Source organism: Siniperca chuatsi, linkage group LG18 (assembly GCF_020085105.1).
Source record: "Siniperca chuatsi isolate FFG_IHB_CAS linkage group LG18, ASM2008510v1, whole genome shotgun sequence".
Classification (NCBI taxonomy): Eukaryota; Metazoa; Chordata; class Actinopteri; order Centrarchiformes; family Sinipercidae; genus Siniperca; species Siniperca chuatsi.
Window position 1 is genome coordinate 2,720,910 of NC_058059.1, and position 286,960 is coordinate 3,007,869.

Genomic DNA, 286,960 nt, shown 5'->3' on the forward strand with positions numbered 1-286,960 from the left:
ATGTAATGCCAACGGAATTACTTTTTTAATCAACATAACGTAGACATGTTTTTATTGCCAAATCGCACAATGTCCACTGACAAAGTATTTAGTTTGTTTCCCCGACAATATCCACTCCAAGCAATAAAGCATAATTTCTGTTTACCTCTACCTTCTTTCACTAACCTTAACCAAAGTGCTTTAGTTTCCTAAACCTAACCACAGGCAGGACTAACGTCTGATTTTTAAAATACTGTTTTGGTGTGAAAATGATTTGTGTCCAAACTAGCATTTCCAGGTCTAACACCTGGAAAGTGACAGAGAAGATTTGAGGCAGAACAGAAAGTCCCTCTTAACTTTACTCCCACACAGCGCCCGACCCTCACTGGACAGCTAGCATCATCATTTTATAAAAGCTCAGTGTTTGCCGTAAACACTGAAACACAAAGCCGCCGTTTTAAGATTTTTACACTCTGGAAACCTTTTTGGAAAAGCTCAGTTTTTGGCGAGAAAAACTACATAAAGGGGCTACGGCGTACGTACGGCAGCAGGCTCCAAGGTGACACCATAAGCTACAGCATCGATGGAGATAGCACATGGTAACGTTATAAGTTACCTGGATGTAACTCCAGGTCTATGTGTGTAACTCACCGTCGCTCTGTATCACAGAGTAAAAGAAAGAATGTAAACACAGTTACTGTGTTGAACATGAAGCACAATATGGCCTGATCATATACCACACGTGTCTAGCAGTGCGGAGGTGAAATCCAACACTCAACCATAAATCAAAACCTACAGGACTACTGTTAACCCTTTGCGTCTCCCATAAATCCAGCTTTAGTGTGGATGTACCCTAATGATATGAACCCCAGTCTTCCACCATCCACCCCAAACACCTCCAAATGAACTACATGAGGTGCAAAAACGTAGCGCTTCCAAAACAGGAAAACGTTGCCACTGAACATAATCGAGGCAGCAATTTTGTTTATTCCAAAATTATGTATTTGGCAAAACAAATTAGCAGTATATAAACGTAATTTCTAGGAGACGCAGTTGGAACACTTGGCCATTCGAAGCGCCTCTCTCCATTACTTTCTCTTTCAGTCTGATTTCCTACAGCTGTCAGATTGAGGCACATATTCATCCTTCCGCTTGTACCGTCTTTGGGTTTCCTCCATTAAACACACAAAGCATACACTTGGCTTCCTCGGAAACAAAAGAGGGATTTCCTCCCCACCGACAGGCTCTCAAACCTCAACACACACCCATAAATGTACACAAACTCTGTGCAAACACAGTGGTCGAGGTCAGCTACACATCCTACAGTAGGAGGCAGATTTGGAGGTTACGATTGAACAGAGGTATGCAGTGAAACCCCCTTTACCTCTACTCTCTTCCCCCCAGGTCCTGCATAGCTTTGGGGGAGAGGATCTTCACAGTCTGGCCCTGAGCCAAAGACTGAACCCTCTCTGTAATCCCCTCCTGCTGATATACACAGCTGCTGGTGTGTGTGTGGTGTGTGTATGTGTGTGTGTGTTCAGTACTAGCTCACAATGGCTGTCTCAGTGTATAGCCACAGTTTGTGGGTTTTATTTTTTTTCATTATTCCCCTCCAGCGGACCGGTCATATCTCAATCTGCCTGACAGGGTCGAAGAGGCCCATCAGGAATGTGATGGATTTCTTAGCTCCATCACAAAGTGGGAACCATTACAGCACAGGCTAAACCCCGGAGTAACAGAAATCAACTGTGAACACTTGCAGGTTTCAGGTCCGTAACCCCGTTTCCTGCTCATAATGCTGGAAATGAAACTGGAGACCTGGGCGTATTCCTGACTCCAGATGTGGTAATTCTCTCTCTCACTCACTTTTTTATCTTTTGCTGACTGGAGCAAAGAAAGAAACAAAGAAAGCCCAAAGGCTGGACAGGCAAAACTACTCTACTGTCTACAGGCATAGTTAAAAGTGTATGCCACAGATTTGTTATTGCACTCCTATAACACTGTTGGACTCACAGTGGACAGTTAATTAAAAAAGTATCAAAACTGATGCAGCAGAACCAAGAACAGAGATATCATCTTTTTTTATTCCACATTCTTCTTCTTTGTTAAAACCTGGCGCCTACATTGCCCACAATGCAACTCGACCGCCGACAGTTGGAGATTGGGGTGTGTTATGCTAGCAGCGGCTAATGTAGCCTGCAGCAGAGACGAGCAGCGGTCTGCAGAGCTCACTGCTCTCTAACTCCACACCAACACATTTGTTTCATTTTCAAACTTGTAGTCTTCAGCCCCGACCGACGCTGACTCAAGTGACATCACTTGAGGACATTTATCAGACTTCACACGGCTCCCTCTGGAGACACTAAAGACTTTATACCACTTTTTCACGTACACCTGGAAACACACAAAGTTAGATGTAGCTCATTTTAAAAAGCTAAGTTACTTAAAGGACTTACTTCCTTCAGCAAGCCTCCAACGCTCATCATTTTAACCTCAGATTTCCATTTCGATTGATGTTCACCGATGCCATACAGTTTCTGAAACAACCTGAACACAGTACCAGGGGTGGGGCCAGAGGGGTGGCCAGGTGCCCCTACCAGAGTCAGAAGGTCAAAGAGATGCAAAACCACCACAAAGAGACTCAAACTGACTACAAAGAGACGGAAAGCGACCACAAAGAGACACAAAACGACCACAAGGTGACCTAAAACCAACACAAAGAGACACACACCGACTACAAAGAGACACAAAGCGATCACAAAGAGCCTCAAACTAACTACAAAGAGATGTAAACTGACTACAAAGAGACTCAAAACGATCACAAAGAGACTCAAACTGACTACAAAGAGATAGAAAACTGACTACAGAGACACAAAACAATCACAAAGAGCCTCAAACTAACTACAAAGAGATGCAAACTGACTACAAAGAGACTCAAAGTGACTACAAAGAGATGCAAACTGACTACAAAGAGACTCAAAGTGACTACAAAGAGATGCAAACTGACTACAAAGAGACACAAACCAACTACAAAGAGACACAAAACGATCACAAAGAGACTCAAACTGACTACAAAGAGACTCAAAGTGACTACAAAGAGATGTAAAGCAACCACGAAGAGATGCAAAGCGACCACAAAGAGATGCAAACTGACTACAAAGAGACTCAAACTGACTATAAAGAGATGCAAAGCGACCACAAAGAGATGCAAAATGACTACAAATGACACTTTCACATGTCAGTGTCCAGGGGCCCATTGTTTCAGAATCCGTCCACGGCTGTTATTTGGAGTTACAAATAGCAGCTATTTACTGATATTATTTCACATTAGAATATTCAAAGTTGTTTATTTGGCATTCATTTATTTATTCATTTACTTTTGATTAAGTCCCCGTCCACTCAAAAACGTGTTTTGATTCTTGTCACTTCACTGTGACGTCTGAGCGTGTATAATGATGCATGAGTTTGTTTTCACATTCATCTGCTGAAGGAGGAAAGCTTCTCCGAGCTCACCTTAAATCTCAGCGTAACACCTGGACGCATCTGCAGGATTTATTGCATCACAACCAGTTTGGAGCCTATGGTGGTCCAGTAAGTTTCAGACTGGACCACCATAGGCTCCTCGAAGCCTCCGGGTCACAAACACTGAGAATGGACTTTTCAGTGAAGGAGACATCTTGTGTCCAGCAGTTAAAACCTCTGAAACCTCTGATCAGTATTTGCATATTCATAGATTCTGGACTTGTCAGTGAGGGAGAAGGAGGAGATGTAATTTTTAGTAAGTAGTATTATATATCTTTAAGATCTTTAAGTTTATCTTGCAGATACTTCTGTACCTTTATTTTAAGTGCGGACTTTTACATGTAATAAAGTATTTTTACAGTGTGGTATGACCAGTTAAAGACATGAGTAGGCTACTTCTTCCACCACTGGAAACATGAAGTTTCCCCCTCCTCGGGTCATGAGGCCCAAAAGCGTCTAACTGCTCCTTTAAGGTCTGAAAGTGTCCTTTTTGTTCGGCTAAACTCCTCCTTCCCTCCTCTTTGTGCCTCCTCTGCAAACAAATGGCATCAACCTGTTGTGCCTGGTCCAGGATCAGTTCAGCTAGCTGCTCTCGTGCAGCGCAACCAGAGGAGCGTGCTTGCTAAACTGACCTGAGATCTGTGAGGATCCCCAGCCCTCCTCCCCCTTCCCCTTCAGTGCATCCAGCCCCGCAGTCTTTTCCTTCCACTCCACTTCAGAAACACCAACCAGTCTGTCCGTTTCCCACGCCTCCACACCGCAAGCCTCCAGAAAACGTCTTGAATCAGCAAAGATTGTAATATGCGGAAACGGACTACTTTAAATCGCCGTTAGTGCGTGGGGGAGGAATTATGCACGTTTCAAAGTGGACTAACGTTAACGATGGAGGAATTAAATCAAAAAGGGCCTCTACTTTTTCCACTGGAGTAACCGCACGGAAGGGGACGTAAACTTTTCAGTCGGTGCGAACGGACTCGGTGTTATAATGTCAGCGGTACTGGTTTGGTTATGAGTGGTTCTTATGATAATTTTTTAACCATTTGGAGCATTTACTGTCAATGCGCCGCTTTTTTTGGGGGGGACTTTCTTGGTGGAAACGCGCTCGCGGAGGACTTCCACACCTCAGGAGTTCGACGCCAGAAACTGACGCGTCAGTGAACGCCGCAGGTAGCTAGCTAACGTTAGCTTGTTAGCTAATTTTTTTTTAAGCTAGTTTTCAAACAATCACTCAAATTAACGTTAGCGCTGGTTGTGATGCGTTTGGCACACAGCTAACGTTATACATATTTTCTTAAGGGTTTTCCAGTCTTGTGGGTTGTTTTGTTTTTGTTTGTTTTTTTTAAACTAACTGTAAGTTAGCCATCAACTCGGTCTAAACTCAACCTTTAATGTTAGTTAGCTGTTGCAGCTAACGTCCGAACATGCCGCAGCTAAACGGGGGAGACGGAGACGACTTGGGAGCAAATGATGAACTGATTGCGTTTAAAGACGAAGGGGAACAGGAGGAGAAGAGGAATGCGTCTGCTGAACGGGACCTGGACGATGTCAAGTCCTCTCTGGTCAACGAGTCCGAGACTAACAGCAGCTCGGACTCAGAGGTGAGTTAACTGGGGGCCAGTTGTTGTTGTTGTTGTTGTTGTTATCAACTTTCCCATCGTCTGGTAGATCCACAGTAGAAGTTGCTTGTGTGTGTGTTTTTTCCACAAGCTCCACGGTGCTCGTCTGTCTTTGTTTACGTTTCTGTGTGTGGTTTCTGTGCAGGCAGACAGACGCCCCAAGCCCAGTCCAGATTTGGAGAGCAGGGCCAGACAGAGCCAGCTGTTTGAAGAAGGTAATGAAGGCACTCTTTATCTATTTGCATTGTGTGGGAATCCTCACAGTGCTTGGCAGCTTTTGCCTTGAAGTTATGTGTCTCATTAATGTCTCAGTATACATGTAAAGAGTTAAAGCGATTTAGTATTAAGCTGGATTTATACTTAATGGCTGTACTGCTGTAGGTTTTTATTTATAATTCAGTGTAATTTATTGTACGTGATCATGCCATGTCCTACTTTAATTACATTCCTTTGTGATATAAAGCGCATACATATATGGCTGGAGACATCCAGGTAGCTTCTATTTCTCCTTATCTCACTACCAAATAGGAGACTGCTGCCAGGCAATTGCTGTGTTTACTTTCTTTTACTTACTGTGATAGAAAGCTGCAATCACAGTTTGTTTGTTTGTTTAGATCCCCATTAGGTACTCTTCCTTGTAGTCCTCATAATGTATTTACAATACTTTCAATAAAAATTAAAATACACATAACATCTGACCTCAATACAAACTAACTCTCTAATGACAAACACTGAGACAAAACATCACAATAGGACAAAAGATAGCTCTACGTAATTATATCACCTCTGAAGTAATTAATAAAGTAACATTCATCCCCTAACCACAAATAAAGCGAATTAGATAGCATCAGTATCACATCTGTAGGAGCAAAACCAGTTCTATATTTGGCTACTCAATTTCAAAATGCCAAGAACCGGGTACCCATTAAAAAAAATCGAATTTCAATTCTGCTTATCGGTTCCAAATCCTATAAACCTTCATTACTGCGAACAAAGTCTACATAACTGCAAGGATGTGGCTATCTGCCAGGACCTGTCCACGTCATGCATCGACGCAACAGCGTGTCGATTTTGTTTAGATACGAGCGTGCATGGCTAACGTCACAACAGTGATGGAAGATGGACCGCGGGTGCGTCATCAGCCAGGGATACTACAGCATCCACAAGAAAATGTATGTACTGACTGTGGAGCATACGTTTTTATTGTATGTATTTACTTTGTTAATGTTCAGTTAAAAAGACTTTACTTATTTTAATGAAATGATAAAAGTCAAATGCTCAAATTTTTGTTATTTAAACATTTGACCTCATCTAATTTATTTATTTATTTTTACCATATTAGAATTGAAACTTGGAATCGATAAGAACTAGAATCGATAAGCAGAATGGGAATCGATAAAATTCAAATGATAACCAACCCTACCTGCCTTATATCTACATCGTATCTGCTCAGGTTAAACCACAGTGGCTGGCCCAACTGGCTTGATAGGCAACTTCACGTGAATGCCATGGTCCACTCTGTAGTCCAACCACCATCACTGTATAACTCGTTCCACTAGTCATATCAGTAGCCACTATTTAGCAGCCCCTCTGTTGTGAGAGGCGTTTCTTAAATTATTATCAAATAAAGGAACATGGTATCAAAAATAATTTGTGTGTGAGTGTAAGAGCGCAGCCAAGTCTACAGGGTCATCAGGCGGGCACCCTCTCAATAACTGGAACCACCAGTTTACCTGCACCCACACACTCAACACAGCCCGTCGTTATATTCACTTTTGTCTACAATATCACCAGCTAACAGCGTGCTAACCAACGAATAATCACCCTGCGCTAACTCATCTTAGCAAGCAACATCATACACTCCTACACTAGCATGCCTACTGAGCCATCAAATTAACCAAACAACCTGTTAAAGTAACTAGCACTCTAAGCTAACTAGCATACTGCCTGAGACACCAACTAGACCAAACAACAAACAGCATGTTTAAGCCAACTATCATGCTAAGCTAACCAGCATACTGCCCGAGACACCAACTAGACCAAACAACAAACAGCATGTTTAAGCCAACTATCGTGCTAAGCTAACTAGCATGCTGCCTGAGCCACCATATAACGGAACGATCTTCTACAGCTGCCCCACCTTGGCAATCAACAGTTCTTCTGTCTAACACCATTAGCCAACAACATGCTGGTCCAGGCTAACTAGCATGTAGCCATCTAGCCACCTGCAGCATGCTGCTCCATCCACCAAACGAACCAGCCAAGCCTCTTTAGCTACCTCATCCTAGCAAGCAACACACCATACACATCTGTCTATAGCATCACGAGTTAACATTGTAAGTTCTGCACTCACCTTTCTTCTAACCCGCAGCCATTCAGTGGAACTGGCTGCAGTGTCTGCCATGTTTTCCACAAAACAAAGCAAGAAGTAATGCGCCCTGTTCTTTAGCGAGCAGAAGTTTTGCAGTGGAAATTGCTTCATTAGATGTATGTTCCTGAAAATCAGCCTCTCTGCAATGTCCATAATGTTGTTGTCACTATCGACAATCACTGTAGGCACCAGAAACTTGTGGGAGAAAACATAATCTACTTTCATAAAGTTGGGGGACTTGTAAGATATATTAATAAAAAGGTCAATATCGGTGCAGCGGAGGCAGAGATAACCTCACTTTTAGGTCCTCGTATGAGTTAAAAAAAAGACTGGATCCTTTAATTAAATTCCGCCATCTTTCAAACTCCCCAGTTTATAATGCAGGTTATCAGTCAATTTGTTTTGGTCTCAACTCATGATTGAAAATAACCCAGATGATGTTATCAGGGTTTCTCAGACTTGACAAAGCTCCCTTCAGACCCACAGAAGACATTACACAACTGTTTTCATAAGCTGAGTTCTCTCCACGATGAGAGAACTGATCTTTATGTGTAAAATCCGTTGGAGTGAGCCTTTGTGTGAGTGCTGCACACTAATGTCGAACTTGTTTCTCAGTGCTGAGGAGACGGCAGGATGGAGGTCTCTTCCAGCCCTCTCCGTATGTTGGATATCCCTTCTTCATGATCCCAGACCTCGGGAACCTCTGTAGTCCCTACCTCACCAACGGAGCTCTCACACCAAGTGCCAGGACGGTAAGACGGCAGACACACACTCACAAAGGTTACTGTGGCTATAGCAGAGCGTCTACACCCAGGTTTGTTGGCCCTGTGGTTTCCTCTATCTTTATTTGTCACTGCACCGCCCGGCCCCAAAGTCGTCAGTTGCCTATGCAGACTTTGGCTGATTGGCTGGTGAAGCTGCACCGCTGTGGCTGGGGAAGAAGTTTATGAGACGCTGACGTCATGTAAATGAACTCGTTCACAGGTGAAACTTAAACCCTGACTCGCCCAGAACACGGCAACAGGTTCTAGCTGCTTCACATTGTGGGGATATTGTTTTGCAAATTGAGACCTGGATACCACTGACTCACCATTGTTCTGAAAGCGGTCTTTTGTGCACTTGCATTTGATTTGGGGTGTGTGTGTGTGTGTGTGTTTGCATATTGTGTGTGTGAGAGAGTGAGCTGCCAGCGGCCTGTTATGATAAGGTGGTTTGTGATGGTACAGGGTGAGACAGGCCTGGACACAGTCTCGTGGAAGTTGCCTCCCTGCAGCAGGAATAGGAATGAGCTCTCATCATGGCTGGTGCTGTGCAGCAGATTAGCTGCTTTAGCTGGCTGTTGCACAGCAGGATTGACAGTGTGTTGCCCAATTTCCCAGTCCCTAGAGCTTTATGGAAGCTCATCTTGGATTATAGGGATACTTTTTGATGGTTTAATACATTAACACTCATGGCAACTAATCTAAAAATTGCCCCGTTGGCACAGGGGCATTTTTAAGGAATTAAAGAGTAGTTTAAGGAAAATATTGCAGAGGACTGTTGAGAAGGCATGACCTCAAGCACAAGGAGGCTGTTTGAGCAGTTCTCTGTCTGTTTTTTTGTAGAGGAGTGTGGTCTGCAGTGTGGTGTGCAGTTAAAACAACAGCTTCTTCTATGGAATGAAGCAAGTACAGTACCAGCAGAGTGCTGGTAGCAGGGCCGTAGCTAACGCTGAAGACGCTGAGGTCATGTCCTCAGTACTTTTTACACTTAGACGTACACATGGTTAGTAGGCTGATTCCGGTATTTCTAGGCTCAAAATGTTCACATTTGACTACTACTTTTAGGCCTCCAAACTTTTATTCCTGGCGGTATGGAGAAGGCTTTAAACTCACCATTTAGATGTTCATGTTGGGAATAAAAATGTACATAAAGTAAATAAACAGGATAATAAGTAAGACGTGAAAAATCCAAGTAATTAAACTAGTCCTGTTTTTAGTTTCTGGTTGAGGGGTGTGTGGGCCCGTCAGTATTTCTAAACTCTTGGCTACTACTGAAATGTGTCACACGGAGTACAGGACACTGACCTTGACTGTCTGGTTATGTTTACTTTTTCTTTCATCCGATATTTACTGATTTAAATCATAATTTTGCCAGTTTTTGAACGCATTTTGTTTTGGTTCTTGTGTTTAGAGAACATTTGACAAATAGATTTTATTAAATAGATGTAGAATGTAGAAATACATACTTCTATTTCTCAAAGTAAAGGTATCAAAAACAGTATTAGGTTTGGTACATGGTATCAAAACATTTCAGGCGATACCGAGCCTTAACCCTGAATAGTTTTTTAGGGCTTAATACATTTTATTGAGCTCAGAGGCAAAAATAAGAGAGGTTTCTAGCATTTTGATTGCACAGTGACACAGGTTTGGGATTTCTTTTCCTTCTCTGGTTTGTTTTGAAAGTCTTTCCTCTGTGGATTTATCCCAGACGCACATGTAGGCTAAACACACAGCCAAACCGAGTCACACAAACACCTGCATTCCTCAGCTTTGTAATGCTCCCCCCCCCCCCTTGTTAGTGGGCCATTGTTGTCATTAGCAGAGTCTGAATGGTCTTAATGCATGGCTCCACAGGGGGATCGTTACACCTCATTATACCTAACACACTGCCCGTGGCTTCTCCCCACACACACACATTTCCACTGTGGCTGACTGATTGCTTGTTTGTGCTCAGACTGCATGTTGCCTTGAGACAACACACTTATGCCTTCTCTTCCTCTGCATTGGTTCCCCCCTCGCATTTATCTTTACACAATGAAGAGCTTGTGTACTTTTCAGCCTTCTCAGTAAGAGAGTTAGATGTGTTTATAAGAGACAGAGGAGGAGATGCGCCTGCCAGTCTGAAGGCAAGTCAAGCTAAACAAGCTATCGTTAGTTGGACGCTACCTGAACCATAATACAGGCTGTTTACTGTACTCATGTACGCAGGCAGGAAGCAGAAGGCAGCGTGTAGACAACCTGTCTGCTTACTCTGCCATCCTCTACTAACCTCCCCCACCTACTTCCAGTCTGCTCCTCACCTCTGTCTCTACTCTTTAAGGGCAGATTCAGACCAAATTACACAGCCGCACAACCCCGAGGCTAATCGCTCCAACGCCTGATTTGGTCTGAATACGACCTAACTGGTCCAGCAGTGCTACGATGCACGCCACAAAGTGTAAAGAGGAAGACCTGGTTGGCTCAGAGGCAGGGTGGGAAATTAACTTTTTAAAATGTGAACATCTACCAGCCACGGATAGATAAATGTTTTAAATTCACCAGCCACTCAATAAATAGGGGTGGGCGATATGGCCAAAATCTTCTATCATGGTATATGTAATTTTATATCACGGTAACGGTATCTATCACGATACAGACGGTGTAGTTCCTCATTCGTCCAGGAGTGTCCCATCGTAGAAAAGGTTTCAGTCGTAGCCATCCGGACACTGTTTTCAGAATCAAGACGTTTCGGCTCCGGAAGTCATTCTCAATTGTGAAAATGGTCTGAGAACTCAGAAATTTAAGCTACTCTGTGTTACTTAAGCCCCGCCCTCAGGAAGGAGTCTACCTGAGTTTCTGCTGTTTAACCTGCCTAGTTTCACCTGAAACGGACCTTTATCACGATACAGTGATTGTTCTGTAAATTCCATTAAGAAATGGTTTAAAATTACTAAAATACCGTACTTCATCACATTTGATTATTTTCTTTTATTTGGAACTTCCAAACAAACAAAAACTTCCTCGCATTTTTCAAAATAAATTACAAAAATACATTTCTTTGTTTTTCCTGCTGTACCAAAAACGTACCGAACCGTGACCCTAAAAACAAGGTACATATTCATTTCAAAATGGAAGCTTTACCATGTCCACGCTACAGAAGTCGCACCCCTTTTTTGTAACAAGTTATGTCGCCTGCTCTGTATTTACAGTTTAACTCTCCTCCTCCATGTTTTCTTGTCACTCTTCTTTTGCAGCGGTTGACAAACCAGCCGAGAGGTGCATTATCGCCACCAACTGTCGCTCTCACGTCACATGTGAACGTGGTAAGCAGTCCTGCTGCCCAAATCACGTTACCGTCCGAGGCAGCTGGGTTGGCGAAATCACGAGAGCATCCAGCCCTGATTTGCTACGTAGCCTGCCCCGAATATATAGCAGTGACACTCGGGGGTTAGCCTGACATCGCCAGAACCAATTTGTAAATGCGAATTAGTGCGCTCCCGCGGTGGAAACGGTATTGCCAAATCTCTACCAGTGGACATATTTCTACCGTTGCACGGTATATACCGTCATATCACCCAACCGTAATAGTAAATCATTATTTTGTGTCTGTATGTGGCTGGTACTAATTTCCAACCCTGCTCAGAGGTTTGCTGACTTTTCAAATCGTCATGCATACACACACACACACACACACACACCCACACACCAACCTTCATACCAGTGTCACACCTGAGCAGCAGTGAATGGCAGGAAGAGGACTGAGGAGAGATAAGCTACCTGGTATGTGTTGATCATACTGGAGAAGGCAGGCGTCTTGCTTAATTTTCACTCTCTGTTAAAAGGTTTATGTTGACAAAGCTGATGACCACCTGTGTCTTTGTGTGTGTGTGTGTGTGTGTGTGTGTGTGTGTGTGTGTGTGTGTGTGTGTGTGTGAATGTGGCTGTGGCTGTGGCTGTGCTTGTTTAGTTAAAGTTGGTCCCTTTCAGCAGGCTGAACAATCCCAGAATTCCTCTGTTTACTCGACATTGTCTCCAAAGTCTTAAAATACCAAGAGGATGACCTGTCTAAAACAACAACCTCACGCTCCCTATATACATGCAAACATAAACACACACACACACACACATTAAAACTCTGGCTCTCCATCGTAACAAAGCCTAAGCACATGCTGCAAAGTTATGTCTTCACCTCTTTCCATATGTTTATCTGTTAGCAGGATATCTATAAAAGCTGTGAATGGTTTTTGCATGAGGCTGTGTTGAGAGGTTGGTCATGGGGCGAGATGAACTGATGAACTTCTCATACCAATTCAGGCATTAAGTGTTGCTTCTTCTTCTTCTAAAAAAAAAAAAAAGCCAAATAAATTCATGTCAACACCATCAAACTATGTGTACATATTAGCAGCTGTTAGAAGAGGCAAACAGTGCATTATCGGGCCGGTCAGACATTATGGAGGCTGCAGAGAGCTACAGGGATGGATCAGTTCAATAAGTTGAAAATGCTATGAAATCACAACAACGCTTTTTGGTTTCTTAAGTAAACGAGTGATCAATTAACAACTATACATGTTGTTTTCCCAATGTTAAGATTGTGGACAGTATTAACCACCATTTATTTCTGGTTCTGAGCTAAGGTCCAGAATGCAACACAAGCAGCTGCAAAACAACATTGCAGCGTAATGTTTCCAATATAATTGCTCAGTCAGACTTTTCAATCGTTTAGGTTTCAACTGCAGTTTCACGCAACCTTAACTGATCAGAGTATGTTATTATATACTGTATGTCAATTTGTCTAAAAATCCTAGCATCCCAGCCCATTGAGAGATCATTATCAGTTCAGATATAACCACTCAGTTTTTCCAAAACTTGTTTGTAGTAAGACCAGCATTGATTAAAGATGAGAAAACTCCCGTATATGTACACCTGATGAAGGCCGAACAGACCGAAACATCATAAATAAATATTCCAGCAGTAATAATAATAATAATAATAATAATAATAATGGATTACATTTGTATAGTGCTGTATCGTGAATACTCAAAGCGCTTCAGAGTGAAGGAGGGAAACTCACCTCAACCACCACCAATAAGTTGCACCCACCTGGGTGATGCACGGCAGCCATTTTGCGCCAGAACGCTCACCACACATCAGCTTGGGGGGGCATCTCATCTCCTACAGCACAGCGTCCCTGTACTGGGATTTTTTAAAATTATTATTATTAGGACCAGGTGGAAGACTGCCTCCTACTGGCCCACCAACACCACTTCCAGCAGCAACTTAGTTTTCCCAGGAGGTCTCCCATCCCAGTACTAGCCAAGCCCACACCTGCTTATCTTCAGTCACTCAGCAGAAACAGGTTACATGTTGGTATGGCAGCGAGACAGTCTGCAGGAGTTTTCTAAAACAAAAAACTACTTCTCAAATGTGAGGAGAGAGCTTGCCAGATAACTCAATAGTGAAAATAATTGTTAGTTGCAGCCCCACAGCAATCAATGGCCCCGTGTTAGCTTACATGAAAATGATCCCAATTAGTGCTACGCAGTGAGGTGTACAGATTCTAAATGTGAGCAAAGGTGCCGAATCAGTACTCTGTATTGGCTGCGTTTTGGTATCTGAACCAGTATTGGGAGAAAAAAAGTTGGCTTAAAGCAGCTTATATGTGCTGAAAATAGGAACCATAATTGATCAGCAGAGCTGGAATCAGAATCAGAAGGGATTAAGCTCTGAACTATGCACAGCCCTATTTCTTAGTTTTATTAATATCAAACTCATATATATTCTCAGAAGTGTAGATTTTGTGGGCTGAAAGCTTCCGTTCTAATTCATTATCCCGTTTCTCAGCTTTTTCACATCTTCGTGGTGTTGTTCTGTATTGGCTTTATCCGCAGCATCAACAGGAGCATCAGGCACAGGAAGCTATTATTATAATTAGAATAAACCAATCCTTCATTTTTGTACTCTCTGGCTGACACTCCTTAAAATACAAATTCATCAGTTCTAAAGCACTAAGTGTTTTGATAAATTACTCTTTTTACGCGCGAAGCTTTTATTGCACTTTCAGTAACGAGATTTTACTCGACAAATCGGCGGGTGTTCATCTCGGCGAGTTTTTAAATCACGATGGTAGAGGGCTCGGTGGTCGATGACTGTCCGCCACAGACGATGGCATCTTCGTCCGTCGGCCCAACGCTACCGCAGTGTTTCGTAAACAGCAGTAGGCCTAATAACTTTCCCCTCTAGTCACACAGTGACTTTATGCTTCCCTCAGTGATAGACTCTGATTGTGCAGGGATATGTGTGTGTGTGTGTGTGTGTGTGTGTGTGTGTGTGAGAGACTGTGTACATTGATTTTCCTGGTATTTCCAACAGCTGGATCCAGTTAGCGCTCTCAGCCAGAGCTTCCTCAGGCCTCTGAATGGGGGACGGGATGAGTTGCTGTGTGTGTATTTCTACTGGGTTTTTGTGTGTGTGTGTGTGTGTGTGTGTGTGTGTGTGTGTGTGTGTGTGTGTGCACTGCTGTGCTTGTGTGTGTGTCCAGGCAGGGGTTAGTAAATGTCATGGGGTTTTATACAGCAGTACGGGGAGGTGTGCACATGCGTGTTTGCATGGCCGTCTGAAGCAAAATAAGATGAGCTGGAGATAAGAGTAATTATAGGGACGTGATGGCTGCTTGCTTCCTTGTTGTGCTGACTGGAAACATTTATTGTGTCCCTGTTGAGCATTCAGTGCATTTATACGTACTTAAGAAGAGGACCAGCAAGTAAACAATCCAGTTTCAATCTTTTACGAAAAATCGGTGTTGCAAATGTTTTATGAGGAAGGAAATCCATTTTTTAGGCCTCGAGTAATACACACAATGCGTTTTTGTGAGTACACTGAATGTAAACATAAACTTTGTTTGTTTACAAGAAAACTCCACAGGGGAGCTTCAAGTAACTGGGTTACAGTTTGCTTTCTGCAGAAACTTGATTTCTTACATGTTGTGTGTGTGAGAAACGTTTGCTGTAATCAGGTTAGGGAATCAGAGATTTCTCCAGCTAGATTTCTCCTGGAAAAAGCAGATTTCTGGTCCATGTTTACATGTAACCAGGTTTTTAATTAGCTTTTTTTACATGTGACTTCAGACAGGCAAGGTATCACTGTGACAGGAAAGATCATTTACACACAGCGATTGTTGTGTATGTTCACAATAAGAAAATTCGGAAGTCAGGCTAAAACTGAAACTGACCCTAAGTAGCCACTATAAGGCAAATTAATGCTTAACATTTGAATATTTGTAAAATTTAGACACATTTGCGCTGTAAGGAAAAGGTGTGGACTCGCACTATAAAGTGTCTCTTATTGCATCGCCAGCCGCCTGAAAAAAAGAAAATATCAGGAAGCAGCGTCTTGAACCCCAAATACACTTTAACGCTCAGTATGTAGTTTCTGCTGTTAAGGGTCTCGCACATCAAAACAATAACAAAAGTTGTAAAAACACTGTAACCTCCATTTCCCATAATGCAAACTCAACAGCGTCTTTCGTTAAGTCCTCCCTGCCCCACATCTTTTCAAACGCCATGCCCCCAGGCTTTCTGTTAAAGTCTCCAAGCCCAAGGTGAGATAACCCTGATGACATCACTATGACATCATCAGGGTTAGTTTCTCAGACTTTGGAAATCTCCTCCAGAGCCACAGGAGACATTATGCAGTTGTTTTCATTGGCTGAGTCGTACTTTCCTCGACAAGTAAACTGACCTTTATGTGTAAAATCGGTGGAGCAGACTCCACTTATTGCTTTACCGTATGCAGGTATTAAAGTCTATTTATTATCACCCTTCTAAGTAGGACAAGATTAGTGTACTAAAGGATAGTGATTAATGAAAACGTTCATAAACATGCGTCACTTGGAAGTCAGGAGGAGATTTTAGAGCCACTGTCTCCTCCTTTGGATTCTGTCCTCTTGTTTAGGGTCAAAGGTCCCAGTTGTGAGTCTGTTGACGTCACTAACAGTTGAATGAGCACCAAAGGCCTCTTTTTTTTTTTCTGTGGGGCTCTGTATGTGTCCGTCTGTGTGTGGGGTAAGACGTGGGGGGGCGGTCTCCCAGTTTCAGACCACTCGGTCAACAGTGGGACCCCAGTGGTTTGGGGGCTGGTGGGGTGTATGTGTGTTGGGAATGGGGGTGGGGCGAAGGCAAACCTTTTGGACTCTGTTCTTTGTCTAACGCGAGACCCAGAGAGAGAGACCCCACACTGTCTGAGCAAGCAAACATAATGGTGTTCATTATGATTTCCGTTTGACCTTCAGCACAACAGAGCTCTTGTCCATAACTTCTTTTTCTCCTGTGCGAGTCGCGCCTGCTCATATAAGTGTGTCGGTTGACCGAACAGCAGAAAGAACGTAAACATGGGGGAGATGAACAACGCTGAACTGCGTTATCTCACCTGTTATCAAAGGTAGTGATGTGTGGCTCAGCAGTTACTACAACATCCTGCACACTCAGATGCTCACACGCAAAATGCAGCAAGACTAAAACATGATTGAAACATTATTTTTAGGACATCGTGTGCAAGATAGTTGAGAAGAATAATAAAAAGCCTGCGCCACTGTCACTGTTATGCATATTCAGAAAATACAGTTTATCCCACACAGCCATGGGCTGTCAGCTTCGACTAATAGAGCACGGACGTCCACTTCAAAATTAAGTTTCAGCACAGATGGAGCAGAAAAGTCTTGTCACTGATCCATCTGCTCCTAATGTTTGGCATGGTAGGTAGGGGCCGTGGATTCACCTCGTAACCAGATGATACCACGTCAACAAACACAAACAGAGAGCGCACATCGGCCTTTTTTTTTCAGTTTTCCCCTCTTGTTGATGCCACGACAGTCCCATAAACTGCAGCAGGCTCATATATAGTCACTATTGCTGCTACATTGATATTGTTTTTGCTCTCTACCGGACTATTTATTTATACATATACTGCATCATTTGCACTCCAGTACTATGTACTGAATACTGCAATAACTCATCTACTGCACTGTTAACTATTTCCATAAATTGCACTACTTTATATTCATTGCTCTGCTGTTCTGCCCAGTCCAATTCATTATTGTACATATCCATCAGTATACTTCTGTTTATAGTAATGCCATCTGTATATAATGTCCATAGCACCACTTGTAAAATATTTTCATAATACTGCTCTATCCTGCATTCATGCTCACACTTTATATCCTGCACTTGCTTATTGCACTTCTGGTTGGACCTAAACTGCATTTCGTTGCCTTGTACTCGTACATGTGGAATGACAATAAAGTTTAATCTAATCTAATCTGTTCACGTCGCAGACTCAAGAATGTAGCAGCTATCACCTACGTTGCTTTTTGACTAAAAGTGACCTTTTTGTGCACGTTGTTTATAACTGGATTTTCACAACGTAGACGTTTCACACGCAAAAACACATTCAGACTAATCAAATTATTTTCAATACATCTCCCACCCCTAACCTGACGTTTGTTAAAGGGCACTGCATTTATACTATTCAGTATTACAAATTGAAGTTGCACTTAAAAGGATAGGTTCACAATTCTTCCAGGCTGTCTTAAAACAACAGTCAGGAGCCCATATGAACGCTGAAATACAGATGGGTGTGTTAGCATGGAGTCTGGCCACCACGAGCTTCAGAACAGCTTCAGTGCTCCTTGCCAAGTCTGTGCAGCTGTATTTGAGGGATGAACACCGTTCCTCCACAAGATGTTCCCTCATTTATATAAACCACCTTTTTATTTAATCAGGTAATGTCATTGAGGTCAAGATCTCGTTTGCAAGTGAGACTCGAGTACAGCCGATAGATGTTTCTCCACTCTTTTATTCAGGTTTTTCCTTTTAATTTGTCCCCCGTCTGTAGGTTTCGCTTGCTAACAGTTCATATGAGTTCGACTGTTTGTTTTAGACAAATTAAAGTTAGTTAGTTAACTTTTTAGGACCAAATGTTTCCATTTTCTAACCGTCCATACACTGCAGCTCAACAAAGAAACTCAGTGCTGCTGAAGCCTCACGTTCACTTCAGATAAACTTTGTAATGCATTTCTGCACAGAACGAGGACTGTGGGTTTTGTCCCCCATCACTTACATTGAAAGGACATTCAGAAGACTGTTGTTTCAAGACTGCCTTGAAAAACCGTGAGCATTTTAACAGACCAAGTTATGAAAGAGTCGGTACTCGTAATCTACTTCTTCCTGTCACACAAGCCGATAAACACTATAACTCACAGTCTCCTAAATCCAGTACTGTGTGTGAAAATGTATTCTGTGCCAGTTCAGAGTAAAAACAATGTGTTTTAAATGCGTAGAAGATGACTTTTGGTTTGTGTTTGTGTGTGTGTGTGTGTGTGTGTGTGTGTGTGTTATGGCTGGGTAACCGTCCCTCTCTCTCTCTCTCCACAGTACCTGCCGTTTCAGTGGCCTCTCCTCGACGTCCCAGGAAGAGCATCTATCAGAGACTCTGCTACTCCGACACACCTGGTGAGACCTGGTTAACCACACACACACACACACACACACACACAACCATCGTCACTGTTTGGGGAGGACAAAGTGCAGAAGACAGTAGGTTTAGTAGCATCTGACATACAAAATCTGCATCTTTTGGGAGACCAGTATAATGCACGCAGTAGGCTTGCATATCATGATATAAGTTGAGCTTTAAAGGTTCACTTAAATTTAAAATTCCCTAGTAGTAGATTCAGAACCTGAAAATCTATTTAAATAAATAAATATTTATGTATAAATCCTTATTAATGCCCCTGTATGAAGGGCTTATATCTCGGGTCAGTCAAGTTGGTTACTTTGAATACCTAATTTTGGCCGAGCGTATCTGCACCATATCTATTTGCCTCAAAGGCATTCGAGAGAAACACCTTAGCAACAAACCGTAACAAGGTCAGCCTTTTTTCAGCCAACAAGCTCTTGTACCTGTTTTACTGGATGGTGATGCTTCAGGTCTTAAACTTAGTTTGAGGTATGTCCGTCTGTTTGCACAGATTTTCGGCTAGTTAATAGTGTGCCTCACCTTTCTGTTTCACGTTAAGTAGCCCTGCCCCGTTTGGGACTGTCTCATGCACTTTGTGGCCAAATGAGGCTTTAACTAGCCAAAATCTCTGCACACCACCGCCGTCTTGTTGTTAGCCACAGCAGCTCTTTATGTTTCAGGTCGTTGTGACTGTTACTCCTAAGTTTCCTCCTGAAGAAGCTCTCATCTCCCTCGTCTTTCTGGCGACATCATGTGGCGTGTTTGAGCCAACCCCCGCTGTGGTTATTTTGGGAAGTGGGCTGTCTGTTCTTAAAGGACTGCTGGTTGTCAAGCAGTGCAACTTACTAACTACTATTTAAAAATGACTAATTTGCTTATCGAGGAAATTAAGGCTGCAACAAAATTTCAAAAAGCCCTAGTTCACATTCAGATAGTTTGTTTTTCCCATCAAACAGTCTAAAACCCAAAGACATTTAGTTTAAAATCACACACGACAAAGAAAACTAGCAAATACTCACATTTCAGAAGCTGGAACCAGTGAAATTTTGGCATTTTTGCTTTTATAAAATGACTGAAAATCATAATTAAAAAAAAAAAAAAATTTAAATGAAAGATTGAATTGATTATCAAAATATTTATTGTGTAGATCGACTCATCAGTTAATTGTTTCAGCTACAGAGGAAATATTTCTGTCTTGATCAGTGTTAATATTGTTCGTGTCACTCATTGGCTTTTACAGATAAATACAAAAACATTTATCGAATGGACGGCCGTCACGTTGTTCTTGTTTAATATCTTCCGGATACTCACGTGTTGAGTTATGTATTGGTGAAGGAGAAGAACAAACTACATTATTTACATTCTGCAAAGAATCTGCAGCTTCTTTGCCTCCAAAGTGCTATAAATAGTTCTACTGCAGTCTGCGTCTTATCATTTCAGCATATGTGTGTGTGTGACCGCAACACACAAAAAGAGCATGAAAGGCCATCATACCTAACATATCAGTGTGTATATGTCACAACTGACCTCCAACCCCCGACTACAGTCCTACTAACAAGAAACCGGGTTTCACATGAAATCAGAGAACGTGTTCAAATGCACAGCAGTAGCCTGGTTACTGGTGCTAATCTGCGTATCCAGTAATCAGATTTCTCTCTGACCCTTGACCTTAATTTGGAAGCATTTCTTACTGATTTGAACTGTTTTCATGATGAAAAACGCTGCTTCCTAATGAAACAAATTTCAGCTGTGGAAACTGATATATTTAGACTTATAGAGCAGCGGTTGTTGCGGGTTGCTAGGTGACCAACAAGAAAAGAAAAACAAAGTTAGGTCACACAAAATTAGGTTTATTTTTTTGTCATTTTTCTCCAGTCCTTGCCTTCTTGAGGGGAAAAAAAAAACTAGTTCTGGCCTCTTAAATGCGTTCAAATTAAACAGTTTGTTTGAGCTCGGTCACAGCCAGCCACTGCTTGCATTAAGGGCCACAAGCCAAAAAGGTTTGGAACCACAGTTTTAAATTCTACCTCATGTTAGTTTCAGTCGGACTAAAGGTGGAATTATCTTAGATGTATAATGATCTTTCCTTTCATCCTGTCACGGTGATACTGAAGTCTTTGCCCTGCACATGCTCGCATGTAAAAGGCCGATTAGAAACCTGGCTTCATGTAAGGAAACGCGGGAGAAATCTAAATCAGGTTTCTCTAATCCCCTACCCTGCTTACAGAAACCAGGTTTCGACTTATAGCCGGTTTCTTACTCGCAGGTGAACACGCTGAAAGGTAGCTCATGCTCTCTGTAGACATCAGTGCTCACTCTCTAGCTTTAGCGTCAGCACTGAACAAGAGCTTTGATTCCCAGCGTGAGCTCAACCCATCCTTCCTTACAGTTAACATGTTTTGATATAGATAATTAGTGGGCGTTGGCTAACTTTATCACTGTCATGGATAACAAAACAGCACTGCACTGAGCGATAAACGTCTCTTGACTTCTGCAATGAACCGTAGTGAATGTTATCACATGATGACTTTTCATCAAACTGGCGCTTCCTGGAATATTTTTACTTCCTTAAAAAAAAAAAAGTTCGTTTTCAGTGGTGACTTTACTGTTTGTTCCAGAAGTAGGTGTCAATAAAATTTGCCTTTTTTAAAACTATCCCACCCCTACTTTATATTACACCTGCCTTTGTTTCCTGAACAAGCATTTCTTTGGTTAGAATGATTATTAGTTTTGCTGCAGCATCATATTTCAACAAGAAGTTAATCATATTTAAGGAGACACTATTTCATGCCCCTTTTTAAAGCAGAGGTTGTCCCTTCTGGGGGGGAAGCAGCACAAAATAAAATGACAGTCTGTTTCCCATCTGTCCGTCACTAAAACACTACTACTTCCTTGCTACAAGTAACTAAATACAGAAGATACCGAGAACAGCAGCTCTTCAGTCACGCTGCTTTTCTTAGATCAGATGCGGAAGATTAGTTTCTTCGACAACGACTCCAAATATTGCTGTCAGTAAAGATGGGTCTTGATCCGACACAAGATAAATTAAATGTTATTGCCTTTGCAACTCTGGTTGTCAATAGAAAGCTGTAATACCATCCACCTATACTCACTGGGGGGGGAAAGGGATCTAATGCAGTATTTAGCAATTAGAGAAAGTTAGATCCACTCTGACGAGACCTACTGATACATTTTCATAAAGCCATCGAGCGTACTCTTGTCTGGATGTCAATGACAATATATCTGTCGCAAAGAGTAATTCTTGAAAAAGGTGTAATGTATTTAATTTTTTTTTTTACTTTATATTCCTGAAAAGGTGTGTTGCTAGGTGGGAGGCTGGAGGGCGGAGGGGTCTGTCCTTGTTATTGTTGAGACGTCCCTCATATCATTTTTTTTCTTCTTGGACTGCTCACTGCTTTCATTCAAACAGTTATTATAACCAAATGAGGGGAAACTATGACACCTGGTGGACAGATGACACCACTGCATCTTCAGTAATCACCTGTTCTGTGTGTGTGTGTGTGTGTGTGTGTGTGTGTGTGTGTGTGTGTGTGTGTGTGTGTGTGTGTGTGTGTGTGTGTGTCTCTCCAGTCTAACAATGTGCCGGTGGTGCAGCACCCTCACATGACCCACCTCCATCCACTGCTGTCCTACAGCCCAGAGGCCTTCTCCCCTCAGAGGGCCTCTCCGGGCTTCTCTCCTGACACAGGTAAGCAGCGTCGTCTCACCTCTCCTCCAGTGAAATCCTTAAAAACACTAATTTGACCTCAAAACACAAACACCACTGTATTCCGCCGTGCACTACCGTTTACGCCCGAACAGCTACGAGCTACGTCATAAATGTTTCTGAGCGCACATCAGAGCGAACGCGCTGGATATAACTCTTCCCTGTGCTGCTGTCCGTGCAGCAGGTATGTCGAGGACCCCTCATGCGGCCTGCTACCCCGTCTCTCCTGGAGGCATGGCTCAGATCCCGCACCCTCTTGGATGGCTGTGAGTAAAACACACGTACTGTAAATGTAAAACACGCAGCTGTTTTCATCTTTACGTGACTGTTGGAAAAGAAGGCAGGACATTTGAACGGTCGGTCTTTGTCTTTATCTCTGCAGGCAGGGACAGTCCATGTATCCCATCGCAGGGGGGTTCACTCCTGCTGCTCTCGCTATGAATGCTTCCATGTCAAGGTAAGTGTTTTTATTTTTTAAAGGCAAGCAGACTGTTCGTAACCTTGGTGTCATTTTTGATACGGATCTTTAGTTCGGTCCGAGAACGTTGTCCAGTCGTGCTTTTTTGTTTTGTTTTTTCAGCGCAAGAAGTCGTACTCGTCTCCTGTTGATTTTATAAAGTTGTACATCGTTTTTACCGGCCACAAATATTGTCATGCACTTTTTCACCACTGACTCAAACGGGTGCAGAACGCCGCTGCCTGAATTATAACTGAACACGTCACCCCTCTGCTGCCCGTCAGGTTTTGTATTTTACTCCTCTGATTACTTTTAGGCTTTAAATGGCCTTTCTCCAAAATATTTCGCCGATCTGTTGACTGGTTACGTGCCCGTTGAGACCAGGCAGGCCACGTAACGTTCTCTAAAACATTCTCTCGTGTAAAAGCGTCTGTGAATACTCAGTATGCTTCATGTTACTTCGGATTTTATAGGCCGTACATTTTTTACTAAATTCTCACAATATCATAACTTTTTGTCCCGTAAAATTTCAACTTTATTCTTATAATATTACAACTTTATTCACAAAACATTATGACTTTGTTCTCGTAAATTTTCAACTGTCTGAATATTACAACTTTTTTTTTTATCATAAATTTTCAACGTTATTCTCAAAATATTACAACTTGATGCTGAGAATAGTACAACTCTATTCTCAAAATATTGTGACAATTTCTTGTAAATTTATTATCTAAATATTACTTTTTTCTCAACTTTATTCTTTAAATATTATGACTCGTGTCGATTAATCTGCTTATTATTTCCACAATTAAACCGTAATTAAAATAATTTTCATGATTTTAGCTCTATAATTTTATTGTTACATTTAGTTTTCATTTGCTTTTATTGCTTGCTTCTTTTCCTTTCCCTGTAAAGCACTTTGCCAAGAAAAGGGCTATAAAAATAAAGTTTATTACTAATTGTATTATATTCTGGCCAGCTTTGGTGAATATGTAGTTTACTTTATCGTGGCTCATCATTTGATGTGTGTGGTTGGCAGCCTGGTGTCGAGCGGCTTCTCTCCACGTTTGGTGCCGACCCCCCAGTCGTCCATCCCCCACCACGCCATCGTCCCCTCAGGAGTCAAGCAGGAGCCTGGATGCAGCAGCCAGCCTGGGTAACACAATCTAAATGACTTAACTCCTCTGTTCATTACATTTAATGATACCTTTTGATGCATGGCCTCAGAAATAAATAGCTGTCGTTTGATTTCAAGTATGTGTTTGTCTGCCAAGATGCCTGCATGAATATTATAATGAATTTAACCCACGTTTGTGTTATTCTGCTCATCTTACTGTGTCTGTAATGTGCTGTTATTCTGTATTTTCCTTTGTCCCTGTAGAAAGTCGATGCCTGACGCCCAGCAGGAGAAAGAAGAGGAGAGGAAGCCTCATATAAAGAAGCCACTTAATGCTTTCATGTTGTACATGAGGGAGGAGAGGCCCCAAGTGGTCGCTCAGTGCAAAGTTAAAGAGAGCGCTACCATCAACCAAATACTGGGACAGAGGGTTAGTGTGTAACTTGTGTATGGACGTGTGTGTGTGTAACTGTTTTTAAGAATAACGTAATATTTCGAGAAAAAAGTCAAAGATTTGTGATCAAAAAAGTCATAATATTTCTGGTAAGACGGTGTAATTTTTGAGAATTAAGTTGAAAATTTGCCAGAAAAAAGTCGTAATATTTCAAGGATAAAGCCGAAAATGATCAAGAAAAAAGTAATAATATTTATACAATAAAGTCCAAATATTTTGAGAAAATATACGCGAAAACTGTCACAATATTTTGATCATAAAGTCATATTATTTCAAGGAAAAAGTTTTTGGAAATAGTCGTAATATTTCAATAATAAAGTCTAAGATTTAAGAAGATTTAAGGAAAAAAAAGACATTCCGAGTAAAAAGTTGTAATTTTCGAGAATTAAGTGAAAAATTAATAAGAAGTTGCAACGTTTCAAAACTTTATCCTCGAAACCTCAGATTTCCCCCCTGAACTGTAATACTGTTGTACACATGCACTGTGCGCTTTGCAGAAACTGCAAGTGATCTGTGCGCAAATTTATGCGTCTGATATGTTGTTGTGCTTGTGTTTTGCGTGCGTGTGTGTGTGTGTGTGTGTGTGTGTGTGTGTGCGCTAACTGACAGTGTGATGTTTTCTGTCCACAGTGGCATTCTTTGTCCAAAGAGGAACAGGCCAAATATTACGAACTGGCTCGCAAAGAGAGACTCCTCCACTCCAAACTGTACCCGGGCTGGTCGGCCAGAGACAACTACGTGAGTGCAGCTGCTCACATCCGACTCAGACTGCTGCATGTTGACATGCAGCTTACATGATACACACACGTTTACATTCAGAGTGACTTTCACCATCCTGAAGATACCTTTATCTCTGACGGTGTTCACGAATAAACGTCCGACGCTCCTTTTAACTGCAGAACTTGCCTGAGAATGATTTTAGGTTTTCTTCAGTATCAAAGTAGTCCAGTGAGAGCTGTCGGTATATCTGCTAACGGCTCATTTGGCATACTTTTAATGGTGCCAATTTGCCTAAATGAACATCCGACTCAGACTGCTGCATGTTGACATCACTGCTGGTGAAACCCAGTCAGCACAAAGAGTCTGGTTTTCAGCTGATTAAATGTGTTTGTTTTTGTTTAGGGGAAAAAGAAGAAGAGAAAGAGGGCTAAGAGTGAAACTCAGCTTGAAGGTAAGACGATGCTGCTATGAATCAGAGAGCCTCTTTGATAAATATTGGACTCGATTTAGTTTGCAGGTCATAGCAATCCCTCGAGTCTCCGGGAGAAGTGGCTTTGGATACTAATGTGTAGTTAGTAGGATACATTTCATTGTTGGTTTCAGTCTTTTTTATGGGAAAAATATAAAATATTACCAGACTTACCTTTTTAAAAGTGGCTAAAATGTCCCCACCAGACTTCATCTCCTTTCCATCCAGCTTTTTTATGCACAAATTGAAAATGCGCATAAAACAGGTGAATGGAAACGCACCTGGTGACGGCCGAACGGAGGTCGGAGTCTGTGTGGTCTGAGCGCTTCGGCAGTGCTTTTGTGCCGCTCGTGTCTCGCTTTGGATTCTCAGTAAGAGCGTCTAAAGTGCAAACTGATCGGTATAGTTGTGTTTGTTTCTCAGTTCCTGCACCTGAAGAGGACTTCCCCCCGCAGCTGAAGAGACCTCGTGTGCCACCCGAGGAGACGCCTCACACGCACACTCCGCTCACACAGACTGCGCACACACACCCCCGCTCCCACCTGACACATCCGCACCCCAGCTCCCACCTGACGCACACACACCTGTCCCAGTCCAGCCCCGCCTCCTCCCTGGACTCCCCGGCGACGCCGACCACCGCGCTGGCCTCGCCCGCCGCTCCGGCTCCGACACACACCGAGCACACACACTCCTCCTACAGCCACGGCGGGCACACATCGCCCTACGCCGAGCAGCTGCAGCCGCTGTCCCTCACGACCAAACCTCACAGGACCCCCCACCCCCTGAGCCGAAACACTGTCACTCCAGGACCCTCCACGCCGTCGTCCTCCTGCGACACCCCCATCTCCTCACCCCACATGGCTTCTTCTAGGTGTTCACCCCCTCCTCCTCCTCCTCCTCCTCTGCTCTCTCAGCCCTTCCTCGTCCCGCCTCCTACCTCCGCTAACCAATCAGCAGCGAGCTCCCACGGTGCCTTAACTCAGTCGCAGCCATTCTCACTCAGAAGAACCAATCAGCTGTGAGGAGCTGCGTGCTGTTTTTTACTTTGTGAATTCAAGAAATCAAATAAAAAAAAAAAAACAATGAAATCACATACACACAATTCAACATGATTTGTACCTCTTTTTTAACGCTGTAAATAAGCTTTCTTTTTTAAACTTTTTTATAGATGTATCACATTTTATATTAGTATGAAAAGGACATAATTGGTCAATATTTGACTGCATCTCTAACTTTATGAAACGGTTTATTTTTTGGTCACTTTTTCTAATTACTTTTTATGAATGATCAACTTCTTGTATTTGAAAGCGAGGTGTGACACGGGGGTTTGTTTAAAAAAAAAATGCTTTTTTTTTCTCCACCTGGTAGTATTGAGTGTAAATCTATTTTCTGGTTCCTCTTATGTGTTAATAAATATTCACTGAGTTCTGACATGCTGCCTGTGTGATCTTGAGAGTTGGTGTTTTTCTCAGAGCTGGAAAGCTGAAGGTCTTTCGAGCATTAGAGAAGCTTTGACAGAGATACTGTCTGAGGTGAAAACAACAGGAAGTTAGTTATTGTATTTTGTCCTGCTCACCAACACAGTCGGCAGTTGGAGATCATGGATGGGATTAAGGTACTTTAAAACACTTGATTACTGCAATTTACCTAAAAACGTTATTCTTGCAGTCATTACTCAGTCAAATCTGAACACAGACACGATACACACACGTTTACTTCAGAGTGACTTTTAAAGACGCTCCTTTTAACTGCAGAACTTGCCTGAGAATCATCATGATTTTAGGTTTTCTTCAGTATCAAAGTAGTCCAGTGAGAGCTGTCGGTATATCTGCTAACGGCTCATTTGGCATACTTTTAAAGGTGCCAATTTGCCTAAATGAACAGTGAAGTTGTAGCCTTCGACTAACTAACGGACTCTGTGGCAACATCATACTTCCTTAATGATCCCAAATTTGTAGCTCCAAAACTTAGAAGGGGGTGACGGAGGGTTGTTGGGGGTCCCACAGTGTCAGACGTTGAAAACCCCGGCAGTTACAACTGGGTAGACTGGACCACAGAGTCATTGTGTGAGTCTGCATAACTCCACACAATTATCACCTTTGTGTGGGACGCATGTAACTGTGCACATTTACTCAAGTGCTGTACTTGAGTACATCCAATTTATGCTACTTTATATTTGACTGATTTTACATACAAAACACATGATCAGCTTATTAAACACGATGCATCGTTATAGATTAAAGGCCCCACAGACCCTCTCAGGTGTTTTCAGTTATGTTGCTGATTAGCCCGGCTCAGGTTGAAGCTCTGCTGGGATTTAAGTGAGGTCATCATGTACTTATACGAATGATAGTTATAAATTGCCCTGCAACAAAGCTACCAGGAGAGCCCCGGATATATATATATATATATATGGACATAAAATACATGCAGACGCGCGTTGACTCACCTGAAAGAGCAAACACCTGAGAGAAACACGCCTGAGGAAGACCTGCAGCGGGATTACACAGCGTGGTTTCCAAGCACACGAAGAAAAAAGACAAAGTTGTGTAACGCCGTGTGACATAAACGTACATGATCCTTCCAGCCTGAGGAGGAAGGTCCATATATGGGCAGACAGGTGTGACTGAAGGTGTAGCTACAACTTTACAGCTGTGCTGAGAGTGGTTTCAACTGGACTGCAGTGCAGAGACAGAGACATACAGCAGATCCTCCACAGAAGCAGCTTCATATGCTGCTTGAAGTCTTTGGAGAGGACTGATGGATCACAGTGGGGAGTGTAGCAGAGCAGTGTTGGTGTCTGTGGTCAAGTTTGACCACGGGGTTGGCCTGGAGAGGAGGTCTGGAGCCAAGAAGGACACCAAGAGTCTCCACCGGACCCTCAGCAAACTGGGCTTCAAGGTGGACATCCACACCGACCTCAGCAGTGAAGAAATCTACAAGCTGTTTCTGGAAGGTACAACACACACTCATTCACCTTCTATGTATATCAATATGTATAATGGTTTATTATGATGCCTGTACTGTCTTTACACATTAATACACAGAATAAATACCATGTAGGAACATCCGTTACAGTGCAGTACAGTAATGTTGACTCTCCGGTGACTACTAAAACCTCCTACACAACTACACAACCCCAGGACCTCCTCACTGACCCAGAGAACCCCCTCAACCACCACTTAAACCTCCTCGGTTACCCGAAGGACCTCTACAACCTCCTCACTGACTACTTAAACCCCCTACACGACCCCTAGAGCTTCTTTAGATTCTCTAATGTACTGACAGGTGAAAGTAAAACTAACATCAACTGTGTCAGTGAACTTTGACCCAGGTTGTTCCTGTAATTTGTCACCTGATTGATGTGTTGTCACAGTACCCGGAATTTCTAAATAGTGTATGGCTTGAGGAAAAATATCCACATCACACTTTTTAAGTACTTTTTGTGGCCTTTTTTTTCCTTTACTGGCATTCTGCCTTTATGTTTATATAATAAGACAGACTGTGTATTTGCTTGTATGTATTTAGCATCCGGATAGACACACCCTGCCTGAAAGTTCATGCAGAGTTTTATAGCTGCTTATCGCTAATAGATAAAACTGTAGTCACAGTCACATGGTTATTATTGGTCAGGTAATCAGGTTTTAATTGAGGCATTTATCTTTCTTAGAAAAACTGCTAATAAAACAGGACAGCTGGGAGAAAAGACGCCACGTGTAATATTAACTGTGGTAAAACAAAGACAGAGTCATGACACAGAGTGCCTGAGGGTTTATGAGTAAATACACAGTTCAGACTGAATGTTATCTAACCTTTACTGGATGTCAAGTCATTGCATGCATAACTGATGCACTGCACCGTGCACGCCATTCCACATTCCCTTGTCTTTCTGCATTGTGAGCATGTGCGTGTCTGTGCTGCAGAGAGCCGGCGGCCTGTGAAGGACTGTTTTCTGGCCGTCTTGTCGTCTCACGGGGAGGAGGGCTGCGTGTTCGGAGCTGATGGGAAACCCGTCCGACTGGCTCGTATCTTCAGATATTTTGACAACGAATATATGGAGAAAAAGGCCAAAGTGTTCCTCATACAGGTCGGCCGCAGCACCAACACACACACAAACCGACAGACAGTGATGAAGATGTTGTTTATATCAAGTTCAGTACATTTACTCAACTACTGTACTTAATTACAATTTTGAGGTCCTTTATACTTCTACTCCACTACATCTCAGAGGGAAATATTGTACTTTTTACTACAGATCGTTAATACAAAATGAAATTAACTAATAAATGATGATGTATTATAGATTATAAAGCCATTGAAATTAGCTCCACCTTTACCAGCTGCAAATACTGCTAATATTTACTTAAGAATACAGTATCAATACCTTATCTTTACTCGGCTTTTACTTGTAACCGAGTATTTTTACACTGTGGTATTCTTTACTCAACCCTCTGAGACCCACATTTCTGTTTTTGCCTACCTTTTGTTTTTTGATTTATAAATTAGTCATTTTTTTACAATATCATCAAGTGTTATACATCCCCACAACCTCAGCTAATGATATATGTCACCTGTTATCTTTTCACATAAAACAAATCTTTGTGCAGCAAAGTTAGTGTTTATTTAACAACAATAACATAACAATTAAAGATTTTAGAGATGACTACGACTGAAACCTTTTCTACGATAGAACACTCCTGGATGAATGAGGGACTACACCGTCTTATAACAATTAAAGATTATTTCAGAGTTTAGAAATTCCCAAAAAATCTGTTCAAGGGGCACAAAATGGGCACAAGGGAGCCCTCCTCGCCCTCCAGCGGGGGGGAGGGGGCTTCTGCGTACCTTTGCATAGACATGTCAACCCATAGAAAAGGTCTCTTTTCATTCCAGCTAAAAAATTCACTATATCGGCCACCATATCGTAATCGGTGAATGTTTCCCCTCTAAAATCAGTATTGATCTCAAAAATCACATTTTGGTCGGGCTCTATTCGGCAGTTAGAGTCTGTTTACTTTACCATGCTATAATGATCAGCACTGCTTACAGGAGACACACGCACAGTGTAGTCATTATAGACACTGTAAGTCTGTCTGGATAGCTTTCATGGTGTCCCAGTGCGCAAAAACAATAGATAATAGATCCAAAATAACATTTTATCTCTTTGTTTCTGTCCCGACAATAAACTGCTCCTCACAGCACGAGCCTCTTCTTCTTCTGCATGCAACATACTAATTAATTCTTTTTTTTTTACCTTTTATTAAATAATGTCAAATAATAAACAGGCATTATCATTTTTAAACACACTTAACAATAATTCCAAGCAGCACAAGGAGAAAAGAAAATAAGAAAAAAATCATTTTTAATTTAATTTTTATTTATTTAACTCAACTTAAGGGGTTTAATTTATGTATAACACAAGTAATTCAGTAATTCATGCTACAAAACTTGGAGCAACTTTCAAAAAATATATACATTTGTGTATATAAAATGTACCCATAATCAAACTATTATTGCACAAAATGTCAACATCTTTGTCGAGATGTAGTTCACTGAGCGGTTTCACAGACAAACCTACAACTTTCTTGACTTGCAAAATTATCTTTTAAACTTTTAGCACATGGAGAAGTTTGAAGTTTCTTTTTTCCTAAACCTAACAAAGTAGTTAGGCAGAAATCCCCGAGGGCAAACTTCTCCCATGCGCTGACATTTCAGTCATCTTGAGGTGACAAATAATGACTTTTCTTCAGGATGTGTTACCGAGGACTTTGTCTTGCCGCTGTCTCTGCAGGCCTGTCGGGGACACGACCTGGACGATGGCGTGGAGGTGGATTCAGCTGGTGACACCCCCGAGTGCAGCTTTTCGCAGCATCTCTCCGTTCCCGTAGATACAGCTGTGATGTACGCCACAGCGCCAGGTAAACCCCAGTCCGTCCACCAGTTAGTTTCTGTTTTTTAGATTCAACTAGCCTAACTTTAGATTGAGATTAGATTCAACTTTATTGTCACTGCACAGAGCACAAGTACTGAAATGCAGTTTAGCGTCTAACCAGAAGTGCAAAAAGCAGTAAAGTGCAGGGTAATGTACATATACAGTATATAATGGTAATATATAGAATAAACAGTAGGAGTAGATATGAATACACTCTGATTTATAAAATATTAACAGTACTGACGGTGTGAACGTGAGATATGAATACGAATTTATATTCTGTGAGCAAAAATCGCCAAAAATCAGAGGTGGAAGGTAACAAAGTACATTTACTGAAGTACTGTAGGCTACTTAAGTGCAATTGTGAGGTACGTGTACTTTAGTATTTCCATTTTCATAATACTTCTTCTCCACTACAATTCAGAAGGAAATATTGTATTTTTTACTCCACTATTTATTTGATAACTTAAGTTACTTTGCAGATTCAGATTAATAATAATATGATCGACAAATAAATGATGATGTATTATTTATAGGTGACGATAAGACTGTATTGATCTCGGGGGGGGGACTCAAGTTACAGCAGTATATAAAGTTAGAATGAGCTCCACCTTTACCAGCTGCAGCATTATATTATATTATTCCCAGCCATTCTGCATAATGAGTACTTTCACTTTTGGTACTTGAAGTACATTTTGATGCTAATACTTTTGTACTTTCACTTAAGTACAATTTTAAATGCATGAGTTTTACTTGGAAGACTATTTTGAGTGTGGTAAGGTACTGCTACTTTTACTTAAAGTAAAATATCTGAGTAGCCTACTACTTCCACCACTGCCATAAATACACTCAGATAAATCATTTTAAATATCATAAGTTGCCACACGTAGATGATCAGCAGCTTCTCCTCTTCCCTCCGTCCTCTCCTCAGGTTACTTTGCTTTCAGGAACGCACTCGGCTCCGTCTTCCTCCAGACTTTCTGCACTTTATTAGAGGAGGAAGGCAATCGCAACCTGGAGCTGACTCGCCTCATGACCCGCCTCTCCCACAGAGTGGCCTACACCTTCCAGGCCAAAGGTGGCGCGCTGGGCGGGAAGAAAGAGATGCCGTGCCTCCTGCACCGACTGACCAGGGAGGTGTTCCCGTTCGCCGAGAAAGGCAGCGGGGCCGCGGGGCTCTCGGCCACGTCACTGGTCAGCACTGATAACGTCAGAACACAGACTCCGTCAATCTGTTAGACTGTAGCACGCGACTGAAACCAGTAACTATCAGCAGGTATGTAGATGGATGAGAGGAGATAAGCTGCAAACAGCTGATGAATTCACAGAAGAACTGAGAAACCAGTTTGTATTTTCCTCTTCCTGTTTTACTTCCTGTAGGCAAGTCATTTCTGTTTTATTTATGTGGTCCAATATCACAAACCACAATTAACCTCAAGGGGCTTTGAAATCTGAACATCATACAGCTCCCTCTGTCCTTAGACCCTCGATTCGTAGGAAATCCAAAGATATCATCAAGGAAATGTCTGCTGGAATACTGTATTGTACCAGTGGTGGAAAGTATTTACTCAAGTGCTAAGTAGGCTACGAATTCGAGGTACTTGTATTTGAGTATTTCCATTTGATGCTACTTTCTACTCCGCTACATCTCAGAGGCAAATATTGTTGTTTTTACTCCACCACATTTATCTGACAGCTTTAGTTACAGTTCAGATCCCCTTCCTGTCCAGTGAAAACCTCATATCTCCAGATGTTTGTGATGAACTGAAGGATGAAGAGTTTCCTTTACACGCTGAGAAAACTCTCCTCCTCCTGAAGCTGAATAAACTCTTTAACCCCCCCTCGGATCAGCTGGAAAACGCATCGTCACAAAGCTTTTCTCATGAAAAGTCGACTTTTTAGAGATACGTGGTTCTCGCAGGACAGCAACGCTACAAACACGTGATGATCTTATAGACCATGATGCATTGCTGCAGGTTAAACTACCCAACAGTATATAAAGCAGTTAAAATGAGCTCGACCTTAAACATCTGCAGCAGTAAAATGCAACACACACATGAATGCAGCAGGAATATGAATCCAGAAACATCAGATATAATAAAACACTGACAGGAGCGCTTTTACTGCACAGGGACGACTTTTACTTTAACTACATTCAGCTGATAATACTTACATACTTTTACTAAAGTAAGGTTTTGAATGCAGGACTTTAGCTGGTAGTGGAGTATTTTCACAGTACTTTTAGTCAAGTAGAGGATCTGAATACTTCTTCCACCACTGTATCGTACATACCTTTGTAGTAGATTGTAATATATTTAAATGTAAGGCTTTATTTGATTTACTGATGTATGTTATTAAAGAATAATTTAATTCACAGAGTAATGTTTTAACTTTGTCTTTATATTGGAGCAGCACAACATGCTTCTGTCTTTAAGGCAGCGTAAAGGAAACTCGTCCTTTTGTTTCCCATCATGGAAAAATACCTGCATCAGAACACAATGGCTCATACAATTTAATTCGTTCCATCATGGATTCAATCTCACTTCTGACTTTAGGAGCGGCAGCAGCTGTAGTCTGCAGTCTGTAGGGAGAATTTCCCCAAGCAGGATTAATAAAATACTTCTTCTTCTTCTTCTCCTGTTGTACCTCTTGAAGTGGGGCACCTTTTCCTGTTATCATTCTTATTCGTGCACAGAGTTTGGTGAAATAAAGCCATTCCCAGCAAGTTACACCTGACTAATCAGCCACAAACTGAAAACACCTGTGTGTGTGTACAGAGCCTTTAATTTACAAAGTAACTATAGCTGTTAAAATAAACATAGTGGAGTAAAAAGTACAATATTTCCCTTTAAAATGCACTGCTATGAAGTAGCATACAATGGAAATACCACAGTGTAGAAGTCCTGCAGTTAAAATCTTACTTAAATAAGTAAAAGTACAGTATTAGTAATACTGTATTAGTAAGTTGCATTAAAATATACTTAAAGTACTAAAAAGTCATTATGCAAAATGGCTAATTTCCAAAACATATTATATTATTGGATTATTAGTGATGCATTAATGTGTACATGTCACTAGTATTGCAGCTGGTAAAGGTGGAGCTACTTTATACAGCTGTGTAGCCTAATCTATAATAATACATCATAATTTATTAGTTGATTTATATTTCGTATATATAATCGCAATCTGCAGAGTTACTAAAGCTGTTATTATGCTTCTTATAGACTGAACAAGCTTAACGGCGCGGTCTCTGCCGTGTGTCAGAGAGCTGTGCGGTGTTTTTTTGGGAAATATGTTATCGCACTAATTTCTGAAATCTCATCTTTGATCCTAAAGTTTAAATACTGGGTGATGTGAGCTCACTTAACATGACTCGTCATGAGAAGTATTTTATCCTGCTTGCAAGCACTGCAGCGACAAATATGTACACTTCAAAACTGGAAATCTGCAAAATCCCCAGCAGAAACACTGGATCAATGAACTCCTGTAGTACTCCTGAGAAAATACTGTATTCTGTCAGGACTTTGTGTCTGGGCCCCTTTTCCTGATATCTTATCACTGTTGGACCATAATGATTGACCTATTTACATATTTATTACATGTATTTATTATTTTCTGGACTTTATTATTACTTATTATGTAATAATAATAATAATAATACAACTTTATTTATAGAGCACTTATCAAAACAAAGTACAAAGTGCTTCACAACAAGAGAAATAAAAACCACAGTGAATGACGAAATATAAAGAAATAAAATACATAAAATACACAAAAGCAATAAAATAAACAGTTCAGGTAAAATCAGGATCTGCTTTCAGATAAAAATGCGTTTTGAGACGAGACTTAAACGAAGACACTGACTCAGACAGCCTGATGTCTTCGGGCAGGTTGTTCCAGAGCCTCAGGGCCCTGATGGCCAAAGCTCTGTCCCCCTTAGTTTCCATCCTGGACTCAGGAACAGACAGGAGACCCCTGCCCGAAGATCTCAGACTACGTGAGGGTTCATAAGGGATTACAAGGTCTAAAATATAATCTGGAGCCAGGCCACGAAGAGCCTTCATACAAAGGGTATATATCATATATTGTTCTATTTCTATCTTTATTAATGCCAAACGATCCTGAATGATGTAACAAATGCACCATACGGGTCATGGTGGGGCATGTTTCGGTTATTTTTGTTAATTGCTATGATGAAAAAAGGGAATGTACTTTTACATCTAGTGCATTTGCATATTTTATACTTTGTATATTTCCAATAAATATATCTATACAAAACTTTGCCTCATAGTGCGAGCAAAACCATCTGCAGCTCAATGCGACAAAGTCAAAGGAGCTGGTTGTAGACCTGCGAAGGGCCAAGGCACCAGTGACCCCGGTTTTCATCCAGGGGGGTCAGTGTGGACATTGTAGAGGACTACAAGTACCTGGGAGTACATATGGACTATAAACTGGACTGGACCAAGAACACTCAGGCTGTTTACAGGAAGGGCCAGAGCTGCCTCTGTTTCCTGAGGAGGCTGAGGTCCTTCAACATCTGCTGACGATGCTGAGGATGTTTTATGAGTCTGTGGTGGCCGGTGCTGTCCTGTATGCTGTTGCATGCTGGGGCAGCAGGTTGAGGGTAGCGGACGCCAACAGGCTCAACGAACTGATCCGTAAGGCCGGTGACATTGTGGGGGTGGAGCTGGACTCTCTGGCGGTGGTGTCAGAGAGGAGGATGCTGGCCAAACTACACGCCATCTTGGACAGCGTCTCCCACCCGCTCCATGACGCGCTGGTCAAACAAAGGAGCACCTTCAGCGGAAGACTCATCCCCCCACAATGCACCACAGAGCGCCACAGGAAGTCATCAAACTCTTTAACTCCTCCCTCTAAGTGTCAGTCTGTATGAGCCTAAGTCACAAAACTGGACATTGATCATTAACATCTCTGCCATACCTGAAATATTGTGCAATATTCTCCATATTCTCTTACTCCTGTGCAATATACTCTGTTCTCAGTTTAATTATTCCATGTTTGTTGATTTTTATTAAACTACATTACTGCTGTGCATTATCCACCACCTAATAAGCTGGTTAAATCTGCTACACTCAGCTTGACAGCACACATGATCGCACTACTATTACTTATATTATTACACTGTACTGTACACTTACTTAGCTTTATACCTCATACCCACTTGTACTTATTTTGACTAGGTGTATTATAGTGTCTCATATTTCGATTTGCTAAAGGAAAGGTGTTCAAGACGGTGGTGAGACCAGCGACTTCAGCGGCGCTGAAGGAAAGACAAGAGGCAGAGCTGGAGGCAGCAGAGCTTAAGATGCTGAGGTTCTCTCTGGGAGGGACGAGGACGGACAGGATCAGGAACGAGGACATCAGAGGGACAGCTCATGTTAGATGTTTCGGAGGCAAAGTCAGAGAGGCCAGATCGAGGTGGTTTGGACGTGTTCAGAGGAGAGACTGTGAATATATTGGTAGAAGGATGCTGAGGCTGGAGCTGCCAGGCAGGAGGTCTAGAGGAAGAGGCGATTTATGGATGTAGTGAGAGAGGACATGAAGTTAATTGGTGTGAGTGAAGAGGATGCAGAGGACGGGGTTAGATGGAGGCACATGATTCGCTGTGGCGACCCCTGAAAGGGAACAGCCGAAAGGAAAAGAAGAAGATATTTCGATTTATCATTATGTCTATTTCTATTCTATTAGTACTTCTTCTCTCCTGTGTGACGTGACAGCGAGCAGCTGTAACAAAGAGAGATCAATAAAGTGTTTCTGATTCTGAATAGCAGTAGAGATTTATGAGTGCAGTTCCTTCATTTGACCGGCAGGTGGCGACAAATCGCCGCCAACGCCTGAAACGCCACAAAGACCATCATTTAACAATTAAATATAAAAAAATAAAATAATAATAAGCTCGATAAGCGAAACACGGCACGCGTGAAGCGACAGGAAGCCGTTTCCGCTGCAGGAGCGGACCGCGGGCTGAGTGTCGCTTCAAAGCGTTGCGGCCGTGTTTTGCAGAGTCGTGCGTCCGAATGAGGACTTGTTGAGAAGATGGTGAAGCGGGGCCGTCGGAGCTGAAGATGTCTGGTGGATGCTCATCATCATCATCATCATCATCATCTTCATCATCCATCCATCCATCCTCCCACAGCAAGTAAATGAGTCAACATGGCCGCGCAGCAGCTCGCCCTGTAGCAGCACCGAGACGCGGAATAAAACAACACACAGGTAAATAAAACATGCATGTTTTTATTTTATTTATTTTTTTACATTTAACAGGATTGTAGCCTCGATCACAGCCAAAATACAAGCTACAGGTAAATAACTGCTATATAAGATGCTATTTAAACGATGAAGGCTGTATTTATTCCCCCTATTCTGTTCTGTGTTACTCCAGTCCTGTGTGTGTGTGTGTGTGTGTGTGTGTGTGTGTTTTTGTTGTTTTCTCTGTTATGTCAGATTAAATGGCGTTCATGTCCCGGTTCTCTCGGTCCCGGAGCAGCTCCAGGTCTCCGCACCGAAGAGACCCCGAGCGCGTCTCCCCAAACCTGAGCGTGTCCGAGCTGGAGCGGCTCCTGTACACGGGCAAAACAGCCTGCAACCACGCAGACGAAGTGTGGCCGCGGCTGTATATTGGAGATCAGTGAGTTTACAGGATAAGCAGCGGAGAAAGAAGTCTGCGTTTAGCATCACTAATGTTGCAGCTGTTGTTTCCCAACACTGTTTGACTGGTGGCCTCTTACAGAAAAAGCATCCTATAAGACACTCAACTGGACACGATGTTTTCGCATCTATAAAAGTACACATGCCATGGACACTACTTAACATTACTGAGGGTAGTATATCCTGGATAAATAAACACACTCTTTCTACTCAATATAAAGCAGTTAAAACCTGCTAACAGTATATAAAGCAGTTAAAACTAGCTAATTGTATATAAAGTAGTTAAAACTAGCTAACTACATAAAGCAGTTAAAACAAGCTAACTGTATATAAAGCAGTTAAAACTAGCTAACTGTATTTAAAGCAGTTAAAACTTGCTAAAAGTATATAAAGCAGTTAAAACTTGCTAACTGTATATAAAGTAGTTAAAACTAGCTAACTGTATATAAAGCAGTTAAACTAGCTAACTGTATTTAAAGCAGTTAAAACTAGCTAACTGTATATAAAGCAGTTAAAACTAGCTAACTGTATTTAAAGCAGTTAAAACTAGCTAAAAGTATATAAAGCAGTTAAAACTTGCTAACTGTATATAAAGTAGTTAAAACTAGCTAACTGTATATAAAGCAGTTAAACTAGCTAACTGTATTTAAAGCAGTTAAAACTAGCTAACTGTATATAAAGCAGTTAAAACTAGCTAACTGTATATAAAACAGTTAAAGCTAGCTAAAAGTATATAAAGCAGTTAAAACTTGCTAACAGTATATAAAGCAGTTAAAACTAGCTAACTGTATATAAAGCAGTTAAAACTTGCTAGTATATAAAGCAGTTAAAACTAGCTAATTGTATATAAAGTAGTTAAAACAAGCCAACTGTACATAAAGTAGTTAAAACTAGCTAACTGTATATAAAGCAGTTAAAACTAGCTAACTGTATTTAAAGCAGTTAAAACAAGCTAACTGTATATAAAGCAGTTAAAACTAGCTAACTGTATTTAAAGCAGTTAAAACTAGCTAAAAGTATATAAAGCAGTTAAAACTTGCTAACAGTATATAAAGCAGTTAAAACTAGCTAATTGTATATAAAGTAGTTAAAACAAGCCAACTGTACATAAAGTAGTTAAAACTAGCTAACTGTATATAAAGCAGTTAAAACTTGCTAACTGTATATAAAACAGTTAAAACAAGCTAACTGTATATAAAGCAGTTAAAACAAGCTAACTGTATATAAAGCAGTTAAAACTTGCTAACTGTATATAAAACAGTTAAAACAAGCTAACTGTGTATAAAGTAGTAAAAACTAGCTAACTGTATATAAAGCAGTTAAACTAGCTAACTGTATTTAAAGCAGTTAAAACTAGCTAACTGTATATAAAGCAGTTAAAACTAGCTAACTGTATATAAAACAGTTAAAGCTAGCTAAAAGTATATAAAGCAGTTAAAACTAGCTAATTGTATATAAAGTAGTTAAAACTAGCTAACTGTATATAAAGCAGTTAAACTAGCTAACTGTATTTAAAGCAGTTAAAACTAGCTAACTGTATATAAAGCAGTTAAAACTAGCTAACTGTATATAAAACAGTTAAAGCTAGCTAAAAGTATATAAAGCAGTTAAAACTTGCTAACAGTATATAAAGCAGTTAAAACTAGCTAACTGTATATAAAGCAGTTAAAACTTGCTAGTATATAAAGCAGTTAAAACTAGCTAATTGTATATAAAGTAGTTAAAACAAGCCAACTGTACATAAAGTAGTTAAAACTAGCTAACTGTATATAAAGCAGTTAAAACTAGCTAACTGTATTTAAAGCAGTTAAAACAAGCTAACTGTATATAAAGCAGTTAAAACTAGCTAACTGTATTTAAAGCAGTTAAAACTAGCTAAAAGTATATAAAGCAGTTAAAACTTGCTAACAGTATATAAAGCAGTTAAAACTAGCTAATTGTATATAAAGTAGTTAAAACAAGCCAACTGTACATAAAGTAGTTAAAACTAGCTAACTGTATATAAAGCAGTTAAAACTTGCTAACTGTATATAAAACAGTTAAAACAAGCTAACTGTATATAAAGCAGTTAAAACAAGCTAACTGTATATAAAGCAGTTAAAACTTGCTAACTGTATATAAAACAGTTAAAACAAGCTAACTGTGTATAAAGTAGTAAAAACTAGCTAACTGTATATAAAGCAGTTAAACTAGCTAACTGTATTTAAAGCAGTTAAAACTAGCTAACTGTATATAAAGCAGTTAAAACTAGCTAACTGTATATAAAACAGTTAAAGCTAGCTAAAAGTATATAAAGCAGTTAAAACTTGCTAACAGTATATAAAGCAGTTAAAACTAGCTAACTGTATATAAAGCAGTTAAAACTTGCTAGTATATAAAGCAGTTAAAACTAGCTAATTGTATATAAAGTAGTTAAAACAAGCCAACTGTACATAAAGTAGTTAAAACTAGCTAACTGTATATAAAGCAGTTAAAACTAGCTAACTGTACATAAAGTAGTTAAAACTAGCTAACTGTATATAAAACAGTTAAAACAAGCTAACTGTATATAAAGCAGTTAAAACAAGCTAACTGTATATAAAGCAGTTAAAACTTGCTAACTGTATATAAAACAGTTAAAACAAGCTAACTGTGTATAAAGTAGTAAAAACTAGCTAACTGTATATGAAGCAGTATAGCTAATAATTCTGTACTTAAACTTTTTTATTTTTACATTGTTGTATTGGTACTTGTAAATTATCTGAGAACTTCTTCCACCACTGTCATATATTCATTTAAAAAGCCACCCAATTAGCTGTAATATGGCGACAAACTGCCATTTAAATCATCTGCATGTTGCTGCACAAACCAACTGCCTTTGTTTATGTCGCTTTTACAAGCTTTTACTTCAACATATTTATCAAACCGACATGTACAGTAGAGACGTGATAATCAGCTTGACTGCCTGATACCGGGCGGTAAAAAAAAAAAAAAATCTCCTCTTCTCTGCAGGGACATTGCATCAGACCGGCGTGAGCTGGCCAAACTTGGCATCACACACATCCTCAACTGTGCCCAGAGCAAGTGGCGCGGTGGAGCCGAGTATTACGCCGGGATGAACATCACCTATCACGGCATCGAGGCTCACGACTCCCCCACCTTTGACATGAGTGTCAACTTCTATCCTGCAGCTGAGTTCATCCACAAAGCCCTCACAAGTGGAGGTTAATCTGCAAATGTGTGTGTGTGTGTGTGTATGATGAAGTACATCCTTTATAACCTTCAAACAACATGGAAGTATGTTGATAAAGGAAATATGACAACAGGGTTGTGGCCAGGATTTTAGAAATACTGAAATACTTTATATAATCAAATTTTATTCGTTCATTTACAGTATTTTACAATTGCTTTGGCTCAATTTTCACAGCAGAGTTTCAATTTGCAAAACGAAAAATATTGTACTTCTAAATTTGGCCTCCAAATCTCGCACAGAACACAAGATGAAAACAGTCAGTATTTGAAATGATTTTATTTACTGAATATGCTGCATTACTGTGAATATAGATCATTAAGTTTAGAGTCTGACTTTACAGTAAATCTACATTCATGCAAGACAAACTTCACTGCATCAGTTTACTGTTTCTGTTCTGTATCGACCACAAAGAGACATCAAACCTTAGATATTTACAGTTTAAGTTAAATACAGTAATCTAAAAAAAAAAACAGTAAGCTACATTGATACTGCTGGAAAGAGTAGAAAACATTAAACCACAATTTATGCTACTGTAACACTCAATACACTGCAGTTATCATTTGTACCGGTGAAGTAATTGGCAGTTTCAATGCTCCTCACTTGGTAAAGATGTTAAAATAAGTAGAAATCAAACACAGGTTGCATTGATTCAGTGATGTGTACTGTATGTTTGGTTATAAGCATTGAAACTTGTTGTGTTGTGAAAACTGAGCCAAAGCGTAATCGTAGCGATCGTAAAAGTAGATAAATACATTTTTATCTCCCTAAAGGCTGCTTCAAAGCCTTCTCTGCACTGCCAGGATATACTCCTGGGAGAGAAACACAAATCCCTTTATAGTATTTTAATATAACTTAATATGTTTTGTCTGAAAAACATTTAATTCAAACCTGCGATAACTGATTTTTTTTGGCCACTTGGGGGCAGCAACATTGACAGATCGTCGCCTGTAAAGTTGACGTGATGAACTTGTTAGCAAACAGTTGCTTATTTACACGTCCAGCCGTTACGGAGCAGCGTTATCATTGATCAGGAGGCGTGTTCGTGTCACCTGAATGAATGTGAGTCCAATATTCTCTGTCAGCTCTGTGTTTGGCCTCCAGCAGCTCCTGAGGGGAATATCTGGCTCTTTAGCTGCTAAATCAGAATCAGAAATACTTTATTGATCCCCGAGGGGAAACTCTTTCGTTACAGCAGCTCACTGTCACGTCAGTGCACACAGGAATAGAAGTACTAAGCAAATCAAAATATAATACACTATAATACAGGTCAGATAAATTAAGTACAAAGTGGATATAAAGTATAAAATTAAAGTACCACAGTGGATTTACAAGTTGATAAGTATGTACGGTATAATAATACAATGTAATAATATAAGTAGTAAGTAATAAGTGCAATAATGAGAACTGTCAGGTTAAGTGTAGCTTGTTAAGATGATTATGAGACGGTGGATTTTGCACAGCAGTGATAGAAGTATGAATAAATATCAATAAATTAAACTGAAAACAGAGTATACTGCACAGCAGTATTAAACAGAGAATATTGCACAATTATTTCAGGTATTGCAGAGATGTTAATGATCAATGTCCAGTTTAGTGACTTAGGCTCATACAGACTGACACTTAGAGGGAGGAGTTAAAGAGTTTAATGACTTCCTGTGGCGCTCTGTGGTGCATTATGGGGGGATGAGTCTTCCGCTGAAGGTGCTCCTTTGTTTGACCAGCGCGTCATGGAGCGGGTGGGAGACGCTGTCCAAGATGTAGTTTGGCCAGCATCCTCCTCTCTGACACCACCGCCAGAGAGTCCAGCTCCACCCCCACAATGTCACCGGCCTTACGGATCAGTTTGTTGAGTCTGTTGGCGTCCGCTGCCCTCAGCCTGCTGCCCCAGAATGCAACAGCAGACAGGATAGCACAGACTCATAAAACATCCTCAGCATTGCTCCACTATGTTCACCAGCTGCTCTCTAACTGTGTCTGTCTGCTGTTTGCTGCTGAACACGTCGGGTTTTTACAGCTTTTTCTCTGAAGATGCCGCTACGAGAGCGCTGAGAGGGAACCAGAGCAGTAAAGTTGCAGCCGGGCAGATAAACAACGAGCTGAAACTCATTATAAAGCTCCGTAAAGCCGAGCGGAGCTGCAGATTCAGCTGATAATGCTCTGCAGCTTCATCACTGCCAGCGACTCCTTTCATATTGTCATTTGATATATTGCTATTATAAAAATATCGATTACAGTCGCGTTAAAGATATTTAGTCTAGAGGGAAAAGGAAAAATTACATAACAGAAATGTTTATACACATGTGAAAAACATCCGAAACAGAGCAGATTTAAGTTCATATTTTGTGTGTGTGTGTGTGTAGGTAAGGTGCTGGTCCACTGCACGGTGGGAGTGAGCCGCTCTGCCACTCTGGTGCTGGCCTACCTGATGATCAGACAAAACCTGACACTGGTGGAAGCCATCAAAACAGTGAAGGACCACCGAGGCGTCATCCCCAACCGAGGTTTCCTCCGCCAGCTCAACGGCCTGGACGGCATCCTGAGAGAGAGCCGTAAGACGTCACCGCAGAGCTGAACACACACACAACCTGAGGTAGCAGCTGGTTACACCGAGGGAGGTAATGGGACCAAATAGGAGCAACCTGTGGGCTTCGGACACTGTGGCTCTGAGCGGCAGGTGTACGCAGGGTTTTGACTGATATGTGATATGTCAGTATCTTCAGACCCAATTAATACATTTTTACTCGTTATTTATTTATTGTTTATTTTATATTGTTGTTTTAGCCTCTGAAACAACGTGAGCACTGGATGGTAAAACTCTCCAGTGAAGCCCACGTCCTGTAAGATATGACGTGTTTATGACACCCGCTATCCTAAAGGCACGGTCACACCAGAATTTAGAACAACAAAATTTTGCGGCAAAATAAATTAATTTCAGTGGAATCGCTGGGATCAGTGGATTCGCTCACGGGGCCAAACTAAATCCGTACCTTTGACCAATAGCAAGACGTCTCGACAGTGAGGACCTTTGAGGGAACGGAGAGTCTTGCACCATTGTTGCCCCATTTTATTTAACCTCCCATTTCGGAGTATAAACTGCTACACAAAAGAGTTATTTGGTTTTTAGTCAGTCATGAGACAAGATTCGATGGTACAAATACATCTTTAGAATAAACTGTGTGACGTTATTGTCCCGTTAGCGACCAAGCTAACTGCAAAATGACAGTAAACAAGCTTGCTAGCTTAGAGAGCTTTTTATCTCTTCAGTGACTCTTAACTGAATGAAATGATGAACAATCCTGAGAACAAAAATGCCAGGGAAGGTCAACGGTCCAGTAAAGAGAGCACAGAAAGAAGCTCGGAGAGCTATTGTAACTGACTAGTGCTACATGTTACCGGCTGGCTAGTGTGTTAGCCATTAGCTTGCCAGCTCCAGTAGTTTACCAACTAGCCCTGTGAGTAGTCACTACGTGACAAGCTTCTCGATCCACATTTCTGGTGTGACCGGGCCCTCGATCCAAACAAGGAAAAACCACAAAACTGCAACGTCCCCGGTTCACAGCTAAATCACAGCTTAAAGACATGATCGGCCCCAAGCGGGCGATAAGTTGTCACAAGCCAAAAAACGTTGGGAACCACTGGTTTAGAAGATATTTGCTTATTGAAAAGCACGTCTCTTCATGTACAAGAGTAAAAGTCCACTCCTTTCACTTTTTAATCAGACTTCGGACCATTCCACTTGACTTGATCCTGATGTTTTATTACCACTGCACCGACAGAAAAGTACAAAAATGTACGGTGTTTGGACAACCCTTAGCAGAGTCAGTGGTTGCTAATTCACTGCAGGAATCCTTAACAAGTCATTCAGTCTAATCTCTGGTGCATTTTTTCTTGTTTCAGGAAATTTCTAGAAATGTGTCAGTATATGTAGCACGTGTTGGATTGCTGATGATTCAACAAAGGTCTTAAAATGAGCTGAATCGTACTGGAAGTAGATGAAATAATCTCATCTCACTGGTTTATTCACTTGTTTTAAGAACCAAAAAATCCTGCAAACTGTCGGTCACTTGTACTCACTTTATTAACAACGTTTCGGTCCTCAGACCTTTAACAAGTAAAATTCAGTGACCCTCATTGGCAAGGGCATAATTTCCACTTTTCAAGATCCTATTTTACAGTTTTTGTTTGGTTCATTTACTAAAAGTCCACTGAACCGTGTCCTCTTACTGCCCAAATGCCAAAATCTAGATGAGAGAAGCTCTGAGATGTTAAAACGCTCGTCTGGTTCGCCTTCAGTTTTTGCTCACTCGCATTTAAGCTTCTCAAGCAGTAGTGACTGACTTACAGTTTTTTTGCCCTGGATTTTGCCTCTCAGGCAGCGTACAGGCTGCCTTACCTTCTTGGTGGAGGTCGGGGCTGTAGTTTTCGGATAAAATAATTATGTACCTGTTTTTATTTACAGATAATTCTCCTAAACAAACTCTAGAATTGATCATCAATCAAAGATAGTGTAGAAAAAACCCCAGTTCTCTTTGTAGCGAAGAGAAATAAAACAGTATTTATTGAGTTTAAAGATTCATTGTTGACATTGGAAATCGTTTGAATTGTTGTCAAACATTTTTATATAACATCATAATATTTATCAAGAAGTATCAGGTCAGGTTCGGTGTACTAACATCAGTATGGAAAGCATGATAACCAATTTAATCAGAATGTGTTATTTGCTGGATGGTATAAATGTATATAAATGAAGAACAGAATTAATATGAAAAGGTCTGAGGACCGAAACATTATTGACAAAGTGATCGACAGAGTTTATGATCAGATGCATTTGTCTATAAGACTTGCTGGAGTGCTACAACTTAAAATAAGATTTTAGGACTCGACCAATAGACCAAATAACTGGTTAAAATGGAGATAATCGCTAACAGTATTGCCACTGCCCACTAGTGCTACCAGTGAAATCATGAGAGATTATCTGCAGTGTTCTTATCAGCCAGCCTAGAGATCAGGGTTGGGATTCAAGGGGGCCCCTTGCTTGATTTTGTGTGGGGCCCTGACATTACCACACCTGGGCTATACTGTCTTTTGTAATCAAAGTTTAAGTCTTTGCAGGTCTTCCCTCGACTTACTTTTTTACATTCAGCAAGTGTCATTAAGTGCTCTGAACAACTCGCACGCTAGTTGTAGCCCAGGTCTAAACCAGCACAGTTATGTAGCCTGTTGATTACAGTATTACAGTGTTGTCACACAATTATTATCTGTGACGAGTTTGTGAATAGCAACATACAGTGTACCGTATAATCAGATTTTTGTTTTCAAATGAGTGTTAAATAAGTCCAATGTATTGTTTCAATCCAATGTATTTCAAATAATCACAGTACTTCTTGACTTTTTTATTAGATATCTTGTGTGTGATGATCTGGAATTCATCCAGTAGACTACAGACTTAAGCCCATTTGGACGGGATTTAACATTACAGGGGGGGGAGGTGGGGAATGAAATATTCACTGTGCTCCTCGATAATTTAACTCATCGCTCCGGGCGGGATTTTAACCATTGTGAAATTACAGGATGTGGTCTGTAATGGACATGGACATTCAGCGGGACAAGGGCAAAAAACTAATCTGGCAGAGTAGAACAAGCCCCCAGGAAGTGCGCCAGGCTTTGAAGCCAATTTGACGTAGTGGCCAAACCGTGTAATTACAACTTCCGGGTCCGTCACGTGATGCACACTGGCCCAAAAATACTTTTTTCCATAGACTTACATTGTGAAAGAAGCGGCTGTAAAGCGGTGGATACATTTTTTTGAGCATCACAAACCCCCACGAAATGACTCGTTTCACTATCAGAATTTGAACCATTCAGTCCGATCACATTTGTAAAGTCTAGAATTAATTAATTTTATCCCCATTAAAGTTAGCGGAGGGCTAAACCGGAAGTTAGCCGGCTCGGCGGAAGTCTCTAGTGCACTCGCTCTGTCTGGTGTATCGCCTCTGACGCTGTGTCCAGTTCTCTTTATACATCCATGGAGTTGAAGGGGAGGCAAAGATATGGCGTGAGATGAATTTGAGTCAAAAATCGTACTTCTTCTCCGAGTCATAACTCGGTCAAATCGTAACACACAGACATACACACACATATTCTTAGTGGAACTTATCTTCCCGAAGATATTGTTATTTATCGATGTCCATCCAGACTAAATGTCCATAAATCAGCTTAAAAATCATAGAAAAACGATGCTTCAGAACCTGCCTGAGAATCATCACGTTTTTATGTTTTCGTCAGTATCAGAGTAATCCAGTGATAGTTGTCTGCACATCCATGGGTACATTTCAAACAGGAACTGCTAACAGCTAATTCAGCATACTTTTAATGGTGCCAGTTTGCCAAAATGTAAACAAATAAAGGTTACCATAAAGGGAGCTCAAAAGAGAATACCAGTACTTACAGTACCTGTAGCTAAAATTACAAAAGCACATTTGATGAGCTTTTGCTCTCATTTTGTCTGTCGCCATATTGTTTCCCAAATAAGCCTTTATGTTGGTGTTAGCATGTTTTCCAAATTAATTAGCAAATTAGCAAAAACATTTAGCTTACTCCATTTTTGCAAAAATATAAAATGTCACACTGAGCTGATAAACTCAAATCACCCACATACGTGCTCCGAAGGGGATTAAAATCACTGACCAGGTGACGTTAAAAATCACCCCACCTCCCCTAGAGAAATACATCCAGTCCAAATGGTGCTTCAGACTCAACATCGTACTCTTACAAGGCTATTAAACAACTTCAAGTCTGGTGTATCACTTCAACTTTACAGTGACTGTTAGCTGTCCAGAGTAGTACTCTAAGTGATACTATAATATGCCAGCACAAGAAGCATTTAGAGTAGACAAGCAGTGGGAGACAATACCACAAATGTGCCATTGCAAAAGCTACCAACTGCCTGGATGACAGGAGAGTGCACAGTGTTCGGTGTACGTCAGTCTTGCAAAGCCGCTCTTTTGTCTTGGTGTTAAGTGAGGCTTGTGTTCTCATGCTAGTGAAAAACAATAAAAGATCCGATGCTGAAATTTAAACCAGCTTTTCAAATACTCTTCGTTTGTGTTATTAATTATTACCTCAAGTGTCATGTCTGAAACGTATTTTTTGTGATTCGTGGTCTCTGCTGTTTTAACACCACCGAGGGGGAAACTTTGCTCAGCTCATATGCAGAAAAATGTAAATATAAAGCTGATTAGTGGATTTGTACAGTGGAGATTTAAAGGTATAGTTTGAATTTTTTGGAAATATCTTCATTCGCTTTCTTTGCCGAGAGTTAGATGAGAAGATGGCAGCCACTCTCATGTCTGTGCTAAGTATGGAGCTGAGCCAGGAGGTGGATAGGTTAGCGTTGCATAGACTGGAAGCAGGGGGAACAGCTAGCCTGGTTTCGTCCAGAGTTCAAAGTAGTTCGTCTCCAGACGACTTTTTAATGTTACCGGGTGACTCGTTTTAAAACAAGAAGCCTTTAAAAGGGGTCTTAAGTGCGCACCTGATGGCTACAAACGTTATATCGTGCTAAAAGACTGAGGCTAAAGCTAACATGTCCGAAGTAAAAAGGCAGCATCCTCACCAGTCAGTGATCCTTGTAGAAGACACATAAAGAAACAGCACGTTCTTATATTACGGTGCAGTATTATAGATAAAAATATAATTAAAATGTTATTTTGCTTTAAGATAACCCTGTTTGGGTGCTTTAAAAAAAACATACTTGGACAAGCGACACAGAGGTTAGATTTATGCTTTATTGATCGTATTTTCAAACAATATTTAGTTTCACGAAGAGAAAAGGTTTTGAGATTCTCCAAACCAAATAAAAATCCGAACAGAGCCGCAAACGTTACTCTGATGCAGCATCTTGGCTTCCACATGGTGGGGAAATAGTAACAGTGGATGTGTATTATTGTTATTAATGGTGGGTTTTGTAACGTAACCCCACATTATGATGTAGCGAGCTAATGCGCCTTGGCTTTGGAAGGTTACCTAAACTAGTTAGCTGGGCATGCTAACGATTGCAGCGTGCGTTACAGCAGATAAACACACCGTTGAGTCCATTTCTACCATTGCTCTTGTGTTGTGGTTTTGCAGAGGTGATAAAAACAGACACCCCTCTTCGAACTCTTTGTAAACACACTCTTACAGCCTGAACTCTGCTTCAACATGGGTAGAAATTCAAAGCTTTACAGACCCGCTGCTGTGCGGCTCGTTGCGGTTTCGAAGTTGTTATTGGACAATCGCTGTTCAGGGGGTTTAGCACGTCATCACTTGTTCACTATGTTGGTGGCGGGTTTTTTTTTAACTTTGGAGAGAGCCAGGCTAGCTGTTTCTCCCTGCTTCCGGTCTTGATGCTAAGATAAGCTAACCGGCTTCACGCTTACTGCACAGACGTGACAGTGGTATTGGTCTTCTCGTCGAACTCTCGCAGAGAAAGCAAATGTTTCCCAAAATGTCGAGCTATTCCTTTGAAGACTGTTTTGTATTGCGGCCTTGGAAAACAAGGCAGAGCAGCAAACAATCTGGACACGACTATCGTTTAAGGGACATTTGTTAGCATTGTGTATTAAATTAATAGCCATTTGCATCATAGCTGGCTACTTGGAGACCGATAGATGACCCAAGGGGCCACATCGGACCCCTAAAACCCTGTCGCATGAAAGATATTTTCATGAAATGCTCGATATTTTGAATTTCCACATTTTGTATAATATTTGGATTGAATTGTGAAGGCATGAAGTTACTCCCAAAGTCCAGAATCAGTCCGTCAGAACTCCTCTCTTGTTACATTTTGTGTCAGGAAAACAGAGACTTCCCTTGCTTTGACTCTCTGTTAAATCCCACGACGTCCTGTTGCAGCAGAATCTGCCTTTTTTCACCACTCAGTTAAAACACAGAGGAAACACTTGTAAAATAGGGAACAATCCATGGATATTTTCTTTAACTTTGTTGTATTGGAGCTATATGTTTTGTATTTGTGGTTTTACTGTGCTGTGATTGGTCGTTGGTCTCAATTCCTGTTTATATTCTTGTAATATCTTTGTTTTCTTACAGAGACATTCGAATAGGAAAACTTGAATTATTTTGAATTTATTTTTGTATCACTCTCTTTGAGGTTCATTGAAGGAGAAACTGGCAAAGGAGATGTTGATGCCTTAATCTGTGTACCTTAAGTTGGTTTTTAGACTTGTTTCTGTTTTTATTGTGAATAAAACACTGAGCATTGATAACTTTGTTTTGATAAATTCTGTACTTAATCAGAAATAAAAATAATAACTTCTCTCAGAGCTGTTATACTGTATTTTGTATCTTGTATTTAATACCTTTAATACCTTTAGTACCTTGGAAAAAGACTATCTCACCTAAAGGTCCATTCGGTAGCTGTTCTGGAGCTTTCAAACATATCACATGATCTTCAGCAGCAGTTGTCGTGGAATTGTAGATATGTTAAATTGTAATTTATTTATGAGCCCTTTAAGGATTTCTCATTCACGTTGGGTTGAAAGTGGAGTTTCAAAGTTCTTTGTTAACCTTGGAAACAAAACATTCTCACCTCGAGGTCCATTTAGTAGCTGTTCTGGAGCTTTCAAATGTATCACATGACTTGCTTTAGTATTTTATGTATTCTTACGGTGTGATTTTTCTTGCTATTTGTGTTATCTGATGTTTTGCTAAAACTTACACTTCTGCTTTGATTGTTGTCGTAATGTTTAATTTAATTATGCAGCACCTTGTCACGTTGTTAAGAAACGTGCTTTATGAATAAAGATTATGATATGATTGAAAGCTGCAGAATAGAGCTTGTGGTGAGTGTTTTAGCAGGAGCATCGCTGTAGTCCCTGCCGCACTTTCTCTTCCAACTTTGATTTCCTTTACTATAGGGAATGCAACGGTGAAATATGTGCATCTGTCCCTGATACAAATACTTTCCATATGTCTCAGAAATAGACAGTAAGCAGACAAACACAAAATACATCATGACTACTGCTTGTTGTCATGATTCGTGTCCATGTCAATCTCGACAGCTGCTGCTGCTATTTGCAAATGAGACATCTTTCACCTCTGCTTACCTTACTGAGCTCTAGCTCTGTCACATGCTAATCCCGCACTTGTCAACACTTTACCAGTGGTGGAAAGTAACTAAGTACATTTACTTAAGTACGAATCTGAGGTACTCGCAGGCCTGTAATACGCTACCTGCCCACCTGTCAGCCCACCTGTCAGCCCACCTGTCAGCCCACCTGTCAGCCCACCTGTCAGCCCACCTGTCAGCCCGTGCACTCACTGTGCATAAAAATGGATTTTGGGGGAGTGGCATTCCCTAAGTTGAGTTGATGCCTTTAATGACCTCTAGTGGTAAAGTGTGTGAACTGCAATAATAAAAAGTGAAACCTTATTATTTGAGCACTTGATAAACATTCACTTGTTTTGATCCCACTGGCATTAATCAAATCATCTAATCTTGCGGTTAATTAATAGAAACACTCAAATACAAAAATTAAGTAAGAACAAAGCGGACGTTCACGAAGAAAGCATACAAGGCGTTTTATTTACACCATCACCGTCATTTTATTCAGATTTTGCTAAAAAATGTGGACAAACATTTTTAGAGGAGAAAGTGGGTTCACTGGGTGTTTTTCTACCGATGCTGCAGCATCTCAAAGATTCACTGGGATGATAAAGGTTACATCTGACCGGACAACGGGCTGAACTGAAGGAGCTTTGTCGCACTATTTTAGTTCACCACAGTCGGCAATGACAACCTTGGCATTACTTTTGCCGCTCCTTGTGCCTTTCTCCTCCATTGTCATGACAACTTCAATGCCCTCCACAACTTTGCCAAACACCACGTGCTTCCCGTTCAGCCTGGAGAGGAGACGAGCCGATTAGTATGTGAGGCAAACATCTGAAACTGTTGGTTAAAGCTGAATGGAGCAGTACATCGGTCAAAGTGGAGCTCACCAGTCAGTTGAAGCTGTGCAGATGAAGAACTGGGATCCGTTGGTGTTGGGCCCAGCGTTAGCCATGGACAGTGTGCCCATGCCTGAGTGCTTCAACTGGAAGTTCTCATCAGCAAACTTCGGCCCATAGATGGATTTGCCTCCAGTTCCATTGTGGTTGGTAAAGTCCCCGCCCTGAACAAACAAAACAAAAGCAAAAGGCTCAGTTGACTCAGCGAATGTGCAAACCGCAATCAAAAATCTATTAGCTCAGGTTAAATCTGAACTTGTGAAAACAAGGAAACAGGACAAATTCTTTGCCTGCTCTGTACCTGGCACATGAAACCAGGGATGATACGGTGAAATGTGGAGCCCTTGTAGCCAAAACCTTTCTCTCCGGTGCACAGAGCACGGAAGTTTTCTGTAAAATAAAGACACAGTCACTTTATTACATATACTTAAACCAACTAAAATACGAAAACAAGTTATAAGTAATAAGCACTAGTTATTGCTTCTGAGCAGAGCAGGGGTCTCAAACTCGTGAAAACAGTGAGAAACGCCGTCATGACGACCCAGAGCCCAAAGTGACGCCTTCACCGTGTCGTCGTGTCCGACCGACAGTCCGAAGCTCGACGTTATTAACAAACATCACAGTTATTAGCAGCCAGGAAGTGATTTACAGGAAAAATTACTTGAACGATTATCAAAATAGTTGCCAATCATTTTAATAGTCAGTTGACTTATTGATTAATCGACTAATCGTTTCAGCTGTACTTGTATAAGCTGTTGGGGAGTTTAATTTATAACAAAACATCATATTTTATAAAGGATGCTGGCCAAACTACATCTTGGACAGCGTCTCCCACCCGCTCCATGACGCACTGGTCAAACAAAGGAGCACCTTCAGCGGAAGACTCATCCCCCCAGAATGCACCACAGAGCGCCACAGGAAGTCATTAAACTCTTTAACTCCTCCCTCTAAGTGTCAGTCTGTATGAGCTTTCAGTTTAATTTATTGATATTTATTCATACTTCTATCACTGCTGTGCAAAATCCACCGTCTCTTAATCATCTTAACAAGCTACACTTAACCTGACAGTTCTCATTATTGCACTTATTACTTATATTATTACATTGTATTATTATACCGTACATACTTATCAACCTGTAAATCCACTTTTGTACTTACACTTATTTTAGCTTTTATACTTTATATCCACGTTGTACTTAATTTATCTGAGCTGTATTATAGTGTATTATATTTTGATTTGCTTAGTACTTCTATTCCTGTGTGCACTGACGTGACAGTAAAGTATTTCTGATTCTGATTCTGATTCTGAGTGTCTTTGTGGTTGTTTGAATCTCTTAGAAGTCGCATTGAGTCTGTTTGTGGCCGTTTGCGTCTGTCGTTGTTTTGAATCTCTTTGGGGTCGTTTTAAATCTCTGCGGTCATGTGCGTCTCTTTGTGGTGCAGCTGAATTTTAGTACTTATGTGTGGGCCAAATTTAATAATATATTCATGTGAACATGTGGAGGGCCTTATGAAATTGTCTTGTGGGTTGGATCTGGTCCTCGGGCCGGTAGTTTGAGGCCCCTGCTTTAGAGAATATGACAATTCAAGTGCAGAAACAGCATGATGTATTTGAGCCACTACAGAAACTACTGTATGCACAAACGAAGCATACTGGCCATTTTTTTTTCTGCACCCACTGAGTGTGAATGAGGTCATATATCTAACAAAGGCTATGTGGGACAAACTCCCAGTCAGTCAGTCAGTAATGCATCAGCAGGTTTACTTGTTGAGAGCTGCATGCAGGTTGTGGGACAGAGCAACCAATATATTGCTGTCTTTTTCTTCTTCTTCTCCTATTTATTACTAATCATAACAGTGGTAGCACTCCTTGTATCACTGTTTACAATCAAATTTGGCTCTGCAACTGGTTATTCAGGCTCTTACATCTTGCCTCACCCACAGCCTCGCCCCATATTCATAATAAACTCTCAGGTGAGGATTAATGGGGACGCATAGTTTCCTCAAGCAAACATAAATACATTTTGGGTGTGTGGAAAAAGCCTGGGCAGCAGCTCTGTAGCTAACACTGCACGCAGTGAACTTGAAAAGCTTTCTGCTTATTGTCAAAGTTTACATACCTGCAGTCTTTGGGACCACATCAGCTCGGAGCTGCAAGACACAGAGACATTGTCCTTTTTCAAATCATACAGAAGGATGTAAAACACATTCTTGCTGCCAATTTTAAACCTTAAAAAAACGTACCATAGGTGAAATAAACTGAAGTGACAAATGTTAAGTAAATAGTCTGTTGCTTATCTTACCTCCATTATAATCCTGCCAGCGTTATCTCCATCAATAGTGATGTCAAAGAAAACTCGAGGGTTTCCCATGTTTATAAAGGCGCTTGTGATCTGGTTATAATGCAAAAATGCACTTCACTGAATTCCTGACAACGCGTCAGATACATATAGGTGGGTCTGTGCACCGGTGAAGTAAAGCCTGTCGACAGCCAATCACAGCCAAGGTTCTTCCAAAAGGCTCAAGAATGGACCAATGGGAATGGAGATGGGCGGGGTTAAATGTGAAGACCTGTCGGTTGGTGAGACACCTCGGGCGAGCAGTGAGCAGACAGACGGGTTTCTGTTGTGAAAATCAGCTATTTGAAAGCACTCGTGTACAAACCTGTTAGAAACCGACTCAGTGAAAATACTGGGTGAGGTTCAGTGGAAAAAGGTGAGGTAGTTAGCTTATCTCATGTGGAAATATCTGTCAAAATGTAAAAAAAATAAATGTGCTTAAAATGAGAGGTTTTTTTTAAAGGAAAGTGAGAAAAACATTTCTGGTGATCCATTTTCTAAGTCTGATCTAAACTGTTTTCTCTCCTGTTTTTATGACTCAAGAACATTTGGAGAAAAAAAAAGGATAATCTTTCTAAATTCCTTAAAAATCAAAACAGGTGAGAAAATGTTGTTGTAATACTAATTTCGGCCACAAGAGGCTGGAGTGCAGCACTGCCCCATGTTCTTAACAGGACCAAAAGCATTCATGTTTTCTTCCAGCTGAGTTTTAATTGCTTCATGCACTCTAAACACAAGGTACATATATTGTGTGTTGACAAAAAAAAAAATTCACCTGCCAAATTTTTTTTTCACCTGTTTTCACTGATGAAAAAAGTAACTTTGAAAAATGATAAAACCCTTAAACCTTTTTTTTTTTTTTTCACCTGTTCTTAAGTCTTAAACACAGGAGAGAAATCAAACTTTGAAAATGGTTCAGCAGAAAAAAAATAAAAAATCATTCTCACGGGCGTCTCAGGGCTTCCGTATGTTTTTCTGTCAAAAGCTTGAAAATAAAATTAGTTTATAGGTTGTCCACTCTCATATTCCTACCATCAAACTAAAACTTTTATTTAAAGTACATTTATAATACTGGTCGTCTGATAGATATCCCATTCCCACCTAAAAAGTAGGCAAACTAAGTACATTTACTCAGTTACTGTACTTCAGTGGTGGAAGAAGTACTTAGATAATTTACTTAAGTAAAAGTACCAGTATCACAATGTAAAAATGCTCCATTGCAAGTAAAATTCCTGCATTCAAAAGTGCATAGGTATTATCAGCTAAATATACTTAAAGTTTTAAAAGTAAAAGTATTTGTTCTGCAGAAAAATGTCCTGTTTGAAGCTTAGTTATAATGGAAGTGAATGAGAGCAACCTCCAAACCCACTCATCTTCAACCTCTTCCTACTCATTCATACTTTCAGCTAGAAACTCCATTCAAACCTCAAAATGTCCCACATCTTTCATACATTATGGGTAGTATTCAACTTTTAAATCCCATTCATACTTTTTAAAATATTGAACTTTGTTTGGAGTGTAGTTATAATGGAAGTAAATGAGACAAACCTTTAAAACCCACTCATTTTCAACCTTTTCCAACTCATTCATACATTCACGTAGAAACATGACATTTGGCACTTTCTCACATTAATTCAACTTTTTCATATCTTTCATAAGTTTTACAAACGCAGTTTAAGTTTCATGCTATTTTCAGACCTTCCCAGATTTTTACATTAGTGTGTGTGGGATGGGATTTTTACACAGAGTGGGTGACATCACACACAGTGTGGATAACCTGTTAAACTCTTCTTAAAATTTCTCTTCAATCTCTTGTAATTCCCACAATTTTCACTCTTCATACATCACTTTTAGATGGATTCTTAACTGGCGTGACGGTGCATTCACTCGCAGTATGAAATCCCAGCGCCTTTAAACCATGAAATTATTTTAATACAGTTTAGGAGAAACACATGTATGCAGCAGGCATGTACCCTCACACACACAAACTATGGGTTTATGCATATATTCCTACATACAGCATGCTAAGCTACAACAGTAGCAATGAAAGTGTTTACCGTAAACTAAACTGGAGGTTATACAAACCTTATCTCTGCGCCTCTTCTTACATTGAATCTTACCATTTAAAATATTACCATTTTAGTTATTATTACAACTTCTTTTAATGATTACACCTATATTAAACATTTCAGTATTTTAGTACTATAGAGTATTTTCACAGTGTGGTTTTGCTACTTTTACTTAAGTAATAGATCTGAATACTTCTACCACCACTGCACAAAGGTATGAAAAACATGACTAACACAGTGTTTTCCCTGAGTTGAGTTAATGCCTTTAATGTCCTCTAGTGGTAAAATGTGTCAACTGCAATAATAAAAAATGAAACTTTGAGCACTTGCTAAACATTCACTTGTTTTGATCCCACTGGCATTAATCAAATCATCTAATCTTGTGATTAATTAATAGAAACACTCAAATATAAAAATTAAGTAAGAACAAAGCGGGTGTTCATAAATGAGAGAACGTTCACGAAGAAAGCTTACAAGGTGCTTTATTTACACCATCACCATCATTTTATTCAGATTTTGCTAACAAATGTGGTCCTTAAAGAACAGATTAGAAGGTACAAAATATTCCACAACAAACACAGCAGACAAACATTAACATTTTTAGAGGAGAAAGTGGGTTTTTCTACCGATGCTGCAGCATCTCAAAGATTCACTGGGATGATAAAGGTTACATCTGACCGGACAACGGGCTGAACTGAAGGAGCTTTGTCGCACTATTTTAGTTCACCACAGTCGGCAATGACAACCTTGGCTTTAGGTTTGCCGCTCTTTGTGCCTTGCTTCTCCATTGTCATGACAACTTCAATGCCCTTCACAACTTTGCCAAACACCACGTACTTCCCTTTCAGCCTGGAGAGGAGACGAGCCGATTAGTATGTGAGGCAAACATCTGAAACTGTTGGTTAAAGCTGAATGGAGCAGTACATCGGTCAAAGTGGAGCTCACCAGTCAGTTAAAGCTGTGCAGATGAAGAACTGGGATCCGTTGGTGTTGGGCCCAGCGTTAAACATGGACAGTGTGCCAAAGCTTGTGTGCTTCAACTGGAAGTTCTCATCAGCAAACTTCGGCCCATAGATGGATTTGCCTCCAGTTCCATTGTGGTTGGTAAAGTCCCCGCCCTGAACAAACAAAACAAAAGCAAAAGGCTCAGTTGACTCAGCGAATGTGCAAACCGCAATCAAAAATCTATTAGCTCAGGTTAAATCTGAACTTGTGAAAACAAGGAAACAGGACAAATTCTTTGCCTGCTCTGTACCTGGCACATGCAACCAGGGATGATACGGTGAAATTTGGAGCCCTTGTAGCCAAAACCTTTCTCTCCGGTGCACAGAGCACGGAAATTTTCTGTAAAATAAAGACACAGTCACTTTATTACATATACTTAAACCAACTAAAATACGAAAACAAGTTATAAGTAATAAGCACTAGTTATTGCTTCTGAGCAGAGCAGGGGTCTCAAACTCAAACCACCGGAGGTCACTGGACAGGCTGCTGAATACTTAATTGTTTTCTTTTGCATAAATAATTTTCGTCTACCTGTCATACTGCTTTGCACGCTCAGTGCTGCTGACATGGACGGATTATTGTACAATGGGCCCCGGGGCACAGACATGTAAAAGGCCCAACACCAGTGGTGGAGGAAGTATTCAGATCTTTTACTTAAGTAAAAGTACTAACACCACACTGTAAAATACTCTGTAACAAGTAAAAATCCTGCACTGAACATGTTACTAAAGTAAAAGTATTTAAGTATAATCAGGAAAATGTACTTAAAGTGTTAAAGCAGTGCAGCGTCCCTGTGGCTGCTGTGCTGTTATATATTCTATCATCAGGTTATTATTCCTCGTGCATTAATGTAAAGCAGGATGTTGCTGCTGCAGCTGGTGGAGCTGGAGCTCATGTTGAACCGGTTTGTATCGGACTGCAGCTGATGATGCTTTTCATTCTGGATCCATCTGCTGAGTCTTTTCTCCATCGATCAATCGATCGATCGGTTTGGAAAACTCGTGAAAACAGTGAGAAACGCCGTCACGACGACCCAGAGCCCAAAGTGACGCCTCCACCGTGTCGTCGTGTCCGACCGACAGTCCAAAGCTCGACGTTATTAATAAACATTACAGTTATTACAGTCATTCAGAGGAAAAGCAGCAGATCTGCACATCTGAGACGCTGCAGCCAGGAAATGATTTTACAGGAAAAATTACTTGAACGATTATCAAAATAGTTGCCAATCATTTTAATAGTCAGTTGACTTATTGATTAATCGACTAATCGTTTCAGCTGTACTTGTATAAGCTGTTGGGGAGTTTAATTTATAACAAAACATCATATTTTATAAACTTCATATGTTTTGTGTGTAAAAATCTTAATTGGTAAAGTAACTACAGCTGTCAGATAAATGTAGTGAAGTAAAAAGTCCAGTATTGATGTAGCAGAGTGGAAGTACAAAGTGGCATGAAAACAAAAGCAGCAGACTGAGGGTAGCGGACGCCAACAGACTCAACAAACTGATCTGTAAGGCCGGTGACATTGTGGGGGTGGAGCTGGACTCTCTGGCGGTGCTGTCAGAGAGGAGGATGCTGGCCAAACTACACGCCATCTTGGACAGCGTCTCCCACCCGCTCCATGACGCGCTGGTCAAACAAAGGAGCACCTTCAGCGGAAGACTCATCCCCCCACAATGCACCACAGAGCGCCACAGGAAGTCATTCCTGCCTGTGGCCATCAGACTCTTTAACTCCTCCCTCTAAGTGTCAGTCTGTGTGACCCGAAGTCACTAAACTGGACATTGATCATTAACATCTCTGAAATACCTGAAATAATTGTGCAATATTCTCTGTTTAACGCTCCGGTGCAGTATACTCTGTTTTCAGTTTAATTTATTGATATTTATTCATACTTCTATCACTGCTGTGCAAAATCCACCGTCTCATAATCATCTTAACAAGCTACACTTAACCTGACAGTTCTCATTATTGCACTATTACTTACTACTTATATTATTACATTGTATTATTATACCGTACATACTTATCAACTTGTAAATCCACTTTGTACTTAATTTATCTGAGCTGTATTATAGTGTATTATATTTTGATTTGCTTAGTACTTCTATTCCTGTGTGCACTGACGTGACAGTAAAGTATTTCTGATTCTGATTCTGATTCTGAGTGTCTTTGTGGTTGTTTGAATCTCTTAGAAGTCGCATTGAGTCTGTTTGTGGCCGTTTGCGTCTGTCGTTGTTTTGAATCTCTTTGGGGTCGTTTTAAATCTCTGCGGTCATGTGCGTCTCTTTGTGGTGCAGCTGAATTTTAGTACTTATGTGTGGGCCAAATTTAATAATATATTCATGTGAACATGTGGAGGGCCTTATGAAATTGTCTTGTGGGTTGGATCTGGTCCTCGGGCCGGTAGTTTGAGGCCCCTGCTTTAGAGAATATGACAATTCAAGTGCAGAAACAGCATGATGTATTTGAGCCACTACAGAAACTACTGTATGCACAAACGAAGCATACTGGCCATTTTTTTTTCTGCACCCACTGAGTGTGAATGAGGTCATATATCTAACAAAGGCTATGTGGGACAAACTCCCAGTCAGTCAGTCAGTAATGCATCAGCAGGTTTACTTGTTGAGAGCTGCATGCAGGTTGTGGGACATAGCAACCAATATATTGCTGTCTTTTTTTTCTCTTCTTCTCCTATTTATTACTAATCATAACAGTGGTAGCACTCCTTGTATCACTGTTTACAATCAAATTTGGCTCTGCAACTGGTTATTCAGGCTCTTACATCTTGCCTCACCCACAGCCTCGCCCCATATTCATAATAAACTCTCAGGTGAGGATTAATGGGGACGCATAGTTTCCTCAAGCAAACATAAATCCATTTTGGGTGTGTGGAAAAAGCCTGGGCAGCAGCTCTGTAGCTAACACTGCACGCAGTGAACTTGAAAAGCTTTCTGCTTATTGTCAAAGTTTAAATACCTGCAGTCTTTGGGACCACATCAGCTCGGAGCTGCAAGACACAGAGACATTGTCCTTTTTCAAATCATACAGAAGGATGTAAAACACATTCTTGCTGCCAATTTTAAACCTTAAAAAAAACGTACCATAGGTGAAATAAACTGAAGTGACAAATGTTAAGTAAATAGTCTGTTGCTTATCTTACCTCCATTATAATCCTGCCAGCGTTATCTCCATCAATAGTGATGTCAAAGAAAACTCGAGGGTTTCCCATGTTTATAAAGGCGCTTGTGATCTGGTTATAATGCAAAAATGCACTTCACTGAATTCCTGACAACGCGTCAGATACATATAGGTGGGTCTGTGCACCGGTGAAGTAAAGCCTGTCGACAGCCAATCACAGCCAAGGTTCTTCCAAAAGGCTCAAGAATGGACCAATGGGAATGGAGATGGGCGGGGTTAAATGTGAAGACCTGTCGGTTGGTGAGACACCTCGGGCGAGCAGTGAGCAGACAGACGGGTTTCTGTTGTGAAAATCAGCTATTTGAAAGCACTCGTGTACAAACCTGTTAGAAACCGACTCAGTGAAAATACTGGGTGAGGTTCAGTGGAAAAAGGTGAGGTAGTTAGCTTATCTCATGTGGAAATATCTGTCAAAATGTAAAAAAAATAAATGTGCTTAAAATGAGAGGTTTTTTTTAAAGGAAAGTGAGAAAAACATTTCTGGTGATCCATTTTCTAAGTCTGATCTAAACTGTTTTCTCTCCTGTTTTTATGACTCAAGAACATTTGGAGAAAAAAAAAGGATAATCTTTCTAAATTCCTTAAAAATCAAAACAGGTGAGAAAATGTTGTTGTAATACTAATTTCGGCCACAAGAGGCTGGAGTGCAGCACTGCCCCATGTTCTTAACAGGACCAGAAGCATTCATGTTTTCTTCCAGCTGAGTTTTAATTGCTTCATGCACTCTAAACACAAGGTACATATATTGTGTGTTGACAAAAAAAAAAAAATTCACCTGCCAAATTTTTTTTTCACCTGTTTTCACTGATGAAAAAAAGTAACTTTGAAAAATGATAAAACCCTTAAACCTTTTTTTTCACCTGTTCTTAAGTCTTAAACACAGGAGAGAAATCAAACTTTGAAAATGGTTCAGCAGAAAAAAAATAAAAAATCATTCTCACGGGCGTCTCAGGGCTTCCGTATGTTTTTCTGTCAAAAGCTTGAAAATAAAATTAGTTTATAGGTTGTCCACTCTCATATTCCTACCATCAAACTAAAACTTTTATTTAAAGTACATTTATAATACTGGTCGTCTGATAGATATCCCATTCCCACCTAAAAAGTAGGCAAACTAAGTACATTTACTCAGTTACTGTACTTCAGTGGTGGAAGAAGTACTCATTTTCAACCTTTTCCAACTCATTCATACATTCACGTAGAAACATGACATTTGGCACTTTCTCACATTAATTCAACTTTTTCATATCTTTCATAAGTTTTACAAACGCAGTTTAAGTTTCATGCTATTTTCAGACCTTCCCAGATTTTTACATTAGTGTGTGTGGGATGGGATTTTTACACAGAGTGGGTGACATCACACACAGTGTGGATAACCTGTTAAACTCTTCTTAAAATTTCTCTTCAATCTCTTGTAATTCCCACAATTTTCACTCTTCATACATCACTTTTAGATGGATTCTTAACTGGCGTGACGGTGCATTCACTCGCAGTATGAAATCCCAGCGCCTTTAAACCATGAAATTATTTTAATACAGTTTAGGAGAAACACATGTATGCAGCAGGCATGTACACGCACACCCTCACACACACAAACTATGGGTTTATGCATATATTCCTACATACAGCATGCTAAGCTACAACAGTAGCAATGAAAGTGTTTACCGTAAACTAAACTGGAGGTTATACAAACCTTATCTCTGCGCCTCTTCTTACATTGAATCTTACCATTTAAAATCTTACCATTTTAGTTATTATTACAACTTCTTTTAATGATTACACCTATATTAAACATTTCAGTATTTTAGTACTATAGAGTATTTTCACAGTGTGGTTTTGCTACTTTTACTTAAGTAATAGATCTGAATACTTCTACCACCACTGCACAAAGGTATGAAAAACATGACTAACACAGTGTTTTCCCTGAGTTGAGTTAATGCCTTTAATGTCCTCTAGTGGTAAAATGTGTCAACTGCAATAATAAAAAATGAAATTTTGAGCACTTGCTAAACATTCACTTGTTTTGATCCCACTGGCATTAATCAAATCATCTAATCTTGTGATTAATTAATAGAAACACTCAAATATAAAAATTAAGTAAGAACAAAGCGGGTGTTCATAAATGAGAGAACGTTCACGAAGAAAGCTTACAAGGTGCTTTATTTACACCATCACCATCATTTTATTCAGATTTTGCTAACAAATGTGGTCCTTAAAGAACAGATTAGAAGGTACAAAATATTCCACAACAAACACAGCAGACAAACATTAACATTTTTAGAGGAGAAAGTGGGTTTTTCTACCGATGCTGCAGCATCTCAAAGATTCACTGGGATGATAAAGGTTACATCTGACCGGACAACGGGCTGAACTGAAGGAGCTTTGTCGCACTATTTTAGTTCACCACAGTCGGCAATGACAACCTTGGCTTTAGGAGTGCCGCTCTTTGTGCCTTGCTTCTCCATTGCCTTGACAACATCAGTGCCCTCCACAACTTTGCCAAACACCACGTGCTTCCCGTCCAGCCTGGAGAGGAGACGAGCCGATTAGTATGTGAGGCAAACATCTGAAACTGTTGGTTAAAGCTGAATGGAGCAGTACATCGGTCAAAGTGGAGCTCACCAGTCAGTTGAAGCTGTGCAGATGAAGAACTGGGATCCGTTGGTGTTGGGCCCAGCGTTAGCCATGGACAGTGTGCCCATGCCTGAGTGCTTCAACTGGAAGTTCTCATCAGCAAACTTCTCCCCATAGATGGATTTGCCTCCAGTTCCATTGTGGTTGGTAAAGTCCCCGCCCTGAACAAACAAAACAAAAGCAAAAGGCTCAGTTGACTCAGCGAATGTGCAAACCGCAATCAAAAATCTATTAGCTCAGGTTAAATCTGAACTTGTGAAAACAAGTACCTGCACTGTACCTGGCACATGAATTTAGGGATGAGACGGTGAAATGTGGAGCCCTTGTAGCCAAAACCCTTTTCTCCGGTGCACAGAGCACGGAAATTTTCTGTAAAATAAAGACACAGTCACTTAAAGGTCCAGTATCGAGGATTTAGTGGCATCTAGTGGTCATTTGAATACCGCTCGCCTCACCCTCCCCTTCCAAGCGTGTAGGAGAAACTATGGTGACTGCGAAACTCACGAAAAACATGAAAGGCCCTATCTAGAGCCAGTGTTTGGTTTGTCCGTTCTGAGCTACTGTAGAAACATGGCGGTGCAACATGGTGGCCCCCGTGGAAGGGGACCCGCTCCCTCTGAAGATATAAACGGCTTATTCTAAGGTAACGAAAACACAACGCTTCTTATTTTCAGGTGATTAAACACTAATGAAAACATATTTATAAATATTATATTCCTAAATGTTACACACTGGACCTTTAATTACATATACTTAAACCAACTAAAATACAAAAATAAGTTCATATCACCAGTTCTTTTGCATAAATAATTTGCTTTGTATGCTCAGTGGAATAATGCTGCTGACATGGACGGATTAGGAGACAATGGGCCCCGGGGCACAGACATGTAAAAGGCCCTTCACCCCTCCTACATAGCAGTAATGTAATTTTGCGTCTCTTTGTGGTCATTTTCTTCTCTTTGTAGTCATTTGCATCTCTTTGTGGTTGTTTTGTGTCTTTGTAGTCATTATGTGTCTCTTTATAGTCATTTGAATCTATAGGTGGTCATTTTGCGTCTCCTGGTGGTTGTTTTATGGTTGTTTTGTGTCTTTGTGGTTGTTTTGCATCTCTTTGTAGTCGTTTTATATCCCTTTGTAGTCATTTGCATCTCTTTGTGGTTGTTTTGCATCTCTTTGTGGTTGTTTTGCATCCTTTTGTAGTCATTAGCATATCTTTGTGGATGTTTTGTGTCTTTGTGGTTGTTTTGCATCCCTTTGTAGTCATTTGCATCTCTTTGTGGTTGTTTTGTGTCTTTGTAGTCATTTGCATCTCTTTGTGGTTGTTTTGTGTCTTTGTAGTTATTTTGCATCTCTTTGTGGTTGTTTTGTGTCTTTGTAGTCATTTGCATCTCTTTGTGGTTGTTTTGTGTCTTTGTAGTTATTTGCATCTCTTTGTGGCTGTTTTGTGTCTTTGTAGTCATTTGCATCTCTTTGTGGTTGTTTTGTGTCTTTGTAGTTATTTTGCATCTCTTTGTGGTTGTTTTGCATCTCTTTGTAGTCATTTTGCATGTCTTTGTAGTCATTTGAATCTCTAGGTGTCATTTTGCATGTCTTTGTGGTTGTTTTGTGTCTTTGTAGTTATTTTGCATCTCTTTGTGGTTGTTTTGTGTCTTTGTAGTTATTTTGCATGTCTTTGTGGTTGTTTTGTGTCTTTGTAGTTATTTTGCATCTCTTTGTGGTTGTTTTGTGTCTTTGTAGTTATTTTGCATGTCTTTGTGGTTGTTTTGTGTCTTTGTAGTTATTTTGCATGTCTTTGTGGTTGTTTTGTGTCTTTGTAGTTATTTTGCATCTCTTTGTGGTTGTTTTGTGTCTGTGGTTGTTTCGCATCTCTTTGTACTCATTTTGCATGTCTTTGTAGTCATTTGAATTTCTAGGTGTCATTTTGCATCTCTTAGTAGTTGTTGTGCATCTCTTTGTAGTAATTTGCGTCTGTGGTCCTTTTGTGTCTTTGTGGTTGTTGTGCGTCTCTTTGTGGTCGTTTGCAGAATGGCAGAAAAAGCATGATGTATTTGAGCCACTACAGAAACTACTGTATGCCCAAACGAAGCATACTGGCCATTTTTTTTTCTGCACCCACTGAGTGTGAATGAGGTCATATATCTAACAAAGGCTATGTGGGACAAACTCCCAATCAGTCAGTCAGTAATGCATCAGCAGGTTTTCTTGTTGAGAGCTGCATGCAGGTCGTGGGACAGAGCAACCAATATATTGCTGTCCACCACTGCCAGCCGTTATAAGGTGGAAATGACCAATATCAGGACATTTGAAGCAAACAAAAGTTCTTTTTCTCCTTTTTAATAAAGCAGTGTAAGCACTTAGTAGCACATCTCCTTGTATCACTGTTTACACTCCCATTTAGTTATGCAACTGGCTATTCAGGCTCTTTAGATTGATACCTTCACACCCTGCATCACCCAGCCTCGACACAATAAATTCTCAGCAGAGGATTAATGGGGACGCGTAGTTTGCTCAACCAAACATAAATCCATTTTGGGTGTTTGGAAAAAGCCTGGGCAGCAGCTCTGTAGCTAACGCTGCACGCAGTGAACTTAAAATACTTTCTGCTTATTGTCAAAGTTTACATACCTGCAGTCTTTGGGACCACATCAGCTCGGAGCTGCAAGACACAGACATTTCAATTAGTGAAGAAGAAACAGCAGAAGTGGGTCTGAGAAAGGTGAGATGCACTAGAAGATAAACCTTTGGAAGAAGAACACGTCTGGAGCCTCAAATCTGACAAACTGGCTCGTTTCAACAACTGTCGTTTTTATCTCAGCTGATAAAACTAATGAAGACTTTAGGCCTGAAGCCCAAACATTAGTTGTCTAGGACATATTGTCTTTAGGGCTGCGACTTTATTTTCATAATCGATTAATCTCACAATTATTCATTAATCGTTTTATCTGTAAAATGTCAGAAAATAATGAACTTTGTCAATTCTAATTTCCCAAAGCCCAACATGACTTATTCAAATGTCTCGTTTTGTCCAACCAACAGTCCAAAAAGATTGTTGAAATATGACCTTTAAAGAATTAGTCAATTATCAAAATAGTCAGATAGATTTATTCTCTGCCCATTGTCAATTCATTGACTAATAATTTCAACTCTAATTGTGTAAATGAGAAGACGCATCAGATAAGCTGCATCTTCTCCAGTGGTTTACAGCCTGACCTGCCCATTATAACTGCAGTCCCATTTGTTATTACCAGCTGTGCTGCTGCTGCTGCTTCTGGGCGTTTCCATCAGTATATGGTCACTCTGGAGGAGTTGTGTATGATTTAACTGCTGTTATCTGTATTTATGCAATTAATCATGCTATATCAAGATATATATATATATATATATATATATATATATATATATATATATGAAAAAGGCTACCAAAATGGAAGCCTAAGAGCTGTATGAGTTGACGCACTGCAACATGTCTGTCAGAGCTGCAGGCCTTTTGCAAATCATACAGATGGATGTAAAACACATTTCTTAAGGTTTTTTTAATCCCTAATAAAACGTACCGTAGCTGAAATAAACTGAAGTGACGAATGTTAAGTGAATAGTTTGATGTTTATCTTACCTCCATTATAATCCTGCCAGCGTTAGCTCCATCAATAGTGATGTCAAAGAAGACTCGGGGGCTTCCCATGTTTATGATGTTTATGATAATAAAACGCACTTGAATGAATTCCCGACAACGCGTCAGAGACACTGGATCTATTTAGGTCCGTGTTTATGTGGGTCTGCGCGCCGGTGACGTAAAGGCCGCCGACAGCCAATCAGAGCCACGTTCTTCTGAAAGGCACAAGAGTGGACCAATAGGAACGAAGGATGGGGCGGGGTCACATGTGCTCTACGGCAGCCCGCCCGGGCGGAGCTTTGCGCAGACACACCGGATCCTGGTGTGAGAAATCAGCTATTAGAAAGCTCTCGTGTGCAAAACTCACCCAAAACACTGGGTGAGGGTCTGCGACCTGTCAGGGGAGGAGGAGGTGAGGTAGTCAGCGCTCATGTGAAAATATCTGTCAAAATGTGCTTAAAATAAGAGTTTTTTCTTCTGTGAAAAGCTCTGATACACAAATCTGTGTTTATTTTTTGGAGACTTTTACCTCTTTGGGTCTCAAACAGTTAAATGAAACCACGTGAGAAGTTTTGAGTGGAAATGCCTCTTTGGTGGAACTGATAAGAGAGTTTCCCCCTCGTGGGATCAAGAAAGTATTTCTGATAACACCTCATCGATTCATAGACAGAAGTTCAACATGTCAACTTAAAAAGGTCAATGTGTTCAGTCATTGCAGGTTCAACAATGCATTGTATTTTTATAGTTAGCATACATTTTTAATGTAAAATCTTCAAATCTTTAAAGTAACTAGCAACCACAGCTGATAAATACTGTGAAGTAAAATGTGCAAAATTATCAAATGTAGTAAAGTTCAAGAACCTCAAAATTGTATAAAGTATTTACTCCACTACATTTTCAGCGGGAAATATTGTACATTTTGCTCTACACTATATGGCTGTAGTTACTCTGCAGATTTAATTATTATATACAAAACCTATGATGAGCTTATTAAATATAATGCAATGCTATAAATTAATCTATCCAACGGTACTGCAAATGTTAAAATGACTTCCACTTCAATAGCTGCAACATTAAACACCTGACTATGAAATGTTTTCACTCTTTAATACTTAACGTGGAAATTCAGACACCAGAGCCTCCAAAAACAAACTCTTTTTGTCAAATAAAGTGATTTTTAATTCTGATTCTGCGATTCAGGAAAGGGACAAGGTAACTGTAGGTACAATGATGATTATGATTAAAAAATAAATAGAAAATAATGGCAATTACAATGTGTTACAAAATATGTGGAATAGTTTACATATTAAAAAACTTTTGTTTTTCTAGCAAATTTGCAGTTAAATAGTCCATAATTTCCCCAAATATAACATTATTGTGTTGCTCAATTGGCAAAGAACACTATTTCTTGTTGCCGTGTCTGGGCAATGTTGGACCACAGCGGGTACAGTCGCAAAATCATTCATAGAAAAAACCGTCAGCTTTAAAAAGTGGTATTAAGAATAATTTCTGCATCTTTAACTGCATTACTCAATGTCAGCTGACCGTTTTCTGTCATACCTGCATTTGTATGACCTCAGATTTTTTTTTTTTTTTTTTTTTTTTTTTTTACAATTGCTTTATAATTTTCTAACATACAGTATGTATACAGTGCCAACAATGATCCGTCATCCAACTAATAACATTAAAATTACCATGATTAACAATTCATTTGATACACACACGTTCTCTAATGAAAACAGCTGATTATACAGTACATAAACCCGTGTCATGATGGGTTAATACATGTCAAACGAAAACATACTAATAGCTTTCAAATGGCAGAAAATGCCATGACACACAGCTGTACTCATTTACAGTATGCTTGAAACCCCCCCGAAAGAGGGTGAGACCAACAGAGGGAAAGATGGGAGTTTTTATATATTTCACAGTGCCGAAGGACGTCGGAGATACAATGAACCCTCAGCACTCTCCCGACTTTATGTATTAAAAAAAATGTCTATTGTACATCTGGGCCCCGCCTTCACCGGCTGGCCTTCAGTTTGTCCTTACGTGAGGAGGTTACTCATCTTTTTCATCTGACTGAATCAGTGAAGAGAAACAAAATTGTGACCGCTTCTAACTGCCCTTATCTTACATCGTTACGTATTAAAGGATAAGTCTGATGATATTATACATTTTACTTCTTGTCAACAAATCCATGAAAAGCCCAAAACCAACACTGAACGTATGCGCTAACAGGTGTTGTGTGTGCGTGTCTCACAGTCTGATGGATCTTCCTCCTCTGAGCCACAGAGCTCCACTGTTGTCCAGAAACTATTAAAACACATCAGTGTTGCACAAATAGTCCCAAACAAACGCACTATTTTCTCCTGTTTGATAAAAACTACAGTGACCAGCTGTTTGAAAGAAAAAAACAAAACAAAAAGGCTCAGTAATTTCCTAAAAGTATTAATTATAAAGTATAAACTCTTGACCCACTTTGGGCTCGGAGCTGAGCGCCACAGACAGGAAGTCAGAAAGTACTGAGAGACGGACTGACATGTTGTTGATATTTGGCTTTTTCATGGGAGTTGAGCCTTAACCTTTAACGCAGTGGTTCTCAAACTTCTCACAGAACACAAAGGCAAGAAAATCTGACGAGGCTCAGTTCAGTTCTCTGCTGGGTGAAACTGATCATCAAACTGGGATTATTTAACCGGGAAGCTGTCTGCGCTCCTCTGCTTGTGTCGTGACATTATGATGAGCTGCTCTGCTGATTACCGACCAGCGTGCGCTTCTACCCAAATTTGAAATCAGTACCCCTTCACTTGGAGCTGCTGCAGCACTTAAAACTGAGTCAATGAATGTACCTGAATAAACAAAATCTTATAATCCTATCGATGAAAACCCAATGTTTAAATGCCGACTGATCGTGTCTGGCTGATACTCGATTCTGCTTAATAAGATACAGATGCGGCGGATCGGATCAGTGCATCCGCATGGCTTTAATGTTAATTCAGGATGCGAACTACTGCTGTATATGAGACAAATAGTTCCAGGCAACACTTTAGAAAAGGCATGTTGCATTAGTGGGCATTCAGACCGAAGACACCGGGTGCTGCTTCAGGTGAAACATGAAATATGATCCGGGAAGTCTGAAGTTTGAGTAAGCAAAACACTGCGCTCTAACTAACTCCGGAAAGTTAAAAGAAACGATAAATCATTTTATATTTCGGCACGACGATCGCGAGGTAAACAGCAGAAATACAGCGTTTGCGTTACAAAGTAATCTACCAGGACTTTGATTTGATTGGCCGAGTGTGTGTCTGTTATTGTGGGTGTGTGTGTGTAAAAGGGGGCCCGACAGAAAGAAGTTTGGGAACCACTGTATTAATGTGTCCATTAACGCCTCATACACACATCCCAGCTTCCATTATCCTCCACTTCAACTAATAAAATCTATAAATTAAATACTGTATATTTAAATCCTTCAGCCTGTGATTTGTGCTATATTTTAAAATGCTGGTCTGCAGAGTCAGTGCCTATTGTACTGTTATATTCTTCATACTCATGACAGTATGAAGAATACACACGTGAAGTGTTCCCTCCTATTCCTGTGTACTGCTCTGAAGGAATTTCAAAGTACAGCAAGACAAAGATACACAAAAACACAATCATGTACACTCACGCGCATTTACACACACACACACACACACACACACACACACACACACACACACACACACAAGAAGTGGGTGTCAACAGAGATGTGCTGTCTTCAACCAATGAGGGGAGGGCTACAGCAGACAGAGAAGCAGAGGCTGGACTGGAAGAGGACCGGTGTGGCGACGCGAAGGTGGTCAGTTGTTCTCGAACAGAGACAGCAGGTCATCGCTGCTGTTGTTGGGAAGGTCGGGGGGACCCAGGTAGGACAGCAGCTCGTCCGGGTTGGTCAGCTCAGGAAGAAGCTTAACGACAGACGGGGAGAAAAAACGAGAGACGGAGAAGTTAAATTAAAACACCAAATTCACAGTTTTAAAATAAAACAGTTGTATTAGAGGGAGATCTGGCTCCGTCGAACTCCTGTGAAGACATTTATCAACCAACAATCTCCTCCTTACGGGGAAGTACGAGATTAACCTGTAAGAGCAACTCTAGAGTGATCACATGATTTAGCACATGCAGAATAGCCAATCAGAGACCGGGATTCACCCTACACCTGCCCTATTGTTCATTCTTTAAAAATAACAAACTTACTATACTCAGTGGTATGTTATTCTGCTAAAATATTTTAAATCTTTTAAAAAGTTAATTTTATGTGTTTGACATGTGTTTTATAGCTCCAGTAGCAATTAAAATGTGAAGTGAACAATAATCTAATATTTTATAATTAAAAAAATGCAGAATATGGAGGAAATTAAAAAGGAGACTGGCTGAAACGAGGTACGTCACGTTGGCGACTGCACTTGTACAATCGCACAGCTTCTGCTCTGAAATAACTTAAAGAAATAGTTCAACATTTTGAGAAATACGCTTATTCACTTTCTTGCGATGAGTTAGAGGAGAAGATCAATACCACTGTCCGGCCGGCAGCCAATGGGCTTTGACTGGAAACAGGAGGAAACAGCCAGCCCGGCTCCGTCCAATGGTAACTCACCTTCCAACACCTGTGAAGCTCACTGATCGAAAACCGACGTGGGGGATTATGTGCCACACTATTTCTTGGCTTGGAGCAGTTGCCAGGCAACCAGCGGAGACTATAGGAAGTCACTAGTCCTGGTCAAGAAATAGTCTGGTACATAACACCACATAAAACAGCGAATTGTCATTTCTACACTTCAGTTTTTGTAAAGATTAAAACAAACAAGATATAATGTGTTAATCAGAGAGCTAAACTGTTGGACAGAGCCAGGCTAGCTGTTTCCATCTCTTTCCAGTCTTTATGCTAAGCTAAGCTATCCCGTTGCTGGCTGTAGCTTTATATTTACCGTAAGGACATGAGAGTGGTATCGATCTTCTTATCTAACTCAGCCAGAAAGCAAATAAGCGTATTTCCCAAAATGACTAAATAAGTCTTTAGGAGACATCTGGAGCTCTCTTAAAAATTTAAGAGCTTTTTTAAAAAAAAATTGTAAGAAGTCTGATAATTAGCTTTTATTCTTGAGTTTGTCACTAGCAGTAAAAGTTATTTTAAGTCCCAAAGTTCCCTTTTAGCAGTTTGATTAATATGGACCCTGAACTTACAAACACAGAAATTAAGTTACATCCAAGTCCTATAAAAGTTACGTGCTCTTATATAACCGATCAACGGGTTTCTACTCACATCTAGTGCGTGATCGGCTCCCTCTCCTCCAGGCGCTCCCGGGCCTCCCAGAGCGAAGGAGCCTTCGCTCTGCAGCCGGGAATTCTGGGTATTAACGTTCCGCTGCGGCAGTGGACTGCCGGCGTCACCGAGACTCTGATTACCATGAACACCTGAACTGTGCTGCTGGAGGATGTTATGGCCGTGCTCGATTCGTCCAGAATGAGGCGTCTGACAGTGAGAGACCAGGAAGAGACACAAAGACAAACGGGAGAATCTTTATTTTATGGCAATAAAACTGTAAATTCACAGTGGGTAAACACGATGCATGAGGTGTTATCCTTGTGGTCTTTTCTTAAGATGCAGAACACCAGAAGTGTGTGACAGTAGAGGAGGGTGGACACTTTAATCTTTCTCTAAAAACCTTTAGCAGACAGCCGAGCAGCTGCATGCGACAGGCGGTATGTGGTTTAGTGGCGAGGTATGTGAGCGAATATATCCTCAGTCAATGCTGTCTACTTCAGGTTCAGTTAAAGGCTCTTAACTGAGCTCACAAGCCAGAAGGAAGAGACAGTCAGTGGTGCATAACGGCAGCACAGTATTCGCCCTTTTCAACCAAACAGTTTCAGGTACCAACACCTCACAAATATATAGTTTCATGTTTAAAAAGGCGCAGTCATTTCCTCAAAACAGCAGTTTTTTTAAATCAAACAAACAGGAGGAAACAGTGCATTTGTTGGGGACTACTTTCAGCGGCGGATGAATCCACATGTGGTGCTGTAGTGAGTGTTTGGGGCAGCAGGACGGTGTGTGTGGGACTGAGTCAGAATAAACTACAGTGTGTGTGTGTGTCATGGTGATGAAGGAACATGTCACCCAGTGCAACAGTGCGGCTCACTGATGTGTTTTTAATAGTTTATGGACAACGATGGAGCTCTGTGGCTCAGAGGAGGAAGATCCATCAGGCTGTGATTCACACACAAACACCTGTTAGCAGATACATTCACTGTTGGTTTTGTTTTTTCATGGGATTTGTTGACAATAGGAAAAATATAGAATATAAAGACGAGAGGCAGAGCTGGAGGTAGCAGAGCTTAAGATGTTGAGGTTCTATCACAGCTCATGTTAGATGTTTCGGAGATAAAGTCAGAGAGGCCAGATCGAGGTGCTTTCAGTATCACCTCTCTACTGGCTGAAAAACAATCAGATCAAAGAGTCCATTTTAACTACATCACATTCAGGCAATGTGTGCCTCAGTTTGAGTTGCATAACAGATAACTCTAACTCTGGGTCTGTATGTGAAGCAAGCTAACGCAGCTGCGCCTTCTGTCCGTGGTCTATTCATACTCCGGTTTTCTCTGATGCCTACTCAACCATTAAGGAAAATGTCCTGAGTGAGCAGAACAGAAAAGTCTGATCCTCGTCACTGTGGCCAGAGGCGAAGTCAAGAAAAGGACAGTAATATATGCTCCTGCGTGTTTGCTCATACATGTGTTACGTAAGAGAGGGGTACTTTAAAAGGTGTCCGACCTGCTCAGACTGATAGGGAAGTGGAGGTGGTGGTCCAGAGGAGGCGTACTCTCCGAGTGTCGGGGTGCCAGGAGTGTTGGGGAAGTCTGTAAATCCTGTTTGGCTGGAGAACCCCTGGCTCCCTACAAGACCAAAACAAAACATTACTTCCAGTCAGCAAACAGAAACAGGTCAGTGTAGACTTTTGTTGTCTCTTGCATAATAGTGATCAGTGCAGCATGGAGAGAAAGTGCTTCAAGCTGTGGAGTATAAGAGGACATAAAAGACACTGAGATTGTACTCACTGGTCTTTGCTCTGCTGCTTGAAATATTGTTCTGCGTCACCTCCCATCTAAGAGCAGATGATCTGACTGACTTGAGCTAGAAAGTGCGATTGTGTACAGTATGTGTAATAAAATACACACATGATATACAGTACCAGTCAAAAGTACACATGCCTAACACCAGGTTTATAAAGATCCTCTGTAACTTAAAACCCCTGAAAATTTGGTTTCAAGTCCAAAGTTTTTCTCTCTCTTACATTAAATATCCACGACTATATAAACAACAATCTGTAACACTTTATTTTAGCATTTATAAGCAGTATATAAACATTTAATACATGTTTATAACACACTATAATGTAGTTGTAAGCTGGTAAGGGATTTTTAAGTGTTAATTAATGTACAGTATGTGTCAACAATTATAACTTCTCCTATGAAGACATATTTTATATATCATTACAACTGTGTTTTACTATATTGTCATTCATTATCCACTTCTGGGTGCCCACAGGAGGAGTTATAGTTATAGTTAATAAATACATTAATAAACACTTGTATCTGATTGCAACTAAATTATAGTGTGTTATAATGCATTTCTTAAAATGTTTATATACTGCTGCTTATAAATGCTAAATAAGTGGGCCTTAAAGTACAGTGTTACAGTGGCCTGGAAACAGACGCAAACAACCCCACAGCTGTCATCAGATGTTGATTAAAATATCGCTAAAACCTCCGAGTCCCACCCACTGAAAACTGGTGAGGAGAGCACAGAGGAAAAATATATAATATAGGAATCTCACAAGTGAAATAACCAAAGCGGTTCATGTTGTGTGTTCATGTATAACCCCGTCACTCAGAGTCAGAAGCTGACTGAGAAAATATTGTTTTTTAGGGCTTTGAAATGTCCAAACTTGTCTATAGAAACATTTGTACAAACAAGCCTCACAAAAACAAAAAAAAAGTAATATAGATTTAGAATAAGAAACTGTTCCTGCATGAGACCCAATATAAAATTTCATGACAATGCTGCATCTTTTTTGAACGGACAAGCAGAGATATTACTCACAAATCACCTGTAGCTGTAGTTTTATGTGTGTGCATTCCCACCACTAACTCATAGATGCCTGACACGGTTTCCCTCCTCAGTCTTGAATCTACCTGGCCTGTTGTAGTCGGGGGTGTTCCTGCCTCCTGCTGTCAGACTCTGGTAGGGGGACGACGCCGGGCCCAGAGCGGCGATCATTTCCATCACATTAGGCAGGACCATGTGACTCGGGCTGACTGTTCGGCAGCGTTTCAGGACCGGACCATCGGGCTCCTCCTTTATGTGCAGGTCTGGTTTGACGGGGACTGGCCTCCAACCACACACTGGGTCTATGGTGATCTCCTCGTAGTCCGAACTGAGGAAGGAAGAGATTCATTTTTAACTACATAAAAAGTTACTAGACAAACACGCAAATTACATGAAATTCACATATAAAACACTTACTTCTGGATGTAGACAAGAATCCCGAGCATGTACTGGTCCACCTCCAGCCCCTCTAGCAAAGCAGTTTTACTGTGAACGACAGGAACAAACTGCTGGTTACATTTTATACTGAGAACATCTGATTGTAAAAGGTGCAACGAGATCTTGATGCAGTACGTACTTGCACACAGGACATCTCCAGGTCCCTCTTTCACAATTAAGTTGCAAATAGGACTCCAGGTCGAAACACTACAACACAAAGACATCAGTATGAGAGAATTAATTTGCAAGTATAGGTGTATAAGTACATGTATGTGTGTGTGAGACCTCACCTGTATGTGTCTGCAGTCATGACCTCTGGCTGGCAGCTGGATTCGTCTGAATGTGATCGGGCATTTGAGAGAAACTTTGATTGCTGTCTGCTCAACGCCGTCCTCTCCGTTCAGACCAGGGGTCCCGGGGATGGTGCCGCTACTGAAATTTCTCTTTACTGAAATAAACAGACAATTTAAAAAAAAAAGGAAGCACAGTTACTTTACTGCTCTGTTAAAAATGTAATTCTGTTGCTCAGAACAACTCGGGAGCGTCTGGAGGAGGCAGACCAGCTGGGTCTTTACAGTGTTACATCAGGTGTAAGCCCGTGGCTCCCAAACCTTCAGCACTCCTTCATAGGAATCTATTTTTCATAATCAATGAATAAAATTAAGTTTGCTTTTCATTACTTTAATTTTCCTCAAAAGTAAAATAGTTTAGGTCAGGTGTACAGGGAGAAACAAAAAGGTCACAGGTCAGGCAGTTTTATGAGCCTGCTGTTGTCCACACACTCTCTTGTTATGGACAGTGGGGGAGTTTAACGTACTGAGATCAACTTTTCTTATAATATAATAATAAAAGTAGCAATACCACAATTTAAAAATACTCTATTACAAGTAAAACAGCATTCAAAATCGTACTTAAGTAAAATTATGTAAGTATAAGACTTAAAGTATAAAAGTAAAAGTAGTCACTGTTCAGCCAAAATGGGCTCTGTCATTGTTATTTATTATATTAATATATATTATACTATTAGATCATTATTATTATTATTGATGCCACAACATGTTAGATGCATTTTAATATTGTAGTTGGCTGCAGTAGAGCTAATTTTATTCTTTTTTTAGACTGTTGGGTGGTTTAATTTACTGTATAACAATGCCTTGTATTTTATATGCTCATTATTAGGTTTTTAAAATCTCCATCTGCAAAGTTACTACAGGTACATAATAAATGTAGTGCAGTGTAAAAAGCACAGTATTTCCCTCTGAAATGTAGTGGGGTTGAAGTATAAAGGAGCATAAAATTAAAACACTGAAGTAAAGTACAAGTACCCGTTGTTACTTTCCACCGCTGGGTACGAAACCACTAGTGTAAGCTAACTAAAGCAGCTACTATTGTGCACCAAAGTACTTTCAAATTAAAGCTGGATTTCCACTCACTCTTCGTGATGCAGTGCTCGGCCGGCAGGAGTCTCTTCTTCATCAAACCCTGCAGGACAGACCTGACAGACGGCCGGTGGACCAGCTGCAACACAAACAGGTGGGACTGCGGAGAGACGGGAGGGGAAAAAACGTGTTTAAAAATGGGATTTGATTAGTTTAATGTAAGACAGGAAGGCGTCACTTCAAGGCTACTTACACAACAGCAGGCTGTTACTGTGATCTGTACGGTGTTACGTCCTGGTTGACACACTTGCTTTAGGTACAAGGGCTTGTGGGAGGTTTTGTTGTCCCCTCTTTCAATGCACAAAGGAGTTGCATTGACACTCACCTGATACAGAAGAAAAAAAAGGAACAGAATTAAATGACAAGTACATTTATGTTTTTTTAGCCTAGTTTTGGTGCTCTGTCACAGTAACATTAATCCAAAACTGTATTAGAACATGAACTTTTAACCCACTGCAATAACTGATACCCTCCAACAGATGTGCCTGAAAAATTAAGTCAAGTTATTCACTTTTCAATTTCAACCGTTGGACACCAGCACTTTCAGCATCCAGGAGGAATTAAATCTCTTCATTTTCAACACAATCACTCCTCATGATGCCAAAAACAAAAGAAAAGAAGGCCAAAGAAATGCCCAAAATAACCATAATCTACCCTTTAAGGAAGAGCGACTCAAACAGCGAAATGTAAAGAAAAGCTGATGCTTACTTGCACAGAGGCAGGCCAGTTAGTGTTCATTTGTCTGTCCTCGTGGTGGTAACACTTAAACTGCAACTCCAGATCAGGCCTGCGGGGGGCGATACAACACAAACCATCAGGGAGAGACTGGGTGGGGTTATCAAACATTCCTCATTTGTTTTTCCTCATCTGGTGTTTTTAAAATCACTCAGGAAGAGAAACAGAGAAGAGGCGTGCTGCTCTGAATTCACACTGAAGCCACATATTATGTTACAGATGTAATTAGAAAAAGCTAAAGTCTGACCTCTGCAGAGCCACCCACCCCTCCCCTTTGAAATTAAAGACAATTTTTATGGGAATCACCAAATATTTATCCATTATTCATTGTTACTTTTCCCACCACCATGATTCATCAGAGTAGAAGACTAGTTTGGCTTTATTATATCTTCTTCAGTATCATAACGCCGGAGTGGAAACATATTTGTTTGACATCCTGAAAAATGATCCCACAGAGGATTCCTCAACACAAGAACTCTGTGTTCTAAAGTACGAGGCAATGAGATAATAAATACTTGGTTTGTGGCAGTGAAACATTTTCCTTAAAATTTTCTTGTTAATCTTTTCTTATTTGTGTATGTATATTTGTGTTTTTTTTTTCTCTCTTCCCGTTTGACCATGTTTTGTGTGTCTGACAGAGATACAAAACAGGATACATACAACGGTAAAAACAAAAGAGAGCGTGTTATTGGAAAGTCCTACCTCAACATGAGCGTTTTGTAGACAGAGTCTCTCAGCTGGAAGGCGTGGTTACTGACGGCCAGGTTGTGCTCCAGTCTGAACGGCTCCAACACGACGCCGTCTCGTACCGGGAAAGTCAGACGCAGGTCGTCACTGGGGTTGCCTTGAATGTAAAACAGAGGCGTCTTTAAGGCCGTGTCAACCAGAGGGACTTTCCCCCGGAGACCGAGAACCTTTTGAGCAAACCAGGAACCTGCATTTCGACTGAAAGAACCAGGAACAAAATTTAGTTCTGTCCTGTAAAAAGAGTCCCTGCTTCAGAGATCATACTTTCTAATGGTTCAGGAACTATTAAGTGTGCAGGTACTGAGCGTCGCTGATTGGTTAAACACAGACCCTGTGTTTGCTACAACTTCTGTACGACATAATTCACAAAATAAGGACGTACTGGACGCCACTAGCATCGATATTAGGACAAGAGATGGACATTTGTTGTTATTTATTAATATTATGTCGTCGAGAGAGGGAGAGGCGTTCGAGAGAGCTGCTGAGAGCGATATAAAGCTTTATTTACTAACTGTATTATTATGGTAACGTACTACAGCAGAAATAAATAATCAGCAAACACTCACTGGAGGTTTCAGTTTCCTTTTCGTCTTCTGCATTCAGATCGATTTAGACTTCGGGAGGACGCTTTAAATACGAAGACACATTGCGACGTGTAATGACTCCTTTCATCCAGCCGCTCTGTTGTTACTTTCCCTGCCTGCAGTCTTTGTCATTCACAAACGTGCATCTAAAAAGCTAATTAGAAATCCGGTTATGCATAAAGAAATCTGCGTTCTCCAGGAGAAACGTACCTGGGGAAATCAGGTTTCTGTAATTCTCTAACCCAATTACCGAAAAAGGTTTACATGACGTTTAAGAAAACAGCTTACAGGAGAAGCGGTGACCTTTTTAGTTTAGAGTGTGCTTCCTGCTGTGTGTTTACTGCGGTGAGTTTTGCCTCACCTGTAGGGGCCTGCTGGGTGATGATGTTGGGTTTGATGTCCGGTGGAAGGTAGGGGGGTTTTGTGTCCTGGCCTGGGGACAGGTAGGGAGGTATGGACGACCCAGGTGTCATGGGAGGCGTGGGATTCCCTCCCATCGGTGAGCTTGGGTATCCGGGCATCACTCCACCCCGACCTGGCTGAGAGACGAGGATGAGGACGAGTGTTTAGAACTTCAAATCTTTAAAGTATCTCATTAAATGTTTAACAAGAAAAGCCCATCATCATACAGAATATTTCTGTGTTACTAGTGAATTGGACTGAGCGCATACATGACTTACCCCGTTCACTGCAGCCTGCGTGAAGGCATTGTATCCTCCTGCTCCTGCAGATGGCAGGTTGCCCTGACCATTGAATGGCTCTGACTGGAGAACACAGACAGGAAACATGATACTCAGCTAACGATCCATTTATCTGGACCCCAAAGAGTTCAACAGTGTCGAAGAAATTAGATCTGTGTGCCCCGAAGTTCTCAACAACTTTCATTAGAAACAAATATAAGATATTCTGTGTCTGAAGACTTGATTTTGTCACATTTTTTCCAAATTGTTAATAATTTGATTAAACATCACCAAATCAGATGGAAACAGGGCTGCAACTAAAGATTATATTCATCATCGATTAAACTGCAATAATAACAATTATTTTCTCGATTAATCGATTAGTTTGTTTGGTCTATAAAATGTCAGAAAATGGAAAAAAAATGCCCAAAACCCAAAAACTGAGTTCGCAATTATATAAAACAGTGAAAAAGAGAAAATCCTCACATGACAGGAGCGGGAACAAACACATTTTTCAAACACTCAAACAATTAATCGATCATCAAAATCGCTGCTAATTAATTTTCAACCAATCGTTTCAGCTCCAAATACTTTACCTCTCGCTATTAGATCAATCAATTGAAATATATGTTGTTTCTGCTTTGTAAATATTATTTTGTTACTCGTACGTTTGTTTTTTTCCGTAACTGCTTTTATTGTGAAGCATTTTGTAACTTTTGTTTTGAAAAGTCTTAAATAAATAAATAAATCTTTACTTACTTAGAATTATTTTAAATGACACATTTTAATTGATCTTTTCTTATGTTATGTGTTTGTTAAAAAACAAATATTTCAAAACATCAAAACATCCAGTATCTGTCAGAAAAGGAAGTGGAAATGATTACCTTATAATACTGCGGAGGATTGGGCTGGCTGGCTCCAGGGGGGAACTGTGCTGGGTTGTGTGATCCAGACGTGTACTGTCCCATGAGGGGCATCCGACTGGAGGGGTAAGAGGGTGAGGGGGCACATCGCTGCTGTGGACCAGCTGGGTACTGCAGAGGCTGGTTAGGGTATCCTGACATCCCACCAGAGCCGTACTGCTGCACTGGAAAACCCTGGGAAAAAAAACACAGACGACAGGAACAGTTACTGAACTGTTTTGACATGAAAGAGTTTATTGAGAAATACAGGAAGTACGATAGAAGCCCAGCTGAACGAACAGGTAAAACTACAGTGCAAACAGAAGACTGCACGTCACACCTGTGTTACAACACCACAAAACACTGAATCACCTAATCTCTTTGTGGACAAATATACATCGTTGTTAGGTGTTGCACCTCTAGTCTATTTGATTCTCATTTCCTTTCTCTATTATGTGTGAAGGTACATTACACTTCAACAAAATCACCCCACTACCAGATTACAGTATCTGGTAGTGTAACGTAGTATTAAACATAGTGATAGACCGATAAAAATACATTTGCCTAAATTTCTTTTCTAAATGTTAACATGTTTCTACCATCCTAAATAACAATCTAATCTAAAAACCGCTGCTGACTAGAGTTAAATATATATTATTTTATAATGTATGGAATAATGCAGTTGAATGACGCCGCGTCTGACATACAGTGCTGAATCCCGCTCTCCCTTAAATACCACTTTCTGAAATGTACAGCATAACTAGGGCTCGGCGATGTGGCTTATAAATAATATCAACTGGAACCAGAGGATTTTAAGCCTTTTCGTCTGAAAAATAACATAACGGACGATTAATCAATTATCAAAATAGCTGTGCATTTATTTTCTCTCGATCAGCTAATCAATTCCTGAACTAATCGTTGCAGCTCTAAATAACACCATGAGACAGTTGTTTTACACATCATGTGTGCCAACTGTTTTAGACTTTGAATTTGAAGAGGTCGCAGTCAAAATATTGATATATGCAGTAAGGACGCAACTAATCTATAAAATATTTTAAAAATATAATTTCTCAGAGTCTAAGGTGACGGCTTTATATGTCTCGTTTTGTCCGACCAACAGCTCAAATAGAAAATAGCAAATTCTCACATTTGAGACGCTCGAACCAGCAAATGTTTGGCTTTTTTGCTTGAAAAGTGACTGTAATGTCGACTCAAATAACAAAAGACTAATCAATTAATGGACTACTCTGATTGTTTCAGCTCTAATCATAACTACGACCTAATTGCATGAGTTCTTAAAAGCTATAAAACTGTAGAGCTCATAACAGTGTAAATAGTAACCAGTCAGGAGTTGATGTATTTATATTTTATTTTTATAAGTTGAGGAAACCACACCAGAGCAGGGGAATAATCTAATATTAAGATATAAAAGGTGTGTGAGCAAACATCCATTGGTGACTCCCGCTCACTGACCTCTGAATGAAAAGGCCGTTTGAGCCCTTGCTGTCCACCTGGATACCCTCCGTGCTGGGGCATCTTCTGAGTCTGGGCAGGGTGAGCAGGATACAAGCCTCCGGTGGAAGGTGGAGGTCCGGGCCTGGAAGAGACCATCCCTGGAGGGCCGCGGGGGCCCGAATGAGACAGGAACTGGGTGCTGTAAGAGGATGCTCCACCCATCTAGGAGGGAAAGGGAAGTACGACAGCCGGGGTAAAAACAAAGCCCGCTGGGGTAATTAACACATTGTAGAGAGCACAGGGGGAAAAGTTATAGAAACACTAATAGTGACTGTAAGAAAAGGAGTCCAGGGTCTGGATTTATCAAGCATCTCAGAATCTCTCCTTGCATAAATAAGCTAAAAGTAACTTTTAGCAAAGTTTAACTGTGATTTTTCAGTGCTGAGTGATCATTCAAATATGCTTCAATATATTGAGGCATGCATGAAGAACATCTTGTATAAGTCACTTAGGAGAGCTCTAAATCATTTGAGAGCTGAGACCAAGTCTTGATACTTAGGAACGTTTATGCACCACACTTATTTTTTATTCTAAGAATTTGAGAAAGATTAAGCCATTCTTAGATTTCTGACTCATTTAAGACCAAAATTTTACTCTGAGTGGCTTTATAGGCACCAGCCCAAGCTGTGACTGGGGGGGGTAAACTGAAGACATCCTGCGCAGGAATGCTCTGTCTCATGATGTTAAACTAAATAATAAAAAAGTGCCGCAATAGGCTTCAAACATCTGAAACTGCTAGAAAACTGACACGGACAGGCTGCATCCCACCTGTTTCAGCCTCTTTACATCGGCTCTGAGTCAGTGTCTTCGTTTAAGTCTCGTCTCAAAACACATTTTTATCTGAAAGCAGATCCTGATTTTACCTGAACTGGCTGTTTATTTTATTGCTTTTGTGTATTTTATTTCTTTATATTTCGTCATTCACTGTGGTTTTTATTTCTCTTGTTGTGAAGCACTTTGTTTTGATAAGTGCTCTATAAATAAAGTTGTATTATTATTATTTATTATCTATTTTTTTAGTCAAAAGAAATGAATGAAATGACTCCGGACCCTCTGCAGATCCCAGGCTCCAGTACAGACAGACACATTTACTGGCAGAGACATTTACCTGGCCATAGTTCAGCTCCTGGTTCTGTTTCTCCTGTATTGCTGCAACAGTCGCCGTAGCCGTGGCAGTTGCTGTGGCAGCGGCAACAGCGGCAGCGGCAGCGTGAGTAAAGTCTGAGGGAGGACGAACGCCCAGCCCGGCACCTCCACTGTTACCAGAGTAACTGCAGGGGAAGACGGGAAGATGAGTGGGAAGTGAACTGAGTGAACTGAGCGTATGAGTGTGTGTGGTCTCGTCATGAACATGAGTCAGCAGTGGGTGAGAGCAGCCACGCCGACATATGTTGATGCAAAACCCAGCAGAAATAGCATAAAGCATAGAGCTACATGCAAATATACAACACTGTTCAATTATCAAAGTCATTTGGTTTTTATATTTTCATTTTCATTCATGAGGAGAGCAACAAAGCCAGGCACGAGCAATAATGTTCTTTACAAAAAACTGCTCAGTGTTAAAGGAACAGGAAACTCAATCTTTCGCTGAACAGATGTTAATTATGTTTGTCAGCTAAGAGCAATTATCGTTGTGTTTTAAGCCGTTCATATCTACAGAGGGAGCAGGTCCCCTTCCACGGAGGCCGCCATGTTGCACCGCCATGTTTCTACAGTAGCCCAGAACGGACAATTCAAACACTGGCTCTAGATCGGGCCTTTCGCGTTTTTTTTGCGGCCACCGTAGTTTCTCCTACACGCTTTGGAAGGGGAGGGTGAGGCGAGCGGTATTCAAATGGTTGCAAACTGCAATTTCACCGCTAACTTTCCATCTAGTCCCATCATCAGGTCAAAATTTGTTTGTCCAATACTTTGGTTTAGTGACCAAATACCTGAAAAGCTAAGGACATTCCCATCAGCCTCAGCTCTATTTTGTTTTTAGTGCTAATTAGCAAACGTTAGCATGCTAACATTATACCTGTTAAACATCAGAATGTTAGCATAGTGTCGTTAGCATTTAGCTCAAACTACGCTGTTCCTAAGTGCCGCCTCACAGAGCTGCTAGCATGGCTGTCAACTTATTAGTCTTGTTGGCTAATGTGAATTAGGTAATTGTGAAATGGCTGCGATACCTATTTGTTACCGCCACATATTCTGCTGTAGCTTTGGGCGCAAACGTAACGTTAAACAGCCGCATCGTTGACTTGTATCTCTGCTGCAACACCCGGAGTGAAATCCAGAGCTTGTTGTGTCATTTATGGGGTTGCTGAATTGATTAGGTGTATATGTACATATACTGCATCACTGTTCAGCACAAACAAACTTTTCATTTGGTTTCTTGCTGTGGCGAAGCTGCTTTGTAGTGTTTTCAGTTCTAGTCATTAAGCGCTCATCTCAAATCAGACACACAGTTGATGGCTGGTGAGCAATGTTTGCGTGTTGCCACAGCAACCTACGCCACGTGGCTTTGCCTTCTTCTTGATTTAATTAAAATCTAATCATAACGCCCATATCCTGGCGTCTGGACTTCAGTGAGAAAAGTCTGAAAAAACTGGTGATTAATTCAACATTTTTCTGTAACTTCAAATGCTTAGCACAGTACATCTACATGCAGATATGGAGGAAATCAGGTTTCCTGTAACTTTAAAAAACATGACGAGTTACATTTATTTGCAGTCACACAAAGAGAAATGTAGTGCTGAATCTGACCTGACTGCAGCTGACATTTAGTGAACGGAAAAGCACATACCTTCCACCGTAGGCTGAGGCCGGGTTGTACGCAGCACTGGGACGTCCGTACATGACCGGCTGGCCGTAGCCTTTAGAGACAGCGTCTCCGTACGACTGCTGGCCCATGAACTGGGAGCCCATGCCAGGACCCATACCAGGGCTGCCACCAGGCATCATGTGACCGCCAGAGCTCTCACCCGGACCCATGGGTGCACCAAACACCTACATAGGAAACAGAGAGGGCGGTGTCATCACAGTAAACTGTCACATCAACTATAAAGTGGTGAATGAGTAAAATAAAGTCAATCAGAGAGAGGATGGTGGGAGAGGAACGGAAGTTAATATTGAAAGATGACACTTCAGTCAGACTCACTCCTAAGAGTCACAAAGCAAGTTAAACAGGAAGCAGAAAGTAGACGTAGAAGTACACGTCTCATTTCACAGACTGACATCATTGTTTTATGATACCCAGAGCCATAAAATTAAGTTAATTATGCACACCTTGTGGTTTTTCTCAGAAGTTATGGTGTGTAAAATCAACACATTCAAAACACTGACAGACTGATCTAGATACAGTTACACAAATAACATTTTATTCTAAATAATGCCCGGGGGTTTACAATCTTGCACTTACAGTGGTGTTTTTTCAAAGTGCTTTATTTTACGAGTCCATCAGGAAGTTTCCTGGAAAGACTTGATGTAATATCGTACTACTACTATTTATTCAGCTCTTTTCAAAACAAAGTTACTTAAAGTGCTTCACATGCTTGAACCAGGATTAAAACATTTCAGGAGGCAATGAGGCAAATAAAATCAGACAATAAATCAGAAAATAATGAATAAAAATGAAATAAGATAAAAACAATAATAATATATAATAACAAAACATATAAGGCATGTTGGAAAAAAAAGTTAAGTTTTGAGAAGTACAAGCAGTAAAGTAGATTCACTGAGGGTTGCAACTAATGATTAGTTTCATTATCAATTAATCTGCAGATTGTTTGGTCTATAAAATGTCAGACAATTAGTGAAAAACTGCCATTATATTTTCCCCTTTGAAGCAAATTTCTGATTTGTGATTTTTGGCTATATAAATGAAACTGACTTGACAATTAAGCATAAATTGCAAGAAACTGTTTTCACACACAGCTTGGATATGAAGCTTGTTGATATTTGAAGCTTGTTGATATTTAAAATCAAATCTTCTGTGTTTGATATTTCCAAACCTCCCAGAATGTGCGCGCATGTTTGTCCCACAGCAATTCACCTGCTGGGAATGCCTTGCTGCTCTCCTACATCCCGGAGAAGATGCATCCCAGGATAACAAAAGTTGGTAAAATGCTTTTACTCCTACACTTATAAGTAGGACCAAATATGCATCACTCTGAGAGGGTTTGAGACCATATTTAATAAGCTGTGAGAATTAAAAAATGACTTAAAAGAGCCAACTGAGGAGTAAAAGTGTTTTTTCTACAAGTGAAGAATGAGACACATTTATCGGACAGCTCACTCCTACTTACAGTAAAGTGTGAGAGTGACCTTTAAGAGCAAGTGTTTATTTACAACTTCATAAGATCAGTCACGTCAGTGCCCTGAGACAAACAGCCACGTGGATTCAGCCTCCGCCTGCTCCACTGATGACTTTGTTCATTCTTTAAATAACTTCCTTGAGTATAAGCTGGTATCAACTTACTTTCATTCGTATGAATTCTTAAATATCTCCTGGAACAAATAACTCACATGATATTAACAAATAGCCTTCAACAATTAAAACTGGGGGGAAATTATAGGAAATTGGCCAAAATGGAATTAAAAAAATAAATAAAACCAAACTGAAGCTTGGAGGAAATTCTGCTGGTGATGGAGGAGGTGCTACATATCAGAGAAAACATAATCAAAAGGGCACTTTACTCCAACAGTCACCAGAGCCGAAAGGATGCGAAGAGATTGTTAAGAAATGTAATGCTTTTCTCTCGCCGCTGGCATCCCAGAGAAATGTGAGAAACGTGGTGCAACTTTACAAGGTCGGCTGTAAACTAGACTATAAAAACAAAGCGCGTGCACGTGACACGGGCGCACAGACCAGTGCGTGCGAGCTACATGTCAAGTTGACTTTTGAGACTTTGGAGGCCGGGATGGAATAGACAGTGACAGTCTCCGCTCCTTTGATCGGTCACTTTCAACAGCCAAAGTCTCCGGCCCGTCTCTGACCCGTTTTTTTGGTGGCAGAATAATCAAGAATAAAAATGTTGGGGGGAAAAGAGGTAAAGTGTTGCTTGATATCAGACAGAATTCGGTGGATTCAACGGTCTGGACCCAGGCAAGGTAAAGTGAGGAACAGCCACCTCTACAACGCCCTTAACACAAGTAAACCGTGCATAACCTGCTGAGCAGGTAGTGGCTTTTTACAGCTTTTTCCCTGAAAACGACGCTATGGCAGCATTGAGAGTGAACCAAACTGTAGAGTTGTGGGTCAAGACAGATAAATAAATGACACGCTGTTTTCACGTTGTCATTTGACACGTTAATATAAAAAAATATTGATTATAGCAGCTTTAAGTCAAAGGAAATACGATTTTAATTTCACTTAAGTCCAAAACTGTACTTTTACTGTAGCAGTCCGATAAATATGGGCCTTGATTTCATACATAAATAATAAATAAAACACAAGCTTTTTTTTTTTTTAAACGTTGTAATTGGTTTTGTATCATTACAGCACATAAAACAGGGGGAGAAAAAAAATGTGTTACCTGGCTGTGTGTGGGATTGGTCACGCCCCACACTGTGGTTACTACAGAGAGAGATCCTGGGTGCTGATTGGTGCCTGGTTGCCAGGAGACTGGGTCATTTAGGAAGGGGCCGTCGCTGCTGCAGAAGGATATGAAGCTGAGTTACTGGGATGGTTATGGAGGGTTCAGAGCATTCGTCCAGATATCAATAATATCACAGACAATGTGATTAAAAACAAATGTATGTTTAACATCTAATCTTATTTGCACGGCAGCAGCACAGAGATTAAAAAGGTCGTCAATACATCATTTCCACATTGGTGAACTGACAATTAACCAGAGCATGGTTTGTTCATCGAACGGTTGAGGTTACCCCTCTGCTTCCTTGTAAACCATTTCCTCAGCAGGAAACTACCACAACAGCATTACTGTCATACCACATTTGCAGATTTAATAAAGTTGACATCTTAACCCGCATAACTGGGTTTTTTTGGAGGGGGGGGTCTTTATATATATTATTATTATTTATATATTTTACTGTCCATTTTTCACAATGTTTGGGGGAAAGAATCATAAGCTATACAAGATCGAATCAAACTGCTGGTTTGTTGTCTCTCTCCTCCTTTTTTTACAATCAGCCACATTTTCTGAGGCTGCTCGTCACGTCAGTGAGTTGGCAACACGTCTCTTGCTTTTTTCATGGCTTTCTGGAGAGAAATAGAGCCGTCAACAGGCTTTGTGGCTGCACTCAATTAAAGTGTGTTTTGGCTTGAGTAAACGTAATCAAGATGCTTCCAAAAAGGCTGAACAGAGAACACTCAACAGTCGATTGCCCTGACAGTGTGTAATTAAGGATTTGAAGCTGACTGAACCCTGTTTGATGGGATTCATTCATTCTTTCTTTGTTATTAAACACCAATCTGCAGAGGAACCATCCATTTCTTTTTACTCTCGTACAATTACAACTACAGGTTCGGCGGCGGCGGCGGCACCCATGCCTGCACTCTTGAATTAATGCCATTTTGAATTTATAGTTTAATTCATTTATTTTATTCAGGCCTTTTTTTGACACAGACTATTAGTTTTCTTCTCTGCTTTGGCAGGAGAAACAACCTGACTTCTCTTTGAACCGTCTCACATGAAAGTGTCTCACATTCTAGTTGTGTGATTATATTGTTCATATTTTACCTCACTGAAAATCACTTTTTCCCCTGCAGGTATCACAGTTTCATCTCATGTCATATTAAGTACTCCACTAATGGTTCTAATGATGTTGCCTGTGATTAAGAACTTGGCCTCTTTCACGTGAATGTGCTAAAAGCGGGATCGGAAACCAGTTGATAACCAGCTTCATGATACCAGTTATCCAGTTTCACCAATAAGTGTGTTTCCATCCACCTGTTTGTATATGCACTTTCAGTTTTCGCATTAAAAAAACCTGAGTGGAAACGTTTTTCCTCTTGGCTGAGGTGTATCAAGAAAAACAAAGTGCGACAGAAACAGACTTAGTGAATAAATGATGCCATGGATGAAGCATGTGAACACATCAGATCTGTGTGGAGCGATGAGGAGGCTGTAACCTTCCTCACATCATCGTGTTTTCCCACATGGTTTTCCATCGTCTGAGCTTCGACTGGAGCTCTTTTAATGGCGTCATCTCGTTGTGTCCTCTTCTTCTGCGATGCTTTAATGGCAGCGACCGGAGAATTAGCTCCACCTGCTGTTTATCTTGACGAACCAACTCCTGAAGCCGGGCAGACACTGTACAGATTCGGCCCGATTTTAGCCCCGAATTGGTCGCCAGATTGGTTGTTGTCTGATGTGCAGTTCGAGGGGGTCACGGTGGCTATTAATTGCGTTAACGATCAAGGCTTTGGTCGTCTGTTTGCAGTTTGAACAGTTCAGCTGCCCGACTTCCCTCATGGCTGCTGTCAAAAGATCCGTTATAAACTGTAGTGAGCTAGTTTAAATATTACAGCAGTAGCATTTTACATGTTGTGGCTAAAACTGTACTCTGCTGCAGAATAAACGGACGTTATTGTCTGCATCTTCCAGTCCTCTGCAGCTCCATATTGTTCTTTTTCTTCATACTTTACGTTCATAGTACAACTGCACAAAGCAACGCTGCCCCTCTCTCTCTTTTTTTGTCAACATCGTTGAGGACACGGTCGTCTTGTTAGAATAAACTTTATTGGAACTGTCAGTGGCCAGCCAGCTGATCCGAACAGTACGAGTATAAAAGTTGCAGGTTCTGGCCGAGCAGAAAGGCAGATTAAAAATGTGCAGTGTACAAGATCAATAAAAACGCACGGCGTCTGCCCAGCGTAATATTTGCATAACAGCAGTGGATGGAAATGCACATTTAAATCGCACTTCTTTTGCAGGTTTTCTGGAAATTCAGTTAAAATTTGCGCTTCATTTGGATGGAAACTTGGAGCTTAGGCTCAGTGAAGCCAGATAACCCAAAGAGAGCCTGACGTTGCGATACAGGTCCCTGGGGTCCACAACAAAACACACCTCTGGGCAGGTGAGGGGTCGCATGGTTCACCTGAGGACACTGAGCTTAATGCCACTACAGTGTGTGTACCTTTGTGGAGTGGGAGGCAGGGAGGGTTTCATGGAGTTGAGGGGGTTCATCGGATGAACGTGGGGATCATCAGAGAGCCCCCACTGTCCTCAAGAGGCAGCCCTAAGAGGGATAAAGACACACATAAAAAAGATGGTCACTCAGAGCTCATTTGCTGCATAGCAACAATTTATCATCACTATAGCCCACACTGTGTGCACAAAGACACAGCGCCCTCCCACTCAGAGCCACTCACTTTAATCTGTGTGTGTGGACTGAGCACATCAAAACGTTAGCCTATCACTGACTGCTGTAGCTCCGATACCTCTCAAAAGGAGGGGGAGGGGTGCTGGGAGCTAAATTTAGCTTGCTGATTTCAAAAGGAATTTAAGAGTACAGAGATGTGAAGAGGCAGACTCTCCTCTCAGCAGCACACCGACGTACAATCAGCCGCTCGCTAACGCAACACTTGTTCGCTGCATCTTGTTCTTCCATTCGGTTCATTAAAATAAACGCCGCCGCATCTTTACCTGCCACTTTCCCCTCCTTAAATACCAGATGTTTGCACTATTTTCTACACATCCCCACTTCATCTTACCTCCCACTAATGATTTTCTTTATCTGACGGTTGCCAACTGACGTGCTAATTTTATAACATCAGAGCCTTGAACATCCTCTCCCCCTCATTTCTTCTTTTTGGTTTCCTTTTTGCACTTTGCAGATTTGGGTCAGACACCCCACATCTTGTCTGTGTGTGTTTGAGGGGGGGGAGGTGGTTGCTCGTATCACATGACCGCTATACCTGATTTCCCTCCTATCAAAAAAGGCATTGACAGCCTGCAGACATCAGCTTGTAACTTCCATCACAGCTCAGCAGCTAAATCACACAAAGGATGGGGGGGGGCATGTAAGATGTCTGTCTCTATCAGATGTTGAAATTTAACACAAGCAGCAGAGACTGTACCTGCAGTGGAAGGACTGAGACACGCCGTTCTCTCACTCTCTTGACCTCAACTTCCTGACCTTTTCTTTACCCGTAAACTTCTTCTCTTCATCCAACTGCTCGCTTTCTCTTCTTTTCTTGTCCTTTCCCCGTTACCTCTCAGCTACTGCCGTCGCACTGGCGGCAAAAACACTGTCAACCCTCAGCTGACCCTCTGCTTTCAGCTACTACCACGCCGTTTACTTTGGACTGATTTCAGCTTTTTGTGCAAAAGCAGATGAAACTGAAAAACAGAGAGTTTCTCAAGATGGTTTGATGTTTAGAAATGAATTTGTGTGTTGGTTTAATCTTTAAATAATACTTAGGCTGCAACTAAATAATTATTTTCATTATCGTTTAAACTGACGATTATTTTATGAATTAATCGATTAATTGTTTGGTCTATAAACCATCAGAAAACTGTGAAAAATGTCTTGCTTTGTGCGACAAAACCTAAAATGAATCAATTCGCTATAATGTGAGACGAAGAGAAGCAGCAAATTCTCACATTTGAGAACGATTAATTGATTATTTTAATAGTTAGCTAATTCTGCCAATAAATTAACTGACTGATCGTTGCAGCTCTAAATAATAGCATGAAATAATTATTTGCACATTATGTGTACCAACTGAGGATGCAGTCAAAATACGATATATGCATGTCATTATTGATTAATCTGACAGTTCTTCAAATGTCTTGTTTTGTCCGACCAACAGCCCGTAAAGTAAAGCAGCAAATTCTCACATTTGAGAAGCTCAAACCTTTTGCTTGAAAAATGTTGAATGTTCTGCAATTTTCTATCCATCGACTAATTGATTAATCGACTAATCGTTTCAGCTCTGCAATGCAGGGGAAGATGCGACTCCCACCACAGGAGCTTCGTTCCATTCCTGTGAGGACCGGCATGAGGGCTGGGTGTCAAAACTCAGACTGAAATATGTCCGCGGCACCGAACATCAAACAAAAGTTGCCATCGAAACGCGTGGCCAGATGCATAATCTTGCGTATTCATCTTTTGATCAGAAAGTTCCAGATTTATATTTTTTTTAAAGTAAAAATGTCCAAAACAATATGAATATTTGCTCATTTTCTTTGTTTTCTACGACAGTAAATGTTAGACCTTTGGGGTTTCCACTTTTGGTCGCACAAAACAAACTATTTGCTTTACTACTTTATTACTTTGGGCCCCTAGTTATGAGAGGCGTTTTTAACTATTGTTGATATTTGACGGACTAAACAATTAATCAACAGGAAATAATCGACAGGAGCTCCTTGGCGGCCGGATGGTTACATATAACCGCAGTGTCGCATGTCATGCCCCCCTCTCTCTCCCCCACTTCCTGTCTGCCTCTTCACTCGCACTCCGTCCAATAAAAAGGCGGGAAATGCGCAAAACATATCTTTAAAAAAAAAAAATGAAATAAATAAAAATCGATAGATTAATTGATAATGAAACTAACTGCTAATTTCATTCCTGTGATGATCGCAGACGGGGGCCGTGAAACCATCAAGTACTGAACGTTGGCGTAGAACGCCTGATGAGATTCGTAATCTTGTTTAAATCATCTTTTCATCAAAAAGATTAAAATTTTGCCAGTTTTACCGATTTCTTCTTTTTCGCTTCTTTGTCAGCGCCATGATAAAGTTCACTATTTCTGCTAAACGTTACATTCACGGCAGGCCGCCAGGGCAATCCCTGGTGCACGATATTGATTTATTATTATCTTAATGAGTTAAGGTAGACGGACTTGGTGTTGTATTGGTATCAACAGAAACGCTGAGTTTAGATGTTGGAATTTGGGTTGGGCCGATGAACTTAGCCCTCTACCATCGTAACAGCGTGATTTAAAACATAACATATAGGGAGGAAAAGTAAAGAAAGACCCCCCCGCAACAACGATGCCATTGTCCATCGGCAATGGCTTCACGAAGGAATCGAAAATAAATTGTTGGTTAATTTTGGTATCTGTACCAAAGCTCAGGAATCCGATCGGCATCGAGAAAGTTCAAACTAAAACCAGCAGTAATCACCATTAATATTACAGCTACAGCTAAACTAAAGGTTCGTGCGTTAATGACGTCATCGCATCAAGCTCTTCATCGTGATTTCTTGCCTGGACTCGTGTATTACAGTAATGTCAAGCAGCCTTAATGTTGTTAACACTAATCCAAACATACTGTAGTCTCTATCGATTAGTTTAAAGCTGCTGATTACATCCAGAGCTTAAAAAAAAAGGTTAAAAATCAAATTAATTTAAACTTATAAATCGATTTAAGTCTATTAATGATCAAGTATGTATGATTTGCTTGAGGGGAAGAGAGGTCGGCAGCTAGTCAGTAAAGATGATTAAATAAAAATCAAAAATAAAAACACACTTTACATTATTTATTAGCTGCCGGTCTTTCTCTTTTCCAACTTCCATCATGTAAATTAATCAAAGACTTCTGTGGCTCTTTTGTTGTGATCCAGTGGTGTAACTTACATTTACTTGAGTACAAAACTGAGGTACTTGTACTTTACTTGCGTATTTTCATTTCATGCTACTTTATACTTCTTTCTCCACTGCATCTGTTTGACAGCTGTAGTTACTAGTTACTTTACCAATTAAGATTTTGCATACTGAACAAATGAGGAGATTATACAACATAATGAATTATTACAGATTAAAATACCCAACAGTATATCAAATTTGAGCTGAAATGATTCAACAATTAATAGATCAACAGAAAATTAAAACTATTTTGGTAACAGATTTATCGTTTAACCATTTCACGATTCCGGCTTCTCAGAAAGCGAGGATTTGCTGCTTTTCTTTGTCTTAAATTACAGTAAACTGAATTATTTTAGGTTTGACTACGAGTCGGAAAAAACAAGCATCGTGAAGGCGTCACTTTGGGCTCTGGGTCGTCGTGACGGTGTTTCTCACTGTTTTCACGAGTTTTCCAAACCAAACGATCGATCGATCGATACAGAAAAGACTCAGCAGATGGATCCAGAATGAAAAGCATCATCAGCTGCAGTCCGATACAAACCGGTTCAACATGAGCTCCAGCTCCACCAGCTGCAGCAGCAACATCCTGCTTTACATTAATGCACGAGGAATAATAACCTGATGATAGAATATATAACAGCACAGCAGCCACAGGGACGCTGCACTGCACCGAGTACTTTTACTTTGAATACTTTAAGTACTTTTTCCTGATTATACTTTTAGTGAAGTGACATGTTCAGTGCAGGACTTTTACTGTGTGATATTAGTACTTTTACTTACAGTAATTGACGGATCTGGATACTTCCTTCATCACTAATACTCAAGAATTTATACAAGGGCTGAAACGATTAGTCGATTAACTGATACTACAGAAAATTAAAATCGACAACTATATTGCTAATTGATTAATAGTTTAGGTATTTTATTAAGGAAAAATATTAAAACCTTCAATAGTTGTGGCTTCTCCGATGTGAGGATTTGTTGCTTTTCTCCGTTTTATATCATTGTAAATTGAATATCTTTGAGGTTTGGACTCTTGGTCGGACAAAACAAGACATCCGAGGACGTCGTCTGGGGCTCTGGGAAATTGTGACGGGCATTTTTCACTATTTCCTCATGTTTTTTTAAGACTACGATTTATCGATTATTTGAGAAAATAATCAGCAGATGAACAGAAAATTAAAATAACCCGTCAGCAGTTGCAGCCCTTATTACGATCTCGTGTTTTGATCTTTTGTGCGAGGTCAGATGTCAAAAGAATAATATAATACAGAAAACATCATCACCTTCAGCAGCCACCCACTCTAAATGTAACAGGGTTGAATGTGCGAGCGCCTTCATGTCACAAGTTATTACTCAAAGTGGCCTCCTAATTCCCGAACACAGTCATCTCGGCCACTCTCATCTCAACAATGTTGTCAAGTTCACATTTGATGTGCAGTAGGGCTGCAACTAATGATTCATTATTGATTAATCTGCTGATTGTTTTCCCCAATTAATTGACTAATCGTTTAGTCTATGAAAGGTCTGAAAATTGTGAAAAGCAGCCCAGGGTGACTCCTTCAAATGTCTTGTTTTGTTCGACCAACAGTCCAAAATCCAAATATATTGAATTTATAACAATATGAAACACACAAAAGTTGCAAATCCTCACATTGAAGAAGCTGGAACTGGAGAATATTTGATATTTTTTGCGTAATAAATGTTGTGAACTGACATAAATGGGGCGGACTAAATAACAGAAACACCCGTCAGTATAACGTAATACAACAGGTCAACAGCAGCACAAACGACATCATCTAAATTGATCGTATCGTATATTTGAATCAACACCTCTCTAAAGCAGTTTCAGCAAAAACTGAATAACACACCGTTGAATTAGACTGCATTAGTTTTAGCTAGGTGTTCCTAATAAACCGAATAAACAGTTATTTTCATTAGCAATTAATCTACCACTTATTTTCTTGATTGATCATTTGATCTTCGATATAAAATGTCAGAGGTGACGTCTTAAGTCAGAGAAAACTAGAACTGGAGACGTTTGGCATTTTGCTTGAAAAATACAGATACACTTTCTTAGATCGACTAGCCGATTAATCTGCTAATCGTTTCTGCTCTAATTTAATATGCAGCACACGTTATTGAAAAGAGCTTAGCAGGTAAATTGGTTTGGCAATTGAGAACAGAGGAAAACACTGTTTGACAATTATGACTAATTGAAATGATTAGTTAAGTGCTTGACGTGAATATTTATTCACAATAATGTCTGGGAATTTAAAGTATTTTTCTGAATTAGCAAATCAGTGAAGAAGGCCTGATAATTTGGCTGCTGGATTAAAAACATACTGTACACAAAACGCAAGCACCTGCCTTTAATAAAGCATTAAAAAGTCTCAATGGGATCTGAGAGATTACCAATTAACAGCCTCTTAAATACAGAGGAGCAGCAGTCATCGTGAGAGGCAAACGTCAGCTCACAACCATGAAAAGATATTGTTACTCCAAGGAACGAAAGACTGTCTCACACTGACAAAAGACATCCAGATTGTATGTTGTTGTATATGTGCTGGCATAAAGTGTAATGTGCAGAACGCTGAGTGCCACAGGTGCCCAATCAGATGATCAGGATCAAGATTGGGGTCAGTAAATAGCTTCAAATTTAACCAAAAAAAAGGATAAAATATACAGCTTACAAAAAGTCATCAGGCCAACACCAGTACTGTACTAATTTATAGTGCATTAATGTCGACATACAGATAAAATACAAGGTGCACAGGACTCATCCGAGAGCGAATAAAACCCTCAAACATCTGGATGCAGCCTAAACATAACATCTTCACCTCACTGCAGTTTTTGGTCCTTTTAACCACCTTCTTTATCCAAGACTTCTCTGCGTTTTCATGTAAACACTGACCCAAACTAACTGAGCCTGGCTTCAAGCCAAGGCAACATGTTATTGTACCCATGATACATCCAGGAAGTCAGTCAAGCCAAAAGGGAAAAACAGGCACTGGCCACCTCATAAAAACACATTGCAATACCACAACAACCCATGCATATTAAAGCAAGCATCCAGAGTACCGAATCCTGGCAGAATTTCATTTGTGATGTGATCATTTATCTGTTGATGCCATGATGGTGCAAATCATGCAACTCATCCCCACCTGCAACCTAACGTTACTCCTGCAACAATACAAACAAAACATGCTGCTCACATTTGCAGCAGAACAGAACAAAGCATTTCAGCTGTGTGCTTTCTGTGAAGGAGCGCAGCCTCTCTCTCTCTCTCTGTATACATATATACATATATATGTGTGTGTGTGTTTATCCAAAAAAATGACAATAGCAGATGTTTTGTTTCACCTACCTGGCTGAGCTGCTTAATAAACGCTGATATGTTGAGGTTGCGGAGCTTACCGCAAAAACGCGAGTGTAATTAGGGAAATAATAATAAAGAAAATGTCCTGTTTAGGTAAAATTGTAGTGTTGGAATCGCATCCCGAAGTCTGAATTATCTATGGCTGTCTTGTTAGTGCCAGTGAGTGGAAACAGAGCTGTGCAGGGTCTTTAACACGCTGCTGCTGCTGCTGCTGCTGCTGCTGCTGGCACCGTTAGCTACCGGAGGCTACTTAGCTCAACGTTAAGTTAGTGTAACGTTAGCTCGTCTTACGTTAACGTTACACTGAGTAAGTAGTTAGCTACACGGTAACGAAAGAGCTAACCGGGCTAGCTCGATAATTACTTACTGTAACAAGAGCTTACCTTCTGCCTGCTCCAGCTGCCAGACGATGAAGCCTCTCGATTGTAGACAGTTAAGTTAGCTAGCTAAACGGCTAGCTAGCTAGCTAGCTAGTGTCGCAGTCGGGCTAACGAGGCTGCTTGATAACCGTGTTGTCGAGCGTAGTTTGACTATTAATAATATTTTTTTTTTTTTGTTGTCACATCCCAGACTTTTGAGAAGTAAGTACACTATTCAACACTTTAAATAGTATTATGCTACTCTTATTTATTGCAAACTTCCGTGCGGTGTCACCTATGAACAGTAACCAATAACTGGTGAGGCTAACTAAACTAGCTAACTAAACTAGTCAATTTAGAAGAAGCTTGTTGCAGTCTGTGCTTGTTGCAGCTCAGTATACCTTCCTCATTGCACAATGGCCCTCTTATAATATATTCATGAGCTCACGGGGCTAATGTCTCCCACAGAGAAAGGCATTTTCCTGTCCCTCCTCCTACAAGTCAGGCGGCTGACTGACTGCAGACCAGAGCAGCAGATCATTTTAGAGAAGAGAGGTAGGGGTGGAGGTGGTGGTGGTGGTGGTGTGTGTGTGGGGGGGGGGAATCATGGAGAATGACGTCACCTGTAAATTATCACGTATGTATGATCCATGCATGCAACATAGTCTGTGATTTCCACTCATCATGCACCTGCAATACCAATATATATATATATATATATATATATATATATATGTATATATGTGTGTGTGTGTGTGTGTGTGTATATATGTCACACTATTACCTCCTCAGCAGTGCACGCGCACGCACACACACACGCACACACACACACATTAAGAGAGAGGTGGTGTCTGTGTCACATGAAGCCAGGCAGTGTTTCAGCAGCAGGGCCAGCAGCGAGTGTTTTGGAGTCATTAGAGGTGTCTGCAGTATCTTGCCAGAGGGCAGTGCAGCGTGGAGAATAAAAAGTCCAACCTGCCTGTGTTTTTCAGACCTCTGTTGCCCTGGAAACAGGTGCCGAGATTTCCCATTTCTTCATTTTTTCTCTACACTATCCATATCACTCCCCACCACCACCACCACCTCTACACTCCACACGCTGCTGCTGCTGCTGCTTCCTCCCCCACGACCTGCCGCATAGTACAATCACACACACACACACACACACACATACACACTTTGCACACAATTTCCGATCTACTGCAGTCATTTCACAATGTCACAGGACGGAGTAACTGACTCCTCCAAGACATAACTACACACAAAAACCAGAGAGTGAACACGCGCCGCTGACCCTGCTTTGACTCTGAGGCTGAACGACCATCAGTGCTGCAACAATCTGACCTCCAGGAGAAGGGGGGAAAGGGGGGCAGATGGGGAGGGTTGAGGAGACAAAGAAGGAACAACTGAAATCAAGGACTAGCGGGAGTAAAATAAAAGCTGGCTGCACTCTCAGATGTAAGAATGTGGTTCATTTTGCTCCTGTATTTTTGCTGTAGGCGAGTTTTATTTATACAGCCCAATATCACAAAGTCACAAATTTGCCTCAAGGGGCCTTTACGATCCGTACGGCACACGACACCGTCTATCCCTGGACGCTAGATTCAGACGAGCAAAAACTCCTTTAACGGGGAAAAATATGGAAGAAACCTCAGGATGAGCAACAGAGGATCCTCTCTGAGGACGGACAGACAGGAAATAGATGTAATGTTTAGACCAACGTAATATTACAGTATCGGACAATCAGGATGACAAAATTATAGATAGGGGACAGGAAAAGTGCTATCCCCGCTTTCCCTTCTCTAAAAATGTCCGATCCGATTGATTATGCTCATGGGAGTGTTAGGTAGAGTTCGGGCAGATGGTTCACCATATTGCGCACACACCTATTTCCTAACTGTAGGTGTTATTTTGAATATTCAAGCATGAAAGCGCTGAAGAGAAGGAGGCATATGTGTTGCCACACACGAACAGAAACATCGGTTCACACAGTTACACGCAGGAGAGACACATTTACTCCGCGTCTGTCTCCTCACTTTCTGGCCTTTTTAAGTCATCCCTGTGTTTCTGCAGTGTTATGTGTGCATACCATTGCAGTGACTTCTCTTTGGCAGGAGGCAGAACATTCCAGGGAAATGGCTGACCCAGAATAACACTCACAGACGCAGGATGACTGAGTGAGGTCCTCCACCCTTTCGTTACCCAAGCATACTTAAACCGCTGTTTCCTAACAGACACATGACATTTCATGCGGAAAAACACAGCCACACATACTGTATAGTGTGTGCAGCTGGGATAGCAACGCATATGACTGTCATCACAAGAACACATGACAGCGTTTTTCCCCCCCAGCTAATCCATAACTCTATTGTAATGTCCTCAAACCATACGAAATCCTAATTTTCACCCTGCTGTCGTCAATGACCTCCCTCTGGCTCAGTGCAAGTACATTTACTCAAGTACAGGGCTGCAACTAATTATCCATTCATCTGCCGATCATTTTCTCAATTCATCGATTAATCTTTTAGGCTATAAAATGTCAGAAAGTAGTTTTAAAATGACAATTTCCTAAAGCCCAGGCTGATGTCTTCAAATAGCTTGTTTGGTCCAATCAGCAGTCCAAAACCCTCCAAAATGATTGATCTACTATCAAGCTGAAACTTCAGTAGGGAACGTTGGGTATTTTTACTTGAATGACCGAAACGATTAATCGATTATTAAAATAGTCGCCCATTCATTTTCTGTCAATCGACTACAGTACTCAATTAATCGCCCGGCTCAACGTAAGTACTGTACTTAAGAACAAATGTGAGTATTTCCATTTCAAGCTACTTTATACTTCTACTCCGCTACAGTTCAGAGGGAAATATTGTACTTTTTACAGATTTATTTTGCAGATGAAAGTTTCACGTACAAAATTTAGGATGAATTTATAGAATATAATGCATTGGGACAGATTAGAGTACTTTCACTTTTGGTACTTTATGTGCAAATAATACTTGAATCCTTTTACTTAAGTAACATTTTGAATGCAGGACTTTTACTCAGTGTGGTGTTGTTGCCTTTACTTAAGTAAATGATCTGAAAACCTCCTCCACCGTTGCTCTGGCTCTCTCTTTATCCAGCTTGGCCCTCCATTTGGGCGATCTGATGGTGCAGTGGAGTAATTTTACTCCAGTTTCAGTGGTTGAGAGCAGCTTGTCACAATTAGCGTGAACTCCAATCATCCTTCTGTCCTTCGACCTCTGATTTTCATCTTTTTACATGCTATTCTGACGACCATCTGGTGCCACAGTCTCAGCTTTCACTTCTGTTCTGATCTCGGCAGAAACTACACGACCGTGTAAATGAAAGGCCGAGGCTCCTTCATCCTTCATACAGGAGCACTGATCCAAACATCTGGAGCAGCTGTGCTGGAGCTCTGCTACTCTGCTGTTACTGTAAATCCTTAGATAGGCTCCAGCGCTAACTGAGTACATTTACTCAGGTATTTCCATTTTGTGCTTACATTACTACTACACTACATTTCAGAGGGAAATGTTGTAGTTTTTACTGCACAATATTTATTTAACGGTTACTTTTCAGATTAAGATTTTACAATAAAACACATAATAAGCTTATAAAATACAATACATTGTTAATATTAAACCAGTGGTTTCCAACCTGTCTGTGTCTAGCTGGGGCCTTTTGTCACGTTTGAGACCCAAAGAGGTAAAATTATCATAAAATGAATTAATAATATTCCCCCCAAAAAGCAAAGACTAGATAAAAAAAAACACAACACATTTGTGTATCAGAACTTAGTTTTTTCTTCTCTCCTCTCCCATTAATCATCTCACGACCCCTCAGATTTATCTGGTGACCCTTAGGAGGGGCCCGACCCCGAGGTTGGGAACCACTGGACTAAACTAGCTAACTGTATATAAAGAAATTAAACTAGCTAACTGTATATAAAGCAGTTAAAACTAGCTAACTGTATATAAAGCAGTTAGAACTAGCTAACTGTATATAAAGCAGTTAAAACTAGCTAACTGTATATAAAGCAGTTAAAACTAGCTAACTGTATATAAAGTAGTTAAAACAGCTAACTGTATATAAAGTAGTTAAAACAGCTAACTGTATATAAAGTAGTTAAAACGGCTAACTGTGTATAAAGTAGTTAAAACTAGCTAACTGTATATAAAGCAGTTAGAACTAGCTAACTGTATATAAAGCAGTTAGAACTAGCTAACTGTATATAAAGCAGTTAAAACAGCTAACTGTATATAAAGTAGTTAAAACAGCTAACTGTATATAAAGTAGTTAAAACAGCTAACTGTATATAAAGTAGTTAAAACAGCTAACTGTATATAAAGTAGTTAAAACGGCTAACTGTGTATAAAGTAGTTAAAACTAGCTAACTGTATATAAAGTAGTTAAAACTAGCTAACTGTATATAAAGTAGTTAAAACTAGCTGAGTACTTCTTCCAGCACTGCAGTTTTGTCTCCACACCTGGTGCAGTGATCACCTGTAAAACAGCAGATCAAACTTTTTAGATGAAAAGTTTTATATTTTATTACTTCACATGCAGGAGCAACTTATTAGATTTAGATTTTCTGCGATGACACCTTTACCTGGGCTCATTTTCAGCCTTGGTCAGCCTTTTACAAGTAAAAGTCTTATTATCAGCCAAATGTACTCAAAATATATAAATAAAAGTTCTCATTATGCAAGCAGATTCATCCCCTGTCAGTGTTACATTATTATGTAGCAATACATTACTTGATTATTATTACTGGTACATTAACGTGTAAGCAGCATTTTAATGTTGTACCCGGTGGAGGAAATGTGAATTACTTTATATATACTGTTGCGTAGTTTGATCTGTATCAATATATTGTATTTTATTACCTGATCATATGTTTTGTATGAAACAATATTTCCCTTTCAGATGTAATAATGTGAATGATCATTGTTGGTGGTTTTGTGGAAACCCTGTTGCAAACTAATCACAGCTGGGTCACTGCTGCCATCTTGTGATCAGAAATCAAACTCCACTAAATGCAGTTTTGTGCTGGTTTGCACAGTAGTAGATTAAACTTCAGGCTGTAGAAGGATCCTGGACATTGTTTTATACACAGAATTAATACACATCCACTGCCTGGATCCTTCGGCATTCAGATACACATGTATTCTTTTGCCAAGTTAATATCAATAAGGCCATAATTACCTCTGTCATAAAGATTAAAGCCCTTTTCTGCACACAGGTGTACTTGTGGTGGAAGAAGCACAAACATTTACGTAAGTAAAAGTAGCAGTACCAGGTTGTAAAAATATTCGGTTACATGTAAAAGTACTGCATTCAAATGTTTAGGTGACTTAAGCAAAGGTATTGTCAGGAGGAAAAAAAAAAATACTCAGCTATCAAAAATAAAAGTACTCCTGATGTGTTATTATATATATTATTAACTGGATTGATTCTTATGAAAATGTAAGAAGCGTTTTAATGTTGTATCTGGAGGTGGAGCCATTTTAATTCATCTATAAACGCGTTTGTATTTTTAGTGGAATTTTCTCTGAAAAGTAGAAATATAAAATACTCAAACTTAAAATACCCAAAATTGTACTTTTTCAGTACTGGAGTAAAATTACTTTCCCACCACTGTCGGTGTCATAAACTGACTTGATGACAAATTAATTGGATGTTTATCTTATTAAGGACATCTTAATAGGCTGGCAGCCTGTTATCTTTGTTTTTCAACGAAATAAAAAATATCCACCGCTTTCTAAACTGCTCATATAACGATTAGTGTGAAATGTTAATGAAGTCATGTTGTGAAAACTGCTGTTTCACCCTCAGTTTTTACTTTCGCTTTCGCTCCAAAGTGAAAGTAAACTTCAGTCTGCGTGTTCGGGCGTCTGGAGGCGTCTTGACCGCGGTTTCATCGATAAACGCCGTAATTGATGATAATCACGTTGAATCCGAACACGTTTGGCGTCGTCTTCGGTGAAAGGTGAGTGTTTGGCACCGAAAAAAATAAAATAAAATAAATGTTTTGTTGTTGTGTAAGTTAGTGTGCGTAAAGACGCTGGAGGGGGATATCCGACTTAAATGTTACTAACGTGCAGTTCATCGCTCACCCTGCTGCTTTAAAGCATTACAGTTTGAAAGATCGGTAGAACAAATAACAAATATTAGTGGAAGAAGCGCTCACATCCTTCCTTTACCTGTAAAGTAAATTACAAGTCCTGCGTTCAAACCGCTGAAGAGTAAACCTGCGGGATTTTTCTGACGTCACAGCTGGCGTGGAGCCAATCAGAGTCCAGTGTGAATCCCACTGGACTCTGATTGGCCGGTGTGATGCGGAAACTGAGAAAGGACTTGTTCAGTGAAGTAGGAGACATCTTGTGTGCAGCTGTTCAAACCTTTTGAAATAATAATGAAAAAATATTTGTTTATTTATTCTGTTTTATTCAGCGAGTGAGACTAACATCTTCTCAAAACACATTTCTGTCTGAAAGCAGATCCTGGTTTTACCCGAACTGGCTGTTTATTTTATTGCTTTTGTGTATTTTATGTATTTTATTTCTCTTTTTGTGAAGCACTTTGTACTTTGTTTTGATAAGTAAATACAGTTTTATTATTATTATTACTGATGGGGATGTAATTTAAAGAAGTTTTGATTGGGCACAAATTATTATTCCAAGCAGATTGTTTTTATATGTCTGAAAGGGGGATCTTTAAAGTATAAAACGTAAAGTATTCATTTTGCAGGATGTTAAATTCCTGAGCTCCCAAACTCCTGAAAGATTGTTTCTATCTTTTTATTTTATTTTATTATCTTGTGCAACAAGATAATGTTTTTTGGGAGCTCCTTATTAAATATCTTTGATGTGGATTGTTATTATTGATGCGTCAAAATTGTAGGCAGCATGTTAACGTAGCTGGTTGACGTGGAGCTAATTTGAACTATTTTATAAACTACACACGGTTCACAGGTGTTTCTGAACTTTTTTTTTGCCTGGTTACACCTTTTCTGAAGGCCTGTGTGGGCTCGACCGACTTGTCTCTCTCGCCGTTTTGTTTTGTTGCAGAACAAATACCAGCTGAATCGTTCTTGCCGTTGCTGTGGAGTTTGGCGACGTCTCGTGAATCCCAGCGTAGCTTTCGCACGACTCCAACCTGAGCAGATCTAATCAGCCACAATAACAGCAAACACTAGAAGTGAGTGCGTTCGTCTTAGTAACGATAAGGCAGGTCGCTGCAGCCGCATGAAGAAAAATTAGACTTGATTTTAGAAAATACTTAAGACTAAAGAAACTGGTTGGAAACATGTAGAAATGTTCTTTTCAGTTTTTCATTTGTTTTAAGAAAATAAGACTAAGGACTCAAGTTACAAATAAAAATGGCTTCGTAAGAAGAAGATTTCTGCAGTGATCTCGTGACCCCTCCGATTGATCTTTATCTTTGAGCCCCAGGTTGGGAACCACTATTAGAGAGCATTTTATCAGAACTGCCAGTTTTGTAGGAATAGGCTGTTTTGTACAGCGTATACTTTATTTTTAGCCATGCTAGCAGCACAGCTATAGCGATGTCTGTTGGTCAGTACACCACTTTGGTCCAGACTGAAATGTTTTAAAAACTATTGGATGGATTACTGTGACATTTTGTACAGACATTCATGGTCCCCAGAGGATGAATTTTGATAACTTTGATGATCTTCCTGTAGCGCCACCAGCAGGTCAAAGTGTTCACTTAGTCTGTGAAATATCTCAACATCTACTAGATGGTTTTCTGACTTTGCATCTTGTACCACCATAAAGTCAGAATTTTATTTTGTCCAATACTTTGTTTTATGACTAAATATTTGCAGAACTAATGGCGTTCCCATCAGCCTCGGCTGTGCTTTGTGTTTAGTGCTAATTAGCAAATGTTAGCATGCTAACACGCTCAACTAGGTTAGTCATTGTGAGCATAAGACGGCGTGGTCCCTCATTCTTCCAGGAGTGTTCTATCGTAGAAAAGGTTTCAGTCGTAGTCATCTGGACACCTCACTCATCACTGTTCAGTACCTGATTAGCATATGCTAATCATATGCTAATATGCTAATAAGGTACTGAACAGTGATGAGGGAGGTGCAGCCAGAAAACAATAGGCCTGATTACTGATTACTGGGCCATCATGGAAACAATTAGGTCAGTTTCAGGTGCAACTAGGCAGAGTAATCAACAGATACTCAGGTAGACTCCTTCCTGAGGGCGGGGCTTAAGTAATCACAGGGTAGCTTAAATTTCTGAGTTCTCAGACCATTTTCACAATTGAGAATGACTTCCGGATGGGAGCCAAAACGTCTTGATTCTGAAAACAGCGTCCAGATGACTACGACTGAAAATTTTCTACATTGTGAGCATGTTAGCACGCTGACATTAGCATTTAGCTCAGGTGCAGCCTCACAGAGCCGCTAGCGTGGCTTTAGATTCTTAGTCTTGTTTATTTGTCTATCCACACATAACAACATTTCTGTTCACGTGTGTTGCAATCTGTAAGGTTTGTCATTTCCAGCAATTAAATACTGGTTTTCTTCAGTATCTGGTCCGACTTGTTCACCCTGCTCCTCTGAAGTATCACCTGGAATCTGTTTTTTTGTGTCGGTCGTGGTGGTTAAAATAAAAGCTCCACAATGACACTCTTCCTTTTCGCTTACTGTCATCCTGTCCTGTCTCTGAAACCCGCAGAAATGGCCGAGGGGCACAACCGCCGCAACGACAGCTCCCAGATGAAAGATTTGATTCAGTTTGATGACCACTCTGAAAACTGCCACCAGGAAAAACACGAGCATGAAACAGAGCACAACAGCAAAGACAGCTCTAGTCAGGCCGGCTGCACCTCCTCCTCCTCCTGCTCCTCTGGACCCTCCAGTGCCGGGGCTGCCGGTCGTACCCAGGCGGAGTGGGAGGAGAGGGAGGAGCCGGTGGAGACCCAGAGGGAGGACGGCACCTCATCATGTTGTCACCTGGACGATCTGAAGCGACTTCCACAGTGCCAGAAGAAGCTGGGGCCCCTGCAGTTCAGCAGTGACCACACCATCCTCATAGATGTAAGTGTTTCGTCTCTCTGTCTCCAGTGGTGGAAGTACTCAAATACTGTAATGTAGTACTTATGAGGTACTTGTACTCTACATGAGTATTTCCATTTTATGCTACTTGAGACTTCTACTCCACTATATGTAGTGGGGAGTACTTAAATCCTTCACCCAAGTACGAATACCACAATGTAAAAATACTCTATTACATTTAAAAGTCCTGCGTTAAAAATCTTACTCCAATAAAAGTACAGAAGTATCAGCAGCAAAATGTACTAAAGTATCAGCAGTAAAAGTACTGGTTTTGCAGTAAAACATCTCCTGTGACTGATATCTGACTCTATCTGACATTATTAGATTGTTAATACTGATGCATCAACGTTAGAGCAGCATTTTACTGTTGTAGCTGCTCGAGGTGGAGCTAGTTTTAACTGCTTTATATACAGTTAGCTAGTTTTAACTGCTTTATATACATTTAGCTAGTTTTAACTGCTTTATATACAGTTAGCTAGTTTTAACTGCTTTATATACAGTTAGCTAGTTTTAACTACTTTATATACAGTTAGCTAGTTTTAACTGCTTTATATACAGTTAGCTAGTTTTAACTGCTTTATATACATTTAGCTAGTTTTAACTGCTTTATATACAGTTAGCTAGTTTTAACTGCTTTATATACAGTTAGCTAGTTTTAACTACTTTATATACAGTTAGCTGGTTTTAACTACTTTATATAAGGTTAGCTAGTTTTAACTGCTTTATATACAGTTAGCTAGTTTTAACTACTTTATATACAGTTAGCTAGGTTTAACTACTTTATATACAGTTAGTTAGTGTTAACTTCTTTATGTACAGTTAGCTTTTAACTGCTCTCAGTTAAATTAAATTTAATTTAATTTATATAGCGCCAATTCATAACAGACGTTATCTCATTGCCCTTTTCCTATAGAGCAGATCTAAACTGTACTCTTTATAATATTAATTACAGAGACCCAACAAATCCCACCATGAGCAAGCACTTGGCGACAGTGGCAAGGAAAAACTTCCTTTAAGAGGCAGAAACCTCAGACAGAACCAGACTCAAGCTAGTTTTAACTGCTTTATATACAGTTAGCTAGTTTTTTAAGAAGAAAAAACAAAGTTCTGATACACAAATCTGTTTTCAGTTTTCTCTGATCTTTTCTTCTTTGTCAAATATTGGATGATTTTTCGTCTTTGGGCCTCAAACAGTTATTGAAATGAAACCATGAACCACCACATAGAGCCTTGCAGTGCAAAAGCAATTGAATATGACTGTATGACTGTGTTGTTTTTTTTTTACCCAGGTGGTTGCTTTCAGAAATGAAGGACTTAAGCCCCAGCAAGGGAGAGAGATGTGGCACAGTAACTTTGTGAAAATGCCGTGTTCACCATCGAGTATCATCACAAAGACTGGACTTACAAAGGTTTGTTTGAGGCATCTCACCTGATGTATGGTCTATATCTATGTTGTCACAATGCAATTAATCATGGGTAATAATGAGAAGCCTGTAGACCACAACAGTGTCTGCTCACAAGGTAAACGATTATATGTGTACATTCACAGATTCTTATCAAGAAATACCAAGCACTCACCTTTCAGTCTCTTGTTGACTTGACTAAAGGCGAATGATATTGTTTTATTTTATTTTTCCTGAACCTCACACAGTTTTAAAAGGAGCCTGTGCAACTTTCGGTGAACTGCAGGTACTGTGGCTACAACTGGCTATTGTGGGATAATATTAAATGCTAAAATATAGTGTAACAATAGACTCATATAAAGTTAAAATGGCAACATTTTGTGGTGAAATGAAATCCATAAATTTTAGTGGAATCGCAACGATCAGTGGATTTGCTTGCGGGGGCGAAGTAAATCCAGGTAAGTCTTTCGCATACGGATTTACGCTGTTGACCAATAGCGAACCGTCTCGACATGGACTGACGTTTGTAGCGTATCTGTGTATTTAACCTCTAACAACAACCAACAAGGGAGCGTTTTATAGCTTATAAATTTAACTCTTCATTTGTACAGGAAGACTGCGTTTTCAGTCTCCCTTTAAATAATAAAGTTATGAGAAATACAGAGTACACTGACTTACTAGTTAAAAAGGGTGATATTTTACAGCAGTGAGATATTCATGCAGTTTTATGGGAATAGTTCCTATATAAATAAATAAAAAACAATAAATCATTTTAAAATAACTGAAAAGTTTTATGTTATTAAATGAATCTTTTCCGTCTACAGCAACAGGTGGTGAGGTGGAAGGTGATCACCAAGCACCTGAACAATCTGGCCAAGAAGACGACAGTGAGCGTTGAGAATGTGAAGGTACGTTGGCAGCCACGTACAATTGGCATTTGCACATTTTTACACTAATATTGTCTAATCAAGGTTAATTTATTTATCATTATACAACACGGGGACGCACAATGAAATGTAAGCTGTCGTCCCATCATGCCACACACAAAGAAACAGAAAACTATTATTTATGGTGGCGTGAGGAGTCTCACAGCCTGAGCGACGAAGCTGCTCTGTGGTCTGGTGGTACGACAGCGGATACTCCTGTATCTGTTTCCAGACGGCAGCAGGGTGAACAGGCTGTGGCGGGGGGGGGGTACCGTGCTTTAGTATCCTTTGGGCTCTGCTCAGGTACCGCACCAACATCACTGATGCTCGGTGGGTTGGTACCAATGATCTGAGCGGTTTTAATCGCCCGCTGCAGAGCCCTCCGGTGCTGGGCCGTGCACATTGCGTGCCAGTTTGTGATGTTTCCAGTCAGGATGCTTTCTGTTGCTCCTCTGTAAGAGTTAACAAGAACTCGGCACGGGAATTTTGCCTAAAGTTTCTTTAGGAAATACAGCCGTTTCTGAGCTTACTTTACCTGCATTGGAGATTAATCGCTACATTAACGCACATTTTTGCAAATCTTAGGTTATTAGGTTATTTTTGCACATTGCACATATTCTTCATACTGTGAACAATTGCACATTCCACCGTCGTCGTGTTAAACACTGCACAGCTCTTTTCATTTTAAAGCAGACATATTTTACAGACTTTTTTTATTGTACATTTCTATTTTCTATTTATGATTCTTGACTTTTGCAGTACTTGTTTTTTCTTTTCTCTTACTGTGTTTACTGTGACCGTTATGCACAAAACACCAAGGCAAATCCCTTGTACTGTATGTGAAATCCTACCTGGCGATAAACCTGATTCAGATACTGATTGTCTCCGAGGAACATTTCATGTTCAACCTTACTCTTTCAAACTGTCCCTCACTAGGAAGCTATCATCAAATATAACCCGAAGTATGAAGGTCAGTGGTCCTTTGATGCCCTCGCCAATTTTGTGCAGGTCAGTGTCTTTGCGTTTACTGCAAATCATTGAATCATCAGTTTTGTTACAGAATGTCTAAACGATAAGAAATGATCCTATTTCCTTTCCAGCGTATCCCGAAAGTAGAAAATTACTTCGACACACTGTTTCCAAAGATCGCTGCGTTGGCCTTGAAGCTGCCACAGTATGTGATGAAGGTATGAAACGTACCGGATCCGGTGACTCCACAGTTCACGCATACTGATGGTGATGGTGACCGAGTGTGTGTCCATGTTTTCAGGCCATCCCGCTGCTTCAGAGGGGACACGCTGCAACCATCACTCTGTCGCAAGTTCAGATATCCTGCCTGCTTGCGAACGCATTTTTCTGCACCTTCCCTCACCGCAACACCTCCAGTTCCAACGCAGAGTACCACAGCTACCCCACCATTAACTTCAGCAGGTCAGGAAACTTCATTCCCACCGTGCTACATATCTGATTGCAACCCCTAAATACTGTCTGTAAGTTAACTCTTTATTCTCATTCTGCATGCAGTCTGTTTGGAAACTGGTCAGAACGGAAGAAAGAAAAGCTGAGGGCCATCATGCATTACTTTAATGTGGTTACAGATGAGAGTGAGTTGATGCTAAACCTCCTCTTCCTGCTGTTTGTGAGGCATCTCGGTGAAGATCTGTGACTGTTGTTGGTGTCTTTGCAGCGACTAAACCAAATGGACTGGTGACGTTTGAGAGGCGTTGCCTCAGAGACACGGACGTACCCAACTGGAGAAGGTAACAAATTATAATCATCTTTACTTATAGTGCACTTTTCAAAAGTTACAAAGTGCTTCACACAAGAAAGCCAATTAAAATCGACTGTATTAATAATTATTATTATTGTAAAATCAAATATAAAATCTGATTAAATGGATTACATTATACAATCAAATAAATATAAACAATTCCAGTAATGTAAGATAAATTAAATAAAATCAAACAAGCTCTTGTGCAGCGTTCATGTCATATAGGCAGTGCTGGAAAGTTACTAAGTACATTTACTTAAGTACTGCACTTAAGCACAATTTTGAGGTACTTGTACTTCACCTGAGTATTTCCATTTTATGCTACTATATACTTCTACTCCACTACATTTATCTACAAACTTTAGTTACTTTGCAGATTCAGATTAATATTACAAAATATACATCAACTAATAAATGATGATGCGTTATTATAGATTAGAATACGATAAGTATTTATTGATCGGCAGGGGGAAATTCAGAAGCTACCCAGCAGTGTATAAAGTAATTAAAATTTCCTCCAACTTTTGCAACATCAAAGTGACGAACACATTAATGCAGCAATAATTATAATCCAACGACATAATAAACTTTTACTTTCGGCACTTTGAGTATATTTTGATGCTAATACTTTTGTACTTAAATAAAATTTTGAATGCAGGACTTTTACTTGTAACAAGTACTTCTTCCACCGCTGCATATAGGAGTTATTGTAATTCCGACTTTCCGACTTGCAAATAAAGTTCACGTAAACGTCAAAACTGAAAGTTTGGATGTTTTTTTTAGCTTGGCTCTTACTTACAGTATATGGAAGTGCCTGAAAACCAAACAAACATGGATGCTAACGTTAGCATGCTAACATTTGCTAATTAGCAGTAACACAAAGTGCAGCTGAGGCTCATCAGCTCTGCTGGTATTTGGTCATAAACCAAAGCGTTGGACACATTAAAACTTTGACCTGATGGTGGCGCTAGATGAAAAGTCAGAGGATCAAGTTATTACGGTTCATCCTGAGGGGAGCGTGAACGTCCGAACCAAATTCAATGTCAATCCATCCGATATTTGTTGAGATATTTCAGTCTGGACCCCCAGGCCGACAACTCACTTTGTTTCGTGTTTTTTTTGTGCGTGGAAGCTGTAAGGAGAAGATGCCTAAGCTGCATGTCACATCACACGGCACCATCGAGACTGAAGGTACAGGCATGCTGCAGGTGAGAACTGACCCAAAGCAGCGCTGATCCCCAGCTGTTTCAGTCCAGAATTCATTTAAAACCTCTTCCTTGTGTGTGTGCAGGTGGATTTTGCTTCCAGTTGGATCGGTGGAGGTGTTCTGGGCTCTGGTCTGGTGCAGGAAGAGATCCTGTTCCTCATAAATCCAGAGCTGATTGTAGCCCGCCTCTTCACCGAGAAACTCAACGACAACGAGTGTCTGATCATTACAGGTACAGCCGTAATGAAATGATTAGTTGATTAATGGATTAGTTATTGTTAATCAACAGAAATAAATCAATAACAATTTTGATAATCGACTAAAATGTGAGGATTTGCTACTTTTATATGACCGTAAACTGAATAACTTTGGGGTTTGGACTGTTGGTCGGACAGAACGAGACATTTGAAGATATTATCTTGAGCTTTGGGGAATTGCATTTTTAACAATTTCCAACATTTTAGAGACAAAACATTATCAACAGGTTTCTGTGTATGAATGTGTTCGTTTCCGGAGCACTCATAACACTCAAGAATATTAAATTAATCAATCAATGTATCTACTAACAGGTATCGTGTGTGTGAATCACAGCCTGATGGATCTTCTTCCTTCATCGTTGTCCAGAAACTATTAAAACACATCAGCGAGCCGCACTGTTGCACTGGGTGACATGTTCCTTCATCACCATGAACACACACACTGTAGTTTATTCTGACTCAGTCCCACACACACCGTCCTGCTGCCCCAAACACTCACTACAGCACCACATGTGGATTCATCCGCCGCTGGAAATAGTCCCCAACAGATGCACTGTTTCCTCCTGTTAGTTTGATTTAAAAAAACAGCTGTTTGAGGAAATTACTGCGCCCTTTTAAACATGAAACGACATATTTGTGAGGCGTTTTTTTTAAAGATTTACGTCCTCAGTAGGAACCAATGGGCTCGGAGCTGAGAGCCACAGACAGGAAGTCAGACAGTACTGAGGGACGGACTGACGTGCTGGTTTTGGTTTTCTCAGCAGCCTTACAGAATGCTTTCATTGTTTCTCAGGCTCTCAGCAGTTCAGCTGTTACTTCGGTTTTGGTGACACCTTTGAGTGGGCAGGCCCTCACGAAGACCGCCTCAGAAGGTACGAGCGCTCGCTTTATGTGTCTCAAATTTGAATGGATTTGGTTTTCTCACAAATATGATCTGATCTTTTTAGAGATAAGTGGAATCGGCTGGAGAGGCAGATCTTAGCCATTGACGCTCTGAACTTCAAACACAGAAGGGAGCAGTACAATATGGCGAAGGTCACACGGGAACTCAACAAGGTGAGGTCCTTCCTTTGTGTGTATTTTTATTTTTTTTAATAACGTGACCTAATAATCATGTAGTAAAAGCCGATATATAGAAAAATCACAACTTTAAAAGTAAAAAGGTTCAGATATTCAGTTTCCTGCATGGTTTACAATAAATCATCTGAATTCTTCTCGATTGTCCGTACTCGTCACATGGTTGATACAAATCTTTTTATGTGGTTATACTATACACGCTATGTGTTAACGCAAAACTCTGTTTTTTCTTTTGACTTTATTTGTATTTCAAAATTTTAAACGAGGAGGGCTTAAGACAAAAACATGGACATTAACAGAGTGAAATAAAAAGATCAATAAACAATCAATATAATTATCCCACAACATTTCTATTACAAGCATCATATACATAAAACTAACAATTAATTAAATGAATTAACAGCAGAGACCAGTATTATGTCAATAATTATAATAATCTGGTGAGCTTTGGTCTGTTTTTCACTACAGTGCAGTCGATCACACCAAGGTCGATTAGTATTTGCTCTCTTTTTGGAAAATGTTGTTCTTCTGGGTATAAACCAGATATAAAAAGTTTCTGAAATAAGTTTCTCAACTGTAATTTTGACCTTTTCCCAAAAGCTGTTTATTATTCTGCTCGGCCAAACAATGTGCATCAAAAGTTCCCCTTTGCATTAGTGCTTAAGTCTGACAATATTATATAATAATAACTGGATTGTCAACAAATCCCATAAAAAGACCCAAACAACAGCATGTCAGTCCGTCTCTCAGTACTGTCTGACTTCCTGTCTGCGGCTCTCAGCTCCGAGCCCATTGGTTCCTGCTGAAGACGTAAATCTTTAAAAAACACCTCACAAATATATAGTTTCCTGTTTAAAAATGCTCATTAATTTCCTCAAACAGCTGCTGTAGTCTTTATCAAACCAACAGGAGGAAACAGAGCATCTGTTGGGGACTATTTCCAGCGGCGGATGAATCCACATGTGGTGCTGTAGTGTTTGGGGCAGCAGGACGGTGTGTGTGGGGCTGAGTCAGAACAAACTACAGTGTGTGTGTTCATGGTGATGAAGGAACATGTCACCCAGTGCAACAGTGTGTTTTTCTATCGTAGCGTGTATTGTTTGCTGAGTGTTTCTTTATTGGCAGTGCAAATATTTAAAGGAAATGTGGGACACGAGTCTCATTCTATGTTTCATCTATGGTAATCATTTTTACATGGTTTTATTGTGTCCTTGAAGGCGTACTGTGGATTTAAGTGTCATGGGGACAACGAGCCAGACATCGCCACGGGCAAGTGGGGCTGTGGAGCTTTCAATGGAGACCCACAACTCAAAGGTATAGTTTTTCAATGTTACCCAGCAAGTTACTGATTTATCACTGAAGAACAAACTTATCTTGAGCTTTTCCTTTGTGTCCATGTCCAGCTGTGATCCAGCTGATGGCAGCAGCAAAGGCGAAGAGAGGACTGGCCTTCTTCTCCTTTAAGGATGAAAAACTGAAGCAAGACCTGCAGCAGACGTACCACCTGCTGGTCACAGAACAGACTACAGTCGGTGAGAGTTTTCAGGACGTAAAACTGTTAAAATGTTGCTTGTTTCTAAAGTTTCTCATGTTGGTCTGTTAATAATTTCAAATCGCTCCTTCGCAGACAAACTGTACGGACTTCTGGAGGACTACTGTGTTTTCCAGCGCACATCCGGTGGTCCACATGTGGATCTGTTTGAGTTCCTCAGGAACTCCATCAGACACTCCAGGAGTCAGCTGTGAGGACCACGTCCACGTCTCAATTTGCACTGAAATCCAGCAGGAATGGAAACAGAAATGAAGAAGGAGCTAATCATATATTTTCTGTTTTGTTGTGTAAATATAATTTTTTTGTTGTTGCATTTTTAGCTTAATTTCATAGTCGGCAGCGTAGCGATAGGCAGAGAGATGAGTACGACTTGCAACAAAGGCCCCCAGCTGGAATCAAACCAGGCATGTCGTGGTTACGTGGTGGCAATTAAGTCAGAGGGGAGGTTTTTTATCTTAGTTTGTGCTTTGAGAGTTTCACAAAACATCCTAAGGCTGAAAGAACCTCCTAAATCCTCCTAAACTCGGCCATTTAACTCCTAAAAATAAGGGACGTGTCAGTCCTAACTTTAAGACTCCTAGGTTTTGGGTGATTCATAAAGCATTTCAGTGCTAAAAGCAGCTCCTCTGCCTGAGAGGAGTCCTGAGTGAGACCTGCTCACAGTCCGTCAGCTGCTGCAGGTAGCTAAATAACCTGTAAAAGCACATTTTGATGGCGGTGAGTTTGGACGAAGGAGCTAGTTTTAGCGCTAAAATGCTTTTAAAATGACTCTTAAGACAATAAACTTTGAAGTCCTTAAGTTAGGACTGACTGTAAACTGACAGCCAGTTACAGTAGGAGCTCAGGATGTTTTGTGAATACGGGCCCTGACGCATAATGATGGATAATGTTGTATTTACATCTTTACTGACTTTTGCTCCTTCAGCTTTGTTTTACGTACAGTTCCACATATAATCTGGGAAGCGAATCCCAGGGCAAAACTTACTGCTGCTCATAAAGCTTCCTGCTGTGAGTGAACTGTAATAATTAAACCAAGATGAGCGTATGAAGGTTTTTATCAACTCGGCTCTTCTCTCGCCTGGATGTTTGTCGCTGGACAGTCAGAGGACACTTTCTCAGCTAGACTTTAGTCAGTAAATCAAACAGAAAACTCATCATCAAACAATCTGTTTTAAGTGAATATTGTGGCCTTTTCAAATCAACTGAGATACATACTGTTCGACTTCCACGACGAGTGTTAATTTACAATGATTGATGGCCTTCTCTGCTGCATTAATACAGTAATAATTTAGTCAGACGTGTTATTGCAAATAAAAGACTGTACAAGTTGTTTTAGCACCTCAAACTGAAAATAAAAACTCTAACAGCACAGTTCTGCTTTGTTTATTGAAAACAATAAAACATACAACACAATATGAAAAATAAATACAGCTTTCAAATCTGAAGAGCTGAGGAATCTCATCATGTCTTTACACAAGTATCTACCGTTGCTGGCTTTCTTTATTTATTCAAATGAAACTGTAATTTCAAGTATTCTGTTACATTTGGCACAAACAGACGTTCAACAGTGATGCGGCAGGACGGTGAGTGAACCGCGGAGGAGAAAATAAATAGGGATTTGGGAAGAATTGAAGCAGAACATATGAAAAATGGAAAAAATTAATAGTTACAAACTGAAAAATAAGACATGCGTTTATGTTGGATGTGGGTGCATGTGATGTCTGAAACAGCGAGCCTCCCCTCTGTTCACACGGAGATAAACAACACTTCATTTTAAAGTCACTGCTGAACTCAGATAAAAGTGCAGAAATATGTTGAGCACCTTTGACGAGTCTGTATTTACAGACTGTTTAACTGAAAAACCCTTTTAAACAAAAGGCAGGCATCATGTTTTCTAGAAGTTTAACTTTCGTCACTGTATATAATATGTGAGGGCTAACTCCAATACATTATAAAGGCGCTTAAAATTAGCCCCACTGTTCTTAATTTCAACCATTCAGCTCGTAACTCGGCCGAAACGTCTCAAATGATCAACAATACCTTTTCCTTTTTCACCAATCTCAGGTTATAACGCACTGCCAGGTCGCATGTGGTCAATATCACACCGCTGGACATTCAAATCCAGTTGAAAGGAATAGTTTGACATTTTGGGAAAGACGATTATCTGCTTTCTTGCTGAGAATTAGATGAGAAGAATGATACCACTCTCATGCCATTAGCTTAGCTTAGCATAAAGACTGAAAACAGGTAGCCTGGCTCTGTCCAGAGTTTTAAAAAAATCAGCCTACCAACACCTTTAAAGCTTAGAAAAGTCAAAGCACCCTTAAAACCATAATTGTCATTTTTACACTTTGGTTTATGTATGTATTAAACAAATGAGATATAACATGTGAAGCTTTAGAGGTGATGGTAAGCAGATTTTGTTAACTCAGGCCCAAGACAGGCTAGCTGTTTCCCTCTGTTTCCAGCCTTTATGCTAAGCTAAGCTAGCAGAGGGTGGTATCGATCTCATCTAACTCTCGGCAAGAACGCAAATAAGCTTATTTCCCAGAACGTGGAACTATTCCTTTAAATATGTGCGTCACTGTTTCCAATATTTCCTGCGGTTGTCCGACTAAAACCTTTTCCATTTCATGCAATCTGCCACAGATCAAAAATGATAACGAACGTTCAGCAGGTGATTGCACTCAGTGTTTCGGTAGGATTCTGGATGTGCAGAGCAGGTAGAAATTATTTTGTAATTAACAAAATAAAAAGCAAATGAAGTATGTAATTTAATCTCTTTGTCTCACAGATTAATTTTGTATATTCACGCATTCAATGCAGGTTTACTTACATTTCTTTTCTATAACAGTGTCCATCGCTGTGAACACGAGGTCGTCATGGTAACAGTGTTAGAAGTCAGTAGGTCATTGTGCGTTTTGTGATAACAGGTCTGATATGTAAATATACTGAGGAAAAACACATCAATGCAAAATGTTGTAGGCAAAGGGTAAAGCCAGTCTTGGGGTGTGTGTGTGTGTGTCTATGAGTGGAGGGAGGTGGAGACCAGTTGTTACAGTTTTCCTGAGAATGCTTCCAGATCGAACGCCGTGTCCAGTAAACGCTGCAGCTCTGTGAGGTGAGTCTGCTTGTTCCCAGTAGCTGGAGCTGCTGCGGACTCACGACCAGCATACCTGCAAACACACACACACACACACACACACACACACACACACACACACACAAATGAGCATACGTACACTCACAGCAGAGATACGTACTGAAACCAGTTTTCTGGTGCCAACAAAGTAAAACTGACCAGACGGGGCGGGTGTGGTTGATGGTGGTACGGATGCGGGGCTTGACGTAGTCGTAGTAGCCCTGGTTCTTGTGCTCTTCCTGACACCACACCAGATCAGCGTTGGGATGACGATCAGTCTCTGCTTTCACCAGATCAAACGGGAACGGTGAGAGCTGAAAAGAGAAAAATCTGAAGTTAGTAGTTACTGAGTTTCGTAACTACGGGTCCCATAATTTGGGGGGATGTAAACAGGAAGTATAATGTTGCCATGGAGTCAGTTAGTTTGCATTAGCTGTTGAACTTCATCCCTGTTTTTTTTTTAGCCTGAATGTGTTTATATTGTGGCACAACGTGATGATTCTAAGTTCTGGAGGTTTAACGAGCAGCTTTTTTCTATTTATGGACGTTTATTCACGACAGAAACAATATCCTCGGTCACACTGACTCTAAAAATACGTGTATCATGTCTGTGTGTTCAGTTATGACTCAGAGAACGAGTGCAAACTGTGATGCAAATTGCGGCACACGACTGACAGTGGCCTTCGCAGAAAGGTCAAGGGGTCCCCAAAATCTTTAGGAATCATCCTCAGGGGATCATAAGCAGCTACAGTATACCAAATCGCAATGCTAATCTGGCTAGTGATTTGAGATATCTTGTTCTGGACCAAGCTGTCAACACTACAGTTGGTTTTTACCCTCTTCTTCCCAGCCCCCACACTCTGACCTCACCTGTTCGATGCGGACAACAGCTACAGCCTCGTCCATGCCTCTGTTCTTGCGTTCGCGGGTCAGTTCATAGTAAATCTTGCCGGTGCAGAAAACGACTCTCTTCACCTTTCCTGGGCTGGCAGCTGCAGGCCCGTCGTCGGGGATTATCCGCTTGAAGTCGGTGGCTGCAGGATAACAAACATAAACTCTCAATAACACAAAGAGAGACTACACCCTATATTTCAGAAGAGGAGAGGTTTACATCTTAGCTCAGGATCTCCTTTGTTTCATGTTTTTCTGCCGATGTTTCCTGTTTTATTTTGTATTTCTCCTCTCCTTTCGTGTCAGTACCTTCACTTCCTGTCATTGCGTGTTTCCCTCCGGTTTTGATTGTTTGCCCCGCCTCGATTAGTTCCACCTGTGTTATCTCCCCTCACCTGAGCATTTGGTCTGTGTGGTTTCACTCGCTCATAAGCTGCGTTCCAGACAAATCGAACATTTCCGACCTCCTACTAGAAAAAGTACCATGGAACGCCACTCAAAGTCGGAGTTCCTACTTGTGAATTCGGGACAAACCATCTACCCCGACTTCATGTAGAAGCAGTTGTCTGACGTCACAACAATGGCAGCACCCATGGAAGCTCACATTAGGCTACACTTCAATCAACAGGGGAGGGGGGTACGATGTATTTGTAGACTACAGTTTTGTATTAGGCTTGTGGATGGAATATGAAGATACGTTTCCGAGTATAAAAGTGCCGTGAAATAATATGTATAATAGCGTTTGTTCGTGCGTCGTCGTTTCCTCCTCTGTTTCGCTTATTTATGCGAGGAGGCTGCACTGCTGAGAGTTCAACTGTGTGTACACTTGCCAAAGAAACATCAGTTTGTCACGGTCAGCCATGTTTTTTGTTTACGTTTGACGACGTGCACCTGAAAAGGCTTTGACTTTGGGAAAATGGCTGGAACGCTGGGCTAATAAACCAATGCTGCGTTCCAGCCATTTTCCCAGTGTTTGTTCATTCTGTTTTCTTGGACCTCGCCTGTTTCTGCCTGCTCCCTGACGGATTTGTTTATCTTTGTTTGGACTGATTCTATGGTTTTGACCTCTGCCTGTCTCATCATCTCCGTAAGCCTTTGTTCATTGACTTTTATTAATAAATCATTGCACTGCTTCTGTTCTGCCTCAGCTGTCTGCGATTGGATCCTATTCCTCGTGTTCCCAGTTACCTGGCTTGAACAGCGTGATAGTCAGTGCTCACCTGGCAGCATGTCATCAAAGCTGGACTTGGCCTCAGGATGGCGCAACAGCGACTTGGGAGTAAATATTATCAGCTGGTGTTGAAGAGAGAGCACACGTTCAGTGACATGAACCACATTATCTTGTCGTGTGTTGAGTCTCGTTTCATGGTGCGTCACTTACAGGCTTCCTGAAGGGCTGCAGGATCTGTCTGCGCAGAACGTGGAAGTAGTTTGCAGGAGTAGAGCAGCTGACAACGATCCAGTTACAGTCGTACAGCTGACGCACTGCAAAGTCCTCTGACAGTTTCTGACAAAAAAGTGGGGATGAAAATTAGAGGCAAGTAAGAACAGAACTTCTGAATAGATTTCACATTAACAGACAATCATTCAGTCACTATTATTATTCTTTTACATCAATTTGGGGGATAATCATGCTGTAAATTTTGGAACTACAGTTTATGTAGTGCTTTGGAGGGTGTAAACAAGAAGTATAATGTTGCTATGGATTCAGTGACTTACAGTGTGAGCCCTGTTTTTTAGCCTGTATTTGTTTACATTTTGGCATCATTAAAAGTAGCTGAATTAGCTATTAGCAGTTCCTGTTTGCAGTGTACCCATGGATGTACAGACAGCTAACACTGGATTACTGTGATACTGAAGAAAACTTAAAAATGTGATAATTCTCAAGCAAGTTCTGGAGTCATGAGGAGTCTTTTTTTTCTCTGATTTCTAAGCGGATTTATGGATGTTTATTGGCAATGCACTAATGATATCGTCGGGATGTGAGAGTCACACCGAATCTAAAACTATGTGTATCATGTCTGTGTGTTCAGATTGGAGTTATGACTCAGAGAAGGGAGTACAAATTTTGAGACATCTTGCAGCAATCGATCGCTGACGGTTTTTAAAGTACTGTAACTGCCTCCATGACCAGACCAAACTACAATAACTAACTCTCCTGTTTGTTTGGCTGTTTGTTTTCTACTGCCATTTATACCCCTCACACATATCTGTAACCTGCTGACGTAACAAAACATACAAAATAATATCATATTTTAACCATGTACTTAAATTAATCAAATAACAAAACGTGAGTTATATTTGAACCTTAAAAAAAAAAAGAAGAAAGTAAGTCTAAACTGAGTCTAAATAAAGTCAGTGTAACTATTAATGTTCTGAGGGGAAATAAATAGTGGAAATAAAACCGGAGGTTTTAAGAGAGGGAAAATACAAAAAAATAATTGGGTCTTTAAAATAGGAGGCCCAGATGAATTTTAAAGTTGGCCTGAGGTGTCTATAATTAAAGAAATGAGAAATCTATTGACAAGAAACTGGCCATCATACTGTAGATTATTGTGTCATTTTACATTATAAAAGAAAACGGAGGTTGTGCAAGCAATGGACGGAGGTCCAGATGAAAATAAAGTTGGTTTGAAGTGTCATATTATAAAATAAGAAAGCTGCAGTATTGACAAATCTGAAAAGCTCTCTTGGCCAGTTTGCTTTCGCTTTTGAGACGGTCCCTAACTTCAGCTCCTTTAGTTGTCTTTGTACTGTCACTGATGCCAGGCCTCAATATCTGATCATGACGTAGAAATAACACCTGTCAGACAAGCTTTATCCTGCAGCTGCACAACAAATCTGGTGAAAACAAAACCATCTACAACTCCGTGTTTGTTTACATTTTGGACAATCAGCGTCATAGAAAGTCACGCTGCTCTGGCTACAAGCAGTTTCTCTTGGCACTGTACAGACTACAATCACCTGGATTGAAAAGTCTAAATATGGTGTTATAACTAATATTACTGCAAAAAATTGCTGTTCATATTATGTATTTTTATTCCTTTACGTCCTAAGAGTGCAGAGTGTTGCAAACTCACAGGGAAAACATCAGGGTCATCGTTGCACATCTGTAGAAACCTTTCAGGGCGGGCAGACGAGTGCTCTGGACCCTGAGAGAAGGAGGAAAAATGGAAAACCAATCAAGAACTGACAAGTTATATATTTTTAACCGAGCTCTTGAGAGAATTTATTTAAGCATTGATTACAAGGCAGCATTACAGCATCTTGAGGCTGAGATGATTCAGAGATAAACGCATTATTTGGCTGATCATGTTTCTTAGTTCTTACCATTCCCTCCATGCCGTGAGGAAGCAGCAGCACAATGCCGTTCTGTCTGACCCACTTGGCCTGACCTGAGCTGATGAACTGGTCGATGATACACTGAGCTGTGTTATGAAAGTCTCCGAACTGGGCCTCCCACAGAACCAGCGCGTTGGGACTGGCCATGGCAAAGCCTAATTCAAAACCTGCACACGGACGAGGAAATCAGGTGCAAAACAGAGCAGGTTCAGTGATAAGCACAGTGACATTAAGAGCACTCGTTCGTCTCACGAAACACACGTGCTTCTATTTCTACAAACGTATCAATCCACATCTCCACGACGATGTGGGTGCCGCGTGTTAATACAGATCAATTTTATACATTCAGAGTCTATTTTTTAGCCATGCTGGATCTAGGGATGGCAATGTCGACCGGTCGGTCCACCACTTTAGTCCAGACTGAAGTATTTCAACAACTATGTCATGGATTTACATGAAAGTTTGTATAGAAATTCATGGTGCCCAGCGGATGAATCCTAATCACTTTGGTGATCCCTTAACTTTTCCATCATCAGGTCAAAATTTCAGTATGTCCAGTACTTTGGCTTTTCTATGTAACTTTTCTATTGGTTTTCTTTACAATGACCATTTCAGCATCACAGAGCTGCTAGCATGGCTGCAGGGTTCAGACTACACAAATCTGTTAAGATGCTCTCTGTGTCAGATTAGGCGATAACAGAGTCATAAATTCTTGTTATGACTCGGCCGAGAGACACGACAGACTACACGTTGGTCCCTGACCAATCATAGCTCGCCCGTCTTTCACAACCTGCGTGATGTCATTGGGAAGGAGGTGCTAGTGACCAACTTTCGGGAACGAGAATGTATACAAACAACGGCGTCCAAAGCGGTGTGTATGGTACTGGCTGTCTAAGGAGCCTAAAAAAAGTAGGAAAAAACAACGGTGACCTTTCCTCAGTTTTAGAGTTCAACAACATCATTCCTCTTTTGCCATGTTTACAGCTGAAGAGCGCTCTGTGATCCCATTGGTCAACGTCACGGAACACGTCGTGGAATTTGTCATACTCGGCGAAAGAGTATCAATTTCCCATTTTGGTTCCAGACGCCCTAACGTCTGTTAGAGCGGGCTGATATCGTGTAGTCTGAACCCGGTGTGAATCTTGTTTTCTGTTCCACACCTAGTTAAACATAATCCCAGTAATCACTGAAGACAGTGTGTCCGGCCGCTGCCCTTTAAGCTGTTCAGGAGCGGTTGGTTGTGAGGACAGCGAGGCCGTAACGGAGGTCGGTGTGAAATGAACAGATGGGCGCGTCTGTAGCACTTCTTCACCGCTGATGTCTCACGCCTGGTGTGAATTTTGGGTTCGTTTGTTAGGAACTTTATTGTTCACATTGTAGAAAATTGTCTTTGACTTCACCACACAGCATTAAAAAATACAACAGTGTTTGCAGTACTTGCTGAACACATTTCTCTTACATACATCTGTAGCGTCTGCTTGAGAGTAAAAGCTCAAAGTGCAACGGGTAGGAAGGATCACTTATAATCATTTAAAGCATTTATATTTAATTCATATTTCTCACTTGGTTGCATCTGAGGCTTCCCTATAATTTTACTGGCTATATTTACTATTCTCTGCAATTTTAATTTATTCCCAACATTCAGATTTCTACACGACTGTGTTGAAAAATAAAATACTTTACACCATTTCCAGAGTTTGTTTTTTCCGACTCCAAAATCACTTAACTTCCTAAGCAGATACAATCTCTGTGGGCCTTTCTTAAAAATATAGTCAGAGTTAAAGTGACCATCAATCACATTTCCACGGTATTTAATACTACGGACGGTTTCTACAGCGGATTATGGTTAAAAAGCAGCATGTGAGGAGAGTTTGGGTGTATGCTGCTCACCCAGTACTCCATATTCAGACAGAGAGCTGTTGCAGACAGTGTAAGGTGCTTGATCAGGGGAGATGTAGTTCATTGGGATGCAGATCCTCTTATCAACGTTCTGGTCATGAAGAACATGGTGTCGATGGCTGTGAAGCAAATCAGAGAAAAGAAAATAGTATAAAACTGTGGAAGAGATGACATTTAGTAAAACTGAAAACAAAACAAAAGGAAAAACAAAAAGGAGAAATTAAGAAAAATGTTTTTTTTAAAAGAGCATTAATCAGTGTCTATTTCCTGAGAGTAACAACTCCATTTCAGCCAGTATTTTTCACCCTTGTCTTTCTGTCGTCGACGGATGTAAACCATCTTTTCCAATTGATTGTACAGTAGATAGTTGACAGTGTCCACAGTAGGGGAGTTTCTCTGAAGCCGGCATTTGTTAAAACTTTTTTTTTTAACTTGAAGCCATAAAGATCTTCATGAGGTAGATATCACTTTTACACAAACCTTTGGACACATCTCCGAAATACAGAGAAACGAAACATCAATACTAAAACCAAGTATCTGACATCAGATTTCCCACTCATTCCCAAAAAGCCTGAATATATGGGCAATACCAAAATATGGGGGCATGGTCAACCAGTGAATCTCCCCTTTAGTGTATGCAATACCTGAATGTGCCCCTCTCCACATCCTGTCCGCTGAGGCGTACATGGATCCCCTCTTTGAGCAGAGACCCGAAGGCCATATATTCCCCAAGAGCCCAGTCACACACTCGCTGATTCACCATATTCGCACGGCCCTTCAGGATACGACTCAAACCTAAAACAAGGCAGAAATACACATTTGAAAGAGACTGACAGCAAAAACAGATGATATTCGCTGAAACAGGAGGACAGCGGGCAGTACCTCCGTGTATAGTGAAGTCTTCCACTGGGACAGAGGAAGCAATGTTTCCAATATGGCCGAGGTCTTCTTCACTGATGCCAGTGGAAGGGCAGCTCATAGTTTTTGGCTGTCCCTCCAGTGTGAAAAAATCTACAGACAGACGCAAAAACACGTTACAGTCCCATGTATGCAAGAAATGTCCAGACTACGTACTGTGATGAATGTATACGATTCATTAAACGCACACAGGTAAAAAAATAAAAAAACAAGGCTCCTACCAGGCCATGGTGAGTCCAGCCAGTGTTTGATGTGAAGGATCTTCTCATCTTTGGAGCGGGTGTAAGCTTCCTCACAGATTTTGTCGTACCTAGCTACTTCTTCCTGAAAGAGATGGATGATTTAGTATCTAAATAATTAACAAGAACAGTTTACAGTCGTGCTAGCTGCTCTGTGAGGTTGTACAGGGCTGCTTTGAGCTAAATGCTAACATCAGCACGCTAACATGCTCACAATGACAATGCTAACATGTTGATGTTTAGCAAGTATAATGTTTACCATCTTAGTTTAGCGTGTTAGCATGCTAACATTTGCTAATTAGCACACAAAGTACAGCTGAGCAGAATGCCATTTGTTTTGCAAGTATTTGGTCATAAACCAAGTATTGGACACATTAAAATTTTGACCTGATGATGGCGCTAGATGGAAAGTTAAGAAATCACTAAATTTATTATAATTCCTCCTGAGGAAGACATGAATGTCTGAACCAAGTTTCATGACAATCCATTGAGAGTGTTGTTGACATATTTGACTCAAAACCCAAAAAAGTCAACCTGCTGGTGGCGTTTGATGAACATCAGGTGACAGTCAGTAGGATTCATCCTCTGGGAACCATGAATGTCTGTACCATTTCATGGCAATCCATCCAATACCGAGCGACCAAATGACCGGTATTGCTATCCATAGAGCCACGCCGCTAGCATGGCTAAAAATGGTAAAGGGGTAATTGTTGACAGGATTAACTGCTTCCAAGTGTCTTGTCTTCAGTGTACAGTAAATTAATACACTTCTATTTTAAGTTTGTAGCTCCTCACTTCAATTTTAAACTACATTTCTGAGCCTGAAAGTCATCACTTGTTCTGTCTTCCTGCTGATGTCACAAAAGAGAGTGTTTTCCACTGGCGGAAAAATCTGACTCTCTCAAAAGCACTTTTGTTTGCATGGTTTTCTTTGTGTCAGACTATTCTATCACCCGTTTCGATCTCACAGAGCAGAGACGTCTGTCAGTGACAGTGATCCCCTCTTTGGCAATGAAACCTGTGTTTCTCCTCACTCATCTTGCAGAATCAGCTTTTTTCCTTTAGTGTAAAAAGCCGCCTCTGTGTAGAAACAGCATCTTCAGATTGAGAATGGTCTCAAGGTAAATGTGACACAGGCTTTTTTGTGGAGCCAATATTCGCAGTTTAACTGTTATAAACTGTCACACTATTCAAGACTGTGACAGCAGTAGACAACCACATTCACATAGAAGTCAGATCAAACTTTGTGACATAATGAATTCAATACAATAATGAATTTACTACAACTTGCATGTTTGATAAGCAGCATCTACAGCAGTGCAGGTTTCTTTACCTCGTACTCTTGTGTTGTGACGACTCCCTCAGCGATGAGTTTTTCAGCAAACTTCTTCAGGACCCCTTTCTGCTTCTTGATCTGCTTGTACATCAGAGGCTGAGTGAACATGGGCTCATCCATCTCATTATGGCCGTTACGTCTGTAACACACCTGAATGTGAAGAGGCAAAAGTTTAGGCTTTTCTTATGACACATTTCTCTTGTTGACACAATCAAGTGACCAGCCAACATGTTTAATTATTATGTAAAACATTAGTATGTCACTCTGAATTTCAGTATTGACTGGCTGTCTAGATGCTGATCTGTGCTTGGCACATTACCACAAATTCAAGCCTCCCATAGTCACATTGTCAGATCTATTTCCGCATTATGTTTATAATGTTCCAGCACCGGAGAAAGGCCTGGCTGAACCTGCTGTCATTCTTAAGATTGTTGTAAAAATGGCTAATTACCATTAGTCTTATGTGAATGTCTACTTTTTTTCAGTTTCACTGCCTTTTTGTTTTCTCTGTGGTTAATTAGTTTGAACTGCAGTCTTTGTCTGTCTTCTAATTCCGCTCTTAGCCTGTTGACACTAATAACAGAGAGTGGAAGGGAGACCATATCGACACCAGTATACTCAATCAGAACTGCATGTCAGACAGTCTAACATCTTTCTGACCTCAGAAACTGACAAATTCTGTAACTTTCCAAAACTAAGCGATTGGTCAGCTGTGTGAAGGTGAGAAAGTAGCAAGGGGTTTGAACTTCTCTCTCAAGAGCTCTTTTTCATTTGTTACACTGCTATTTTTCCCTGTACAACTTTTCATTGCCTTCAAGGAGAGACTGTTTGAAAATGTGCGCCGTTATCTGCATATTGAAACGATATCGCATGTCTATGACAGCCGGCTTTTCACCCCGCCTTCGAGTGTGGCCATTCGGATCAGGTAAACACTTTTGCCTTCCAACGTGGCCAACCACATCGTACGAACTAGCTCTTTTCTAGCATAACCCGGCCCTAAGAATGCAGATTACAACAGTAGCCAGTGGGGGCTTTATCTCAGTGGTCCACATCCACTGAGTCAGACTGGGTTTAGCCCTAGTTCAGTTCTACTCTGAGCTGCTAAAGAGGGGAGGTTTCCCTTTTTTTTTGTTTTTAACTTTGGTCTCTCTCCCATAAACTGTCCCCACCTGAAAACTGTCTCTCTGAATTTAACACAAAAGGCTTTGGGCATTTGAGAGAAAGTGATACAAAAAAGGGTGGTGACCTCTCCAACTTTCCTCACAACTAGTTGCTCAACTTCCTAGACCTGTCAGGCCTCTCTGCTCAATTTCTAGGAAGCAGGAGCTAATGCAATAAATGTCAGTAGATGATTAAATTGTTCAAATAACTTCTTTACTTTTCATGACTTAAAAATCCACAAACTATCATTTCAGCAGAGGAAAACATCTACATATAATGCATTTAGTTATATATTTACCAGATCTACGACCACATCTTTATGGAAAGTGTTCCTCCACTCGGCTGCTACCTTACACACATACATGACAGCCTCTGGGTCGTCTGCGTTGACGTGAAAGATGGGAGCGTTGACGACCCGTGCTACATCTGTAGGATAAGGAGATGAACGTGCCATCCTGGGATCTGTGGTGAAACCAATCTGTGTGGACGAGAATATTAATTACTAAATTAACAGCTGTTATCATACTGCACTCATTCTAACCAGTGGAGCTCAAAAACCAGCAGGGTTCACACACAGTATTGTATGGTACTTTCTGGATCCATTATGCGGTTACTCTTTTTCCGTGTCATTTCAGGCTGTGCATTCAATGTGTATTCAATAAAATTCTAAATAAAGTAATGAAGGGGTAAAATGAGAATCTCAGGAACAGTTTGCTGTCTTTATGATGCCTTCAGTATTATGTCTGAATTAATAATTGTTATTAATAATAAACAAAAATCACAGCACATGATATATAAATCAATTTGCATAAAAACAAATATATACTAATAAACAAACAATATAGTGATGGAAGTCCATACAATATACTGATTGAAAAGAGTCTCTAATGTACAGTAATTGTAAATCTGACAGTCCGTCCCCCATTTGATCCACACTTGCTTTCGTTTGGTATATATCATTTTCTCAAAGATGTTTCCCTTAAAGGGAAACTCCGCCGATTCTATGCATCAGAATGTGTTTCCAGGTGTTGAGTGCTACTGTATATGTGGAAAAAAGTAGTATAAAGCCGTTAGCGTCTCCAGAGGGAGCTGTGTAAAGTCTGCTAAATTTCCTCAAGTGATGTCACTCGAGTCAGCATCGGCTGGGGCTGAAGACTACAAGTTTGGAAATGAAGTGAGGTTACCAGACCTCTGTAGCTGCTCCTCATCTCTGCTTGAGGCTCCAGGCTACTGAATCTCAGACTGAACTGTCGGTGGTTGAGTTTTGACAAGGAAGAAGAATGTGTGTAATAAAAAAGACAAAGCTAAATCAGTGGCGTACTCTTTTAAAGAGAATGCGACTGCCCTGTTGAGAACATCAGCCTGCAGAAACTGGCATAACCCTGGTAACACAGAGGGCTTATTCCCAACCCAGTTCCCAGTATTTGCTGACAGACATATGGACACGACAGCATGCTAACTCTCAATCAGAGCCTACAAGTGCATACCTGGTTGTTGACCACCACATGTATGGTGCCATGTGTGGTGTAGGATGGCAGGTCAGACAGGTGGAACGTCTCGTACACGATACCCTGGCCTGCGAATGCAGCATCACCGTGAAGCAGAACAGACATCACCTGTGAAATCATTCATCAGGTTACAAACATGTTTCGAACACGAGCAAACCTGCCCCCCCCCAATGTTTATATAAAAACCTAAATCAGCGTACCCTCTTGCCCTCAGTGTCTCCACAGTAGAACTGCTCAGCTTTGGTCTTTCCCTGCACCACTGGGTCCACTGCTTCCAGGTGGGACGGGTTCGCCATGAGTGACATCGTGATCAAACGGTCGCTGACCCGGTTCACCCTCTTGTGAAACATCCCCAAGTGATATTTCACATCACCTGAACCCTGAGAGCAGAAAATCAGGAAAGAGTTAAAGCTAACATATTCAGGCACAATGTCTGGCCTTGATTTTCAAATCAATTAGTCGTTTGACAGAAAATTAATCGACAACAATTTCGATAGTTAATCATTTAGGTAATTTATTCAGTCAAAATCCCAAACATTTCCTGATTCCAGCTTCTCAAATGTGGCGATTCACTGCTTAGCACTCTTTTATCATTTTAAATTGATTATCTTTGGCCTGTTGGTCAGTCAAAACAAGCAATTTAAAAGTATAGCTTGACATTTAGGCAAATTGAGATTTGTGATATTGGGCTATCTAAATAAAATTGACTTGACTTGACTAAGCTTATTCGCTTTATTGCCAGATGAGAAGATCGTTACCACTCTCACGTCTGTAGGGTAAATGTCAAGCTAGTAATGATCGGGGTTGGAGCCACGGTATCGAGGTCCCGCCCACACACCCGGTCAACTCAATCGCCAGCCGGCCTCAGCTGTCAATCATGACGTGAAACTCGCTTTTTATAGCATCAAATAACTAATTAGAACCAAACTTATCAGAAAACAAATACTTGAACATACATCAGCGTGAAACTAACTACCTAAAATGAAACCATCTTTGGGAAAAATTTATTTGACGTGTACTTTTAGTTTGGCTCATGTCCCATCCGCCATCATGTCTTCCAACGGTGTATACAATCTATGATTCCTACACAAACCAAAGTGTAAAAATGACAAGTTGTGGTTTTACAAGCGGCTATGTGCTGGAGCTACAGCATTTCTTGGCTGGGCACAGCAACTTACTTCACTTCGGATTTGTACGGATTAAACAAAACAAGATAAAAGGTGATAATTAGTGTTGGTCGGCGGATTTTTTAACCTTTGTAGAAAGCCAGGCTAGCTGTTTCCCCCTGGTTCCAGTCTTTATGCCAAGCTAAGCTAATTACCTGCTGGCTGTACAGACATGAGAGTGGTTTCAATCTTCTCATCACACTTTCAGCAAGAAAGCGAATAAGCAAAGGCCTTGGAACTGTGATGGGTAGTTTTCATCAACAGATTAACTGACAGTGAAAATAATCAGTGTTTGCAGCCTTACAATCACTGATTACTATTGAAACTACTTCAATCAAACTTTTCTCTGGTCTCAGCAGTTAATGTTCAAACCTCATCTGCAGCCTCCAGTTTAGAGTCAAACTGGCAAAAGATCTGGTCCAGCTCCTTCCGGATCACATTAGCCAGCACATTCAGCCTGCCCCTGAAGATGGAGAAAGACGCTTCAGGAAGGAACATTCAGGCACAGGCTGTTTCATCTTATGGTAACATGTGAAAAAAGGGTTGAATTCCCGCACACTGTAAGCACTGAGTTTATTAGAGACACTAGAGAGTTTCAGTCATTGACATTCATCAGGCATCAAATTCATTCTGTGAAAAAATACATCTTTGTACTTAAGCCAAAGGCTGTAACAACCAATCAAAAAAGGGGAACCAAATCTACAACGCATGGCTAAAGAACCACATGAATGACTAACATCCCTAATGAGAAACTATATATATATAAAATGAAACCAATATATTTTTAAATAATTCTTTAAAAAAAAAAGGTTAGATGGGCAGTCAAAATAAGTGTTTTTTATCAACAAAAAAGTTAAAAAAGGTGCAGACAAATACCAATGCAAGTCTCATATCTTCATACCCTTGATTTTATTTTCCTACGCACCAATCCTCCAGGTGTGCATTAAATGGGGGAGACACTATACAGGTTAACCCAGATTTTAGCCTTGAATTGGACGCCCCAGACTAACTTTAGAATCGGGACAAATTTCAGCCAGATCACTTGTCGTTGGACATGCAGTTTGTCTGATTAATTGCCTAAACGGTCAACGATCCGGGTGTCAGATGATCGGTTTGATTTCTGGTATGTCTGAAATTTTGGTCGGCTGTCTGCAGTTTGAGCAGTTCCACGGTCCGACTTCCCTCATGGCTGCTGTCGAAAGATCCGTTCTAAACTGTAGTGAGCTTGTTTTAATATTATAGCAGTAGTATTTCACATGTTGTGGATAAAACTGTAGTCTTGAATGAGACTATGCTGTGATATAAAACAGCTTTTCTGCAGAACAGACAGATCAGACCGCATCTTCCAGCCATCTGCAGCTCCATATTTTTCTTTTTTTATTCCTACTTTCCGTTCAGAGTAGAATCGCACCGAGCAACGCTGCCTCTCTTTTAGTCAACACTGTTGCGGCCATCTTGTTTGAATAAACTTTACTGGAATAGTGACTGAACAAAACCAACCGGGGTTCTATAAAAGTCGCAGGTTCTGGCTGATTAAAATACGTAGTGTGAGTTAACACAACGTACAAGATGAATAAAAACCGCTCTGTGTCTGCCCAGCTTTAGACAACACCAGTTTGACATCTTATGGTAAAAGATGTTACCTGTGAGGCATCCCCATGATCACACTCTCCACTCCGCTCTGACTGGACTTGTCGATTATGGTCTTGAGGGCCGGGATGAGCGATTCGCAACCTTCCAGACCGAATCGTTTCTCTGAAGACCACTTCCTCTGGAGAAACTCCTCAAACCTGTGAACAGGCGGTGGTGCTGCTGCTTCACATTGTGGCTCAGAATATCTGTAACCCCCAGACTCAGAAAAACACCTCGTCCCCTCCAGCTGCTGCTTTGCATGCTGTTCCAGTTAATTACTGAGGTGTGTTGAGGAATATGAAGAAACACAGACAGACCTTGTGGATCGGATCATTCTGGCCAAAAGAGTCCTCTTCTCCTCCAGACTGAACTGCATGATTCCTGGTGTCTCAAACTTCTGTCTGATCCACTGACACTGCTCAACGTCGTTAATGAACATAAACTCTACTCCTATATGCTGACAGTAGGCCATCTGGAAGAGAGAGGGAAAGGTTTTATGAGTCCAACGTTAGGCATCGTATGTTCTGTTAAATCTAGAAGCTGCACTCAGTGTTTAGCTGTCTGTGCAAACAAATTAAGACAAAAGTTAGAGATCTCGCAGTGATTTTAGACTCTAAATCTTATTTGCCATCATTAGCCTCCTTACACTGGCTCATAGTTTGTTTTGGAATTGATTTTAAAATATTATTGATTGCTTTTAAAGCTCTTCATGGCTTCGCGCTTTGCTATATTTCTGATCTCTTAGTAACATACAATACATGTTTGTACGAAGCTTGAGATCCTCGGGCAGAGATCTTTCATCTGTTCCAGATTTTAAAGTCCTTTTACTTGTTTATAAAGCCCTACATAACCTAGCATATAACTGTATCTGTGAGTACTTTTCATTTGATGTTCCATCAAGAACCCTCAGATCTTGCACTGCCTCTCTTTTAGATGTTCCTAATGTTTCTCACAAGAAATCTGGCGAGGCTGCTTTCTGTTTTTATGCCCCTGAACTGAGGAACACCCTGCATCTTGATCTTAGAATGGCAAACTCGAAATTAAAGACTTCATCTTTTCTTTTATTCTGGCTTTTTATTTGGGGTTGTCAGCTCTAAAAGTTAATTATATAATTTGTCCTATTGGTTTCATTATTTTTTATTTTTCATGGTACAGTATTGTAATCAGGGTTAAACAATAAGTTAAGTGTTTAACTTATCGTTTATTTTTTGTTTTCTGCTCAACATTGCTTTTAAGCCTGTTTCGTCAAGCACTTTGGATCTTTGCATGAAAGTGCTGTAAAAAATAAATTCTTATTATTATTTTTACTACAGGAAAGGTGTTTTTTTTTTTACCCATTTTAAAGTATTTTACCTCAAGGCGGCATATAATCTCTTTGAGTGGCAAAGTGTTCTCATTGCCACCGATGAAGGTGGTGGTGGGAAGCCGGAACACTTTGTCCAGGTCGGATTCAGCCAGCCCGTAAAAACCTGTTGAAAACGCATTGATGTGAAAAAGCCCACCAAACAAGCACAGGCAGGTGTGGGGGTGGGAAAGGGGGGAAAGAGAGGGGGACAGAAAAAGATCAGGAGACTGACATATAGCATTACAGAGAAACAGAAGAGGAGAGATAAAAGAAGGGTAAAGGAAACACCAATGAATTCAAGATGTCCTGGAATTTGTGATCCCTGTTGCTTTTTTCCATCTTCACTATTTTAACTCCCTGAGCAGCTGTCTAATCTGGCAGATTACGTTTAGTCCAAAATGCTGCAGCCAGACTCCTGACAGGAATATAAACCTTACATTACAGCCCCTTTGAGCTTCGATCTATCGCCACCTTATTGGTCAGCTTTAAAGGAACTACTGTATGGCTGCAACCGACGATTATTATTACGATTAATCTGCTGATTTGATTAATCGATTAATGTTTTAGTAAAAAAAAAATGCCAAAAATAGTGAAAAATGTTCATCACAATTTCCCAGAGCCCAAACTCTTCATATTGCTGGTTTGGACCAACAGTCCAAAACCCAAAGGCATTTCATTTATATATTCATTTATTAAAAGCAACAAATCCTCATATTTGAGAAGCTGGAACCATCAAATGTAATGTTTTATTTTACGGGTACTTTGGTATTAATTATACAGAAAATACATACAAAGTTCTGTTATTTTAGTCAGAGTTTAGTTAGTTGTGTTGAGTTTATACTAGGTGTTGATTTTCAGAAGAATTTCCCTCAACAAACTTCTCCATTTAAACCAAAGGAAATACTCATTTATTATTGGAAACTATCCTTCTTATAGGTTGAATTGTATCTGTAGAATAATGTTATATTTTTGCATGTTCAGCTGACCTGCTATGCACTCATTAAAAGACTGATTATGCCAGCAGTTAATTGGAATAATTAATTAGAATTATACAACATAAACATTTTCCTTATAATTAGTACCAAATTGCATTGTCCTTTCCAAGATACTTCCTAGAAAATTACTGGAATTCATGAGGAAATTTCAATCCTGTAAAATAAAGTGATATGCAAAGTTTCATGCTATTTACGTTATTTTGAGATAGTCCAAGTAATATTTGTGAACATAAAGCCAGAAGTTTGACAACTTCAAAACCTGAGAATGCAATAGAGTGTATGGCTGCAACTAACAATTATTTTCATTATTGATTAATCTGCAGATTATTTTCTCATTTAATCGATTAATCGTATGGTCTATAAAATGTCAGAAAATAGTGTATGCCACAAATTCCATACACATCTTTAAATGGCCTTTTTTTTGTCCGATAAACGTTTACTATCACATAAGACAATGAAAAGCAGGAAATTCTCACAATTGAGAAGCAGGACCCAATGAATGTTTGTCAACTTTACTATAAAAAATTACTTTAACGATTAATCGATTATTACAATTGTAACCGTTAAATTTTCTGTTGATTGACTTATCGATTAATCGATTAGTTTTTTCAGCTCTAAATGAGGTTAAAAGTCAATTTAAGTGAGCTTGGAAACTATTGAAATAATACAAGGTTCTGTTTGTGGTTCAGAACAACATTTTTGAATAAAACTAAGCAAGGACTAAAAACTCAAAAATGTCATGCAACAAAATCACTATTTTTTCACTAATGGCTCTAAATTTGTCATTTTTCTGACTTTCTTTGGCTTTGTGAGTTTATGTTAACAAATACTGACTAGACTTTGCTGACGCCAGGAATTCTGAAATTGAGCAGATTTCCTCTTATAATAAACCGCACAGTGTGTTAGACAAGACACAGTGAGAAGCAACTGATGTGCTTCTAGCTGAAAGCAAACAACAAACAAACAGGACCGGACTGATGGGTTAGATTTGCTGGTCAAATGCTATGTCTTTATTCTGAGGAGGAGCAGTCGGAGACATTATAGGGTAGCTTGTGTTTACCTAAAGCACGTGATGTCCTTGTTGCACCAAACACAGATAAGACAATATGGAACAGAGGAGGCGAGGCGTGTATCTATGTCTGTGTTTGTACATCTCTGTCAGCAAATTAGTGCAGAGTGCTGTGCTGAGGACAGTACATATGCCAGAGTCAGCTCTCTGTGTTACATAAGGGATCTTTAGACTTTCCTCCCCTCTGAGAACTTGTTTTCTTTGACGGTTCAAAGTATAGGCGGAAAGATCCAATACACATTAAGTCAGCCTGCACTCTAATCACAATAACATTTTAATGAAGCAGGCATTGATAAGCCTGAATAAGTCCTGTTTGACCCCACAGGCTGCTGAGCGAAGGTTAGGAGGAGCCAACTAACACACACACACACCTCCTTTCTAAGCAGCACCACCTAATATACCGTCAGCCCTGACATTTTCCCAGAGAAGAGATGAAAACCAACACAGAGGAGAGCAGGGACAACCCCAACACTATACCTCTTAGTTAATAAGCAGATGATGAACCACAGGAAACTGGTTTTAAATTTAACTTCACCAGGAATGCCAGGGGCCGGAGGCAGCCTATTAAAGCTTTAAAATTAACACGCAGTACATCACTGGATGTAGGCCAAGGGCCACTAAAAGAGCAAAGAGGTTCGAGGTTCCTACCTCCAGCAGTCAGGTTACACACACGTTCTTTATAATGAGAGAACTCTGGAGGTATGGAGAGACACAAACGCACACACACTGTAGGCTAAGTATCGCTCAGAGCTTCTCATTTATTCTTTTAGGCCGATTTGGACCCCGACACCGACCTATTGTTCGACCTCTGTGAACCTCAGCGCCACCAGGACAAAGCAGAACTCGGTGAAACTGAACAATAGCACTATTAACTGTGGAAACATCCTATTACAGCTCATAACAATCACCTGTTTTTGAACTCAGAGGCCCAACCTTTTCAGTGGGCACAATGACAGTTTGCTGCATGCATGCACAACACACCACAGCAAACACACACACACACACACACTTTCCAATTTGTTCTAACTCTTTGCAGTATTGCGTCAAAACTGGCATGTGTTTAGTTAACACAGTAATGGAACTGAGTAAAGTGAATACCCAGTCAAACTAAAGTAAGTCAATAAACACCATATTAATTATTTATATGACAAATAGCCAGATTACTTCCCAAACGTTTTAACTGATAGGTATAGAAAGTGGTGTTATCTTCTTTCCTCAGAAGATATAACTTGCTATATAACGTACATACTTATCTTCAACTGGTAAATCTACTTTGTACTTTACACTTGTTTTAATTTTATACTTATACCCACTTGGTACTTAATATATCTCACCTGTATTATAGTGTATTATATTTTTTGCTTAGTCCTTCTATTCCTGTGTGCACGTGACAGTGAGCTGCTGTAACAAAAGAGTTACAGTCAATAAAGTATTTCTGATTCTGATAAAGTATGTGCTGATAAGAACAAAACAGGATACACATGTGCATGGCCATGACTTATTATGGCATGAATAAAGACATAATGAATAATAAACTGGTAAAATACATTATGGAGAGCGAGGCACAACTAGCTGCCAAAGACCGTGACAGGTGGAGGAACATTATCGATGCCTTATGCCCCAAAGGGGACGAAGAGCATAACTGAACTGAAAATACATCAGGACATAAATAAAAATGAACAAGACTAAGACTCTAAAGCCGTGCTAGCAGCTCCGTGAACTTAGGCACAGCAGCACTTTAAGCTAAATGCTAACATACTCACAGTCTCTCCATCTATCTACAGCCACAACAGCTCTGAAACTAACAACCATAACGTATGTTGTCTTATCTTGTTTCCTCAGAAACTACAACTTGCTATATACTCCGTGCTGATACAAGATACACATGTGCAAGACAAAACGTGACTTATTAGGGCATGAAGAGAAACATTAAAGAATAATAATCTGGTCAAATTCATTTGAGACATAAATAAAATGATTACGAAATAAATAAAAGGCACCATTTTCTAATAAGGCATACAAGACTTTACATGTGACTTTATTAATGGGTAATACATTGTTTGTTAATCATTTAGATTTAAGTAATAAGAATCAATAAAAACAACTTTTAGGTTGGCAGGTTGTGCCAGATGTATATCACCCTCTAGCATAGCTAGCTCTGTCTTTTTATCTAGCTCTTTAATTCATCTTCATCCAGACCATGGCTTCTTAGAAAGTCAAAAACCCAGGACCATTTATTAATGACTTACTCTTTCTAATAAACAATAAAATCTGCAGTTATGTTTGTAAATCATTAACAATCAGTTCTTCTATTAAAATAATCTATAAAGTCTGCAGTTTAATCGTTTATTCAGAACTGACCTCAGCTGGGGATAGCACAGGTCGAATGATGATAAAAACACGTGTGAGGGTGTGCAGAGCCTTTAAAAAAAGTCTGCGGTTGAAAGAGTATAATATTTTAGTCAGGGTGCTTTGCAGCTCTGCAAGTGGTCGTACCGCCCGTTTTAGGGGTCTTTCTGCACAGACGGATTACGAGATGACTGGGCAAAGACATGTAAAATCTACCCCTCCCAAAACCTGTGGGTATTTTGTGTCTCCTTCAGCAACATTTTGAAGGTTAATCATAACTGGAGGGCTTCAACTAACGACTGTTTTCATTATCGGTCAATCTGCAGATTATTTTCTCAAGTAATTGATTAATTTTTTATTTTTTTGCTTGCCATTGGCGACAAAGCTGTCTAACTGCTTTTCAAAGATACCTGCTTTTGCTTCCTGCTGTCAAACATAATTAAATTGCTTCGCTATTTTTAACGTCGGTCCACTGTGGCCTCGGTACGCATTGTGCAGCTGTATTATATAGAAAAAAAGAAACAAAAATATCATAGAAAGAAATATCAGACTAGGTATTGATAAATACTCAATATTAAAGGACTCAGGAACAAAACAAAAACATAAGGACATCTTTGACTTTCCAACAAGAACTGTCACTGTCAGCTCTGGCTTTGGGGTCCCTGGACCCCTTGGACCCCTGGGTTTTGTGCCAGGTAGGCCTGTTTGGTAATCCACCATTAAAGGAGCAGTGTGGAGGATTTAGTGGCCTCTAGTGGTGAAATTGCAGTTTGCAACCATTTGAATACCGCTCGCCTCACCCCCATCTTCCAAGTTTGTAGGAGAAACTACAGTGGCCCCGAAACACGAAAGGCCCTATCTCGAGCCAGTGTTTGGTTTGTCCATTCTGGGCTACTGTAGAAATATGGCAGTGCAACATGGCGGCCTCCGTGGAAGGGGACCTGCTCCCTCTGTTGATATAAAGGGCTTAATCTACGGTAATAAAAACACAACGATTCTTATTTTCAGATGATTATACACTATCCTTTCCTGTCCGGTCTGTCCGATCTGAAATGTCTGATCTCCTGTCCTGATAGGACGGATTCAAGACGCTAGTTAGCCAGCTAACGTTAGCACAATAACAAACACACAAATGATATGTAAATATATTTATCTTCTTGTGCATTAATTTGCTCAAATTGAACAGCCAATCAGACCGATTTCTCTCACCGACAGCCTTCGCTGCCAATTCAACATGCACAGTCGGCCAGAAAAGCCACAGACGAGGACAGACAAGTGCTACAGATGCTCACAGACACACTGGGCTAACGATTGGCGGACCGTTAGCCCAGTGTGTCTGTGAGCATCTGTAGCCCTAGTTTTTGCGGTGTGTTCCACACCGTTGGCACTGGTCTGCAGCTTTTCCGACCGACTGTGCATGCTGAACTGGTGGCGGAAACTGTCGGTGAGAGAAATCACTCTCTGGTGTATGCAATTCTAATCCAATCTTTTTGTCAAATTCAGCGAATATCTCCTCACGGTCCTCTAGCTGTCCGTTCTGTGTGTCGCTGAAAAACCCTCCGGTGTTTGTACACAGCCCTGGCTCTGTAAATGGGAAACAAACAAAGTGGCTCGGACCGAGCCACACAGCGCTATTCCAGCCATGATTTGTGTGTCAGGTAACGTTAAATGACTTGCCCACGGACATTCAGCTGACTTTCTAGTTAGCCAAGATGTGCTGTTGTTGTGATGTTAGCTATAGTAGCAGGAGAGTTGTGAGTATCGCTGTCTGGAGCTGCTGTGCTGGCTCTGGGAAACCGTCTCGTCCTCTCTGGCTGTTAGCTTCACAGCAGCAACTGTAGCGACAGTTTGCTAACCCACAGCCTAGCTAACGTTAGTTACATTACTTGCTGTGTCATTGTTCGCTCTATGTCACAGTATTTGTCATGGTATTGGGTTTCTCCAGAATCGCAAACCCCACCTTTAAGGGTGGGTCCATGGAAGTAAACAAAAGAGGTGGGTGGCCGATGGTGGAGGGGGGATCACTCAAGATAAGTATGTAGGAATTGATGGGTGTGTCACATGGACAAAGAAAATGGGGTAAAAACAGCAAGGTAGAAAGAAAAGGACACCCAATGAATGGTGGGGGATGGGACATTTTTTTTGTGTCCAGTAATAAAATGACAGGGGAAAGAAAAGGTGGGACAAATCAAAGAGATTAAATGTTTAAGGACAAAAGGGATCCAAAAACAAAATGACAGGAAGAGGGAAGGACAGGGACAGAGGAAAACATTAATAAACATGTAAGCAGGTTTATATTTCTCACCAACGTTCTGCAAACCAACGGTACACGGGGCATCGTCGAAGTCTACACAGCTGATGTCCAGGGGGTCCAACTTGGCTATGTGATGCCCTCGTACCTACGCACAGAGCAACACAGCTCAGTGTGTGCGTCTTTGTCAACCCATTTCAGCAGATTAGTGTCTGTCTGTCCTTTGTAAACTGCTGACCACTTCCTATAAGATTTCCTAACATATGTCCACACATCTTAGCAAGAATCTAGACACAGATATAGGTCAAAGGTTGTAAAAAAAAAAAAAAAAAAAAAATATTTCATGTTCGCAAAAAGAAAATCATAGAAAAAAAGAAGAGTACAGTATGTTATCCTAACATAGTGATGTTAAATATGTTTGGGATCATATAGATCCAAGAGAGAATGACAGAAATCCTAATAGACTTATTTGGGAAGAGCAGTGTTGTGTAAAAAGTACTGTCAACACCAACTACAGATATAGAGCATATGAAAATCCATTATATTTAACTATGTTTTACAGCTGGAGTCTGAGACCTCAAACTAAAGTAAGTCACTTTATGCAGCGGACCTCCGAAACATTAGTTCAAAATCATGTTTATGAGCAATTTACAAGATTCAGTTAGAAGTTAAACAAGTACCAAGCAGGAACACAACAGGAACTATCCCCTGCTGTGAGGCCGCAATGAAGATGCATGTATTCACGGCAATTAAAGAAGGCTAAACTGGGCCCGTGGAATGACAATAGAGATTAGTTCATTTACATGTCAAGGTAACGTTTTTTAAACAACTACTTCATTATGGCCCTCTGTCTGACTGATCGCTGAAGCCAAATGTAATTATTAGACTGTTTATTAAATAAGAGCTTCAGACTTAAATTTTTGATCCCCTCTAATGTCACCTAACCTGAATTTAATAGAGTATATGTGAAATAAACCAAACCAGAGTTAATTTCTGTTTACAGCTTTACAGGTTGAAAACACCAGCCTGCATGTCTGTAACTTGACAATATGTATAACATCGTCTTTTCTAACAAATGCAGCCTCAAAAATGAGCCACTGTTTGATTGATGGGGCTTGTAAAATCCATCTTTTCTCACCAGTAAACTGCAAAGACAATCTATTATCAGTTTGCAGTTTGTACTTCATTTCACTGTAGGATATCTTGTACTGATAGCAGAGGCCTGAAGATAAATTTCATGTGCACGCACCCTCTGATATGATTTGTTCAGGATAATTGCATCCTGAAACAGTCAATGTCAACAAAAAGTGTGGAATTCCACAAATATAAAACCCAACTCTTTAATAATGGAGCAACAAGCATTTTCTGTTCTGACATAAATAGCTCAGGTGTGTTTGTAGTTTACCTGGTATGCTCGTATGAGTGATTGTACTGCTAGATGATCCTCCACCAGCTTCTCCACACTGTGCTGACCCCCGACCAGTGCCTGGACACCGGGCAGCCCCTGAGAAGTCCCACTGAGGGGTGGAGGGCTCTGGTAGGCCGCACCAGGCGGAGCCCCAGCGTTAGCATTACGGAAAAATATATCCCAGGACTGCAGGGGGAAAAAGGAGAGAGAATAGAAGGAGACAAATTAGTCAACACGTTTAAACAAATATATAGAATTTGTTATATACTAAGTTATATAATAAGGCTGTTATATAATAAGTTATACATTTCTATACTTCTTCAATGTGTTCTCTCTCTCGCTTAAGTAATACGGGGTCATGCCAGGTCAAATGTTCATTCACTTAAATGTGAACAACAGGCATGCACGCACAAACACAGCAACATTAACAAGAGTCTTCAGCCATGTTAGCGGCTCGGTGAGGATGTACTTACGTACAGTGGTACTCTGAGCTAAATGCTACCATTGGCGTGCTAACATACTCACAGTAACACTGCTAACATGCTGATGTTTAGCAGGTAATATTTTCCAGGTGTTAACATGTTTACATGCTAATTAGTACTAAACACCAAGTACAGCTGAGGCTGATGGGAATAAATTAACGTCTTATGTATGTTGGATATTAATTACTATTTCTATATTTTCACATTTGAGCAGATTCACAGCTCATCCTCACCTTCTCACCAGTCCTTCCTTACCTTTCCTTTGACCTTTGACCTTGCATCTACGTTTCTAACCAGAGAGGAGAGTAATTGGCTTATTGCTGTGAGAGGCTTTTAAGATCACAAGTAAAGGAAGCTTCTTCACATCCGCCTCTGTAGTGGATAATCAGCTTACAGGTAGAGTGTGACATAACATTTTTACCACGGCACTGTGACACTTTCGGATATTAACACTCATCACCAGGGTGTCTGCTTTTACAAAAAGCCCATACAGACTTGATTAAACTCTAACAAACGTTAAGCAGTCTTTAAACTGGCACTGGATTCACATAAGTGTGTCTGGCATCTATAACAACATCCCAACCTTCCATCTTTCACACACAATGTTTGTTTGACTTTCTACATTTTTATGACGGCTCTACAATGTGAAAGCCTGTGTCCAAGGGTTCCAGGTTAATCCAGTTAATGATGTTTATCAGCTTACTGATTGGAAATCTGAGGTTGTTCTACTTGGCTCACCAAAAGCAAAGTTTAAAGTTCCAGATAAGCTTGGCAACTCAGCCTTTTTAGTAATATGGAAGATTTGTTTGTAATTGCTGGTCTTAATTATGAGGTTGAATTCAAAAGAGCTATTCAGTGTTGTTTTGACTGTCTAAAGAAATTATAAGAATTAGGTCATTTCCGACATGGAGTCAGTAATTTAAGTAATTTTCAGGCTGTGGCTAATTATAGGTGGAAAGCTGATTTCTTCCCTTTACAGCACTTACAGTAGCAACTTTATGCTAAGTCTTATTATTATAGGAGCAATGGTAGCACTGGGTTTGAGCCATCATACGCAGGCTATAATGGCAGAATAACAATTGTGGGTTACGCTGCTACTCCTAATGACGAGAAAACATATTGCCACAATGTCATGACAGTTTATTAATGGGCATTTTCAGTATTTAGAAATAAAGCGACTTGCTGGAAACCAGTACAATTAATGTTTAGAATAAAATTTGTATGTGCCACACTTGTTTTTACCACACGCCACACTTTGATAGACATCTGTTTGCTCTAGCTAGTAGCAGTAACAACGCTAACCGAGACTACACAACGTTAGCTCTGCAGTCAGTGTGAAATGACACGTGTCCCCCCCCAAATGTCAATACATTAATTAATAAGTATTATTTATCAGCTGCAGGGGGTCATGGAAAGAGACTCTGCATCAGTGTTTTTTTTCCTGAAATATCATGAGCACAACAACATGTCACCAACTACTAAAACTCTAAACCCACGTCAAACTGATCACCACAGCACTGATCACAGAGCCTGATGAGTTTTTGTACTATTAATTAAAAAACTATCCACCACCATATAAAATCCAAAGCTCTGACCAGATCACTAGATGCTAACAGTTAATTATTCACTCTGAGCTAACAGGGAGGTTTCCGTCTTGAGCTATTGAACATTATCCACTGATTACTTCTGCGATTTGAGCAGCAGCTTAAGGCACCCAAACAACTCTCTATTTCGTGTTGATCTCCCCATAAACTCACAGTTATTCTGGTTTGTTTTTTTAACCCCAGCGTGTGTGCATCCCACAGAGACGTCACTTGAAAACCCATCTTTATTACAAGTATTACAACCTATAGTCAAGGATAATCTGGCCTTTGCTGCCCGGACAACTCAGCTATTGAACTTTATCTTTTATTTAACTTTGCTTATCTTTCTGTTACTGTCTTATCCTTGTTTTACTGTGAAGCACTTTGTAACACTGTCTTCAAAAAGTGCTACGTAAATAAAGTTATTATTATCATTAAAGTACAAGTAGTAGATGTTCCAGTGGTAGAATTCGTAGTACTAGCAGCAGTAGTATTTCTAGCAGATGTAATAGTAACAGTAGTAGCAGCAGTTCTTGTGTTAGTACTGATTTAGTTTGGCTAACTGTTTACTGTATTAGTGAATCAGTGCATGCAAAACTGAAATCATTCCTCCTGTTCATACTGGCCGTTAAGAGACAGAGCAGCAGGTGCGCTGTGTCTGGAAAGAGATGGTGCTGTATTTTAAATATACATTTTCTATTTTATGAGCACCACAAATTAAATTCCTCCACTGTATTGTGATGGTGACAGATATCTCAAAGCCTGGACATGTAAACCTGAACTATCTGCATAGCCAGATGCCACTAAAGATAAGAGAGAAAATGTTTGTTTGTAATTTGGGTGAACTGACCCTTTAACATTATCTTTAGTAATACTGCCGTGCAATATTTAGTTTTCCTATGTTAGTTTTTCGTATTTATATTATATACCTCCATTACTGCTGTGCAATATCTTAATAATCTCAATAAGCTACACTTAACTCGACAGTATATGCACCACTGCTTATTACTTATAATATTACATTGTATTATTATACTGTAGTATCATCATCAACCAGTAAACCCACTTGGTACTTCACACTTATTTTATCTTATACTTATACCCACCTGGTACTTAATTTATTTTCTGACCTGTTTTTATAGTGTATTGTATTATATTTTTTGCTAGTACTTTCTCCTGTGTGCACTGACGTAAAGGCGAGCTGCTGTAACAAAGAGTTTCCCTACGGGGATCAATAAAGTATTTCTGATTCTGATTTGAATTAGACATTTTCTTGGTCAGTCATATCAGTCTTTTACTTTAGATCTTAAAACCTGTAGTAGCCTAAAATGTGTTGCACTTCACAATTTTGTTGATATACTACACTGTAATATTTTTTACATTCATGATTTTGAATGGCACTACAACAAATTTTAAACTACTTTTTTCCCCTGAGAGCAGCTTTGTTCAACATCTTTCAATGTGAAATAACTGGTGCAACCATATTTTTGATGAGATAACATTCACACATTTGTCATCCCCTCTGCTGTGCTATCTATCATTCACTTTTTGCTCTACTGCTTGCCGCTGTGGTGCTCTACTATTCAAACATGCGTAAGCAAACACACAAACACACACAGTACCGATAGTGTCTATTTGTACCTTTACCCTAGTAAATTTTGGATAGGTATCTGTTACCATTGGGAACTAATTTTTATCTCTCAGGCCCCTCAGGAAGTAGGTGAGGGGGCACTCAGAGTAAAGGGACACACATTCAGTGCAAAAGGTTTGGGACTGGACATCACATTAATTGTGACTTGTGGAGTAGCACTGAACCTGTTTTGCATATGTGTATGTGCATGCCCCTGAAGGCAAATTCAAGTTTTCAAGATTACACAATGCAGATGTGACATCAACAACACACAAAGATGTACTGTACCTTGTGCACATTCCTGGGATTCTCCAGCCATGCATAGTACATCTCCTCCACATAGTTAGAGCTGGTGCCATTAAGAAAGGGCTCAGCAGCCACAGATGTGTTCAGGCACCTCACAAGCTGAAGCGTCCTTAAGCCCCCTTCGGTCGCCAACAATCTGGGCTGCGATAGGCTCTGGGCCGTCTGTGCAGCCGTTAAAGACCGAAGCCTTGCAACTGTAGTCCTTAAGCGGTGCATGGCTGCAGATCAGCCCCCTCCCCCCTCCCTTCCTGGAAGAAGAACGCCGCAACACTGTCCCGGACAAGGACGTCCTACTGGCTCCTCAGCAGCTGCCCCTCTCGCTCCTCCTGACTGGCTTCACCACAGCTCCTGCTCCTTCTCTTCTGTTGACTGAACACCGGAACTTGTTGAGTGTAAATGTTGTCCATCAGAAACACACTACATAACAATGAAACTATTCTACATGATTTGCATATTGTAGTTAAAGGATAAACTTTGTGTTATTTGTGTTCTTCTGTATTTTTCTTATCGTCAACAAAACCCACAAGAAGACCCAAACCAACAATGTGTTAGTCCGTCCCTCAATACTTTCTGACTTCCCTACCCTGTCTGGGGTTCCAAGCCCATTGGTTCCTACTGAAGGCGTAACTATTTAAAAACGGGTCACGAATATTTACTTTAATTTTTAAAAAGTAATCAGTAATTTCCTAAAACAGCTGGTCACTGTAGTTTTTTTTTATCAAACAAACAGGAGGAAGTAGGGCTTTTTTTGGGGACTATTTTCAGTGGTGGGTTAATCAACATTTGGTGCTAAAGTGAGTATTCTCAGCAGCAGGTCGTTGGGTTGAGTCAAAATAAAAGAAACTGCCCATGTTTACTGTAAAGAAGGACATGGTTCCCACACCTTCCTAACCATCAAATTCAAGACCTTTTCAAGGACTTTCCAGGCCCATTACGGCATAGTTTGTGTCACGGATCAAGGTTAATTACTGTTACAACACTAAGAACTAGCAGTCTGGGTACAGTACACCCCAAACCCAACCCCCCATAAGTTGTTTCCATCACTTCATTGGACATTTCACTTGCATTCATTCCCAGCTAACCTTACCCATAACCACTACATGTCTAACCTCAACCCTTAAACTTACCCTAACCTTAATTAGACCACGTCTGAAACTTAAACCGAAAGTCTTAACCGTATAGTTTAATGATTTACGTTGCGTTTTGTCCCCACAATGTGACGGTCTAAACAGATGTATGTCCCCATAACATTAGTAATACACGTTCACACATACACACAAACACCTACCGTTCTGCGCTCGAGCGCATGCTACCTGTTTTTAACTGTAGCGTCACGTGCAGGACTCTCACACAGCATTGGGTCAGTTAAAGTAACATTTCTCTTCTCGCCACGGTTAACCTCTTAGCTAAAACTTTGGCTGACGTTTTATTTTTCGAATTCGTTACCTTTTCCGCAGACTTTGGCGCTCGCGTGGCTTGCTCCGCAGCCTCCCGTGTAGTAAATGAGTAGCAAACTCAGCACTGTCCCTTCCTGGGAGCGCGAGCGAGATGCGGGATGCGGTGTGTGTGTGTGTGTGTGTGTGATCTAAACCAACTGCAGCGGCGGGAGAGCTGAGGCGCGTGCGTGCTTCGGCCACTGTCTAATCACTGTGGTGCTGATCTGCGTCACGCCGGCGCTGACGTCAGCACAAAAAAAAAATGCTGCGGTTGCATCAGAAAACATTTTAAAGTACGAAAAACTGAGTGAAACAGACTATTCAAAAACATTACTTTAAAAGGTAACACTTTGTTTTAACCCCCTCCCTCTGTTTAGCATTTTTAAGCACAAGCCTTTAAAAATAATTAATTAACGGTTTATAATGCATTATAATGTAGTTTAAGTAATTTTGTAAACAACTATAACTGGTGTATAAACAGTTAATGAATGATTGACAATATAACACAGTTGTAAAAAACTATGACATAATATTTTATATTGTATTTATATTTTATATGAATATTACATTTTGTTTAATACTTATTTAGGTCCTGTTATATGTATGTAATGATAATAATAATAATAATAATTATAGAATTGTTATTTATATAGCACCTTTCATACACAAAATGCAGATCAAAATGTTTTACAAAATAAAAAATGTAAACAAAACAAAGAGGAGGAGAGTAAAATAATAAACAGTTTAAAACAGTGTATTAATTGTTCATTATATTTTAAATGTATTAATCAGATTTAGTATATATATACATATGATGAAGTATTTATTTATTCTTCAATCTCCATGACAACTCAGCAAACTCTGTCTGCTGATGAGGACCATGAGATGCATCTGAAAGCTCCAGCTGAAATCTAGTTAGTGGATCTTGAGTTAAGAACTTTTTGTCAAACTATTGTGAACCTTGAACACATATATAAACAGTATGTTATAATTCGTCTGTGGATAATTTATAGATGTGTATAAACATGTACCAGATAAATGTTTTATAACACACAGTAAGGATTTGTGTAATCACATATCATTAAATCAGAATCAGAATCAGAAATACTTTATTGATCCCCGTAGGGAAACTCTTTGTTACAGTAGCTCGCCTTTACATCAGTGCACACAGGAGAAAACGATATTATACACTATAAACAGGTCAGAAATAAATAAATTAAGTAACATGTTGGTAAAGTATAAGATAAACTAAGTGTCGAGTACCAAGTGGGTTTACTGGTAGATGGTGAAGTACAGTACAAAATACAATGTCACTAATTATGTAATAAATAATAGTAAAAGCGGAGGTGCATGTACTGTCGAGAGTAATTGAGGTATATCCGTAACAATAAATAAGAAAAACTAACAAGGAAAAACTAATATTGCACTTGAGTAGTAAACAGAATATTGCACAATTATTATTAATTATGGCGGAGATGTAATGCTCAATGACCAGTTTAGTGACCTAGGGTCAAACAGACTAATCCTTAGAGGGAGGAGTTAAATAGTTTGATGGCCACAGGCAGGAATGACTTCCTGTGGCGCTCTGTGGTGCTCTTTGGTGGGATGAGTCTTCCGCTGAAGGTGCTCCTTTGTTTAGCCAGCACGTCATGGAGCGGGTGGGAGACACTGTCCAAGATGGCGTGTAGTTTGGCCAGCATCCTCCTCTCTGACACCACCGCCAGAGAGTCCAGCTCCACCCCCACAATGTTACTGGCCTTACGGATCAGTTTGTTGATTCTGTTGGCGTCCGCTACCCTCAGCCTGCTGCCCCAGAATGCAACAGCATACAGGATAGCACCGGCCACCACAGACTCATAGAACATCTTCAGCATTGTCCGGCAGATGTTGAAGGACCTCAGCCTCCTCAGAAAACAGAGGCGGCTCTGGCCCTTCCTGTAAACAGCCTGAGTGTTCTTGGTCCAGTCCAGTTTGTTATCTAAGTATACTCCCAGGTACTTGTAGTCCTCCACAATGTCCACACTGACCCCCTGGATGGAAACCGGGGTCACTGGTGCCTTGGCCCTCCGTAGATCCACAATCAGCTCCTTTGACTTTGTTGCATTGAGCTGCAGATGGTTCTGCTCGCACCATGAAACAAAGTTACCCACCACAGCCCTGTACTCAGACTCATCACCACCGCTGATACATCCCACCACAGCAGTCATCAGAGAACTTCTGAAGGTGGCAGGACTCTGTGTGGTGGCTGAAGTCCGTGGTGTAGATGGTGAAGAGGAAGGGAGAGAGGACAGTCCCCTGAGGGGCCCCAGTGTTGCTGACCACGCTGTCTGACACACAGTGCTGCAGGCGCATGTGCTGTGGTCTGCCAGTCAGGTAGTCCACAATCCAGGACACAAGGGAGGCGTCCACCTGCATCGCTGCCAGCTTCTCTCCCAGCAGGGCAGGCCGGATGGTGTTGAAAGCACTGGAGAAGTCAAAAAACATGATCCTCACCGTGCTTGCCGGCCTGTCCAGGTGGGTGTGGATGCGGTTAAGCAGGTAGATGATGGCGTCCTCAACTCCCAGCCGGGGCTGGTAGGCAAACTGAAGGGGGTCCAGGAGGGGTCTGACGATGGGCCGCAGCTGTTCCAGCACTAGTCTCTCCAGGGTCTTCATTATGTGGGAGGTCAGTGCCACCGGTCTGTAGTCCATGGAGCCACTGGGGCGTGGCGTCTTCGGCACAGGAACGAGGCAAGATGTCTTCCACAGAATGGGGACCCTTTGAAGACTCAGGCTCAGGTTGAAGACGTGTTGAAGGACTCCACAAAGCTGGGGGGCACAGGCTTTTAGCACCCCGGGGCTAACGCCATCGGGGCCTGCAGCCTTGTTTGAGTGGAGCCTCATCAGCTGTCCTCTCACCTGGTCAGCAGTCAGGCACACAGCAGAAGTTACAGGTGGGGGAGGAGGGGAGTCGTCGGTCTGGAGAGGGCCGTTAGCCTGATGGGGAGGGGGGAGCAGAGGACTCAGAGGAGTCTGAGGGTCGACAGCAGCTGAGTTAGAGGGGGGATGACCAGGAGCCGGTGTGTCGAATCTGTTAAAGAACAGATTCAGTTCGTTGGCCCTGTCCAAGCTGCCTTCAACTCCTCTGCTGCCAGTCGGTCTGAAGCCAGTGATGGTCTTCCTGCCGCTCCAGACCTCCCTCATATTGTTCTGCTGGAGTTTCCGCTCCAGCTTCCTTCTGTACTTCTCTTTGGCCTCCTGATTTTCACCTTCAGGTCGGCCTGGATTGCCCTCACCTCCTCCCTATTACCATCAGTAAAGGCCCTCCTCTTGGCATTTAGAATGTCCTTGATGTCTTTTGTTACCCACGGTTTGTTATTTGGGTAACAATGGACCGTCTTGGTTGGGACATTGCAGTCCACACAGAAGTTAATGTAGCCAGTGATGCACTCAGTGAGCCCGTCAATGTCCTCTCCATGAGGCTCACAGAGTGCATCCCAGTTTGTCACTTCAAAACATTCCTGCAGTGTCTCATAGGCCTCCCCTGACCATCTCCTCACTGTCCTTGTGGTCACGGGCTGCCTTTTAACGAGAGGCACATAGCAGGGTTTAAGGTGAACCAGGTTGTGGTCTGACCTACCCAGAGGGGGGAGGGGGGAAGAGCTGTATGCGTCCTTAACGTTGGCATACTGCAGGTCCAGTGTCCTCTCCTCCCTAGTAGGACAGCTCACATACTGGGTGAAATTAGTCAGTGTTGTTGAAACACTGACATGGTTGAAGTCACCCGAGATTAAAATGAGTGCACTCGGGTGTTGAGTCTGTAGATGTGCTATGGCGGTGTGAATGGCGTTGCACGCCGATGCCGGGTTAGCAGAGGGGGGGATGTAAACAGCCACAACAATGGCATGTGAAAATTCACGTGGCAGATAATAATGTGATTACAGCTATGTTGTATTGTGTTATTGTGTGTATATATACATATATATTTATATATATGGTAAAAATTAAAAGTGAAGGGAAAATTGTATATTTTCCTTTGAAATGTAGTCTAAAAGTAAGTCTCATAAATTACTATATGGAATACATTCAACTAAAGTACTTCAAAATTGTACTTACATCGAATATCTCCCAATAACTCTGAATATCTTGAGTGCATTTTATTTTGATGAATTTGTTCCCAGAGAGGCTACTGTATCTCCATATCCGGCTCTTACTTTTATGTTAATATGTGTTAATGTAGTTAGTGTTTTGGCAACACAACTCTACTGGCGATGCTAATGAAGTCATTGTGATACTAAAGACAGACAGACCGAGAGACAGGAGGTACATTAACACACACTCATATTCATAGTGACCTCTTAAGCCTGCGAGTTTACGTCTCTGAGCAGCAGCAATGGAGGCAGTACTCAGATCCTTTACTAAAGTAGCAATATCACACTGTAAAAAAACTCCTGCATTTAAAAATAAGTGAAAATACTATCAGCATAATATACTCAAAGGCGTTTTCTTCTCAAAAGTTATGTTTCTCACCAAAACACATTGTGTGTATCCTTGAGGTCTAACAAACATGTTTAAAATCTTACATTGTTTACATCCATGCTTACTTATTAGCAGTCTTCTTCTTCTTCTAGTGGTCAAAAACTCCACAGGGTACCTTTAAAGTATCAAATGCAAAAGTATTCATTATGCAAAATGAGCCCTTTAAACACTGTTGGACAGTGGTAGAAGAAGTACTGAGAAGTAAGTAAAAGTATCAATACCACACATTTACTCAGCAGCAGGATGTGGGGTTGAGTCAATATAAACTAAACTGCCCATGTTTACTGTAAAGAAGGACATGTCACCCAGTGCAACTGATGTGTTGTAAATACATGGTTCCCACACCTTCTTAAACATCAAATTCAAGGACTTTTCAAGGACTTTCCGGGCCCAGTTCCCTCAAATTCAAAGACCCAACAAGGCATAGTTTGAGGCACGGATCAGGGTTAATTACCGTTACAACACTGAGAATTTCTATAATAAGAACTGGCAGGCTTATCAGAAGCTCACAGACAACAATTAAAAAGAGAGAGAGGCTTGAATGTGTGAACACTTCTCAATTATGCTGCTATAATACAGTGGTTACTTTAAGTAAAAAAAAAACCAAAACAACTTCATTTCTATTCTTGCACAAAATATATACATTTAAGCACTTACAATGTCCTATGTCTATTTTCAAAGACTTTGAAGGCCTTGATTTTCACAAACCTTCAAGGATTTCAAGGACCCATTTTAAATGCTTTATATACAGTCAGCTAGTTTTAAATACTTTATATACAGTTAGCTAGTTTTAACTGCTTTAAATACAGTTAGCTAGATTTAACTGCTTTACAGTATATACAGTTAGCTAGTTTTAACTATAGTTAGCTAGTTTTTACTACTTTATATACAGTTAGCTAGTTGTAACTATAGTTAGCTAGTTTGAACTACTTTATATACAGTTAGCTAGTTTTAACTACAGTTAGCTAGTTTGAACTACTTTAAATACAGTTAGCTAGTTTTAACTGCTTTATATACAGTTAGCTAGTTTTAACTACAGTTAGTTTTAACTGCTTTATATACAGTTAGCTAATTTTAACTACTTTATCTACAGTCAGCTAGTTTTAACTACTTTATATACAGTTAGCTAGTTTTAACTACAGTTAGCTAGTTTTTACTACTTTATATACAGTTAGCTAGTTGTAACTATAGTTAGCTAGTTTTTACTACTTTATATACAGTTAGCTAGTTTGAACTACTTTATATACAGTTAGCTAGTTTTAACTACAGTTAGCTAGTTTGAACTACTTTAAATACAGTTAGCTAGTTGTAACTATAGTTAGCTAGTTTTTACTACTTTATATACAGTTAGCTAGTTTGAACTACTTTATATACAGTTAGCTAATTTTAACTACAGTTAGCTAGTTTGAACTACTTTAAATACAGTTAGCTAGTTTTAACTGCTTTATATACAGTTAGCTAGTTTTAACTACAGTTAGTTTTAACTGCTTTATATACAGTTAGCTAATTTTAACTACTTTATCTACAGTCAGCTAGTTTTAACTACTTTATATACAAGTAGCTAGTTTTAACTACAGTTAGCTATTTTTAACTGCTTTATGTACAGTTAGCTAATTTTAACTACTTTATCTACAGTCAGCTAGTTTTAACAACTTTATATACAGTTAGCTAGTTTTAACTACAGTTAGCTAGTTTTAAGTACTTTAAATACAGTTAGCTAGTTTTAACTACTTTATATACAGTTAGGCACTTCAAATTATAACAAATCATCATACTTTGAAGCCTTTATATACGTTTTTTTACATAAAACCTGCTGTCAGATAAATGTAGTTGAGCTGAAGCATAAATTGGAAATACTTAAGTGAAGTACAAGTACCTCAAAATTGTCCTTAATTACAGTACAGGAGTAAATGTATTTAGTTACTCTCCACCACCGCTGTACAAAGTACAATATTTCCCTCCTGAAATGTAGTGGAGTAGAAGTATAAAGTAGCATAAAATGGAAATACTAAGATACACTAAGTACAAATACCTCAAAATTTTAATTAAGAATAGTAGTACTTGAGCGAATGTACTTTTCCCAACACTTTGAATTGTTTCTAAATCTAGAGTAGAATAATATTTTATGACAGAAATGTGTTCAACCACATCAGACTCAAATACAGTTTTACTGTAAAAGTCATGATTTGTGTTGTACTTTCACAGCAGGTACATTTATATGTTCTGGTTCAGTGCCAGATGTACTTCATTCATGGCACTACCTAGAACAGAGCAATAAATGTTAACCTTTGTCCTGACAGTGATTATGTAAAGAGAAAGTTAATGAACTTCCCATCCTGTCAATGTTAACATCACGATCAGACCTCTTTAAGTGATTCCTGTCCAGTGGTGGAAGAGGAACTCAGATCCTCTATTCAAGTACCAATACAACAATGTAAGAATAGCTACTCCATTCCAGCATTCAGAATCTTACTAGTAAAAGTACACATTATCAGCAATCTTACAGCAGCATTTTACTGTTGTAGCTGCTCGCAGTGGAGCTATAGTTTTAACCACTTTATATACAGTTAGCTTGTTTTAACTACTTTATATACAATTAGCTAGTTTTAACTACTTTATGTACAGTTATCAAGTTTTAACTACTTTATATACTATTAGCTAGTTTTAACTACTTATACAGTTAGCTAGTTTTAACTACAGTTAGCTAGTTTTAACTACTTTATGTACAATTAGCTAGTTTTAACTACTTATACACAGTTAGCTAGTTTTAAATACTTATACACAGTTAGCTAGTTTTAACTACAGTTAGCTAGTTTTAACTACTTTAAATACAGTTAGCTAGTTTTAACTACTTTAAATACAGTTAGCCAGTTTTAACTACTTTATGTACAATTAGCTAGTTTTAACTACTTTATATACAATTAGCTAGTTTTAAATACTTATACACAGTTAGCTAGTTTTAACTACAGTTAGCTAGTTTTAACTACTTTAAATACAGTTAGCTAGTTTTAACTGCTTTATATACAGTCAGCTAGTTTTAACTACTTTATATACAATTAGCTAGTTTTAACTACTTATACACAGTCAGCTAGTTTTAACTACTTTAATATATAAATATTGTATTTTTTACTCTGCTACATTTATCTGACAGCTTTAGTTACTAGTTACTTTGCAGATTCAGATTAATAATACAAATAAAATATGGTAGCATTATTAATGGTTAACAAGATAATACTTTATTGATACCCAGCAGTATATAAAGTCATTAAAATAAATCAGCTCCAGCTGCAACATTAAAGTAAGGAACACATTAATGTATCGATAATTATAATCCAATAATATAATATATATTATTCTGAAATGGGCCATTCTGCATAATGAGTACTAATTTTGATACAGGACTTTTAGTCATAACAGAGTATGACACTGTGGTATTTCTCCTTTTACTTATATAAAAGATCTGAGTATCTGAGTACCACCACTGCTGAAATACTGTATACTGGAGTAGAAGTATTAAGTGGCATAAAATGGAAATACCTCAACATTTTACTTGAGTACACTTCTTGTGTAAATCTACTTTCCACCACTGTTCCTGTCTTCTCTCTGTGTTTATTGAATCAATGTCTTTACCAGCTCTGTGATCAACACCCACTGATTCCCTTTATTGATCCCTGATTCCCTTTATTGATCCCTGATTCCCTCTTTTGTCCCTGAGCTGCTTGGACTGTTTCTACTCACTCAGGTTAAACTCTGCACTCCAGTTAATACTTAAAGCCACACTGGAGCCAGACTGGATCACAGTAAATATCCAATGAAATCACTACACAGATTAAAGCACATGTGTACAAACTACTAACACTCTCTCATTATGTTTTGCGGCCATGAGTCGAGATAAGAGAGAGGAGCGAGGTGCTCTCTGCATTGTCATTTTATTGGTTCACACACTGATTACATCTGATCACATTTTAATATTGATAAGACTGGGAATGCACACCATAGGAATCATCATCATTAGTAATATGAGTATAATAAATTAAAAAAAAGAAATCAGAAAAGCTTTGTTTTGCAAACAGCAGCGTTCTGTCATTGTTACTCAGTCGTCTCCTGATGGTTCACCTGAACTGAGGAAAAGAAATCATGAAGCTCTTCTGAAGCAATTCAAATAAGTTGAGCTGTAGCCGAAACATTACACCCAGGCCAGATACTAATTAATGGAATAAGGATTGTTTACCAAAGGGGACAATGACTCACAGTGAGCAGTAATTCTATTATACTATTAGGGTTTGGACTATACAGGAGTTTCAATGACACAAATTATTAAAAAACACACCACACAGAACCTGCAGAGTGTCTGATGATAATTCACTCGCTCATGTTTGTTCATGTGACTAAAACAAAGGCTCCATTGTAAAAACAGTTGTCATTTACATTTGCAGCATTTTACGTTTGCTTTGGCTCAGTTTCAGTGTGCAAGAGAACCAAACTGATTCGCTAAATTATTAAAGTGCAAAACACTAAATCACATGTTCAGTCCTCAGAACCTCATATTAGTTATATATATATATATATATATATATATATATATATATATATATATATATATATATATATATATATATAAGTTTAAAGAATCAGTAACATCTTTTAAATCACTTCTCAAAACATATTTATTTAAAAAAAAAGATGTTTTAAATATAAGCCCAAAGTTCTTATACGTTCTAATATGTTTTATTTGTTTATTTTACTGTTTTATTCTAATTGTATTTTTATTATATATATTTTGTTCTATTTCATTCTCCGTCATCTTATTTGCCACATTTTGTTTACTATAACTGTTTTAATTTGTTTTTTCCCCTGTAAAGCACTTTGTGACTTTGTTTTTAATTGCAATATTTAAATAAAGTTTATTTTGTTACAGTATTATGACTAAGCATACTGATCACTGAATCAGTGCAAAGTGTGTTTGCATTTCTCCTCATTTTATCATCATTATCAGTTGAGGAGCAACACACATTTCTGGTTGTTTTGTGTAAAATCCTGATGAAATGACCACTACTGACTCATCTTGACAGTATTATTTCATAATGACCTGATTATATTTTAGATGCAACAATGATTAAAATTCAGTGATGAGCATATACAGTGTTGTAACACTCTGATGACGTATTACCTAATTTGATACAGATTATGGATACAAGTAAAGATTATTTTCATCATTATTAATGTGCTGATTGTTTAGCCTTTACAGAAAATAGTGAAAAAAGTTCCCAGAGCCCAAGGTGACTTTTTCAAATGGCTTGTTTTGTTTGACCAACAGTCAAAAAACCAAAGATATTCAGTTTACAATGATAGAAAAACACATAAATGCATCTAATCCTCACATTTGAGAAACTGGAACCAGAGGAGTTTGGCATTTTTGTTTGAAAAGTGACGTAAATGATTAATCAGCATGTTGCAGATACATTTTCTGACCTTGAATCCACGATGAATCGACTAATTGTTTCAGCTCTAACATTTACATTTTGTGTGCAATGTGAGATTTTGAGGCCGAACTGAGGACTTGTGAAACCTGAGCCAACGCAATCGTAAAATACTGTAAATGCTGTTTGACATTAAATAACTGAAGGCCTTTGAAAACTGAGTTTGTCACAGTCTCTCTCTTCTCACACTCTGCTCATCAGATGCAGGGGTCCCGCTCTCACCAACACCCACCTCGATGCAGAACTCAGCCTCTGATCACATTTATATTTTGAACCCTGCAGTTGGCTCAGATATGCAGTAATTCTCTGTTACTGGATGTTGGCGCCCTCTCGAGGAGAGGATGGTGCATTGTCACGAAGCTGAAAAAAAGGCTGGACAGAGACTTCTATCTCGGGGCAGGAAATTTACAAACAGTATAACCGTTAACTGAATAAATCCAAATAATTCAAAACTATCTTGAGACTTGAGAGCTATTTTTGGTGTCGGATCGAATTGTTCTGACTCATGAGTTCAGTATTTCTAGAATCCCGATACCTGTACATTGTTTAGCTTTTTAAAACACATAAACACAGTCTTTTCTTTAGACGTGCAAAGTAAAAAGCTGCGCTTTAAAAAGCAGAGAATAATCTAAATTAAGACCCTGATGTGAAATCTGAGTTTAACATTTTCTTCAGTCTACTCTCTAAAAAGTGAAAGTGATTAATTAGGATCTTGGGTTTTGTCTTTGATACAGTAAAGAGCCATTTTAAAACTGATCTGGATGCAGCAATTTCTTTAAAAGGCATATTCTGTCCTGATCCTCACCAGTACTTTCATTTACTACACTCGTCATATTAACACAAAAATAATTTATGCACTTACAAAGCCTAGAAAATAGAGGCAATAGATTATAGCTCACCAGTCCAAAAAGATAAAAATCAACAAAAATGCACGGTGACACCCAATTTACCACTGTTATTAACTTGGAATATCATGCAATTAAATACCATCTACAGCATAGTTATTAAGTCACCACGATGAAACTGGAAATTTACATAAACAGTGTGATACTATAGTTTCAACCATTGTCATAATTTCAGTAGTTACCTTGCAATGTTCAGTACATAGAGAATCAATTAAGAACGACAGTAATATCTTAGCATGCTGCATGGTTTTCACTGTCTCACAGAGCGGCTCAGAGGGGTCCGGTGAACACACGGAGGCGTCGGTTCAGGGTCAACTACACTCCAGAGAAAGAGGAAACACACACACACACACACACACACACACACACACACACAAAAAAAAGCTTCATTGAATAACAAAACAAAACGGATAATTAAACACACCCACTGGTCTCTCTCTGTGAGACTCGTGGTACTGTTTTGTTCATTTCACACAGGCAGCCTTAGTCGTGCAGAAAAACAGCCACTGGTAATAGGAACACAGGTAGGAGTCATGCTCGTCATAAAAAAGAAGAAGAAGAAGATACCAGAATGAAAGGTTTAAAATGACTAATAAATATACTGTACAGTTGAAAGAGCACTACAATAGACTGCAGCCATAATAATACTAGAAGTAAGTAACAATAATTTTATGTTTGAGGAGAAGTAAAAGGGTAAATCTTCAACAGGAGAGCGCCATGCTGGAGGCTTTGTGGCGGGAGGAGGACAGTTGTTGTCCGGGTATGTCGGGCTGGTGCAGCGTCGCAGACTGCAGCCACATACTGAAGACAAGACGCAGGCTAAAGAGTTTCCTTTTTTTTGGCTGATATGCCCTCTGCTGTAGCGTAGGTTTCGGCGATGGGAGCGTCGGTGTTGCTGTCTGTGAGGTTGGAGAGAGACGGAGAGAGAAGAGCGAGGTGGGGAGGCAGAGTGCAGGAGGACGGCCGTGATCCCAAAATCACCTTTAAACCACCCTCCATCCACCTGCACCTCTCTCTCAGTGCTGATACGCTCTCTTAGATTATCCACTTGTTCCTGTTCTGCTCCTCTGCGCCTCCTCATCAGTCTCAGTCCCTGGAAAGAAAGAAGACGCATAGTTAAGTTTATCTGCAAACTATGAGTTTGCAGATAAACTTTGATATAAAGTTGATATGGTGAACTTGTTAGCTAACAGTTGGCTATTTACACATCCAGTAGATTTGGAGCAATATTAGCATCCATTTGTGTCCATCTGATTGATGTAAGTACTCACTCTCCTTTCAGATCTGTTTGGCTCTCCACCGACTCCTGAGAAAAATATCTGGCTCTTTAGCTTCTAAATGTATTTTTTTTTGTTTTGCTCAAACTTTATCTGGCGTTTGTTTGGGCAGGTAGCTTCCTTCTGCATCTGGAAACGATGCCGATGAGAGCAGTGAGACTGAACCAAAACAGTAAAGTTGCCGTAAAACCAAAACAACGAGCTAAAAGACGTTAAAACACTCAACTGGGGAACTGCAGTGATAATGTGGGTTCATCACTACAAGTAACCCCTTTCATTTGATCCATTGTTAAAATAAAAATATTGATTATAACCACATTAATTATAGAAATCTGATATTTGACTTCTGTTCTTGAAAGATGCCCTGCTCTCCTAGTGTTTCGATTTCCTTTTGTCCACCAACTGTAGCAACTTCTTTGACTTGTTTAGAGCCGCAAATCACAATCATTTTCTGTATCTATTAATACGTAAATCATTTTTTCAAATACTCGACGAACTGTTTCGGCCTATACAAGGCCAGAAAATAGTGAAAAAGGCCTATTAGCATTTCCCAAAGCCCAAGGTGACGTCAACAACTTGCTTGTTTTTAAATTCACAATAATACAATTAATCCAATACAATTAAAGGGGGAATTTACCGACTTTACACATATAGCTCAGTTTACTAGTCATGAAGAGCGCTGTTCAACCTGTGAAAACAGTTCAGGGTTGTCTCAGCTTGAGACAAATAAATGTATAACAGAAAACCTGCGTTACAAACTGGGGGTGTGAAGTTTGAAAGACATGGACATTTACCAGCCAGGGAAAGAAAAGATGCAGTTGAGTTGCATTATGGGAAATGCAGTCCATAGGATCCAGTGGTTTTTGAGCTTGACCCCTACTGGGGACTAAAAGTTAGGAAATCTCGGCTTCTGCTTCTTCAATTTTGAGAAATCTATCTCTTGTGAGTCCTTCAACTTAATGGAAGTGCAATATTAATTAGCTGGAGTGCCCCTTTAATACAACACAGTATTAATACAAGTGACACAATTAACTGTATTAATGTAATCATTTTAACACTAGTTTATTTTAGTTTAGTTGCTCAAAAGTGATAAACCGTAGAAACCATGTAATCATACTGTAGATACAAGTTATTGGACAAAACAGTCACAACAACAAGGATGAGAGTAAAGTAGGAAAACTCTAAATGTTAAATTCTTAAATTAATTAGCCCAGAAAAAGCAGAAAGTGAGCGCTTATTCAAAGTAGGCCATGAGAGAATACATACTGTATATGTTGTGTAAATAAGAGAAAACTTTAAGCTATTCATTTTCAATGTGATTCTTTTCACTGCTGATACTCAAGATCGTTTATATTGGTCGCTGTTTTGCTTATTACTTCTACGGCCTTTTTCAGTCTGAGTAAATACTGAGACATTACTAAATCCCTTGCTTTTAAAGAAACAGTTGATACCACTCTCACGTCTGTACAGTACATAGGAAGCGACAGCTACTGGTTTGTCCTACCAGGACCTCTAACGCTCAGGAAGTCACCTCACCCTGCCAAGAAATAGTCCGGCACATAACCTCCATAAAACCACAACTTGTCATTTTACACTTCAGTTTTTGTACGGATTAAATAAATTATATGTTAAACAGCGAGCTTTAGAGTTGCTGGTGGGCAGATTTTGTTACCTTTGGACAGAAACAAGGCTAGCTGTTTCCCCCTACTTCCAGTCTTTATGCTAAGCTAAGCTAATCTAACCGGTGATTTGGTGATTCTAGCTTCATATTTAGCGTACACACATGAAAGTAGTATCAATCTTCTCTTCTAACTTTCGGCCAGAAAGCGAATTAGTGAACTTCCCAAAATGTTGAACTGTTACTTACAGAATTTCTACTTACTAAAAGAAAATTGTCGAAATGTGAAATCATGTCTCTCTGCGTCTTAATTATTTGAGCTTACTTATTGCAATTTTTACTTATTTTATTTAATCTTATATTCATGTCAAGTCATAAATGAATGAATGAATGAATGTTGTTTTGGTACCTCATCACTGCAGCGGGGCAGCGGGAGCTCCTGAGCAGTGGAAGTGGACGTTTTGCCACCGGCTGTCCCTGCGGTGCCATACTCTGGTCTCTTCTGATTGGCTGGAGCGGGGACGGCCCTGCCCGTCGACAAACTGCGTCAGGCGGATGTAGGCGATGCAGGCGGCGTCGTCACCGATCATGTGCACGTGAGGGTTGAGGATGGTGGTGTGGATGGGTTTGCTGTTCTTGGAGAGGACTGACGGGAAAGAGGGATCCAACTTTAGAACGAAGCGTTTAAATTTACCAACAACTCAGTCAGTCCATAAAAACTGCAAAAATAGTTTTAATTGTCGTCTTACGATTGTCGAAGTAAAATCTATGGAAGTCCATTCCCTCCACCAGATTACCAAGCCCCTCAGGCTCAAACGAGGTCAGACCAGGGTCGCAGATCTTCCTGTAAAAACGTGCAGGATAAGGTCAGAATACTAAATACTATATACTAAATATCATGTTTTAAACTCTAAATCATGTTTTTGAAGTGGTAAATGTTTCTGTATACCTCCTGCGCAGTGAAAAGTAACAACGAATGCCATTAATTCTATAACAATATTATATACAGCTGAAAAACAGGAAGGAAAACGTACTCTTCGGCCCACTCTGGCCCCGCCCCAGTTTATAAAAGCCCATTTCTGCCGGGAAAAGAAATCGATGAAAAGTTAGACATGATAAGTCACTTAGTGTCTCGTCATTATGACTTACTGTAGTAACACAAACGTTTGACTTACAATCTATAACTTTGACTTACTATCTTACAATTTTGATTATGTATCTTATTCTGACTTAGTATCTCTCAGTTGTGACTTAGTAGCTCAAAGGTTTGACTTTCAATCTCATAGCTCTTGACTTATTATTTTACAATTCTCATTTAGTAGCTCATAATTTTGACTTGGTATCTCATAGGTTTCACATAGTATCGCATCATTTTAATTTCGTATCTCATAATTATGCCTTAATAGCTCAAGTTTTGCTTAAGTTTTGATTTATAATCTCAGCACTCTCGACTTACTATCTTGTAATTTTGAGTAGCTTTAAGTTTTCACTTAGGATCTCATAATTGTGACTTAGTAACTAAAAAGTTTGACTTTGTATTTCACAGTTGTGACTTAGCAGCTGAAACTTTTGATTTATAATCTCATAACTCTAATTTTGATTTAGTAGCTGAAACGTTTTGCTCAGAATCTCATGTTTTTGACTCAGTAACTCAAACCTTTTTTGTCTTACCACGAGTCCTTTCATTTTTATCGTGCATGACTTTTCATCTATTGTCCTTTTTAATGGCGGAAATGAGCTTCCATCGCTGCGGACACACTTTACCCCACCCTCCCCTCCCCTCCCTCACTCAATCTGCAAAGCATTATTCTTAATTGTGTGTGGTAGGTAGAGAGAGCGAGAGGATAAAACAATGACCGTAATTACACTTTAATCTTTTAAAGCACATTTAATGTCAATGTCAATCAGATTAATGGTTCTCTATGGCTGATGGGGAGCTTTAGTGTTTATTTCACAGGATAAACTCAAGCTGATGAGCCTCCGGTTTGGAGATTTTTATGAAACAAGAAAGAGTGAGAGGTGGACTCACGCATAAGCCTCAAAGTCTCCATTGTTGACAGCTTCAATAAGCTGCTCTGTGATCTTTATGATCTCCTGTTTGCGAGCTGCAGAGAAGAAACAAACGCACCGTGAGAACAATGTGAATGTAACCCGTGTGACAGTTCAACCTCATCATGAAGCCACAGCGCACAAAACTCTACACTCATTCACAAACATTAACAAACACAGCGGGGGTGAACGCAGCTCGGTTCAGGTTCAGACTCACCTGAGAGCTTGTTACTCATTGTGAATGTTATCGGTCACCTCTCTTTCATCCGTGTCTCTGAGTGAAATCTCCTCCATGCTACTGCACACATGAAAACTACTTCCATGCAAAAAGTTGTGTCGTCTCCCTCTCCATGAGCGCTCAAATGATCCTCGCCTACATATCCAACTTTTATCAAAAATAAAACGTCCCTTCCTGCTCTGTCTAGCCGCTGTGTCGCTCTCTACCTCCATCCATCATCCATCATATCTCTTGTTTGCATGTGAGGCTGCTTGAGCTCATCACGCTATTCTTGTCCCAGCCCTTTAGATGAGATTTACTGTGTCCTTCTCCCCTCGCTTCCTCCTGACACTGAGAGGAAGGCTTAGCTCGCTCTGATTGACGCCCTCTCTCTCTCTCTCTCTGCCAGTCTCTCTCTCTGTCTCTCTGCAGAGGTGGAGGAAGTATTCAGATCCTTTACTTCAGTAAAAGTACTAATACCACACCGTGAAAATACTCAACTACAAGTAAAACTCCTTCACTGAGTAAAAGTTTAATCAGGAAAATGTACTTAAAGTGTTAAAGCAGTGCAGCGTCCCTGTGGCTGCTGTGCTGTTATATATTCTATCATCAGGTTATTATTCCTCGTGCATTAATGTAAAGCAGGATGTTGCTGCTGCAGCTGGTGGAGCTGGAGCTCATGTTGAACCGGTTTGTATCGGACTGCAGCTGATGATGCTTTTCATTCTGGATCCATCTGCCGATTCTTTTCTCTATCGATCCATCGATCGGTTTGTAAAACTCGTGAAAACAGTGAGAAACGCCGTCACGACGACCCAGAGCCCAAAGTGACGCCTTCACCGTGTCGTCGTGTCCGACCGACAGTCCAAAGCTCGACGTTATTAACAAACATCACAGTTATTACAGTCGTTCAGAGGAAAAGCAGCAGATCTGCACATCTGAGACGCTGCAGCCAGGAAGTGATTTTACAGGAAAAATGACTTAAATAATTATCAAAATAGCTGCCGATTAATTTTCTGTCAATTAACTAATTGATTAATCAACTAATCGTTTCAGCTGTACTTGTATAAACTGTTGGGGAGTTTAATTTATAACAAAACATCATATTTTATAACCTCTTCATGTTTTGTGTGTAAACATTTTAATTTGTAAAGTAACAGCTGTCAGATAAATGTAGTGAAGTAAAAGTATAAAGTAGCAGAAAATACAAGTAAAGTACAAGTACCTCAAATTTGTACTTAAGTCCAGTAGTTGAGTAAATGAACTACGTTACGTGCCGCCGCTGTCTCTCTGTCTGTGCTTTTGTTGTTTCTTTTGTGCCTCTATCTATCCTACGACCCTCCACCTTCACAGACCTGTTTCCTCTCCGCTCCGTATCACTTTACTTAAGTAGAAGTAGCAACAACATCACAGTGTCAAAGTCCCCCATTCAAAATTTTACTTAAAGTGTCAGTTCACCCAAATTACAAAAAACACATTTTCTTTGTTAACTCTAGTGGTGTACAGATCATTTGGGGTTTTATTTGTCAGGTTTTGAGAGTGGAGGTGAACTGATTTTTGTCTTTGCTGCAGACAGTATTACATTAAAAAAAGAACTGGTCTGGTTCCCCGACCTGGGGGTCAGGACCCCCCAAAGGGGCCACAAGATAAATCTGAGGGTTCGTGAAATAATTAAAAAGATGGGAGAGAAGAAGAAAAAACCTTTCTGCTACACAAATTATATTGATTTTTTCTGACTTTTCTCAAATTGTGAGAAATGCTGGAGGATTTTCAAGGTTCAAGGTTCAGCTTTATTGTCATTATACAATATAGGATTGCACAATGAAATGCAGTTGTAGCCCCCTACACGCTACACACAGAAAATGTATGAACAAATATTCAAATATTTTAAATTGGAATAGAACAAAACTATAAAAATAGGCAATAAAATACAGCAAAGTATATGAAAGTAGCACTAAAGGGAGAAATAAAAGGGAAAACTACCTCCTCAGGACGCTAAAAACTATTTAAATGAAACATATTTTGGTTGAAGTGCTCACAAAAGAGTGAAAACTACAATTTGAGGTTTTATGGGGGGTTATGTGCTGGACTATTTCTTGGTTGGGTGCGGTGACTTACTGGAGTCTCATGACTTCAGGACTTTTGCCGGCTACAACCTTATATTTACCGTACAAGTACGAGAGTGGAATCAATCTTCTCGTCTATCTCTCTGCAAGACGTTGAATCGTTCTTTTACTCAAGTACAGCAGACGACTCGCATTTCGTCAGTCGAATCACGCTTTTATTTTGTTTTAGCTACGTCACTGTACACGGAGTAACACAGAATAGCAGCAGGACAGGCGGTAAACTTGTCTCAAAATGACCTAACCACAAAACTAAGTGACGCTGGTACAACCTCCTCTACTGACGCCCAGTGTGACTGACTCCTTGGCTGACAGTCAGTAAGTAAGTAAAGTTTATTTAGTATAGTATATACTATATATATATATATATATATATATATATATATATATATATATATATATATACATATATATATTTATATATATATATATATAGTATATACACCTTTCACAGAGCAAGGTCAAAAGTGCCTCACAAGAGTAAAATTAGCAGCCCAGCAGGAGAGACTCTGTAAAGCGCTAGGACTTTATAACTGAACTATGACCAGGACGCACACTTCTTGCAGAATCATCTGTTAAATCACTTCACAAAAAAAAAAAAAGCTTTTTATTAATGCTAATACACTGTTTTATTTCCAACATGTCTTATCGGTTTTATTATTATTGTTTTCATCTTATATTATTGTTGGGTATTTTATTCCATTTTATTTTTGTATTATTTTAACCGTCTGATTTTATTTGCCTCGTTGCCTCCTGAAAGGTTTTAATCCTGGTTCCTTTGTAACTTTGTTTTTAGAAGTGCTGTATAAATAAGGTTTATTATTATTATTCATTACAATAATTTTTATTTCTCTGACTGTGTGGAAATCCTCACAGATGATGATGTTGTAATGTGCTCTGCTGACCTATTTGTACTTTTATTATTATTTGTTATTATCATTATTATTTTTTTTATCTTGTTTTTAATGTTGTACAGCACTTTGGTTCAGTTTCGGTTGTTGGAAGGTGCTATAGAAATAAAGTTTGATTGATTGATTGATTGAAAAGAGGCATTAAAACAGTCTTTCAGGTAAAACATGAGACTCATGCAGGCTGTTATAGAAGGGGAGTTTGGGGCGGCTGCTCTGCAGACTGTAACTGGGTAAATTATATATTTTGCAGGAAAGATATAATGCAAAGAAGACATCAGTAGTAATAATGTTGAGTATGTAGAAAATGTCCTGAATGTCTTGATTCGGGTGCAGGCCTTATAGCTACTTTCCACCACTGCCTGTGTTTAAGCATATACACTGTATGTGTGTGACGTACCTTTCACATCTTCATCCTCAATAGTGGTGTTGCTGCTGTCGGATGATTCCTGCAAAGTGCACAGACAGAAATGTTAATTACCAAAAAAAAAAAAGAAAACATACATACACCCACAAGCACTAATACCCACACACACACACACACACACACACACACACACACACACACACACACACAAATGCATGCACACACGCACACAAGACACTCAAGTTTCTGCCATCGAATCTACAACATGACTCGATCTTAACACATGATTTTGCCAAAAATACAGAACAAATACAGCTGCACGCGTCACTCAGCAGCACACCGGCACAACCCCATCTACGGACTGAGCCGTTCCTGTGTTGACGGACATGGACGACTGTACAGCACATGACGTTTAGCCACTGTTACACACGGTCCGAACAGTGGGATGATAATCTGCTGACATACATGGACTGCTCAACCAGCAGCAAGAACCACTGAGCTCCATTAATCTGAACACAGAGGGGCAGTATAAGACAACGAAACACCTCACAGCTCCAGCATCTCACACTCGCTCCATCTCCCTCATGCATTAACGTACAAACAGATGCACACAGATATGTAAGGATATTCAACGAAATACACAAATCCTGCAAAAAAAACACAGTTTTTCAAATACAGCTTCACCCACACAGATAGAGAAACGGAGTGAAGACGAGGATGAAAAATGAAAAACAGAACAAGAAATAAAGAGATGGAGGGAGGGGAGGAGGATGTACCTTGGTCCCATCTATTGGATTATGGATAACAGTAGTCTGAGGCTCCTGGAGGAAGAATGGAGAGAAAGGAAGAAAGACAGACAGACAGAAAGGAGAAAATGGGAGGGGAAGTGAATGGAGATAAAGAGATGTTTTATGATGACAAAATGAGAGTTTGAGAGACATAAGAGGAAGATCAATAGAGAGCAGGACGTGAATAATACATGGGAATAGAGAGAAATGAGTGAAATATATACATTTTGAAGAGAGAAACGGCTCTTAATGGCAGATGATTGTAAGGGTCTAACAATGAAACCATCAGTGATAACGACTGATCTGTACCAATGCAGCAGTCGTTAAACTCAACTCTCTCTCTCCCATATTAATCACTTTTTTTACCCATTCATAAAAATCAAATCAATAAGAATCACATATATAATACTACTTATAATAATACACGTTTTCTTCCATATATGGCAGATTCCTACATGTATGCGACATGTACTTTGTGCCACACAGATACAGAAAGTACTGTACATAGTTTTTAAAGGATAAGTCTGGTGATATTCTATAGTTTTCTTCTTGTCAACAAATCCCATGAAAAAACAAAACCAACAGTGAATGTATATAATGTATCCGCTAACAGGTGTTGTGTGTGAATCACAGCCTGATGTGTCTTCCTCCTCTGAGCCGCAGAGCTCCATCGTTGTCCAGAAACTATTAAAACACATCAGTGAGCCGCACTGTTGCACTGGGTGACATGTTGCTTCATCACCGCGAACACACACACACACTGTAGTTTATTCTGACTCAGTCCCACACACACCGTCCTGCTGCCCCAAACACTCACTAGAGCACCACATGTGGATTCATCCGCCACTGAAAATAGTCCCCAACAGATGCTCTGTTCCCTCCTGTTAGTTTGATAAAAACTACAGCGAGCAGCTGTTTTAGGAAATTAATGAGCCTTTTTAAACATGAAACTATATATTTGTGAGGTGTTTTTAAAGATTTACGTCTCGGAGCTGAGAGCCGCAGACAGGAAGTCCGTACGGTTTGGGTCTTCTCATGGGATTTGTTGAAGATAAGAAAAATATAGAATAACACAAATAACACAAAGCTTATCCTTTAACTGCAATATACAAACCATATAGAACAGTTTCATTATTAAGTAAATATGAAACCTGTGAAATCTGTTAGAAAGTCATGAAAAATAAAATACACAAACATGTTTAAGTTCATACAGAATATAAAGTGCAACATATATGGTTTTTAATCAGTTCTGTTAAATGGGACCTCTCTCTCTCTTTGCTGTATATTTTAACACCTTAGAGGAATAGTTCGATGTTTTGGGGAAAACGTTTACTTCCTGTTTTGCCAAGAGTGAGGTGAGGAGATTGATTCCACTCTCATGTTCAACAATATGAAGCTAGAACCAGGTCACGGTTATTTTAGCTTAGCATAAAGACTGGAAAAAGGGGGAAACAGCTAGCTTTGCTCTGTCCAAAGATAACACCTCTAAAGCTAACTAATTAAGACGTTATATTTTGTTTGTTTAATCCGTACACAAACAGAAATGTAAAAAAATAAGTTGTGGTTTTACGGGGATTGCCGTGACAACAAACAAATGAATTACTGATCTTCGCAGGTGTATGTTTTTAACTTTGGATAGAGCCAGGCTAGCTTTCCCGTGCTTCCAGTCTGTATGCTAAGCTAAGCTAATTGCCTCCTGGCTCTAGCTCCATACTTAACGTGCAAACATGAGAGCAGTATGGATCTTTTCATTTAACTCTCGGCAAGAATGGGAATAAGTGCATTTTCCCAACTTGTCAAACTGTTCCTTGAAAAGCTGCAAACCTTGAATTAAGACATAAAGTCTTAGCAACTATGATCTATTGTCCAAAGCCTCACAGACCTCTCTGCCTCTCTCTTTCAGACACACTCTGCACTTTGAAAGTGTAACGGACAGACAGACGGACAGACGGACGGACACAGAGCTGCATACCAGTGCAGCAGAGGGGGTGTTGCCTTTGGGACTGGTGACTATGCTGTTTCTCGTGCTGTTTGTCTGCGGCTGTGCAGGAAACACAAAGTGCTATATTAGTGCTCAGCAACAACGGTGAGAGGTGCCATCTGCTGGTTGTAAAGTGGGTGGTTACTGTGTAAAACAAACCCCAGTGTAATACAGATAAAAATAGCAGATAGAAGCAGAGCACTCCAGAGACAAAAATAGTGGGCAGAAAGAACGAGTGCAGTCATCCAACTTCCAGGGTTTGAGAGAGCAGTCAGTCAAAGACCAGACACATATAGATCCAGAAAGGTTTCCCCACATTTATGACTTCAGTATTAATTAGAGAGAAAGGTTTTACACAGTTCATCATGTCAATTAATTCCTATCAGCAGTAAAATCCAAATCAATTCCAGCCAGAGCTCGGATATTCCGGTCTGGGCTTTTTCATTTTCATTGGCTTTCACTGGCAGTGGATGCTATTTGGCAGATGGCAAATTAAACCAATGACAGCTGTGCACCTCTGCAACATCTGTCAGATATAAAGAAACAAGCATCACATCCATTTTGTCAAACTACACGAGCTCTTCCAACAGACATTAGTAAGTCTTAATGTATCCCTCCCGAGTAAACAACATTCAACTGCCTCATTTCAGCGGTGGAGGAGGAGGAGGTCAAAAAGAGACACAGCGCTTATGAAAGGAGTGTGAGGTTTAACAGGCCATTCACACACACATAAGACACTATAAACAGCCAACGACATGCTAAATATACAGACACCCTGATTTATAAGGACTCACATAGACGTAACCAGCAACTCCTCTTCTTCTACGACAGCATGCACAAACACACAAACGCGGACGCAACGACTTCATGCTTGGAACCAGTTAACTAACTGCATTTTCTGCTCATTATTTTCCTCAGCAGGGTTTCCTGTAATTGAAAACTGTGTTGGAATGAAGAAAAAAAAGAGACAGACAATAAATTCTGGCCATTACAGGGTGAAGATGGAAACGGGTAGGCGAGATAAATGGCTTCAGAGATGACGTAAGAACATTTGCAAATTTGTAGAATCTTAGTTAACCACCCATTTGCAGTATATTTAGTATTTTTGCTGTTACACATCTGATGTAAGCAGCCATTTTGATTAAATCTTTCACCGCAGCTCTAATAGGAAAAGCTTTACACATTCCTGAGTAAAGCAGGAAGCTTGTGACAGTTTCCGTAACCACTGAGGTGACCCCATCCGTGGCATTACGCTGGCATTAGGGTCGCCCATTAGTGTCACTGAAAACCAAAGGGCAAAAATCAGCCAGCAATTTTAAAGCATCACATCTCCCCTTTGAAGGTATTTGCTGTGATGTTTATCCTGCCGGCAATCCGGCCGGAGGGATAAACAACCGTTCAGCTGCAAAGTCAAATTTAAAATCCATCATCTGTGCTGTGTCTTCTTCTGTGGTGTCCTTATTTTCTGACCCGCCGCTGCTGCCACCCGACGTGAGAAGAGTCAGTCGTGCGAACAGACTCGACAAATGACTCAGGAGACCTTCGTGTGAACTCTGCAAACCACTAAGTCTGATAAGTGAACTGTTACACTGTGGTGGGTTTCATGTGTTGAAAGGAGCTTATTGCAGTAGTATATTAATTCAAAGTGGTACTCATTCACTTCACCCTGCTGCTTTGTTAAGGTCGGTCTGGGTATTTGGACCAGTAACTCTCACAGTCAAGGGTCTATTTCTCCTTTCTAGATCAAACATATTGTATATAGCAGTATTGTATTTTACATCTTGCCTCAGTTTATAAACCTAAAACACACTGGCTTCTATACAGATGGAAACAAGGCTGCAGTCCAGGTATGTGTACCAGGTAAAAAAATAAAAAAATAATTTACAGGTATGGTTTTTTTGTAAAAAGCAATGACAATATCGATCGGTTGGTCCACCACTTTGGTTCAGACTGAAATATCTCAACAACTCTTAAATGGATTGCAACTGAATTTACTACAGACATTTATGTTCCCCAGAGGACGCATCCTAGCATGCTGACATTAGCATGTTGGGTCCCCGATTGACTGGAAGTGATTTAGAAATAACTGTGGGTAAAGTCCTATTTGCACTTAATGAGTGCAATTGCGTCTGATTGCCTCCAGAGACACGCAGGTTAGCTGAATTGAAAGCTCTAATTTGTCTACAGATGTGTGAGTGTGAACTGTTTGTGCGTGTGCTGGGATACACTCCAGTCCCCTCAGGCCCTGAGATGGATAAACTGCTTCAGAAATAGATGGAGGAAAGTGCAAACGTGCAAAAACGTCAAGTGTCATTGACAGTAGGAGAATGGAGACTTTGCTGAAAGTGAAGCAGCAGGAGTTTTTTTTTTTTTTTTGAGAAGATGTGAGGAGATGTGGGGAGAAGATGTGGGGAGATGTGATGAGAAGATGTGGGGAGAAGATGTGAGGAGGAGATGTGAGGAGGAGATGTGAGGAGATGTGGGGAGGAGATGTGAGGAGATGTGAGGAGGAGATGTGGGGAGAAGATGTGAGGAGATGTGGGGAGATGATGTGGGGAGAGATGTGGGTAGGTGATGTGGGGAGAAGATGTGAGGAGGAGATGTGAGGAGAAGATGTGGGGAGGAGATGTGAGGAGGAGATGTGAGGAGATGTGAGGAGGAGATGGGGAGAGAGATGTGGGAGAAGATGTGAGGAGAGAAGATGTGAGGAGGAGATGTGAGGAGGAGATGTGAGGAGGAGATGTGGGGAGAAGATGTGAGGAGGAGATGTGAGGAGGAGATGTGGGGAGGTGATGTGGGGAGAAGATGTGAGGAGGAGATGTGAGGAGATGTGAGGAGGAGATGTGGGGAGAAGATGTGGGGAGAAGATGTGAGGAGGAGATGTGGGGAGAAGATGTGAGGAGGAGATGTGAGGAGATGTGAGGAGGAGATGTGAGGAGGAGATGTGGGGAGAAGATGTGAGGAGGAGATGTGAGGAGGAGATGTGAGGAGAAGATGTGGGGAGAAGATGTGAGGAGGAGATGTGAGGAGAAGATGTGAGGAGGAGATGTGAGGAGATGTGAGGAGGAGATGTGAGGAGGAGATGTGGGGAGAAGATGTGAGGAGGAGATGTGAGGAGGAGATGTGAGGAGAAGATGTGGGGAGAAGATGTGAGGAGGAGATGTGGGAAGATGTGAGGAGGAGATGTGAGGAGGAGATGTGGGGAGAAGATGTGAGGAGGAGATGTGAGGAGGAGATGTGAGGAGGAGATGTGGGGAGAAGATGTGAGGAGGAGATGTGAGGAGAAGATGTGGGGAGAAGATGTGAGGAGATGTGAGGAGGAGATGTGGGGAGAAGATGTGAGGAGGAGATGTGGGGAGAAGATGTGGGGAGAAGATGTGAGGAGATGTGAGGAGGAGATGTGGGGAGAAGATGTGGGGAGGAGATGTGGGGAGAAGATGTGAGGAGGAGATGTGAGGAGAAGATGTGGGGAGAAGATGTGAGGAGAGATGTGAGGAGGAGATGTGGGGAGAAGATGTGGGGAGAGATGTGGGGAGAGATGTGGGAGAAGATGTGAGGAGGAGATGTGGGGAGGAGATGTGGGAGAAGATGTGAGGAGGAGATGTGGGGAGGAGATGTGGGGAGGAGATGTGGGGAGAGATGTGAGGAGGAGATGTGAGGAGATGTGAGGAGGAGATGTGAGGAGAAGATGTGGGGAGAAGATGTGAGGAGATGTGGGGAGAAGATGTGAGGAGGAGATGTGGGGAGAAGATGTGGGGAGAAGATGTGGGGAGAAGATGTGAGGAGATGTGAGGAGGAGATGTGGGGAGAAGATGTGGGGAGGAGATGTGGGGAGAAGATGTGAGGAGGAGATGTGGGGAGAAGATGTGAGGAGGAGATGTGGGGAGGAGATGTGGGGAGAAGATGTGAGGAGGAGATGTGGGGAGGAGATGTGGGGAGAAGATGTGAGGAGGAGATGTGGGGAGGAGATGTGGGAGGAGATGATGAGAGAGAAGATGTGAGGAGGAGATGTGGGAGGAGATGTGGGAGAAGATGTGGGGAGGATGTGGGAGAAGATGTGAGGAGGAGATGTGAGGAGAGATGTGGGGAGAAGATGTGGGGAGGAGATGTGGGGAGAAGATGTGGGGAGGAGATGTGGGGAGAGATGTGGGAGAAGATGTGAGGAGGAGATGTGAGGAGAAGATGTGGAGAGATGTGGGAGAAGATGTGAGGAGATGAGGAGATGTGAGGAGGAGATGTGAGGAGGAGATGTGGGAGAAGATGTGAGGAGATGTGAGGAGGAGATGTGAGGAGAAGATGTGAGGAGATGTGAGGAGATGTGAGGAGGAGATGTGAGGAGGAGATGTGGGGACAGCTGACGTGAAAAACAAAGGAATTTGAGGCACTCTTCTTTTGTAAATATGTGAGAAGGAGGAAGGAGAACAAAGAAAGACAATGCAGCAAATCTTTTTGTTGAACACAGTCTGTCATCAAGGAGGAGCCTTTAGCTGAGAGTCTCAGACACGCTGAAGGAGGCCGAAAGGTTTCTCCAAAAAGTGTCTTGAAAGGAGCAAAAAACTTCCCGGTTGAACAAGATCAGAGAGGCTGAACAGTAACTGAAATGAGGAAATGAGGAGAATGTGCTGCACCACATGGGTATTTACTCAAATGAGAGTTTCTGTTAGGACGGGGGAGGTGATTTATATTCCTACTAAACGAATGATCTTTGTGTTACAGGAGCACAAAAGACTAAAATACATTCTCTTTAGTTTTAAGAGAACGCTGTGGAAATGAAAAATGACGTTTAATTTTGCAGGAAATGGAGGCAAGTGGTTTGCTCGGCTTGCACATCAATTACATACTCCGTTCGGGAAGCACTGCAGCCCTGCGAGTCTGCCATTATTTTTCTGAGTCACTGTCTGATTCAACAAACATCATTTTAAATTTGCATACTGAGATCTTCTCCTCTTGCTCTTAACACCAGTGCTAAAAACATGGTGTTTGGTCAATTTGGCTTCAAAAAAGTGTGATTTAATGTGAAGCTAAAAGACTGAACACATCTGCCAGTTGTTCCTGAAAAATGTTGCAATGGTTAGAGAGTGATTTAACTACATGCAATTAAAGCAGCATTAATTGTTTTTTGACCACAGCAGAACAAGGTGAAAAATAAGTAATAAGGTTGTTACAGCTAATGTGTTAGCAAACAACTGCCTATTTATACATCCACTAAGAAACATTAGCGATGTGTGGGAGTCGTGTTTCTGGCCAAATGTCCAATATTCACTCTCCTTTTAGCTCTGGTTTGGTTTCCACCAACTCCTGAGGGAAATACGTGGCTCTTTAGCTGCTAAATGTTCCACTTTCTTCACCAGCTAGTCGCTAACTGTGTCTGTCTGCCGTTTGGTGTTTGGCAGCTGCCTGCTGCTGCGGGAAATGACACTGATGACGAGAGCGGTGACACTGAACCAAAACAGTCATTTTGCAAAACCAAAACAATGAGCTGAAAGATGCTAAAAAAAAAAGCTGCTTAGAGGGGAACTGCAGAGTCAAGTGCTAATTCTCTGTTGGCACCTAGTAAGCACCAGGACATCTAGATGCCTAGGTTGAATCCGAGCTAAGTTTGGTTAAAAAGTGAATGTTTTTTAGACTTCTAGGTTACATATAACCCTTGTTTTAACAGCACTTAAATGACTATATTTGAACATGTAGTTAGGTCCTGCTTCAAATTGAAATATAGTCCTGCAACTCACCAAATCAGTGTAGTTCAGTGTGCGCATGCTCAGTTTTGTTCCTCAGTATCAGGACATAAGAGAGCAGTTACCTAAAATAACACTGTAAAGTGTTCATTTGGGTGTAAGAGCTCAAGCAAATACTCTTTTCAGGCCTCGGTTATAACTGTCACTCCCCTCTAAGTATGATGAAGTAGTCAACCACAACCATTGCATAACAACAGATTTTAACTCTCGTTGATTGCCCTTAGCTATTGCACCTGCTTGGAAAGAAAACAAGAGCATCTTCCCAGGAAACGACTGTAAAACAAAGAGAGGGGAAAAAGCAGAGCGGGTGCCTGCGCTAATGCAGGAATACTGAAGTAGCTTCCGAGTTGTGCGCATTGGAGTGACGTCAGGGTGCAGCAAAGGAGAAGCTGTGATTATGTAATGATAGATTAATCATCTGGTAGGAAATAATCTGAGATTAGCATCAGGCCACCCGAGGCGGGAGGGGAGGGGTAGTGTGGAGAGGAAGAGCGGAAGAGGAGGCTGAAGGAGGAAAAGGAGAGTCACAGAGAAACAGGTCAAGACAGAGAGAGGAGGAGAGAAGAGAGGCAGCGATCGGATGCTTCACTATTAAACATCGTTTACACACCAACTACTCCAAAAGGTACAATGCTCTCAAAAAGTATATAGTTTGTTTATTTGTGAGCACAAAATATTATCTTGCGTGAACAAGATCCATATCTTGTGCGCATAAAGTAATTATCTTGTGCGAGTAAGATCCATATCGTTTGCGTACAAGTTATTATCTTATCCAAACAAGATCGATATCTTGCGCGCACAAAATATTATCTCGCGTGAACAAGACAGATATCTTGTGCACAAAAAGTTATAATCTTGTGCCAAATAGATCCATATATTTTATGCACAAGTTATCATCATATTTTAAAAAACGATCCATATCTTCTGCACAAAAAGTAATTGTGCGAGTAAGATCCATGTCTTTTCCACACAAGTTTTTGTCTTGTTTAAAAAAAGATCCCTATCTTATGGACACAAAATATTATCTCTCGTAAACAAGATCCATATTTTGTGCGCATAAAGTTATAATCTTGTGTGAATAAGAGTTATTTAATGGGAACAAGTTATTTAAACATGTACAGTTTGGGACAGCTACCTAGCACTTCTTCTGTTTCTAAAAAGTAGCTCAGGATCCATATCGTACGCGCACAAGTTAACATGTTGTATGCGCAAGATAATAACGTTTGTGTAAACGAGATATGGATGTTGTTCATACAAGATAAGTTACGTTGTGCACACAACACAATATCTTGTTCCTACAAGATAAAACAAATATCATCCTTCGGGACTTTGGGAGAAAAAGTCTGTACAAAACACTCTGAGACTATTTATTTATTTATTTAGCTTTAGATTTTAAGAAAAATGTACCTTTTCTGAGAGTATTACAAATCCTACTAGTCGTAGTGGTCATAATAAAAGTAAACAAGATAAAGAAAGTTAAGTACAGACATTGGACAATGGGAAATAAATAAATAATAAATCATCCATCCAATCGATAAGTCCAGGCTTAATGGAGCGCAGTTTTAGTCTGTCTACATAAGATAAAAATTATAGAAGTTAAAGTATAAAAGTTATAGAACTCGTCAGGTGAGCCTCTAAGAGTATACTTTATTTGTCAGAGGTGGAGAAACCGCACAAGATCTCTAATCCACTGAATATGTGACGGTGGTGATTCGTGCACCAGATCAACAGATCTACCTACTAGAGAAGCAAAAGCTTCTGAATTATCCTGTTGTTTGGACAAAGATAAGTCCGCTTGTACGACACCATTTGCTGTTAGAGGGGAGGGTTCAAATGGTGTTCCAAACACCTCTGTAAATGTCTCCAACACAGACGTCCAATAAGGGCAGAGTCTCGGACAAGTCCGGAAAGTGTCAATAAGACACTAAATCAGGATAAATCTTAGAAAGCTTTTATTTGAAAAGTGAAAACTGCAACGACAGCAAATAGAGGAAGTATGGACTTGTTGCAGAATAGACTTCCAATCAATTAATGAGAATTCAACTTTCATTTCCTCAATGAGACTTAATTATATCAAGGGAAGAGCAATTAATGGCTGAGAGTATGTCATGTACTCTAGAGATAACTCCTTTATTCTGGGAGTCTCATTTAGAATGTGGCATTTGTGGAAATTGGGATGTTTTAGTACGAATAAAGTCACGGATATCGTAAAAAATGTAATGGGGGAAGATGAGGTTTTTGGGAAATCTGATTGAAGGAGGCATCTGAGACACATTTAACCAATTACCTACGCAGCGTACACTGAACTGCTCAACACAGTAGATATACCGCACACACACACACACGCACGCACGAACACACATTAGCGACTGTACACAGACACTTAACCTGAGAAGAGTGCAAGAAACACCTGTGAGACTGAAGAGGAGAAAGATAACGTGTCCGAGTCACTGCAGATTCAGCGTCTAAGTATTCACTTCAGGAAATGAGACAGTGCAGAGACCAATACTTTAATGAGCTTTGCTTTGGCACAGGGAAATATTTTGGCTGAAAAATGTCTGCAGTGGAGTGATGCAAAGTGCCGGCTGTGCCAAACTGAGGTGTCTGAGAGTGGCGAGGAGGTAACGCAGCCCCGTCACACCAGCCAGTCAGAGACACGCTACCATCGGGGGTCACGGGGTTCAACCTTCAAAATAAAAGTGCAAAATATCCTTGTCACATTTGTTCCCGTTTGGTAAAGACCAAAGTTAAAAAGTGCACTTTTTTTCCTTAAGTTTGGTTTTGTATTGTCATCCCTACTGACTGTTTGTTTTAACATAATTTTACTATATAATTACAGTAACTTTGTGACTTTTGTGATGTTGTTCCTTCTTTGCTCTTGAAAAACTGTTTTATTTTGTTTTTTAGTCTCAATTATGTTTATTTGATGATGGTTAAATAAGTGTTGGTACACAGTTTGTAAACAGGATTTCCTGGTAAAAAATATATTTTAGATTATATTACATTATTTAATAATTGGATATTACTGTATTTTAACTTATTGTCTGTGGTAACAGTATTGTCTGACTTGTCTATGTCTAGCCATATTGTTGTTCTGTGAAGTCGTAATATTCATTATTATCATTATTGTATTGTTTTAAAACTACAACTAATATTTTTGAACATTGGCTACATTTGGGATAAGTTGCCAGTTAAGGCTAATGTATTCGGCTTTGTAATATTTTATGTTTTGTAACAGACTATTTCTACAATGATGGATGTTAACTGTGGTACATTCAGCTAAATATAAGATAGTAGTCAATAGTAGTAAAATACTCTTTCTGGGATCCACAAATACTCAATAATATCACATTACTTGACAATCATAAGGCGAATGAATAAAAATGAGGCCAAAATTACAGACAAAAGTATCGATGAATCTCTGAGCTACATGAAAGAACAACAGAAAATGACAGGAAATGACATACACATGATGCCTACGCTGTGCCTTTAAGGCCAAAAAGAATCTCTTGAAAACATTAAAGTGAACGCTGCAGCACTTGACAAAGTCAAATCACCTCAAACGTATCGCATCTGCCTTTGACCGAAATATTTATGGAATAATAAAAGTAGTTCTGAGTGCAAAGGGCGTCCGGACAGCGGAAGGGCAGCCAAGGATGTAAAGAGGAAACGAGGAGATTGAAAACAAGGGAAGAGAAGGGAGGTAAGAGAAGAGACAAGCTAGCTTACCTTGACATCAGCCTTCTTGTTGAGGAGACTCTTGGCTGCTGCAGAGAGGCAGAACGACACACCCTCAGATGGAAGAGTACACATCATACACCTTCAGATGACCACAGCTCTCTAAATCTGCTCACGCAAAACACAGCTGCAGATGCACGGTGATGCATGCATGGGCTAAAAAGTCACCTGCTCCTCAAAACGCTCGAAATCTCAAAAATGAACATGCAGACCACAAACAGAGTGACAATGCTTCATCTCTTCACATGTCCTCCCCTTCTCCACCCTTAAGGGGAGAAGAAAAAAAAAAAAACACTGGACAGAATTCATCCCTCCCTCAAAAAAAAAAAAAAACAACCAATCCCTCCCTCCGTCCGGTAAAAAGACATTAAAAACCCAACGAATAAACACACACTGACACACACACACATTAAAAAATCTCCGTCCAACTGGCACCTCCTAACCCTGATCCACTGCCCAAAGCATTAGATAAGCAGAGGGCATCAGGCATGACGGGGGGAAAAAGTCAAACTAATTCTCCATATAATCCAAATACACTCACACACATATGCACGCACAGGCACAGATAGAGGGGGGATTAGGAGTGAAAGCATGAGGGAATAGGAACGCAGGTATGTGATAATGGGTTTGTTAATCTCAAGAGTAGGCTGGATTAGTCGGAATCACTACAGAGTTCATTGATGGTCAGGAATCACGTTAGTGTAGCAGGACAAGAGGGCAAAAATAAACATCCAGAAGCCAGAAATGTGTATGTGTTCTGATGCTTGAATGCTGTTCATTAATGATGAAGGAGGAAGAAACAGCACAAAAAGCAACAGTCCTGCTGACATTAATCCTCCATCAGGGAAACACTGCAGCTCAGACTGGGTGTGTGATCCTCAACTTGAAAGCTACACTGCACAATTATTACTTTTTTTGCACTTCACACTTAAACGCCTCCCTTTCTGCTAGCACATCTGACATCTAGGCTACCGCATACACACCAAACCGCATGCAATTTTCCCCCTAATTCCCCCGGAGGGCATGTGACTGTATGTGTTGCACAACAGAGAAGCCCTAACCCATGACAGGCAAAGATATCTGAACAGTAATACTCTCCACTCCCAGATGAGAGATGAGGCTGCTTACCTTGGCAAACATTTGAGAAGCATTAGAGGGGGGGGGGAGATTTAGAAGGGAGAGATTAAAACAAGCTGAGGGATAGTGGGAGTGTGTGATGTTGTGACTCTGGGGGATTTCCATTTAATCATGTCCGCCACAAGTTCAGTGAGAGGAACCGATGTAAAGTTTTAAGAGAGGAGAGGTCAGAGATGTTAAAAAAGCAGAGAGAAGATGTTAAAATGTGAGTAACGGTACGACTGAGATCAGTTTACCTTGCTCCACAATGCCAGCGGTGGTTCCAGCCACAGCGCTGACGGAAGCGGGGGCTGTAGTCTGCCGACCCACTGAAACACAGAGAGGGGACGGCAGAATGAGAGGGTGAGGGAGATACTTTAGGCTGACGGAGTAGTAACTATACTACTACTAGGCAGCGCTGTTTTTTTAAAGGATAAGGCTGGCAATAATCTATGTATTTCTATATATTGTCAACAAGCCTCATGAAAAGACTAAACAGTGCATCAGTCAACACTTCCTGACTTCCTGTCTGTGGCTCTCTGCTCCAAGCCCATTGGTTGCTACTGCAGACGTAAATCCAAAAAAAAAAAACAACAACTCACAAATATATAGTTTCATTTTTAGGCTAAATCATTTCCTAAAACAAACTGTAGCTTTTAACAAACGTTCAGTGCATTTGTATGTGTATTTATAGAGGAAGACCAACATCATTTTCAAATAGTTTTCTAGTTATTGTAAAAGAAAAAAGATATATATGTTTTAGAGAGAGAGAGTATGTATGATGAACTAGGTTTCTGTCTGTGTGCTGCAGTTTAAGCTCTTTCTGTTTAATGACGTAATGTAACTATCCTGTTCTCTCTCAGTGTTTTTGGACTAAAGAAAAACCTTAAACTTAATTTATTTTACCTTAGTTTATCTTAATATTACCTACCGATATGAGCTTTTCACATATAAACAGGTGTAAGCTTATATGTTCGCTGATATAGAATGTAAAGATGTGTTTGAGCTCATTTAGAAACAGCTACCAGCAGTATATAAAGTAATTCAACTCCACCTTTACCGGCTGCAACATTTAAGTGATGAACACATTAATGCATCAATAATTATAAGTCAATAATATAACATACATTATTCTGAAATGGGCCGTTCTGCATGATGAGTACTTTTACTTTTGATACTTTAAGTATATTTTGATGCTAATACTTAAAATTAAAATAACTAATAATACAATTTTGAATGCAGGACTTTTACTTGTAGTTTTACACAGTGGCATTGCTATTTTTACTCCACCACTGTTGCTTCTAGCGACTCCCCCTCTTTCCAGCGGAGTCTGACAGTAGCTTCTCGTGGCTGTTAGCGTCGTATACCAGCTGTCCATGCTACACTGCGGTGGTCAGTCAGTGCTCCCCCCCCCCGTGTCCCCTGACCACCAGTGTCACGCACTACGTAGCCAAGAGGTGTCCTACAGTCGCTGGCCCTCACTCCTCCGTTGTTGAAATAAGCCGGGAGAGAGGCTTCTAGCAGACCACATGTGGTTACGTGTGACACTGAATATGATAAGTTGCTCACAGAAAAATGTTTTATTACTTCTGTACTTTTTTTTATTTTATTAATGATCAGGCTGTTTCTGTCTGTCATCAAACAAAGAGGCTCACAGTATCACCGGCGTCAAGTCAGCCTGATTTAAGAATTAGGCAAACAAGTTATGAGATTATGGCTAAGGAGGCACAAAAACCAAGCAAATATCTGCGTTTCCTGCTTACTGTAACACTGCCGCCCATCAACCTGCTGTGTGTGTGTGTGTGTGTGTATGTGTGAAGAGACGGCAGATAACAGATGGCATGTCATCCTGTCCTCCTCTCCCGCTCCGAGCGCTGACATGTTCCCTTGACTCTCGTCTTTTCAACAGGCAGCACTCACCAGAGAAGTTCCTGGAGACGAGCATGGTGGTCAAAATGGCACCCTGTGGAGGGAAACGGAAAAGAGAAGGGTGAAAAGAGCGAAAGAGCCTCTTTCAGACCCCTTACGTTAATCTGATGGCAATTTCACATGTCGGTCTAAAGTCTGAATAAGCACCCTGGTCACTTTTAAGTCCAGGTCGGGCCTGTAAGAGTTCTGTCTCACTTCCAACACAAGTCTGATTAACACAAAGGCAGCAGCGCAGGGTGAAACGTGCTGAGACGGAGAGAGAAGTGTGCGTCTCGTACCGCCGTCTAAGATCACTGTAATAAATGTATTATCTCAATCTCCATCTCTTATGCACAAAGAACATGAAATCCGTTTAATAAACCAGGAAGCACAGTGAAGGAGCGGTTGAGGAGATTCTTCTCAGATCAGATCAGCATTTAAAAATAATCTGACCAACAGTCTCTCCCAATACTTTAAATTTTCAACTGCATGGTTGAATAAATAAATATCCAGCAAAACGCTTTACATAGGCTACATGAGCTAATAGGAATTAAACTTCCTGTCATTCAATGCTTGTGCACTGTCGGATTTATGAAACAGGCAGCAGAATTCTCTCTCTGATAACTTTAAATGATGAAACCGATGTGAAAACGTATCAGCGGATTCACTATGAGCGGCCCTCGCACTCACGGTGGTCATTAAGGTAAAATACCTTTCAAAATGCATCAGTGATGCGGCCCGAGAGACAACAGAAAACACTCCTCTTCCCCGCTATTATAACGGCTCTCGCTGTCTATTCAGATTTATTGGCAAGTTACATTATTACCGAAGCTAAATTACATTTTACACAAGAGAGCAAAATAGATAATCACAAGATCTCTCGCGCATGAGGTGCCAAATATCGCACGGCTCTTTCTGTTAATGCGCCGTAATGACTGAACGAAGCCGTAAGGAACATTAACGTAAAAGTCGGCTACGTCTGGATGACAAACAGCCATAGATTAAGCCAGCAACGTTACATATTCAGTGTCTGAAAAGGGTTTTAAGTGGATAAGAGGGGAGGGAATCTGGGGTAAAAAATATAATCTTGCAGTTTTTAGATTTGAAAAGGATGGATGGATTCATGTTCACAAACGTGTGTGATATTATTTGTAAACATCACCAGAAGAAGATGCAGATACTGTAGAGGAGCTACATTTCTTCTTTTTTTTTTGAATCAGAGATGACTTCGAGCAAGTTCACACCTTGAGCTTCCTCCTGGCGTTAAACTTCTTCAGGCACTCGACTGTCTCCTGTCTGTGCATCATAGAGGCCACCGTTGAGCGTTGCTGTGGGGAGACAGAGAAAGAGATGCTGAAAATAAAACAGCAGAAGAGCAGCTCTGACAGTGACAGGTTTATGTGGGCAGGAGCTGTCGGAGATACTCGCTCCCCTGGAACGTGTCGCTTCCGAGGCTCGTTAGGTGACGACACTTTTGACCAAAAACCCCGGAGCTAAATACATTCAGCTCGGCTTTATGGTGTCCTGACAATCATCAGGCTTATGTATAGTGATTCTGTTTTATAATACAGTATATGACAGGACATGGGAAGCAGAGCCGGCTGCTGGCATAGGCAGTACACGGCTCTACAAAGTGGTGGAGGAAGTATTCAGATCCTTTACTTACGTAGAAGTAGCAGTACTGTTATATAAAATACTCCATTTCAAGTAAAAGTCCTGTAATGAAAATGTCACTTAAAGTAAAAGTATGTAACTATTATTAAATGTATTTAAAGTATCAAAGGTAAAAGTATTAGTCATAATTCAGAAAAACGGCCCCTGTGACTGTTATACTATTATATTACTATTATATACTGTGATATAGCATTTCATTGGATTATATCATTACTGACGGTTTCATGTGTAAGTAACATTTTACTGTTTTAGTTTGTCGTTTAACTATTTTATATTTACTGTTGGGTTCAATCTAAAGCAGTGCATCATATTTTATAAGCTAATCATATAAACAATTAGTCGATAATGAAAATAGTCGCTGATTATTTTTCTGTCAGTCGACTAACTGTTGCAGCTCTTAAAGGCTCAAAGAGGAAGAGAGGACCTGATCGGTTATTAGGCAACTCTAAATGGTATTGTGAGAAATATTGCAACATTTATATCATTAATAAATTAGTTTTAATAGTTTTTAGTTTGGAAATAGATGAGTTTTTTGGGTGGGGGTATCTTCAGATGTTGCTTAGGGCGCCACCTAAACTATAGCTGGCACCGATGTGAGAAAATTCATTTTTCTCAACATGATGGGTGAAATATTTGCGTGGCATTTCAAACTTCCCTTGTTGTTATATAAATGTCAGAAAGTGTTTTACTTTATTTTCTTTTTCCCAACTCTTTTATATGCAACAAACCGTCTCAGATAAACTCATTGTCACTTTAACTGCACATATCAGAGCATCCTGATTGTGCTTGTAAGCTGGAGATCCTGATATTTTCGGCGATGAAGAGCACATGCAGGTGCTTATCCCTGAGACGGGATGCTCTTTTGCCCTCCTGTGGGACAAATGTTCAAGACAAGCTGACCCAGTATCTGCACATATCAGAGATTGGATGTTTGGAAACAGATGGTGCTGATATTTGGCAGCTTTGGACAGATGTTCACAAACTCGCTGTTCGAGGATTTACAAATTAAAAATGATTGGAGTATCAAACGGGGGCCATGAAATATTGATTCCTGCGTGCAGTGACGGGGTGCTGGATGTGTATATATATATATGTACTTACGCAGACCCATGGGTGCTTCAGAGCCTCCTGGGCAGTGATTCTCTTGGCTGGGTTGATAGTCAGCATCTGGTTGATCAGATTTTTAGCCTCCGGAGTCACCGTGTCCCACTCTGGGGAGGGAAACTAAAGCGCACACACACATCCATGCATGTCCGTATACATATTAAACACATCAGCAACATAATGTCTGATTTAAAGTGAGAGGACAATAGAGGCAGGCTCACATCGTACGCTCCGGCTTTGATCTGCTGGTAGAGTTTGTGCTGGTCCTCGTCCCAGAACGGAGGGTATCCAACCAAAAGGATGTAGAGGATCACACCTACACGCAGAAACACAACCTTTGTCTGAGTGACAAGAAGGAGGGAGAGGAGGCGGCGGTGAGAAATACACAGACAAAGAGCTTACCACATGCCCAGATGTCAACAGGTTTACCATACGCCTCCTTCCTCAGCACCTCTGGGGACAAGTAGCCGGGGGTCCCTGCAAATCCTGCACACGCAAACACCAGACAAACACTCATCAGGGTCCAGTTTCTTGTAAGTAACGTGTGTTTTGTAAGTAACATGAGAAAGCACACGGCCGTAGGAGAGAGCATCAGTCGTTTCAGCAAGTGTCCCAAAATAACAAATGTTTACGTTCAAGTGACAAAGCGGTCGTAGTAATTATGATAAGAGCAAACACTGGACTTTAACACGAGGGGCCGCTGTTCGTTTCCAGTTTAAAACCGTCAAGGTCAACATCTTTCCCTTTTTTAAAAGCATGACCACGATTGTTCCCGAACTTTAACCACGTGTTTATTATTGTAACCATGACGATTAAGGTCCCCTAATCCTTAACGTATACTTATTTTAACCCAAACAACGATGTTTCCCTGAACCTAACCGAGTCGTGTTTGTGCCTAAACCTAACCAAACGTTTACCACGGCGTCCGTCACGTCATAAAACAGATTTATTTTTCCACAGTGGTTTGTAACAGTTACAGAAGCCACAGACTAATGATGTGGTCCTGCTGATAGGAGGATCAGATCAGGAAACACACCTGTGTGTCGTCGCAGAGGGCAGTTACAAACGACGGACTTTATCGTTTGGAGGACTTATTGGGCTGCAGCGTCTTCCCGTCGCTGTCCATGGTGCTGAAAAGGTCAACCAGTCATTTCTCCCTACACAACAAACACCCAGTAGTTTACCTGTTTTGTCTGATTTAACCCACAGTCCTATCGGATAGGCTCAAGTACCCGCTCCACCGTACTCCCCTTCGACATTTGGGATGGTCTTCATGGAGCGGTTCGACAGTATTTAACGGCGGGAAAACACATTTGGCGGTCTACGTCTATCAAAACACGTAAAAAGAGGAGCAGACTGTGAAGCCGGTCGTGGTGAGGAAAAGAAGGCAACACTTTATTAGGTACACCTGTATAATCTATTGCAATTTAACACAACTATTCTGCAATAAAGTCTCCCTTTACGTAGCTCATCATGTTCAGTTTTTGGTGACATTGTGGGAAATGTGTAAATATGTTTATTACTGAGGTCACAGTTAAAGGTGCTGCTGTACTGGACTACATTAAATTGAGAGGTGTTTCTAAAGTTTTGTCCTCCCTTTTTACAAACATGAGGTTGTCAGAATAGAAACACAATGCAGTCCAGTACAACGCCACCACTAACTGTGACCTCAGTGCAAACACATATAATAACGCCTCTTGACAGCGTCAATAAAACCTGAAAATTATAGGCATCATTATATGGCTCAGCTGTTGTATTAGACTGCACAGGTGTACCTAATAAAGTGGACATTGTCATTTCATGCTGTATTGTGATTGGTTGGTTTGTAGCTGGAGGTCGTAGCAGCAGTCACTCTGTGAGGATTTAGTGCTACATTTGGTTGTCCGTCTTTGGTTGGCCGTTGGTGGACTTTGGTCTGACTCCCAAAATCACAAAGTGTAAAAGGGCCTTCAGCTAATGTAATGTTTGTAAATTAATGCGACACCATACCTGTCAGTGACAAAATAATAATGAATCATGTCCGAAACAGAGGAAATAAATCTGAAAAAGAGTCCAAAATATTCAATTTACTGCTCACTATAGAGTAAACGTTAATATAGAGGGAATAGTGACTGAAGACAGCAAATATGGAGTGTTTTTAGACAGAGTCTAAGGATCACAGCACTGAGTGCATTATGAATTTTAAATTAAAGTAATTTAATTTAAAGTCAGAGCTTTTAGCTTGCCGCAGCCTCTTAATGACAGATCTTCAGATTGGCTCTGGGTCAAAGTAAGTATAAGAAAGTCGTTTCACGCACTTGGTTCTGGCCTGAAGTTGCTGTTTAACTATCCTAAAAATCCAGCAGTAACTGTCCTTGTTAGCTCCCTGAACAGAAGAAGAATATACACACTAGAATAAAAAAAATAAATAAAAAAACAAGATATGGAAACTGGAAACAAAAAGATCAAGAAAAGTGTCCTTTCAGTCAGATGAGGTATAAGACCAATATTAGAGGAAGACTTGTTCACTGGACTCAAGAGCACGCTGGCAAAAAGGATAAAATGACAGTATGGACGAACAGTCTTCAGGAAGCCGCCATTCTTTTCTCCATCAAAGTGGTTTGCAGCCGTCGGTGTGACAGCTCTGCTGCGCATCACAGCTGTCAGGCAACAGAGCGCTTCAAGAGGAGGAAGACCAGGAGGACGGCAACAGACGGGCGGGTGTTACTGCAGATTTCCTTTAAAAGAAAATACTGGACTCTCTAAGATTCTCTTAGGCTACCATATGCGGGTACCAGTTAACCTACGATTAGTTAAAAGGGAAGATTTAATTTAGGGTGCATAAGATGGGTTTCATTTTCATGTTTTAATCAACGTGCTTCGGGGCCAGATGCCAGTGCCTTTCTGGAGACTTTAGGCCTGGACATGTGCAATAACTGCTGCAGCTGCTGTTGATAAAGAGCAGACTTGTGCTGCACTCTGTCCAAGGCTTAGGATACCACTGATCACAACAAGAAATCAGTTTATATATATATATATATATATATATATATATATATATATATATATATATATATATATATATATATAGATGATATATATATATATATATATATATATAAGATAAGGCCCCAACAGATGACTCAGGGAATGTCTCAGGCAATGGGGAACAGAGGAAGAGGGGCTGGAGGAGGGACCATCATGGGAGGACAAACCCCTACATGGGATGTACCACCGGAACATAACTGAAGTGGCTGATATCAAGAAATCCTACTAATGGCTAGAGCGGGCTGGACTGAAGGACAGCACAGAGGCACTCATCATGGCTGCACAGGAGCAGGCCCTGAGCACCAGAGCAATAGAGGCCCAGATCTACCACACCAGACAAGACCCAAGGTGTAGGCTGTGCAAAGAGGCCCCTGAGACAATCCAGCACATAACTGCAGGGTGTAAGATGCTGGCAGGAAAAGCATACATGGAGCGCCATAACCAAGTAGCTGGCATAGTGTACAGGAACATCTGCACTGAGTATGGACTGGAAACCCCGAGGTCAAAGTGGGAAACACCTCCCAAGGTGGTAGAGAATGACCGAGCCAAGATCCTGTGGGACTTCCAGATCCAGACTGACAGGATGGTAATGGCGAACCAGCCTGACATCGTGGTGGTGGACAAACAGCAGAGGAAAGCCGTCGTGGTTGACGTGGCGATACCAAGTGATGGCAACATCAGGAAAAAGGAACATGAGAAACTAGAGAAGTACCAAGGGCTCAGAGAAGAGCTGGAGAAGGCCTGGAAGGTGAAGGCGACAGTGGTGCCCGTGGTCATCGGAGCACTCGGGGCAATGACCCCCCAAACTGGAGGAGTGGCTACAGCAGATCCCTGGAAGAACACCAGACATCTCGGTCCAGAAGAGCGCAGTACTGGGAACAGCAAAGACACTGCGCAGAACCCTCAAGCTCCCAGGCCTCTGGTAGAGGACCCGAGCTCAAAGGACGGGACCACCCGCGGAGGGTGAAGGACGAAGTTTTTTACTGTATGTTGTCAGTGTTTGCTTTGGCTGGTGTACTTACTGGGTCAAAACTGAGATTACAAACAAGAAGACAGGCGCACACGATGATTTGAGCTCTCCTTACTATTATCTTTGTGTAGCGATTCGAATCACAGTGTAACGATCAGCGTGCTGAGGTTACAGGACTACTCGTTGCTGTGAGCTTTGGTAGTCTGGTCATTTGCCGTCACCACATCTGGACCCACGAAAGAGAGGCAGCTAACACTAGCTGGACTCCCTCCTTTCTATAACGTAAGACAAACGCAACACTGAGTGTGGAGGAGCTGCCGATGACTCAGCAGGTGTTGAAATAACATGAACAAGAGCTAACAGCTAGTGGGAATCAATGCTAACGATAGCAGCGTGGAAGCTAGTTAGCCTAGTTTGCTAGCTTTCATTTTCTGAGTGGAGTGCAAACTGAACAGCACGATGGGTCTTCTCAAATGTTGAATGGTGTTGGAAATCACAACGAACGGTGCGAGGGCTTGTTGAAAAAGCTGGAAATAACATTGTTGGTAGGAGATGCAGGGCTACGACCACTGAAGCCACACCTGCCTCTACATGGATCGCCAGCAGGTGATGATGTTAACCTTTTGCCTGGGAAACGTAGCTTTAGCCGCACTCTTTTAGCACAATGTCACGTATGTAGCTATCAAGTGCATATTTAAGACTCCTTTATAGAACTTCGTTTTAAAACGAGTCAGACGGAAACATTAAAAAGTCAGCCGGAGAAGGAGTTTTCAACCAACTCAGGGAGCTAATGTTAGCTTAATAAGCTAGCTAGCTATTATTATTTCAGCTGGCAAAATACGACAGTTGTCGGCTAGCAACAAAAAGCTGCTTTTGTCTGATTCTGTTGAAATCAAGGAACCATTATTTAAAAAATTACCACAAATTTCAGCTGCACATGTGCAGCGCTAGAACAGAAAGCTCGACAAGCGCTAAGGGGGGTGGGGCTTAGCGAATGGCCACTTGTCTTGTTGTGATGTTAATAAATAAATAATAAAACTTTATTTATAGAGCACTTATCAAAACAAAGTACCAAGTGCTTCACAACAAGAGAAATAAAATACCACAGTATTGTATTTATGTAATTTGTTCGCAGGTATCTCTCGTAAAAGAGATCTTGAATGATCTTCCTGAATGAATGAGTAACTAAGTCCATGTGTGCACACGCAGGTGTGTGTTGTGTGTGTGTGTGTGTGTGTGTAACATACCAAACCAAGCCTGCTGTTCTCCTTGAACCTCAATAGCCAGTCCGAAGTCAGCCAGCTTCACTGCTGCGTTCTTACACTTGCTGGCCAGCAGCAGGTTCTCTGGCTGCATGTATAACACAAACACCGAACGCAGCCACGTCAGTCACATTTCTTAAACACATCTCTCAGTCTGTGACGATGTAAACATCCTCGGTGTGCCAGAATAAAGCAACAAGCTGAAGAAGCTTCCTTTTATTTTCTTGTGTTTTCATTTTGTGGATTTTGGTGGAAAAAGTTAGGCGGAAACTTTTTAACGGGGGGTTTTAAAGAAGGGGGTCACGTTTGTAAAATGAGTAAAAATTTGACTCACATTTAAAGCCCCGGTTCTTGGCATTATTACATTATTAATAGCTACATTGTTTATTCAGTGTAATAAATTAATGGCAAACTACTTATATTCTGTTGTAACTCCAAATAGGTTACGACTATGGGCGGATTATAAATAAATGGGAATTTTGTGTCTCTTTGTAGTCATTTTACGTCTGTAGTCATCTTACATCTCTTTGTAGTCTTTTTGTGAATCTTTGTGGTTGTTTTGAGTCAATATGTGGTCATTTTTTGTCTGTTTATGGTTGTTTTATGTCTCTTTGTGGTCGTTTTTTGTTTCTTTGTGGTCATTTTTTGTCTCTTTGTGGTCATTTTTTGTTTCTTTGTGGTCATTTTGCATTTCTTTTTAGTCGTTTGATTGACTTTCCAACAAGAAATGTCAACAGTCACTTCATACAGAGGTTCTGGTCCAGGGGCCCTGGACCTGTACCCAGTAGGCCCGTTCACCTATCACCTTCTGACTCTGGTAGGGGGACACCAAGGGGGCCAATCAGATTTCGGGTGGGGACTGTGCCACCGCTCTGGCCTCGCGCCTGCATTTAGGGGGTAAAGTTACCCTCCCTTACTTATGTTAAAGAAAGTGTGACAGACCACTGAGATGCAACCAGTTAAACCCGGATCAGAGGACTAAGAATAGCAATGGATGCAGCGCACACACATTCGTAGCAACACTCATACATATTCTAATACACACACATAAATGCGCACACTCAGAGGCTGAGACAGACAGATGGGACTTAAAAAATGTCTATAAGCCATTTTTTTTTTTTGCCATTTGTTTACTTGAGAAAGACCAAACACAGCTTGTCTTTTTGCAACGGTCGTGTCTTTCCTACTCAGACGCTGATGTAACAGCAATCTGACAAACATGGACAACACAGGGACAACAGCTCCTTGTTGTATAATGAGTTCATGCTGATAGTGATTGATTTGTGCCATCAACCATTAATCATTCCACCACAGTGGCACAGAAACAGCTGTATGTTGTGCTCCAGCTGCAGGAGAGTCATCATGTCACCCTCTGCTGGCTGATTTAAAAACTCAATTAGAGAAGGCTTGACTTATGAACAGGAAGTGGAACCTACTTAAAGGGGCTGACCTCTGCAATAAAGTCATGCACCTCGCAGCTCCCAATATTGAAATATACCCTAAATCCTTTTGTTAAAGACATAATGAGAGTCTGGTACGAGGTAAAAGCCGGTTTGTTCCTTCTTTGTCAGGTTTCACACCACTTTGGATCGATCAGACATGTAACTCCAGGAAGAAGAGAAGCAATAGTTATACATTTTGGGAAATAAACTTGTTTACTTTCTTGCAGAGAGTTAGATGAGAAGATTGATACCATTTCCATGACTGTGCGGTAAATATGCAGCTACATTAGCTTAGCTTAGCATAAAGATTGGAAGCAGGGGGGAAACAGCTAGCCTGGCTCTGTCCAAAAAACAGCCTTCCAACATGTGAAAATGATAAGTTTGAAAATTTGGTACAGACATGTTCCCCTCAGGATGAATTATAATAACTTTGGTGATCCTCTGGCTTTTAATCTAGCGCCATCATCAGGTCAAAATTTCAAGTTGTCCAATTCTTTGGTTTATGACCAAATACCTGCAAAACTTATGACATTCCCATCAGCCTCAGCTGCACTTTGTTTACTGCTAATTAACAAATGTTAGCATGCTAACACACTAAGCTAAGTCGGTGACCACAGTAAACATTTTAGCTGCTAAACAGCAACTAGCGTGTCTGTAGACTCCTGTTTAGGTATGTATATATCTGTTTTATTTTGTTCTTTGTTTTTGTGTTCTTTTTTAATTTATTATTAATTTATTTATATTATATATCGAGACAAAAGTAGATACAGATGAAGGATCATGGGTTGCTAAATACGGGTTTTGCTTGAACTTCATTACTCCATCTCTTTCCCCATTTCTCTTCTTCATCATCGTTTAACATCTTGTTTAGGTCCACCACTAACAATTATGTTCATTATTGATTAATCTGCGGATTTAAAAAAAAAAAATCATTAACCAACTGTCTATAGAAAATCAAAAGTTCCCAGAGCCCAAAGTGACATCTTCTAATGTCTCGTTTTGTTTGACCAACGATCCAAACTCCAAAGATATTCAATTCATGATATAAAACCAATATAAGCAGAAAATCCTCACATTGGAGAAGCTAGAGCCAGCAAATGTTTGGCATTTCTGCTTAAAAGAAATTACTTAACAATTAATCAACTATCAGCATAGTTGCCAATTCATTTTCAGTCAATCCACTAATTGATCGACTAATCGTTGCAGCTCTAATCTTTTCAAAAGATTCTCAAAAGATAACATGATAACTAGATAGCTAACTTAAACTAAACCATTAAAATAAATTCTGAATAACATTTACGTTTCATTACTGACAACCTTCTTTTTTTAAAGGTGAACTAGATTTTGAGATTTTGTCTAAAAGAAATGGTGCTCGTTGACATTTTGCCTCCTTGTTAGTAAGGTCAGGTTGTTTTGCTCATTTATTTTCCTTCCTACATCACAAAGATTTATTTAATTGGGGAATAAAATAATTAGAATCACTGCAGTAAGAAAGACACAATATGTAAGCTTGGTATCCTTTTTTGTTGTTTCCTTTATAAAACCCATGTAGAGTACACTCACTCACTGGACATGACATTTTGAGGCACACTGAGGATCAAATATCGACCCTAAAGATTTTAGGTGTCATTCTCCTCCTGGCTTTCAGGATAGTAGATACCTGCTTGTATCTTTTAGCCTTCTTATATGAACAACTAATGAGAGAACGACAACAATGACAACATCTCAGTGCCTTTTCCTTTGTAATGACTTAATAAACCTCCACTAGGGAAATCATCACACCACAACCTGACGACCTTTCCCATCTGGCCTGCTCTGTGTGGGCAACCTTTAATACACTTCTGTAGGGTAAAGTAATTGTGGGGTTCCCCAAAGAGTCCCACTGCAATAATATCTGGTGAGCCGAGGCCAGTAGGAGGAAGGAACATGTTTCATAAAAATGTATATACATGATATGAACTTTACACCGATAAAATTAGAATCACAATGTTGTTTTGCATCTTAAAAAGATGCCAGTACTCCAATCAGATGTCATTTTGTCCAATCACAGCATGCATGTCTGTATGTCCTCAATTAAGTCAGTCGAAAAACCTGTTTGTAGATACATTTGCTGATCTTGCTGTGAGGAAAGTTTGAAATCCACAAATTCTTAACCCTAACCTTAATTTATCAACGTTCAGATTTATATCTATAGTTAAGATTGTATGTAATTCGCAGTACCATATCATGCCTATAACTTGCAGCAACTCAATGAACTTCAAGAGCAACTTAACACGAGGCTGAAAAGCAGTGTTTCACTGCACTTTCTGGTTGAAAGTTCAAAGTCTGTTGCACCCGTGACCACACCCAACAGTGATGTCACGCTGCACTGACACACCCTAGAGTACACATCTACATCACTGCTGCAAGGTGAGAACTGGAGGTCAGCAAAAACAAGATTTTCAGCTGCTGTTAAGTTTCTCTTTCACTTAAAAGTTCAATTAAAAAATATTCTCTAATAAAATGAATACAGTAGCTGCACTCAAATGCATGCACATGTCATTAGTTTAATGAAACACAAGAAGGCAGATGCTCATGCATGTATTGATAGATCGGGCCCACAGACATGCACAGACATGCTGGGTTTAAATATGTCTTACTGCACTTACCAGCCTGCAGAATCTAGTACAACAGTCAGACGCAGACAACTTTAAATCCCTCAAACACCCACGCACACACACACACAGACGCATAGACACATACACAGACACACACCCCTGCAGGTGACTCACCTTGAGGTCTCTGTGTACCACCCCCATCTGATGGCAGTGGAGCACGGCCTCCAGGATCTGCTGGATGCAATGACTGCACGCAAACAGCAGGGGGAGCAGGTTAGTCTGAGCACAATCAGCCCCCAACTGTCACATCCATGCAGAGGCAGCAACATCTCAATTCGGGCCACACACACACACACACACACACACACACACACACACACACACACACACACACACACACACACACACACACACACATCACAATCATTGCAGTCACAGACACACGTATTCAGTTTAGGAATTATCTCTCGCCGCACGCTCACCACATTCACATGCACACACAAGAGTGTGAAGAGTGAACCTGTCTGTGAACTACGGAGGGAGAAGGTGTGCAGTTTGCTATTTTCTGTTTCCAAGAAAGGGCCAAACATTAGTCAGGCAGTGTAGGAGTGAGCTGCAGCTCCATGTGGGAGGCACTGTGTCTAACCTGCACATTCTCCTGTGTAATTTATTCGGCAACGGCAGCAACGCCGCCTTTGACAAAACATTTTAGCAGGTTTCCAAGCGTCAGAAGTAGACACTGCTCTGCTGTTACTCCACTGAACTCTACTCTCTTTCACTTTCTCTCTCTTTCATGCTAACTCACTCACTCACTCACTCACTCTCCACAAGTATGCTGCTCTGTCTGCTACGACCCACAGGAAACAGTTCTTGATCAGACCGTCTAAAATAGTGCAACAAGAGTCCAAAAAAGCAAAACCTGAAGACAGGCAGACACGCAAAAAGAGACAGACTGACAGACAGACAGCAGGCGCAGGCAAGTCGTTTTAAATCACAGGCAAAAAATAATAACAATAAAACACGAGCATGTAACGAGCAACCCTTTACAGAGGGTGCAGGTCAGTGCAACACAATGAGACACACACACACACCTTGAGGTCCCTGTGCACTATGTCATGTTGGTGGGTGTAAGACACACTGTCTAGAATCTGATGGATACAGTGACTGTGGAGACAAAACAACAGGGTGAGGAGCAGATAAAGGAGGGAACACAGGAAGGAAGACGGCAATACAGAGAAGTACAGCGAGTAGGGGAACATCTGACAGGAGGAGGTGGCTTTTAGGAACAGGTAAGTGAGAAAGATTATATAGTCAGTTCACCAAAAATAAAAAACATATTTCCTGACTTCCTCACTCTAACTTGCTATGCAGATAGTTTCGATTTTGAGATATCTGTCGCTGAGATATCTGCCGCTACTCGAATACAGTGGAGGTGAATGGAATTTCATTTGTGTTCACAGCATTAAAAAATTATATTTAAACATGACTAAAGGGCAACGCAACACAACAGCATGTGACACACGTCAGAACACCTGCACTCATAGTTTTTCATATAAGCACACCAGCAGCATTTTGGTGCACGTCATCGCAGGCTGACTCGTATACGTCACGGTCCTATTTCCCAGCATAGATGTTTTTAGAAAGGCAGCAATTTTATTAAATTCATCCGTGGGATCATCGCATCCCGACTACTACTTCTGTCTGTGTGTGCTACGGCCGTCAGTTGATGCACGTCAAATGACACCTGACGTTACCAATGTGTGTTGCACTAACGAGCCTACAGCCATGTGAGCATCTCTGTGAGGCTTTGGAGCTAAATGCTAACATAAGCATGCTAACATGCTCACAGTGACAATGCTAACAAGCTGGTGTTTAGCAGGTATATAATGTTGAATATATTCACCATCTAAGTTTAGCGTGTTAGCATGCTAACTTTTTCTAATTAACACTAAACACAAAGTACAGCTAAGGCTGAAGGGGATGTCTTTTGTCATAAACCAAAGTTATTATAATTCATCCTGAGGGGAACATGAATGTCTGAACCAAATTTAATGGCAATCCATCCAAAAGTTGTCGAGACATTTCACTCAAAACCAAAAATGTCAACCTGTTGGTGGTGCTAGAGGAAAAGTCAGGGGATCACCAAGTCATTAGGATACATCTTCTGGGGACAATGAATGTCTGAATCAAACAAGGGGCCAGTCCAGCAAGTAGATATCAAGCTACAGTATATCACAGAATATGTGACAAATTTTACCTGCTGGGGGAACTAGAGGAAAAGTAAGGGGGTCACCAAAGTCAGGAGGGTTGATCCTCTGGGGACCATAAATGTCTGTACAAATTTTAATGGCAATCCATCAAATAGAAGTTGAAGTGGAAGCAGACATCTGAGAGACAGATAAATCAAAACCTGGATGCATAAAATCAAAACTCTCCGTATGGTTGGATACCACGAGCGGTAAAGTGAGAAAATATGTTTTTTTGGTATTTCGGTGAACCTACCCTTTAACAGGGTGGAGAAAGAAGGGAGGGATTGAGCGTTTCTGTGTGCAGATGGAGTACAGAGAGGAAACTGTCAGTGAGATACTGTTGGACAGTAATCAAGCAATGCTAATCACACACCCACACACAAACACACAGAGTGACACACACACACATAATTTCTGCAAAGAAACAAGGGAGAATGAAGGCAGATGAGAGGGTAGAAAAGAAAATAATAGGGAAAGTAAAGCTAAAGAATACAGCGGAAAAAACACAGATAATCAATACATTGAGATGATTATCAGGGATCTTATGTGCCACCATTGTGGTTGCATATGTGCCATTTCAAACTGGAAATTCAGTATGGAAGCACTGGTGTGAATACAAACAATAGGCAGGTTGGTGGCACTTATTTAGTGCCAGTGCAGCAAATCCTGCCTCATCGAAATTCATCAAACATCAATTTAGTTTCATTTTTAACCTCAAATCAGCTATGATTCACTTAAATAATACCTAATTCATTTTCAAAACAGCATTTTTACAGCATTAATTGATTAAAGCCAAGTTCATTAAAGTGTTAATCCTGAAAATCACCCATGTTGGTGGATTTGGTGTAACTTGGTTACACCAGTATATGTATTTTCATAATGCATTATTAAAAATAAAACAGAAGCTGTGTCCCAATACTAAATACTAATTCTAATCAGGTTTTGAGTATGTAGTGCATCCTCACTGGTAAAGGGACGAATATATGATATCTGTATGCAGTAGGCAAGATACTCTTCAGTGACCTTGAAAATAGCATATATTTTGTTTTGTTGGCATTTAAAACAAGCATATTGTAATGTAGATTTTCAATGACCGAATTAAGTAGAACCATTGTATATAAAATGGTATCATCTGCATAGAAATGTATATATGATGTGAAATGGCAGTGATGAGAATATTTCTGTTGATAGTGAATAAAAGAGGACCAAGAATAGACCCCTGTGGAACACCTTTTTGGGCACTTGATTTGGAAGCACAAGATACTACTGCCTCAGTTCTACCAGAGAGATAAAATCATAAACTTAAATCTATCTCACGGTTTAATGGACTGTTCATCTAGTCATGAAAAGGATAGTCAGGATAGTATGGTGAGAAAGAAACATCTGCTTTAATGTAAGACAGCTCACACAGTTACTGCATGTTTACAACTGGTTTAACAAATGATGACAAAGTTTGTTCAGTGATTTGTTGCTCAGTATAAGTGTTTAATGTGTGTTTAGTTGCAGTATGTGACTCAGTGACAGTTGCTAATGAAGAGACTGAAGGCTGTGGATGGAAAATGTAGCACGTTTTTTTAATTTTCAGAGAAAATAAATCACAAACAGATGTAAGTGATTCACAGATTAGGACAGTTTCTTTTCATCCCCCCTGTGGCTGATCATACTCAAATCTTGTATGTAATCTTGTATGTCACAGTTCTGTATAAGTGAGGCTTTGGCTATATAATATTAATTTTTGTGGTGTCTGGCAAAATATGCCAGGGATTTGGCAGCAGAAATTTCATACATGCTAATGTTACTACAGTGAGGCGGATCTGCTCTTAACTTGTGCTGCCCATTGATGGTCTGGGACAATGTAGGAATTAGCAAATTTAGTAGTCGTGCTGTTACTGCTATTAGTGCTACTAGCTGCCATTTCACACTGGAATTTAATGGGTCATGTTAGCTAGCTAGTATGTTTTAGAAATAAACATAAATAATTCTTCATCTATACAAAATTCAATCCGTAACCTCTGTTTTGTAACGTCAATGATATTGTATCATAGTATCTCTTTGCTCTTGTTGTCTGTACATATTATGTCACCTTTGCATTAATAATTTGCCCTAATGAAAAAAAAAGAAACGTGAGGATGAGTGTCACATACAAATTTACTTCTAATACAGTCCTTTTATTGTTTTTAGGTAAATTGTATTACATCTAAATGTTAAAAATGTCTATATATCAGCTATAGTGGCAATTGGTTTTCTGCCCTAGAGCTGCACACGCATCCTAAATTGCAATTTGACTGACGACTGTTGATGCACATTTTGTATCATTACTTGTTAGTACAAAACAGTAAAGTTCATTCATTTCTTGTATGCTAACTGCAAGAACAGTATACTATGAAGATTATAGTATGTACTGTATACTATTAGCATGTAGAATGAAATTGGGACGTAGAGGCAACAGTATTCCAGGCATCTAATGTCTAATCTGCTGTAAATTCATTAGAAAAGAAAGTGAAACTCATTAGTGCAGCTACAACCCCAAACAAATGGACACAGTTAAAGCGGAAGCACGTTGACAGTTTTATTTAGAGGATAACATGGCGATAGGTAATTCCTGGTCTAAATGTCATGTTTTCATCAATCATTATTGTACTGGATATTTTCTCTTGTAGTAATTTATGATTTGAGTAATTAAACCAGATAAAAGCACTGAACAAAACAATGCTATTCATGCTTTTTGAAACAAGTGAATGTGTGAAATAAGAGCTTGTTTGACTTCATCATGTTATTTTATGATTTTGCATTAGATGCATTAGATTTTGCATTCACTAGTCACAGTGTGTAGACTCACAAAACAACTTCCTCTTGAAGTCTGATGGTTATCATTCATGTGCTTGACTACTGATAAAAAAACCTATGCTCTGATATCTTTATGACGAAAGAATAAGAGCCAGCATACAATATAAAAAGGTATTTATAAGTCCTGAACATGACAACAGGTGGGGTGATAAAAAGGCCAGAGATGGGAACAGGAGTGAGAGATAAAGATATTTAAGGAGGATCAAAAGCAGCTGAAACAGCTTTTACTGCATCTCTCATTCTACCTCTTTCCCTCCTCTTTCTAATGTTTTCATCACCTTCTTTTCTTCGCTCTCTCGCCTCCACAAAGCGCCTCCACAGTCAAATTGATTTAAGTCTACCTCCCGAGGAGGTTACAGCGTGGGTGTGTGTGCATTTTGTGCATGTGTACGTTTCCATCTGTCTGTAGATTCTGACTCTGGGGAAAACTCCTCGACCTCGATTGCAATTCAGTTCACAGAAAACTGAGTAGAGCGTATTATCCATCAGAACTAGAGCCTGTAATGCCAAAAAAAAACATGTCAAAATTGTCTTTGTGTGCTAATGAGAGGAGCCGAAACTCTCAGGGCTGCTGGAGGACTGCAGAGGCTGGAGGACTGAGACATGGAGGGGATGAAGAAGACAAGCAAGAGAGTCCAGAGATGAGAAGGTGTTTACCTGGCATCTGCTTCGCTGTAGTACTCTCTAGCGACTATATCCTCGAACAGCTCCCCTCCTGTCACCCTGAGAAATGTAAAGACGAAGGTTAAAATTAAAATTACATACATTAATTCACTCAGGCAGCACACACACACACACACACACACACACACACACACACACACACACACACACACACACACACACAGGAGGGGGATGTCCTCATTAGGGGGAAACCCCGGCTGCAGGATTCACTCCGACTGGGTTGCCATGGAGACTGGCTCCGGTGCGGGGGAGTGTAGCTGTGTGTGTGTGTGTGCTGATCCGCAAGGATGGAGGTAGGGAGGAGGGGGACTGTTATGTAATGGGGGGAACTGCCTTGGAAGCGAGGAGGGGATGAGGAGAAGAAGAAGAAGAAGAAGAAGGAATGAAGAGAATGCGGATATAAAGAAAGAAAGTAAGGGAGCCTAGAGGAGACAAATGCAGCGAAGATTGAAGGGAGGGAGTGGTGGAAAAAGAAGCACCAGGGGAGAGGGAGGAAGAGGGGGATGAAGGGGGAGGGAGAGCGGCAGAGTATGGCAGAGAAAGAGAAGAAGAAGAGGCAAGGAGGAGGAAGGAAGAAAAGAGGAAGAGGGAGGAGGAAACTCACAGGTCAAAGAGGAGATAGTGGAAGCCCTCCTCTGAGATACTGTCATGGAGACGAACTGCAGGAAGGCAAAGAGACAGAGACAGAGGGAGAAACACAAACAGACACAGGCATCAAAATAATCAGATATTTTTCTTTTCAGGAGCGACCAAAAGCATTTGCTATAATATACCTTGTTAATTTAGCCTTAAAGGACAAGGCTGGTGATATTCTACATTTTTCTTGCCACCAATGACTTCATCCTAGTAACAACTATTGTCTGTGTAGCCAAAGAATAACGGGTCAGTCAGCATTTAAAACGCTGAAATTTCACAGTGAAATCAATTCATTTCAATGCAGTTACCACGATCAGTGGATTGGCTGGTGGGGGGAAAAAAATATGTGAAAATCTTTCGTGTCAAGTTCAACTTTGGTGAAGTCTGACCACAAATTTTGCGCCGCTGACCAACAGCAAACCGTCTTGAGAGCGCTGGACTTAGAGGGAACGGAGAGCCAGAGAGTCCAAAACGAAGGAAGCTATCATTGCTTAGCATGTGTGTCACCTTCCGCTTTAATTTAAGCTTCTTTGTCGGCGTATAACCTGCTCCACAACAGAGACATATAGACAGTTATGAGAGTTGATGGTACAAATACGTCTTTTGAATAAACTGTGTTAACTTATTGTCTTGTGTTAACTTAACAAGCTAACGAACTTGCTAACTAACGATAAGCAAGCTAGGTGCCTCAGAGAACTCTTTATTGACTGAAATGTTGTACAATCCTGAGAACCAAATGTGGGGGGACAAAACGGCACAGTACAGAGAAAATAGAGCTATTGTGACTGACTGGCGCTAGCGTTTTAGCGGTTAGCTCGTCAGCTACAGTAGTTTACCAACTAAGTAGTCTCTACAAATCGGATTCCTCTATTGTTGTACATTAACTATTAAAACACATCAGTGAGCTGCACTGTTGCACTGGGTGACATGTTCCTTCATCACCATGAACACACACACTGTAGTTTATTCTGATTCAGTCTCACACACACCGTCCTGCTGCCCCAAACACTCACTACAGCACCCCATGTGGATTCATCCGCCGCTGAAAGTAGTCCCCAACAAATGCACTGTTTCCTCTTGTTTGAGTAACATTTGCTGAAAACTAAACTGGCCAGCTGTTTTAGGAAATTACTGAGACGTTTTTAAAAATTAAACTATATATTTGTCAGTCATTTTTAAAGATGCATATGGGTGAGTGCCACAGACAGGGTAGAGAAGTCGGAAAACATTGAGAGAAAGACGGGTGCCGATATCAGACTACAGACTACACGAGTGTCCCGCATGACAATTGGCCATTTTATCCCGTGTTGTGTGTCATAGTGAAAGACAACCAACGCAGCATCTGGGACGCTTCACAATGTCCCGACAAAATAACAAGTGTGTCCAAATTTTTTTTTGCCTTCTTGCGCCTACTTTGACAACTTCTACGACGACTTCCATAGGAGCGCAGAGCAACTGTAAACACAGCGAAGCCAAAGAGGAATAATGGTGCTGTCGGGTGGAAAGGTGAAGTCGGTCAGTCTGCAATGTCTCTCAGCCAGGACACAGCAATGAATGATGACTATGATTTCCTAATCTGACACAGCGACCATCTTAACAGGCGAAAATATCATGTAGTCTGATCACAGCGTACCACGTTGTTGGTTTTGGTCCTCTTATGGGATTAGTTGACAATAAGGAAAAGAAACCTTTAATGTACCTTTATTAAGTACTACTTTTGTAAATTCAAATTACTCATGTTTCTGTCTTGCTTGTATATATTATTTGCAATTTCACCATGAAACTAATTATTGAATCCACTGGTTTCCATTAAGGGGGTTGGAAATAGGGCGGCACCTAATGATTATTTTCATTATTGATTTATCTGCCAATTATTTTTTCAATTAAGCAATGAATCGTTTTGTCTATGAAATACCAGAAACTAGTGAAAAATGTTATAATTTCCCACAGACGAAGGTGACATCTTCAGGTGTCTTGTTTCGTCTGGTATTTAGTTTGACAAAGAGAAGCATCAAATCCTCACATATGAGAAGCTACGAAACTCCCAGAAAACAGGACTGCTCCAACTCTCAGATCTTAAGACTTTTCTGTTTGCTACTGCCTTTAGTTTGGGACTACTTATTCATTTCTTGCACTGATTAATTGACCAATCATTGCAGCTCTAGTTGAAACCCCCCAAAAGCGGTCGCCATCGTTATGTTTAATATATATCCTATGAAACCTATGACAAGTTTGGATTGGGAACCACTGATCTAACCCAAATCTAATCTGAACTTGTGATTTCAAAGACTTAAGACGTTCAAACACGTAAAAAAAAAGCAGAGTCTCACCAATGTTGGAGTGCTTGAGCAATCTGCAGATCCTGGCTTCTCTCTCCAGTTTCTGATGGTCTACAAGACAAATGAAGGTCAAACTAAGGCTTTCCAACAACATCTGAGATTTAGACAAACACGTGAAAGAAGAAGAAGCCGCTTAGGTTATGTGTAAATGCAAACAGGTGGACAGTACAAGAGTATACAGTTTCTGGAGATTGTTTTTTTCACAAATGTGTCAATGAAATCAAATGCATCATAATGAAAACCTCATTTTAGTTTACAAAGTCTGAAGTGGTAACTTTTCTCAAGGTGACTGGCAAGGAGTTATTGAGACACACACATGACTTTCCTGCATACATCTGTGTGAACGGCCTGAGGGCTACATTTGTCCCAGATGCCAGGAAGAGGAGAAGAAGAGAGGAGAGGAGAGGAGACAAGATAAGAGGAAACAGGAAGAGAGGAGAGGAAACAGGAAGAGAGGAGAGGAAACAGGAAGAGAGGAGAGGAAACAGGAAGAAATATGAGGAGAGGAAACAAGGACAGTAAGGGAAACAAGGGGACAAGAGAGGAAATGAGAGGAGGAGAGAGTAAAAAAGGAGAGGAGTTAGCAGAAAGGAAAGAAGAAAGGAGAAGAGGAGAGGAGATGAAATAAGGAGACAAAGAAAGGAAACAAGAGGAGAGGAAATGTGGAGAGGAGGGGAGAGGAAACAGGAAGAGAGGAGAGAAGAGAAAATGAGCAGGGAGGAAAGGAGAGGAGAGGAGATGAGGAAAGGAAACAAGAGAAAAGGAAACGATAAGAAGGAAGAGGAGAAAAGAAATGAGAGAAGGAGAAGAAACGAGAGGAGAGGAGAAAAGAGGAAACAAGAAGAGAGGAAACAAGGAGAGGAGGAGGAGAAAGGAAACATGGAGAGGAGGAGGAAAAGAAAAGGAGGAAAGAAGAGAGGAGATCCAGTTGAGCTGATGAGAAATGAGTTGGATCCAAGTGTCCGTCTTCTTTCGGGTTGTTTCCTGACTGACAGCGCTGCAGTTAGTCCTGCCCTGCAGCTCACACACAGACGTCTGTGTCAATCACGTCAAAACAAACATGGTCGTGTGATTTGGCCTCAACGCTCCGACTACAGGATGAAACAGAGACGCCTGAATCTAAGAGAGAAGCTGATTGTTAAAGGTGGTGTGAGATTGACGCTACCATAGTCCCACCCATGGTCTCATTTCTTTGCTGTTAATTACACCATTGTTGCTATTTTTTACAGCATTTTATCAGCATTATATTTGGAGAAAAAGACGGAGATATCAAACATTTGCCGTTGCTTCATCACTGTTCGACCGACACGCTACAAATAGCACTTTAAAAGGATTCTGTGTGAGCACAAACTCGTGATTTTCTTGAGTCTGTCCTCGTAACGATTTGTTCAGGAAAAACGTCTTTTTTTGACGCTCGGATCTTTTCTCTTGCTGTGGATTCGACGGTGCGTCTGACTGAAGCCATCATCTGCCTCTCTCGGAGGAACAGACGTAGAGGCCTCACACACTGGAATCAAACACTCGCTAAAATATGCTAATGTGAGCTTTCAGATCTGGGACAACACACACACACATATAACGATGAAAACCCCCATGATGCCTCACTGAAAACACACATGCAACCATGTAACAGGGTTTCTGTTAATGTCTTTTTTCACTTCTTCCTCTCACCTCTGGCCGAGAGCTTTTTGGTGTTGATGATTTTGGCGGCGTACTCTTGGCCTGTGCAGAGTTTGACACAGCGGCGCACCACTGAAAAGGCCCCCCTGGGAAACAAAGACAGGAGACAGGAAGAGGAGACGGGTCAGCTGCCATATAAGCTTTGTCAGCATCAAAGGGGCATCTCAGCTATCAGATTGACCTCACTGTTGTCCCGGACTCCTCTCTGCTTTCAAACCACCCTGATCTGAATGCCTGATGTACACAAATCTGGGAAGTCAAGCCGGCATCACTGCGGAGGCACCTCACTTGTAAACCCACGTATAACACTGTAATGTGTGTAAAGGGTTTCACTTTTTAAGCACTTTCACCAAGAAATCTGTCGAGCAGATCACGTAGAACTGCTCATAAAATAAAAATAAAAGGTTATAATGTACAAAACATACACGTTTAATGACATTTAGTCCAGTTTTGACAACGAATAAAGACACAAGCCTCTGCTCCATGAAATCTATTTCACTTGTGTAAATCTCCATTATTATTCTCCTAAACATTTTCAATTGTTTACACAATTTTCAGCATAACAAACATTCAGACAAACAAACAAATAAGGTGCACTTCACATCGAGGCGCCGTCCAATCACACTCCACTTTGACAGGGCAAAACATTTCTATGCGTGAAAGAAAAAAGATAAAACATAAACAAGTATAAGCAAATCAATAAAAAAGAGTGTGCATAAATACATATATAAAGGTAAACTGGCATCTGCAGATTTCTCCCCCTCTAGAAACTCCATAAAAGATCTCCACAGCTTCTCAAAGGTATTTTCCTTTAATCATCAATAGAAGTTTTTCAAGAGCGAGAGAGCGTGACAGACCCAGGTAAGATCCAAGGCATACTGGAGCACGCTGGTTTGAGGCAACAAACTTTATTAAATGACTAACGTTTCGACGTCAGGTGAGTTAACTGGAGTCAGTTATCTGTGTTGCTTAGTTCACAATCTGCAGCAAAATGTCCCAATCCATTATTATCAAATAGTTATTTTTGATCGCCGACAAAGAACCGATCAGGAAGCGCTAGCTAAAAACAGCAAACAAAAATATGCAACAGAAATACTAAATACTTGGCCTTTCTTTCACCTGTTTTACAGACTGAATAATGTTAATAGCAAAACCACTTTTATAAATTAACATTCGTGCAACATATAACAAATCCCTGCGGTCGCAGAAAAGGGTGTGACACCTGATTCGTCCATATTCAGTTTGAAACAGAAGCCGGGCTTCTTTTCTCCATGACTTGAATAATGTCAGCGGTGTGAGCGGCGAGAATTAGTGGAAGAAAAGCAGTGTTTCATGGGTAAGCGCTGTAAGTGTGTGTGTGCTGGAGGTTTTAGGGCCGCATTTGCTCATCAAACCCAACGGAGACAAACAGAAATAACCAGCTCTGTCATTTCTCAGAGCTAATTTTATCTCACCTCAGTATTGTTACGCAATGAAACACTCGCACTCCCCTCAGAGCCCCTGCCTCTCTCACAAGCACTCCAACATGCATACATTATGAGGAGACGGCGTGAGTAGGCATGACACTCGGCCGTGCGGTAGAAAAGGCAGCAGAGCTTCGACGTGGCAGCTTATCTGCAGGGCCGGACCTGGACCCAAAACCTGGATTTGTAAAACTCAGACCTCGAATCTAATCTTTTATACTCTCCCTCTGTTTTATTCGCAAAGAGCAATAAACAAAACATTCAGGTAGCCATTTAGCCAAAAGGTTCATGTATCTGGAAAAACCTGAGTATTAGAAATGAGAGTTTATCTCTGATCTTGGAAATAGTTCAAAGTCCACTTACTAGATTTTCCCGGGGCTTTATACCAGAGCTCCATGACAACTTAGCAAACTCTTTCTGCCGATGAAGGCCGTGACATGTAGTTGAAAGCTAAAGGAAAAGCCAATAAGCGGACCGCGAGTTAAGATTATTAAGTCAAACTTGAATATTAGCGTGTATTAAACATTTTAATCGTCAATCTTTGAGTTTTAAATATGTATTACAATGTAATATTTTAAGTTACTTGATGCTTTTGTGGCATTCAAAAGGATTCGAATTTGATGAGCAGATGAAACGATTAGTCGATTAATCAAACAACAACAAACGAGTATTAAAATGCGTTGATTAATTCAATGTCGATCTTTGAGTTTTAGGTTTTGAGTATCAAGTCATTCATGACTTTTGCTGCTTAGATTCGATAAGGGATTGGAAAGGATTCGGATTTGAAAAGTGTTCGAGTGCGTTGAGTATCTGAATGTCTATCTTTGAGTTTAGGTCTTCAGTTATTTATGACTTTTGTTGCTTAAAGTTGTTGAAAACAGCAGGCAGACGCAGTTAGCGAGCAGCTGGTGAACACAGTGGAGCGTTTAGCATCAGGAGCTGGTGGAGACCAAACACAGAGCTAACAGAGAGAGAATACGGGACTTATAATGTTGTTCTGTAACTGCTGGACGTGTAAATATGTATGTAAACTGTTTGCTAATAAGTCCACCATATAAACTTAAAAGGTCATGATATCTCAATGTTGTGTTCACAGCTTGTTTCCGCTGCCCCCAAGTGGCCAAGAAAATCAGTTATTGCAGGTTTAAACATGTCCGACAATGTTGTCGGAGTGCGATGCTAAATCGGTGGAGTTCTCTTCGTAAGATTTTTTTTGAACGGCACAAATTAATTTAAAGTCAAAAGACCCTAAACTTGATGTCCATCTAACCCGTTTTCATCCACTGGGGAACATTTGGCATTTTTTCTTAGAAATAACTTAAAACAGCTGATCATTTTTTGCCCAATTTATTAATCAACTAACTTTAACTGAAGCCAAACCCCCAAAAATCAGGGAGTGGTGCAACCAAAACCCTGACTCCAAAACACCTGACTTGCTCAATGTCCTCCCGTCTTTACATCTGCATCACACACACACACACACACACACACACACATAAAACCAGCACACACCGAAAAGTGACAACACCAGCAAAACAGCAATAGCGCTCTGTTATCAGTGAGGGCAGCTGCTGCTACTCCTGCATCTCTATTGTCTTTCACTTATCACACACACACACACACACACACACACACACACACACACACACACACAAGCCTGGAGATCCCAGCCGCCACAAAACAACTCAAAGCAGTCTGTAAAATGAAATATCACCATTAGAGGATCAATCCACAGCACTGCCCCCGCTGTGGAATAAATGTTCCTGTGAGGCAGAGAGATCCTCTCTACCCACGCACAACCTGACAGAGACACTGAGTCCACTTTGCATCTCCCCACTGTGGCCCCTATAGGCTCTTCGGTGTCTCTCACTGTGTCTGCATGCTGTTGGGGGCCACACATCCCCCCAGCCTCTCTATTTCTTAGGGGGTGTTTTTTTTAATCACAAGACACACCTCATTAGATCAGCAGTGGATCAAAAGCAGCAGCAGCAGCAGCAGCAGCAGCAGCGTTATTCTCTGACTTCTCCACTAAGCTGTGTGCCACTGTGATTAAAGCCAGCTGATGATGAGGGAGCTTAATTCCGACACATCAGCTTTTCCCTGATATTAGGCCTGTTTGTCCCTAATTAGCCTTTGGGCAGAGAGAGAGAGAGGGGGAGGCGGGTGTACCCAGAAGTGCTGCCGGGCGCATGCAGCTCCATCTTCATGCAAAATCTAACTATCTGATGCCTCCTGCATTTAAAGAAGTCTGATGGTGTAAAACAAAACAAAAAAACAAAAGACATGCACTGAGACATTATCATGATTTAGGTTTGGCAGAGGCTAAGTTTAGATCCGGGAGAGCTCCGGAACCAGCGTGCGTTTTGTTTTGAAGGGATGGAGCTGCATCCATCACCGCAGACCTCCATCCCTGATGCTGTGTGCGGTTTAGGACACAGGGTCAGGCTGCATGCAGGAGACTCAAAGAAGCGTAATGCAACAGCGGCTTACTTGCCAAGCTCCTCGTACAGCTGGTATTCATCTGTAAAACGTGTGCAAGTAGTCGTTGCCATGATGTTTCCTCCTCGGACGGGTGCGGGTGCCGAGTCCGAAATGCACGGTGAGTCGCTGCGGACGGGAGGACCTCGGGCTCAGTCTCCGCCCACCTCAGACCTCCGGACGGCTGAGTGGTTCAGCTGCAACCCGGCACACACACGCACACACACGCACGGTCCCGGCTCTGATGGAAGCGGGGCTCTCCGGTCTGCCAGGCGAGGGGGGACGGACTCTTTAAATACCACACGAAATGCTAATGTGAGCTCACCACATGACGTGTTCCCCCACAGAGAAAAAAAAAGGAAAAGAAATAAAGTAAAAGTGAAATCAGAAGCTGATTGAAGAGCGCAGCTTTTGATTGCACATGATTATAAATCATGTAATGGAGATAATGAAATTACTGCACTGCCTGTCTGACTCCATTTTCAGTTTTCATGAGGAAAACTTTGATGCATTTCTTCTCAGTGCATTTCAGTAACTGCACAGGCCTTTCGGGCTGTCTGCAGCGTCTCTGTGTCCCTTTTAACAAATAAAAGAAACATAAAAACAATAGTTTCATGGCCGGATTAAACTGTCAGGGGCCCCCAGGGCAAAGAGTCTGCTGTTGGACCCCCACTGATCAAACACAGACTACCAGTGGTGCGAGAAGCATTCAGATATTTTACTTTAGTAAAAGGAGCAATGCTACAGTGCAAAAACACTCTGTTACAAGCAAAAATCCTGAATTTAAAAAAGCAAACGTGCAGAAGTTTAAGCGTCAAAATATATTTAAAGTACCGAAAGTACTCATTATGCAGAATGACCCATTTCAGAATCATATACCGTGTATTGTATTAGTGATATATTAACATCACTTCAGTGTTGCAGCTGGTAAAGGTGGAGCTAATTTTAATTACTTTATATACTGCTGTGTAGCTTAACCTGTAATAATACATCATCATTTATTAGTTGATTTATATTTTGTATTAATAATATAAATCTGTAAAGTAACCAGTAACTAAGGCTGTCAAATAAATGTTGTGGAGTAAAGATATTTCCCTCTGAACTGGAGAAGAAGAATAAAGTAGGATTAAATGGAAATACTCAAGTAAAGTACCTCAAAATTGTACTTAAACACAGTACAGTTACTTTCCACCATCACAGACTACATGGCCGATTATACAGTGCGAGAGACACAAACTACAACAATTAAGATTTCATGGCCGAGTCACACCAGCATTTAAAGGAATAGTTTATTGACTTTCTCTGCGAGTTATACGAGAAGATAAATACCACTCTCGTGTCTGTTCGCCGATGAAGCTCGAGCTAAACAGCTAGCCCGGCTGGAGTCTACACTGGTTGCCTTGGCAACCTCACGGCGATGACTTCAGGAAGTCACTGCGCCCGGCCGAGAAATAGTTCGTCGTGTAACAACGTTAACGCGGTCACGCTTCTGTTTCTGCACAGTTTAAACGAACAAGATATAACGTGTTACTCAGCGTCGAGTTCCTTTTGCTGCCTTTGCACAGAGCCAGGCTAGCTGTTCCCCCTGTTTTCAGTCATGCTAAGCTAAGCTAACTGGCTGTTTCATGTGGCTTAATATTTATCGTACAGGTACAAGAGTGGTATCAATCTTCTCATCTAACTCTCGGAAAGAAAGCAAATTAAGCGTATTTTCCCAAAATGTCAAACAGTTCCTTTAAAACGTCAAAATCAATTCATTTAAATGAGGTTACTGCGCTCGGCTGATTTGTTTGTGGATTCGTCACAGCTCGTCACGCGTCTGCGGTTAGTTCAGACACGTCTGCAACAGCAGCAGGAGCGAACAGCAGCGATTCCAGCTAAAAGGTTGGAACATTTGCTTTAGAAGAGCGGTACTGGTTTTTACTGGCAAAGCACTCGTTTCTGATTCGTTAAAATCACAAAGGTTTCAATCTATGACAGCAGGTACTGCTGTAGTGGATGTCGACTCCAGGAACTCGTTTAATTTCTTTCAGACAGACCGATGAAAGAAATGCATGTGGCAAAGATCTTTATATCCAGCGGTGGAAAGTAACTGAGTGCATTTACTCGAGAACTGTACTTAAGTAACATTTTGAGGTACTTTGTACTTCTACTCCTCAGAGGCAAATATTGTACTTTTTACTGCACGACATTTGTCTGACGGCTTTAGTCACTTTACAGATTACAGTTTTCCATTTCCTGTCCAGTGAAAACCTCGTATCTCCAGATGTTTGTGATGAGCTGAAGGATGAAGATTGCATTGCTGCAGATTAAACTACCCAACAGTATATAAAGCAGTTAAAATGAGCTCAACCTTAAACATCTGCAGCAGCAAAATGCAACACACACATTAATGCAGCAGGAATATGAATCCAGAAACATCAGATATAATAAAACACTGACAGGAGCGTTTTACTGCACAGGGACGACTTTTACTTTAACTACATTCAGCTGATAATACTTACTTTTACTTAAATAAGGTTCTGAATGCAGGACTTTCACTTGTACCAGAGTATGTTTACAGTGTGGTTTTAGTACTTTTACTCAAGTAAAGGATCTGAATACTTCCTCCACTGCTGTTTATATAATCTAACATTCACTGAGCATTTTTAAATGTCACCTCTTGCCTCCAGCTGAGAAGAAACAAGGCTTTCATTAAACTGCTCAGTGTCTTACTCCACTCACTCCACTTTCCATCTTCCCTTTTCCTCTCATCCCTTCCGTACATTATCAACTTATTCTTTCCATTTGGAGAGTGGAAAGATGGATAGATGAATTTAATGATGACTGCATAACAGAAGGTATTATAGCACTATCCGGCTTTGCGCAAATGGATGCAGAAGAAGATAAGTGGAGTCCAGACGGCACAACAGGAAGACACATTTCCCCTTTTGTCTGGCGAAGACTAATGTTCTTAGTTTCCCAAGTAACAGGGAACTAATTTATGTATGAACGAAGTGAGTGATCAGGGTCTATGAAAGGACAAGAGAGTTAAATTCTTACACAAAGGAGATTAAAGTACTGCAGTCTCCACCACTGTTTAATGAACATACTCTAAAAGGACTCCATAAGCTGTACTTAATGGTTTTATTAATAGTTCATAAACCATTTTTAGTGGTTTATCACTAATAAGCCACTTAGAAGATAGATGACAAATAAATAAGAGACCAGAGCGCAAGTTCATGAACCGGCATCCAGCAAACACCTTGAAGAGGAGACGAAAAAGATTAGCCTTTGCTGAAGTCTTCAGATTGAAAATGACTGATTCACCCAGAAACAAGAAGCGTGTTTCCATCCACCTGTTGTTATGTGCTTTTTCAATTTGCGCATAAAAACAACCGAGTGGAAACGCAAAAAACTCGATATATCAAAAAAAAGTTTATCCTCTTGGCTGAGGTGGAAAAGTTGGTGCATCGATAAAAGCAAAATGGAAACAGACTCGGTGAATAAATGATGACGTGCACGAAGCACGTGGCTTAAAGTGAAGCGCTGAAAACATCAGATGTGTGTGGAGCGACGAGGAGGATGTACCCTTCCTCACATTAACACGTGAAACTAACAGAAACGTCATGTTTCCCACCGTTTGAGACGTGGATGTATCATAAGAACTGGATCCCGACTCAAAGATGGCGCCCGCTCCTATGAAAAGTTTTCTAGTTTTCTCAGTGAACCAACACCGAATGTTTGCATAACACTACCGTGATGCAAACACATGAATTGGCATTTTCTTTAGCAGATTTCCGCCACATTTGGATGGAAACCCGACTGCTGAGAGATACTAAATGCTCAACAGTTTGAGGGATTTGGTGTGAGAATAAAAGTGAAAAATAATACCAGAATCACGCAGTAGGGCAGACAAACTTATTGGCACTGTAGAGTTATTAAATAAAGAGCAAAACAGTTAACAAAGTACACATATTTATCAGATTTCAAACTGCCAAAACATCAAATAAATGTTTGATATAATGACACGTCCTCGTCACACTCTGCATTCCCTCCCCACCCGTCCCACTCCACACAAAAGCAAATCTGCAGTCAAAGACAAACTTCCAGCACGACAGATCGGCAGGTAAATGTTGACTTTCCTTTAACCAGTTCTGTAAATAAACTAGGATTCAGTTCACATTTGGCTGTGGAGTTTTGGCTGCGCCTCAGAACTGCACCGCGCTGGGTGGGATGTCGAACATGGAGGGGTCGAACTGCTGCCCTTTGAACGGTGACCCTTCAGCATCCCAGCCCTTCTTCAGCATGTCATGCACCTTCTGTGGAGAGACACGGAGGAACACGTGTTAAATATGTACCGCTCGCGCTGATAAAGACCACAGTGCCATCTAGGGGTGAGTCAACTTTGCTGTAAGTGACCACTAGTGCAAATGATGGAACATACAAATAAAAAAGGCAGCAGAATCTGCTATCTAATAATGTTAAATTATAAAAATCCTTTAATTCAGGCTTCAACTCAAAAAAACGATTAAGTTTTAAATCCACCACCTCCTGCATGCAGCCTGTGAGAACCAAAAACACTCTTCTTCCTTCGTAACATCATTGCTTTTTAACAGCGCTTCCCTCCTGCGCACCAGGTGCCAAATGTCTCACGAGCATCGCGGCTCTTTGCGTAAATGTCCCGTCACGTCTGAACGAGGAAGCAGCCGACAGTCGGCTTTCTCCAGTGAGCTCATTTCTTAAATGTCATGTAAACGAGACACCTGGTTTCCCTAATCGGGGACAGAGGATTAGAAGAACTTGAAATCCCCAGGTAGTTTTGTCCTGAACAAAGTCTGTTTCTTGGCCTCTAATCAGCTTTTTACAAACGCATGGGAATATCACAAGACTGCAGATAGGCAAAATATTGAATTTTAAATAATTCTGTCCAAAACTGAAGCGAATACAAAGCACTTACAGCAAGTTGGTTTCCAAAGCAACACTGTCGCTCTGCCTGTCTGCCGTTAAAATAAGTGAGCCATGTTTCCAAAATAAGGTCGGGGAGAAATCTGTTACCGACCCGCTGCATGTGTACGTGGACTTACAGTAACCGGGTTACTGCGTGTGGTTTCTCTGAGTAACCTGGTTACTTAACTGCATGTAAACACACTGAATGTTGTTTATTGTGTCTGAAAAGGGCTTATGTGTTCGAGTCCTCACCATTTCGTGACTCTGTGGTTTGCCCTGCAGCTTCTGATGGTAGTCGAAGGTGAGTCTGTCCAGGACGGCGTGCTCCTCGTCATCCACTGTTGCCATGGAGCGCTCGCGGTTAATTTGGTTTATATCAATCTCCTTTTCTCCTTTCAGCACCGCGTTCCACCAGACCTCTGACGTCTTACTGAGCGACAGCTGGAAGTCAAACGCAGTGAGTTAAATTAAAAGTAGCTGATTTAAAAGTTATTCATACGGAGAAAATCAAGAGAGTGTGTGTGTGTGTGTGTGTGTGTGTGTGTGTGTGTGTGTACTCACGACCACACAGCTTCCAGGCTCCAGACTCCACAGAGAGTTTTCAGTGTTGATCTTGTGGGCGAATTCTCCCTCCATCAGTGTTTTCTCCTCGGCTCCCTCCCTCACACACACCTGCAGGCTGCTCGTCTGCAGACTAACTCTGACCTGACGACAGCCAGCGGGACACAACAAGTATGAGACACAGCTTCAAATCGCTGACGTGAGAACGGTATTCCCGGTATGTCAGGTGGTAGAGTAGACTGGGTTTACCTGTCGGCCTTTCACAACTGTCTTGGGCACAAACACGCGGACCTCCACATCAGTGTAGTCCTGAGACCAGCTGTAGTTTTCTCTCACCGCCCCGTTGTAACTGTCGGGGTCGGACTGAAACTTCTCCTGACCCCTGAAACACAACATGCACACGGTGACTGAATAACCCGTGATATGATATTTGTAGCCATTTCAGCGCAAACGTCGCTGCGTATAAAGAAGCTGCTGGTTGGCGTCCATGTTTGTTTTGGTGCAAGAACACGTGACGGTTGGCGTTTTTGCTGGATTTGAGAGGCGTCTACCACCGGAGCTCCAGTGTTTACTGACATCAGGTTCACGCTCCTTCATGACTGTCAAAGACTAAAGAAAGATGGTGGAAACCATCTTGATGTGTGGTTTGTCCAGTCTTTGTGGGTTTCAGCTGGGCTTCAGGTTTGTCCCGAGCTGAGCAGTAAACTGTACTGGGCGTTACCCTGAAACTACTACTACTAGCCTAAAATACTTAATTATAATAATCAGGGCTGCAACTAACTAACTAATATTTTCATTATCATTTAATCTGCCAATTCTTTTCTCGATTAATCGTTTAGTCCATAAAATTATGGAAAATAGCGAAAAACGCTCATTACAATTTACGTAAAGTCTAAGATGAAGTCATCAAATGTCTTGTTCTGTCCAACCAACAGTCCAAAACCCAAAGATATTCAGTTTAAAATCCCACAAGACAAAGAAAATCAGCAAATCCTCACAACTGAGAAGCTGAAACTGGAGAATTTTGGGCATTTTTGCTTGAAAATGACTTAAACGATTAATCGACGTGATTTATTAATCGTTACTGAGGTAAATGTGAAAATTAACGATGATATTGATTTAAGAAGATATCGCCCAGCCCTATACTCTACCATATCCTAGTTATTAGTGCTCTTTTTCATACCATGTCCCATCTTTACCTGTCTGGAGCTCATACATGAAGATTTTACTGACGCGTGTGCATGTTCGGATTTGTAAAGTCATTTTCAATAGACTGATTAGACAGATTTGATTCACCAGTAAAAACTCGGAGCTTTGATGGATAAAAACACCGGCGGTTACTCACTTTTCTGCGGAGTTTGTGCCGGCTGCAGCTGCCTGGTCTCCCTGAGCGGACTGGCCTGGAGCGCTGCTGCTGCTGCTGCTGCTGCTGTCGGGCTGAGGGCCGACGGTCGCTTCTGAGGAGGCCGGAGCCGAAACTTCCCCAGCATCCGAGGGAGAGCTCTCCGCCTCTGTGCTCCGCTCTTCTGTCCCCTCGGCGGGCTCGGCGGCGATCTCCAGCTCTTGAACTGCCGCAGGAACGGAACGGGAACGGGAACGCATCGACTCTCCTCTCTCTTTTGCAGCTCGCTCAGCTGTCTCTCTCTGTCGCGATCTGCCACCTTCTCAAACAGCTTAAATGTCTGAAGAGGGAATAAAAGATTATCACAGATCAAGGCATGAATTTAACTAATTCACATATTTTTTTAATCAGAGAGGAGGAACTAAACAGTGATTAGCTGCTGCTGTAGCGTGTAAAGTTATTGACTCACAGCAGCACTGGATCTGACACCACCTGGATAAGTTTGGACATTAACTTATATAATATAACTTAACTCCCCCTGAAAACCTTGTTTTTGCTGACCTCCAGTGGTTTCACTTCTCACCTTGCTGCAGTGATGTACATGTGTACCCCAGGACCCTGTGACGTCACTGCAACAAACGGTGCTTTTGCTATATATTTTTTTATTAGAATTACTTCTGCCAACTTCTAAGACCGCAAAAGCATTCATTCAACTCTTAATGACTTCTGGTTTTTCTTTTCGCACAGTTTTTCTTTTCTTTTCACCCCAACTCTCACACGGAAAACACGGATTGCAAAACACATAACATCACGTTGCAGAGTTAAATGTCTGCCCTTCACAGCACTCTCAGTCTTGATCCCAGTGAAGAAACTCAATCCCTCTTCTCTTCCTGCCTTACGCTCCACACGAACCTGCCCAGGATCATTAAACACGGACACAAACTAACACATTACCAACACGTACCCAACTTAATCTAACCCAATCTCTACACCCTCTTACCATATCATCACATTCATGGTTGTAGCTGCTTTGTTATTGTCTGTCTATTATGTTTACGTCACTTTTTTTGATCACACTCTATTTCACCAATTTAAAAAAATTAAAAAAGGGGGTATGTCTCTTTTCCCCCCCACTCAGTTGCCAGTTTATTAGGTACCCCTAGCTAAAACTAACGCACTCCTGCAATAAATCCTCCCTTCATGAAGGTTATAATGTTCAGATTTTACTGAAGCTGTTTCAGAGAGGTGCTGATTCAGCTGTGTGATGACTTTGGAGGATGTAGTTAGTGGTGCTGCGTTATACAGAGAGTTTCTGTTATTTATCCTACCCTCACTATCATCTATCTATCTATCTATCTATCTATCTATCTATCTGTAAATATCACAAAGACCAAACTACAAAACGCTGTCAGAGATCAGTGAGTGCTCCACGGCCACAGGTGTGTGGCCAAGCTGCCGGTAACCTGTGGTTTGAATAATATCAATACAGGTGCGCAGACTGTGACTGAACTGAAGAAGTCGCTCTTTAACGAGCTGCCACGGCAGAATATTTAACATGCTGACAAACTTCACCTTAAACACCATCTTCTCCGCCACGCCGGGAGGGAAGCCCATCCTGTCGTTGGGACTCGACAGCAGGCGATAAAAGTCCGTCTTGCGGTACAAAAACCCAAAATAGACCTGTAGAAAGTCCTGAATGTTTCCAACGTGCTGCAGGATACCGAGCAGAGCGTTGTCGTACATCTCCGTCATCTCCAGCGGCGACGCCATCGCGGCTTCTAACGTCTCTCCGTGTTCACAAACCGTTAACGTATATCCCAAACCGACCGACGTACGCACCAGAATAAACAGCCTCCGTCAACAGATACAAGTTTATAAATAAGTGGGCAACGTTTCTCGACGACTGTGTTCCTCCTTCCAGAACAATAATTACACTTCCGGTCCCCCGTTTTCAAAATAAGTGCACAACCTCCTCAAATACGTAAAGTTTGACTACATTAATCGCACACAAAAACAAAAACGTAAGCATAAAGATACAATATTTCATTATGTATACTTAAACAGCACTAATAATTATTATAATACATGTATTGGAAGCTGTTCTTTCTCTAAACTATTTAATTTTTCTGTATCCGGTTAGTACAGGTAAACAGTCGTCCGGTGGAAACAGATGCTTGGGTGTCGAATAAACAGTTCCAGTGTACAGGCACAGTAACCCGGAGAAATTTGCCAATTTTTGCCATTTTTACACGATTTATAATCGTTGCAGTGTTGCACTTTTACTTATAAGTTAAAACTATATCTACTATAACATCGGAATAAAAAGAAATTAGAGAAAATAGTGTAAGCTCACGTAGTTAGCTTTGTACGTTTTATTATTAAAAAAAACATGGCGGCGTCCTTGAGCAGCACAGGGAGCGTGAGGCTGCTGGTAAGTAAAATACTATTTAAACGTTAAATACGTTCCTATGAACTCATGTTGACATTGTATATAATATCTGGTTAATTCGGCCGTACAGTTAGAGAGCGTGTTTATTTAGAAGTTAACAGTTTAACATACCGGTAGCTAACATAGCTTCAGTGTCATGTCTGGCTGTTATTAACTCAAAACGTTTGATACCTCTGAGTTTCAGCACCGACTAACTTTGTTAACTGTGTCACACATATTCAGTTTCCTTACCAGTTTGCACCTTCTGTGCGTCTTATTTTGGACAACGCGCATTTGTGTCACTCTTTAACACGACAAAATGACACAAATGACAACATATGTTGTGTTAAAATGTACTGACATTGACATAACCGAGGGTGGATTATCAGATGGGCTAAACTGGCAGCTGCCCCGGGGTCCCAGACCCTCGTGGGGTCCCAGACCCTCGTGGGGTCCCAGACCCTCGTGGGGTCTCGTGGGGTCCCAGACCCTCGTGGGGTCCCAGACCCTCGTGGGGTCCCAGACCCTCGTGGGGTCCCAGACCCTCGTGGGGGCCCGAAGACTACAGATTCACTGTGTGGTAATTAAATATATTGAAAATGTGTTTGTTAATACTACAATACCCTTTGGTAGAGGGGTCCTCGGTTAAAATATAGTTTGAAGGCCTTTATTATATTAGTTCATATTGTGCACACATGGTGGATTTTACTAAATAAATGTGTGCTTAATCAAACTACCACAAAGTAATTACTAAGTAATACAATAGGGGTTCAATATGAGCCCACAGCTCATTGTGCCTCGGGGCACCCTGGTGGGTTAATCAGACTCTGGACATGACATTACACCAACTGATTAGAAGAGTAATCCAATACAACGGCCCTGCCATAATTTCTACCTTTACGAAGATAATTATTGTTGACTGTGACGTAATTTAGTTTTTTGAATGTTTACAAAGGCTGATGAAATAATTTCTGAACATCATTTCACAAGCTCAGCTCTTACCGTCCCTTATTTGAGCACTTCTAAAGGCCTTCTGTTGTCGTAGTAATCTGATGGTTTTAACCGTCGTGGTGTTTCCTCTGTTCTCTCTGCAGAGTGCCTTAGCCAGGTCCGGCTCGTCACGCAGCAACTCTGGAAGCAGAGCGCTACACGTCACTGCGGCGTGCTGCAAGGTAAACACCGCGCTCCAGACATCATCACAGTTAACCATCGCGGTTGTGATATGTGTCCCGACCCTCTTACAGTTTTTCTCGATTGCTAAGACACATTTCTCGAAAGCTGCTCTCCTTTTCTCTAAACTGTGAACACAAAACACAAATTTCAAGCTACATTCACAAAACCTCAGACTCTTCTTGCAAAACCAAACTTTCACCTCAAAACAGTTCAATCTGTGCTCAAAACTGAACTATGTTGTCAAATCGTGCCCCGAGTCAATCAAAATTAAAAACACTACTGAACAGTCACTAAACACTACGTAGAAAAATAGAAAACACAATGCTCGGGACATGAAGCTGGAGAAATAAATGTTTATTGTTCACTGTAGGCTAAATGCATGTTGCAAAACAAAAACAAAAAAAACCTGTGCATTTAGCACTCAGACAAAAAGACAAAACAGAAATTGTATGCGTTTGCTGCTGGTGTACAGTAAGCCCATGTAAAAATAAAGTACAGAAATATACATGGAATACTAGGCCTACAAACACTTAGACCAGCCCTCCATTACAATACTACAGTATATTGGTACAGTGATGTACTGAAACATATATTTACTTACAGTATACTGTGGTACAGTATATAGTATGTCATACAGTAATTGCTGTCAACATTTACATACTGTACTATAATGTCAAAAAAAGGTAATTACCTGTTCTCTTCTCTAAATCTTCGGATTATGGTGGACACAGTGAATCTACTGATGTTTGGTTGTTCCCTTTGTCCAGCCTCCCTCGTGCTCATACCACGGACAAGAATATGGTCAATCACAGTAGCTCTGATTTCATCAGATATTACTGTTCTTGGTCTTCGCTGACCACCTCGACCTCCTCTCACACGAACTCTTCCTCTCAGATTTCTATCCATTGTAGGGCCTCACAGACCAGCGCTCTCTGAACTGGCTGATTCAATCAGTGGGTTCAGGCAACTGAGCATTTAGTTCAGACAATAGGGTTTAGTGTTTTAGCAATTGAGCAACTGTAAGACTGCTGTATCAAAGGTAATGGTAGGATAGGTTCACATTATTTCAACTTAAAACAATACTCACATGTCCATATGAACATTGAAACAGGATTTGCCTGCTGTAATCATTCCTCCTGCTCATTAAGACGTCCCATCCTACTGCGCTTTCAATGTAAGAGATGGGGGACAAAATCCGCCGTCCTCAATCTGTGCAAAAATACATTCTTAAGTTTAGCTGAAGCTAATATACGAAGCTTTGTCAGACTGAGTTAGATAATTCAAGTAGGTATCTCCCAAAGTTACAGTCGTTTCGCTACGAAATTCCTTGAATATTTGGGGTGAATGAACATAGTTTTTATTATTGTGTCATGCATATAACTACGCCCAGGCCGTATTGGCTGACAAGACACCATAAAATCATACAAGCCAGGACCAGAGTGCAGCGTGTACACTTCCAAACAACAGAGAAAGTCCAAAAGTAGAGAAACATCTTTCACGGTCCAGTTTTCAGACCATCATTGTCTACAACAAACTTCATAAATCACTGACAAAAACAATTACTATGTAGTACTAGAAAAATCATAATAAATACTAATCAAACAGTCTGTCTTGCCTTTACATCATTAAAATGTTTCATTTTGCTGTCCACTGTCCAAATGTGGATGTGTCTTGAAGCTGTAGGTGAGAAGTGACAGCTGTCCGCACTCTCAGCCCTGTGATTCAGATTAAATCATGCAGAAACTGAAGTTTGGGATTTTGCACGAGGGCGGAATTAAGCACGAGTGAGCACTCCTGCTTTCGAATCGAGGCCCTACTTATCAGACCAGAGACCTTCTAAACAAAGAAATTAAAGACAGTTTTTTGCTGACATTTGGTCCTCTTTCTTTCTTTCTTTCTTTCTTTCTTTCTTTTCTTTCTCTTTTATTTTCCCAGAATCGAGCAGCTCGTGTCCGAGTGGGGAAAGGAGACAGACCTTTGACCTATGAGCAAGCACTTCCGCCTCATTACATTGGCCACCGCAAAGGCTGGCTGTCGCAGCATACCAGTGAGTATGGCCGAGCTCGTTAAAGAGCAGCTCAACAGCTTGAATACGCCTCCCTTCACGTGTTTTACCCAGAATTTCTGAGGTTTATTTGTACAAGGACCCCAACATGAAACACAACAGGACACGTGGGAAACGATCGTAGCATGCATAATTATTCAGGCTGAAATCGCTAACTGAAAATTAGCCGAGTTGTATTTTATTCTTTTTACAGTTTTTTTTTTAAACTTTTTTCTTTCTTATTGATTTGGATCCATAATTAAGCCAAGATACTTAAATTCAGTAACTATATCAATCTCTTCGCCCTTGATGAGAATGTCAACATTAGAGGCTGTTGGTACTTTATGTCTCAGGACAAGCCTCCTTCCTGTTTCTGCCAGGTAACCTCAGAGGAGAAGAGGGAGCAGCTGAACGCACCACAGAGGACGTGTTCGTGAGGCGTTTCATGTTCGGGACCTTCCACAACTGCCTGGCCAATGAGATCGTGATCAAAAGGCGCGGCAACGTGCTCGTAGTGTGTGCTTTAATGCTACAGAAATTACCACCACAGAAGTTTTACTTTTTAATAGGCTATTCAGAGTCACTACTGTCGCACTTCTACAAATGCCCCGTCAAGTTAGAGATTCAGACCCTGCAGGATAAAGCTGTGTACAAGTACCTGTGATGGAACCGTGCAGTGCTAATGCTAAATGTTTCTCCTGTACAAAATGGTGACTTTGTTCCCGTCTCCATTCCTGCTCACAGTGATTTCCCCAAAATGGATTCAAAGGTTTTCAGCGTCAGTGCTTTTGTGAAACGAACTCTCAGAATTAAAGAAAATACAATCACACGTGTTGTTGAAACATTATGCCTGAAGTTGTTCACCAAATATAGCAAACACAAGGTTTATTATGCTGTATGTATTTATGTATGTACGATCATACGGTCACGATGTCATCCTTTTATCATCGTGCTTTGGACTTCAGGGGAAATGTGTAATTATTTAAAGAAATCTAAAAATTCAATCAATGCAAGTCACTTTTTTTGTGTTTCATAAAGCAAGATTACCACTTAAACCCGACTTAAGTAAATCCAGCTTTTTATCAGGAAGTTCTGTTTAATAAAGGAGGTTTAAATAGGTCTGACCTAAGTTACCATGGAAACTTTATTTAGTTTTATCATTTTTATTTTTACACGGACAAGTATATATAGCATGAACCAATTATAGCCTCAGCTAGTCTGCAGTGACCGTACCGAGATGGACGTTACACAAAACCCAACAATAAAATAAACAGAAAACAAAAACAATAATACAATACGACTTCCAGACTATCCTGATCAATCTGCAGGACTGAAACTGTTCCCTCCAACGTTCCTCCCTGAGGGTTTCTTTTTACCGCCGACCTGTGAACACGACTCCGTTTGCAGTACATGGCGTGCTGCACTTATTGCATTATTGAAATCTGAGTTTATATATTTGTTTTTTGCACAGTAGTCCAGTCAACACGTGCTTTTAAATGCTCTGCAGTGCAGTGCATGCTACATAACTGCAGTGTTCGACTCCAGCCGGGCATCTTTGTTGCATGTCGTACCCATGTTTCCCGTCTGCCGCTTCATTATCGACTGACCAATAAAGGTTACCATTCCAAAAACATAATCCCATAAAATAATACTGACAAATAAGGCTAATAGTAAACGGCATTAACACCATTTGTTCTCTTGTGACAGCCAGTCTGAAAATATTAATAAAGTATTTCACCATATGGAGGCTGTTATGTCACAAACAAGTTCCTAGAAAGTGCTCATTATTTTATTTTCTTGCTGGGAAATAGTTGACTTGGCTGGGGTTCGATAAGATACTTCCAAGCTGTTTAAATATCAGGTTTTATACATCTTCATCTCTGTACATTACTTATGAGCACTTACGATACAAAGAAAATTCACATTGCTCATTCGGGGACGATAACACACATTTATAAGCGGTGTATAAACAGTTAATAAATGTTTGTAACGCACTATAATATAGTTATAAGTAGATCTAAGTGTTTATTAATGTATTTGTCAATAACCAAACTCCTGTGAGGTATCCATAAGTGTTGGCTGTATGAACAGATAGTGAATGATAATACTGTAAAACACAGCTGTAATAATATAAAATATAAAGTTAGAATTGCTGACAAATACTGTACATTAACACTTAAAATGTCCTTACATCTGCTTACAACTACATTATAGTGTGTTATAAACCATTTATTAAATGTGTGTATACTGCTGATAAATGCTAAATAGTACGTTGTGCTCTGTTTTTGCTGCGTGACACCTCTTAGAAACATTAAAAGCTCATCGAAATTCTTCTTTTGATTTATTTTTAATTGATTTCATTACAGTACAATTACATTCACATTTAAGGCACATGAGCCTTGTCAGTGCAAATACAAGGCACACAGGATTAAAGCGTTCATTTCAAACGTTACCGTGTGACGTTTCCCTTTATGGAGTCCTCCCAATTACAAAACGTCAACACATCTCAAAAGTATCACAGGACTTTTTCCCGTCTTCCACTTTTAAAAAAAGGCTTTTAACAAATGTTATCATTAATACTCTGTGTAAAATATTGTAATAACCAAACATCAGGATTAAAATTATAAAAAGCTGTGTCCATTCTTTAAATCTGAGGCACAAAATTGGAGCAATAATCGGACAAACAAACAAATGGAGTCCATTCGAGAAGGACTTTTTGTCTTAACTTGTTTCATTCGAAGTGCTGCAGAGATAAAACTACTTAAGAGAACAGAGCTGTATACTATATAGGTTCACCTTAAAGAAACAGTTTGACATTTTGGGAAATCTCGCTGAGAGTTAGATGAGAAGACTGATACCACTCTCACATCTGTACAGTAAATATGTAGTATGAGCCAGCAGTCGCTTAGCTTAGCTTTAGCTTAGCATAACGAAACATCTAGCCTGGCGCTGTCTAAAAAGGTAACAGTGCTGGACTATTTCTTGCCGAGCAACAGCGCCCCGCCCAGGAAACAGTCCCGCACATACTGTGAGCCTCATTAAAATTGCAAATGATCGTTTTTACACTTCAGTTTTTGTATGAATTAAACAAACAAGACTTAATGTGTTGATTACTGAGGTTGAGAGATGCTGGTAGGTGGATTTTGTTACCTTTGAAGAGCGCCACGCTAGCTGTTTCCCCCCCTTTCCCACTATTTCTTTGTGCTAAGCTAACAGGCTGCAGGTGATAGCTTTATATGGAACGGACAGACATGACAGTGGTATCAGTCTTCTTATCTGATGCTCAGCAAAAAAAAGCAAAGAAGCGTATTTCCCCAAAATGTTGAACTATTCCTTTAGAGATGACTGGATTAATGACAGCTACCTGTGCATCATTGTTTAAGAACAAAACTATCAATCTACACATCTGACAAATACTAGCAACATTTTGTGTTTCTGTGATTGGTAAAATGTTCAGATGGCATTTTAAACCCTGAACACTGTAAAGAACAAAAGTTTATAGCACAGTTTATATGCAAACACACGTTACAGAATGGTACAGTAAGTCCAATCTGCACAATAAGAAACTGGGCAAGGAGTTTATCTTAAAAGAAAATATAATAAACTCTTGAAAGTAGGAGATATATATATGAGCACAGCTCAGAAAAAAATAGCTATTTTTCACAGTAGACATTTTGACTTGTCATAGTAGGAAAGGCACAGGTGACATTAAACATAGCATTAAAGGAAAAGTACGACATTTTGGGAAATAAGTTTATTCGCTTTCTGGTGGTGGGTTTGTACAAAAACGTGTGAAAACAACACAGTGCCGTGTTACGGGAGTTACGTGCTAGACTATTTCTTGGTCGGGACCCGTTGCCCAGCAACCAGCAGAAACTCCAGGAAGTTACCGGTCACGGTCAAGAAATAGCCCGGGCACGTAACCCCCGTAAAAACGGCGAAGAGTCGCTTTTCCACTTTGGTTTTTTTGTACGGATAAAAAAAAAAAAAAACAAGATGTCACATGTTCATTACTGAGCTTTAGGAGGTGCTGGTAGTCACGCTTTGTTACTGTTGCACAGAGCCAGGCTAGCTGTTTCCCCCCGTTTTCAGTCTTTGTGCTAAGCTAAGCTAACCTAACCAGCTGCTGGCTGTAGCTTCATATTCAACAGACGAGAGCGGTATCAATCTTCTCATCTAACTCCCAGTAAGACAGTGAATAAGCGTATTTTACACTTTGATTTTTGTCTTCATGCTACGTTAAGCTAACTGTCTCCTGGTTGCACCTTCATGTTTAGCATACAGACATGGGAGCGGTATCAATCTTCTCATCTAACTCCCAGCAAGAAAGCGAATTTCCCAAAATGTCGAACTTTTCCTTTAACGATGGCTCTGTTCTATTCAAGTGTCCCAGTCAACCATGACAGAGTGACAGTGAGCCAGCATGCACAATACCAGGACGCTGAAACTGAAGCAGCTAAATAGAATTCAGCCATCATTCATTTTTTTATTTTTATTTTTTATTTACACTTGTGCTTTTCCCTCTGAGACATGTCAAAATTTCACAGTAGGAAACATTGTTATGAAAAAAAGGCCACTCCAACTATCATACTTGTGGTAAAAGTTGCCTAACTGTCCGGTAAACCAACCCCACCTTCCACAGAGTATAAAATACTCGTGTTTGCCAGCTTCCTGAAGCTTGTTGCCTCCTCTTTACTTTAAGTTACGGCAGCTGTCGCCCTCACAGGACTGGAGCTTTATGAGTCGCTGGTTCATCGCCTGCAGGATGGCTGGGTCCACCTTCTTCACGATGTTCTCCAGCTGATGGGGGTCCGACGTCATGTTATACACTTCGACAAACGACTGGGGACGCAAAGAAGGACAGGCGCTGAGCTTCACATCTGTTTCCACAGACTGACTCATACATGTGATCAAACACAGTCATGCTGTACCTCGTCGTCTGCAAACTCGCAGTATTGTAGGTTTTGTTCGCTGAGGGTCCTGACGCAGGCGTAGGTGTTGTTGTAGGCGTCTTCACACACGCAGTCTGGGAAACATTGCTGAAGAAAATGAAGTGTTGGGTTAGTGCTGCAACGAACCATTGTTTTTTCAGATTAAAACCACTAGTAACACTCCAGGGCAAAGTTTAAACGCACACCCCTGCCTACCGCAGGAACGCAGGCCATAAAAGACTGAGGAATGCATTTCCTTCCTCATGTTTTGAAACATCAGCGGTGGGATGTATTTCATTTTATGCCACGTTATACTTCTACTCCGTCACATCTCAGAGGCAAATATTGGACTTTTTACTGCACTACATCTGTCCGACGGCTTTAGTCACTTTACAGATTACAGTTTTTCATGTCCTGTCCAGTGAAAACCTCGTATCGGTGGTGATTTTGAATGTTTGCGATGAAAACGCATCGTCACAGAGCTGAAAACAGGCTGTTTCTCTCATGAAAAGTCGACTTTTTAGAGATACGTGGTTCTCGCAGGACAGCGACGCTGCAAACACGTAATGATCTTATAGACCATGATGCATTGCTGCAGATTAAACTGCCCAACAGTATATAAAGCAGTTAAAATGAGCTCAACTTGAAACATCTGCAGCAGCAAAATGCAACACACACATGAATGCAGCAGGAATATGAATCCAGAAACATCAGATATAATAAAACACTGACAGGAGCGCTTTACTGCACAGGGACGACTTTTACTTTCATCTTTTAAGTAAATTCTGCTTATAATACTTACATACTTTTACTTAAATAAAAGGTTTTGAGTGCAGGACTTTAGCTGGTAGTGGAGTATTTTCACAGTACTTTTACTTAAGTAAAGGATCTGAATACTTCCTCCACCACTGTGAAACACGCACTGCTGATCGCAGTTACAGGACACACACACGCCGCCTTTGGATGATGTCAAGTTTGCCGCCAGTTCTAATTGTTTCCACATATCTGGGTGTGTTTCATGTCAAAATTAAACTTAACTGGTTAGAAAACATTAAAGCTGTTCAGTGTGAAAACTTAAACTTGTCCTTGGAGATAGTAGTTCGGCAAAAACAAAATCTTAAACCAAAAAGGTTACCACTCATTTGCTTTTTTCTGGAGCTATCAAATGCATTTCATGGTCTTCCTCAGTGGACATCTGACATTTGAGCGATGCAAGTGAAAGCTCTGGAAAAAAGCCAGTACTGTAAGTGGACCTTCAGTTAGTGCTGCGTTTAAAAAGAGGATAATCGGGGTTGTTTGTCCTCAGGGATCTGAAGCACGTTGCTCTACGCTGAGGTGACAACATCGCTGCCGACGACAGGAACAGGATTAACAAGTTTATTAATAAGGCTGGTTCGAACCGGGACGAGTTCTCAAATCAGACTTCAGTTTGAAGGTCACACCCTGTTTGATGTTTTTAGTAAGTTTAAAAAGTGCTGAGCGAGTGTTTTCTGTGATACTGGATGTATTTTTAAACATAATTTGTGTAATTTCATATGTACTGCCTTTTGTATTTGTCTTGTTTTTAGGTGCATCACTTGTGATTGCCGTTTTATTGATAGGTCAGTTGTATTTATACAGTTTTGTTTTTTTAAAACTTAGCCACTAGGCGGGTGCCATGTCCCGTTTGTGTGTTACTGTTACTCCTAAATTTTGAGGTACTTGTACTTTACTTTAGTATTTCCATTTTATGCTACTTTATACTTCTACTGCACTACAATTCAGAGGCAAATTTTGTATTACGTTAGTTACTTTTCAGATTATTAATACAAAATATAAATCAGTTAATACATGCTATATGATTATAGATTAAGAAATTAAAATCAGCTCCACCTTCACCAGCTGCAACATTAAAGGGATGAACACATTAATGCATCATTAATCATAATCCAATAATATAATATACATTATTCTGAAATGGGCCGTTCTGCATAATGAGTACTTTTACTTTTGGTACTTTAAAGTATATTTTGATGCTAATACTTAACAACAACAACAATAATAATATTTTTACACTGTAGTATTGGTACTAAAAGATCTGAATACTTCTTCCACCACTGCCTGCTCAGTATTTGTTCTGGAGCTTTCAATCATATCACACGAGCTTCCTCAGCAGATGGAGTTTACCCACTTATCATGTAATCGTAGATATTGAAATTTCCATTCCTCCGAGCACTTTAAGATCATGCGATACGATAGAAAGCTCCAGAACAGCTACTGAATATACCTTGTGGTGAGAATATTTTGGCATTCTTGCTTGACAAATGACTTGAACAATTAGTTAAACTTATCATTGGCACAGTCTTTTCTTGTGGTAGACACTCACAGACAGTCCAGGGCCTAGTTTGGGACAAGCAGGATCTGTTGTTGGGTGTCCTTCCCCGGTGTATTCAACAAGGAAAAAGGGACGTGCAGTGCCATTACGCAATGATGGAGCCTAATAGTCAGAGAATTTCAAGTTAGTTTTTTAAGTTATTAAAGTTTGGGGGAAAAGTAACATTTAGGACCATTTAAAGAAACGTCTGACCATCTGAGACAGGAAAGACTGCCCGTCCACATTCACAGAAGACAGGTTGACCCCAGATATGTCCAGGATGGTGGGAGCCAGATCAATGTTTAACACTGGAGCCTGAAGGAGCCATACAACATAAAAAAGATTATTAAAAAACAAACTGAAACCAAGAATTACAGCCACACATCTGCATTTTATAACAGATGCAAGCAAAAATGTGTGTGTGTGTGTGTGTATCAGTGGAGGATTGCTTGTGACCTGCAGCTTCTGGTTTGGTTTGATGCCAGGACCCCGGACCATGAGCGGGACCCTGATGTCAAATTCATACAGCTGCCTTTTATCAATGGGCAGAGAGAACTGACCTGGAACAGTGAAGACAGGTGTTTACTGCGAGGCAGCACACAGACAGGAAATGCACTGTATTAAATCATCTGAGGACCAGAGGACGGACTGAGCACGCTCAGACCTGTGTGGTAGCCGTTGTCGGAGGTGTAGAAGATGTAGGTGTTGTCCAGTTCCTTTATACTCTCAAGTTTCTTGACCAGCATCTCCACCATGTCGTCCACAGATAACAGCGTCTGCCACCTGCAGGAGAGATCATCATTTACAACTGTTTAAAAAGGTTTTTTATGGCCACATGCTCACACAACATAGCATAGTCATAACGAATAAAAACTGAAATAAGAGTAAAAATAAGAATTAGAAAAAGAAATATAATAAAAAGGAGTCCAAGACTAGAAATATATGTAATATAAAGTATTAAAACACAAGTTTATAAGGCAAACTATGACATTTTTTAAAGAACTGACTAGTCACTTTAATGTTTGATACCATATCAGTTTTTTCCATTTATGCCGTAGAATTTAAACAGATTTATGTTGTCTTGTTCTCAAAGTGGGACTCTCGAGGGACCGTCGTGACCTGCAAGGCCAACTTTCGGTAGCCTTGCTAGCTTGTCTGCTTTCACTGTAAGAAGGTATAAAACAAGCACTTAACACAACTGTCCTTGAAAAATGAATAAACTGTCTATAGCAAAGGGACAAATGTGTTAAAGCTTGTTAATCCACCTGCTGCGTTTCTTTATTTTGTCACCTCTTTAGTTTTGACAAAACAGCTGCTTATCGCTGTGATTTGAGTGGAATCAATAAAAATAAAAAATTCTAATGAAAAAGATTCTTAGAGAAACGAAATAAATAAAGACTTTCGGTAAACCATGTCCCTCCACAATATGACATTATACCTTATCTGAACCAGAGTAGTGAACCGGTGTCTGATTATTACCTCCACTTATTACTATTATTTATTACATAATTAGTTACATTGTATTCTATACTGTACTTTCATCATCAACCAGTAAACCCACTTGGTACTCGACACTTAGTTTATCTTATACTTATACCGACATGATACTTAATTTATTTCTGACCTGTTTTATAGTGTTTATAGTGTATCATATTGTTTTCTAGTACTTTCTCCTGTGTGCACTGACGTAAAGGCGAGCTGCTGTAACAAAGAGTTTCCCTTCGGGGATCAATAAAGTATTTCTGATTCTGATTCTGATTCCCATCTCTAGAGCCTAAAAGTGAAATGTGTAGCCTTTGTACCTTTTCCTGTACGCATTATCCAGAAATGTGAGTGAGCTATTTGGCATGGGGTTGATAGGCTGACGCAGCAGCCAGTGTTTGTCCTGAAACACACACACACACACACACACACACACACAAATAGAGACTCATTGGAAAGACTAACAAAAAAAAACAAAACAGTTATCATATTTAATAATGTTTGATGTTAACTTGGACATACCTTCCCTGGTTTGTCAAAGCTCCCGTCTCGAGGGGCTTTAACGTCGCTGAACTGTTTCTGGTACTGCGGTGCTGCCGTCCAGGGGGAGTGGGGGGCTGGAGGAGAGAGCATCAGGAAGAACGGATGCTGAGGGCTCCTGTCATCCAGGAAGTGAAGGGACCGGTTCGTCTGGATCGAGGAACAAGCCAAGACTGAATACGCGACTGTTGCAAAATTTTATTTAAAAAACACAGATGGGGAGGCAAAGACGGAAACTCAGAGAAAACAACAGCGTCTTTGTTTGTTAGAGGCGGGATCAGATAGCAGGAAACAAAACACTAAGTGAGCTGCACGAACGGGGAGGGTTGTGCATCTGCTGCATGTGTGAGTCATTATCACCCCAGGATGTGTAATAACAACTGGCCACAGGCTGCTAAACACATGCTTTTAGATGTGACTAATGCTCCACGTCCCACACTTCATTAAATCTGTCTTTTCAATGCTCGGAAATGAACTCAACTGTCTTGTGAAATTATGAAACTTCTTGTCAATAAGTCCGACGAACTAGATGGTTGGTTTTGTTTAGATTTTTTTTTTTTTTTTTTTAGTAGATTCTTCATTTTTTCCCCCCCAGACTTTTTTAATTTATGTTTCAGTTTGGTTTTAGTTTATTTTAGTTTCAGTTCTAGATTTATTGTAATACTGAACAGCTTAAATATTCGCAACCACTATTTCGTGGCAAAGATATAAAAGGTGATAGAGCCCGTAGATCCACACCCTCTCTGCTGCTTACCGTACAAAAGCTAAAACAAATATAGACTGTGACGCTGTTCTCTTTAAATCTGACGACGACTGTTTAAAAACTCACCTTTTTAGCCCCGTTTTAACCTAAAATCTGTTATTAATACTCCACCGCTATCATGCTAGCAGCATGGCTCTAGGGATGGCCTTGTTAGTCCACCACTTTGGTCCAGATTGAAATAGACAACTATTAGATGGATTGCCATGAAAGTTTGTTCAGACGTTCATGCTCCCCAGAGGATGAATCCTACTGGCTTTGGTGTTCACCCGACTTTTCCTCTAGCGCCACCATGAGGATGACATTTGTGGTTAAGAGTGAAATATCTCAACAACTATTGGATGGATTGCTGTAAAATTCACAACAGACATTCAAGGTCCCAAGAGGATACATTTTAATGACTCTGGTGACCCCTACTGGATGTATTGGCACAGACTTTCATGGTTCCTAGATAATGAATCCTGCTAACTTTGGTGATGCTTTGATGTTTCCTCTACCGCCACCATGAGGTTGACTTTTTAGTTCTTTATTTAAAAAATCGCAACCATTATTGGATGGATTGCTGTGAAAATGGATAAAAACACATTCATGTTCCCTTCAGGATGAAATGTAATAACTTCGATCTGCTGACTTTTCTTCTGGCGCCGTCAAACATTATTTGTCCACTACTTTTGTTTATAGCTAAATACCTGCAAAGCTAATGACATTCCCATCAGCCTCAGCTGTACTTTGTGTTTTTTGCTAATTAGTTAGCATGCCAACACATTGAACCAATAAACATTATACCTGACATGCTTACGCTATGCTGATGTTGCACCACTGTGACGAGAGAAAGTTCAGCTCTCATTAACTATATTTACAGCAGAATAGTTAAACAGCTGGTTAAGCAGAAAGACTCATGTGTCACCTGATGAAGCAGTGGCATGAAACAGAAGACTACACACATTTAAATAAATACACAAAGAAACCAAACGTCTTCACTCAGTCAAATATCTAAATGTAAATAATGAGACAAACTAAATTACCTATATTTGCCTGTTTTCTTGTTGATGATTAACCTTTCACACTGCTGACTGGCAGACAAAGACTTACTAAACATTTTATATATTTCTATGACAGCAGCTGATTCAGACAGTTTGGAGGTAAACAGCTGTATATCTTCCCATAGATCCGTACATAAATGTCCCTATAGATGTCCTAGTGCGTGAAATACTGCTGATCACAGGCTCGTACAAGCAAGAAGTCATTGCACTCAAGACCCAGCGCTGAGGGCGATTACTACTTACTATGAGGTCGGTGAGGTAGTCCTTTTCATAACTGTCTCCGTGCTTTTCTTCTTTGCCGTTGACTGAAAGTGTGTAGTTGTAGTATTGCGAGTTCCCCACCTGTAACCACGCAGCAAAGGCTGTGACAACAGAAGTACTTGGAAATGTAGTATTTGTGTGTGTGTTTACACGTATGTTTGTGAGACTCACCAGCGCGTGCCACTGGTCCCAGCCAGGTGGAACAAAGCCAACTTCTCCTCCGTCTTTCTTACCGTACTGATGGCAGAAAGAAGTTGAGAAATCAGAAATTGTGTAAGAAGAGTCTGCAGTCACGCCACCAGGTCTGTGAGGGTGCACCAAACGCTAAATGCTAACATCCTTGTAAAATTTCATGGCAATCCATTCAATAGTTGTTGAGTTATTTCAGTCATCCCTAGCTGCTAGCATGGCTACAAAAAGACTGGGTCGTTTATAAAATGACTCCATTTCTCAAAAACGAAGCTTGGAAGTGCGTTACAGGAATATTGTGTCCCATGTTTTTTTTGTCTCTGTTGATCTGTTGTGGCAGGAAGCTTTGGACAGGATTTAGATAAACTCTCCAGCATGAACAAAAAGTTTAAATGCAGTTCTCAGTTTAGAAGTGTGGCACTCTCATGGACAACAACTGCTGTTGTTTACAATGTTGTATGGCGCTCCATACTCTGCTATGGAGGTGGTACTCTCTCTGCTCACGCTATTCTGCTGAAACATTTTGCAATGAGTTTGTCTAGTCAAGCAAACTTTTTTTTTTTTTTTTTTTTTGCTTTCGTAACATGTTCCCGAGACTATGGTGTCACACTTTTAAAATGTATTTCTTCTAAAAACACAGTTATGTAAGTGTAAGATTTTAAAAGGTAACAACTGTTTCGAAATGTCCACAATTGTTCTGCTGAGCACCACGGACACTGTGTCTGGAAAGAGATGCTGGTGAAGCGCTAGCTGCACGGCTCTATGGATGGCAATGTCCAGTCCACCACTTCAATCCAGACTGAAATATCTCAACAACTACTGGATGGATTGCCATGATATTTGGTTCAGACACTTACGATCCTCCTCAGGATGAATTAGTAACTTTGGTGATCACCTGACGTTTCGTCTAGCGCCACCATGAGGTTGACATTTCTGGTTTGAGTGAAATATCTCAATTATAAATTTCTCCAGTGCTTTGGTAACACCCTAAAATAAGATGGTGAACATTATAGCTGCTAAACATCAGCACGTTATCACTGTCATTGTGAGCATTAGCATGCTGGTGTTAGCATTTAGCTCAGGGCACAGCGTCACAGAGCTGCTAGCACGGCTGCAGACTCTTAGCACTGTTGTAATTTAGGTGAAATTTAAATTTAAAAAAAAAAAAAAAAAAAAAAGGGGAAAAGTTGATTCATGCAGTTGCCACTAAAAGTTTATTTACAGTATTTACTAATTTTGTAATCTTTGGGTTGAATGTACTTCTTTGGTTTATAGTCAAGTACTGCCTTCCTAACTTCTGATTGGATTATTCAATCACATGTCAAAAAAAAAAAACAGGAAGTGTTGTAAACAAGTGACAGTGATAAAAATCACCATTTATCAAACCCAGAACTTAAACTGCAAAAAAGTCAGTGTCTTTTGCTTTATATGCGTTCAAACCTGGTTAAGATATTTCCCGGCGAAGAACGTCTGGTACTTCTGTTTGCTGAGGTAGATGGGGAAGGCCTCGGACTCTGGGCCTTTCTGCCACAGAGGGCTGGAGCAGTTCCCAGACAAGGAGTTGTTCCTCACCCCGTGGTTGTGGGGGTACTGACCCGTCAAAATGCTGCTCCTGCTGGGGCAGCACAGCGGCGTGACTGTAAACTTCACAGGAGAAGGAAGCGAGAGCAGGAAGACGAGAATAGGGGAACAGAGGGATAAAAAAAGATGTCGAAAGAGAAGCACGACAGCGGAGAGGAGGATGTGTAACTCACTCAGTTTCAACATTTTAAAACAACACGTGAAATCACAGGTGAGTGCAGCGGTGGACGAAAGATCCTCAGGTCCTTTACGTAAGTAAAAGTGGCAAAACAATAATGTAAAAATATGTAAAGTCCTGCATTCAAAATCTTACTTTGGTAAAAGAACATCAGCAGAATTATCAGCTTCATGTAGTTAAAGTATTAAAAGTAAAAGTACTGTTGTAGCTGCTCGAGGTGGAGCTAGTTTTAACTGCTTTATATACATTTAGCTAGTTTAATCCAGTGGTTCCCAAACTAGGGGTCGGGCCCCTCCAAAGGTCACCAGATAAATCTGAGGGGTCGCGAGATGATTAATGGGAGACGAAAGAAGAAGAAACGGATACACAAATGTATATTTATGTTTTGGACTTTCCCCTAATCTTTGCTTTTTTGTGAAACATTAGATAATTTGGGCCTCAAAAAGTTATTTAAATGAAACCACGTGAGACGTTTAGAGGGTAAATAACTGTGCTGACAACTCAGACATCTGAAACATGACCAAGGGCCTGACAAGACAAAAAGTCTGGCAAACGTTGGTTTAATCTTTAACAAAGTGTTGTATTCTATAAACTTATCTTGTGTTTTTAATGTAAAATCTTAATCTGAAAAGTAGCTACAAATAAATATAGTGGAGTAAAAAGTACAATATTTCCCTCTGAAATTTAGTGAAGTAGAAGTATAAAGTGACATAAAATAGAAATACTCAAGTACAAGTACCTATAAATTGTATTTAAAGGCCCAGTGTGGAGGATTTAGTGGCATCTAGTGGTGAAATTGCAGATTGCAACCATTTGAACACCGCTCGCCTCACCCTCCCCTTCCAAGCGTATAGGAGAAACTACGGTGGCCATGAAACTCGCGAAAAAAGCGAAAGGCCCAACCTAGAGCCGGTGTTTGGTTTGTCCGTTCTGGGCTACTGTAGAAATATGGCGGTGCAACATGGCGGCCCCCGTGGAAGGGGACCCGCTCCCTCTGTAGATATAAACTGCTTATTCTAAAAGGTAACGAAAACAGAACGATTCTTATTTTCAGGCGATTAAACACGAATGAAAACATACTTATGAATATTATATTCCATTTCTGCCGACAGCTCCTCCTAAATGTTCCACACTGGACCTTTAATTACAGCAAGTAAAACACAGTAAATGTATTTATTCCCTTCCCACCACTGGGTAAATGTACTCACGGCATTCACAAATGTTGCTCCTGCATCTCCTATTAAGGCTTTAGTTTTCTTCATCGGGGTCTGCAGAACAGAAACAAGATCAGACAGAAACGCTAAGTGACACGACTCCCATCATGCAAATGAGCCCAGAGAGAAGCCCGGCTTCACGTCCAAAAGCACAAAACAAACTTTTTCGAATTAATTGCTCTATAAATAATAAGCCGAGTATGTCTACGAGCACTAACAGAGACATTATGAGCTCGTTAGTTGCCGTGTGATCCTCCTCTAGAGACATGTCGCCTTCTCAGACTGTAATCTGCTCCTGAAGATGGCCGTTTTACACTCAGTCACCATGTTGCGACATTTTATAGACCACACAAACGACTGATTAATTGAGAAAATGATCGTCAGACTGATCGCTAATGAAAACAATCATTAGCTGCAGCCCGTTTGATCTATAAAATATTGGAAAATAGTGAAAATTGCCCATCACAGTTTCCCGTAACACAAGCTGATGTATTGAAATATCTTGTTTTGTCCAACCGACAGTCCAAAATAAAAAAAAAGATATTTAATTTACCACCATATGAGAAAAATAAAAGCAGCAAATCTTCACAATTTAGAAGCTGGAAGCAGTACATTTATATCATCTTTGCTTGAAAAATCACTGAAATTATTAATCAGTTATCTGAATTGTTGACGTTGTTCTGTTGATCGACAAATAAAATAAATAATCGACTAATTGTTTCAGCCCTAATTAGTTGTTTGGTCTATAAAAAAAAAGTCAGAAAATTGAGAGGCCAGAGTTCAAAATTGTTTGTTTTGTCCAAACAAAGTGAAGAAAATCTGTTTATCGTCACGAGACAAAGAAAAGCAGGAAATCTTCACATTTGAGAGACTGGAACCAGAGAATTTTGGCATTTTTTTGCTTGATAAATTATTAAAACAATTAATCGATTATCAAAGTTGTATTGTATATAGTTTACTTATTTCATATATTGTATTGTTTTTTCTTTTAGCCATGCGAGCTGGCTCGAGGGATGGGGGTCTGTCGGTCCAGACTCAAATATCTCAACAACTAATCGGGTGGATTGACGCGAAATTTTGTTCCGACGTTCATGATCCCCAGAGGATGAAGCCTGCGGACTCTTGGCGAGCCTCCGGCTTTTCCTCCAGCATCCAGTGACGATAATGACGTCGCCAGCCTCAGCTGTACTTTGTGTTTATTGCTAATTAGCAAGTGTTAGCATGCTAACACGCTAAACTATGATCACGAACATGGTAAAACATTACACCTGCTTAGCATCAGCATGTTAGCATCCTTGTTAGCATTGAGCACAGCCTCACAGAGCAGCTTTTTCTACTTCCTGTATTCACTTTATAACTGTATATAACTTTAAATTAACTTTTTATTTATGCTGTAGCTTTCCTAATGTTTTGTTTCCTTTGCTCTGCTTTTGTCATGTTTGTACCTACAGTCTCTTGTGCTGAATTGCCCCCCCCCCCCCGTGGATCAATAAAGTGCTGATTCAGTTTCATTTTCAACTGAATTGATTGATCGACTTATTGTTACAGCAGTCAAAAAAAAAATGCTTCCTTCAGTACACTTACACAGCCCAACTCCAAAAAAAACAGTATAAAGTATGATAAGGTGATTATAAACTCAATCATAGACTCACTATAAACCCTCACAGGTGTATATTTAAACAGGTAAGAGCATTAGAAGTCACCATACACTCACAGGTCTTTTTAGGATCAATACAGGTGATTATTATAAAGTGTTTTCCAGGAGGGTTCAACTCACCATCCCCCCCAGCTGTACGTCCTGGTCGTCGGCGAGGATGAGGATGACGTTGCTCGGTTTGGCACTCGGTTCCGCACACCTGACGCAGCAGGTGAGCAGCGTGAGGAGTGCGAGGGCTGCTGGGTGTCCCCTCTGCCGGGTTCCCGTCGCTCCTGCTCGGCTCCTCGGGGCTGCCATTAGTCCTCCACAGCACCGAGCCACCTGCAAGGCACAAACACCGCCGCTGCTGCTGAAGCGGAGCTCGGTTTCGTTTCCTGCAGCGGGGGTGGAGGAGGTGATTGAATGGGTGTCTGCGGGCCGGACAGACTCTCCGCGAGCTTTGAGGAAGTGGAGACGAGCGTCGGTGGTCACGTGGTCGGACGGAGTGGGAGGAGCGAAGACTGAGAACATGTTGTACAACAAGGACTTCAGACAACTTTTGCACAACTTTGCATGGATACTGAGTTATATGTGCACTATAATGCCATTTAATAAACATAAATACACGTTTCATTTAATGATGACAAATATAATATATTATATTAGCCTATATCATATCATATTATATTATATTATACATAGAAATCCATTAATAAAAAAGTAATTTGTTATGTTATATTATATCTAATATAGAGATCCATTAATCAAAAAACTATTTTACTAATTTAATATATTAAATTTAAATATATTGCATTGCGTTTTTATTATGCTATGCGTTTTATTATGTTATGTTACATTATTTCATTTTATTTTATCCATTAATCCATTAATAAAAAAGTAACTTGTGATATTATATTATAACTAATATAGAGATCCATTAATCAAAAAACTATTTTACTAATTTACTAATTTAATATATTAAATTTAAATATATTGCATTGCGTTTTTTTATTATGCTATGCGTTTTATTATATTATGTTACGTTATTTCATTTTATTTTATATTCAATACAATAGAGAGAGCCCTTTATTTAAATTTCTTTTTTACCATTTACAATTTTTTTTTTACCATTTACAATTTTACTAATTTTACTGATTTGACTTTTTAATCAAGTCGTCAGATGTAATCATAGATAAATCATAGCCCGAACGATATTTCGACATTTGAGAGTTTTAAAAGTCTGATAACGATATATTGGTCAATGTTCAGACTTTACTTTTTTTTTTACAAACACATAACACGGGCAAACATTTTTGATAAGAGTCGCTTAAATTAATATATTAAGGAATTGTGTCCAAGGTATGTGTTGAGTTGGAGATTTTACAGTTTAAAAATAATCAAACGATTTAATGGCGATGCTGTTTCTAAATTACCTCAAACATGTATACACGTATCATTTCTTTGGCGTTTCTGTACGGAAACTAAACCTATCAATCTTTTTAGTAGTTTTGTTTTCGAGAGAAACATAACCTAAATGTACACAGAAGGAGGATCTGAAACCAATTTAACACAAATATTTCTATGTCATTTCCCTCAAACAGCTTTAGAGTTACTGTAGATCAAATAGTTTAATTCAGTGTTTGACGTATTACATTCTATTGAGTTAAATATTAAAATCCAAATATATACATACATTTAAATAAACAGTATACACAATACATTTGACTGAGTACATTCTATGCATACTATGTACAGTATATGACATAAGACAAAATGGAAAAATAAGATGACATTCCTATTTCTAATAACATCAAATGAAAAAATATTGATTTCATGAGCAATAAGTCATGTTATGAACATTTCCCTGTAATTCAGTCAGACATATTTTATATCTTTGGGATTTTTTGGCTCTTGAGTAGAATTTAAAACAGAGATTTGTGGGTTTAAACAGTGCAAACCACATGAGTTTGTAAAGATGGACTTACCAAAGGTTCCTTTGGGCTGAAGAGGTTATAACGTACCTTATTCTTGGTTCTCTAGAGAACTCTGGCTGCCAAGAAATTCATACAACCCATTTTCCGTGTGGCGCACAGAGGCTAATATCTCTCACAGCATACTCTCACACGTAAAAGATATTTCTCGATAATAAGGACTGACTCTTGATATCTAATCAACCAAATCTTTGAGCATTTCCTTTGTACTGGTGGGCCTGATATTGTCAGGGGTGAGCTGTAAGTGGTAAACAAGGCTAAGTGTCTACAGCCATGCTAGCAGCTCTGCGAGGCTGTACACAGCGGTGCTTTGGAGCTAAATGCTAACATCAGCATGCTAACATGCTCACAATGACAATGCTAACATGCTGATGTTTAGCAGGTGCAATGTTTACCATGTTCACCATTGTAGTTTAGCGTGGTAGCATGCTAACATTTGCTAATTGGCACTAAACGCACAGCTGAGGATGAATGGATGAAGAGTTCTGCAGGTATTTGGTCATAAACCAAAGTATTGGACAGATTAACATTTTGACCAGATGATGGCGCTAGATGAACATTTAAGGGATTATCAAAGTTGTTACAGTTCATCCTGAGGGGAACATGAATGTCTGAACCAAATTTCATGGCAATCCATCCGATAGTTGTTGAGATATTTGACTCAAAACCAAACATTTGGCACCACATGAAAAGTCAGAGGATCACCACAGTCATCAAGATTCATTCTTGGCACCATGAATATCTGAAGAAAATCTAATGGCAATCCATTTAATGGTTGTTGAGATAATCCACTAAAAAAATAAAATATGGCACCAAAAATGTCAACCTGTTGGTGGCGCTACATGAAAAGTCAAAAATGTCAAAAATTTCATGGCAATCCATCCAATAGTTTCGAGCGTAAAAGTCTGAACGGGAGTGGCGGGATCTGAAGTGACAGGAGAGTTAGTCTGTGGCAGGGAAAACAAAGCAGACATGAGAGTTGGCTTGAGTTGTGACAGATTTTTGTAACTCTGGACTAGAAAACGGGGGTTTGCTTGTCCCTGTCATGTCAGCTCGATAGCAGAAAGATACTGAAAGAATAGTTTGACATTTTGGGAAACACGCTTTAAAGCTTTCTTGCCGAGAGTTAGATGAGAAGATTGATACAACTTTCAGATATAATAATATAATATAAAGCTAGAGCTAGGAGACGGTTATCTTAGCTTAGCAAAAGACTGGAAGCAGGGGGAAACGGCTAACCTGGACGACACTGTTCGGATTAAGGATTAAGATAATTGAAGCTAACCGTCTCCTGGCGGTATAGCTTCATAGTTAGCATACAGGCTTAAGAGTGGTATTAATCTTCTCATCTAACTCTCAACAAGAAAATTAATAATTGCATTTCCTAAAACATCAAACTATAGTTCCTTAAAGGGGAAATTGCAATGTAATTAGCAGCAGAATTAAACGTAATGGAAATAGTAACAAAAGATGATGTAAAAAAAAACATTGGGAAACAATCAATAAATACAAGAAATCAATATGATATCTAATTCTGGAAAATTATTCATTCCTATACTGAGATATTGTACAGTGAGGATTATTCAGTCAGCTTATCTGTATTGACCAACACTATAATGAGGAGAAGTGAGAATTAAATGATCTGTATGTCTTAACAATCTCTGAATTTAGCTAGTTCATGTTTCTTCTGCAGCTGTTTAAGGTGGTGTTGTACAGGCAGGTAGCAATCAGTAGGTAAGGTCATGCCTGACCTGCTGCTCGACGAACCATGAAATGAGCTAACAGCTGAAGGTGTTCTGCTGAGCTGATGGTAGTCTGTGCATCAGAAAGGGTGGAGGTTATTATTGGTAACTGCAAACAGCTTATCATCCTCATCATCTGTACTGGGATGGGCTCATAGTGGAAGAACCAGCTATACTTATCAGTTCAGCCACATTCAGTGGTGGAAAGTACATTTTCTCAAGAACTTAAGTACAATTTTGAGGTACTTGTACTTTACTTGAGTATTTCTGCTTTATGCTACTTTCTACTTATCATATTTCCCCCTGCTACCACTACATTTTAGGTTGAAATATTGTAGTTCTTACTCCACTACATTTATCTGACAGCCACAGTTAGTTATTTTAAAGATTACAATTTTACATTAAAAACATAAAGTAAATACAGTGCATTGTTAAAAACTAAGCCAGTGGTTCCCAACCTGACCCCTTACAATAAAGCAGTGAAGAAGTTCCACCAAAGTAGTTAAAACTAGCTAACTGTGTATAAAGTAGTTAAAACTAGCTAACTGTATATAAAGCAGTTAAAACTAGCTAACTGTGTATAGTTAAAACTAGCTAACTGTATATAAAATAGTTAAAACTAGCTAACTGTGTATAAAGTAGTTAAAACTAGCTAACTGCATATAAAATAGTTAAAACTAGCTAACTGTGTATAAAGTAGTTAAAACTAGCTAACTGTATATAAAGCAGTTAAAACTAGCTAACTGTGTATAGTTAAAACTAGCTAACTGTGTATAAAGCAGTTAAAACTAGCTAACTGTATATAAAGCAGTTAAAACTAGCTAACTGTACATAAAGCAGTTAAAACTAGCTAACTGTATATAAAGCAGTATATAAAGTAGTTAAAACTAGCTAACTGTATATAAAATAGTTAAAACTAGCTAACTGTGTATAAAGTAGTTAAAACTAGCTAACTGTATATAAAGTAGTTGAAACTAGCTAACTGTATATAAAGCAGTTAAAACTAGCTAACTGTATATAAAGTAGTTAAAACTAGTTAACTGTATATAAAGCAGTTAAAACTAGTTAACTGTGTATAAAGCAGTATATAAAGTAGTTAAAACTAGCTAACTGTATATAAAGCAGTTAAAACTAGCTAACTGTATATAAAGCAGTTAAAACTAGCTAACTGTATATAAAGCAGTTAAAACTAGCTAACTGTACATAAAGCAGTTAAAACTAGCTAACTGTATATAAAGCAGTATATAAAGTAGTTAAAACTAGCTAACTGTATATAAAGCAGTTAAAACTAGCTAACTGTATATAAAGCAGTTAAAACTAGCTAACTGTATATAAAGCAGTTAAAACTAGCTAACTGTGTATAGTTAAAACTAGCTAACTGTGTATAAAGCAGTTAAAACTAGCTAACTGTATATAAAGCAGTTAAAACTAGCTAACTGTACATAAAGCAGTTAAAACTAGCTAACTGTATATAAAGCAGTATATAAAGTAGTTAAAACTAGCTAACTGTATATAAAATAGTTAAAACTAGCTAACTGTGTATAAAGTAGTTAAAACTAGCTAACTGTATATAAAGTAGTTGAAACTAGCTAACTGTATATAAAGCAGTTAAAACTAGCTAACTGTATATAAAGTAGTTAAAACTAGTTAACTGTATATAAAGCAGTTAAAACTAGTTAACTGTGTATAAAGCAGTATATAAAGTAGTTAAAACTAGCTAACTGTATATAAAGCAGTTAAAACTAGCTAACTGTATATAAAGCAGTTAAAACTAGCTAACTGTACATAAAGCAGTTAAAACTAGCTAACTGTATATAAAGCAGTATATAAAGTAGTTAAAACTAGCTAACTGTATATAAAGCAGTTAAAACTAGCTAACTGTATATAAAGCAGTTAAAACTAGCTAACTGTATATAAAGCAGTTAAAACTAGCTAACTGTATATAAAGCAGTTAAAACTAGCTCCAGCTCGAGCAGCTACAACAGTAAAATGCTGCTCTAACACTGATGCATCAGTATTAACAATCTAATAATGTCAGATATAATAATATAATGTATAATGCATTTAATGTATTAAGCCTGTTTCCGTCAAGAAAAAAAAACAGATGAAAACTTGTGCATGAAAAAAATAAAAGTATTGATGGTAAGTCAAATTCATTAAGTCAGAATTATGAGATGGTAGTAAATCAAAATATAAGATAACACATCAAAAATTTGACTTACCATGACCATTTTTGTTTTTATCATAGCTAATATTTTTTTTTATCATTTTATTTTTTGTAATGGCAGAAATGGGCTTCCATACCGGGCAGTTTGAGCGTGTCGTGAACTGTTTCCAGTCGGAACTATTTTGGTAACGCGCAGGAGGAGCCGGCGCTGCGCCACAGCTGCATCCGGTTGCACTCTTTTCAGAAGTTTGCTGCTGGAAGTTGTTTCCTTTCCCACTAAACTACCTCAGAAAATAAAGCCGGTTATACGTTAGACACCTTAACTTAACTACGGCGTAGCATTTTATGAATAATAATTACTATTTTATGATGAATAGCTTCATAAAGTAAGCTAGCAACAAAGAAGAGATGGATGATGACAGATGTGTGACACCAGCGTGTTATCTGATGGTTTAACGTCTTATTTAACCACAGATTGAAAAATGGTGCCATTAAAGAGAAGAAAAGTCGTCCCCTCAAATGCTGTGACTGACTGCAGTGGAGATGAAGTACCAACCAAGTTCCCTCAGGTTGTTTTATTCCTGTTAGAAAGAAAAATGGGAGCCAGTCGAAGAGCTTTCCTCTCTCAGCTCGGTCGAAAGAAAGGATTTCAGGTGGAGGAGTTGTTCAGGTAAGATACACTTGCAGGGAAATTAAGAAGTGTAGTACAGATAAGTAGCTTAAAAAAGAGAAAACCAGCAGTGGAAAGTAACTGAGTACATTTACTCAAGTACTGTACTTAAAGGGACACTTCACCCCAAAATCAAAACTACATATTTCTCCTCTCACCTGTAGTGCTGTTTATCCATCTAGATTGTTTTGGTGTGAGTTGTCGAGTTTTGGAGATATCGGCCGTAGAGATACATTTGAAAAACTCAACAGCAATGTCTCTTTCCAGAAATCATGACCCAGTTATTCAAGATAATCCTCAGGTTTGTTGTGAGCAGTTTCATGTAGGAACTATTTTCTTTCTACTAATAGTTCCTGTATGAAGCTGCTCACAACAAACCTGTGGATTATCTTGAATAACTGGGTCGTGATTTCTGGAAAGAGACGTTGCTGTTGAGGTTTGGACTGTCGGTCTGACACAACAACATGGTCCGATGCTAAGGACCTGGGGCTCTGGGTCCTCGTTTCTCACTGTTTTCACAAGTTTTCCAAACCGATCGATTGATCAAGGGAGAAAAGAATCGGCAGATGGATCCAGAATGAAAAGCATCATCAGCTGCAGTCCGATACAAACCGGTTCAACATGAGCTCCAGCTCCACCAGCTGCAGCAGCAACATCCTGCTTTACATTAATGCACGAGGAATAATAACCTGATGATAGAATATATAACAGCACAGCAGCCACAGGGACGCTGCACTGCACCGAGTACTTTTACTTTGAATACTTTAAGGACATTTTTCCTGATTACACTTTTACTGAAGTAACATGTTCAGTGCAGCACTTTTACTTGTAACAGAGCATTTTACAGTGTGGTGTTAGTACTTTTACTGAAGTAAAGGATCTGAATACTTCCTCCACCTCTGGAAATATCTCACCAACTGTTTGATGGATTCCAATGAAATTTTGTGCAGACAATGAATCCTGTAAACTAAACGTAGTTGTATATATTGCTTTTGTGTATTTGTATATTATCTTATTACGTCCATCAGACTGTACATTACATTAGCCGTTCTGTTGTGAATATTGTCTTTTCACAGTAAAAGTGTCACACATTTAATTTCTGAGAACAACTCTGACGATGAGGTCAGGGCGTGGCTGGACTCACAGGGCCGGACACCTGCTCACCTTCTGGACATCAGCTGGTACACAGAGAGCATGCGTGAAGGCCGTCCCGTTGAAATACTGGACAGACATAAACTACAGGTACATTTCACTTTACAGGACTCATGTCCACTGCTTTCCTTAGCATCGGACCCATATTGAGTAGGAGATCTAGGCCCATACATCAAACTTCGAAGAATCCTCTAAAGGGCAAATTCAGGAGTAAAAACATTGGTGTGAAGTATCAGACTCGTTATCAAGAGGCTAACTTCTCCTTCTATATCTGCCCCATTATTTATTATTATTATTGTTTAAAAATCCTTACATTTTACTCAGAGGTTATTTTGCAAAAAAAAAGTAATTTAGTTCTATTTATTTCTGTGAAATCCTTAATATCTCCAGTAGCAATTAACATGTGAAATTAACAATATTATACATTTATGATATAAACTCAGTTGCCAGTTTATTAGGAACACCGAGCTACACTGATGCAGTCTAATACAACAGTCCTGCAATAAATCCTCCATTCATGACGGTTATAATGTTCAGGTTTTTATAATTGCATTACACAGAGAGGTGTTTCTGTTATTTAGCCTACCCTCTTTGATGTAAATGTAGGTGGACAAAATAATAGAAACACCTGTCAGTATAACGCAGGACAGTTCAACACCACCTCCAAAATGACCATACAGGTGAATCAACACGTCTCTGAAACATTTTCAACACAAACTGAACATTATAACCTTCATGAAGGGAGGATTTATTGCAGGACTGTTGTATCAGACTGAATTAAAGCTAGATGTACCTAATAAACTGGCAACTGAGTGTATACACTTAGTTTCATATATTGCTTTTGTGTATTTGTATATGTTTTTATAAATATTTACAATTGTTTTACTACGCTTTTTTGTTATCTTCTTCAGCTAGCTAATCTGATTTTTCTATTTTATTGCTATCTTATTTCTTTACTACTTTGCTGTTCTGACACCTGCACCCAAACAAATTCCCTGTTCACATGTACTTAGCGAATAAAGTCGGATTCTGATTCTGTTATTGTTTATTTATGGATAAAATGATAGATGAAATTGGCTGAAATGGAAAAGAAGAGAAAACCGCGGTCCTCCACACCTGGAAGTGCAGACAGTGAAGATGTATGGAAAGCGACTGCAAACAAAACCGGCCTTTATGCTGACGTTTTTTTGCACCCTTGATAAATGCAAAAACAGAAAAGAAAAAGGTGTAACATCCAGTCCTACCCTGTTCGGAATTATACATAATACTTCAGATAATGTATTAATACATTAATCCTCATTCTCAACCACTCAGATCCTCAAATCTCGGCCTTTAATCCATCCGACGCTCCCGCCTCAAAACGAAAGGCGATCGAGCTGTTTTAGCCCCAACCCATCGTCCAGAAACTGTCAGATTCGCTGAATCGTTGCTGCTTCAAACGGCTTCTAGAAACCCATCTCTATAGGCAAGCCTTTTTATAGAGCTCCATCCCCGTCCTATGTTTTGGTTTGTGCTCTGTTTTTGTGTTGTAATATATCTTTATTTATCTATTTATATTTTACGTGTGTGAAGCACTTCGTAACTGTGTAATAAAGCTTTACTCACTTACATTAGTGAGGAGTCAAAGTGAAGGATATTTACTTTTATCTTTCACTGAAGTCCAAAATGTTACTTTTAGCAGTTTGATGGATGCAGGTCGTGGATTTCAATCGTAGTCCGGCCGTTTAGTCCCTCTGTGTCTTTCAGGAGCAGCAGATCAATGAAGCAGAGGTTGTGGTGTTCTCCGTCCCCAGCTACGCCTGTCAGAGAAGGACCACTCTGGACGACCACAACGCCATCCTCACTGTACGTCCCCCAGCAAACACAGATGTCATATATTGCGCCTAAAACACTGACGTTAAAAAAAAAAAAAAAAACCTCTAGGTGGTCTCAAACTCAAGAGCGGAGAGACTGAGGATGTATTTTCTGTCTCAGGATGCGTTGTCGCTCCTGGCTGAAAACGCTGAGCTCAGTGAGGACGATGGACGAGGTGTCGCATTTCGACGTGCCGCCGCCGTGTTGAAGGCTCTCCCCGAACGGGCGACGGACATGACGCAGCTCAGAGGGCTTCCCTGTCTGGGAGAACACTCACTCAGCGTCATCAAAGTCAGCAGAACATGTCCTTTTTTTAATCTTCCTCTCTAACTCTCTTCATCACACTCAAAGAAGATCTAATAATCCATTTTTATTCTGTACTCGTAGGACATTTTGGAGAATGGAGCGTCAAGTGAAGTTGAATCTACAAAGCAGTCCGAGCGGTATAAAGCGCTGAAGGTATGTCAGCTGTTTAGCCCATAAACTTGAGTGCGGTAGTGCAGATTTTATGATCCAGCACAGTGGTCTCCAGTTCCCGTGGGGTCCCAGGAATAATCTGAAGGGTCACCAGATAATTAAAGGGATAAAAATATTGCTCTTACACAAAATTACTCAACATTTTTCCTTTTTTCTTGTGAAATACAGCACAATTTTACCTCTTCTAAAAACCTGTCAAATGGAACAGTATGAAACTCCTCTGTGTTTGAGTTTGGTTTTAGTCTTGAATAATGTCCATTTTTGACATTTTTCTTCCAGTTGTGCTTCTTGTAGTCTGATAGTTTTCAAGATATGTGTAAGTTTTTCCATTTAAGAAGATTTCTTCAACAATTATTAGGCGTTGGTTCCGTGTCGGGGCGCTTCCTTCCCTCCTCGTAATAACTTGTTTACTTGCTTTTAAATAAGAAAAAGAACGAGTATTTCAACCAAATATCTGTTGTTTCCCATTTCACTTTGTTCAGAGAAATAACAGAGATGTAGTGTAACACCTCAGAGGGACCTGGCATTTGTTTCATTTCCCAAAACACTTATTTTCTGACATTTCCAAAATATATGTGAGTGCGCTTCGTCAAATGCTCCACACCATATCTGACGTCTACGTAGCTGCTTGATTTTCACCGTCGGTGTAATAAAGAAACAAATCGATCGGCTCCATCGGATGGATTATTGGCGCCCCGGTAGCTCACCTGTGTACTGAGGCTGAGTCCTTTGCTGCATGTCGTCCTCTCTCTCCCCCTTTCCTCTCTGTCTTTGGCTGCACTATAAATAAAAACAAAAAATACAGGATGGATTAAAAATAAATCAACAAATGGAAGTTGAGGTTAATGTTACAAGACAAGTCATTAAACAGATCAGCTGTTTGTGCATCTTGTTTTCTCTTTAGCTCCACCTAGTGGCACTGGTCATTCAGGGAGTTGTGTTGAATCACTTTAAAGGATCAGTCTGATGATATTCTGTATTTTTCTTATTGTCAACAAACCCCATAAAAAGACCAATGTATCCGCTAACAGGTGTTTGTCTGTGAATAACAGCCTGATGGATCTTCCTCCTCTGAGCCACAGAGCTCCATCGTTGTCCAGAAACTATTAAAACACATCAGTGAGCTGCACTGTTGCACTGGGTGACGTGTTCCTTCATCACCATGAACACACACACTGTAGTTTATTCTGACTCAGTCCCACACACACCGTCCTGCTGCCCCAAACACTCACTAGAGCACCACATGTGGATTCATCCGCCGCTGAAAGTAGTCCCCAACAAATGCACTATTTCCTCCTGTTTGAGTAACGTTTGCTAAAAACTACAGCGAGCAGCTGTTTGAGGAGATTATTTAGCCCCTGTCTTACTTCATCATTGGAAATCTGTGTCCTCTGAGATATTACAACAAAGGAAATGTATTATTTAAATATAGAAAGGACAATAGCTATTGAAAAGAAAAATCCTGTGCCTTCAAAGTTTTTAAGTTTCGGTTGGTTGGGGATAGACGGGTTTTCTTGATAAAAAATTAACTGAATGTGAAGATTTATGTTGATATATGTTTTATGTACATCAAGTAAACTTAAAAGATGTCAATGAGGTTGAGCTTGTCTGTTTTGGGTGTGCTTATTTTATTCATTTTGTGAGTATGTTGTGGTGGCCTTTGTTAAGATTGTTTTTGTTTTGTTAATGTGAAATGTATATAATGCAGAAGATTTAAATAAAATTGTACAAAAAAGGAAATTATTTAGCCCTTTTTATAAAAAAAAAGGAGTGTAAATATTTGTGAATACTTCGTCGGGGTTGAGAGCCACAGACAGGAAGTCAGGGAGTATTGAAAGACGGACAACACATTGTTGATTTTTTTTTTTTATGGGATTTGTTCGCATTAACAAGAATATTAAACATTTCCGTTCTTGTCCTTTAATCAAACTGTCAAAATGATCATAAACTAATTAAGATGAAGGAGTTACGATTGGTGATCGCAGGATTCTAAGATTCCCCGTTTCTTTTAATGGGTCAAAGCTGTGTTACACAGTTTTTTCACCACTGTGTGCATTTCAGGTTTTAACAGGTATTTTTGGAGTTGGAGCAAAAACAGCAGACCGATGGATCAGAGAGGGGATACACGGCCTTCGCCAGTTACAGGATTCAGGACAAACGCTCAATCGAGCGCAACAAGCAGGTGTGTGTGTCTCGGCGCTCTGCATTCATACTGTATTCGCTCGAGTTTCTCTTTTAGTCAATGTTTTGTTGTCTTTCAGGTCTGGAGCACTATGATGACCTCAACCAGCCGGTCACTAAGGCAGAAGCGGACGCCATCGGTGAGATTGTGGAGAGAGCTGTCGTTTCTGTGTTGCCAGGCGCACAGATGACTCTGATTGGAGGATTCAGGAGGTAAAAGAGAAAACATTCAGTATATCTAATGACACTGACACTCTCGTGACTCGTTCAGGATAAATAAAGGTTAAAAAGACTTTTCAATTTTTTTTGAATGCACCTTGATGTTGCAGTACTTCTGTTTCCTCCGCTGGAGACATTCAGGTCATTCTGTTACAAGCCTTCACTTCACCAGAAAGCTAAAAAAAACAAAAGTGGAGCTTTCAGGGGCGTTTGTAACCGCAATTCGACAGGTTCAAGGAAAGATAGAGGCCTTTAGTTTAGTCAACCCTCCTCTTTATCACCATAGCGGCTGATAAATACACGTGGATCAGAGACAAGAGACACATTTAATCCACAACACAAATCCCGCTTTCGGTTTGAAGCAGTAATAAAACGCCACGATCTGCTAGAGTAACTTTCTCTCAATTCATTTTGTAACAATTTTGTCACATTTTTTTGAAAAACTCTGCATCAAGATAGTTGAAAACACTGATTCACAAAGAGTTGCAACGTGGGAGGTGCCATTTTAGGCATCCTTGGTTCCCGGGTTGAGTCATCGATACAAAATGTTAACTGCGTTAGAAAATATCTGGGGGTTTTTTCTTTCAAAAAGTCAAAGTTATAAGCCTGTGGATGTAAAAACTTAACTAGGAAACATCCAATCACAGAGGTTAAAATTCTGTTAGCTGCGCCGCTAACGGATGATGTTGAAAAAACTGAACACAATCTGCAGCTTAAATTAATTCTGTTTTCTATTCTGGGTAAATTTGAGATGAATTCAGTAAAAATGACGCTGTGTTTTATTCACAAATTCAACGATGAAGAGTTTTGAACTGACTCCGACTGTCATGGCAAAGGTAGCTGAGGCTCATGGGTATTGTAATATTCAGAGCCATCCGCCAAACTGACAAAACACGATTTCCCCGACACAAAGTTGAAATAATTAAAACCGACGGTCAGGACGTAAACCTATCGCATCGTTAGATTATCCAGGAGAGTCCCGTGTTTCAGTAACAATGAGGATATCGTTTCAAGAAAAATTTTAAATGTGAATACAGGATGTGGAAAAACACTTCTGGAACCAGCAGCTCCTCCTATTTTTATTTGGTTGAAAGTTTAGAAATTCGCTTCAAACTTTCATGGAAACATCACTTCTGACTCTGTCCAGAGGAAAGCTGACAGGCCACGATGTTGACTTCCTGATAACACACCCAGAGGAGGGCAGAGAGGTGGGGCTGATGCCTAAAGTGGTCTCCAGGTTGGAATCACAGGTAAAGTACGAGTCACTAGGTGGTTTCCATAAAGTCACGTAGTGTCGCTGTAAGGGAATGTCAACATTTTTCCCCTAATCTGAAATCAGCCACATTCTCACTCCACAAAAGTTATAATAATAGTTTTCTGTCTCTGCAGGGTTTCCTGTTGTACCAGAAAACTACAAGAAACTCTTACCTGGAGTCTACGGACGGTCCTGCTCGGCCCGCCTCCAACATCGACCGCTTTGAGAGGTGTTTCTCCATCTTTAAACTGGCCAAGGAGGAGGAACCAGGAACAAAACAGCCAGAGACACTGACAGAAAATGGCGTGCAGATTCTCAACGCACCCGAGGACACGTGCAGACTTGGAGCCCACATGCAGGCAGATTCAAATCCACAATCACTTTCGCATACTTCGAGTGAGGCTGGCGAACACAGCCGCCATGCGTCTGGTAGAGATGAAGAACCGGAGGTGGAGCAGACAAAACCTGCCGGACATAAACCGTGGAGAGCTGTGAGAGTGGACCTGGTGGTCTCGCCGATCAGCCAGTTTGCTTTTGCTCTGCTGGGCTGGACGGGATCCAAGGTGACCTTTCAGAAATGACCTAGGATAGGATATTCCATAGTGAATAATGCTTCCACTGACTCCATAATCTCTACAGTTGTTCGAGAGAGAGCTACGACGTTGGGCGGGGCGCGAGAAGGCCATGTCTCTGAGCAGCCATGCTCTGTATGATAACAAACAGGTAGACACATAAGCTTCTTCTAAACTCTTTAACGCCATTTATACTTTTGCAAAATTAGTAGATTTAGTTTTTTTCTCTCTTACAGAGTAGGTATCTGAGAGCGACGTCAGAGGAGGAGATATTTGCTCATCTTGGTTTGGAGTACATCCCACCATCAGAGAGAAACGCCTGACTAGACCTGAGGAGCTCCTGCAGGAGGACCAAGCAAAGTCCCATCTGAGGATCTTATAACTTGGAGGCAGGAAGGTTAACGTAGCCTCTGCTGTTCAGGCCGAAAACAGCCCTGCGTTTAAAAAAATGCAAGTGAAAATGCAAGACAACGCAATAGGATGCAGAAATACTGAGTAACAAATCCAAGACTTTGAAGGTTTATAATGTTTTAAAGTTTATAAAACTATGAGACACGATTTTACAACTCTGGAAAGTTATCAACAATGATTTTATCTTTCGTCGCAACACTCGCGAGGTAAACAGTAGAAATACAGCGTTCATGTTACAAAATAATGTACCAGGAATGTGCTCTTGCATGTATTTGGTTGGCCGCCGGAGCGGCTCGCTGGATGACGTTTTTACAGGATGAAAAGTTCAACTTTTTTGCCGGACGACCCTGCGTTTTGCCGGAGCAGTCTAATACAACTGTCCTGCAATAAATCCTCCTTACATGAAGGTTACAATGTTCAGTTTTTTACTATAGCATTATACAGGGAGGTGTTTCTGTTATTTAGCCTAGCCTCATTGATATAAATGGGGTGGACAAAATAATAGAAACACGTGTCAGTGTGTCGAGACGGGTTTAGAGAGACTGTGGTCATTTTGGAGGCTGCAGTTTGTGCTGCTGTTGAACTGTATCGTGTTATGCTGGCAGGCGTTTCTGTTATTTTGCCATTTATATCAATGAGGATACAGTTCAACAGCACCACAAACTTTTATTTTAGTCACTAAGTCAATATTTTGCACATTCCAGTCTCTTCATTTTAAACACTGCAGCTAATTTCACTTAAGAATAGATATATTTTACATATTTTTAATGTAAAATTCTAGATTATATTTATGATTGCTTGACTTTTGCAGTACTTGTTTTTTCTGTTACTTTGTATATTTTGGCTGTTATGCACGGCAACACCAAGGCAAACTCCATATATGTGAAAACCTACTTGATACTACTGTTAATAATACTAATAAACCTGTTTCTGATTTCAGAGCTACAGCCTCCAACATGATCACACAGCTGAATCAACACCTCTCTGAAACAGTTTCACCAAAAACTGAACATTATAACCTTCATGGAGGGACTATTGTATTCGACTGCATTAGTTTTAGCTAGCTGTGCCTAATAAACTGGCAACTGAGTGTAGGTATCCTCAATTAGAAATTCAAAACTGAGATAATAAGTGCTGTGATCTTGCTGCTACCTCTGTAACATGTTTGTTTTTATCTGCTGAACTCCAATCTGGTCTTGCACTGCTTATGTTTTACAATAAAAGATGTATAGATTGAGTCTTAAAGGATACGTCCGGTGATTTTCTATATTTTTCTAATTGTCAACATTTCCCATGAAAAGGCCACAAATGTGAACCTCATGGTGGCGCTAGAGGACAAGTCAACAATATTTCATGGCGATTACAAAATTGTTGTCAAGATATTTCAGCCTGGACCAAAGAGGTGGACCGAGCACCAGACGTCACCATCATCATTCTTTACTTGTACTTTACTTTAGTATTTCCATTTCCTGCTACTTTATACTTCTACCCCGCTACAGTTCAGAGGAAAATATTGTACTTTTTAATTCACTACATATATTTAATAACTTTAGCTACTAGTCAGTTTGCAGATTCAGAGTAATAATACAAAATATAATCAACAAATAAATGATATTATTAAGACTTTATTGAGGCCTTGTGAAATTCACAAGCTACCCGGCATATAGTAAAAGCTCCACCTTTACCAGCTGCAACATTAAAGTGATGGACGCATTAATGCATCAATAATCATGTGGGCTATTCTGCATAATGAGATCTTTTACTTTTGGTGCTTTAAGTATATTTTGATGCCAATACTTTTGTACTTAAGTTAGATGTTAAATGCGGGACTTTTACTTAGAGTATTTCTACACTGTATTGCTATTTTTAAGTAAAAGATCGGAGTACTTCTTCCACCGCTGGAGCCACACTGCTAGCATTGCTAAAAGAGAACAATCAGTGGTTTTGCAGTTAAACACATTAGGATGAAGTAATAATCTGTGGAATATATTTTTCATTTACTGTTCTTATGTGATTTCCATTCTCAAAGGGAGCAAAGAAGAAATGAGCTCCTATTGTAAAAAGACAGAAACAAACCTGGTTTCTCCTGGACGGTTACAGTGTGATGGGATTAAATCTGCTGTCATGTTAGAAGAGAGAGACATGATAAGAGCACTGCAAGAACAGCTTGAACTAATCAAACAACAAGAGAGCTAAACATTGTAAAAATATACAGAAAATAACTTGTGAAGGGGTTATTTTTCAAAGATATTTCTACTTTTATATTTTTGTACAACTCGAATCGCTTCACGTACAGCATGACATGTTTTACTGTATGTTGTCACTGTGGCTGTGTAAAAGGAACTTTTCCCCACATACACACCTGTGTACTAGTGACCTGAATGCTACAACGTCCTCGTCGCCTTATCTGTGCGTTCACCCAAAACAAAACCACACAGCAGAGATACTAGATGAGATCTCAGTGAAGGAAACATGTAGTCAGTGACTACATTTACTAAAGAACTGAACCAGATACTTTTTCCATTTTATGGTACTTTATACTTCTACTCCACTACATTTCAGAGGGAAATATTGTACTCTTTACTTCACTACATTTATCTGACAGCTATAGTTACTTATCAGATTAAATTTTTACATTAAAAAACATATGATGAGTTTGTAAGATACAACACATTGTTAAAGATTAAACCAGTGGTTTCCAACCTTTTTGGCTCATGACCTGAAAAACATTGTCTCTTTGTCATGTTTCAGATATCTATGAGTTGTTAGCAGTTCCACCAAAGAGACATTTCCCCTCTAAACTTCTCACATGGTTTCATTTAAATAACTGCTGGAGACACAAAGAGGGAAAATTATCTAATATTTTACAAATAACAGTCAAAAAGTAAAACAGATTTGTGTATCAGACCTATCAGGCTAGGTTGGGAACCACTGGACTAAACTAGATAACTGTATATAAAGCAGTTAAAACTAGCTAACTGTATATAAAGTAGTTAAAACTAGCTAACTGTATATAAAGCAGTTAAAACTAGCTAACTGTATATAAAGCAGTTAAAACTAGCTAACTGTATATAAAGTAGTTAAAACTAGCTAACTGTATATAAAGCAGTTAAAACTAGCTAACTGTATTTAAAGCAGTTAAAACTAGCTAACAGTATATAAAGTAGTTAAAACTAGCTAACTGTATATAAAGTAGTTAAAACTAGCTAACTGTATATAAAGCAGTTAAAACTAGCTAACTGTATGTAAAGCAGTTAAAACTAGTTAACTGTATATAAAGCAGTTAAAACTAGCTAACTGTATATAAAGCAGTTAAAACTAGCTAACTTTACATAAAGTAGTTAAAACTAGCTAACTGTATATAAAGTAGTTAAAACTAGCTAACTGTATGTAAAGCAGTTAAAACTAGTTAACTGTGTATAAAGCAGTTAAAACTAGCTAACTGTATATAAAGCAGTTAAAACTAGCTAACTGTATATAAAGTAGTTAAAACTAGCTAACTGTATGTAAAGCAGTTAAAACTAGCTAACTGTATATAAAGCAGTTAAAACTAGCTAATTGTATATAAAGCAGTTAAAACTAGCTAACTGTGTGTAAAGCAGTTAAAACTAGCTAACTGTATGTAAAGCAGTTAAAACTAGTTAACTGTGTATAAAGCAGTTAAAACTAGCTAACTGTATATAAAGTAGTTAAAACTAGTTAACTGTGTATAAAGCAGTTAAAACTAGCTAACTGTATATAAAGTAGTTAAAACTAGCTCCAGCTCGAGCAGCTACAACAGTAAAATGCTGCTCTAACGTTGATGCTTCAGTATTAACAATCTAATAATATCAGACAGAATCAGATATCAGTCACAGGAGACATTTTACTGCACAACCAGTACTTTTACTGCTGATACTTTAACTTTCATTTTGTTGATAATACTTTTGTACTTTTACTTAAATAGGATTTTAAATGTCGGACATTTGCTTGTAGCCTTATGGAGTATTTTTACATTGTTGTATTGCTACTTTCACATAAGGGTCTGACGACTTCTTCCACCACCCCCAATTTGTCCCTCACATTATTTCCTCTTTGACTGTTACTCTTGACTTTGCCTTTTTGCAGGAAAATGTTAGGTAAATAAAGCATGTCTTGGTACTGAAGAAGAGTTTAATTGTTGCCTTATCTATTAGTTTTCCCAGGAGATATAAGTTCTTTATCCACAGTTAAATAAATTTACATTTAGACAAACTACATCCCCTCTCTTAGCTCTTCTCACAGAAGTCCAGACTTGTAGTCTCCTCAGTGCAGGACAATGTCATTCTCATGTCTCCTTCTCCCTCAGAAACGTTTGGTTCACACTTTCGGTGTCAAAAACAGTGACGTGTCAATGGTGATTTGGGAACATAAAATAAAACTCTTTTTTTTCCCACTTTACTGCATTTCTTGCAACTATAAACACACTATGTATAGTATTGTGTTTACATTTCATATAGGTCACCTGTCTTAAATTTGAAAAATAGATAGGTTTTTTTTTTTTGCAGAAAATGGCCGCACATGAAGAAGTGTGTGCACGTGTCAAAGAGAGTGGATGTGAGAGGTGTGAGCGCTGACACGGCCTTTGATGTTAAACCGGTATTTAGAGGTTAATGAGGCTGTTAGGAAGAGGTGAAGGAAACACCTGTGAGTTCACACTCGTGCGCACACGCATGCACGGGAAGTGTATCTGCAGCTCTGCTGTGAATAAGGATCTCTCCTGTATAAAACCTGAAGGGCAAGAACGTATCAGGGTGATTATTTCAGTTATTTTTCAGGATTTAACAGAAGACCGAGAACTAAGTGCAGTGGTGGAAGAAGTATTCAGATCCCTTTCCTAAGTAAAAGTAGCAAAACAACAATGTAAAAGTCCATCATTCAAACTTAAGTATCAGCAGTAAAAGTACTGGTTCTGCAGTAAAACATCTCCTGTGACTGATATCTGATTCTATCTGACATTATTAGATAATAATAATAATAATAATAATAATAATAATAATACTGATGCCTCAATGTTAGAGCAGCATTTTACTGTTGTAGCTGCTCGAGGTGGAGCTAGTTTTAACTACTTTATACACAGTTAGCTAGTTTTAACTGCTTTATATACAGTTAGCTAGTTTTAACTACTTAATATACAATTAGCTAGTTTTAACTGCTTTATATACAGTTAGCTAGTTTTAACTGCTTTATATACAGTTAGCTAGTTTTAACATATACAATTAGCTGGTTTTAACTGCTTTTTATACAGTTAGCTAGTTTTAACATATACAGTTAGCTAGTTTAACTACTTTATACACAGTTAGTTTTAATTACTTTATGTACAGTTAGCTAGTTTAACTACTTCATACACAGTTAGCTAGTTTTAACTGCTTTATATACTGTTAGCTAATTTTAACATATAGCCTACAGTTAGCTAGTTTAACCACTTTATATACAGTTAGCTAATTTAACTTCTTTATATACAGTTAGCTAGTTTAGTCCAGTGGTTCCCAACCTTGGGGTCGGGCCCCTCCAAAGGGTCACCAGATAAATCTGAGGGATCGTGAGACGATTAATGGCAGAGGAAAGAAGGAAAAACAAAGTTCTGATATACAAATTTGTTTTAAGTTTTGGGACTTTTCTGTAATCTTTGCTTGTTTGTAAAATATTAGAGCCTCAGTTAAACAACATCCAGTGAGAAGCTTAAGGGGGAAATGTCTCTTCGGTGGAACTGATAACAACTCATAGACACCTGAAACATGACAATAGGCTCCACCAAAATGTAACACAACTAACCAAATTTGTTTCAGCCATGCACAGATAATGAGTGTCATTCATCTGTTAACATGTCAATGCGGAGGAGGATTATGTAATAACAAGACTAAGAGTCTAAAGGCATACTAGTCTGTGAGGCTGTACTCAATCCAGTATGTCCAGTCTGCAGCATGCTAACATGCTCACAATGACAATGCTAACGTGCTGATGTTTAGCAGGCATAATCTTTACCAATTTTTTGAGAACAGGAAATTACTTTTGAAAAACTCAGCAGCAACATGTCAATCAGCTTTATTGCCAAGTAGGTTTACAAGGTTTACATACAAGGAATTTGCTTTGGTATTTTGGTGCAAAACAATAGATATAGTAGAAATATCAGAAATATAAAGCAAGTACTGCAGGTCAAGAATCAACTTTAAAACTTTTCAATTAACATCAGTTTTCTTATCAATAAATAGTGAAAACAAAGGTTTGTTATTGAGTGACCAGGACCTGTTTTTGGAAAGACACGTTGCTGTTGGTGTAAACGTTTAATGTTTTGAGCACCAAACAAGAATCCATTCACTTCCATTTAAAATCAGATAATGGCCAAAGTCTCAGCTGCAGATTTCTCAAAATCTAAGCAAACAAAACCAAAACAACTTGCACGGCTCAATATTTGTTTGTTTATTATTTGAGTGAGCTGATCCTTTAAATTGCCGACTTGTTTTCTGTGTTAATTTGCAACATTTTACTTTTGCTTAAAGGGTTTCTGCATAATCTGCCGTCTCAGCTGTGCTAACGAACAAGAGTTAGTGTGTATATAAGCTACATTTACCTGAAAGAAATATATATGTGAGCATACTAGGCCAATACAACAGATTGTAATCCTAACTTAGCATGGTGTGTGTGTGTGTGTAAATGCTCCTTATCCATTATGAGGGGTCAATCATCCTCCTCGGCCCCAGTCCCAGGCTGCTGCTGTCTGTGGGGTAACAGTCTCCTGCTGGGCCCGTCTTTGATTGGCTCCATTCAGACCCTTTCATCTCTAATGGGCCTGTTTGCTGCTCTGTTATGGACACAAACACTCCTCGACCCCCCCGGGCACTGACATGAGACCCAGAGGGAGACATATGTCCCAACCTGGTGCTCAGATCTCTGCATATAAGAGCTAACATCTCCTTTGTTTGTTTTTAGTCTGTCTTCATCAGGTTTTTATAGATAAAAATCCCACACTGAGCCAAATAAAACTCTGTTAAACTCTTCTTCAGTGCAAACGCTTTAAACGAGAAAGCTGCCGACATTCTGTATTTTTCATGTTGTCAACACGTCTCACGAAAAGACCAAAACCAACAATGTGTTCGTCCCTCTCTCAGTACTTTCTGACTTCCTGTCTGTTCTTTCTTTTTTTTTTTTTTTTTAAAAACAGCACACAAATATATAGTTTCATTTTTTAAAAAGCTCAGTAATTTCCTAAAACAGCTGCTCGCTGTAGTTTTTAGCAAACGTTACTGAAACAGGGGAAATTGTGCATTTGTTGGGGACTATTTTCAGCGCCAGACTAATCTACATTTGGTGCTGTAGAGTGAGCTGTAATTAACTTTAGTTAAATTAAATAGTTTGTTTTCTATAAACTATACAATAACCTGCTTGGGTTCATCATAAATCCTTTTAAAGTTATTTTATACACTTTTTTTTCAACTCATTTATTTCTTGTCCAAAAGAGATTTGAAAAATATACATTCCTTGACAACATGACTCATGATTTAAATATTTAAACACTGCTGGGTAAAAACCACAGCTCCGCCAATTTCACACTTTCCCTTCTTTAATTTGAACTAAAACAAAAAAAATGTATAAAACAATAATTAATGACAAAACTGAAATCGGTAAAAGAAAAACAATTATTTTTTCCCCTTTTCTCTTTTTGTGTTTTTTCCCTACAATGTATTTGTTGACAAGAAGAAAAATATAGATTACCCTTTAAAGTAGGTGCAGTTTATCACAGGGGAGCTAAAAAAAAAAAAAAAACCCAACAACCTAAAATGCGTCTGTTTCTGATGCTGAATGGATTCCTACATGCAGATCAAGGTGGTGATGACGCTCAATAATCATTGATCTCCACTGCCGGCAGTCTCCAGCAGTTGCCCGCCCTGTCTGTAACACAGTCAGTTAAGGCCTCTTCCCCTGTCCCATTGATCCCTATCAACCTCATCAAAGGCTCCCGGGGCTTTGATGGGGCCAGCGGGACTGGTCCTGGTGGACGAGCAGGCGCTGCGAATGAGGCATGTCTCAGGATTGTGAAATTTAAATTTCTCCCCAAAATCTCGGCGCTGGAGGCCGTGCTGTGACGTAGCACACCTGAGGGTTCCCAAGCTTTTATGGCGGGCAGTGAGAATCCCAGTAACCCTAAAATGTAAAGTAATGTAATAACTCTTCCCCAGTAATCCACGTTTTATTCAGCTATCTCGCCTTCATCGGGGCGGTGTCTCAGGTTCTTTCTAGTGTCCTTATATACACTTAAAAACTGTTATATCATCTTTGGTAAATAGATTTAAAAAAAAAAAACGTACTAACGGATAAAGAAGTTTACAAGAGAAATATAAATAAGCATAAATACAAAACATACAATATTACAACCACCTTTTCAGAATAATCTTAAGCAAATACAGTCATGTTGGTTTTCATTTATTGAATTCAGGACATCTTATTACTGCATTATAACTATTTCTGGTCTTTTATATTGTTTTATCTACTTTACTATGTCATTTTATTCTATTTTAACTGATTTGATTTGATTTTTTTGTGTGTTTTTAGATGCAGTTCTAACGCATTTCTTCTCCTCGCATAAAACATTTTAAATTTCCTCTGTGTTTGAAAGGATTTATACAAATGAACTTGCTTTGCCAAGAACTGATTTCACTGATTAAGTAGCTTACTTTGCCTTACTTCAGTAAAAGCACTGAAGTATTTCACCAAAATGTACTCCAGTAAAAGTACTGGTTCTGCAGGAAAACGTCTCATGTGACTGATATCTGACATTATTAGACTACTTTATATACAGTCAGCTAGTTTTAACTACTTTATATAGAGGAAAGAAGAAAAAACAAAGTTCTGATACACACATTGACTTTTCTCTAATCTTTGCTTTTTGTCAAATATTGAATAATTTTACCTTTTTGGGCCTAAAGCAGTTATTTAAATGACACCATGTGAGAAGTTTAGAGGGCAAATGTCTCTTTGGAGGAACTGCTAACAACTCAGAAACATCTGAAACAAGCCAAGGAGACACCAGACACTAGGTACGTTTCCATCTACCTGTTTTTATGCTCATTTTCAATTTCGCTGTAAAAAACCTGACCAAAAACCAAAAATCTTGCATATATATCGCAAAAAGGTTTTTACGCTTGGCTGAGGTGGAAAAGTTGGTGTATTGATAAAATAAAACGGAAACAGACTCAGTGAATGAATCGTGACGTAGATGTGACTTCAGCTACAAACATCAGATCTGTGTGGAGCGATGAGGAGGCTGTAGCCTTCCTCACATTAACACATGAAACGTCCATCGTCTGAGCTTTGGAGCTCTTTTAACGGCGTCATCTCGCTGTGTCCTCTTCTTCTGCGATGCTTTAACGGCAGCGAGTGGAGAATTAGCTCCACCAGCTGTTTACCTCCATGCACCAGCATATATGTATATATTATATTTCCCATAACAGAAGTGGATGCAAACGCTCATTAATTAGCATTTTATTTTGCAGATTTTCTGGAAATTCGGTTAAAAAAATGTTTGTAAGAGGTCACACGCCAAAGAGTTTGGGAACGATCTTTAATTTATTGTAAAATCATAATCTGAAAAGTAAATAATAATAATAATAGCTGTCAGATAAATGTAGTGGAGTAAAAAGTACAATATTTGCCTCTGAAAGTTTAGAAGTATGACGTAGCATAAGATTAAAAAACTCAAGTAACTCAAACTTAAGTACAAGCACACAACCATCTCTCCCAGAAGATAAACAACAGGCAGGTGATTGGTACAGTTAAAAGTTCAAAGGGGTCTTGATCATTTGTTGTCTCTCCGTCACCTCCGTCGCTGCCCCTCCGTCTGTCTGCATCTCTGTGTTGTATAATGGGGTGGATGGGTATCAGCATCACGTCTGTGACACGCAGGACTCGACGTGACGTGACTCGAGCTCTTTGATGTGGCAGACAGACAGAGAGACAGAGGACGACGGATACAGAGACGACAAGCCGGGAGACAGAAGAAGACATCAAGAAATGTCAACAATCTGCCTGCAGCTCGAATATTTTATAAACCGATCACACGTTTAGTTTGAAAAATCTTCACCTGCAAAGTAACTATTCGCGTGGTGCAGTACAATACTTCTGTACTTTTACTTAAGTAGATTTTTAATGCAGGACTTTTACTTGTGGAGTATTTTTAATTAACTTAATTTAAGTAATTGTTTTATTTGTACTTTTACTTAATGAAAGGATCTGAGTCTTCCACCACTGCTTTTTGCCATATTTTTCATATTAATATCTAAGTTGCAAAACCAGCTCCGCCTCGAGCAGCAACAGCAGTAAAATGCTGCTCTAACATTGATGCATCAGTAATATAATAATATATAAAATAATATTTCAGTCCCAGGGGACATTTTACTGCAGGATGAGTACTTTTATTTTTAATACTTTAAGTACATTTTGCTGATAATACTTCTGTACTTTTACTTAAGTAGGATTTTGAATGCAGGACTTTTACTTGTGGAGTATTTTTACATAGTTTTATTAATAGAAGTTACAGATCTATACTATATTTGTTTTGGTTTACAGTTTCATTCATTCTTTTGCTCTATTTACAGTAGAAATGATCTACTGCTTTTTCAACTATTAGTTGACACACAGAATATCAGTATCCAGATCCTTTACTTACAGTAAAAGTACCAATACAGCGATGTGAAACTACTAGTGAAAATGTTGCTAAAGTAAAAAGTATGCAAATATTATCAGCAATAAAAGGACTTAATGCGGAAAAATTGTTGATGCTATAAATCAATATAAATGAAGAAAATAACATTTATATTAGTTGCAGATACTTTTTTTGAACCTCTGACTTCATATCTTTCACTCAAAAACTCAAAGGCACAAAAACAAGTTGGGATGAAATCACTTTACATGGAAACAGACTGTTTTATTGTTTCATTTCTTCCATTTTGCTGCTGTATTCCTGTATATAAACACTGAAACTATATTTTTTTACAACCTTGAACTGCTCTATAATAATACTGTGAGTGATTCCGACTAAAGATTTGTACATTTTAAAGGCGCCTGTGTCATTTTTCTTGTATTTTAGGGTCCTGGCAGCTCTGTACTTTGTTAAAATGACAAACTGAGACGCCAGACTTACAGCTGAGTTTGTGCTGAAAACAATAATGCCTTGCACGAGGAGTAAAGACTGTTTAAAAAGGTGGAACAAAGACAAACATTAATGCATACACAAGTCGACAACATGAACTTGGAGTAGGCTATAAGTATAAAGTAGCATAAAATGGGAGTACTCGAGTAAAGTACTTGAGTAGATGTACCTCTGGCAGTAACTCTCATACTGAACGGAAACTGATCATTCATCTATTCTGTGGCGCCTTAAATCAGCTTCAACTATTGACTTGCTTTCAATGCTAAAATGGGGATTTTGGGATCAAGTCAAAGTGACTGATAACGACCTGAAGACGATGGTCCCACCGGTGAAGTGGCTCATCACCTCCTCCTCCTCCTCCTCCTCCACCGCGCCGGACGGGACCCGAGACTGTCTCTGAGGAGGCAGGCGGGCGCTGTTTTGTGTGCAAATGGTGCGTGGGCCAAAACACATCGTGGGGTTTAAAGGTTTAATCGAGTCAATCACGAAACGGTCCCATTGATAAGATAATGAGAGTGGTGAACTGATCCGGGGGCTGTGCGCGCCGCCTCCGCGCCAGAGACGCGCCGCCTCCGCGCCAGAGACGCGCCGCCCGTGCGCGCAGCGGAGAGGAGGGCCGCGCTGCTAACAGCTCGTTAGGGAGACTGAGGCACTTGAAAGGCGCTCTGTGCTTTGATACCAACACGCCCAACACGAGACAGGAGACCATAAAACCTGCTCATATCTTCTTTGTGTAAATACTCCCCAATAAAGTCACTAGTGTCCCCGCCGCTGAGCTGCAGAATCTCATATTTAATGTTCCAGGTTATTCCCACAGTGCACTTTCTGCTAAAAGATATTTATTTGCAGCAAAGTAATTGAGTACAGTCACTCAAACACTTAAGTACAATGTTAAGGTACTAGTGCTTTCTTTACTCCCATTTTAGGCTACTTTTACTCCACTAAATCTCAGAGGGAAGAAATGCAGAAACTTTTTTTAAACCAACAACAGTAAAATGCTACTCACACATTAACGGGCTGCATGAGTAATAACAAACTCATGATATGTAATCAGGGGGCAATTTTCCTGAATACTTCCTCCCCCGCTGCTTTACAGTAATCTTGTGATATTTTGTGGGATTTATCTTTGTGTCTTGTGTGCCTCTGGTGCTCCTGGCCTGCTAAAATACATTTATTTGCAGTGGTGGATAGTAACTCAGTACATTCACTCAGGCACGTGTACATTACTTGAGTATTTTAAATTTAAGCCACTTTATACTACATTTGTCTGTCTGAAGATTTTAAAAACCTACAATGAGCATATAAAATACAAGACAGGCTGCAGCACATTCTGGCTCCATAACAAGTACTTTAAGTACATTTAGCTGATACTCCATCTGTACTTTTACTGAAGTATTGCTGCTGTAAAGAAGAGGATCTGAGTACTTCTTCCACCACTGTTTATTTAGATGATCAGAGTACTCCTCGGGATATTTTAAGTACTTCAAATGTGTGGGTTTTTTGTGTGTTCATTACTGAGTTTCTAGTGTCTTAATTACTTTATATTTCTCTAATTTTCTGTTTCTAGTTAATCCTATAACATGACACTAGACGGCCATACGTTTCTTATGATTACTGATCTAAAAATCGTTGCAGGATCTTTTTTTCTTAAATCCTGATCAGTTAAAAGAAAGATAACAGAATCTAAAAGCCCATCACTGTTAAATGTCTTGTTACCGTCGAGTCTTATCAGTAACTTTCAGACAGTTTGCCTTTAATCTAGGGATCATCCCGGGATTAGCTATTACCATGATATTAAGCCACTCACTGCTCATTATGTTGGTTATTAACCTAAAGGCTCCTTTTCAAATGAAGCTGCAGTTTGACTAATTGGAGCTAAAATGTAATTTTTAAAGTAATTGTTGCCTAAATGACTGGATATGATGAGCAGTTTAGCACTCAGTGAAAATTTGAAGAGCATCAAAGTTTGATTAATGGCTGTTTGGAAAAGAAAGATCCTCTGTGTAGGGCTGCGACTCACGATTATTTTCTTATCAGTTAATCTGCGGAAAACTGTGAAAATGTCTCATTTGCAAAAACGTGATGTCTTTGAATTAATCGGTTCATCGCTTGGTCTTTAAAATATCAGAAAATTGTGAAAAATGCCTGTTACAGTTTCCCAGAATGCAAGCTGTCGTGTTCAGATATCTTTCTCCGTCTGACCAACAGTCCAAAACACAAATATATTCAATTTACAATCACAGAAAACAAAGAAAAGCTGCAAGTTTTTATCAAAACAGTTGCTGATTTATTTTCCGTCAATTGATTTACTGTTTCGGCTCTAAATGACTCAGCTGTTCTGCTCTGATCAATTCATTTCTCGACTGCGCTTTTATTTTCTTTACTGAATTCGGGGCAACTTATCACTGAAAAGGCATTTTATTTTTGTCTATTTGTATTTAATTTTACTTTATCTTATTTCATTCATCTCAGTTTATTCTATTTTAATTGATTTTATTATGATTTTGATTGTTTTCAAATGCTGTTATGCATTTCTTCACTTTACAATACATGAAGCACTTTAAATTCCCTCTGTATTTATTTATTTATTCTGTATTTGTAATAAACTGAACTGGTGAATAAATGAATGGATGAAAATATGTACTGTACATACAGGCATATGCTCATATTTTTAAATCTGAATCATCCATCCTACATCCTTAATTCCTGAAATATTAACTGGGGAAGAAAAGCAGAATTGCTGCAAATTCGACTGTTAATTTTGTCTTATTTTATAAAAACCAAAAGACATTTAACTTACATTAAATATGAAACAGAGAAAAGCAGAAAATCCTCACATTTGAGAAGCTGGAACGAGGACATTTTTTTTTAGCATTTCTGCTTTAAAAAATGACAAATTCATTGAATCCATTCATCGAAATAGTTTCAGCTCGACTCACGTAAGTTTAGTAGCAACGTCACATGATTAAATATAGAAAGAGGAAAGTCTCAGGTCAATATTCAAAATGTTTCATGCACACTGGCCCTTAATTAACCCTCTGCAGTCCAGATTCAGTGTCCATTTTTGTCAACTTTCTATGCATTCACTTTTGTCTTTGTTCCACCTTTTTAAACAGTCTTTACTCCTCATGCAAGGCATTATTGTTTTCAGCACAGACTCAGCTGTAAGTCTGGCTTCTCAGTTTGTCATTTTAACAAAGTATAGAGCTGCCAGGACCCCAAAATACAAGAAAAATGACACAGGCGCCTGTAAAATGTACAAATCTTTAGTCGTAATCACTCACAGTATTATTACAGAGCAGTTCAAGGCTGTAAAAAATATAGTTTCAGTGTTTATATACAGGAGTACAGCAGCGAAATGTAAGAACTGAAACTGTAAAACAGTTGTTTTCGTGCCACTGTGTGTTGTATTTCTGTCTTCACTACAAAGAGTCTGTTCCTGCTTTATCTTTGACTGATGATCAGTTCGAGCGTCTTTTTTGGAGAATAAAAACAGATAAATTACTTTTTTTAATTAATTAATTTTTTTTTTCCCAATGCAGAAGAGTTGGTGGGCGTTTTCAGCCCTGAGTCGTGTCTTGTGATCTGTGAGGACACAGTTTAGGGGTCTTTTAGTGAATGAATCAAACTGAAACTGTAAAAGTGAGGAGGTCATGCCGCCCCCCGCCCCAGCGGAAGTTAGTCCCTTGAAACAGATTACACTCCACACATGTATTTACAGTATGTGGCTGCAGAGGAGATGCAGACAGCTTAGGGTGAGGTGTGCCTATTATCTTTTTTAGGAGGCAGGAAGGAGGGGACGTGGGGGGAGGAGGGGGAGGGGGGGTGTCCTTCCCAGACTCACTGGAGCCATGCTGTAACAGCCTCATTGAGACTGAATGAGACGTCTTAATTACTCCAGTTGTGAAAACTAAAGGAGGGGAGGGTGGGAGGGAAGGGAGGATGTGTGCTTTGATCTTGGGGCTGAGGGAGTTTGAAATGAGGAGGGATGACCCCTATAAATACAGACAAGCTGTGATGAGGGGGCCAGTTAAAACTCTCCCAGCACCAGAACAGACCGGCAAACTCCTGAGAAACCTTTTCCTGCACTCTGGACAGAACTTTTCATTCTGGTTTTTCCATCTAAAAACAAAGGGATATACTTCTTCTGGCCTCTTTCAGGACGAAACTTCAGGACTCTGCAGCCATGAGGGGACATTTTTCTATCGAATGGATGGCCCAGAGCAGCCAGCCGGCAGGGACAGAGACCGTCTCTGCCTGCGGGACGCATTCAGAGAGTCTGCCGGGTTTTTACTGCAGACAAAAGTCTGAAAATTTAGCCGAGCAGCAAGAAAACAGGAGCCAGGGCCTCGATGCTTTCGGTCTGAGCACTCTCCAGCACCAAACCTCTCACGGCAGTCAAGGTAAGCTCAGTCCACCGATGGAAAGGAAAGTGTATTTACTCAAGTACTTGTACTCTACTTGAGTATTCCCATTTTATATTCCTGTTTCACTACATTTTAGGGAGAAATATTGTAATTTTTACTTCACTACATTTATCTGACGGCATTTCCTGCTCTTTTCAGATTTTTTTTAGAACCCAGACAAATCGATTAAAACGACCTTTTCTGTCGTTAATAATCATCAGCTGCAGTCCGATACAAACCGGTTCAACATGAGCTCCAGCTCCACCAGCTGCAGCAGCAACATCCTGCTTTACATTAATGCACGAGGAATAATAACCTGATGATAGAATATATAACAGCACAGCAGCCACAGGGACGTTTTACTGCACTGACTACTTTTACTACTTGATTATACTCACATACTTTTACTTAAGTAAGACTTTTACTTGTGATGGAGTATTTTAAATAGTGTGGCATTAGTACTTTTACTTAAGTAAAGGATCTGAATACTTCCGTCAAACACCTGCATGATGTTCTTGTGAAAGATCAATTTGAAAATGATTTCTTCTTCGTTCCCCTCTCCAGTGACTGAGGCGGGTTTCAGCAGCGGGACGGAGGAGGAGACCTCCGGGTACGAGAGCGAAGGGGGTCAGTCCCTCTCCCCGTCGGCCCCCACCGACTGTGCCTCCACCCCACCAGCGTCCCCTCCGTCGGGGAGGAGACCCCGGACGGCCTTCACAGCGGAGCAGATCAGCAGCATGGAGAGGGCCTTCAAGAGGAACGCTTATCTGGGAACACAAGACAAGGCCGAGCTCTGCAAGAAGCTCAACCTGTCTGACAAACAGGTAACCCTCCTCGACCTGTCGCCAATATACGACACACCTGTGTGCACCAGCTGCCACGAGGACCCAGAGCTGCAGTCCTCTGGGTTTTACTTCATACGTTTACACATGAGGGTATTTTAAAAGCTGATTCCAGTTTCTTTTTAGACTCAGTGGATTTAAATTTGACTACTTTTAAGAAAACAAAATAATAACTAAATATAAATTCCCAGCAGTGTAGGTAAATACAATTTACAGGAAATACATAAAATAAGATAACCTGATACATAAAACATGGAATATCTTGTAATCTAGGTTATTTTTTTGTTACTTTCAATTTCTTGTAATCTAATAATTATAATATTTTAGAGACTTAATTTTTTTATTTTTAAATACATTTATTTGATTTATATTTAATTATTCATATATTTACTTTTTGTTTGTTGTATTTAATTTTATTTTTATTTAAAAATGTGTTTTTACTATTTGGGGGACTTGAACTCAATATTAGTTGCCGTATCACTAGTTTTCATTTTTATTTTATTATATTTATTTGTTGATTCATACATATGAATGTATTTATTTATTGTTAATTTTGTTGTCTTTTATTTTTTACTTTTTTAAATTTGTGTCTTTTATTATTTGGACTTTTTCATATTTTAGTAAATTTAAAAAAAAAAAGTTTAGTTTTTTATCTTTATATTTGCTGTTTTAGTTAAAATTTTTAAAAATATATTTTATTATTTCCCAGTGATACAATTTGACCTCAGTATATTTGGAAATACTGACTTCGGCCCTGGTGTTTACCGATAAGAGAGAAGTTTTAATGTTTTGCAGTGAAAACTTTGCCTCACGAGACTTTTTGTCTTCCTGTCTTCAGATCAGAAACTGGTTCCAGAACAGGCGGATGAAGCTGAAGAGGACGGTGCAGGACGCCCTGGCTCACGCCTGCCAGGCAAACGTCGCCTCTCAGTTGATGCATTACCCCGAGCTGCAGGCCTACAGGCCGGGGCCCTACCCGAGGTATCACTCTGCAGCAGCAGCACAGGAGGGCCCGGCTGCCGCCGCCTACGTCCATCCACACAGCCTGCAGTACAGCTCTCCTCTGCCCAGCGTCTCTACGCTGCCCCTGGACTCTTTTTACCAGTACGGCAGCCTCTCGGGAGTCATGCTGCCCTCTGCCACGACTCAGCTCATGGGGTCCTACCCGACTTACCCTCAGTATTACTGATACTGCCCCTCAGTCACTGCCTGATGAGCCTGTGCAGCTACTTTAATCTTTACTGTTTCACTGAGACAAAATGAGATTGTACTGATTAAACAGTTTGAACATACAAATGTTGCTGCTCATCTAATCCTGACAGGATCGATGCTAATGGAAACGGATGGTTTATAAGAAACATGGCACAATTACTGCTGTGAAGCTTGAATGTTGATCACGAATCAAACAGGGTGGTGTGCAATATTGTGATTTGTGTGTGTATCTCTGCTTACCTGATGTATAGTTTGGATATATTTAAATTTGAATCTATGAAGTGTCTTATTAGATTTGTGTTGTTATGTAATTGTGAAATCAGATCAGAGCTAAAATAAATTCATTATTAAAACGTTACAGGTCATCTGATGTTTTCATCATATCATCTGCAGGTAAAATGGTAAAAGTGGGCTGTAACTTAATCCTGTTTTTGCCATCGGTGGGAAGTAACTAAATACTCCAGTACTGTAATTAAGTACATTTTTAAAGGTACTTGTACTCGAGTATTTCCGTTTTATGCTACTTTTTACTTCTACTTCACCACATTTCAGAGGGAAATATTGTACTTTTTACTCCACTACATTTATTTAACATATTCAGTTACTGGTTACTTTACAAATTAAGATTTTACATACAAATCATGTGATCAGTTTATAAAATAAGATGTTTTGTTATAGATAAAAGTACCCAGTATATTAAATAGTTAAAACTAGCTCCACCTTGACCAACTACAACAGTAAAATGCTGCTTACGTATTAATGGTCATTATTTATAGTAATATAACAATCACAGGGGCCATTTTTTTTGGTTGATAAGTAATTTTACTTTTGATACTTACATCGTGGCATCGCTACTTTAACTTAAATAAAGGATCTGAATACTTCCACCGCTGTGCAGCCTTCTGCTTGTCCGACACCTCGGCGCTACAGAGTGAAACCTGAAAGGAGAAAGAGAGATTATCAATGTGAATAACATGCGGTATCATTACATTTTGAATAAAAAGCATCAGGGTGTAATTGTCCTTTTTTTGAGGTTTGGATTCGTATTAATTCACACAACTTTATTCTCCCAATATCTCTGCTTTTGTGCAATCCTTGTTCCAGATGGTCTCATCTTGTCTTTTTCTTTCTAGGAATCCACTTTGGATGTTACATGTCTCAGTTCAATGTGTGTCACAGTCACTGGATTCAGTTTTTAGCTTATGATTTTCATGTTGCACAATTACTGAGAAATCCTATTAAGAACAGTGTGTTTTTTCCGCAGCTACCACTGAGGACAATGAGGTCATGTTCTTGGTAATATTTCAGGGAATTTAGTGAGTTTAATGACATGAAGAGGAGTTTGCCTGCAGACTGATGCTAATATTTTTCAGACTAAATGTCTTAGAATTGAATGTTTTTAGGCAAAGCATTAAATAGATTAAAACTTTGATATAAATAAGACTTTGAAACAGGATTTAGACTATAAAGTAGGGAGATAACATTTACAGAAAAGGTTAGATTAATAAATAAAATGTGACATTTGTTTTGTTTTTGTTTGTTTTTTAAATACTCAGAAAATTGCATAGAGTCTGGTTGCTGGCTGCAGTACATACTTTCTTCTACACCCCTGTGTGCTAGTGCTTCTTCAGGACTTTAGCGAACAGGGTTTACCAAACCATCACACCTACTTCGAGAGTGAATCCAGCTTCTCATCAGCAAGCGATCCAGCTCTAAGGTGCACTGACACACCTTTAACAATACATACAGGCTCATACATTAACAAGGTTTATGCTCACAGCACACATGGCAGCTGCGCTTTCATCTCTAAACTCACAGGTGCTGCTGATGCTCCAGGTGGGAGAGGAAATTCAACCGGAAATCTAAAAGGCAAATGAAACTATGCTGCCCTCTGTGGACACAGAAAGGTAATGCAATAATATAATATAATATAATGATTGCATAAATGCAGCTGCAGGTGGGATAAACATCCATGCTGGCACCTGCAGCCACTGCCTAAAGATGGAAGTATTCAGATGTAAAAAATATACTGTTACAAGATAAAGTCAAGCATTCAAATTTTTACTTAAGTAAAAGTACAGAGGTAAAATGTACTTAAAATGCTCTTAATGCAGATTGGATCCGTTATATTGTTATTATTACATATTTTATTGCATTATTATTATTTGAATGTTGGTCAAGGTGGAGCTGACTTTAAATACTTTACATACTGTTGTGTCATTTAATCTATGACAATGCATCATATTAAACTGATCGGATGTTTTGTTTGTAAAATCTTTACCTACAAAGTATCTATAGCTGCCAGGTAACTGTGGCGGAGTAAAAAGTACAATATTTCCCTCTGAAATGTAGTGAAGTAGAAAGTAGGAGAAAATGAACAAACTAAAGTTCCTAAAAGTACCTTAAGTACCTAAAAATGGTACTTAAATAGAGTATTTAAGTAAAGTTAAAGTTAAGTTTAATTGCTGCTATATTGATATTGTTTTTGCTACGTGTACCACATGTTCATTTGCACTACCGGACTATTTATTTATACATATACTGCATCATTTGCACTCCAGTACTATGTACTGAATACTGCAATAACTCATCTACTGCACTGTTAACTATTTCCATAAATTGCACTACTTTATATTCATTGCTCTGCTGTTCTGCCCAGTCCAATTCATTACTGTACATATGCATCAGTATACTTCTGTTTATAGTAATGCCATCTGTATATAATGTCTATACACCACAATATTTTCATAATACTGCTCTATCCTGCATTCATGCTCACACTTTATATCCTGCACTTGCTTATTGCACTTCTGGTTGGACCTAAACTGCATTTCGTTGCCTCGTACTCGTACATGTGTAATGACAATAAAGTTTAATCTAATCTAATCTAAAAGTGTAATTTGAGATCTGAATTATCGTGCTTGGTGTTGGGTAACTGATATCATGCAGGGCGGTGGTTTTTCAAACTTTTTTGACCCATTTTAGTAAACGCTCTGACCTATACAGTGAAATCAAAGTGGACTTCGTACAAAATGATTCACGAGCACATGCAGTTATATTTTCAAAGCAAATTCAGGACTCCAAAGAACTATTTTAAAGTTACAGCTCCGAGTGTTTACATAACTTGATGCGAGACTATGTAACTTTTGAAAGAAGAAATAAAACGTTCTTCTTCTTACAAATAAAATGCTGCCCTGCTCAGTGCCATAAACTCAGGGGTTTTCCGGCCGCAGCCTGACTTGGTCTGGTACGACCAGTTGCTCATCGTGGCGACTCTTCTCTGCTTGTACTATTGTTGCACTATATTTTAGCATTTATCATTATGCTGTTCAGCAAGAGGTTATATTGGCTCGCTTTATTACTGAATTGTATGACTGTACTGTTGTGGTACAGCTAATATTTTCTAATATTTGCCTTAGCATTGAACAAAAGTCCTCCTAGGTCTATTTATCTGCCACCAAACCATGAACCATAACCACAACGTGCAGCAATAACCAATGGTGGGAAGTAACTAAGCACTATTTTCAGGTACTTGTACTTTACTTGGGTATTTCCATTTTATGCTACTTTATACTGCTATTCCATTACATTTCAGAGGAAAGTATGGAACTTTTTACTCCATTACATTTATTTCACAGCTATAGTTACTGGTTACTTTTCAAAATAAGATTTTACAAAAAAAAAAAATACTTAGCTTTTAAAATATGATGCATTATTATAGATTTAACTACACAACAGTTAAGTTAGCTCCATCTCGACCAACTCCACCAGTGAGATGTACTTACACATTAATGCATGGGTATTAATTATCCAATAAAACAACATATAATGATATAACACTCACAGGAGCCACTTTTTCTCCATAGTGAGTAGGCTACTTTTACTTAAAATTTGAATGAGAGACTTTTACCTGTAATGAAGTATTTTACACTGTAGTATTGCTACTTTTACTTAAGTCAAAGATCTTCTTCCATCGCTGGCAATAACAGAAAACATAGTAGGCTATAATTAAAATTTGGCCAATATACTATACTAGAAGTACGTCACAAAATGTTTGCACATGTAAAAACACGACCCTGAAATAGTCCCGCATTCCTTTCCGCTATAACGATGTGGAGAAAAACAAGATATGTCGACACATTTTACCAGCTGAAGCCAAAAACATTTAAAAAACATAATTTTCAACATATTATGTCATAAAAACAAGGAGATTTCACAACCAGCAGGCGCAACAAGAAGTACGCAAACGGAACATCGAGCTGAACCAATGGCTAATGAGAGATTCCATATGTGGGTGTGGCAGACCAAACCAATGAACCAATGGGGAAGCCGTAACCGTGTGAACACGTGGAAGTGGCAGACGGTTGGGCCAATCACAACACTCCCCGAAGTGCGCCCGCGGTGAACGTGAAGGGGGGCGCGCGCTGGCTGAGTGCACGCTCGCAGAAAGCAGCTACGCAGGCGAGAGGGGCAGAAGCCGAATGGTGGTGGAGCTGAAGATGGCGGATGGAGACAGCGGGAGTGAGCGCGGTGGTAGCAGCGGGGGAGGAGGCGGCTTCCAGCACTTCCAGAGGGACCAGGAGACCCAGGAGCTGGCGTCCAAGCGCCTTGACATCCAGAACAAGCGCTTCTACCTGGACGTCAAGCAGAACAGCAAGGGCAGGTTCATCAAAATCGCCGAGGTAGGAGCCGGGGGCTCCAAAAGTCGCTTGACCCTCTCCCTGTCAGTGGCGGCGGAGTTCCGGGACTACCTCGGGGATTTCATCGAGCACTACGCCCAGCTGGGGCCTAGCAGTCCGGAGCAGATAGCCCAGGCCAGCGCGGGTGAGGACGGCGGGCCCAGGCGAGCTCTCAAGAGCGAGTTTCTCGTCCGGGAGAACCGCAAGTACTACCTGGACTTGAAGGAGAACCAGCGGGGGAGGTTCCTGCGGATCCGGCAGACCGTAAACCGTGGACCTGGCTTTGGAGTTGGGGGCCCCGTGGGCGGCATGCTGGCCGGCCAGACCATAGCCCTTCCGGCCCAGGGGCTAATAGAGTTTAGAGACGCCCTTGCTAAGCTCATAGATGATTACGGGGGAGACGACGAGGAGCTGGCCGGGAGAATGGCCGCCGGGGGCTACAGTGAGCTTCCCGAGGGCACCTCCATCATGGTGGACTCCAAACGGTTCTTTTTCGACGTCGGGTCCAACAAATACGGAGTGTTCCTGCGCGTGAGCGAGGTGAAGCCCAGCTACAGGAACTCTATCACCATCCCGTTCAAAGCCTGGGGCAAGTTTGGAGGAGCTTTCAGCAGATACGCCGAGGAGATGAAGGAGATCCAGGAGCGGCAGAGGGATAAAATGTACGAGAGGAGGGACGAGTCCGAGGGAGAGGAGGTGGATGACGACTGAGAAAACTAAACGAAACAGCTGTTAGTCAAGTTACGTGACAGATCTGCAATATAGGGGGTATTTTGCAAAATAAAACAACAACAAAAAAAAAAAGAAGAAGCAGAAATGACAGATTAAGTGCATGACACATCGTGCTGTAATAGCCTGCTAAAGTATCGTGGCGTAAAAAAAAAACAAAAAAGAAAAGAAAAGAGTACATGTGCAGGGAATTTATTGGTGTATTATCCTAAAGTGTGTAGGGTTGGAGTGGTTTGTGTGAATCTCTGAAAGTGGGAGGAGGGGGGAGGGGAGGGGAGGGGAGGGGGTGGACTAAATGTGTAAATGAGATCAAATCTCATTGGCTGAAGAAAAAAAAAAAAAGAAAAGTGAGTTATGCTTTATTGTAAAAGAAATAAAATAAATAAATAAAAAAAAGACAGATAAAGAGACAGAACCTACTAAAACCAGCAAATTGGTTTTTATAACTTAGAAATGAAGCCAATCAATGCTTTCCTATTCGCAACATAGTTTATATTTAAAGAGTGAGGAGTTCAACCAGTTTAAGATGTTTTCCTTGCCCAATTTAAGGAGAGAACCAGCATCCATTGTATTCCTGTTCCGGTCCAGGTCTCTCCTCAGTGGGCAGTTTGTGGGATTTTCGCAAGTCAGTCAGATGAACCTGAGAGGAACTGTAGAGAAAGCTGCTGGATGTTTTTGCGTCGGATATGTCGGCATATGGACGGCTGTCAAACAACACGGAGCTGTGCAGCAGCAGCAGCAGCAGCAGGCGGCAGTTAATCGAAAAAGATTACCCAAAAAATGTCAGGGGAAGTTACTGAGAGGATTATCTTTTTTTTTAATTTTTTTTTTTAAGCCCAAACAACAAGGGGCCTCGCGGACTGAACGAAAGCTTTGACTCCAGTAGTCAGTTACGGTGTGGATCAGCTGGGTTTTATGTTATACATACAATCTTGGCAGTATTTTCAAAGCATAATTCATATTGTTTTCAGCAACATTCACTCGGCGAGGAAGAGAAGTTTGTTTCCTCACACCAGAGCATCCCTGGTGTTTGAGAAGAAGTGGGGAGAGGACTGTGTTTTGTGGGAGCCCCCCCCCCCTCACCAGGGACAACATACAGATATATATATATATATATATATATATATATATATATATATATATATATATATATATATATATATATATATATATATATATATTTTTTAACGATGCTCATTTGCTCCCACATGCCACTACAAGGGTCCAAATGTCTGGCAGTTGGACGGGGGCGCTTGTCTGACCTTCTGCTGCAGAGCGTCAGCGCGGCGTTTTCCCATCAGCCTCTCTGGCGTGGTCAGAGCTGGGCAGACGGCCGTCTTGACCAGCCGCAGGCCGTTTTCTGACGTAACTTACAACATCTTCCAACGCGTGAAGACCCCGGACAGAAACACATTGATGGATGTTGTTGCTGTTTTGTTTTTTGTTTTTCAAAAGAGAACTATATTGAAACGAGATTCTACTTATAGGAAAAAAATATTACCGTATAAACCAGCAAAAGATATTTTGAAATACATATAAAGGAAAATGTATTATGTAAAGGAATTTCAGGACTTAAAAATAAAAAAAAAAGGTTAATTTCTTAAAACAAAGTTGTGACTCAAACCTCCAGATTATTTTTCATTTTGCTTTTCTTACAGTGAAAGTATAACACTTCCTTAATTAAAACAACTTTAAATGCAATACCCAATGTTGTGACTGTATATTTTTAAATATCTGTTCATACTTAAGATAATCTCTTCGTTCCACGGTCTACTTTACTGAGTGTGAACAGGGAGGAGCTAATGAAATATGATTGTTTTCATTGTGGATTATTCTGATGATTATTTGATCGATTAACTGATTAATCCTTTGGTCTATAAAATGTCTAGAAATAGAGCGAAATGTCCGTCTCAGTTTTCTGAAGTCAAAGGTGGCGTCTTTAAATTGCTTGTTTTTTCCTTCCAGACGTCCAAAACCCAAAGATATCCAGTTCACAGTTCACATTTGAGAATTTCTGCTGTTTTTACTCGATTAAATTACTGAAATGATTAATCGATAATCAAAATAGCTGCCTAGTGATCAGCATCTGTGTGTGTGTGTTCAGCTTTTTCATATTTTGTCATTTTGCTTGTCGATCTCTTAAGTGTTTTGCCGAGTATTTGCCTTAACGTTGCGTGATCCGCTGAGACGGGACGGAGAAATCCTTACTGGGAAATCCATTAATATCAAATCCAGACCGGGATTATTGTGCTTTCACAGAAGAGGTCAGTGGACGGCTTTAGAAAGACGTCCCATAAGGGTTCAGCCACGCGTTGAGTTGGTCTAAGGCTGCAGCTAACGATTATTTGCATTATCGATCAATCGTTTGATCTATAAAGTGTCTGAAAGCAGTGGAAATGCCCAGTGCGAGTTCCTAAAGCCCAAAGATGACTTCTTCAGATGTCTTGTTTTGTCCGAGCAGCTGTTCAAAACCAAAAGATGTTCAGTTCAGAATCACAGAAGACAAGCAAGATATTCACATTTGAGAAAGTGGAACCAGAAAATTTTGGTAATTTCCGCTTTAAAAAATGACTGAAACGACGGATCAATTATCAAAATGGTTGCTGATTCATTTTCTGTGAATCGACAATCAGTGTTTTTATATTATTTTGAGCTCAGACTGCCGCGGGTTCTGCTTTCCGCTTCATCTGGTCGGGTTAAAACCACATATGTGACATTTTGACTATCCTGGAGTTATTCTTGACATTATCTGCAATACGTTTTTGTTTTTTTTGTTTTTTACAATCAATATGTTTACTGTTGGCTTCGCATATAAAACTCAACTGTAAAAGGAATTAGAGCTGAAATGAACAGTCGAGAAAATGAATCTGTACCTTTTGTAACTCGAGTAAAAGTACAGGAAGAGTAGCAACAAAATGTACTTAAAGTATCAGCAGTAAAAGTGCTGAATACGATAACAGTGTTATTATATTACTGGATCAATATTATTGACGTATTAACTTTAATGTTGTAGCTGGTTGAAGTTAAGCTGATTTGTATCAATGCGTCATATTTTATGTGCATGAAAGAATTTGAAAAGTCACTTTAATTGCTGAAACAAACAGTCGATTAATCGTTTAGTCGACTGACAGAAAAGTTATTGCCAACTATATTTTGATAATTGATTAATCATTTCAGTGTTTTTAAGCTTCCCGCTTCTCAAATGTGAGAATGTACTGTTGTCATGTTTGATAGTAAATGCTCGAACTGTCGGTCGGACAGAACAGGCAGTTCGAAGACGTCGCGATGGACGGATGCAGTATATGTATTCTCGCTACTTTTTGACGTTCGACAGACTAAACGATTAATCGAGAAAATATTTGGCAGATTAATCGCTAATGAGATTAAACGTCAGATGCAGCTTCGGTCATTTTTCAAGCAAAAATAATCCGATTTCAGCTTCTCGAGTGTGAGGATTTGCTGCTTCTCTTCGTCAGATACAGAAGCGGAAGAAGGACTTCGATCTCGTACTTAAATAAAAGTAGCAGAGCAGAAATACGCTGTTACACTTGTAAAAGTACACAAGTATCAGCAACCTAAACTAAAAGTACCAAAAGTTCTCATTATGCAGAACAGCCCATTTCAGAATATTATATTACTGGATTATAATTATTGATGCATTCATGTGTTCATCACTTTAATATTGCAGCTGGTAATGATGGAGCTCATTTTAATGTATTTATATATATTTTTATATGTTATTTTACTGCTGGGTAGCTTGTCAATGTCTCCCTGGGAATCAATCATTTATTTTTTAAATTTTATTTATTATATTCTGTATTCTTAATCTAAATCTGCAAAGTAACTGAATTTATCAAACAAATGTAGTGGAGTAAAAAGTACAATATTCGCCTGTAGAAGTATAAAGCAGCTGAAAATGGAAATACTTAAAGTACAAGTAGCTCAAAATTGTACAGTACTTGTAGTAAATGTACTTAGTTACTTTCCACCACTGGTCACATCTGATCTTTGGGTTTTGGACAGATGATCGAATAAAAGAAGGAATTTGAAGACGCCACCTCGGGAAACTATAACTGGATTATTTTTTTTATTTTTTTACAATTTTCAGAGAATTTTTACTCTAGACAATAATCGTCAAATAAATTTTTAGCTGCATCCCTAATAGGAATTCGGTATCAAATAGTCGTTCCAGTAGAGTATGGGTAGCATATGCTTAACAGTTGCCGTCTTCTCACACACACACACACACACACACACTGTTTGGCAGCAGCTGTCTCTAACGTTAATACAGACTGTCTGCAGGAAACAGCTCCACACAACAGGAGCTTGTTCTTGAATTCGCAGCAAATCGAAACGATGTGCTGTTGACTCGCGGTCACCCTGCAGTCCAGAACCACCTCATCCCTCAGTGCACTCAGCCCAACTTGTTTCCTGACTCTGCTGTGAGGAGCAGAGGAGGAGGAGGAGGAGGGGGGCGAAGAAGAGGAGACTTCAGGGTAATTTGATTCCCTCACCTACCTCTCCCCTCGTGCTGATCTGTTCTGCTGTTGTTGCTTCTTCTTCTTCTTCTTCTTCTTCTTCTGCGCCCGGACCCTTTCTCCTCACTTCTCCTCAGTGCCCCCCGCTCAGTAGTTCTGTAAACCTGGCAGCTGTTAAGCACCCATGCGTGCGCTGTGAGGGTGTGCTGACGCGGCATGCTGGCTATTTTGATGTGGGAGGCCTCTACAGACTTGACATTCCTGGTCAAGGAGTCAGCTGTGGCATTAGGACCTCACTGCCTGGGGTCTCCTGCAGAAACACAGTCCGCTATGTGCCGGCAGGTACTGCGTACGTAGTTACAAGAGATGTTTTGTTCACGGCAGTAAGCCTCGTGTGTATTTGTTCGTTCCCTAATTAGTGATGAGAGATCCGCTCGTCAGTTTGTTGTGGCTCGTTAGTTCGTCCCTAATTGTTTTTATTGTCTCCTACAAGCTCCAACACATGAACGCTGTCCAGCGGTGGAAAATAACCAAGTGCATGTCTGTCTGTCTATCAAGTACTCTACTTAAGTACAATTTTGAGGTACTTTACTTACTTTTACTTGACATTTTACTTGAGTATTTACATTTGATTTCTACTCCACCACAATTCAAAGAGAAATATTGTACTTTTTACTCTGCTACATTTATTCGGCAGCTGTAATTACTCTTTACTTTGTAGATAGAGATTTAATACACAAAATATATGATCAGTTTATAGAATATAATGTATTCCTATAGGTCTGACTACCAAACAGTTTGTAAAACAGTTATATTTTAGTATATAAATAGCACATCCAAGCATTAGTGTTGATAAACAAATAGTATATACACTAATATTCTAAAATGGGCCATCCTGCATGATGAGTACTTTTACTTCTGATACTTTAAGTACGTTTTGCTCAAGATACTTCTGGACTTTTGCTCAGATTGCAGGACTTTTAGTCTGACGGGCGTAGTTACTTTTGTTAGATTACGATTGTACATTAAAAACAGATAAGCTTATAAAATACAACAAAAGATGAAACCAGCTTGTGACCTCTTACATTAAACAGTGTCTAGAGAGGGCTGGGGTAACTGTTTAAGGCACAGAGAGGTAAAGATTATGGAAAAGTCCAAAAAATGAGTATGAAGGTGGTATTTGTGGTGTTTTATAGCACATTATTACGTCTTTAAGTGGGCAAGATTATTAGACAGAGCTCATAGATCTCAATAAATTCCTGTTCAGCCAAGCAAAATAATGCATGCTTAGGTCGGTGTAATATATATACAGTTTGCAACGTACCTCACAAGCCTAAATATATTCAGTTTAGGAGCGTGTCCCATTTTTTGGGAACTAGCGATGTCCAGCATGTTTGACATTGTACCAGGCGATTTCAAAGCCTAATTACAGTGTTGGAAGATGTATTCAGATCATTAACTTGAGTAAAAGTAGCACTACCACTTCATAAAAATACTTTAAACTAAGTTAAGTCCAGAAGTATCTTGAGCAAAATGTACTTAAAGTATCAAAAGTAAAAGTAGTCATCATGCAGGATGGACCCTTTGAGAATATTATTGTATATATCGGTTGGTGCATCATCTGGATAATTTAATAGATTTTATGATTTTATAACTCCTTTATTATTCTTTGTCTTACACCCATTTGGGGGATGATCACGCTCAAAATTATGGGAACTACAGTTCAGTATGGGAACTACAGTTCCCATTATTTGGGGGCTTTGGGGGATATAAACAGGAAGTATAATGTTGCCATGGAGCCATATTTGTTTACATTTTGCCAAATTGGCACCATTAAAAGTAGCCAAATTAGCTGTTAGCAGCTGCTGTCTGCAGTGGACCCGTGGACGGACAGACAACTGTCACTGGATTACCGTGAGACTGAAGAAAACGTAAAAACATGATGCATGTTAGGCAAGTTAAATATAGCACAGAAAACTCCAATAATCAGGGTACAAATTAAATCATTCCTCACACTATTCATTAAATTTGACACTACATGGATTGATTTCCGTTTCCTTTATGCAAACATTACAGAAATGTAGCAGCTATGAGCAGCTGTTTATCTGCCGTCCATTTCGGTGGCTGTCTGAATTTGACAGCTTTGTTATAGCGCCACGGAAAGTTGGCAACCTTCTGACGGACAACTGGATCTAACCAGCCTCTGTCTGATACAGTTGTTGAAATAAACAGGCCGACGCTAAAAGAATAATAACTTAAAATATTCATTAAAACAAAAAAAAAAAGGGGGGAACAAGTGCGTTTGACCGAGACAAGACCAGATTTAAAAAAAAGGGATTTTAAGAGAGATTAGATCAGGTTGGGTGTCAGGAGGTTCAGTTTTAAAAGTAAGAACAATCATGTCATGTTCTTGGAAATTATAGTGCAGCTGAACATGCACTAAGAGGCACTCAACTAGCACTTCCATTAATGAGGCCCTCTGTGCATACTCAAGCTCATTCCCCTGGCTCTGAGGTGAGAGGCCGGCTCCTCGCGGTCCTTAATGAGAGCTGACAGCACACTGCTGCAGCTAACAAATCCTCCACGCTGGCTGCTGCTGTAACTGAAAAGACAAATAAAAAGACTCTCTGTCGGTGTATGAGGTGAACTATGTAACAGCGCAGTGACTCACAGTGAATTCCACAAGCATCTGGACGACAACAGGGTTGTTTTACGCTTTTGTTTGAGGTGTAAAATATTTTTACAGTATGACTAAAACCTATAAATATAACTAGCCTTTTTTTTTTTTTTTTAGGTCTTTATTATGGTATTTCCATGGTTTCCAATGAGAAAATTCAGCCATGACTCCAGATTGGTCTAGCCTGTGTCCAGTAGGCTTCATGGCTGAGGGTCAAATGCAACCAACAAACGTCTTATTGATGTTTGTCTAATCAATATCTTTATTCTACTTAAATCTGCAGTGTGATATCGTTCAATACTGTTCCAGACTGAAATATCTCAGCAATTATGCGATGTATTGCCATGAAATTCAGTTCAGACGTTCATGGTGTCCAGCGGATGAATCCTAACGATTTTGGTGATGCCCTGACTTTTCCTCTAGCGCCACCTGCAGGTCAAAATGTTCATTTACGCAGTGAAACACCTACCAAATAGGTTGGCACACATTTTAACATTGGTGACTTTTTGCCCCTAATGTATCACTTATTCAGCGATTTGCTTGATGGAGTTGCACAACATGTGGGAGAGACATTCATGCTCCCCAGAGGATGAATCCTAATGACTTTGGTGATCCTCTGACTTTTCCTCTAGCGCCATCATCAGGTCAAAATGTTAATTTGTCCAGTACTTTGGTTTATGACTCAATTTCTACAAAACTAATGACATTCCCATCAGCCTCAGCTGTACTTTAAGTGCTAGTTAGCAAATGTTAGCACGCTAACTCGCTAAGCTAAGATAGTGAACAGTGTAAACATTATACCTGCTTAACATTGTCATTGTCAGCATGCTTTAGCATACATTAGCATTTAGCTCAAAGCAACGCCCTGCCTAAGTACAGCTTCACAAAGCTGCTAGCATGGCTGTAGCCCCTTAGCATTGTTATATAAACAAAGGGTCAAATGACTGTAATGTGAAAGGTGTCGCTCGTAGTCACAAACCCACAGAGAATCATCACCTGACTCTTTCAGCTCATTGTTTTGGTTTTTACGGCTCCAACTGCACTGTTTTGGTTCACTCTCACCGCTCTCATCAACCTCGTTTCCAGCAGCAGCTGTTTTTACTTCACACTACCTGAGCACCAAACGGCAGACAAACTTAGAGACTGGTGGTGAAGATGGTGGAACATCTTGTGGCTAAAGAGGCAGATATTTATCTCAGGAGGTGGTGGAGACCAAAACAGAGCTAAAAGAGAGAGAATACTGGACAGAAACACGACTTCAAATGAATGCTAATGTTGTCTCTGTGTCTGCTGGATGTGTAAGTATACAACTGTTTGCCATAACAACTTTATATGGTTTTATTTACAGCTTTTTGTGCTGCTGCGCTAAAGTGGCCAAAAGAAAATCAATCAAAGCAGGTTTAAAGCACAGACAAAAAGTTACACAATGGCTAATCCTGCTGCTAACAGAAATACAAACAAGCAACTACTGTACATGTAGTACCATAGTCGTCATTGGAAAGCCTCAAAACCACATCAGTCAAATGTAGAACAGTGCGGTTGGTGGGTAGAGCTCTTGGTAACCTACTTTTCACATTAGCAAAATGTGTTACGCAAACACAGTTTCTGTACACAGTTCAATTCACAAATTATTCAAATCTATTTTTATACATTAGCATGTGTTTGTGCGCCTGTACTACACTGTTCGGCTACTCTCTGGATCAGGCCTCACGCTCTGCTGCTCGGACTCACAGTGGTTATTCAAATATCTGCCACCTGAAGTATTTCACTAAACTTAAATAAAATAGCAATTCAGTCAGATTACAGTTTGGTATGCATTATTTAAAATATAGCAAAATATACTTAAACTATCAAAAGTAAAAGTGCTCGTTCTGCAGAAAAATGGCCCCAGTGACTGAAAGGAACTGTTAACTCATAGACATCTGAAAGGTAACAAGGAGCCGCAGACAGAGAGTTTTACAAGCCAAAAAGGTTGAAAACCACTGGTTTAATCTTTAATTTATGTTGTATTTATGTGTTACGTTGTATTTCATAGGCTTATACGTTTTTATGTGTAATATTATTGTAACACAGACCTATATGTAGTGCAGTAAAAAGTACAATATTTCTGTCTGAAATTTAGTGAAGTAGTAGTATAAAGTAGCATAAAATAGAAAAACGCAAGAAAAGAACAAGTACCTCAAAGTTGTAAGTACAGTAACTTAGTAAATGTACGCAGACTGCAAATGTCTCACCTTGTAATCAGTCAATCAATAAAGAGAGTATCAGGAGGCTGGTGTTCACGCATTCAAAGGGCTACATTATAGTCCAGTAATGGAGGGCATAATTGTAGCTCCACTTACATATATGATACCCATAATTAGCATTTACATTTTCTCTATCCAAGCCAGCAGGTCTATTGTCACTTTGCAAAGTCTCCATGCATGCTCCTACACTGTAAATGTGTTCATCTCCGTGCTGGAAAGCTCCACGTCCCCGATGACCTCCCATCACCACTTTCATCCCACTGTCACCTCCCGGGCAGCGCAGCAGTAATGTGTGCAAGCAAGCACATGTGGACTAATGCAGCCTGCGAGCAATGTAATACCTCACTAGGCAGTGTGCCAAATCAAGCCAGGATTATAACACATGCTCCCAGCAGTCCTTTACTATCCCGCTAGGATCGGTCACATCCAACCCCACTGACTTTCTAAATACGAGAATGTAGAGCCGCGTTTCACGAAGCAGTCCAGTCCAGTTCGTTACACATTAGAAAGGTTATTTTCGCGTTTCCATTGGCAAAAGTTGCGGCTGGTACCAACAGAACCACTCTACACTATGTGTCATGCCCTCAAGCAGTGGTGGAAGAAGTATGCAGATCTTTTTTTCATGATAATTATGCTTTCATGGTGCTGATTCTTAAATAAATTCACAGTTAATCAGCTGACACGCTGGGGAACACAGGGGGGGGAATTGGGGCCCCCCAGCAGGGTAATCCCAGTGGTGGATGAAGTATTTAGATCTTTTACTTAAGTAAAAGTAATAATACAACAATGTGAAAATACTCTGTTACAAGTAAAAGTCCTGCATTCAAAATTCTACTTAGAGTATTAAAAGAAAAAGTACTGTAGAATGGTCCATTTCAGAGTATTATATATACAGTAGATTAAATTATTGGATTATTATTACCGATGTGTTCTTGTGTAAGTAGCTTTTTACTGTTGCAACTGGTCGCGGTGCTAATATCAGCTACGTTATGTTCTGCTGGGCAGTTCAGTCCTAAAACCTTATTTTCTTACAACAGGTGTAAATCGGTTCGCACAGTAAAAGTATTTCAACCTGTTTTAAATTCAGCTGACTGTATCTTGACAGCGTAAACAAGCTGTAAACACAACATTGACAGATCGTCACCTTTTAAGTTGATGTGATGAACTTGTTAGCAAACAGCTGCTTAATTACACGTCCAGCGTTATCATTGATCAGGAGGCGTGTTTGTGAATGAATGTGAGTCCAGTCTTCTCTGTTAGCTCTGTGTTTGGTCTCCACCACCTCCTGAGGGAAATATCTGGCTCTTTAGCTGCTAAATGCTCCACTATGTTCACCAGCTGCTCGCTAACTGTGTCTGTCTGCTGTTTGCTGTTTGCTTTTCACAGCTTTTTCTCTGAAAACGACGCTACGAGAGCGCTGAGAGGGAACCAGAACAGTAAAGTTGCAGCCGGGCAGATAAACAACGAGCTGAAAGTCACTGTAAAGCTCCGTAAAGCCTCTGTAGCTTCATCGCTACCAGCAACACCTTATAACATGAAGACAAATCTCACAAAACATCACAAGATTACTGTAAACCAGAGGTGGAGGAAGTATTCAGACCCTTTACTTAAGTAAAAGTACCAATACCACAGTGTAAAAATACTCCATTATAAGTAAAAGTCCTGCATTGAAAATATTGCTAAAGAAAGGGTATTATCAGTGATATAAAATGCACCTCAAGCATCAAGAGTAAAAGTACTTAAAGCAGAAAAATGCCCCCCTATGAGCGATATATTATTACATATTATATCCGTAGATTATTATTATTTATGTGACCTATTGAAGTCTAAGTAGCATTTTACTGTTGTTGGTAAAAAAGTACAATATTTCCCTCTGAGCCCTGTGTTTTAGAGGAGCTGTAGCTGAAATCCAGAGGGGGAAAGGTGCACGGAGACAGAACAAGAGGATCTGGAGAGAGGGCGAATAATGGGGGTGGAGGGGGGGCGAAGAGGAGGGAAGTAAAGGGAGAGAGAAGAAGGGCAGGAGGAAGGGGAGAGAGGTGCACGAGAGGAACCCATGTTTGTAGGAAGCAGAGAAACAGGGACAGCGGCGGGGAGGGATCCTACGTTAGCGAGAGGAAGCATGATCCCGCTGTGAAGCCGGGCTGCTGGGGCTATATTTAGCTTCTGTTGCCATGTGCCGGGAACGTGCATGGCAGAGGGAGACACACACACACACACACACACACACACACACACACACACACACACACACACACACACACACAATAGGTTACATGTGAGTGTGTGTACAGGAGTTGTTTCAGGGATGTGATTTAAGTTTTCCTCGTGATTTCAGACACGAGATCATCAGTTTCCTTATGTCCTTTAGACGTGAGGTGATGCATGTAATGTATGCATGTATACGTGCACACACACACACACATAAACATGGATGATCTCCTTTTGCTCACACATACTGACACGTGATTTTTTTACATCTTATGCATTCACTAAAACTGGAGGAAAGGGCTGTAAAGATGTTGGTGCTGCACGTGTTTATAAACCATAATGAGGAAAATGGCATTGAAAGAAGACAGAATGAATTAAAGGTTATACTGATGAACATGTAGATGAATATTTAAAAAATAATAATACATCCAGAGCTTTTAGAAAGGTGCGGAATAAAAGTATCACTTTTCCTAAAAAAATTTAATTATGATTTTTAAAAATGTTGACGGGTCCAAAATGAATGCTTTGTTTATGTCTGTGTGAGATGTCTGACGTTTGGTTGCTGCTTCTAACAA

At 40.1% G+C, this 286,960-nt stretch overlaps 16 protein-coding genes and 2 long non-coding RNA genes across 38 annotated transcripts; 9 read left to right on the forward strand and 9 right to left on the reverse strand.

The window, feature by feature from the left end:
* The first annotated feature begins 4,165 nt into the window (after window positions 1-4,165).
* On the forward strand, window positions 4,166-27,115 carry LOC122865509 (transcription factor 7-like 1-B). Of its 3 annotated transcripts, XM_044174032.1 has the most exons (13): window positions 4,171-4,668; window positions 4,897-5,099; window positions 5,263-5,332; window positions 8,104-8,240; window positions 18,656-18,733; window positions 22,332-22,449; window positions 22,649-22,733; window positions 22,850-22,924; window positions 23,964-24,080; window positions 24,306-24,471; window positions 25,126-25,233; window positions 25,618-25,666; window positions 26,108-27,115. In XM_044174032.1, exons 2-13 carry the CDS (start codon window positions 4,923-4,925, stop codon window positions 26,704-26,706), a joined length of 1,779 nt encoding a protein of 592 aa, XP_044029967.1. In that variant the 5' UTR covers window positions 4,171-4,668; window positions 4,897-4,922; the 3' UTR covers window positions 26,707-27,115. The 3 variants fall into 3 exon arrangements, with proteins under 3 accessions (XP_044029970.1, XP_044029969.1, XP_044029967.1); XM_044174035.1 differs by having other exon boundaries at window positions 4,166-5,099; window positions 22,652-22,733; XM_044174034.1 differs by having other exon boundaries at window positions 4,170-5,099.
* Window positions 27,116-28,153: 1,038 nt separating this feature from the next.
* LOC122865510 (caspase-3-like) lies at window positions 28,154-33,992 on the forward strand. The gene is made up of 4 exons (XM_044174036.1): window positions 28,154-28,640; window positions 29,608-29,771; window positions 31,476-31,602; window positions 32,548-33,992. Exons 1-4 carry the CDS (start codon window positions 28,445-28,447, stop codon window positions 32,853-32,855), a joined length of 795 nt encoding a protein of 264 aa, XP_044029971.1. The 5' UTR covers window positions 28,154-28,444; the 3' UTR covers window positions 32,856-33,992.
* Window positions 33,993-37,536: 3,544 nt separating this feature from the next.
* LOC122865764 (dual specificity protein phosphatase 26-like) lies at window positions 37,537-50,780 on the forward strand. 2 transcript variants are annotated; one of them, XM_044174614.1, is made up of 4 exons: window positions 37,537-37,850; window positions 38,020-38,265; window positions 41,277-41,488; window positions 43,878-50,780. In XM_044174614.1, exons 2-4 carry the CDS (start codon window positions 38,087-38,089, stop codon window positions 44,087-44,089), a joined length of 603 nt encoding a protein of 200 aa, XP_044030549.1. In that variant the 5' UTR covers window positions 37,537-37,850; window positions 38,020-38,086; the 3' UTR covers window positions 44,090-50,780. The 2 variants fall into 2 exon arrangements, with proteins under 2 accessions (XP_044030549.1, XP_044030548.1); XM_044174613.1 differs by having other exon boundaries at window positions 37,538-37,850; window positions 38,082-38,265.
* Window positions 50,781-52,097: 1,317 nt separating this feature from the next.
* Window positions 52,098-54,987, reverse strand: LOC122865975 (peptidyl-prolyl cis-trans isomerase-like). Its single transcript, XM_044175066.1, has 5 exons — window positions 54,828-54,987; window positions 54,645-54,675; window positions 52,826-52,914; window positions 52,516-52,688; window positions 52,098-52,419 (listed from the first exon to the last, which is right to left on the reverse strand). Exons 1-5 carry the CDS (start codon window positions 54,894-54,896, stop codon window positions 52,284-52,286), a joined length of 498 nt encoding a protein of 165 aa, XP_044031001.1. The 5' UTR covers window positions 54,897-54,987; the 3' UTR covers window positions 52,098-52,283.
* Window positions 54,988-57,397: 2,410 nt separating this feature from the next.
* LOC122865973 (peptidyl-prolyl cis-trans isomerase-like) lies at window positions 57,398-61,256 on the reverse strand. Its single transcript, XM_044175064.1, has 5 exons — window positions 61,100-61,256; window positions 60,916-60,946; window positions 58,188-58,276; window positions 57,878-58,050; window positions 57,398-57,781 (listed from the first exon to the last, which is right to left on the reverse strand). The coding sequence occupies exons 1-5, from the start codon at window positions 61,166-61,168 to the stop codon at window positions 57,646-57,648; spliced, it is 498 nt and encodes a 165-aa protein (XP_044030999.1). The 5' UTR covers window positions 61,169-61,256; the 3' UTR covers window positions 57,398-57,645.
* A 2,020-nt stretch (window positions 61,257-63,276) lies between these two features.
* Window positions 63,277-67,551, reverse strand: LOC122865974 (peptidyl-prolyl cis-trans isomerase-like). Its single transcript, XM_044175065.1, has 5 exons — window positions 67,382-67,551; window positions 66,394-66,424; window positions 64,049-64,137; window positions 63,757-63,929; window positions 63,277-63,660 (listed from the first exon to the last, which is right to left on the reverse strand). The coding sequence occupies exons 1-5, from the start codon at window positions 67,448-67,450 to the stop codon at window positions 63,525-63,527; spliced, it is 498 nt and encodes a 165-aa protein (XP_044031000.1). The 5' UTR covers window positions 67,451-67,551; the 3' UTR covers window positions 63,277-63,524.
* A 983-nt stretch (window positions 67,552-68,534) lies between these two features.
* On the reverse strand, window positions 68,535-98,009 carry zmiz2 (zinc finger, MIZ-type containing 2). Of its 6 annotated transcripts, none has more exons than XM_044175056.1 (20): window positions 97,872-98,009; window positions 90,656-90,757; window positions 88,090-88,204; window positions 85,359-85,561; window positions 83,679-83,841; window positions 82,529-82,732; window positions 81,038-81,250; window positions 80,154-80,237; window positions 79,835-80,012; window positions 78,845-78,986; window positions 78,116-78,194; window positions 77,601-77,732; window positions 77,402-77,507; window positions 76,259-76,416; window positions 76,108-76,175; window positions 75,948-76,016; window positions 75,617-75,858; window positions 74,196-74,317; window positions 72,687-72,896; window positions 68,535-71,331 (listed from the first exon to the last, which is right to left on the reverse strand). In XM_044175056.1, exons 2-20 carry the CDS (start codon window positions 90,703-90,705, stop codon window positions 71,224-71,226), a joined length of 2,646 nt encoding a protein of 881 aa, XP_044030991.1. In that variant the 5' UTR covers window positions 90,706-90,757; window positions 97,872-98,009; the 3' UTR covers window positions 68,535-71,223. The 6 variants fall into 6 exon arrangements, with proteins under 6 accessions (XP_044030991.1, XP_044030989.1, XP_044030992.1 ...); XM_044175054.1 differs by having other exon boundaries at window positions 88,090-88,207; XM_044175057.1 differs by lacking the exon at window positions 97,872-98,009 and adding an exon at window positions 97,477-97,823.
* On the forward strand, window positions 97,927-116,508 carry pargl (poly (ADP-ribose) glycohydrolase, like). 4 transcript variants are annotated; one of them, XM_044175063.1, is made up of 17 exons: window positions 97,927-98,069; window positions 98,316-98,402; window positions 106,565-106,926; window positions 108,234-108,353; window positions 109,172-109,255; window positions 110,210-110,281; window positions 110,374-110,460; window positions 110,544-110,704; window positions 110,798-110,877; window positions 110,961-111,033; window positions 112,177-112,252; window positions 112,336-112,483; window positions 113,302-113,380; window positions 113,456-113,564; window positions 114,803-114,899; window positions 114,989-115,117; window positions 115,213-116,508. In XM_044175063.1, exons 3-17 carry the CDS (start codon window positions 106,567-106,569, stop codon window positions 115,329-115,331), a joined length of 1,794 nt encoding a protein of 597 aa, XP_044030998.1. In that variant the 5' UTR covers window positions 97,927-98,069; window positions 98,316-98,402; window positions 106,565-106,566; the 3' UTR covers window positions 115,332-116,508. The 4 variants fall into 4 exon arrangements, with proteins under 4 accessions (XP_044030998.1, XP_044030995.1, XP_044030997.1 ...); XM_044175062.1 differs by lacking the exons at window positions 97,927-98,069; window positions 98,316-98,402 and adding exons at window positions 103,682-103,842; window positions 104,924-105,053; XM_044175060.1 differs by lacking the exon at window positions 97,927-98,069 and having other exon boundaries at window positions 98,303-98,402.
* ogdhb (oxoglutarate dehydrogenase b) lies at window positions 116,505-147,400 on the reverse strand. 3 transcript variants are annotated; one of them, XM_044175051.1, is made up of 23 exons: window positions 147,236-147,400; window positions 145,772-146,158; window positions 141,786-141,974; window positions 140,435-140,528; window positions 133,725-133,840; window positions 132,689-132,843; window positions 132,383-132,529; window positions 131,112-131,202; window positions 129,774-129,953; window positions 129,553-129,681; window positions 128,364-128,543; window positions 126,902-127,054; window positions 125,551-125,653; window positions 125,294-125,422; window positions 125,056-125,206; window positions 124,403-124,530; window positions 122,501-122,679; window positions 122,251-122,322; window positions 120,552-120,677; window positions 120,391-120,463; window positions 119,150-119,313; window positions 118,439-118,593; window positions 116,505-118,313 (listed from the first exon to the last, which is right to left on the reverse strand). In XM_044175051.1, exons 2-23 carry the CDS (start codon window positions 146,003-146,005, stop codon window positions 118,193-118,195), a joined length of 3,069 nt encoding a protein of 1,022 aa, XP_044030986.1. In that variant the 5' UTR covers window positions 146,006-146,158; window positions 147,236-147,400; the 3' UTR covers window positions 116,505-118,192. The 3 variants fall into 3 exon arrangements, with proteins under 3 accessions (XP_044030986.1, XP_044030987.1, XP_044030988.1); XM_044175052.1 differs by lacking the exon at window positions 147,236-147,400 and adding an exon at window positions 147,078-147,197; XM_044175053.1 differs by lacking the exon at window positions 147,236-147,400 and having other exon boundaries at window positions 145,772-146,164.
* Window positions 147,401-157,433: 10,033 nt separating this feature from the next.
* Window positions 157,434-209,388, reverse strand: LOC122865659 (calcium/calmodulin-dependent protein kinase type II subunit beta). 7 transcript variants are annotated; one of them, XM_044174398.1, is made up of 21 exons: window positions 208,418-209,388; window positions 204,456-204,550; window positions 202,776-202,835; window positions 200,414-200,468; window positions 199,783-199,848; window positions 194,204-194,276; window positions 189,976-190,078; window positions 185,134-185,217; window positions 184,953-185,047; window positions 184,729-184,851; window positions 183,198-183,281; window positions 181,966-182,008; window positions 180,303-180,374; window positions 178,921-178,955; window positions 169,448-169,516; window positions 167,464-167,508; window positions 166,721-166,769; window positions 163,053-163,128; window positions 161,773-161,867; window positions 161,433-161,669; window positions 157,434-159,221 (listed from the first exon to the last, which is right to left on the reverse strand). In XM_044174398.1, exons 1-20 carry the CDS (start codon window positions 208,477-208,479, stop codon window positions 161,437-161,439), a joined length of 1,617 nt encoding a protein of 538 aa, XP_044030333.1. In that variant the 5' UTR covers window positions 208,480-209,388; the 3' UTR covers window positions 157,434-159,221; window positions 161,433-161,436. The 7 variants fall into 7 exon arrangements, with proteins under 7 accessions (XP_044030333.1, XP_044030332.1, XP_044030336.1 ...); XM_044174397.1 differs by having other exon boundaries at window positions 178,921-178,958; XM_044174401.1 differs by lacking the exon at window positions 167,464-167,508.
* A 2,129-nt stretch (window positions 209,389-211,517) lies between these two features.
* nudcd3 (NudC domain containing 3) lies at window positions 211,518-217,183 on the reverse strand. The gene is given in 7 exon segments (XM_044173724.1): window positions 211,518-212,706; window positions 213,587-213,775; window positions 213,896-214,039; window positions 214,145-214,277; window positions 215,241-215,485; window positions 215,488-215,577; window positions 216,810-217,183. Coding segments are annotated over 7 exon segments (1,110 nt in total). The 5' UTR covers window positions 217,008-217,183; the 3' UTR covers window positions 211,518-212,595.
* A 207-nt stretch (window positions 217,184-217,390) lies between these two features.
* On the forward strand, window positions 217,391-221,711 carry mrps24 (mitochondrial ribosomal protein S24). Its single transcript, XM_044173727.1, has 4 exons — window positions 217,391-217,668; window positions 218,760-218,837; window positions 220,774-220,885; window positions 221,263-221,711. The coding sequence occupies exons 1-4, from the start codon at window positions 217,627-217,629 to the stop codon at window positions 221,544-221,546; spliced, it is 516 nt and encodes a 171-aa protein (XP_044029662.1). The 5' UTR covers window positions 217,391-217,626; the 3' UTR covers window positions 221,547-221,711.
* A 1,495-nt stretch (window positions 221,712-223,206) lies between these two features.
* gnsb (glucosamine (N-acetyl)-6-sulfatase (Sanfilippo disease IIID), b) lies at window positions 223,207-247,856 on the reverse strand. Its single transcript, XM_044173720.1, has 14 exons — window positions 247,811-247,856; window positions 237,192-237,571; window positions 235,409-235,468; window positions 233,882-234,085; window positions 232,424-232,489; window positions 232,235-232,333; window positions 230,171-230,338; window positions 229,969-230,051; window positions 228,831-228,949; window positions 228,623-228,726; window positions 228,380-228,481; window positions 228,179-228,289; window positions 225,814-225,921; window positions 223,207-225,724 (listed from the first exon to the last, which is right to left on the reverse strand). The coding sequence occupies exons 1-14, from the start codon at window positions 247,839-247,841 to the stop codon at window positions 225,575-225,577; spliced, it is 1,785 nt and encodes a 594-aa protein (XP_044029655.1). The 5' UTR covers window positions 247,842-247,856; the 3' UTR covers window positions 223,207-225,574.
* Window positions 234,102-236,937, forward strand: LOC122865375. Its single transcript, XR_006375461.1, has 2 exons — window positions 234,102-234,233; window positions 236,407-236,937. It is a non-coding gene; the product is annotated as an uncharacterized LOC122865375 (long non-coding RNA).
* Window positions 243,086-252,986, forward strand: polm (polymerase (DNA directed), mu). Of its 2 annotated transcripts, XM_044173721.1 has the most exons (12): window positions 243,086-243,336; window positions 243,425-243,620; window positions 244,697-244,862; window positions 246,519-246,617; window positions 246,747-246,917; window positions 247,014-247,085; window positions 249,165-249,285; window positions 249,365-249,497; window positions 250,651-250,753; window positions 250,893-251,321; window positions 251,398-251,481; window positions 251,572-252,986. In XM_044173721.1, the coding sequence occupies exons 2-12, from the start codon at window positions 243,433-243,435 to the stop codon at window positions 251,710-251,712; spliced, it is 1,707 nt and encodes a 568-aa protein (XP_044029656.1). In that variant the 5' UTR covers window positions 243,086-243,336; window positions 243,425-243,432; the 3' UTR covers window positions 251,713-252,986. The 2 variants fall into 2 exon arrangements, with proteins under 2 accessions (XP_044029656.1, XP_044029658.1); XM_044173723.1 differs by having other exon boundaries at window positions 243,093-243,620; window positions 251,567-252,986.
* A 458-nt stretch (window positions 252,987-253,444) lies between these two features.
* On the reverse strand, window positions 253,445-271,915 carry LOC122865374. The gene is made up of 3 exons (XR_006375460.1): window positions 270,205-271,915; window positions 253,818-253,860; window positions 253,445-253,662 (listed from the first exon to the last, which is right to left on the reverse strand). It is a non-coding gene; the product is annotated as an uncharacterized LOC122865374 (long non-coding RNA).
* Window positions 266,832-269,723, forward strand: ved (ventrally expressed dharma/bozozok antagonist). The gene is made up of 3 exons (XM_044173726.1): window positions 266,832-267,308; window positions 267,876-268,135; window positions 268,992-269,723. The coding sequence occupies exons 1-3, from the start codon at window positions 267,092-267,094 to the stop codon at window positions 269,340-269,342; spliced, it is 828 nt and encodes a 275-aa protein (XP_044029661.1). The 5' UTR covers window positions 266,832-267,091; the 3' UTR covers window positions 269,343-269,723.
* Window positions 271,916-273,303: 1,388 nt separating the features above from the next.
* On the forward strand, window positions 273,304-274,976 carry purbb (purine-rich element binding protein Bb). The gene has a single exon (XM_044173725.1). It carries the CDS (start codon window positions 273,847-273,849, stop codon window positions 274,753-274,755), a length of 909 nt encoding a protein of 302 aa, XP_044029660.1. The 5' UTR covers window positions 273,304-273,846; the 3' UTR covers window positions 274,756-274,976.
* The last annotated feature ends 11,984 nt before the right edge of the window (window positions 274,977-286,960 follow it).

What these genes read in the sequence shown, in the direction of transcription:
- LOC122865509 (XM_044174034.1), top strand. Translation starts at nt 4,923, where the DNA reads ATGCCGCAGCTAAACGGGGGAGACGGAGACGACTTGGGAGCAAATGAT. An exon ending in TCACACCAAGTGCCAGGACG is followed by an intron (nt 8,241 to 18,655) that starts GTAAGACGGCAG and finishes CTCTCTCCACAG; the next exon opens with TACCTGCCGTTTCAGTGGCC. An exon ending in CTGCTACTCCGACACACCTG is followed by an intron (nt 18,734 to 22,331) that starts GTGAGACCTGGT and finishes GTGTCTCTCCAG; the next exon opens with TCTAACAATGTGCCGGTGGT.
- LOC122865510 (XM_044174036.1), top strand. Translation starts at nt 28,445, where the DNA reads ATGGATCACAGTGGGGAGTGTAGCAGAGCAGTGTTGGTGTCTGTGGTC. An exon ending in CTACAAGCTGTTTCTGGAAG is followed by an intron (nt 28,641 to 29,607) that starts GTACAACACACA and finishes TCTGTGCTGCAG; the next exon opens with AGAGCCGGCGGCCTGTGAAG. An exon ending in GATGTACGCCACAGCGCCAG is followed by an intron (nt 31,603 to 32,547) that starts GTAAACCCCAGT and finishes TCCTCTCCTCAG; the next exon opens with GTTACTTTGCTTTCAGGAAC.
- LOC122865764 (XM_044174614.1), top strand. Translation starts at nt 38,087, where the DNA reads ATGGCGTTCATGTCCCGGTTCTCTCGGTCCCGGAGCAGCTCCAGGTCT. An exon ending in CGGCTGTATATTGGAGATCA is followed by an intron (nt 38,266 to 41,276) that starts GTGAGTTTACAG and finishes TCTTCTCTGCAG; the next exon opens with GGACATTGCATCAGACCGGC. An exon ending in CAAAGCCCTCACAAGTGGAG is followed by an intron (nt 41,489 to 43,877) that starts GTTAATCTGCAA and finishes GTGTGTGTGTAG; the next exon opens with GTAAGGTGCTGGTCCACTGC.
- LOC122865975 (XM_044175066.1), bottom strand. Translation starts at nt 54,896, where the DNA reads ATGGGAAACCCTCGAGTTTTCTTTGACATCACTATTGATGGAGATAAC. An exon ending in CTGGCAGGATTATAATGGAG is followed by an intron (nt 54,676 to 54,827) that starts GTAAGATAAGCA and finishes TGTGTCTTGCAG; the next exon opens with CTCCGAGCTGATGTGGTCCC. An exon ending in TGTGGTCCCAAAGACTGCAG is followed by an intron (nt 52,915 to 54,644) that starts GTATGTAAACTT and finishes TTTATTTTACAG; the next exon opens with AAAACTTCCGTGCTCTGTGC.
- LOC122865973 (XM_044175064.1), bottom strand. Translation starts at nt 61,168, where the DNA reads ATGGGAAACCCTCGAGTTTTCTTTGACATCACTATTGATGGAGATAAC. An exon ending in TCCCTGGTTGCATGTGCCAG is followed by an intron (nt 58,051 to 58,187) that starts GTACAGAGCAGG and finishes TTGTTTGTTCAG; the next exon opens with GGCGGGGACTTTACCAACCA. An exon ending in TGCACAGCTTTAACTGACTG is followed by an intron (nt 57,782 to 57,877) that starts GTGAGCTCCACT and finishes TCTCCTCTCCAG; the next exon opens with GCTGAAAGGGAAGTACGTGG.
- LOC122865974 (XM_044175065.1), bottom strand. Translation starts at nt 67,450, where the DNA reads ATGGGAAGCCCCCGAGTCTTCTTTGACATCACTATTGATGGAGCTAAC. An exon ending in TGTGGTCCCAAAGACTGCAG is followed by an intron (nt 64,138 to 66,393) that starts GTATGTAAACTT and finishes TTTATTTTACAG; the next exon opens with AAAATTTCCGTGCTCTGTGC. An exon ending in TGCACAGCTTCAACTGACTG is followed by an intron (nt 63,661 to 63,756) that starts GTGAGCTCCACT and finishes TCTCCTCTCCAG; the next exon opens with GCTGGACGGGAAGCACGTGG.
- zmiz2 (XM_044175054.1), bottom strand. Translation starts at nt 90,705, where the DNA reads ATGAACCCCCTCAACTCCATGAAACCCTCCCTGCCTCCCACTCCACAA. An exon ending in CTGCCTCCCACTCCACAAAG is followed by an intron (nt 88,208 to 90,655) that starts GTACACACACTG and finishes ATCCTTCTGCAG; the next exon opens with CAGCGACGGCCCCTTCCTAA. An exon ending in ACTGGCCTGCCTCTGTGCAA is followed by an intron (nt 77,733 to 78,115) that starts GTAAGCATCAGC and finishes CTTCTGTATCAG; the next exon opens with GTGAGTGTCAATGCAACTCC.
- pargl (XM_044175060.1), top strand. Translation starts at nt 98,303, where the DNA reads ATGTCTCCCACAGAGAAAGGCATTTTCCTGTCCCTCCTCCTACAAGTC. An exon ending in CAAAGACTGGACTTACAAAG is followed by an intron (nt 108,354 to 109,171) that starts GTTTGTTTGAGG and finishes TTCCGTCTACAG; the next exon opens with CAACAGGTGGTGAGGTGGAA. An exon ending in AAGGTACAGGCATGCTGCAG is followed by an intron (nt 112,253 to 112,335) that starts GTGAGAACTGAC and finishes GTGTGTGTGCAG; the next exon opens with GTGGATTTTGCTTCCAGTTG.
- ogdhb (XM_044175051.1), bottom strand. Translation starts at nt 146,005, where the DNA reads ATGCACCGCTTAAGGACTACAGTTGCAAGGCTTCGGTCTTTAACGGCT. An exon ending in GAGACACTGAGGGCAAGAGG is followed by an intron (nt 129,682 to 129,773) that starts GTACGCTGATTT and finishes ATGATTTCACAG; the next exon opens with GTGATGTCTGTTCTGCTTCA. An exon ending in CTCACGGCATGGAGGGAATG is followed by an intron (nt 122,323 to 122,500) that starts GTAAGAACTAAG and finishes TCCTTCTCTCAG; the next exon opens with GGTCCAGAGCACTCGTCTGC.
- LOC122865659 (XM_044174397.1), bottom strand. Translation starts at nt 208,479, where the DNA reads ATGGCAACGACTACTTGCACACGTTTTACAGATGAATACCAGCTGTAC. An exon ending in CAAAAAGCTCTCGGCCAGAG is followed by an intron (nt 202,836 to 204,455) that starts GTGAGAGGAAGA and finishes TTTGTCTTGTAG; the next exon opens with ACCATCAGAAACTGGAGAGA. An exon ending in ATCCAATAGATGGGACCAAG is followed by an intron (nt 166,770 to 167,463) that starts GTACATCCTCCT and finishes TGCACTTTGCAG; the next exon opens with GAATCATCCGACAGCAGCAA.
- mrps24 (XM_044173727.1), top strand. Translation starts at nt 217,627, where the DNA reads ATGGCGGCGTCCTTGAGCAGCACAGGGAGCGTGAGGCTGCTG. An exon ending in CAGGGAGCGTGAGGCTGCTG is followed by an intron (nt 217,669 to 218,759) that starts GTAAGTAAAATA and finishes TTCTCTCTGCAG; the next exon opens with AGTGCCTTAGCCAGGTCCGG. An exon ending in TCACTGCGGCGTGCTGCAAG is followed by an intron (nt 218,838 to 220,773) that starts GTAAACACCGCG and finishes TTATTTTCCCAG; the next exon opens with AATCGAGCAGCTCGTGTCCG.
- polm (XM_044173721.1), top strand. Translation starts at nt 243,433, where the DNA reads ATGGTGCCATTAAAGAGAAGAAAAGTCGTCCCCTCAAATGCTGTGACT. An exon ending in TGGACAGACATAAACTACAG is followed by an intron (nt 244,863 to 246,518) that starts GTACATTTCACT and finishes TGTGTCTTTCAG; the next exon opens with GAGCAGCAGATCAATGAAGC. An exon ending in CTCTGTATGATAACAAACAG is followed by an intron (nt 251,482 to 251,571) that starts GTAGACACATAA and finishes CTTACAGAGTAG; the next exon opens with GTATCTGAGAGCGACGTCAG.
- gnsb (XM_044173720.1), bottom strand. Translation starts at nt 247,841, where the DNA reads ATGCAGCAAAGGACTCAGCCTCAGTACACAG. An exon ending in GCTTTGACAAACCAGGGAAG is followed by an intron (nt 230,052 to 230,170) that starts GTATGTCCAAGT and finishes TGTGTGTTTCAG; the next exon opens with GACAAACACTGGCTGCTGCG. An exon ending in CGACAACGGCTACCACACAG is followed by an intron (nt 228,727 to 228,830) that starts GTCTGAGCGTGC and finishes TCACTGTTCCAG; the next exon opens with GTCAGTTCTCTCTGCCCATT.
- ved (XM_044173726.1), top strand. Translation starts at nt 267,092, where the DNA reads ATGAGGGGACATTTTTCTATCGAATGGATGGCCCAGAGCAGCCAGCCG. An exon ending in AACCTCTCACGGCAGTCAAG is followed by an intron (nt 267,309 to 267,875) that starts GTAAGCTCAGTC and finishes TCCCCTCTCCAG; the next exon opens with TGACTGAGGCGGGTTTCAGC. An exon ending in TCAACCTGTCTGACAAACAG is followed by an intron (nt 268,136 to 268,991) that starts GTAACCCTCCTC and finishes TCCTGTCTTCAG; the next exon opens with ATCAGAAACTGGTTCCAGAA.
- purbb (XM_044173725.1), top strand. Translation starts at nt 273,847, where the DNA reads ATGGTGGTGGAGCTGAAGATGGCGGATGGAGACAGCGGGAGTGAGCGC.